Source organism: Channa argus, chromosome 7 (genome assembly GCF_033026475.1).
Source record: "Channa argus isolate prfri chromosome 7, Channa argus male v1.0, whole genome shotgun sequence".
Lineage (NCBI taxonomy): Eukaryota > Metazoa > Chordata > Actinopteri > Anabantiformes > Channidae > Channa > Channa argus.
This window is the reverse complement of record NC_090203.1, coordinates 12861887-13119885: the sequence shown is the minus strand read 5'-3', so window position 1 is coordinate 13119885 and position 257999 is coordinate 12861887. Positions and strand designations below refer to the sequence as shown.

The 257999-nt window shown below is 39.4% G+C and overlaps 11 protein-coding genes, 1 long non-coding RNA gene and 1 pseudogene across 37 annotated transcripts; 3 read left to right on the top strand and 10 right to left on the bottom strand.

The window, feature by feature from the left end:
- Window positions 1-14599: 14599 nt before the first annotated feature.
- LOC137130897 (C-reactive protein-like) lies at window positions 14600-17141 on the bottom strand (annotated as a pseudogene).
- A 142-nt stretch (window positions 17142-17283) lies between these two features.
- Window positions 17284-19399, bottom strand: LOC137130896 (serum amyloid P-component-like). Its single transcript, XM_067511558.1, has 5 exons — window positions 19259-19399; window positions 18987-19041; window positions 18383-18485; window positions 17991-18288; window positions 17284-17836 (listed from the first exon to the last, which is right to left on the bottom strand). Exons 2-5 carry the CDS (start codon window positions 19039-19041, stop codon window positions 17618-17620), a joined length of 675 nt encoding a protein of 224 aa, XP_067367659.1. The 5' UTR covers window positions 19259-19399; the 3' UTR covers window positions 17284-17617.
- Window positions 19400-23468: 4069 nt separating this feature from the next.
- On the bottom strand, window positions 23469-30143 carry steap4 (STEAP family member 4). Of its 2 annotated transcripts, XM_067510913.1 has the most exons (11): window positions 30001-30143; window positions 29521-29754; window positions 28936-29043; window positions 28769-28839; window positions 28585-28672; window positions 27423-27701; window positions 27186-27280; window positions 26968-27078; window positions 26478-26520; window positions 26155-26319; window positions 23469-24629 (listed from the first exon to the last, which is right to left on the bottom strand). In XM_067510913.1, the coding sequence occupies exons 2-11, from the start codon at window positions 29719-29721 to the stop codon at window positions 24372-24374; spliced, it is 1419 nt and encodes a 472-aa protein (XP_067367014.1). In that variant the 5' UTR covers window positions 29722-29754; window positions 30001-30143; the 3' UTR covers window positions 23469-24371. The 2 variants fall into 2 exon arrangements, with proteins under 2 accessions (XP_067367014.1, XP_067367013.1); XM_067510912.1 differs by lacking the exon at window positions 30001-30143 and having other exon boundaries at window positions 29521-29994.
- A 14794-nt stretch (window positions 30144-44937) lies between these two features.
- Window positions 44938-49177, top strand: glipr2l (GLI pathogenesis-related 2, like). Of its 2 annotated transcripts, none has more exons than XM_067509733.1 (5): window positions 44938-45224; window positions 45858-45966; window positions 47433-47536; window positions 47840-47917; window positions 48495-49177. In XM_067509733.1, exons 1-5 carry the CDS (start codon window positions 45212-45214, stop codon window positions 48659-48661), a joined length of 471 nt encoding a protein of 156 aa, XP_067365834.1. In that variant the 5' UTR covers window positions 44938-45211; the 3' UTR covers window positions 48662-49177. The 2 variants fall into 2 exon arrangements, with proteins under 2 accessions (XP_067365834.1, XP_067365835.1); XM_067509734.1 differs by lacking the exon at window positions 44938-45224 and adding an exon at window positions 45518-45754.
- An 817-nt stretch (window positions 49178-49994) lies between these two features.
- On the bottom strand, window positions 49995-62531 carry nacad (NAC alpha domain containing). Of its 2 annotated transcripts, none has more exons than XM_067509727.1 (10): window positions 62492-62531; window positions 58325-58611; window positions 52774-58222; window positions 52433-52681; window positions 51837-51928; window positions 51372-51440; window positions 51086-51232; window positions 50830-50964; window positions 50570-50692; window positions 49995-50140 (listed from the first exon to the last, which is right to left on the bottom strand). In XM_067509727.1, the coding sequence occupies exons 1-10, from the start codon at window positions 62514-62516 to the stop codon at window positions 50126-50128; spliced, it is 6591 nt and encodes a 2196-aa protein (XP_067365828.1). In that variant the 5' UTR covers window positions 62517-62531; the 3' UTR covers window positions 49995-50125. The 2 variants fall into 2 exon arrangements, with proteins under 2 accessions (XP_067365828.1, XP_067365827.1); XM_067509726.1 differs by lacking the exon at window positions 62492-62531 and adding an exon at window positions 61753-62215.
- Window positions 62532-63680: 1149 nt separating this feature from the next.
- On the bottom strand, window positions 63681-68879 carry tbrg4 (transforming growth factor beta regulator 4). Of its 5 annotated transcripts, none has more exons than XM_067509728.1 (11): window positions 68773-68879; window positions 67736-68248; window positions 67306-67626; window positions 66761-66935; window positions 66495-66652; window positions 66270-66380; window positions 66029-66173; window positions 65264-65506; window positions 65034-65145; window positions 64824-64938; window positions 63681-64194 (listed from the first exon to the last, which is right to left on the bottom strand). In XM_067509728.1, the coding sequence occupies exons 2-11, from the start codon at window positions 68153-68155 to the stop codon at window positions 64093-64095; spliced, it is 1902 nt and encodes a 633-aa protein (XP_067365829.1). In that variant the 5' UTR covers window positions 68156-68248; window positions 68773-68879; the 3' UTR covers window positions 63681-64092. The 5 variants fall into 5 exon arrangements, with proteins under 5 accessions (XP_067365829.1, XP_067365830.1, XP_067365833.1 ...); XM_067509729.1 differs by having other exon boundaries at window positions 67736-68269; window positions 68773-68857; XM_067509732.1 differs by having other exon boundaries at window positions 67736-68160; window positions 68773-68852.
- Window positions 68880-72005: 3126 nt separating this feature from the next.
- Window positions 72006-82139, top strand: LOC137130246 (potassium-transporting ATPase alpha chain 1). Its single transcript, XM_067510104.1, has 24 exons — window positions 72006-72076; window positions 73444-73548; window positions 73800-73859; window positions 74092-74295; window positions 74477-74590; window positions 74823-74957; window positions 75824-75941; window positions 76089-76357; window positions 76510-76588; window positions 76937-77056; window positions 77191-77300; window positions 77467-77601; window positions 77723-77915; window positions 78049-78224; window positions 78325-78461; window positions 78638-78788; window positions 79061-79229; window positions 79341-79495; window positions 79677-79800; window positions 80338-80483; window positions 80600-80733; window positions 81152-81253; window positions 81423-81514; window positions 81631-82139. Exons 1-24 carry the CDS (start codon window positions 72065-72067, stop codon window positions 81657-81659), a joined length of 3069 nt encoding a protein of 1022 aa, XP_067366205.1. The 5' UTR covers window positions 72006-72064; the 3' UTR covers window positions 81660-82139.
- LOC137130245 (DENN domain-containing protein 3-like) lies at window positions 82089-97934 on the bottom strand. Of its 10 annotated transcripts, XM_067510094.1 has the most exons (30): window positions 97855-97934; window positions 95020-95080; window positions 94672-94835; window positions 92729-92893; window positions 92232-92421; window positions 91982-92071; window positions 91743-91858; window positions 91362-91486; window positions 91099-91210; window positions 90841-90960; window positions 90648-90746; window positions 90353-90472; window positions 89983-90098; window positions 89624-89779; window positions 89434-89530; window positions 89012-89115; window positions 88266-88480; window positions 87967-88126; window positions 87516-87711; window positions 87196-87364; window positions 86596-86849; window positions 86333-86503; window positions 85923-86052; window positions 85476-85583; window positions 84790-84929; window positions 84227-84387; window positions 83939-84075; window positions 83624-83742; window positions 83125-83262; window positions 82089-82785 (listed from the first exon to the last, which is right to left on the bottom strand). In XM_067510094.1, exons 4-30 carry the CDS (start codon window positions 92822-92824, stop codon window positions 82567-82569), a joined length of 3858 nt encoding a protein of 1285 aa, XP_067366195.1. In that variant the 5' UTR covers window positions 92825-92893; window positions 94672-94835; window positions 95020-95080; window positions 97855-97934; the 3' UTR covers window positions 82089-82566. The 10 variants fall into 10 exon arrangements, with proteins under 10 accessions (XP_067366195.1, XP_067366196.1, XP_067366200.1 ...); XM_067510095.1 differs by lacking the exon at window positions 97855-97934 and adding an exon at window positions 94408-94512 and having other exon boundaries at window positions 94672-95026; XM_067510099.1 differs by lacking the exon at window positions 97855-97934 and having other exon boundaries at window positions 92219-92421; window positions 94672-95026.
- On the bottom strand, window positions 96073-107614 carry slc45a4b (solute carrier family 45 member 4b). 8 transcript variants are annotated; one of them, XM_067510109.1, is made up of 14 exons: window positions 107476-107613; window positions 105826-106005; window positions 103016-103204; window positions 102741-102920; window positions 101932-102581; window positions 101682-101831; window positions 101158-101406; window positions 100893-101012; window positions 100591-100690; window positions 100364-100444; window positions 100106-100236; window positions 99929-99997; window positions 98573-98589; window positions 98307-98447 (listed from the first exon to the last, which is right to left on the bottom strand). In XM_067510109.1, coding segments are annotated over exons 1-14 (2250 nt in total). In that variant the 5' UTR covers window positions 107609-107613; the 3' UTR covers window positions 98307-98446. The 8 variants fall into 8 exon arrangements, 6 of the variants coding, with proteins under 6 accessions (XP_067366206.1, XP_067366209.1, XP_067366207.1 ...); XR_010914822.1 differs by having other exon boundaries at window positions 98316-98447; window positions 98573-98639; XR_010914821.1 differs by having other exon boundaries at window positions 98366-98447; window positions 98573-98800.
- A 544-nt stretch (window positions 107615-108158) lies between these two features.
- Window positions 108159-114380, bottom strand: LOC137131104 (G-protein coupled receptor 20-like). Its single transcript, XM_067511931.1, has 7 exons — window positions 113856-114380; window positions 110822-111072; window positions 110450-110716; window positions 110080-110324; window positions 109806-109890; window positions 109571-109696; window positions 108159-109393 (listed from the first exon to the last, which is right to left on the bottom strand). Exons 2-7 carry the CDS (start codon window positions 111014-111016, stop codon window positions 109223-109225), a joined length of 1089 nt encoding a protein of 362 aa, XP_067368032.1. The 5' UTR covers window positions 111017-111072; window positions 113856-114380; the 3' UTR covers window positions 108159-109222.
- Window positions 114381-118835: 4455 nt separating this feature from the next.
- dgat1b (diacylglycerol O-acyltransferase 1b) lies at window positions 118836-133418 on the bottom strand. 3 transcript variants are annotated; one of them, XM_067511323.1, is made up of 18 exons: window positions 132930-133412; window positions 132330-132417; window positions 130934-130974; window positions 130505-130590; window positions 128259-128311; window positions 127657-127762; window positions 125062-125190; window positions 122834-122899; window positions 122600-122703; window positions 122148-122186; window positions 121946-121987; window positions 121771-121815; window positions 121559-121639; window positions 121018-121130; window positions 120620-120685; window positions 120170-120257; window positions 119981-120043; window positions 118836-119844 (listed from the first exon to the last, which is right to left on the bottom strand). In XM_067511323.1, exons 1-18 carry the CDS (start codon window positions 133175-133177, stop codon window positions 119695-119697), a joined length of 1608 nt encoding a protein of 535 aa, XP_067367424.1. In that variant the 5' UTR covers window positions 133178-133412; the 3' UTR covers window positions 118836-119694. The 3 variants fall into 3 exon arrangements, with proteins under 3 accessions (XP_067367424.1, XP_067367425.1, XP_067367426.1); XM_067511324.1 differs by lacking the exon at window positions 121559-121639 and having other exon boundaries at window positions 132930-133405; XM_067511325.1 differs by lacking the exons at window positions 127657-127762; window positions 128259-128311 and having other exon boundaries at window positions 132930-133418.
- Window positions 133419-134635: 1217 nt separating this feature from the next.
- On the top strand, window positions 134636-136463 carry LOC137130630 (uncharacterized). The gene is made up of 2 exons (XR_010914870.1): window positions 134636-134842; window positions 135588-136463. It is a non-coding gene; the product is annotated as an uncharacterized lncRNA (long non-coding RNA).
- An 89789-nt stretch (window positions 136464-226252) lies between these two features.
- LOC137129949 (transcriptional repressor scratch 1-like) lies at window positions 226253-239851 on the bottom strand. Its single transcript, XM_067509429.1, has 2 exons — window positions 238642-239851; window positions 226253-234857 (listed from the first exon to the last, which is right to left on the bottom strand). Exons 1-2 carry the CDS (start codon window positions 238754-238756, stop codon window positions 234130-234132), a joined length of 843 nt encoding a protein of 280 aa, XP_067365530.1. The 5' UTR covers window positions 238757-239851; the 3' UTR covers window positions 226253-234129.
- Between the last annotated feature and the right edge of the window lie 18148 nt (window positions 239852-257999).

Genomic DNA, 257999 nt, shown 5'->3' with positions numbered 1-257999 from the left:
CTGCATGCTGCCTAGCCCACTCTCTTCTCGCCTCAGCCTACCTGCTATAAAAATAGAGAGCAGGGAAATTGCACCTCTGATGAGTACGAGGTTTTCATCCTTATAGAATTAAACTTCTGTGTCAGCTTTTTCCTACCTTGTCAGCTCTTTCACTCGACTGGAGGTATGGCTGAGGAGATGAGGCGAGAAATTCTTTAGGCCTATTTCAGCCTTTTAATGGGCTGACGATTTCCTTGCAGCCACAAAGGAGGAGCTGCGTGGATGCATGCTATTTGCAGACCACAGCTGTTTGTCAAAGATATGATTATACAGAATGACACAGATACATCAGAGATTTTAATCTCACTCTCACAGCATGGCAACCAAAATGGCTCTGTTCAGTTTCATCTATCTTAGATCATACAAAGAGTGGCATGGGGTGGAAGAGGAAAGGAACAAGACAGTTCAGGCAAAATAGATTATCAAAGTCTGTTTTCCAAGGAGAGGATGAGACAATCCCGTGCTAGCATTGTCTTTGTGGTGATAAGTTCAAAGTGTCACATATCCTTTTGTTGTTGAAAAGGTTGAATTCTGAAATAAGCAAGGCCATATAATTCAGCAGTGATGTGTGTCGGACAAAAGAGTAAAATCTCTAAATCTGCAGTTTCATGCAGCTCCTCCCGGCCTCTGATTTCTGCTGCTTGGCTTACCAGATAAGATTCTGAACTTCAAACATGCAGTCAATGCTCATCCTATTAAAGTGGAGATAGATGATGGGGCTCTGCGAGTTTGAAGATGTTTCTATGTGAATGTAGCCCTGAGGAGATGGTGATAATGTGACACTTCAAACTTTCACACACGTGCACTTTCTTTCACACCAAGCATTAACAGTGACACACGTGGATACTCAAAGATTTTTTGTTTAGATATGCACATGGAATTTTTATTTATCTTATTTCAGGCAGCAAATTCGTCAAAGAAAAACATCTGCAGAAATAGGTTGCACTTTCTTCCAAACTCTTTCTAATTCTCCTTAAAACTATTCTAAGCGTTTCATAATGAACATCCCAAGCATGTGGCTGGTAATGGAATATTTATAGAATATTTTTGGGAATACCTGTGGGAAATTCTGGTTATAACAAGCATCTTTGTTCTACTGAGGCACAGTTTCTGCTTTCCTAAGTTGTATCTCTCCATCCGAGTCTCTCTCCCTCTGTCCTAGTCTCTCTGCTATTCCTTCTCTGTTTCCGCCTTTGTATCTCTTATATACAGTGTCTTTTTCTGTGCCATCCAACCTCTCTCTGTGTGGTTTTCAACCAACATAGCACCAGAGCACAGTCTGAACCTCAATCTGAACCTCATACCTAATGCATTACAGTGAATGGCATCATAGAAATCCATCAGAACTCATCAATCCTGCAGGCCATCCTTTGTCCATTGTAGCAGCATGACGCTACCTACAATATGTAAGGTCTAACTTTCAACTGTCTTTTAATACCAGTATCTCATATGTGCCTGTGTGCCTTCTGACAGCTGGAAACAGCTGGACACTCCCAAATAATTCCCCTCGGGAATTGAGCCTCAGCACTACAGCGCTCTTCATTTATGCTTGTGGTATATGCAGCTCCTTGTTGTCAGTGATATTTGCAAATTAGAATCCTTTCTTTTTGTCTTCGAAGCTCATGAAAGCAAATATGTTTACTATAGAATGCACTGCAAGCTGATAATACAGGACACTGGTTAAATTTGAACTCAATTTCTCACGTGAACTATAAACTGCAACTTCACCCTGACATTTATAAAATGGCCCTTCAGCATGTATTTGATGTAAACATGTCCCAGAGTGCATCACTGTTAAATGTCGCAAGATGTTTTCAGAAAAGCACAAAATACTCACATGGTTTGAAATCCTTTCCGGACTTTCCGGGGAAATTCCGGGATTATTAAGGACCCCTCGTATCCCCCACATAGTTCCTTCACAGTGCTGCCATCAGGAAGGCGTTACAAAGTCCCATTGGCCTGTAAAAACATCTACAATAAATCATTTGTCACCGGTACAATAACTGTTCTAAATAGTAAAAAATAGACATTTGTATTATGCTGCTGCTGTTGTTGTTGTTTTTAACTGTCAATTGTATTGGTTATTGTATGTAGTACATGTGATTTGTGGAGCCTGTCAAAGATCAATTTCTGTCACTGATTGGGAAAACAATACCGTTAATCTTAATCTTAACTTCTGGGACTTAGGACCTCCAGAAACTTTTTAGAAATGTGTTTATTTTTCATGCTACATTGGGAGACAAGTTTTAAACTACACTCTATGAATGTAGCTTCTCAGACAATGTCTCTTCCCATAAAACAGTAAAACAATAAAAGAATATGTATGTACTAGGTTACACAGGGATATAAAAATTAATTTATATTAAAACTAAAAAATAATAACAACTCAGAGTTTTTATTTTTCTGAAACATTACATCTCAATTGAACAACTGCAGAGTTTCCCTCGTGCTATTGAGGATCAGACTCTGGTTTATGGATGTCTACATACTACCGTACATCTCCAGCAGCAACCATTATTTGTGCCATGCTACAGATGCAGCATAAGGGAATTTGCATCATTCATTAATTTGTAAATTTATGCAAGCTTTCAGAAACAGTCTGCTAGTGGACAGAGGAGAATATAGGCCTTTACTAAAGATGGATTTTGAGAAACCTAAACAACATGTGGTAAATAACATGTCACAGATATTCAAATAGAGTAAATAATTATAGAAATTTGATAAAAAGAGCCACAATTAGTCATTTAATAGAACAACTGTTGAAACCTCTCAGCCAAAAGTTTGTTTCCAGTTTTAGCAGATGAACGTGTGGTATTGAAAATAACTTATTGTTAATGTCGATAGCACGGGTGTCTCCAGAAGCCACCAGAATATCCTTAAAGGTGTTCGACCTTTAATATGTGTGCACATGTTCTTCTGTGTTCTGAAAGAGAAGCGAGGCTAATAACCTTGGGAGCAAGGCGCTGTTTGCCTAACTTTCTTTGTTAAACAGACAAACAGAGGACAGGGCCTTTGAATTTACACAGTGAAATCAATTGTTGTTAATTTACAGAAAGATTGGAAAAGAAGGGTGGGGGAGCACTAGAAAAAGATGAAAACAGAGTTACGAGAGGAGAAAAAAAAAGCAGACGGTGGAGGAGAGTAGTGAGTTAAAGGCACAAAGAGCAAACAGAGAGACAAAGTGAGTTTTGGGCACAGAGAGAGAGAAGAGAAGAAAAGAGAAAAGTCCCAGAGGCAGCGCTAGTAAATGAGTCATCGGAGTGAATCTGCTATCTGGTCTATTCTAACAGCGCCACAAGTGAATGGATGCCTTAAAGGTTAGGCATAAAATGATTTCTCATTTTGCTGCGATACCCCCCCAGGTAGACATTAATGCTTTAGTTATGGACTTGACTGTAAAAGCTCCTGAGGTAATGTGCTGCTTTTCCGCTATAAATATTGCCAGCTATGTATATGCACATTCCGATTTCAATGAGACTGCTTTTATGTTGAGGAGCGTATTTTTGTGCAAATGCTTGGTAAAGATGATGTTACGTGTGATTTCTAGTGCCAGGCACTCACCTTATTTGCAGAGGCAATTCCCTCAGTGCTGCGGATCACAGGTGAGACTCTGTTCAGGTCTGATAATCTTGACCCACACACTCAGATGTATGTGGACACAATGATACCGCGGCGAATATTTGCTTGCAATAGTATTATACAAAGTAAAGCAGTCACACATAAAACACTTTCATATGCGCCATGCTTCATTTCCGCTCTGTTGAGTCTGTTCGTGTCACAACGTTGCAGATGTTTCAGCCATGGGGACATGAGCACTAAATTTATACAAATTCTCTTCCTAGTCATTTGGTTGGAACAGTGGGTTTTGAAATGATAATGAATCTGTGGGCTGGGATCTCCCACATGGCACTGTGTCTAGTGTGGTAACAGAAGAAATAGAATAAGGCAGCCCTGGAAAGAAACAGCATAAGATTTTTTTTTCTCTCTGTCTCAAAAGTGTGAAAGTCAAATTCTGGTTGAACTAGATATCGTCTTCAAAGCAGTCTGTGTTTCTAAGAAGAGATAAAATGTTTAAAAATGTGAATCTGAGGTTAACGTTACATCTGTGTAGCACAGATGGTTCTCAATACAAGCAATTAAAAGATTAAATAAATTTACTCTGATAATTATTTGATGGACTGATGACTTAGTGAAAAATCAACAGAAATATGGGATAATACACATGACTTCAGGTGTTTATTACGGGTATAATAAACAAATATTCCCCACCTCCTACATAAAACAGGCTAGAAGGGATCAAATTCAGAGAGAATCAAGCTACATTCCACAGAAATATAGCCACACAGTAGAGAACACTGACTGACCTCAGTGCGTGAACATGACAGGGGCAAATGGCATGCAGAAGAAGATCCAGCCAGAGATTGTGTCTCTGCAGCTGCCCCTGAGCCAGAGTTGCTGTGAATCTTTGGGATTAGGATCTTGGGGACCTGTCTGGGACTAGGTCTGCTCCAGACTGGTTAAAGGGTGGTGTACAGCAGCCGCAGACCTTGCAGCTGTGGCCCCCTGCCTCAGGGAGCTCAGGTACAACACGTTTGTCAAAATGTACAATAAGGTCCTTGCATGCAGCTTAAACATGTTTTTGTGTCTTAAAGTTCCTAAATGTGTTGTGCAGGTGAAAAGACACACAGAAGCCCAGTCAGGTAATCTGAACACTGTTAAATCCTGAAGTCAAGATCACCTCACCTTGAAGGGAATATAACTTTTGATCTCTAACAAGAGAAGTTACACCACACTGAGTATTCAACTAGAAGAGACTTTGCCACAAGATGAACATGATTTAAAGTTCTGGTCCAGACTCAGACAGATAAGGGCACATCCTGAAGCTGATGCAGATCTTAGCAGAACGCTTCCCAGGAAGGCATCTGAGCCTCCTCCAGTTAGGAATCTTGATTCCATTGGTGGTAGGTGGAGTTGGGGAGGGTTTGGATGCCTGCGAGAGAGTGAAAAAAGGACTGTTTATAAATGAAAAGAGATGCAATTAAAGAGTCTGAATGTGTGCAGCGACTGGAAGATTAGAATGAAGTGGGTGTTAGAGGAATAGGAGAGAAGCAGGAAGAGGAAGGCATGAATGAATCTGGCTCATTCTCAGAGCTGAACTACCATAAAAGTCCAGTAAGGCCCAAATCAGGAACTAACAGTTAATTAACAAACACGTAACATTTCCTGACTGGTAAAAGAAATTACTGGCTCTCAATCAGGAACTGTAGATTAAGTTAGTTGAAAGCAGACGTGTGTGTTATATTACATTATGACATAATGTTAAAACAATCCCTGCACATTTGTGGATCTACATATTGACCATATTACAAATCAATATAATTCACATTTAATCACAATACTGGCCCCTTATAAACTCTAGATCCAGTGCTAAATGGGTTGTTAGATATCCAGAAATGTACAGTTCAACTCAGATTGATGCACTGCTTCACTGAAAATAGTAAATAATGTGTAAAGAGTATAACAGAAAGGAACTGAATATATTATATTTATATCATGTTCGAACAAGAAATATTACTGCTGTGTAATACATCGTAAGAAAAATTTGATCAGACTCAGAATCAGAAATAACTGTTATTGTAAGTACTGAGGCTGGAATACAACTCGGTCACATTAAAATTAATGTGACCTTAGTTTGTAAAGTATTGCCTCTGACACTGTGCATAACAAGGATTTTTATTAGTCTTAAATTGATTGTATTCACCTCAGTTATCTGCTCACCTCTCACCTTTTTATAATTTGGGAATTGCTAAACATCTCCTTTAATTGAAATAGAGATAGGAATGTGTTGGAGATAAGATTAAATTTAACTGAATTGAATAACTGCATTATTCTTTTGCTTTATTGTTTCTTTCGATGCTGACAGTTTTATAACAAAGTCCCAGTGAACCTTAAGTACAACCTGAAAAAGGAGAATGTAGCCTTGTGCAGAGGTGACATTCTCCCAGGAAAATATAGAGATATAGTGAAGGGGTTTCAATTATGAATATATAAGTTTAACTAAAATAACACTTTTTGTTTGTGACAGATACCACAAAAGAACCTAACCTTTCTCCCAAAAAATCTTGTGAGTTTATAAAAACTCATTTTGCAAAAGTAGGTGGCACTTTTATTCAAGCACTTGACGTCAAATCTGTCAGAATAAGATATTTCTGGGAAAGTGCACCTAACCCCCATTTAAAGAGTAAAACATCAAAACTCTCTGCCAAATCCAAAAGGCAAAAATTTGCAGGGTTGCATCCCCCTTGGCAGAACGACCTGCTGTGTGTCTATTCGGTTGAAGTGGAAACATTGATTCTCTCCATTTTGAGACCCTTCCCTGTCTGTGTATTTGTTGACAGAAACAATAGCAGCTAAAGTCCTTGCTGTGTGCTCTCTAGACTGGTCCCTGGAGCAGCTGTGGTGAAAGATCCTAACACGCTGTCTGCCTGAGCCCTGCAGAATGGACTTCTGGCAGGAAAACAGGTGAGAGAGGAGTTGAAGTGAGGGATCTATTAAAAGACGTTAGTGGGATCAAGGCAAAACAGAGCCAGGAAGCTCCCAAGCCTTAAGGAAGGCTTTGCTTGACTAGAGATACAAAGACTGAGTAATAACAGCAGGCGAGATTACCAACTTGATCTTTTCACAATGAGACATGTTTGACTTCAAACTAAACAACAATATCAGCTTTCATCATTTACTAAAGTGCATTGAGAAAAAATGTTATTCTCACACTTTATAGCATGAGATAATACCTCACTCTACACCTTGCCAAATTTTGCAAAAAGCGAGTTGATTGTACCCCTGTTGCTGCATACGGTAAGATTGATTTCACCATCTTTCCAAATCAGTGCATGAGAAAATAAGAACAGTGGTTTTATAAAACACACAAACACACTTTATGATACAATAAAGTCAAAAGACCAGTGTTTATTGCAGCTTCCGTTTCACAGACATGAAGAGAAACACAAACATGCTGGAACCTCAGGAGACCAAACCTGAATCTGCCTCGAATCCTCTCCAACACAAACAACCCCCTATACATACACACACAGACACACACACACACGCACACAGACATTCACACGTACATACACATACCACTGCAGTGCTCTATTTTCTTGGAAAACAGGTAGCTTTGAGCGAGTAGGGGTGGTGTGTTTCAATGTTTGGGTCTTTATCAGTGCATCTGTAGGTACAGTATATATCCACACGCACATGCTTGTAAGTGTGCGCTATTCCCCGGCCGGCAATTTGATTAGATCCACAGCGGGGCTGTGGCTCTGTCACATTTACATTCAGATGGAGATTTAGTCTGTCGGCCATCCCCTGCTGTTACAGGTGCAGTAATGTAGGGAGACATGGCTGGCTGCCCAGTCCACTTATACACACACCTGGGGGAAAACTACTCAATCCCACTGACTTCGCTATGTGCCTGTCAAACTGCTCCCTCTCTCTCTAACACCTTTTCCATCTCTATCTCTCCCCCTTTGTAGGATTCTGTTTTTTTTTCCCCTTCACAAACAACTTAATCGTCTTATCGCAGCGTTATGAGTGTGGTAACAAGCTTCAGCATGGTGAGATCTAGAAATGGGATTACATATTGAACAGCACATTTATATAGAGTATGCATGTGTCTTTACAGTACATAGTGATACACTTCCAAGGGCTTCATTTCAAAATGACTGAAACAGCACTGAGGAAATGAACAGACCCTTTAGGTGTACACTGTGCAGTCATAGATATCCAAAGCAGGTTGCTGAATTACTAACTGTGATCTTGGAGCAATTGTTAGCCAGTAAACAATGAGAGCTTCGTAGGATGCTTAAAAAGAAAAATCTAGTATTTTCATTTGAAGTAAGAAGCATTTTTGAAAGAAAGATGGTTTGATATATCTTGAAAAAGAATGTATGAGTGTTCTAAAGTGACTAAAATGGAACCTATCACTTGTTTTTAGGACTTTTATTGCCAATGATATTAAAGATGCATAGGCTTTCTGTTTGTAAACATATCTTGCAATACAATGTCTTTCGGTAGCTTATTTCTCTCAACATGATAAAAAAATAAACCACAGCTTTAAACCTTAATTATTAAAATAGAAAAAATGTAGAGACGCATCACTGGCTCACAGGTTTGTAATAAATAAAACTATATTTGTTGACCCTTTTAAAATGATTTTTAATTTCAGTTGCAACCTACTGGTTTGGGAAAGGTACGTAACTCAGATACTATTGAAAGATGAACTCTGTGGTATTCATTGACAATAATGTAAAAAAGTAATATCCCAGTTTCCTTTAAATAATCAATGACTATACTGCAGTTGATCTTAAAAATAACCTCACACCTCGGTGCTCCAGGTGTATCTGTGTGGGAACAGTACAGAAGCACAGCCGGCGGTAGCAAAGGGAGCCACCTAGCTTGGCCTCACTGTTCAGAATAGAGAGTTTCTGTCTGCAGCAGAGCCCAGGGAGACTTTCCTCTGCAGCTTTTAGTGGACTTTATGCATGACCATCTTCCTTACTGCCTTTGTCTTCAATCACCTAGTAAGATACATCATTGGAGTTTAGGAAAGGTGAATGACACCTCCTTCAGAATTATGGTGGCCTGGCCAACAAGGTAAAGATTCTTCCTCCTATTCTTTTGTGTCCTGTAGACTGCTATTTTACAGTATGTTACCCCACTAAACAAGTGTTTTTATTCATTCCCCATCTTTTAGACATTTGCATTGTTTCTCTGTTGTCTCTGTGTTATCTGCCAAATTGCACAGGTAGTGAACAAAAATGCCCATTACCTGTGGAGTTTGTTGTAAAATGTGTTTCAGTTTTTGAGTGTCTAGCTCGGTTTTCTATTCGCTTCAGAGATTGGCTGGACTGCTGGATGCTGTGCAGGAAGCAGATGGGTCTGGCTGCACTGGGCTTTGCTTCCATGCCATCTACACATTCATCATTCCTATTCACTAAGCTGTCAGACACAAGCTCATCTGGTGGATGAGGTACAGCAGATTGGTTCAAACCTTGTGCTTACAAAATTTTGTCCAGAGGAAGAAAATTAGAAAAGAAAAAAACAAACAATTAAGTAGAAAACTTACCATAGTTACAGTCTATTTCTCTCTCTCTCTCTCTCTTAAATGACAAATAAACAACCTCCCCATAATATTACAGAGGCATGGGGCACAAACCTGGTGTTCGGGGAATCCTGTGTTTCTGTTATTATGTCCTGCAGGATTAACATCTCTGCCCTCTGTAGGAAATTCACTGAGTTTCAGCTTCATTCTTGTCAGAGTGCAGTTGGAAGTGTACTATGTTTTACGTGCCTGTGTTAGTGTGGGTGTGCTTGAGGATATTTTTAGGTTTACAATTGTATGCTTACTGCTACAGCACATTTAGCTAATTGTCTGTAGTAACCTACAGTTTAGACTTTGCAAGTTTTCATTAGAGTTATTAAACTATTGTGGACACAGTATGTCAATGGCAGTCATCTCCCATGAGCCTAGTTAACTAACTGCCCAACAAAGTCACACAGAGTGAAAGCCAACTTGACATTAGGCATGGATTTTAAATGTTAAGTTATTCATTAAATAGAATTATGATACCTGGTATAATCCCCAGCCAGAACATTGTTAATACAGGTCACAGGTCCATTCGTGTAAAGGTCAGGTCCATAGGTAGACCTCAGATAGGGAATTAGATTCTGAGATAGAGGTCTAGGTAAGGATAATACTTATGATCTGATGAGAAGAGTTGTAAAAAACCTAAAATAATAGATTTCAATTTACAGAAACACTTTCTTTTCATTGTTGCAGCTGCGATCAGGGTTGTGCACAGAGGCATGGGATTTTTTTTTTTAATATCCAAAGTAATGCTTACAACAGACGGATTTATTGTTCTAAGGTGTTTTAATAAGAGCCCTGATTACTTTTATAGGGACCTAGTTCTTTAAGGTGTCACATTAATAGGAATGCTTCTTTTCTGTGCGGTTTTGACTTATTGTGAGTCACTGTGGATAACAACATCCGAAGCCACACGCTAAAAATGTAAATGAAAGCACATTATCCTAGTAATTAACAATAACTGAGCCTCAAAGGCCACTGTTGCTACAAAAGCAATTATGCCAGTACGGCTGTGAAACAATTTGTATTTTTAGCTCATTGCAACACTTGAGGATCCAACAAGCAGAGAAAATATTTAGACCTTCATCTTTAAGTCTATCCGAAAAATGCCACAGAAGTCTTACTGTATGTTTTGTTTTTCATTGTAGAGCATTTTTTATTTTTGCATTGAAAACAATTGCTTACATTCACTAGAACACAGCATGTCATCTGCATGGCTTCAGTTCTGCATCATGGAAAGGTAGTTTAAATCACCTGTTTTTATATGTGTGTCCATTAATGGGAGAAGAATTAGTATTTTACATTTCTCGGTTTTCATGCTACATGTATGCAGCTGGCTCCTGCAACATATTTTTTCATATTTCAGATCTTCTCATTTAACACAAGCAAATAAGCACTTGTCCTTATGCATGACACATTAACAGCTTAAACAAATTAATTTGTAACTCTGTCTACAAACACTTCCAGGCTACCTGCTGTGACTAAGCCATCTGTGGCTTTTGTGCTCAAGGTGCTGCCCCTCTTTACCTACAGGGGCCGCCTCTTCACCTACATTTGACTGGGCAGGGAGATAATACAGCTAAGGAACGAGATGATACAGTATATATTTTAAATATACACATGATCCTAAGGTAGATAATGTTCATAATTTGTAAATAGTCAACAAGTAGGCAAATTGATATACAGTTTTAATTTAACACACAAAAAAAAAAAAAAAAAAACATCTGACAAGTACAGATGCCCAAAGATAATTTGGATAAAATGGTCAGCTTGTGTGTGATTGAGCCATTTGATTGGTCAGCACTACCTACTCTCAACTGTGAAATAGCCGAAAAAAAAAAAGAATTGTTTATTGCAGCCAAATGGATAGGTCTCTATGGATATAAATGTTTTAACCGCTATTTCCTTTGAGCTTTGTAAAGGGGAAAATAGCAGATTTCATGCTTGTGCATCTTTTTCACAGAATGCGGTGAAAAAATAGATTGATATCCCCTGCTGAAATCCATTGTTTTGAAAAACGTAGGCAATTGTTTCTTTTTCCCTCTCTCCTCTCCCTTCAAGTGGTACAATTGTATCCCAGAAGGTTGCTCTCTTTTCAGGATGCCATTGATTGGCCTGTTTTCTAACACAAGTACCTCACTTACCAATCCTGCCTTCTTCCCAAGGGCATGGAAATGTGTGGACTGTATGCACATACATAATTGTAAAGGGTGGTAACGTTAAACAAATTATTATTATTACCATATGCAGAGTTAACACACATGTTGGCATCTACAGTAAGAGCCAACGCTACGGTATAGCAGTGCATGACACATTTGGTAGCCAAAGACACGTGCGAAACAGAACATCTTAAAAAAGCATTCTACTAGATTAGGGTTACAGTCAGCAACTAATTAGGGGTTACAGCAAGTAGATAATGGTCATTAGAGCATGTACAAGGAGACTGTATAACAGAGGAAACAGACACAGTTTGTCTGGCTAAGAGATATAAGAGAATATACACTGATATCATCCGGGTAGGCCAGTGACTTGATCAAGTAGGAAACTCAATACTGACTACTGGTGAAGAGGAGCAGAAGGGTAGATGTGGAACACCATGGGAAGTTGGTATAGTTTGTACAGCACTAATGATGAGATGATACAAAAGCAGAAGTAGAGGAAGGTGGAGCAGATGTCGCTATGACAGAGTCGGGTGCTACAAGAAAAATACGCGGCTCCTTTTTTGTGCCCAGAGCAGAACATTTAGTCAGAAACATCCTGTTATCTAGCATCTAACAGCATTATCTGCACACAAAATCTGCAATCCCTTACACCCTCTCACATTGTATTATTCTCCCATTAGGAAAAAACTGCTGTTGATTTTACCCATTTCCTGCTGTTGGGGTGTGTTGCATCGTCTATGTGTGTATGTGTGTTTATGCAGGCTGATGTATAAATGAGATAGAGCATTTCATTATTGCCCTGGGTAAGAATTAAGATATAGCAGTGTACAAAAAAGCTGTGAAACAAGCTATAGTGCACTCATCGTTTGCAGTCATGTTTAATTTCTCGTAACCCTGAAACCCATAATAAGATTATATGTGTCCAGCTTGACTTTATATGAGGATAAGCAGCTGAAATTATGCGTAAAGACTGAAGAAGAGTTTACCCAATTTATATACAGTAATAACACTGATAGTTGTTAAAGGGTTATTCTGAACATGCTGTGCTGCTGTATGCCAAAGTTTCCACATAGGTTAAGGTTTTTGCAAAACTGTAGCACTAATTTACTCAGTGGGGCTGTTTGTTTGACAGTGAATTGTAAAATCTAAATACACTGTTTTGAATAGAAGGCTTTTTTTTGGCTTTTAAATTAAAAGGGGCTTTAAAACCTTTCACAAATCAATTTAATCTATCGTTAAAACCATTTCTAAATTTACATTTTTAACTTCTGTGAACTCAGGTCAGATTCAGGGGAAATATGACAAATATTAAAATGCTGTTTCTTCAGCCCAAGGCTCAGGTTTGCATTTTGGACTGATTAACTCAGCACAGCAGGGGATATATGCGCCATGTCCCAAGACATCAAGAGGAAAAAGGGATCCTCAGTGACAGTGTTCATCATTGTCTGGTGGATTACACCTTTACATTATGCCTAAACTCTCAGGCTTCAAGTGTGTAAGTTGCCCTCCATTACATCAGGAAGCTGCTAGCTTACCACAGGGTTTTATTCTGAGTTCCCACACAGCACATAAATCTTAATTGATTCAGCAGGAATGTCAAAATAGAAATGTTGGAGTCACTGCAGTTCCTATCATGCAGTGTAATTTATTGTGGAAGTCCCTGAAGGTTTGTCAGTAGCCAAATCAGAGAACATGTCCACCACACATGGTAATGGCTTGCAGACTAGCAAATATAATGGCTGGCCATCCCCTGCATAAACATACTTTTTGACTAAAAGATTTGATTCAGATTACTATGGACTTTTGCAGCATTGACCCACAAATTGTTTTCTATGAAAACATAACACTAAAAGAAATCAGACGATTTGTTCAAGATTTAAGTTGAAATAACATCCATTAAAGACTGGGGAGTCCCTTATAAGAAGAGAAAGAGGAAATCAGGAAGAAGGTGTTTTATTATGAATGAACTGCCCAACCTACCACACACTTTGATGACTGAACTCTCCAGTTTTTTTTCACAGACGTATACTTACATGGTATGGATAACATGTAACCATCTGTTCTGTGCTTTCTATGAGATCAAATTTTAAAAAAGTCATTAAAACCAAACAACCATGTAGCCTGTTTGTCTCTATCCTATAACTTATGTGGCCCAAAAGACCATCTTCTGAAAAAGAGTGTGAAGTGTGAAGCTGATGTCATGCTGTCTGAACTGTTGAGAGATGTGGTTGCCATCTTCAGGATTCCTCTGAGTGTCTGTTGGTCAGTTGGAGGCAGGTTTTTGACTTTCTGTCAAGTTTCTAAAAAAAAAAACTTTGCCACAGTAGATCATTGCTGATGCTGATGATCGATCAGTAGAAATCAAATCAGTAGATTTTCCGGCTCGTTATTTAACAGATCATGCACTGAGCCACTGGGAAACTGTTTATGCACTGTATCTCGAGTGATTCAAAGCACTTTAAACCCTAACAAAAGATATGTAGACCACACATTTTAGCAAGAATGGGAAAACAGGCTGCATAACTCAGAATGCGACCTGCTTCTCCATCAGTTAACACAATCTTATGTAACATGACTTTATATTCTCTAAAGTGACCCTGTTGTGGCAGCTATGCCACATCATGATTGTCATGGTTACAGAAATAAATGTGCTGTTAACACTGTTAAGGACTTTGGTAAGGATTAGACACAAATGTTTTGTATGGTTACAACTGTATACATGCAGTTAAAAAAATGTTTCAAATAGGTAATAAACACTAAAGTCTCATGTTAAACTCTTGTGTTTTGTTGCCAAAAAGATCAACCCTGAACCACTAAAGTAATTTTGTACTGGCTGAATTCTAGATTTCTAAAAAAAAAAAAAATCGATTGTGGAGTTCAGAATCTTTAGGCATGTCCTTTTTTCTGTTTATCAAAGACTCATAGTTTTATTGCAGGTTGTCAGGTACAGACATCCTCTGTGTCTGGTGAAGAACCAGTGGAGACTCAAAGTTTTAAACTGGTTTTAAAGTAAATAAAACAAAATAAATAAAAAAAAATTTAATTATTTTGGCAGTCAAAATAATTCACTGAAGAACCAAACAATAGAAACACTTCAGTTGCTTCACCGATCATAACTAGTATCACATTTACAACACTAAGTGAAAACTGCTACAGTAAATGTATTATTTGACGGAAAGGAAAATAACTTGAAGAATTTAACCAATATCAACTTTAATAATCAAACTTTAATTGTTACAAAATTGTTGGGAAGAAAACAGTTCTAAGTAGAGACCTGATTAATTTACACTCACTAATGAATGTTTTACAACATTAATACAAATTCATTGTTCTGCAGTACATAGCTAAATTTTTAAGTTTTCAAGACGTTGATTACTTTTTCAAATGTTTATTCACAAGTCTTTTGTTTCTGTTCTGTCAGCACTCTGTCTATAATCTGAAAGTCCAGTGCCTTCCAGTTCAGCACATTCCCGGGATCGTAGTTTAGATCATGCACAAAGAGCCCGATCTCACAGGGGGAAAGGGTGTGGTCCCACATGTGGACATCAGACAGCATGCCAACAAAAGGACTGGTTAATGTCAAAGCTTCCACCATGGGCATCCTGCTCCTGTGAATTTAGCATAAATGTGAGATTACAGCTTTATAAGGATCATTTCTCCAACATTATTAAAATAATTTGATTTACTTTAGAGTGACTATGTAAGAAGCAGTTGAACATTTTTGGAAATACAATGTCCTGACAGCTAAATTAGTGAACACAGCCGACATATCAAACAGAAATAGGACTTGATCTAATCTAAAACTCTCAAAAAAATAAATCAGCATTCTTCCCTTAATGTCAAGCTATTCATTTTGTTTAAAAACTTTACCTGTCCTAAAACAATGATAATGGGTCCATTGATGTTCGATCCAGAGCTGAGGAATTTCCTAGTTGAAGGGTTTCCATCTAACCACATCTGCCCCAGTCCAGATGAGGAGTTACATGTAGAACAAATAGAGTGCCACACATTCAACTTTAACTGTTGCCCAACAAATAATACATATCTGTTCCTGACAGAAAGACTAATCATATAACTTTCAACTTCCTTGAAAATCACGAAATCATTGAATTCAGAAGGTGTGGCCAAAGAGAAAAGGGATAATTAATGCACATGAACAATAATGTCTTTGTTATTAAGTTTCGTCTTGTTACCTGAAGTAAAAAAAAAGTTTTTACCTTGAGGAATGGCAGCACATGCTGTCAGCATCACCAGCAGAAGCAACAACGTCATCTCATACAAAGACAATAAACACAATGCAATAAATACTCTGGGGTTGGTAATATCATTGTGTACTAAATTTCTAAATAATTTGATGTAACTTCAGTTGGCCTGCTTCTTTAAACAATAAAGTTAGAATTGCTTTTAAACATTTTTATATAATGCATTAATGTCAAATTATGCAATGTGTATCATGCCTTGATCTTACCTTATGTCCTGTTGTGCACAAGATTTATATGATAGTACTTCGGCCCCTTGGTTGTTTTTTGGTTTGATAGGTATTTTTCTATATGCAAATCTGTGCCGTACAAGCACACAATAATACTGGGTGGATCACGCCAACTCCTGACCCCAGCCAATCAGCAGGTGCTCCGGTCAGTTCCCTGCCTCTGACTTTCTATTGGTCCGTTATCCACCTTGCTCAGTAAATCATGTTCTAAGATTAATCACAGCACTTGTGTAAAAGCCCTGGCTATACTTCACCCTGTGTGGCCGTACTGAAGAGAGCAAAAATAATGCTGTGTTGGTTTTGGTCTGTATTTTGTTTGCTCAGATTTATTTGTTAGAATTATGTTTTTTGTTTAACAAAGTTTTGTGTTGTTCCAAGGAGGCTGGACTAGCATCCATACCCCCCCTTTGCTTATTCCATAGACATACTCTAATGCATTGAGACTGAGGCCAAGTATTTTGTGTAGAACTCATTAGGTTTAAGGGAAGCTTTTTTTTGTAAATAGAGTAGTTAGTTAGGCCAGGTTTTATTTGGTTTGTTTTCTTTTTAACCTGGTTCACTCATTTAGACAGTTAGACAATCCTTTTTTTTAACAGAAACTTGTTTTGTTTTATTTATTTTTTGTTGTATATAGCATCCTCTACCTCAGTTCCTCTTCGTTTACTGCTGTTTGGCTTATGTATGTTGTATACTTACACCCCTATTTTTTTTTTAAATAAACACCTTAACAATAATACAAACCTTTAGGATCTTGTTTCTCGTTTTAATGTTACACCTTTAGGGAGACAAGGTCGTAACTGGCTGCTTCCTTATTGCAGTCATTAGCTTTGTGTGTACTTACTTATGATTTCCGTTTCCACTGTAGAAAGTGCAGAGGTAACTGAAACTTCTAAAATCATGTTCTGCATTGTTTAACACTTGGAGCTTTTTAGCCAGTAGTCCTACTGTGAAAGTCTTTTTTTTTTTAAGCGGCAAAGATAGCTGTAACTTAGCTAAAATAAATCCACTTTACTGTCCCCCCCCCCTCTGTAAAACTGAATATTCCAAAAATGTCAGTGCAGAGTATACATTTTTAATGGGAACAAGCCACTCCTTTTAATATAACACATTTGATTTAGCATTGTATTTGTCTCTGAATTATTTTTTAAGTTTGAAAAAACAGAAAATGAAAACAGCACAGGAATTACTGTCAGAGACCATATTTCATTGCAAACAGACTTTTAATGAAGATATATGTAACATGCAAAATGCTGTTAGTGATTTGGTAAGAAGTAGTAAGTTCTATGATACTTTATATATTTTTATTATTTATTTATTTATTTATTTCCAATAGTCTTCTTTTACTATTGGAATATTGCCAACACCTACAATACAACCTCAATGTACATTGAGCATCATCTTCTCTCTGTGTTGGCTGTGAAGTGATACCTTCCTGGAGTCACTTTATAAAAAAAAAGTGTCAAATCTACCTTTACTTTGGAAACTGAAAAATAAGTATTTTCTTCAACAAAGACAGTCATGACTCTGGAGCTTCATTTTTGCATCCCCATTTTTACAACAGAGTCATGTTTGTAATTAATTTCTTCAAAAAAATGTAAAAATAATCAGAGCTCACTATCATGTAATTATTATTTGGCTTAAACAAATCAACACCCATCCTTTAATAAACAATCATTGGACATAAAATGTGAACATTATACAACTATACTAATTTTTGAAAATGAAAGCACAAAAAATATGTTATTTGATTTTTTTTGAGACATTAATAAATGTTTCAAAATGTCAGTGACAAGTGTATTGTTTGTCTTCTATCAGCACTCTGCCTACTATTTGGAAGTTCAGCGCCTTCCAATTCAGCACATTTCCTGGAGTGAAGTTTAGTTCATCAGTGTAGTTCTGGATCTCACAGGAAGAAAGGATGTAGTCCCACATGTGGACATCAGACATCATCCCAATGAAACACTGGTTAACGTCAAACCCTCCACCATAGGTATCCTGCTCCTGTAGAAAGAGCAGTGGTTGGAAATACAGTGAATGATTTGTATAGTAATTGTTCTGATATCTGCTCTTTAGAAATACAAAATAGATTGAATATTAGCGTAAAATGCTTTTGTTGAAATTGCATTGATTAAAGGGATCATTAATCCAACTGTACCTGTCCTAAAATAATTATGGGATTCCCTCTGATGTTTGATCCAGAGGTAATATATTTCCTAGTTGAAGGTTGTCCATTAAACCAAATCTGCACTAGCCCTGAGGTAGAGTCCCATGTGGTACAAATAGAATGCCACATGTTGGGCTTGTAGTCTGGCTTTCCATATTCAACCTTTTGATCTCTGATATGGGGCTCGATCTCCTTATTTACCTCGTCCCAGAAGACCAGGAGGTCGTTGGCATTATTGGGTGTGGCCAGAGAGAAAAGGATGTGGTTTCTTTTCAGGTCTGTAAATGACCTGTAGGCATTACAAACACATTTCCGTGCATGATACTTTTCAGATTTGGGCATAAATTGGGGTTCCATTACTTATTTGAAATGTTTAGTGATACCTGTGACACACTGTGAAGGCACTGAAATCCTGACCTGATGCATTCAGTCTTACATTAGCTGTGTTGGTTTTTTGTGGGAAAGTAAACATTTTACCAGAAAGATCTGAAAATACAGGAGGAGAAAATGTTTTTTTAAGCATAGATTAACATTATTATTATAAAGACAATTAAAAAATACACTGTACTATACAGGCCCTACTGGGTCATGTGTAAGCATTACTCGACATGTGACCACATGTTTATCAAAGATTCACTTTGAGGAAGGAAACACTTCTGTGAGATGTCAAGTACAAATTTAAAAAAGAGAAAGAAAGAAAATAACCAAATAAAACAAAGCTTTCCTTTTTTGGTTTTAATTCCCACATCTCAATAAGCCAGTTACCAATCTGTGTCCTAATAATACCTTTATTTTCCAAATCAAAGTGACCAATATTTTCAGATGTTACTCAACAGACATAAGTAAATAAAAAAATTCACACAATTGTGAAAAGTGGTAAATTGGTAAATTACATACGTAATGAAGATTTTTGCTGTTAGTTTTTTGTTTGTTTCTTTGTTTTGTTTTTTTGCTATTTAACCTGTTAAATTAAGAATATTTTTTTACCTTGAGGACCTGCAGCACATGCAGTCAGCATCCCCAGCACAAGTAAAAGCTTCATCTAAAGTAAAGAGGAGACAAATGAGACCATGAAAAAGATTTAGATTTGAAGTGAAGTAAATGGAGTAGTAGGAGTTGGTCTCAAAGACAAAGAATACAAATCACTTTACTGTTATTAGCTATGAACGACAACATAGTTGGCAATAAATAGATAAATAATAACACAGCAATATAATAAAATATACTATATTTAGTAGTTCTGCATGTATTGACCTTACCTTTATATCTGTGTCAGGATTCTGTGCATGGCAATGAACAGGACTAAGTTCTAAACAGTCAGTTCTTCCTTATTTATGTTTCCTTCCCTTTATTCTTAGTTTTACTTCACATTCCCCTTATGTAAAAGGGCATTATATCAAACACTGTGCTTTCTGTTGAGTCAACAGAATTTAAAGTATAGCCACAGCCCTATGTTGACATAGTTTTTGTTTTGCAATGCAGATGTGGAGTCAACTGTCGGCTTTTGACACACTTATCGTTCCCAATGTAAGTGGGCTGCATGCTAACTGATCGGTGCTGTTTCGCATATGGCCACATCATTTATTCTGCACACGAATGAGGCCACTCATCACTAGCACTCGTTATTAGACATTCCTTAGTCATTCACTGCTAAATGAGCTAAAATGACTTTACTGGAGAGTGTACAGCTGGAAGTACAGATGAAAAAAGATTTCTTTTCACTCATTAGGTGTTTCCATGAAAAACCTGATGATTGGACTTAGGTTGTGGTCACTCATATCTTGTGTAAATTTTTTTTTTTAATTGGTCAATATTATGGTGTGCCGACAGTGATCTCAGAGTGTACGTATTAATAAACAAGACATAAAACTTTATTGCACCAAAGTGAGAAGGCACAAACCACTAATGTCCTTTACCTTCATGACATAAATGAACAGAAAATGCGATTTTTGATCTTGAAAGATGTTGATAGTTTTGTTAGTGACAGGGTTTATGTTTGTCCACTATCAGCACTCTGCCTATAAACTGGAAGTCCAGCACATCTCCTGTAGTGCAGTTTAGTTGATCAACTAATAGTTCTTGATCTCACAGAGTTGACAGTAGGTAGGTAACAGTCTTACCTAACCTGCAGACATCAAACATCATGCCAACAAAAGACTGCTTAATGTCTAACTATACTGCTACTGTACTCTACTGCTATTTGTTTTGAATTATATGCTTCCATCTAGTTTATACTGTAGAGGTGTACAATGCATTACGAAATAGCTCTTCACATTAAAATTATAACTGTCCCAAGCCCATTATGGTGGGTTAATGCATGTTTGATACAGAACTGACAAATTTCCTAATAGTAAATTATCAGTCATGCATTAGTCCAGAGGAAAAGGCCTATGTGGAGCAAATAGAGTGCCACCTGTTCAACTCATAGTCCTGCTCAAATGTAAACGTTGCCTCAAGCTAAAGAGCTCAATTTAATCATCTGCAGCATCCATGAAGATCAGGATGTCATTGTCTTAAGACAGTATGGCCAACTACTCTACCTGAGACAGACAATGAGAGTAGGGCAATTCTGTCCTAATCAGTTTCACATGAGCTGTGGTAGTTTGTTGTGGGAATATAAACATTTTACCTGAGCACTTATAAAAAAGGCAAAGCGGAATTTGAAAATCTCCAAATTGCAGTCAACTCATATTCTATTCACAATAGAACAGAAACAATTTTGAATTTGATTTCAGAAAAATGTTCTTCAACACAAAATTGCAAAGATCCCATCATCTACAGTATAAGATATCATCCAAATATTCAGAGATTTAGGAAGAATCTCTGCATGAGGCTGAAGTCAAAACTGGATGCTTTTGATCTTTGGGCCCTCAGGCGGCACTGAATTTAAAACAGAAATGATTCTCTACTGGACATCACTGCATGGGCTCAGGAAAACTTCCAGAAATCACTGTAATGTAAGTTAAAGCTGTTTCATGCAAAGAAAAAGCCATATGTAAGGACGATACAGAAACACCGCTATGTTCTCTGGGCCAAACTCATTTAAAATGGTCTGAGGCAAAATGGAAAACTGTTTTGTGGTCAGATGAATAAAAATTTGAAATTGTTATTGGAAACCATGGATGCTTTGTCTTGTGAACTAAAAAGAAGAGACGGGAGAAGAGTCCAAATGTTGAACTGGCCTGCCTATACTCCAGATCTTTCACCAATAGAAAACATTTTGCGCATCACAAAACAAGAAAATAAAACTCCAGCAACTGGTCTCCTTATTTCCCGGACATGTATAGACAGTTGTTAAAAGAAGAGAGGATGCTACACAATGGTAAACATTGCCTGTTCCAACGTTTTTTAGATGTGTTGCTGCCATTAAATTTAAAATGAGCTAATATTTTCCATGAAATGGTAAAATGTCTCAGTTTCAACATCTGATGTGTTGCTTTTGTTCTATTGTGAATAAGCACTGCTCCTATTCTTGCCAACCCATCACTCATGATTTCTGATTAAACTCTTTAAAACGTACTGCCCAATTATTAAATGTCAGTCAATTACAAGTCTCACATAAACAGACAGAATACTGTTAAAAAAGCCATTTTGATATCCTGCTTAGATTTTTCCTTTTTTCCACTGCCACAAGTTTATAAGTGTATAATTTTCTTCTGCAACTAATTCCTGTTGGTAAAAGAACTGAGCACCACGTTTGGCCGTGTCAAGTATCCGAAACCAAAATAATTTAACTTTTTATTAGGGTAAAAGCATAACGGAGGACTGCAAATCTAACATAAAGGTGAACCTCAGAATAAAACTTTTATTGACTAGATTTGTGGAAGTATATTGCCTAATTTACATATCAAAGGGCAGTATCCATGTCCGGCATGGCATTATGCAAAAAAAATGTGTTCTACTTGCAGTAACTGATTTTTCTGTTTACATTTTTAGTCATGTCAGCATGGCACAACTCAGTAAGTCAGTGGCTACACTCCTGGTGTCTTCCAGTGTTGTCTTATCAGTGCATTGTAGCAAGTGAAATCTCTCCTCCCCATGTCTCAATACACACATCCTAGCAAACCAAATTAAAAGACCTGTTCACTGTTGTTTGTGGATTTACAAGTCTTTCCATATTCAGATTTCACACTAGCACTTGTTTCTCAGTTATGCATTTTTACATGGAGGAAACATGTTAAATACGATTAATCATATGTAACATAATAATTCTTGAAATGAATATTTCAGTTACCTGTAAAAGGTAGTTTCTACTTAGTATAGAACATGTGCAATTACAGTTGACTGTATTTACTTTAATTGATGTAATTATGATTTAATTGTTAAAACGATGTAGACAAATTGCCTTAAAGGACCAAGTGATGTTACTAGTGTGGCTTTAGTATGTCAAAAACCTGTTATACATGACTTTCTGTTTTGTTCCCATTGTTCTCAGTCATGGTTTATTATCCGTGCTAACCATGGTAACATTACTACTGTCTACTATACCACAATACTGTAATATTATATACACTACTTTTATAGTAAGCTTTTTAAATCAGTTGACCCCCCACCCCTCCCATCACTCTGTCTTTTTCCTTGTTTTGTGAGAGCGCTCCTTGTGTTGACTTGCTATATTCATTTGGAGCTCAGATCAGCCCCAAAATGTTAAAATGTACTTCACAGTATATTGCATTAATGTGAAATGTATTTTCAAATGCAGAGTTGCACTTTCAAAAAAAATACAAGGCTGCCTCCATGCTTGGCAAATGCAGCAGAGGGTTCTCAAAGGCCTTTTAATACTTTCTGACAAGCACCTTATTTTGAATTGATTCCTTCCACTTGTGTGGTTGTGCCATCATTTGCTGCTACTGTACTTGATTGTTTTGAGTTATGTAACTTTGCTTAAAAACAATAAGTAAATGAGTTTATTCACCCTGCAATTACCTCTAGCTTGATGAAAACTAGTAAGGAGGGCATATTGTTGGTAACTAAGTACCTGTGAGCCTGGAGAAATTACATTATTGTATATGTGTGCATATTGTGGAATGACAATAAAGCGTTTCATATTTTGAATCTTGATCATGTTTGACTAACAGATAGCAGTCATCTGGGTTCCATGCTTTTTCACACCCTTTACGCTCAGCAAAAGTGACTTGCTGCAGCATAACATCAAGCGTGTTTCTGTACTGTCACAACCGAATATTACATCCTTTCTGCTGAGGACTTCTGTGATGGAGGAGTCTACACTATCCTTTCTCTGCTGATGTGATGAGATCCAGTAGTGACTGGGGAGAAGCCTGCAGCTTTGAGCGAATGTTTCCTGGAGAACAGCATCAGATCAGCCAGAGGGATGAACCCTGGAGACAGATCAGACCGAGACAACTAGACAGAGCACACAGAACTCAGCAGGGAAAAACTCCCATAGTTTGACTGAGCTACCAGACAAGATGGGATACTGTATACTGTACATGAAAGAAGAAAGAGAGATGCTTTTCAGTCATACTGAAGTTTATTTTCACAGAGGTTACACTTGTGTGTAGAAAAAATACACTTACTGGCCACTTTATTAGGTACATATGTACAATCTAATGCCATCCAATACAGTGACTCTGCAATGAATTCTATATTTACAATGTTATAATTTCTCAGTTCCTAAATTAAAACTATCAGCATGGTGATAAGTCTACTCTCTGTTTATTACTGAGGTCAAACTGGGTAGTGGAGTCATACTGGAGTGCATTATAAGAGGCACTAATGTTTTAGCCACCCTATTTAAAATGAAAGAGGTGGCCAAATGATTAGAACCACCTCTTAAAATCAAATGCACTCAACTCAACCACCCACTATAATCTCAATAATAAACAGGAAGTAGAATTATCACCCTCCTACCTGATAAAGCGGATAATGAGTGCAAAAAGAGGTACTAAACAAATTCAATGAGAACAAACTCCAAAATTTTAATTTACAGAATGATATTGGAAGTAACTTAATTAAACATATGCTGGCATATATTAAAGTTTAAGGTTGGTGAACATGCTTTAAGTAGTTAAACTGGTACCGTTATATTTTAGAAGATTTAACAATACTGGAAGTACATGTATAATTATTGAACTCTACTGGAAAAATGGCTGCTGTTTGAAATGTAGTAAACCTGGTTTAGTGTTACTATATCACTATACCAGACCAACACAATTACATCATGAAAGACAGTTTTTTCTGTTGACTTACTTAGCGAAAGAGAGAAGAACAAGATTTAATTGGTAGTTGTATACGTCTACGACATCTAAAACACTGATGGACCCATGTGACGATACATAGAACTCTTGGAAGGTGATTCATAATGGGATCTTTGTCATGCTGTTGTCTGTGCATATTGTCATTGTGATAAACCTATGTTAGCAGTGATCTCTTGACGTCATCCCCTGGATCAGTCTTCTCCCAGCCCTGTCTTATACGGGTGAGACTGCGGTCCACGCAGGGCAGGAGGAGCAGCATCTTAAGCACTAACACCACAGAAGGCAACACTAGACAGAGCATGTAACCAGGCGGGGTGTACCATTTGTAGCTGGAGACACGTAGGAACTTGTCCCAGCCATACAGGTAAGTGTGAAAGGTACAGATGAACAATGTCAAGTAGCCCAGCTTGGACTGGAAGAGAACAGAATGAGTAAAGCCACATAACTTTATATGAACATGGGTATATGTCCACACTCACAAACACAGCTATAATTAACACACACAAAAAAAACACTGCAAGTTGAAATGCAATAGAATTACTTTTACCTGATCAAGCATTTCTACAGGAACAGCAAGAGTGTGCACACACACATGCACAGTTGCACATTTACAGGCAAATATTTCGTAAACACACAAAAAACTGGAAGACTGTGGTCAGGAATAATGTATGCCAACCAAATTACAGTTGATGAATAACTTAACATTTAAAACCCTGCTCTAATTTAGGCTGGAGTAAAGGGTAGAGGTGTGGAATGAGAAAATGAGGTTGTTATGACCTAGTTACATTTCTGAAAGAAGTTATGCCCTGCAATGAGTCAGATTTTATTTTTGAACGGTCAAAGTAGAAAACAAGGAAAACATTTGTGTCCATGTAAAGACACACACAGTGGATGATTTAGCAAAGGAAGGATAGAAAGATCCCAAACCTTTTCAACAGATTGCTTTCAATGAAAAACTGGAACATGCTATCTGGCCCACACAAGTATTTTCAATCTAGGCTGAAGCACAGAATCGCCCTCATCAGTCATTCCTTGAATCTTGGCTGGTGATCATGATGTGAAGATCGTAGCAAATAGTTGGTTCTGCCAGTATCCACATATTCTTAAAGGTCCAGCAGTGTTTCTGTAATTTTCCATATTAACTGAACCTCAGCAGCCTGGAGCATAAACGGGTGCAACAGTGGAGCTACACAGAAAATATTATGACGTACTTTCCAGTGGGCATATTGTAAGTGGATGCTAACTGAGCCTATTTAATATGATGAGCATGTATTTCCCTGTTAACTGAATCAATCTAGTTGTCATTTGCAGCTTTTCAAGGCCATGTTGAAGAGGTGAGATAATCAGTTGTCCCAAATTAAATTTCCCAGTGAGCTTGTTTGTAATCATTTTATCTAAAGTTGGCTCATGTAATGTAAAAGAAATTGCTTTAAAACGATCGACAATGTGCTTGTCTGCCATTAAGTCTCCTTTTTGTCAGCAGAGAGTGCCAATTGGCTGCAAAAGCTGTGATGCCTTTGCTGTTTTCCATTTTGTTAAGTGAGTGTAACATTCAAGCGCAATTTTAAGTGGAAAGAATGCACACATGCTGTTCAAATGTTGTTCAAAGTCTTTCTGAAAAAAGCCACTGAAGGGCAATAAATACACAATGTGTCAGTTTCCATAAATAAATCCACAGACATTAATACGTGTAAGGAAACATTTGCTGGACAGATTGTTTGGTAGACCGTTGTCCCGGCACCACTGCTAAAGTCATGGTTTGCTTTTAGCCGCCATTGTTTCACCATGTAAACAGGATTCAGTCAAATGTTTATGAGCTGCATGACATGCTACATTCTGTGTCCATTATATGTCACTTTGAATGTGCAGAGACAATAAAGCTCACGCATCCAGATACCCACATATCATATGACTCACACAAACATGCTGATACCCACCTGTATGAAGCTGAACTCTCTCCAGCTGAGAGCATTGCTGACAGAGGGGAGAGAGGTTATTCCCAACAGGAGATACAGGCCAAAACCCAGAACCCCCACAGAGTAGTACGAGTCAGTACGCCAGGCCATGGTGGTGTCAAATTTTGACGTTCGGTTCTCCCTGATCTTAATGGAAGATCAAACAAAGCAGAGAGAGGTTTATTAACACTTTGTGTACTGATGGAAACAGATGTGTTAGTTTTTGATTACATGTGTTTTTTATGCTAACACAGAGATTTGAATGTATCACACACACATTTTTTGTCTATTTAGCTGTCTTTTACCTCTGAGATGGTAGCTGCAGAAAGTCTAAATCTCACATAATATCTGGGAAAGAAAATGACATATATTTAGAGAAAACGTATCAAAAATTCATATATGCCCACCTCATTTACATATGCAATGTAGTGATTATGAAAACAAAAATACTGACTTTGCACTTTGGGGTAGCTGTACTTCTTTAAGGCATCTTATTTCAAAAATTACTCTTAGCACTGTTTATACTAACTTGCTGGTTTGAGTACTTCAGCTTTATTAGTATTAAAACTAGCTCAGATTCTTCTATGACTACCACTGCTGACACGGCTGCAGCCGACACTACTTCTACCACTAATATTAATACCTTTGTGACAGCCTCAGACACATATTACAACCCAACCACAAGCTTGGTCTTTCTAGCAATTTGGCTCTAACTTTCAAGTATTTTTCCTTTACTAGCAGCAGTGTTGAATGTACAGCATTGAAATCAAATGTGTTAGTGTGTATGTTACGGACCTTATGGGGATGATGAGAGTGTAGAGCACATGCAGTGAGGCAAAGCCAAGGGCTAGCAGTCCCAGCTGTTTTCTGCACAGCATCCAGCGATCCAACCAGTCTGGAAAACGCCTGTAGGAAAAATACTTTGTAAGACACATTATTTAAAATATATCTAATTGTAGAGTACATCTCATTGGAGCGATAAAATGTAAGTCCATCTTGTTTTAACATCTGACTTGTATTTTGTTCCTCTGTAAAGCTGAATGAAGGCAGCCATGACACCAGGCAGATAACACAGGGTCAACATGATAAGCGACACAATTGGAAACACCTGACAGATGGAAAAGAAACACAGTGAGACACAATGAGATTACTGTGAGGATAACACATATCATAATGAAGTTAAATGATTTTCAGGGAAAACACCTGGAGACAAACAGATGCACATCTACGAGCAACCTAACAGTCTTTACCTTGTTGGCCAGGGACACCATGATTCTGAAGGATATGTCTTTCCCCTCTTCAACATATGCAGAGATGATGTCTCTAATGAGCAAATAGAAGAAGAAGAAGGCAGTGAGGCCGACTGCCAGGCGTAGTGGCAGTCTCCACTCTGGGAACAGCTGCAAGGGGAAGTCCTCCAGTTGTCTGGCTGCAGACAAAGACCCCCTGTCCAGAACACTGAAGCTCAGTTTGCTGGCTATTTCTGACACTGCCTGTTTTGCTTCAGCATTGTTTCCGCACAGGTAAACCTGGAGCATGAAAAAAGCCATAGTTAAAGAACTCAAATTGGCCCCCTGCAAGTAACACAAATTTTCGTTACACCAAACCATGAATTTACAGTAGGTTTATGCATTTGTGCACACAATGATGAAAGGATGGTTTTGTCTCAAGAGGATCCAGCATGAAAGTGGCAGGAGATCCTTGGGTTTCCTGTGTAAAACACTAAAATTTAGTTGAAAAAAGCATATACAAACTAACAATAAAGCTCAGTCAACACCTATGTGATGTTGGTGTTGATGCTCCAAATACACCATCATGCTGCAATACATAAACATACACCCCTCACTGCCACACTCATTCTCCTGTGTGGTTTTACTGTCCTATGGGGCAACACGGAAACATCAAAACAGAAAAACCCACATATGCTGCAGCTTTGCAGTGCAGAGTGGAAAGCAAAGCACAGGATAGAGAAGCATTGGCTCAAAGAGAGGCTGTAGTGTCAACTGATTTGGGTATGCATCAATGATGGTATTCAGAACTTGATGGTTTTCAAAGATGGTATTCAGAATTTGGCTTGTTTTATACGAAATGCTCTTCTCAAAATTTCTAAATTAGTTAATAATATAAATTGGTCTGGAATAATCCCTGCATGAAAAGACACTATTGATTTTAACTTGTTTGTCAACTCTGTGTGAACGCATCTGAGAATTGTCAGATACTTGAAGTACTGCAGTGGATGAAGAATCTGACAAGCAACAGTGAACATCATTCCAACAATAGATTTTTCAGCATTAGAAATAAAAGATGCATCCCTAAATAGCTAAAGGATAAAACCCCACGTGCCACTTTTTGGCAGTTCTCCATAAACTCAATGGTTGGACATAGGAGACTACGTACAAACATGTTTAGTACCTGTCTATTGGCATCTGAAGGTCCATTCTGAAGGGCCCAGGCAGACAAAGTGTTAAAAGCTTTCACCACGTGAGCTCCGGGAATTAGACTAAACAACAAACAGCAAAAAAATTTTTTCCTTTAGTTGTTAAAGCTTCAAACCACATGGAGTGTTTCATTACTGTCTACTTCTCTCTTACAGTACCTCTGCAGATACTCAGCATTGGCCTCTGGGTAGAGATCCTTCCTGAGGTTGTTGCTGACATCCACCAGCACCTTCCAATCAATACAATTAGTGAAGTGTATGAAAAGTTAGAAATTAAGCAACTGCTACACTTTGGTACACAAAGGCATCTGACTGCGACATTGTACCTTTCCCTTGAGTCCAGGTGCAAGTGTTTCCAGAAAGCCATAGTTGTGTCTGTGAATACAAACAAAGACCAGACTGGCTGACTGGGCTGCTGCCTCATGGCTCATCACCTGTACAACCCACACAATCACAGAACTATCGTTATGCATGCCCATTACATGTGACAACACACGCAATAATAACTGGTTCCGCATGTTCCAAGACAATAGTTAGGCACATATTGCATGAAAACTAAATGCTGCAGAGTGGAGCACCACACAAAACATCTGCAGGGATATATTCACACATGCGCGCGCACACACAAACACACACACACACACACACACACACACATGCATACACACACATGCACATGCACACACACACATTATCAGTAACCTTGTTTAGTTCAGTCAACTTTCAAAGTCAGATAAGAACTGGTCCAGTCTGACTGTGAGTTTTATCAACAAAGTTTTTGCGTTTGCTCAGGAAGATCATGCAACATGCACTCTGAGGTGTCAGCTGTGCATTACAACGATAACAATCTTTTTAAAACGCCATGCAAAAAAATCCTTCTCTCTCAGAAAATGTCATGCAATGTGTTTTACCTGAGCTCCCTGAGGCAAGGGGCCACAGCTGTGAGGTCTGCGGCTGCCGTATACCACCCTGTAGCCAGTCTGCAGCAGACACTGGCCCAGAGTGCGTCCTAAGTCCCCTGTCCCAAAGATACACAGCAGCTCCTGCTTAGGGGCAGCTGCCATGCCCAGAGGACACAGCGACACGCTTTCTGGCTTCACCTCCTTTGACATGCTGCTCTGTCTCTCAGCTGACGTAGCCACAGTCTGAAACAAACAGTGAGGATATCTCCTGTTGTTGTAAAAGAACAAGACACTCCACCAGGTCTTCTGTCAATGCCAGACAGCTGTAATAAAATATAATTGAGTAACATGTGCAGATTCCAAGCAGATGTAGCAAAATAATAGTCTATCAATGTAAGAATCTCTTCTAGGTGCCTGTAGGAAAGGTTTCAGCAAATCAACAGTTCATCTCTTAAATCCATGTGTCTGTTCTTTTAACTCCTTACTCACCAGACTGACAGGTTTTTCAGTCTTGATTCGGTTTTATAATGGCCCGTGCCCTCCCATTTTAGGCTGGACTCAGGGTGAAGCCTCTAAACTGCAAAACCGTGGTAAAAGGTGGAGGCATGTGGGTTGTCAGTGAACGGTAATGTTTTCTTTGTGCAAACTCTTTGGCTTGCTATGCCTGTGTGTATTTGTTTGGCTGGGAAATACCATGGCAATGTTTCAAATATGGCTTCTTCTGGGAAACCAGATGATCATCTGTGACAGATTATGCAACACTGGAAAACAACACTCTTTTCAGTACAGGATGCCAAAATACCATGGTTTTTCTGGTTTTACTAAATCACTACTATGAATACACACATTGAGAAACACACATTGAGTAAGTAAAAGCGAATTTGAAGATAGAAAAAGGAAATACACAAAAAAAAAACCCTAATGTGCTTTCTTTGATTGGCACAGTGTGAGGCAGACTGTGTAATTGTAGCTTGTCTAATGACAGCAGATCATTATAGCAGGTTTGGGCACCTACACAGAATCAAAGCAATGATAGGGGAAAACATTTAAACCTCATTCTTCTTGTGTTAAGAGCATAATGCAACTTTGACAGTTCAGACAAGAAGTGGATTGGCCAACAGCTTACTTATCACAAACATGGATCACTAACACAAAGCTCATGTTATCTGGACCAAATGCAGGTCATGGTCAGCAAACACAATGCGTTAGCATGCTCCTAACTTTTTTCTTTTCTTTCCCCTGACCTTAAAATTTACATTTTCATTAGCAGCTAGTTAGTTGCTGTGCGTTAGTTGTGTCCAGAATGAAAAGGACCCATGTTTCTGTGATGATTCACAGATATGGTGGTCAGCCAAGGCACTCAGCGACTCATGTGAGTTTGCAGGCAAACCCTCCAATTACAGTCTAATCTGCACAATTGTGTGCCCCTATGAGTAATTAATTTTCTTGGCCTTGTGTCTGAAATTGGCCTCTGACTGCAGCCCCTCTTATTTTTCCACATGTCCAGAATAGCTCCAGTGCTCACGGTTGAGGTGAACCACAGACCCGGTGACCTGTCCCAATCTGTAATTACTCACTCTGTTGCTTAACTAAGTGGCCCGTGTGTGTCTACGTGAATGTGCGTATGTGCATGTAACACAGCTATACTGGTATTTTACTAATACGCATTCACGCACACACACACACACACACACACACACACACACACTGAAAAGAACAGAGTGACTGATCAGATCTTACTCTTCTAACCACAAGATGCCAAAGACGATAGGGGAATAGGGTTCATGAGGTTCGGGCTTGACAAACAATAAGAATCTTTCACATTAGTACAATATAGCAACACAAACAAAAGATATCCTGTAAAAGTGGCAAGGCTTATTGTAAATCTAGCAGGTCAGGGTTGTTTAGGTACAACATGGGTCAATAATAACTTACTCAAAGTTCCTTGTCTTCTGACACCAAGCTCAAGATCAACCTCTAACTGCCCAGGCACTGAGAACAGAGATCGAGCTCAGTTAGGAGAATAGCTGCAGTCAAGTACTCAGAAGCTACACACCAAACAATCCTTGAAAAGCGTGGGTGATTTTTTGATGCTCAAAACAAAACTGAATGGAAGCAGCAATCACATATCAAATGTCAAATCTAGAAAAAGGCACTCTCAGCCAAGGGTGGTGATTAGATCGTCCAGTATTCCCACGCTACAGCCATTACCATGATTGGCTTTACACTGCAGAATATCTGATTGTCTAAGCAAAATGCAGGGTGCATTAGAGACACAAGTCTATGCTAATTATTTCTGGCGCATGAAACAAGGCACACTGATATAGTAACATCCTGCCTTCTAGATAACTGCTACATAATCAAGGTGTTTGATTTTAAGGTGCAGTTCTCGGGGTCTGAATGCAGTGTGCACTGTTTGTTCTGTGCTCCTTTTAAAGCAGCTGTTAAATGTGTAATTGTGACCATGGTGAAACTGAGACCCCAGAGATCTGAGGAGCAGGAAAGAACAAAGATTTTCTACAATGATCAGAGCAGATGCTCTCTAGGTAATGGATTATCAGACACATGAATAACTGTAGTAATTATTCAGTGGAAGACAAGGTCAATTATTAATAATCTACAGTGGTAAGATTTGCAGCAGAGTGATTTGATGTCAAAAAGAAAGGGGGAGATGGTGTTGTGAGTTTGTGGGAGTGTTAGAAGTCCTGTAAGAAAACTGTTGTACAGTACTGCAGGGTCTCGGTGCTGTGCCGCAGGGCAAGAAATGAATAGCAAGGCTGTTCTGAGGCTGATGTTTGGTACAGTGACTTTTCCCTCTTCTCGCTTCAGCTCCTCTACACGACACATCTGCTGTTTATGTTTTCCTTAAGGCACAGCGTGTCCTCTTATGAGCCCCCTTAGCTATCTTTTCGAGGACATGTTTTGGGAGGCAGGCCGTGACCTGACACCACCAGAAAGGCCGCAGCTAAAATACAGATTTTATAAGGCAGAAATATGAGAAGGGCAGGCTGAAAAGCAGTCCACCTATTCTCATTATTTGCTTAGAAATGGCTTAGCTGTCAAAGCCTCTTTTTGTAAATCACTTAAATGAATGGATGAAAATAAAGTCCAGCTGGTTGGTTGGCAGCAGATAACATCCTAGTGAAACTTATCTTGGCTTCAGAGAGACTCAGGAACAGTGTTACAAGCTGTGCTTTTCCCTCTGTCTCTCTCTCTCTCTCTCTCTCTCTCTCTCTCTCTCTCTCTCTCTCTCTCTCTCTCTCTCTCTCTCTCTCTCTCTCCCTCTCTCTCTCTCTCCCTCTCTCTCTCCACTCTCTCACTCTCTCTCGCTCTCTGGTTTAACACTCTGATCTTCGTAGAGATTTACAGCGAAATCTCCCTACTGACCCCTACTGCACTAGTGCTCAATGAGTGGCCTGTAAAGTTAATGGGTCAGATCCAATCTTTCCTTGTAACACACCAGTCCACACACACTCATACACACATCCTCACTGTATTTCTTGCTCTCTCACACACATGCATCTTCTCTTCCTTTCTCTTATACAGCAGAAAAGCGTGAGGATGTGATCTCAGCTTTATTTGGCTCCTAGTCACATGGTTATAAACTTGACTGAACAAGTGAATTGTCAGGTTACACAGGGTTTTAGCCTGTTTTGTCCCTGAAAACTAAAACAAAAATCACAGGCATGTGCTAAAACTTCGAACCTTAAACTTCTATAGACCCACACAGGGGATTTATGTTGATTGGACCTTTTCACCAGCTGTGTGGGTGTGTGCAGATCATGACCTTCATTTGTGTTGCAACATTTTGGGCTTTTATTTTCCACTAGAGCACGATAGTTTGGTAATATTGTACTTGGTTCATCCCTAGCTCCTGACAAAAAAATCCCATTGTTTGGTCCCAGAATGAATGTTCTTCTTCTTCCTTCCCTTTCAGCTGTTCCCTTTCAGGGGTCACCACAGCAAATCATGTGCCTTCATCTAACCTTTTCTCCACCCATCCCAACCTGCTTGCACACGCCTCTTTACCTCTTTTCCACATTATACGTTGCTCTGGACCTCCAAAAATTAATGTTACTAATAATATATAGTGACAAACAGCTGGGGCTGGAAACTCTCTGCATACAGAGAGTTTATTTATTTATTTATTTATTACGCATAATAAAATCAAAAGACAAACAACTGCATTAGAAAATATCTGGTTGTTGCTGTATATACAAAAACAAAGAGAAACACACAGTAACACACGGGAAAAGAGGCACAGTTGGATGTCTTTGACTGGGCAAACGCATCCAGTGCTCATAGGAAATATTTAGACCAACATGCCAAAAAGGATGAACATAACATGACTTTTCCGTAACCAAAGCTAAAATAATTAAATAAAATATACATATTTGATTGGTAGAGTCCTTTATAAGTAACATTTTTTAAACAGGTACTGTATACATGTGACCCATCCAGAGTAATAACGTCTTTATAAATAATAACTAACTATATTATTTCATATTTATTTAGCTCATATGATAAAATATTTTATTTTTAGCCACATTTCTAGGGATTTTAAAATATAAAAGTTCCTCTAAATACTAAACTGTACGTAGGATCTTCTATGTGTCCTTTGTGACACACAGAGCAGAATAACTATCTTGTGAAACCTCTTGTGTGAGTCAGGCTCCTGCCGTTGATGAAATATAGGAGTGCAACAGTAGCTGTGGCAAAGCTAATGCAAACTGAGCCATAAAGCAGCTGCACTGACACAACAAGAGTCTAACTGCGGCTTTTGACAACTTAAATACACCATCTAATTGCAAAGATACTGCTGAATATTCCAGCAACTAGAGTGTGTTACATGCACGTGAGTGTGGCAACACAACCTGAATTGTTTGGCCAAATTAGCTTTGATCCAAATATTCCTTTTATAAGACACTTGTTGTGTTACGCAATACCTGTTGCAACTATCTAAGAAAGATGTATTTGGAAATTCTATAAGCATTACACAAGAAGATTTTCACTTACTGAACAAGAACTGAAACTAAATAAAAAGGGAGGTACTGTTGTGGGCAGCACCTTTGCTGTGTGAAAGTTTCAGTGAATAATCAGTACCATCTGTCTGTAATCTCTAAATGACCGGAAAGAAAATATTAATCACATAGTAAAAACCAAAATTTAAAACATGTGAATAAAACCTATGTAATTAAAAAGCCCTATTGCCTGGCTATGAGTCAACGGTGCCCAGCAAATATCTCCTTTGCAACGGGGGACAGACATCAGTGAGCTTCTGAGGAAAACACTTTCTCTATCTCCTATCTAATCTGGCCTCCCTTCTCATTTTGAATCACTCCACTCACTCCCTTTTCTGTGTTTTCACTCCATTTCACGACTAATCCCACTCCCTCTCAGCCCCTGCAACATCAAATCTCCTCCTGAAACAGAAGTCCTGACAATAGTGAATATATAATTCATCCCCATGACCACGCATTGCTGAATATTTCACTCTGACAGTCATGTATAATTATAGTTGACTCCGTGTCAAGCTGTCACTCTAGTGCCCCCTCTCTGGTAGTTTTTCCACACAGCCCTTCAGGCCTCAAAAAAAGCGGTTTCCTCTGCAGTGTGGGCTGCCTTTTCGTCTTTTTTTCGAAGGCACGGATTGCTCAATTACTGTCAATCGCTAGGTGGCAAACCACCATTCACACCTGGTCCCGCCTCCGATGAAACTCATAACCACTCGCAATTACCGACAAAAGCTGTGTTTTACTGACCAGACATTCACAAAATCCACACGGTGTTTAGGAAATACAATAAAGTAAGCAGCAACAATCCTCACGAGGTTGGTAATGAGACTTAATGGGAGTTAATGGGGTTATGCTGATCAGGCGAGCAGAGAGACCCCAGGTTAATACAGCTACTAACAGGACAGAGACTGAGCGAGGGGGTATATGCACACACATGCACACACCTCCACGTAGTCAGCATAAAGGCCTATCTCACACCCTAGACTGAAATCATTAGATTCTTATTCTCAGTTTAGGAAATATACATGACCCTTCTGGATCATTCCTCTCTTTATGTCTCTTGTCCAGTGCTGCTGTTATACAAGCTGTGTGTGTGTATACAGTATATGTTTGTGTTTGAGACAGTGTGTACTTTCAAGTCTTCTCTGCTTAGCAGCAGTTAATGAGATCAGGGTGACTGTTACCTGTGAAGAGGCTTTTGATAGAATATGTTCAGAAAGAGAGGGGGGGTCGAATTAAACAGAAGAGAGTCGGGGGGAGTGAGGAGGAAAGAAAGACTGAGGGTATGTGGGAAACTGTTTGTGTGTGTGTGTGTGTGTGTGTGTGTGTGTGTGTGTGTGTGTGTGTGTGTGTGTGTGTGTGTGTGTAGGGGGGAGGGTTGGTGCTTATATAGAGATGGCCTGAAGAAATTACACAGGATAAGGAGGATAAAACAGAGAAGTAGCAGGAAAAAGAGCAGAAGTGGAAACATGGAAAAGTGACAGAGAGCAGAAGGGCGAGCATTCATTTTTATTCGCGAGGAGAAGTCAGCTTCATCACCGGAAGAAAGGCTGATAGATGAGGTCCATTCACTCACCTCCACCCACTCCTGTGAATGTCATACATGTTGACATACATCTAATATAAGCATGCACACACACATCCATAGCTTCAAACAGTAATTTCTTTTATTTGGAGGGGTGGGGGGGGGGCTGTTTAGCTTTGTGTGTGAAAGACTGGATTGCACTGAAATTTTAGGAAACCCACAAGGGAGTATTTGGATTATAGTTTCCCTTCATCATAATCAGACTCAAATCCTCCTTTTTAACTCTAATACTTTAATTCTAATTACTCCACACAGGCTTCAGTGAGCTGAAGACCGGGAGGGTCTTTATCCCTTGGGAGTGAAAGAGGAAGAGTCTTTAGGAGACACAGACAGACAGACAGGCAGAGCCAGAAAGACTGAGAAAGAAAGTAATAAACAGAGAGCTGAAACTGAACGCATAAGGTAGGACTAAACAAGTAAGGCTACCCAGACTGCTCTGTTCATAGTAAATTCTCTGATAGTTAGTCTTAAAACACTTCATTTTCTAAATGACAGAGGGAGACAAGTAGAGAGCTCCACCAACAGAGTTAAATACACATTTTATGTCATGAGCTTTGTGGCAGTAAAATTACATTGTACTTAAAAACCATTTGGGATGAGGTCACTCATTGTATAGAGCCACAGCTGCATACCACCACATAATGTTTACTTCTAGTATCAGTGTTTGCATTCAGTTTTCTGTTTCCTGTCTGTTTTTTCAATTTTAACATTTGTTCTGTCTAATTATGCCATTTTACTTTTTTGTTGAAGCATAAAACTGAGCATAATTAGAGCAGAATAAATATACATTCTATAGCCACTGATAAACAAATGGCAAAAAGTAGATTTGTATTTATATGCTGTGCTCACCGTAACAACAGATTTCTCCTACACCCAAGCAATGTTTTGATATTACTTTTTCTTTCTTTTCTTCACAAAGATGCCATTTGAATGACCCGGAGCAGCCCCACTGGCACCAGAAATGAGAAAACCTAGCTAGATCCCGAACAAATTCACAGCTCTGCCTTCTGTACCTTTAGCAGCAACAACATTTAAATGATTACCCCCAGACAGATCCTCTGCGGGATCTAATAACACTCTACTGACCACTGGCCCAATGGGATTCCAGTTCAAACAAACCTGAACATAAAAATGAAACAGGAAGGATTTTTCATTCTCCCCAGAGGGCTCGCTCACTCTTTCACTCATTCCCTACTGCTATCTCTATCTCTCTCCACACTGGCTGCTTTCATCCCACTCCCAGAGCTGAGGAGATACACAACACACAGAAGGAGAAACACACATAGACACACAGGAGCCAAAAACACACAGAGAGAAACGGAGGAAGCAAATACAAAAGAGAAATGTGCTTTCTCTCTCACACACACACGCACACACACATGCACACATATAGTATAGGTATATATACAGACACAGTGGGCCCTATTTCAGGATGCTGTCAGCAGAGGGACAGAGTCTAGAGGAAACACAGGATGAATTCTCCTCTGCCTCATTCCATCACACTGCCATGACACTCCTATTTACCTCCCCCATCTATCTCCACACTGACTGTCTGCCACCTTGTCTTGCCTGTGTGTGTGCGTATGTGTCTGTGTGTGTGTGTGTGTGTTTGTGTGTGCGAGCGCACATGCACACGTGCTAAGCCTAAGAGTCCAAGTGTATGAGCACATTCAGAGTGATGGAGTGAGGTGAGGTGGACACTGTATATTGTGCTTCACAGTGTTAGAACTTGCTGTGAAACCCATCAGCATTTGACAGAATTACTGTGTTTTTGTTTGGGTGCTGCCACTCAGGAAGTTTCTTCATTTAAGTTTCCAATAATGTCAGTCCCAAGTTTTCCCAAGTAATCTCTCCAAGTGATTCCCCCTTAACTTTGTTTCAGATTTGTTTTTCCTTGTCATCACTTCGGCCTTGTGAGCATTCCTCTCCCCCTGTCGTCATCTAATGGCTTTGCTTCATACCCCATATGTCCTCCTGCAAATGTGAGAGAGCTGCTTTCATTGGGGGGAACGAAAGTGTTCAATCCAATTCCCCAACCTCATTTTGGCTCTGAGAGAAATGGTCCTTTTCTTTATGTCTTTCACACATGCGCACACACACATGCCCCCCCCCCCCCACACACACACACACACACAACGTTTCCTATCCTCCTGTCCTTCTACTCCCCAAGGCTATGGTCATGCATTTTCACTTCATATGAAATTTTTTTGTTTGTTCTCCCTGGCCTTCTGTGATCCATGACCACAAAAAGAGAGAGAACACACAGTGAGAGCAAATAAAATGGATATTACCAGTACAGACGTGCAGTATTGAGCTGTGCACTGGCTTTATCCCTCACTGGAAATACTAGCTAGCACTTCTTAAGGCAAACAAAATTGCTTAATTTCCTTCTCTTCGGTGCATTATCGGTGTCCTTGAAGACACACACTTTTGTATTATACCGTTAATGTACACTAAATTACATATTGAGAGCCAAAAGCATTTCCTGTGAAATGTGTACATTTTCAATAAAATCGTACTTATGCTTTGATTTTAGACAGTAAAACATTATCATTAACAGCAATTGGCCTTATGTCTCTGTATTCATAAGTACAGAACCCTAAGGTTCCATCAATCTGGCATCAATGCTGCCAATTTATGACTTTATTAGTCATATATACATGTTTAAATTGGCCTTAAGAAAAAAATTAAACAGGTTGCAATAACCAGATGCCTTTGACAGTAATATTTTATTAGAATCTTCTTCAATATGACAACATCTCTTTAACAGTTAAGCTGTTAATGCAAAAACGTTATTCACTCCCTCGCATAATTATTGTCAGTGCCATGTGGAGGCCGTTGTTTTACAGTGCTCAGCTCACGAATAGCATTTATTCACTTTCACATACAATATATAGAATTATGATCATAATCATTTTCTACTTATTGACATACTGAGACATTTCTTTAAATGTGCAACAATGCATGTTCTACAATGAATTCTGCTCAAGAGGTTTCTATTTCATCACTAAATAGTCATCATTAACATGACATAATCAAATGTCTCAAGGACACACTGTATCTACAATATCAGTCTCAATAAAGGCTTACATGATGTTTTTTAATATGATGATTAAATTTAGTTCCCAGCACTACAGTTTATATAATAATATTGATATATAGTCTCTTTAAAATGACAGATGTGCCTTGTGTCAGACAAAGCGCTAATAGGGGTTCATGTAATTACATATGTGCATTCTTGTTTATGCACGCACTGTATACTGGTGGATACAATAGACTGTTGGAGACCATAGTCTTCTCTAGTCAGTAGTTGATGGCTGTGTTTTATTCTATTCGTGTGTGTGTGTGTGTGTGGCTGAGAGTCTGCTGATGGGCTAACACCGTTTTTCAAGACAGCCCATCCTGCTGAATTGTCTCGCCAGAGCAATGGAGTCCTCCTCAGCATGGTAAACAACGCACACCTAGACAAAGGCAGTCACACACACACACGCACACACACACACACACACACACACACACACACACATTCCCGCAGCCTCTCATTCCCACAGGAAGGTCAGAAGCCATTAGGCTACTTGCAGTACTTAACACAAAAATAAGACAGAGGCACCACCCAGAAATACCAAATTTCTCCAACCGCAAAAGCTGTCCCAGATGCTGAGAAAAGCTCCATTGGGGGCCCATTCATAGTGCTTAAGGGTGGTTTGTTATTTTCGGAAGCAATAATTAGCATGCCTTGTGTCAAGATATTTCTCTCGCTCAGCAAATAACATTTTGTTTGACAACTATTAGACAACACGAAATCTCCTTGTAGAGCTTATTTTTTTGTACTACTTGCACATTTCTACAATATTTAAATCAATAATGCAGAATGAGGAAAGTGAGCAGAAGAAACAGGCAGTGGATCCAAATGTCAACCAAGGTTACAGCGGCTGCTACACAGACAAAGAAGAAGAAATGAAAAAATGGAAATTATGTACAAATAATGAAAAGCTTAAGTTGGAAGTTTCTTGGAAAAGAGGTAAGTGATTTACTGTAGACAAAATTACAAAATTAATCATTTCTTAATAGTGGTTAATTTTTCCTGCTGGAAGTAGCCATCAAAAGAGTGGTGCACTGTGGTCACAAAGGGATGGACATTGCAACAGCAACAGAATTCAGGTAGGCTGTGGCATTTAAACAAACTGGAAACGGGTTCCTAGTGTTCCAATAGCTTTACACCACTTGCAGCAGCCTGAGCCACTGATACAACGCAGGACGAGCTGAATGTTGCAGCAGAAATCAAGACTCATCAGACCACGCAACGTTTCTCCAATCTTCTATTGTCCAGTTTAGGTGAGTCCTTTTGAATTGTAGCCTCAGTTTCCCGTTCTCAGCTGACAGGAGTAGCCCCAGTGTAGTATTCTGCTGCTGCAGCCAATCTGCTTCAAGATTTAGGGTGTTGTGTCATCAGCCTGAACCAATTTGGCTATTCTCCTCTGACCTCTGGCAGCGGCAAGGCATTTTCACCCAGAGAACTCCTGCTCACTGGATATTTTCTCTTTTTCAGACCTTCGTTGTACGTGAAAATCCTAGCAGATCAGCAGCTTCTGAAATACTCAGACCATTTGGTGCCAAGAATAATGTCATGTTAAAAGAATAGATCATGTCATGTTAAAAACAAATTGATGAAATTACTGAAAAAACTGATAATGTTTTTCTACAGTAGGCAATGGTTAGTTTGGGGAGGATCTTTACTGATATACTGTACATTTATGTTTAACTGGTTTATTGATTTGATTGTCCATGATTTTGTACTACATTGTTGGAAATTATAGGAACCATAAAATAAACAGTTGTAGAAAAATCTTATAGAGAGGCGACATTATTGGCACTGTCACAGATTTGTCATTTGTCTTCAAGCAGATGCTTCAAAACCTGCAGTAGAGACTTTCTTGCTATAACAGCTATAAAAACATGTTACGTCAATCAGTGTCAAGGTCAAGCAATACTTTAGACACATCATCATTAATCTTTTATTTTTATTCATGTTTTACAGTTCAAAACACACTTCCTGCAGACATGCAGAAATGCATGTGTGCATAAGTGTGTGTGTGTGTATAGATGTATGCATGTGTGTCTGTATGAGAATGGGGATGTGAGGATAATTTAATTATAGACAAGAGAGAGCAGGTTACAGAGGTTAATATCCAGCATGCACTCTGCTCCTCTCCGGACACAATAATTGCTTTAAGCACATTAGGAACTTTATTGACTGCGATGGCCTTTTAAGACATTACATTTCTGCTGCTTAGTGTCAGACAGGAGTCGTCCAGCTCCGCATACTGTCTCTGTCTCCTTCTATCTCTTCCCCTGTCTTTCTTCCTTTCCTTCTTTCTCAGCTTGCCCTCTGCTCATCCTGTCACTCTCTCCTCCCTGCATGTGTCTCCCTGCCTGTATCTGCTTAATTGAAGGCTCTATAAATATGATGAGATTTGTATCCGTAGAGGCGGCTTGATGAGGTTTGATTGGCAGGTGATTAACTCCTCTTAACCCACAGAATCATTTGTCCTCGGTGGAACAGTTGCACTAATGACACCATAAAAGGCTTCTTGATGTGTCAAATTCTGAAACGGAGCTCTGGAGAAAGAACTTCCAACAACTCCTTCGAAAACGTGCAGCCCCCTCACTTCTCTTTTTCTCAGCCGAGATCAATCCTCTCAACACCCCCTCAGTAGATCTCTCCATTTTCACTCAACTAGACCTCTTAATGAGGATGGAGGTGAATGGAAGGAGTTATTAAAAAGTCCTCACCTTCCTCCTGGGACCGCTAAAGAGGAATTATATGCAACTAAGTGCACTTACAGCCCCAATTATAGTTATTTCACATTTATGTTACCATAAATCCACATCTACTGCAGTCATGACAAAGATGGAAAATTATTTCTGGCCCTGAAAGAATTTGGTGTTCCTTCCTTTATATAAGGGATCTGCTGGTAGATTTTCATTAGGGACTTCAGGTGAAGAAAAAAATGAAAATTACGGACTCAAGGAATGGAGGGGAGAAAGAGGGAAAGTGATGGGGAGGAGAAGAGAAGCATGGGAATGATGTAGCAGCTGACAGGGAGGGGAGCCAAGCAATAAGTACAGCAGATATAGCCAATGTGGAGAAATAAATGATGTAATATCTGCATGGATCAATGTCTGCACTGTCCCTCTAAAAGGGGCTATCACTATAAATCACATCACCACACCTTCTTCCTACTACATCTGGACGTGTGTGCATGCAAATACACACATTTCCACGACATTTACACACAGATCTTCACACTTCACAGCTATCTCAATTAGTGTGAATTAAGATGTATGGCTGTAAAGTCTTGGTGTCCCGAGACCACTATGTAAATGTCTTCTTCAAGCTGTCCAGTTCCATCACTCTGCAGATGGTGGGAGGACGCAAGAAGGAAATCAATTTGTTAAAATAGCACTATCCAGCTAATGAGAAATCAAGTGGCTTGACATCTCACATGAATCCCATCATGTCCACTCATATTATGAAACAAAGATGTCATTAGTTGCACTTAGTGTGACTAATAGTACAACTGTGTCCATGTTGTAGCTTTGCTAATAGTCCCACCTTGTGGCAAATTCGATAATTACACTTAAAGGGATCTCAAAGTGGGGCAGGGAAAAGTCACTGACACACACGCACACACACATGCACACTCTAGCTAGTTTTGAATTAAAACCTAATTTGTAAACTCATTTACAGCTCCAGTGTTTCCCGGAGATGAATAATCATCATGTGTACTTCAAGTTCTACACACAATGCTGGATTTAACAGAAGGCACATATGTTGATGTAACTGGATGTCTTTCATTATTATTCTTTGAAATTCTGGTTTGTGAATTTGATTTATACTGTACATTACAAAAAAACTTTTAGGAAGAGATATTTTTTGAATTATTGATTGCTACAGTAATGTCAAAGTATCTGGTTTGGAAAGAGAATATGTGTCAATAATTTAAAATGAGGAAATGTTGACTGTATAAAGATGGGCTGGTAAATAACATGATGTCATTCAATCTTAGCGTACAGTTGGTTACCATCAAAAGATGACAAATAAATCCCAACACTCAATCACATACACCCTACAGTGATCTAGGTCTACAATGGTGAATATTTACTTATGACCACACCATCCACATGACATCATGTGTGTCATGTGTGCTTATTGTTGTGTGTATTTTTAAACACTTACTTTTGTAACATTGGTGTTTTCAGCAATGCAATGGCAATGAATGCATTAGTGCATTAAGATTAAGGCACTGATTATTGGTGTCAAGACTTAAAAAGAACGGTGACTGTTAGGCTTCTTGTATGGCTGATGCACTCTATGCTGCACTGGGATTTCGTTTAATATGACTCATTTAGGAAGTTGTCCTTGAAAGTTTAGAATTTTAAAGAGTTGCATGCTGCACAAGTAGACTGGACAGCAAAATTGCAACATGTGGTCACAGAAAAAGAGTCTAGTGCCATGCTAGGTTCATAAAGCTCTAGCTGTCTCTGCCACAATGGTAGTTTGAATTAAATGCTTATGGTGGGAGGTCATCATGCTCATGATGATACCGTGCATTTGCCAATTAGCACCAGCTACAAAGTACAACTTTGAACTATATTACATTGGCAGTGATATTGTTAGAGATCATAATATTAAACAGACAGTTATTATAATGAAGTGCATCAAGCTTCATGACAGGGGATCACTAAAACCAGGATGATTCACACTCTGGAAACCATGAATGTTAACAAAAAACGTTCATGACAAGTAATTCAAAAGAAAAATATATAAATACTAATATATTTTAATCTCTACCAAACATTTAATGCTGCTAGTATAGCTAAGAATTATGACTTACTACACAAGTAGCCTCACATTATGCAGGACATGATTAAACCTGTAACAGCACTGTGTGTATTTGCTTGCCTTGATTCTAACAAATTGTGGATAAATTCTTATTTACAGCTGGGAGGTTGTGAACAGTAAATTCTCAGTATTTTACTGATATACATTTAGCAGTTTCACCGCAGCACTTTGGTGCTGACACAGTGAAGTCCTATTGATTTAGAGAGTGTAAGAAAGGGCATTTTTTTCTAAAGCATCAGTCTTTATCCAAGCTGTAGCCTATAGAACAAGTGCAGAACATTTCACAAGCTGAGTTATGAGATCTACAGTAAATTATGAGGTAATGCGTGCTGTTCTGCTGCACTTCACTCCTGGCTTTGTTAAATCAGGTATTTATTTATTTGAAATGATAAATGTCTCGGTTCAGGAAATACCATTAAAGCACACGAGGTAACATACCTCATCCAGATAAAACAAATTGCCGGACCTTATTCTGCAGCATGAAAAATGGTGATTCTTTCTCTCACTGTGTGTCAACTGCAGTAAGCAAATAGTTCAATCATGGCTTTTACATCCTGGATGAAGGTTAAGGAATCACTGGGTGTGTTGGGGATAATTTATCAATACTGGAGTTACTGTGGAAAAGTCCCCTATATTTTTTATGACTGAAGCACTTTGGAAATATGTTCATTAGTGAAAGAGAAAGGATGTTTTATCAGTGATTGTGATGCACAGTGTGCACTCTCTCTTTCTGTTACTGGAACAGCACTTCACTGCATTATGACATTGCAGATTGTGAGAAAGCCACTGTCCCAGATACGGTTGCCAAGAGTATCATTCCCCCTGACCACACCTTACAGAAAGGAGAAGAAATTGAGAGCCATATATGGGCATGTGTCTCACAGAGATGATGTCACCAACAAGTGCTCCCCTTTTTCATTTGTATGACTGCAAAGACCCAGAGTGTGCGTGTGTTGTTCTGTGCCTTAAAGATAGATCATGGGGAACTTTGCACAACTGCTGAACTGTACATTTGCGTTGGGATCGAAAGTTAAGGACTGAAATAAAAGCATTAGCAGCTGTTCCATAGCATCAGCCTTACAGAGACAGCAAAAGAGGGAGGGAGGGAGAGAGAGAGAGAGAGAGAGCAGACGAAGGGTTGCTTTTGTTTTAGCTTGTTACTGATCATACTGAAAGATTTCCCCTGTCAGCACCATGGGAAAGTCAGGTAAGTGGAAACTGCAACCTGAAGATTTCAACTTTGACTATGTCAATTTGGTCTGAGTTAGAACTTTGCCACCAGTAAAACCGTGTGTAAAATATCTGCACTTGTGTTTGTGAACTTCTGTTTGTGAACAGAAAGTATACACTACTCTGAAATCTTATGACTTTATTTTTTCATTTAACAATGTTTTTCTTTATTAATGATGTTTCCACTGGCATTTAGCAGATGCTTTCTTTTATTATTAGTTAAGATTCATCTATCAGCCTGTTGTGTGGAGGCTGGAGGCATTCGTATTTGTATTGTGTCTGTGCTACTGTGTCAAAGTGACTATTGTCTGTGAGCACTCGAGAGATTGAGGGACTTATGAAAAGGCCAGTGAGTGATAGGCACCAGGCAGAAGGGGATGATGTGGATGACGTTTTCTACCCTCTATCTATTATCTGTCATCGAGTTAGTACTCACTGACTGTGGTCAGTCAGTCTGCAGGTGGTGCTACTAAAACTCCGATGTTAGCTTGAGCTCCCTGCAGTCATGTATGAGTCTTCAAGTTGCATCATCACGTCTTCTTTGTCAGAGTTCTCTCTGTGTGTCTCTGCATGTTTAATCCTAAATGCCTGTGTCCTCTCTGTCTCTCAGCATCAAAGCAGTTTGCAAAGGAGATGCTGCAGTGCCACAATGAGTACAGGAAAAAGCACCAGGCTCCTCCGCTGAAGCTAGACCGCAATTTGAGCAAAGAGGCTACAAGGTGGGTTAATGCACACACAGATCAAATCAGGAAGCTAATTAGCAGGAAGTACTGCTCTGGGTAACCGTAGCAGCTCCAGCTTTGCCTGTCAAATGAAATAGCTACAAAATACAACATGATATTAGGGGTCTTGGTCTGTTTTCGCAGGTTGTGCTTACAATTTGTTGCCACTAATTTCATTGAATGAAATATCATCACGACCATGTTTCACTAAATAAGTGAAATAATAATAATGTTCTGTTGATTAAAGTCAAACTTGTTTAGTGCTGGGGTCACTGTCTAGTATTGGTAACTTTAATTCTATTAAACTGAGCATTTTTAATGATGCAATAACAACAGCAACACTGAAATACTACACAACCAATAATCTGACATTAGATTGTGTAGACTCGCTAATAAGATTCCTGAGCACTGTGTATTCACCTGTATGTATGTTCTATAAGGTGTGTCATTCCTTTGTCCTTTTGTGTGAATTCAGCTGCTGAGCCAAGTGGTTAAAAGGAAATTATAACCTGTAAAACCTGGCCAATCTGATTTGGCCCACGCTTGTGTGTAGCTCAGTTCTGCTGTGTGAGTGTTTCCCTCTCGTGCTGATTAAACTCACCATAACCAAGACTGTGAGCTGCCTTTTGCATCTAAACTTGCCTTACAGTTTTTTTTTTTTTTGCCCTAAAGTTTTTTTGTTGGTTGATTTAGACAAGTACTTTAAAAGATAAAACAGACCTTAACCTACACTGTATAAATACTGTATACACATCTAAGAAATACATACTGTACATATACTGTACAGTATGTGTTGCTTGTACTGTAAGTGCAGCATGATAAATATTTGAGTTTAGACATAATCCACTCTTTAAAGTTAACTAAAGCCTAATTTATGATGCTTTTACCTTTACCTCCGTGTCGACTGATGTTTGTAAAGGCATCAGACATGCACAATCATAACCGTTTCGTCCCTGCAAAGGATAAAGTTTAAGGCATCACTCACTCATTCACATCTGCATGGCTTGGTCCTAATTTGCATATTTAGAATAGAAATACAGTTTACATTTTGAAAATAGTTCAACTAAAAAAAGTGTCAAAGCTCACTGGATTTGTGGTTGAAAGGTAAACTGTGACATACACTTTTTTTCAAACTGAACTTTGCAACATTTAATTAGTCTGTGTAAATGTTTTACCAATCCAATTTTAACTTAGAAATCAATATGGCGTTTTAGAGGATCTGGTTTCTCTGTCTACATTCCAGTTGTCCACTAGACTAAACCTGAGAGGCAGATGTTTTACACTGTTTATCTTGGAGATTGAGGACACTGCAGCCAGCGCTTTTTAAAAAGGGACTTGTGGAAATGCCATGTCTGAAGTGATGAGCTGTAAAGTATACACCACTTTGGCGTCTGAAGCCAGATCTTAGTTAAAATTTCAAAAACACAGTTAAAGGCACGCGCTATTTCTTTGTCTATCCACAGTTATGCTAAAAGTCTGGCCAGCACACGGATCCTGAAACATAGTGAACCGTCCAGTAGGGGTTCCTGTGGAGAGAACCTTGCCTGGGCCTCCTATGACCAATCAGGTAGATACTGTACAAACAGTAAACGCAACAGGAATTATTGCATGTATGTGGATCAGTATATGATCAGGCCTTTTTGCACACACTCATCCTGCATTTGCATGTAATGTAGGACATACAAGTAGCCACAGTAAGCATGTAAGACTCAATCCTTAATAGATACAATAGTGTGATTTAAAAGATGTCTTACAGTACAACGCTGGATGAAAAAACAGATTTGTAGCATCAGGGTGCAGTCGTCCTATGTTTCTGTTTGATTTTATTGTCCTATAAATTGAGATTACACCTTGTCCAATGCTTATGCAGGGAAAGATGTGGCAGACCGCTGGTATGATGAAGTGAAACAGTACAACTTCAACCATCCTGGATTTTCCTCTGGCACTGGTGAGTGTCTGTCCTTCTGTCTCCCCTACTTTTGAATTTCAGTATGAGGCATACCTCCTCTGACACACAGTATGGTCACTGTAAACTGGATGAAATGGCTAAAACTAAAACAAGGGAAAATAAGAAATCCATAGTATTGTTCCTACGATGTATTCACAAAGTATTTATCAATATTTTATCCGAAACTATTGAACTAATGAAGTAAATTGTGTGACTGACTGACTCTGTGACCAGCCGTGAGGGAACTGCTGTGAATTAACAGTCCTCTGTATCACTTCTAAGCCCACGTGTCATTCTGAGTCTGGCCTAATTCCTCCAGATGGGCTCAGACTCCAGTGTGCATGACTCTGTTTGACTTATTCACACATGGAGCAGATCACTTCTAGCCGCTCATCACAGTGATTCATACAGAGCTGTCTAATAGACAAAGTGTAGAGAAAGAGGAATTAAAATTCCATAGTCTGTAAATATTTAGAGGAACTTCTGTCTGTGTTCAGTTCCTTTCTAACTCTTACACCATCTTTCTACTGCCTTTAATTTCCCTCTTTCACCATTGCTCTTTTCATTCATCACCTAGGCCATTTCACAGCAATGGTGTGGAAGAGCAGTAAAAAGCTGGGAGTCGGTAAGGCCACTGCATCAGACGGTTCTTCCTTTGTGGTGGCCAGATATTCCCCAGCTGGGAATATCACTAACCAGGGACACTTTGAGAACAATGTCCTCCCAGCTAAAACCACCTCGTGAACATGTCCAGATCTGTGAGACTTAACTCAAGTTCAGAGGCATTTACTATCTGCCTCCACTGCAATGGAGAATACTCAGGAAGACACATACTACGATCTTGTATGGTTTTTAATAGATGAAAGGTAATTGAAGGTTGAGGTCATATGTTTGTCATTTGGAAAGTGATCTGTTTATGATGATATAGTGTTTATAATATAAGAAGCACTGTTGTATGACTTTTGCTAACAAAACATTTCCAGTGACCATATCAACTCTTTAAGTCTACTTTGATAGTCACTTACATTGCCTATGACAGTATTTTTTTTTCATTAATGGCAGTATGTTTATTTGTTCATATTTTGTTTATAACTACTTAATTTCAAGGGAAGGTCATTACACACACTGCAATCTGAAGCTGGTGAGTCAACATGCTAGGAATGAGTGTTTGCTATTCTCAGAACATGTCAAAGTCGCCCTCTGTGTGTTTTGTACTCTAATCTTTTTTTTTAATATAATAAAGTTTGATTGTCAAAAATGCCTTTGGCATCTATCCATGCATAGCAGTGCCATCAGTTTTGTGTGACAGTATTATTAGAGACAGAAGAAAATTAGCTTAGTTTTATAATAATTTTTATAATAAAAACTACTTTTTTGAAAAATGTAACATCTAAGTCTGGCACAGTGAGTATAACTCTCCCAAGGAATGACATTCAAACAAACATTTTAGACAATGTAAGCACTGAGTCTATAATATCTCCCAACTGCCTTTACTGAACATTAAAACAATTATAGATAATGATACTCTTACAATGAAGCCAAAAATCCCATTATCAGAAAATATGTTTCTATGCCTTGCCTGTATTTCACCCAGCCTAGCATGTCACGATTAGCTTTACACAATAGAGCTGCAATGTGTTACCATTAAATTACAGTTGTTATCTATATGTACGTGCTTGTTAAGCAAAAGAGTTTGAGCTATGAGTGACAAGAAGCATGTGTGTGTTTCTAATGTAGGCCTATCAATAATAGAGTTAGAGTTTTGTTTGTCTGGTTTTGTTTGAGTTTGATTTCAGCTTTAAGGTAACAACATTTTAACTGCTTCACAGCTTAAGGTAACAACATTTTACTACAAAAGAAATCTGGTTTTGTTGGTAAAGAGATAAATGTCTACATAAGTTGCAACTTTATTAGTCAGTATTACAGCGTTTGTAAATCCACATTTAAACCCTCAGGGGAATAGAAGAAAAAAAAGGTTTCAATTTAGATCTTGTGAAATGCCAGGAAATAATGAAATGTGCTCCTCACTATGTGAACATACCAAACTATCTGCAAATTAAACATGGTGCAGCCTCAGTCCACGCTGGAACAGACTTTATTTAGCAGATACTGGGGATGCAACATACAGTAGCAGCGATACAGAAGAGTCAGTGGCGTTTAGGCTTTATAGGCTGGAGGAAGGGATTCAAGATTCAAACTGTCCTCCGCTCACATGGTCAGTTCCTATAAGGTAGTGTGAAACAAAGAGACATTTTTTTTTTTGAGTGTGAAAAGTATTTTTTTTTAAATCAGCTTTTTATCATTGTTACTACTACTGAATAAATACCTGAATCATAAAATATATGACACTACTTCAGTGAACAAAAACTGCATTTATATCTTAATTTTCTTCACCCGTGGCACTGAACAACTTCTGCAGTTTTCTCACTGTAAGTTGTTGCTGACACCTATTGGCCATGAGACTACACTGATGACCTACGCAACCGTAGAGGTTGCTAAGTTACTGGGGAGAAATTTCACTTGTCATCTGTCCTCTGCTCTTTCTCCTATACTCAACCCCCCATCATGCACTCCCCCCTCACTGGCTATGACTCATAATTTTGTTCACCATCTGCCCTTCCCCTACCCCCCCTCTCCCCCCATCCTCCTTACCATGATAGCATTCACAATGTCATTCTTGTTGTGTTTCAGTGCACGGACAGCCTTGGCTCGTGACACATTGGCCTGAGCCATCACCAACTCAATGTCTCTCTGCTCAAGACCTCCCTCATCAACCTGATGTTTACAAAGGAAGAAAAGGAGAGAGACAGAGTAAAATATAATTATAAAGTTTAAAAAAAAGACTGTTTTGGGGAACACTACAGCATGGTGTACTGACAATGGTGTGATACATAAGTGTTCAGATACAATACCTCCTCTTCCTCCTCTTCACTCTGCTCCTTGATGGTAAGACTGGGTGGGACAGGTGGGGCTAAGGGAGAAGAGGTCACAGGGACCTTGAATTTCTCTGCAGCTGCTTTGTGAGCCTGCTGAGATAGGTCTTCAATCTGAGAGGAGGGGGGGGGAGCGGAAAGGAAAAGAAACCAAAGGAGAGGAGATGAGATGAGACGAGAGCTTTAGAACCAATACAATTAATGTGTAGAAAATAATCAATGCAGAAAGAGATACCTTTGCTTCTCCAAATACAATATAAATGTCTGATGCAGGGCTTTTGAATACATCTGGTCTGCTGATGACAAACAAGATACTTTTGGACTTCCTAATAGTGATTCTGGTCACACCGTGAACTGGCTTCAGACCCAGTTTAGACATGGCCTACATACACATACAGCAGCAGAGAGGAAAAGAGACGAAATAATAGGTTAGTATAACAGCCTATGTTGATCACTGGTGTTACACAGTATATTGCATTTACACAGCTCATTGATGTGTTTTATACAACCGATCGTCTGACCTTGCGGGCCTTCTTCTCACTGCGACTCTGTTTCGGTCTGTTTAGCCCTTCATCTGCCGAGGAGATAGACTGAAGAAAAAGACAAATAGCTGTGACTTTACTGTAATATTCTATCATATTTCACATGTCAGTACTAATTTGCCACTTTGCTAATGTCTCTATTTTGCCAGCATCCCCAAAACTAGTCCATCTTACACCCAAACTGCTTTTTTTTTTACAAAGCAAGCTTTAATAATCGTGTTATACATATATAATTATGTTATACATATATGATTATCCTGGTATTGACAGAAACCTTCCTCTAGCACACACGAAAGCTCTAGCTCTAGTCACGCTTATTAAGGGATCCGTACCTGAAACTCTATATACCTCAATGACTATATTCTTAAAATACTCTCAATGGAATGCTAATATGCTGTGCTTTAAAGAGTTTTTTGTTTAAAAATTCACCGTGTACAGACTGACCTGGGGCTCTGAAGGTCTCAGTGGCTCTGCCTCCTCCAGCTCAGGTACTGACCCCTCACTCTCAGACTCATTACAGGAAGCCAATATGGAGCCTACACAAACAACACACATACAAGTACAAGTACATGTAAATGAAGTGTACCATATCTTTTTATTGCTATGTACACTCATCACAATAGTGGAAGTAATGAGGGCATTAGTGAATCTCATTAGTGCTACGCTGATGAAGAGCGTTCATTATAGAATACAAAAGCTGGTCTCATCAACAGCAGAGAATTCAATTAGCCCCAGGAAAATTAGTCTCTATACTGTGAGATTTATATGTTATGCAATAGTCACTGTGATGAAAGGAAATGTTTTATCCAGTGAACTATATAATGCAGAGAAATAATACACCTTGTGATGCCATCTGTCAGAAAAACACGGCCATATTAAGATATATAAATGAACATATAAATGAAACACATAATAACACAGTTGTGGTTTGTACAGAGAAAGAGATTGAAACAATCAGAAGGAGAGAAGGGTGGAGTGTCGATAGAGGGAAGGAAAATTAGGGGATTTCTAAGTCCCAAAGAACATCACAAACAACTCACAATTGTTTTTGAAAGATAGGTCAATCTCTTCAGAAATGTTGTGGCTGTGGTTAATGGGACAGCCTGACTGTCTGTCTGCTATTTGGTGGGCAGAGAAAGGGTGTATTTCCCGTTGACTTGATGGGCCAAAATCTTTCTGACTGGATCCTTTTCTGTTTCCTGTGACTCCTCTGGACTGGGATTTGTGACCACGTCGAGGCAATCCACGTTCATCCTCACTGTCTGTCTCCTCCGTAGCCAAACTGGGACCTTACAGAGCACACATTCATTGGTCATATATATATTAGAAAGCTGCATTGCACTGTGATATAAATTTCAAAAGGCATAATCACCATACTCACCTCTGCATCTGTCTTGTGAGCTCCATGCAGGACCTTGCCTGATTTGTTTGAAAGGCTGGATGTTGAGATTAGGCTGAGACTGTGAACAGGACTGAGATTGGGGATGGGAAAAAGAGTCTGGAACAATTGTTGAATCTAGAGTCCCCAACCCAGGTGTGAATGATTCCTGGGTAGTCTGAGACAGGCTTAATGGCATGGCAGTAGACAATGCAGGTAGAGAGACACTTGTAGTAGGTGTGGTTGATGTAGAAAATGGGACAGTGACCTCTTGGAGGTTGTTGTTAGAAAGAAATCGGGAATCTGGGGCTTGTTGTGTCGTTGTGGACACAGAACAAAGGGTAGGGGTGGTGTGGCATAGGGATGGTGAAGATTGTTGCTGGGCTGAGAAGACGGGTTGGGATTCCTGCACTGGTGTGGAAAGATCATCTTCTGGCTCTACTGAGGCACAAGGTAGAGGGGAGGAGGAAGAAACAGGAGATGTTGAGCAGGACAGTGGAGTCAGATTGCAGGTAGGTGGGCTACCAAAATCTATGTTGTTGTCGTTAACATCCACTGTGATTCCACTCTGACTAACAGGTAGTGGTCTGTTATCAAGCTTTTCTTGCTTCTGATTTAATTCCTGGTTTACTGCCATCAAAACATTTAGGTTGTCAGGGTTATTTGTTGTTGAATTGCAGTAGTCATGGCTAGGACTTTTAACAACAGGACTGGGTCTGTTCCCCCCCTCCATCTGTAGACAAGATTCAGCTTTATCTGCCACATATGTCATCTGTTGGCAGTCAGATGATGGAGTCGTGCTGCCTACCTCTTGGCCTTTGGAAGTGTCCCCATTCCCCCTTGACCGTGCATCTGCTGTGGTATTTACTGGCACAGAACGTTTCTTTGGATCATCAACAGATTCAGGACTAGAGTCAGCATGACTACCTGCCTGGGATGTCCTGTTTTTGTTTTGTCTCCCTCTCCTCCCTTTCTTAGCAGCAACTGGTTTATCTGTGCAAAGCTCCCCCTTAGGGCTGTGACACACAAAGTGCTCTGGGCTATTCTCTGTTGAATAGGTTTTTCTTTCCTTTTTGTTCTTCTTGTCCTTCTCTTCCCCTCTCTTAGGACCCTTCTTTTGCACGTTTTCTCCCTCATCTTCTTCCCCTGAGTTACAAACAAGAGACTGCTGTCCTCTAAAGGCATCATTAGTCTTTGGTTCATCAACAAGTCTGTCAGTAACTGGACTCACATCACCTATTTTTTGGCCTTCAGTCTGAGGCTTAACTATCTCTGGTTCTGATGGAGAACCTGTCTCTACCTGATGGGTTTTATTTAGTCTGGATTCCTTAGATTTACATTTAGGGGTAAATGAACCAAATGAACCTTGTAGCAAGGAAAATGCTTTACTATTTGTTGTAGTGATTGTCTGACTCTCTGGACTGGTATGACATATTGACTCAGCTTTATCTGGTGAACTGAAAGATTCATTTGTTGCAGCTGTGTGAGTTCCAAGGAATGGCATCAGGGTGCTGCAGATACCTTCCTTTGAAGCCTGTTTTGAGTCTGGTTTCTGGTTTGTGGAGCTATCTGTTGGTTCTCGCTCTTCATCAGAATTTTTGTCAGAAATCTGAGCTGGAGTCTCTTCAAGTGGAATATTAGACATAGACTCTCTAACACTAATACTCACACTCTGCACCCTGACTTCCTCTGATAGAGCATTCAGGTTTCCAAACATGGATACATCCAAGGGCTCAAAGGCAGAGTCATCACTATTGTTAGATCTCTTCCAAGTGCCTTGTATTAGAATGGCTGTGTTATCTCTATCATTGTCTGGGTTTATATTACTGACATCATCCTCTGGGAATCTGGAGCTTCCATCTTCCCCTCCCCCTGCTTCTGAGATCTCCTCAATGGACTTCCAACTGGCCAAGTTGGATTCAGAAGCTCTCTCCTCTATCAGTTCTTCATCTGCCATCTGGTCCCTCGTTCCACACAGACTGTTATCTTCCTCGTCCAAAACAGAACCCAGAACATTGTCATAATTTTTGTACACTTCACTGGTCAAGTTGGGAACCACTGCAGTCTGAGTGCTTTGGCCCTCTGTGTCACACATGAGCAGACTCTCTGCCTCTAACTCATACCTCTTCCCCAGAGACAGGGAAAGAGACTCTTCTCCTCCCCAGACAGCAAACTCAGCCCCTGATCCTATTACTAGATCTAGACCCATCCTGTCATCACACCATGCCCCAGCTCCAGAAGCCATTTCCCTGCTTGTGTCTGTTTCTGAGTTTTCACGTTTGGGTGAGATGGCAAAAGGGGACTGTGGAGACCCAACAGCTCCCAGCACCCCTTCATCTGTACTTAGGGTATTTTCCCTCAGGTTCTCCTGGGCAGAGTCACCAGTGGAGTGTTCAGGGATCATGGCCAGATTGTCAGAAATTTCTGAGATTACCTCTGAAGAGACAGAAACGGGGATATTGCTGGGGTTGGGAGTGGGATCTTTAGGGCAAGACAGAAACAAAACACCTTTATTCAAATCATTGGTAGCAGTGGACACATTTAGAGAGGGACCGGAGGAATCAGTGCTTCTACACTCGGAATTTATGGATTCAGGTAAGGCATTCCAATTTTTCTCATCAAGCTCTTTGTCAGACTCCCCGTGTGTACTGGACCTACACATGGCCTCTGCCCCTACAGGCATATCAGCCTCATTAGAGAATGCCTTTTTAAATACAAGTCTTGTTGCTCCATCAGTCCTGTGGCTTTCTGGCTGATAATGGCGAGGCTTGATGAGCAATTTAAAAGAGTCTCTCTGTGGTTCTTGTTCCCCCAAATAATCACTGCTCTGTTTCAAATCAACACCTTTTATCTGGGGACTTTGCTCTGCGGATTCTTGAAGAAAAACAGAGCTGTTAAGGTTTGTTGTCTCCTGTGTGGAAGTGGTAGGAGGAGAAGTGTGGAACTCAGTAGCAGTGTCCGGAGGAGGATCAGTCACAACAGGAGATGTGGAAGGGTGGTAATGAGCAACCTCTTGAGGCTGCTCAAAAGGGTTTAAACAGCCAGAGATATCCACCATGTCACTCACAGTATCGCTATCTTTCAGGTTGTTGGAGGAGTCTGGCTTGCAAGAATTTGCTTCTGAAATACATGGTGATTTCTGGTGATCCACTGGTTTGTCTGTGACTACTTGCATGTGTAAAGGTTTAATTTCATCCATTTCAATAGCTGATTCCACTTTGGGTGCTGATTTGGGTTCTGCAGTTTCAGTTACATCCAGAGGTTTGGTTTCTGTGTGGTTGTCTGTGGGGTGGGCAGCAATGGCTTCAGAAAGATAGCTGGTGCTGGGGGGTTCTGATATTTTATCTGTGTTAAGTTGTGAGTGAAGTGGTTGACTTTGAATTGTTCCAATGCTAGAACCCTGTTGAGGTTCTGAATGGATTTCAGTCAGATCAAGTGTATCTACTGGTGTGGGTTCTGTTGACTGTGCATGCCTCTCTGTGCTGTAAAGACGTTCATCTTCTTCCCCATTATAGGAGGCAGAATCTATTGAGTCATCTGTATCGTCTTGGAAACAGAAGGACTCGTCCAACCCCTCATTGATAGATGTCTCTGAAAGAGAATGGAGGAATGATGCTGAGCTGTCCTCATCTGTGGGATCCTCCACTGCTTTGCTATCACACTCCTCAACATCCTCTTCCTGCTCATCTTTTTCCTCCTCTTCTACGACTTTCACCTCTACCTTAGCTTCTTCACCAGCCTCATCATGGTCATCAATGTCATCATGATTTTCATCATTACCATCTGGAGCACCATTAGTATTGCCATCACAATCATCATCATAATCATAGTCATCATCCTCTTCATCATCATCTTCGTCATCATCTTCAACATCTGCCTCCTCCTCTCCTGCTGCATATGCATCAACGTCCCTTCCTTCATTTCTGTCATTTACTTCCCCTATTTCATTATCATCTTCTGTGGGGAAGAGAGTGATTTCCATTGAATCTGCTTTAAAGATTAGGCTAGTGTGGAGAGGAAAAGAGATCAGGGAGGCAGGGATCATTCTTTCTTCCTCTGGTAAATCGTCAGCACATGCTGCCTGGGAGAACATAAAAGAACTGAGGCCAAGTCTATCAAAGGCTCCAGGACAGAAGACATCCAAGGGGGTGAGAGGGGAGTCAGGGCTAAGGCTACATGATGCCATGGTCATGTTTTCTGAGTCAGGTGTCAAGGCAGTGGAGGGGTCTGGGGGGTCATCCATCCGTCCATAATGTTCATCTGATACACATGCTTCCAGTTGCAGTTTTAGGCCCGTCTGCATGGATCTAGCGTACTCTGCTCTCCTTGCATCAGACTCTTCCAGTGGGCAGAGAGAGCTTTCAGACTCTCCCCCATCCTCCTGGGAGTCACTGCTGTGGCTACTACTGCTCCTTAGAAGAGATGTATCCTGAGTCACCCAGCATGGACGACAACTTTCTCTGGAAATCTTGATTTCTTCCCCTTTTAGAGACTCTTCCTCTTCCAAAATCATTGTCCCTGTTACACCATCTATCCGTGAATTCATGACAAAATCCTCAGTTTGGTATATGCAAAAATCTCCTGCCCTTTCTTCCTCTCTTTCTGGGCCTACTCGTCCTTTTTCCTCCCCAACTTCATCTCCTATTTCTGATAAGGATCCTACAAAGCAAGCTGGGGCCTCTTGTGGTTCTTCTGTGAGGAGAAGATTAGGAGAAGTGGAGGGGGAGGTGGAAGATGTATAAGAGGAGGCCCAGCTGCCTCCTTCTGCTGTTATGTAAGAGCCAGATGGAGAGGTGAGAGGGGAACACAGATCCTCACTGTCCGAAGGAGAACTGGGGGAGAGTTGACAGACTGGTGAGCCAGGATATGAATGATGTTTAAGGTGTGAAGAACGGCAAGCCATCTTGATTGGAGTGGAAGGTGCAGTATAGTACAGGTCAGGGTCAAGAGATGAGGGCACACCCACTCTTAGTGGGTCAACAGCATAGGCCGGCTCAGAGAAGGACAAAGCCACTGGACAGGCCAGCTCAGAAAAAGGAATGGAAGGCACTTCATCTTGGGAAAGGGTTTGATTCTTTTCTTGGTTGTCTATCAAATTTTCTTCAGTTTTGATTGGCTTGGAGTAGGAGGATGGAATAAATAGGGAGTTGTGAAAGGAGGAGATGGGTGTAGTTGGGGGCTGCACAAGTTCTTTTTCATGGTCCTGCTTTTCAGTGCTTTGGGTTTGGCTTTCCTCTTTGCTGGTTTCAACTTGGGTTTCTTTTGCTTGAGTTTGATGATCTGAAAGGCTTGAGAAAGCTGTCAAAGGGCTAGATTGACAATTTGGCTCAACCAGTAGTTTCCCTGTCTTGATCTCTGATGTTTTGAGCAGAGTTTCTTGACCCATCACCACCCTTGTGTCGGTGGTCTGTGGCTCCTGATAGTCACTCTCCACTTCAGAACCAGTCAGCACCTGGGAAAAACACATTATATATACAAACATAATTTTCATATGAAAATACAATTGACATGGATTAGCTCATAAACATAAGTAGCTCATAAACATGCGACACACCTTGATTCTTTCCATCTTTACAGGGACATAGCGGCCACATGGTCCATGACCACCTAACTTTCCAGACAATCTGGGTGTTTTGTTGTTACGATGGTCAGAGCCTTCAGGTTGAGGTCTTGGAGTACCAGAGGAACTGGAAGTTGCATGAAAGAGTCTGGGTCCAAATGGAGAAGTGCATGCTGGTAGTAGCTTCTGAGGAGTACTGGGAGATGGGCTAGAACCACTGTCACTAGGAGAGGAACCACTGTCACTAGGGGTAGAGTCAGTTGACGGATGTCTTGTCATGTCTGAAAAACAGGAAAGCAGTGCACAGCAACAGTTAAAGAGAGGGGAAAGAGCAGATACATTTTAGCTGTAATAAAGATTTGCAAAAGCAAATCAATAAAGCTGACTGAACTATCTCAGTATTGTGGCCTGATGTTGAAGCCGGCAGCTCCATTAGTGTGCAATAATAGACTTTTTAATAATTTTGGTTGAACTTTACTGTTCTTCTCCCACACACTAACCCTGAGAGTGATTCAAAAATGTCACCAAAATGTCAGTCAGTAGATTAAACAAACATCTCTTAGCTCTCTATAGTTCTCTGACACACTTCAAATCCTTTTGGAAAGCAAAACAATCCCTGAGGACTGAAAAAAATAGTATTCCCAGGAGGTTTTAGTGGTTTTGTTAAGGTGGTTGAAACTGAATAAGTCTGTTTGCCAGTATGACTGAACTCAAAACATGGCAGCAGAAAACTATGCTTCTCTACGTACATTACTTTACCTCTCAAGGTTTCTCTGTCTCTCTTTCCCTTTCACTTTTACACAATTGCACAACTAGCCAGAGGCCAAAGGAAGTATAATTGAATTACAGTGCTCTATGTCCTCTTGTCCCTCTTGTGTATGCTATCATCTTCATAACTGTCATCAGGAGTGGGAAAATCACTGAGATGAAATGACAGGATGATTCAAAGAAATTAGGTCGGGGGTGAGTCGAGGGAATCGTGTGTATGAGTGAGAAAGACAAAGAAAATGTATGGAGAAGATGGAGTTATGGACAGTATTCTTAGTGATGTGAGACTCTTTCTCTTTTCTTTAACAACCAGAGGGAGGGAACAGAATACCTTCATTTGCTTCTCTGCTGGCCCATTGCCATGATGAGCTCAATCCACATGCTGATTGGCCATTATAACACACAAGTGGCTCAGCTTGGTGCCAGCCACAAACACACACCCTCACACATACACGCACTTGCTCTGCCAGGAAGCCAGATATCACTTACTAATTCATTCTGTGTTTGTAAATGCTCATTTGTCTCCTTAACCTTTTCCTATCTAATCCCCTCTTCACTCTTGCTTTTGTACATGAACATGCACAGCTGCAACTCAGTGATTCACATTTAGTTGAGATTCTCTAAGTCCTCCTTTCACCGTTATGCTCTCTTTTTTCTCTCTCTGCAAATACTACATCCCCTTTGCTTCTTCTCTCTCGCTGTTCTCTTGCACTGCCTAAGGTGGTGGGGAATGCAAGCATCAGCACATATAGCTCTGCCTGATAACTGCCCCAATAACAGGCTCTAGGCCTGTTATTGTGTGCTGAGTCATGCCTCTGAGAGTAAAACCTGCCACTAACCAGAGAGGTGTACAATTAAGTATGCATCAAAAATAAACAAAAAATAAGCTTATGTACGTATAATTTAATTCGGGTACATTAGGATAAAATTCTTGTAATTGTTTCCTTCAGGCACTTACAGTATAGCACTTAGCTTCCATGACCATGTGCACAAACAAAAACATACTAATTTACCACATGTCTAACTTACAGAAAATCAAGCAATTATATAATTCAATTATACATAAAACACATTCAGAAATTCTCAATTTTTCACTCTTATTTGCTAGAGAATGAACACCCTTGGAAAAGCAGCATATATTTGACACTATGTGCTGCTTCAATAGGCTGCTAAATAAGCCTGTGACATGTATTATATCTGCAAGAATCTGTCCATCTCTGTGTCTTTGCTGCAAAATCAGTACCGCAAAAAGGATGGACATCTGTGAACATCTGCCTTTCTTCCCCTCCCTGTCCCAGCTTCGAAGTCTCCTCTGGACTAATGCAGTGTTAATTGAGGAACAGGCCACAGCAAGCTGAGTATACTAGTGCTGCGTCACAGAGGCTGCAGCGTTGTACTGTTAGCCCCCAGGGGAGCCTCTATTTGAGCTACTGTTCAGATTGAGCTATAACAGCACAAAACACTACAACGCCCTCAATTGCGGCTCTATATTTCTACATCTGCCCCACTCTTTTTAGTCACAATCACTCTTCTTCTAAAATCTCCTGTTTCATGAGCTTGGTGCTCGAATTCAAGCTGTAACCAGAACATCTGATAATTCTCTCTCCTCCCTCCTCTACCAAGATTTAGGCCAAGAGACCGTGAAATTATTTCAAGTCTAAGAAAAGAACAAGAAAATAAGATTTAAGCCGAAACATATTTAAAGAGGAAACAACTGAAACCCAAGAATTTACAGCTAGGAGACACAGAGTTTTCTTAATAGCCAATTAGCCATTATAACTGCAAAGTGTTTACATTAGTATCCACTCTACTTATGAAAACAGAGACACAGTAGTCAGAAGACTTTTCACCAGTGAGGATGTTCACACATTACATACATTAATAAAACCATTACCCTCCTAATCTCTCATACTGCTTTCTCCTTTTGTTAGTTTTTAAAATGCTACTCGTTTTAAAAATTTCATGAGCAGCACGAGCAATAATTTTATTTAATTTTAGATTTAAAAACAGTTTGCAGCAACAACAAAACCTCAGTTGTGGTCCTACAGAGTGCTCTGCTGTGCTGCTGTGTCATGTTCCTGCTGACGCTGGGGGAAGGGAGGAGCCTCTCCATGCTGCCTTTACAGCTCGCAAAACTGATGGAGAGACATGGATGCGGATGGGGCTGCATTAGGTTAAAGATGGGAAGCAAAAGGAGGGTTAAGAGTAAGGAGGGTGGAGAAAGACAGGGCAGGGTTCTTGATGAGATTCTCTTAAGTCAGGTGGTGCATTGAAACTGGAGATTGTTATTTGGAATTAGGGAGTGCATAGAGGTAGACTGGGAGTTGACAGCTTTGGGGTGGAGGCTTCTGAAAGCTGGTATCATGCAGCTTAGAGAGGAGGCAAACATGCAGCTGAATTTCACGTCAACAGGCAAATCAAAACGACCAAGCTGTAAGCCGAATGTTCTCCACATGGCTGATTAAAGCAGATAGAGAGTCTTTTATCCCAGAGCCGTTTACATTTGAACTAGCACTCAAAATTCTCAGTTTCAAAATTTCTGCCATGTTTTTCATCCTGTTAACACTCTTCATTCTCTCCTCTTGCTTTCTTGCCTCTTATTTTACACTACCGTCTCATTACTCCTTCTCCATCCCTAACCCCAGAGGTCCTACCTGGTCCAGGGAGCCCTGCTTCCTCAGCTCCCTGCTCTGGATGCTTGTCAGCGGGGACAGATCTGTGAGTGCTCTCCCCCGGCATGCTTCTCGCTGGCTCTCCTTAGCTCTGACGCAACAATAAACCAGCCGGAACAGACAAGGTGAACAGGGAGAGGGAGTGAAAGAGCGAGGGGGGAAAAAGCAGAAGGGGAGGGGTGGGAGGATCTTAATGCTCAGCGACCCAACACTCAGATCTTCCCTGCAGCACGTGTCTGACTGTGTGTGTGTTAGTGTATGAGGCAGGATGAGATAGACAGAGAGAGATAGTGAGAGATGGTCTCTCTCTGTGGTGCAGTACAGTGATGCTGCTGTTGTGGGCGTGTGTTTTAGAGCCTCATGATCCAGTTCATCTGAATAAATGCATGTGTGCAGATCCTTAGAGGGAGCTGCAGTGTTCTTTCTTGATGACCAACTCCAGCTCCACTCCCTCCTTTTCCCTACCCTCTTTCCTTACTGTTACACTCGCCCCCTTCTTTTCCAGCCAATCAATGACTGGTTTTTAGGGGGATGATGTCAGAAGATTTCCACTGTTTTCTCAGTGCTGCCATTGGCCTTGAAGGAAAGTACCGGTACTGCAAAAACAAGAGGAAGATGCAAGATTCTAGGAAATCAAAACCAATAGCACGAAGGAAAAAGAAATTGAAAACACAGAGCCGATAAACATAAGTGAAACATAAAGAAATTCTGCTAATTATACCCTCTGCCTTCTGCTCTGACTCCATCCCTGAGGAATCAGCATCTGTTTCTGCTCTATGCCACTCTAGCACTCCTGCTTGTTCTCCTCTGCATTTTTATGGATAACGAGGAAGGGAAAAATAGATCGCAATATGAAGATACAGAGGCAGAGGCAGCACTGAGCAATGGTAGTTTCCAAGGCAACCTGAAACTTCCAGTGTGCCAGCTCAGCAGAAGTGCTGGTTGTTTTACTAGATAGACCTCCATGCTATCAGTTGACCTTAAAAAATGTAGCAGCTGATAGGATCACAGCTTATAAAGACATAAATACAAATTGTGTTCGGGAGACAGTTAAACTGTAATTGTAATGTTCTTTTAGTCTTTTGAGGAGTTGGAAATATTTATTCTTCCCTTATTAAGATGGAAGATGTGTTCACTTTTACCTCATCAAAATGTCACTAAGAGTTAAATACTAAAAGTCAAAAGTCTATCAATCAATCAATCAATTGGGAAGAATCAGGGAGGGACCATGCCTCTGAATTGTGTAATGGTTCATCAGAGTATCAAGTAATTGTCACATCCGTTGTTTCACGAACCCCCATTAGCCATCCTGCCTTTGTAACATGCTTTGGTTCTTGCTAAATTTAACTTATTTATAGCCCTCTGCCCTGGCTCGCCCTCTTTTTTCTGACATTTAACAGCCTCTGATGTTAGAGCACCGCTGTTGCACATGAAGTGTCTGTAGTTTCAGGTCAGCAAATTATTTATGTCGGACTCTTAACCTGTCTGTTTTTTTATAATGCTATTGGCTTTTTAACATTTAGCATATATTGAGTATGCAATTATAATATCCCATCACATTCGAAATAAAAACTTAAACTTTATCCTGCATCTAAACTTGTTCTATTTAGTGAATTTAATTATTTTAAAATGGAGGGCATATAGATTTATGACTTATTTATTACTCTCTGCAAATAATACTAATGCACTCATTCTCACACACACCGGTTTGCAAAAGGGGTGTCTGAACTAGTTGTTAGATGAGAAATAAAGCATCCTCAGTCTGAATACCACACTAAATATATATTTAATGCACACTGTACACTTCTGGTAAAATGTGCCAACATATCACACACATACCATCACATCATGAATCTGATTCCTATGGGAAATGCAGTAAATCCTGAGAATGTATAAAAAGGCAAAAAATACCAATAAAACAATTTATTCCATCACAAGATAACTCCACATACATTTACAGAAATAATTAAGTTATTCTGATGGATGTGTTCACTCAATGATATTAGGCATGTGTGACACAAATCAGACATGCAAAGACTTAGTTCTTACTTAAATTTCTACTGAACTGGTTGTTTATTTCTGTCTCTCTTCGGCTCTAATATTCAGGCTCATCATCACCATGGAAACAGGGAAAACCCCACACGTTGCCAAGGGGACCAGAGTGAATTTTTTTTTTCTGACAAAGTATGAGAGAGCTTTTCTGCAGTGCTGTTCTGAGTGTTAACGTGGGTTTGTGTGTGTGTGTTTTCCCAGTGGTCCCATTTGATTGGGAAAGCTCTGATTTAGCTGAGCCTGCAATATCTGTTCAAGTCTTTGCCTTGTTCACTTGGCCATTTCTTCCGCTACAGCCTTCCCCATTTTATCCTTCAGGTATGCCGATTTCTGCCAGTCTGTCTTCAGCTCCAGCCACTCGTAATATGGCACCTCAAAGAGGACAAAAGAAAAGTATTTGAAAAAATTCATTTAAAGTGCTAATGAGCAAATGACTCTTTAGTACCGGTGCTCTGTTTGCTTGTGTGCTTTGTTGTAAAACTCACTTTATGGTAAGATATTTGTGAGATATCACAAAATAATGCCGGATTTCAATCTCATTTAGATATTGTTTCCCTGTTAACATAGTCAGATACACTGCAAACCTGAGAGGCAAGTGATGCAACTATTGGCTAAGGAGGTTGTCCTAGATGAGCGTGAGAGCTTGGATTGGCCTAGATGAGGTAGAGCTGCGGCTGGAACTCTATTTATACCACAGACTGCAGCAGGACCCACCTGACTCGCAGCTCTACCATGTGTTTGGTCTATTTGTTTGCAGAACCATAGCTTTTCAGATACAGTACCACTGCTTCCCTGCCTCTATCCAATTAGTATCAAAGCAATCATGACAAACCAGCAAACATATTGCTTTTGGTTTAAGTGTAATGGGTGCACTAAAATCCAGTTAGTTTACTCTTTACAAAGAAAATTAATTCAGCACTGTCAAAATAAGTATATTAACTAGAACATCTTCACAAATACTGCTACAAAGATGGGCTATCCCTTCTCCTACCGCTCCCTACCTCCACTGTGATGAAGCCAGCCAGTTGGAGATGTCGCCTCATCATAGTAAATCGTCCCAGAAGGTCTTTACTCTTTGAGCCAAAGTTTGGAAATTCCCAAGCCAGGAAAGCAAGTCTAAAACAATGGAGGGGAGATGTAACATTTAAAGGGAGAAAACTCAACTTAAATCTAAAATAAACTACTCAAGCCCAAGCGATTACATGACTCACCGTTGTGCCCCTGTAGGTAAAGCCTGGTCACCGCCTCCACTAGGTAGATGAGGGGCTTTCAACATTGACATGTCAACTGGTTTGTTGTCACAATCCACTACCAGCTCACCATCTGATTATAAAAAAGCAGATGAGCCGTTAAAAACTGTGTTAAATATTAATTCAGAGCCAACATCCAAAAGGAACTTGTACTTAAGTGTGTGAGTCCATTTACTATATAGGCAACTAACCAATAGTCCATCCATATACAGTGTCAACGCCAGTGCGGAGGACCTCGGTCCTCTCACCAAACAAACTCTGTAACGCTTTTCTTAGACTGCTCTTCAGCGGGGAGAGGGGGGAGGTGCTGACTGGGACTGACATAAGAGTCAGGGAGAATGGAGGATCTGTGGAACCTGGATGCTCCAAGTGAAGAGTAGCAGCAATGTGCAGGAACTTTAGCTGATAGTTTTCCATTTTACCTGGACTGATCTCTGAAGATGCAAAAAAGACAACAGACAGAGATAATAAGTGCAGTCAACCTCTTAAAACCGCTTAAAAATGTTTTATAATAAATGGCATGCTTCATATTTGGGAAAAATAGGATTAATATTGAGGCAGAAGTCTATTAGCACTACACTGCCATCTACTGAGGCATAATAGTATTTTGGCAGTCGATACTGAGAGATAAGGATGCTTAAAACCTTTCATAAACAAGTCATACTGTAGGTTCCAAGCAAATGTACTCTTTGACACAACACGGAGATTTAAATCCAAAACTAAATTATTGATAGACGAAACAAAGCTGATATTAACTTTAATATCATTCTGGGTCTTAAAATTAAACTAAGACTAACTAAAACTGAGAGATATGTTTCTGAATTGCAAATATATAGTTGCACAGGAAAATGGGTGTAGGGTTGGGAGGGTTGGTATACGACTGCATATTTACTGCATATTTGTCGTAAACAGAAAGTAGCATAATTAGGACAAACGGCCACAGCAACCTGTCTTACCTGACAGTTTGGTAATATGATTTGGTTGTGTTAGAGGGATGAGGTAGTTAGGCTTGGCCTGCTGTAGCACGCAAAGAGCCCAAACCACATCTGTCTTTAGGATGGGATCCAGGCCTGAGAGTGAGTCCTCCAGCACAGTGTGAACCTTAAAATAAATTGAAACACACAGAGAATCTACTAAAGGGTAGCAAGTAAAAATAACCATGTAAACCCAAAACAATGCATTTAATTACATTAGTACCTTACTAAAGAACTCTTCTCCATTACTAGGTAGAAAGCCCAGTCTGGCAAAAGTCATGAGCAGATTACAGACCTGAAGAATACTGTACTTCTGACTGTTTGCTGTGTAGTGCTGGTATAAAATGTACAAAGACACAGTTAAACAGTCAGTCAAAACATTATTACTAATTCATTTAAGATTAAAGATCATGCAGTTTGAACATATAGTTTTAAGCGTTTAACTGACCTCAGCAAAGGCCTCAAAGAGGCGAATGTGGAGCCATTTGAGGAACCCCAGGGATTTGGCACAACGTATGATGTCAACAGAGTTGAGCTCAGGGACTCTGGGTAACAACTCTGATGCCATTCGCTGAAAAACTTGAGAATGATGGAAACTCAATTTCCCTATGGACAAAGATGACAGTTAAGAGTGCAACATTTAGAATTGTTGCTGAGCAGAAAGCTTTAACAAAATGTTAAAGCCGGGATGATAGATAATTTAAGGGTTCTTACCATAAGCAAAAGCCATGTCGAGTATCAGTGAAGTAGTAAACTCTGACGACGGTTTTTGGAAAAGGTGGTAGGAGAGAGCTCTAAGCAGTGGGACACATCTGCGGCTCTGAGCAGCCAAAGATACACAGACTTTCCGGATCTCTTCTGTTGTAAACCCCTCTGCAAGCTCTAAAGCCTGCAACACACACAGCGGTTAGTATTATGGTATCTAATACAGTTCTCATAGGTTTAACGTAGATCTATGCTCCAGAGCAACCTCTTCATAGGTAGTTTTTTATTTATTTACAATTCAACCTTCTCCTATGTTGCAGCAGTCTGCCTGCAAACATAATGATTTAGATTTATACTACACATGCAGTCAGTAATATTATATTTTCTCCTGTCACCGGTCCAATGGCATTGCATTAAAATAACTTCTGTAGAGAAACAGTCTCAAGCCTGTGAGGAATCAATTCACCACGTTCTAATGGAAACAGTAACTCTGAGATTAATATGCTCAGCTAGAACATTAACTGTGTTAAATGGTCACGTGTTTACAAAGATACCTTGTCCTCTAATCTGTCCATCAAGGTAGGTGGCATGTGATGTCCTTTGGATATCAGTGCACTGACAGTTTTAGTATCAGTAATTTCGGTCCAGCGCAGTGCCAGTTGTTTTAATGCAGCGTTTACTATTGCTGCATCCTGTGGTCCTTTCCTGCCTGCTCCCCAGTCTACCAAGTAGCCCAGTTGCTTGTAGGTTAGCCTGCGAATTCTCCACAAGACCTCTGTCTGGACAGACCCCAGTACTGGGTCAGTTGAGAGCACACCCATAATCCAGAGAGCTCGCAGGACCGACACTAGATTGCTGTTCCACACAGAAGACACCTGAAAGGAAAAAATACATTAGTGAGTCATTAATCCTAAGAAGCAAACATGAGGACTTGAATGTCGGTCAACATACTGTATATTATCATAGTGCATCTGGGTTCTTAACCTGCTGAGATACGGTGTCCATCATATCCTGTAGCCTTGAATCCATTAGTAGTTCTGTTGGTTGCTCTTTAAATCTGCCCTTTGTCTTCAGCACCAAGAGAGTCCACTTCATTAGTGCATTTGCAGCTTGATTAGCATTTCCTTCATGCTCTACCCAGGCTAGCAGGATGTCCTCTGGTGCTTCTGCCTTTTCCACCAACTCGTCCAGCTGGGTGAGTGTAGGAATGAACGTATAGTTGTCTTCCTTAGCCACTGTACTTCCTTCGCACATTAACCTGTCTGTCACCCATGGCCATCCCTGAGCCCTCTGCACCTCTGCATGCACAGCCACGGATGGAGACGGGCGAGCAGCAGCAGTTGAAGCCTGAAAGGAGGCCCTGCAGAGAGTGCGGGCATATCTTTGCAAGAACCGGCTGGCCATTCGGTCTGAGAAACAAGATAGGGGCCGGAAGAGGTAGAGGAGAGAAAAAGTTTCTCACAACGTAGCAGCCACTGTCACCATCTCTTATCAGACCTAAGGGGACAGTGGACAGTTCTGCAATGGTTAAAAAGAAAGGTTGACTGGTCACAGAAATGTGAGCTGAACCTTTTTTTTCCTCAAAACAAATATACAATATCAAATATTAATCTTTGTGGCCATCATGTTAGTTTTTTAACTATATTTCATTAGCACTTTTAAAGGATGTAAGTTAACATTGGAGCTCCTGTGTAATTTTACCTATGCGGGCATAGTAAAACATAATGTAGATTCTAATATAGATACACAATAGCAACAACAATCATAATTGAGATATATATCTGATGTCCTAACTTTGAACCGACACTTTTCTGAAGGTACTGTAAAGGTAATGCTGCCGAAACAGCCACGGAGGGTTTCTTCTGTCATGTAATGTTACATTCTGACCTTGTCGCGAAAAGGAAATTTCACAATGAAAAGCTCCCAATTATTGTTGTTGATGAGACAGAACCTTATTTGCAATATGAGATACAAACAAGACTCACAGCATCACCGACCGTCATTTTTACAAATAAACGTACCAATAGCTAACGATAAGTTTGTTGAAAGTTGCTCGCACGTAACGCTGGGAATCAGTGGTAGTCGCAGGAAGATGACGTGACGGCACCGCAGTACGTCATCCGTGGACGCAGTTGTCATTCGATAAACCTTCCACTCTTTCAAAAATACAGTTATAATGAATAGCTAATATAAATAAATAATATATAAAAAATATATAATGATTTATACTTTCTATAATATATATTCTATATTATATTATATTAGTTAGATAACTGCTGGATATTATGTACTCATTGTATGAGGTTGTTTATTATTACAACCTACCTTACAGATGTTGTTTAAATGTTTTAATAGTTATCAGCAGTGACTCAGTTGCAAAGTTTGGGGACAAATTTGCAACATTTTTTGCAAACTTAATCCATGTCCACCCTATTAAATGTTGAAATTTTTAAACAGCAGCACCACAAATAAAAAAAAATAACACTAATGTTTAGTGTTTATGTATGTTTAGATATGTCAATCTCTCAATTTGTGATTCTGTCTCATACTCTTTTCTTTGATCATCAACCCTTCTATTCTCACCTTCCTCACTTCCCTCCACAGTAATGTGTTATAACAGCTGATAAAATCAGGCTGATAACATTACTTTGATTACACAGCCACTGTCACTCCACATTGAATAGTACATTATAATATTGACTCTTTTATACACAACTTATCTTACCTGGCTGCTATTTGTGTAGTATGCAACATGTTCGGGGCAGGAACGGTTAAGAGACAGGGTGACCTTAGCTCCATTTTACTCATTACTATTCTACATACAAACTAGGTTCAAGATTTGTCCCAATGTTGTATGCTTTGCATTAAATTTTGCTATTTAATTTTTAAGTTCCACATGTGTAATTGAGTGAGAATATTTATTTATGGGTAATATTGTCACTAACATGGGTTATTTGAGTAATCGGTAGCCCTTTTTTTGACATCTACTATAGCGTAATGATCGTTTGTCAGAGGTATCATATGGAAAGTCTGCAGACGCATGTCTGAATGCTCAGTAGTGTACCTTAGCACAAACAACTGCTGAGACTGAATGCTACTGAATCACCGTAACAAAATGAATTAATTCATTCATTATCTTCCTCATATCCCGAGTAAGGTCGCAGTGGCATCAGGTTTACCAGGACATCCTTGTCCTTGGGAACAATTTCCAAGTCTTCTGGCGGGATTCTGAGGTGTTCCCAGGCCAGGTGGGATATATAATTCTTCCAATCTGTTCTGGGCCTGCAACGGGGTCTCCTACCAGTTGGGCAGTTTTAATAAGAATTCGGTACAATGTTTGCATTACTGCTGAAGCTGCACCAATCTGCCTGTCTATCTCACAATCCATTTTACCCTCACTCATGAACAAGACCCCAAGAAACTCCTCCACTTGGTGTAGTGACTAATTGTACAAGAACCAGATGGCTTGTAACCATGACCCCAGCTCCCATTACTCCCTCAAAACCACCTACAAAATGCCCAAAGGAACACACTCATAAGCCTTCTCCAAGTCCACAAAACACATGTAGCCTGGGCATACTCCCATGACCCCTCCAGTAGTCTTGGAAGGGTATAGATTTCCACCAGTGGATGGGTTCAGGTCAGGAGCCAATCCAATGGTTTTCCAGAACTACCCTGAGGCCAACCGTAATTCCCCCTCCATAGCTTCTCCGAACCGTTTTTGCGTTTGCAATTATCCAAGCCGCAGCATCATGCTTCACATAATATTATGCTCAAAAGTCCTCTTTCTTCAGCCTGACGGCCTCCTCTACCGCTGGTGTACACCAGCAAGTCCTAGGGGTGCCGCCATGACAGGCATCAACTACCTTCTGGCCACAACTCAGAGTGGCCGCTTACACAATGAAGGCTTTAAACATGGTCCATTCCGTTTCCATGTACCCAGTCTCCCCTGAAGGCAGGAGAAATTCTTCCAGAGACGGGAGTTAAAGATTCAATGGATAAGGGCATCCAATAGGCATTCCCAGCACATCCTCACTACAAGTTAGGGTTTACCAGGTTCATCCGGCATCCTCCTCCGCCACCGTATTTAACTCACCACCAGGTGGGGATCAGTTGATAACTCTGCTCCTCTCTTCACTAGAATGTCCAAGACATACGGCCACAAATTTGATAATATGACCACAACGCATCTGCCAAATGACTAGACACATGTACACAAACTAACAAAGTTTGTTGTGTTAAACTTAAAGGTTCTCAGGGATGTTTGCAAATGAAAAGTTATTCAGTAGAAGAATCAGACGATTGTGAAAACAGTTAAATAAATTCTTATTTAGCCATTAAGGGTTTATAAATATTTAAATTGGAGGTTGTAACCATAAGATCAAAATCATACTGTATCCTCTTTGCTTTAAAATATTTCTAGACTGCCTTTTTGTACTTACACTAAATCATTCACATTTGTTTTTGTCTACACAACCATTCTCAGCCATTTGCACATTATCAAGACTTTCCAAAATCATAAAAAAAACATTGAGCTGTGTTGTGGAAACACAATCTGGGTATCACAGCTAGACTACGTGACATGAGGTGAACATAAATCAGAGGAGCAGCTGTGTGGTGTAGATGGTGCAGTCAGAGGAGGGGTATAGGCTCGAACTGAAAAAGCATGCTGTTGTAAGGGTAAACTTCACAGGACATATTGACACTTTTTACATACTCCTGTGGTTGTACTGTTGTAGCATTGCTGATGGGCTGGATTGGCAGCTGATGTGGCAAGTGATTAAATGCAGTTGCAGGCAGCATTTTTGGTGAAAATTAAAAGCAGTGCAATGTCAGGCAGAATGACATTGGTCTGTTTTAACCTTCACTGCCCCTTACTCCAATCACTTTATCAGGAAAAGAAACTTGCTGAGCTGAGATAAGAGATACCAGAGAAACACTAACCTACGCACATATTATCATAGGAATGTATTTCTATGTGTGTGACCTGGTTGACATTGTTGCTACTTGAAGTACCATTTTACGCAGGCTGTTGTATAAAAGTGCACGTTTAAGATTTGTGTGTTTATGTCCAAACGTATTTTTGCGCATGTGCAAATGAAAAGGGGAGGTAAAGGTATAAAAGTCTTTTCCTAAAAAATTGTCCTGTTTCTGACCATTGTGTGAGTGGGTGTGTGTGTGTGGAAAAGCGAGAGAGGGTGTATGCCTGGGATTGCATCATAAATCACAGTCAAAATTTCGGCAGCAAAGAGGGACCGAGTGGTCTGGACCTCCATCGATTTAGGAGAGCAGTCCCCTATCACACCAGCAACCATGAGTAAAACGGTAAGAGATCCAGCAGAAATGCTGATGTTTATCATTGTTTGTGGGAGAAAGTAGATTTTTATTAATGTAAAATCAGATAAAGAGCACTGACTGAATGTAAGTATACAAATATTAAAATATTAGATAATAAAATAAATAAAATAATAATTATAATAAGTGTTAAGATAAGTTTATGATAAACCAAATGTTTGTTTTTTTTAAGAAAATGTAATGAAGTGTCTAAATGGTGACATATTCATGTGTAATAAACTAAGTGAACAGCACTGTAAAAAATGTCACCTTAAAACAAGGGTAAAACATTGGCAGCAGACATGCCAGTATTTTCGATTTATTTTAACAGTATATTATTATATGTTGAATTACAGTAAATAACTGTAGGTTAACCATTATTTCACAGTATATACCATTATGTTACTGTTTGGTTATGATAATGCAATACAACAAGAGAAAACACTTACTGTGAAATACTGCTGTAGTTTATTACAAATCCTCAATCCTTTGTACAGCTGACTTTGTGTTACAAAACTAATTGGCCCTGCATTACCATACATAGAAGAATCTGTCTCCAATAAAATCTTCAATCTAATGTTAGGCTTTACTAAACTCATAAGCTTAACCAGAGAAGCAGAAATAAAAGAACAACAGTGTGACAGAACAGCTTCAGCCTGGGAACAAACTTTTTGCACATGTTCAGTAAATGCAAACTCTTAAGTCCAAGGAAGAAATAGAGTTCAGTAACAAAGGACTGGCTGGTATCCTCAGTCACTCAGCAGGACTGCTTCTAAGATAAAACAAACAACAACAAAAAAAAAAACAGTCACATCTTGTCCCTCACAAAATAAGTATCATGAGCAGTTGATAAATAATATGTTGCCATCAAAATTGGAAACATTAGTTCACAGTTATCACAATTAGATGTTGATGGATAGTAAGCTGGCTTGTAAAGGGATAATGGCCTGAGTTTTACAGCTTGACAGAAAGTACAGTTTTATTATGTCTAATTACAGTGGTTTGCTGCTGTTGCAATTAAATAACTAACAGCAGCACTTTAATTAAACATCATAAAACAGTTTTAATTATAATAACAATAATAATAAGAAAAGAGTCAAAATAAGTTTATTACAAACCAAATGTTTTTTTTTTATAAAAATGTAATGAACTGTTGAAATGGTGACATGCATTTTTTTCATATCTTAGGGATGAATATTTGACAGTATTTTAAACTTATTTTTAAAAGCATATCGCAAATATTGAAAAACATACATTTCATTTTCAACATCAGCAATATCAAGCATTCTGGAAAGATGGACAGATTTTCTGCATGAAGATATGCATGAATTGTTTCTCTTATTTTCCCCTGTGTTTAGGATGCTTATGACATGTTTGAAATGGATGGAGACATGGACAAGAAGAAGAAGAAAAAGATGAAGAAGAAGGAAAAACTGGAAGGCATGAAGAAAGAAATGGATATAGTGAGTAATAATAGCTACCTGAAAAATGTAGAATATGAAAACAGTGAGCAGTGTTACATACTCTGCTACATAAGATACATAATATCTTAATATGTGTCAGGGCTGGTCTTGGTCCAAACTAATGAACTTGGACTTTTATTGCAGAGCTGTTCAGTTATAATGTCTAAGTTACAATGGCCAGCTCTCAAAAAACACCTTTTTCACTCTGATCTGTTCTCTGAATCAATGATGTCCTCTGTCTCCCCCTGCAGGATGACCATGAGATTACAATTGAAGAGCTGGAAATGAGATATAACACCAGTGTTACCAAAGTAAGACATGTCTCCTCCAATGACTCCTTTGTAACGTTTGTTGCTTGTTTTAGGTCATTACTTAAAGGTTTATTTATATTCAGTTTCCTTCGTTTTTCCATTTTCTCTTCATCCATATCCAATACCTAGTTTTTCCTCTCTATGTGGGTACTTAAGGTTCCAAGACAATAATGTTTTCCACCAATTTTTGTTTCCAAACCATTCTCACTTATTTTCTGTTCTCTGTCCACAGGGCTTGACGACCACCTTTGCCCAGCAGATTTTGGAGCGAGATGGCCCAAATGAATTGAAGCCTCCTAAAGGAACCCCAGAGTATGTAAAGTTTGCCAGGCAGCTGGCTGGAGGGCTGCAGTGTCTAATGTGGGTTGCAGCTGTCATCTGCTTCATTGCTTTTGGAATTGAACTTGGGAGAGGAAACCTCACCAGTTTTGATGATGTGAGTTATACTGTTTTTTCCATTTATGTTTTTTCCCTTGAGTTCATAGGATGAAAAAAGTGACTTATATGAAATGCTTTGAGTTGGTGGGTTAAGAGAGAAGAGTAAAACAAATAAGGAGAGGGAGGATGAGGATTGCTAGTTACTATTTTTTGTGGTGAAATGTTCTTTGTCACTCCAGCTATACTTGGCCATCACCCTAATTGCTGTCGTGGTGGTAACTGGTTGCTTTGGTTATTACCAAGAATTCAAGAGTACCAACATCATTGCTAGCTTCAAGAATCTGGTTCCACAGGTAAGTTGAGAAATCAAAACAAAAATGTTTGTTAACTTCCCACAATATGAGGAAATGCAGTTTGTGAAGGGCAAACTATATGTCCTCATATTGTGGGAATGTAATCAACATTTTTGTTTTCATTTTATTTACATTTTTCTCTTCTGCTATTTTTTAATGTCTGTCACTTCTGTCTCTTTGTGTCTTTCTTGCATCAACCTTTGTTAATCTTACTCTTAATACACAAAAATAGCAAGCCATGGTGATCCGTGATGGCCAGAAAAACCAGATCAATGCCTACCAATTGGTGGTGGGGGATCTGGTAGAGATCAAAGGAGGAGACAGAGTCCCTGCTGATATTCGCATCATCACTTCTCAGGGATGCAAGGTAGTTCACATAGATACACTGCATTCTGTATTAATCCATACATATGATCAGTTAGATAACAATGTCCTGAGCCTACATCTGACTGAAGTCCAAGCAAGAGAGGACAAGGCTGGTGCTAAGATTGAAGTCCAGGGATCATCTTTTACAAGATACTGGGATTCAAACCTCTAGCATGCCATTTCCAGATTATAACATCAAAAGATGGTAGACTTCTATGGAGGAGCAAGGCTTGGATGGGGAGAGAAAGGCAAGGTGTGGTTGGCAGGAAAAAGAAGATTGGCCACAGAGACTTTTATTTGCTTCGTGACTCACTTGTAAGCCGCTTTGGATAAAAGTGTCTGCCAAAGGACTAAATGGAATAAGGCTGCAATACGTTTAGAAGCGACAGTTCATCTAGGTTGTACTATCAGGTGGACCTGGCTTTAGGCAGTGTGGCAGACAAAGGTAGACTTACCCCAGCTGAAGATTGTCTGTCACTCTACAAGATGGTTACTCAGAGAAATAGGAATGCAAGGAGCCAATGTAAAGTCAAGCACGCATTGACCTGTCAGAGGAGGCTAAATAAAGGAGCTTCTGGCTCTGGTTGAGAAGCAATGACAAGCACTGTGAGTTGTGTGAACTATGGCGGCCCCTGGCTTTTGACTCTGCAGGTGGCCAGTTGGCAGTGGTGGATGTGACTTAATGGAAGCAGGAATCAATATTCTATATTTGTATTTAGAAAATGTAGTGTTTGATTAAAAAAATTAAATATGTCATCATAAATAACGTTGACATTTAAAATGCTCAATCCGCTACACGCGCTCTCCCCTCTTACCATATTTTATCATGTGAATAACAAACCATTCATGTGGATTTTTTTATTCCAGGTTGACAACTCATCCTTGACAGGGGAGTCTGAACCGCAAACCAGAAGTCCTGAATGTACTCATGAGAATCCACTGGAGACTAGAAACATTGCTTTTTTCTCTACCACCTGTCTGGAAGGTACATTACTGTACACACCAGATAGAATGCATTCATGTACACAGGCAGACCCAGTGTAAATTACTCTCTTTTGTCACTGGTGAGCATACATACACAAGATGGCTGAACATAACAATAAACTCTCCCCTCCCCTCCTCTTCTCCCCAGGTGTAGCCACTGGTGTCATCATTAACACAGGTGATAGTACCATCATTGGTCGGATTGCCAGTTTGGCAAGTGGCGTAGGCAACGAGAAGACACCTATTGCCATAGAAATTGAGCATTTTGTGGACATCATTGCTGGTCTGGCAATCTTTTTTGGCTTTACCTTCTTTGTGGTTGCTATGTTTATTGGCTACGCCTTTCTGGAAGCCATGATCTTTTTCATGGCTATCGTGGTGGCTTATGTGCCAGAGGGACTCCTTGCCACAGTTACTGTAAGTAATTGGAGCAAATGTAAATCTATAATAATGTGTGTAGACTGTTGTTTCTTGGTGTCTTAGCAGGTTTTCCCACTCTGTAACTATCTTCTCCATAAAACATAATAAAATGTGACATTAAATGTACATGTTGCATGCATCTTTGTTAGGTATGCTTATCTCTGACTGCTAAACGACTTGCCAGGAAGAACTGTGTTGTGAAGAACCTGGAGGCAGTGGAGACATTGGGTGAGTGCCTAAATACCAGACACATGTGGTCCAGTGAAACAGTTTTGTTGCATTCAGGCAGTGTGTCTGTTGAAACTGAAAGGGATCATTCTGATCAGGCCAATTAAAGTTGCAATGTGGACAAATATTTGGGGATTTTAGATTAAAATTTAACCCATTTATCGGCTTTGCCATGCAAACAAGCACTTGGATCACATCTTCCCACATCACATGCAGCAGAATGGCAAAGTTTTACAGATTATAAAAATAGATCATTTAAAGATTCAAGATGTTTCTGTCTCTGTTAAGCTAATTCACTTAACATGTATGTATCGTCTATTTATTTAACTTTTTAAACCATGTGTTTAGGTTCCACTTCAGTGATTTGTTCTGATAAGACTGGCACATTGACACAGAACAGGATGACTGTAGCTCATCTGTGGTTTGACAACCAAATCCACGCTGCTGACACCACTGAAGATCAGTCAGGTAAACACATAGAAAGAAGCATTTAAAAAAATATGAATAACTTATAATAAAATAACTTGTAGGCTTCCACTACAGTAAATAAACAAAGTGGATTTGTGTTCATTTGAGCTATCTTTTTTGGGGGGGGGTTTCAGGCCAGAGTTTTGACCAGTCATCAGAGACATGGCGTTCACTGGGGAGAGTGGCTACACTGTGTAACAGAGCTTGTTTCAGACCTGATCAAGAAGGAGTTCCTATTCCTAAGGTAAGTTCAGTGCTTAGGACATATGTAGTAAACATACATGTGCCGTTATGCTGAACTGACTTAATGTTAGATCATTATTAAGTGTATTTTGTAATGTGTGCCTTTCACTCCTAAAGGATCATAAGTGTTTCTTTCATTGTGTCTCACTTTTAACCATTTCACACAGAGGCTTGTAGTTGGAGACGCCTCAGAGACAGCTCTGCTGAAGTTCACTGAGCTAACCATAGGAAACATTATGGATTATCGTAATCGCTTCAAGAAAGTGGTGGAAGTTCCTTTCAACTCCACCAACAAGTTCCAGGTAGTTCCAAGTTCCAGGTTGTTGTGGGCTTTGTATTAAATGTCAGCAATTGCTAAATAGTGAACTAGACAAAGTAGATCTAATTTTATTGAGCTTGTATCACCCACCCCTCTCCTCTTAGCTGTCAATCCATGAACTGGAAGATCCACTGGACCTGCGCTACCTGTTGGTGATGAAGGGAGCACCAGAGCGTATATTAGAACGCTGCTCCACCATTTTGATAAAAGGCCAGGAGCTGCCTCTGGATGAACAGTGGAAAGAAGCTTTCCAGACAGCCTACATGGACCTGGGAGGACTGGGGGAGAGAGTCCTAGGTTAGACAGTTCTTCTTATCACATTCATTTGACATTGATGTGTACACTAAGAGAAAGGTGGACCTGAAAGTTTTAGTAAACATTTTTTTCATTGGTGTTCTTTTTTTTTAACAGTTCTGTTCTACTCTTTCAGGCTTTTGTCATCTCTATCTGAATGAGAAAGAGTTCCCACGTGGTTTTAGATTTGACACTGATGAGATGAATTTCAACACATCAGGACTCTGCTTTGCTGGTCTCATCTCCATGATTGATCCGCCGAGAGCCACTGTGCCTGATGCAGTAATGAAATGTCGGACTGCTGGCATTAGAGTGTGTTCACATTGCCCCCAAAACGCACATTTAACATTTAATTAGTCTGTGTTGATTTCCTCATCATATAGCTTTCTTTATATTGTATCCTAAACCTTAGGTTGTCATGGTGACTGGAGACCATCCAATTACTGCAAGGGCAATAGCAGCTAATGTTGGTATCATCTCAGAAGGCAGTGAAACAGTAGAAGACATTGCCCAGAGGAAGCGCATACCTGTTGAACAAGTCAACAAGAGGTACTGGCCTCACTGTGATGTCTGCGCACTGAACATCACCCATCTCCATTGTTATATTTACTTTGCATTGCCATCAAGACTCACAAGAGATTCACCGGACTGTTGTATCTAGATGAATGCATGCATCTCTATTTATTGCATGTAACCATGTCTATCACTGTATTGTCTGTGTGCAGGGATGCCCGTGCTTGTGTGATCAGTGGTGGTCAGCTGAAGGACATGAGCAGTGATGAGTTAGATGAGGCACTAAGGAGTCATCCTGAGATGGTGTTTGCAAGAACATCCCCCCAGCAGAAACTGATTATTGTGGAGAGTTGCCAACGTCTGGTAAATCGACACAGTCCTTTTATTTTACCCCCCGTGTTTTCTAAACTTCTGGTTAACGAATTAAATCTATTTGACAACTTATCAGCAAAAAAGAAAAAAAGAAAACTTGAGTAGATACTATAAAGCTTATATCTCATTTTAATGTGATCCCCTGGGAAGAATATGGATAAAGAAGCACCATGGGAAGAGATGGGTGCACATATTCTGTATCCAGTGTGAATGATGGCATTTTCAAGCTTGTGAGAGCAATTTGTCATCTTTCTACTCTCTAGGGCTCTATTGTCGCTGTAACAGGTGATGGTGTGAATGACTCTCCAGCTCTAAAAAAGGCTGATATTGGCATCGCCATGGGGATCGCTGGTTCAGATGCAGCAAAAAATGCTGCTGACATGATCCTATTGGATGACAACTTTGCTTCTATTGTCACTGGAGTGGAGCAGGGTGAGGCTTAATAATTATCTTTTAAATAAATGCAGATATTTTAATCTAGTTGGAAATGGATCATTTGTTCACTGACCCCTCTTTAAATGTGTGTTTTTTTTTTTTCTGCAGGTCGTCTTATTTTTGACAACCTGAAGAAGTCTATTGCCTACACACTAACTAAAAACATTCCAGAGCTGACTCCATATCTGATCTACATCACTGTTAGTGTGCCTCTTCCTCTGGGCTGTATCACCATTCTCTTCATCGAACTTGCCACTGACATTGTGAGTAAATATTTTTGAGCAGAGAAGAAAAAATGTATTTATGGTGATTACAGTTTGCAATTTCTTACTATTAGTAGGGAATGATTGTGTATATGATTGCATTTCATCAGGATTTTCCAGTTATCTTGTTCACGTCCATTCTCATGTATAATAGATATGATTTTTTCTGTTTCTCTTCAAGTTCCCCTCTGTGTCACTGGCATATGAGAAAGCAGAGAGTGACATTATGCACCTGAAGCCCAGGAACCCTCGACGTGATCGTCTAGTAAACGAAGCCCTGGCTGTATACTCTTACTTCCAGATAGGTGACTCTGTGTGTGTGTGTGTGTGTGTGTGTGTGTGTCTGTGTGTGTTAAGAAGAAATGAAAAAGGGATCAGTACTGCTGGCTTAAAGTGTGGCACCATCCAGATATCACAGGAGGCAATGGCTCAAATAAAGTGTTGGCTTATGTGTTTATTTTACAAGGCAGGAGACATGTCTAGTAAAGTTTGTTAGTATATGCATATGCAGTATTCATAGAACTGGAGAAACTTTGGGAATGTTTCAAGTACAACCTAATAAAAAAATAAAAATAAAAAAACCTACACAACCTTGGTTGTACTTAGGTTAGGTTTTATTTTTTTATTAGGTTGTACTTGAAACATTCCCAAAGTTTCTCCAGTTCTATGAATACTGCATATGCATATACTAACAAACTTTACTAGACATGTCTCCTGCCTTGTATAATAAACAGATAAGCCAACACTTTATTTGAGCCATTGCCTCCTGTGATATCTGGATGGTGCCACACTTTAAGCCAGCAGTACTGATCCCTTTTTCATTTCTTCTTTCTTTGTATTAGGAGCCATCCAGTCTTTTGCAGGTTTTACAGATTACTTCACAGCCATGGCCCAGGAGGGCTGGTTTCCGCTCTTGTGTGTTGGGCTGCGTTCCCAGTGGGAAGATGTTCATCTTCAAGACTTACAGGACAGCTATGGGCAAGAATGGGTTAGTACATGTTTAAGACCCTGCCACTGGTCCTAATTTTATCTTTGTCTCCTGTGGGTCAATGCAACAATTGAAGGCTAATAGTTTCTCCTTTGTGTCCTCTGCTGTGCTTACAGACCTTTAGTCAGAGGCTGTACCAGGAGTACACATGCTACACTGTCTTTTTTGTCAGTATAGAGATCTGTCAGATTTCAGATGTACTGATCAGGAAAACTCGACGTCTCTCTGTGTTTCAACAAGGTTTCTTCAGGTCAGTAAAGACCCATCGCTAATGTGATTTACTCAATGTGGTGTATTTTAGTAGATAAAGTTGTAACATTGACTTCCTTTGTCCTTTTAATGATTACTTCACCACCCCTAATGCTTATGCTGCATATATGCATTTATCAGCAAAATGAAAAGAACAGAAAAGCTCAGTATTACAATTGTTCATAAAGAAACTTTTTAAAAGGCAGGAGTCAAACAAATTAATCTTCGATGAAGTTACAATTTGAGGTCTCTGTGAGAAATGGTGATTCTTTTATAGTTAAAACTAAAAAAATGAATAAAATGCATTTACTTGGATGCACAGGCATCAGGATTCCACAGTATATAACCTCGACTAATCTCCTTCTGATGGTAACAGGATTTGTGTGCTTGTTTCTTTGTTTATGTTTATTTGCATACAGGAACCGTGTCCTGGTTACAGCCATAGTCTTCCAGCTCTGTCTGGGTAATCTACTTTGTTACTGCCCTGGAATGCCTAATATCTTCAATTTCATGCCCATCAGGTAAAATCACACAGAACCTCAATCACATGGTAGCTCACACCAGATTAAAAGGAAAAAGGTGGTCTGTATGTTGTAAATCTAAGCATTTGTTGTTGTTTTTTTAACGACATTTGAAACAAAAACCAAAAAAGCTTGTAGTCTAATGTTATTTTGTTGTGTTTTGCTCTAGGGTCCAGTGGTGGTTTGTTCCTGTTCCATATGGCATTTTAATCTTTGTCTATGATGAGATCAGGAAATTAGGTGTCAGAAGATATCCAGGAAGTAAGCTAAGATTTTTATCCTTCTAACCATTTCATATTCAATTTTAAAATTCATAATTAAAATCTAAATTGTACATTAATTCAGTATTTATTAGTGTATGATCTCTCATGTCTTAGGTTGGTGGGATCAGGAATTATACTACTAACACCAAAGATCCCTTTTCATCCCTCCATCCATGCATGAAAGCATCACTCAAACCCAATACTGCAGAGCCAGAGGCCTTTACCTGATTCACCAGCATTCATTTATATTATTTTGTCATCCATGTATTTATAGCTAATCCTGTCTTTTAATGTTAACATTATATTAATGCTTAAATGTCTAAATCCTTGAACTGAGTAAAAGAAAGTATAATTTCTTAAAGCCCTCACCTAATTATTCTAACATTTTTGTATTTTCATCTGTCTTTAGCTGAAAGTTGTATCTTTAATCATTTAAGTAAGACAAAGTGATTGATGTAAAACGGGAGGCTGCATCAGTCTGGAGGTGACATAAAGTAAGCAACCTACAGCAGAACTGCACATACTGTAGGCTCATAAACAAAAACAGTACAAGATAATACATAAAAATGGAATTCATGTAAACATGTAATTTATTGATCAACAATAAAACATTAATAAAAATTACAGAAAACTGGATTCTAACATTTGGATTAAACTACACTAAAAACTAGTTTTTTTCAAATAGAACACCCAGAACAGCATTGTGACACAGTGGTTACATTGTTGCCTTAGAGCAAGAAACTCTTGTGTGCCTGTGCAGGTTTCCTCCAGATGCTTCATATTAAAAAAATCTCAAATATCTTTAAGGGCTGCTTTACCATATTGTGTATTACCATATTTCATTTGAGACTGTGGAGGAAAAAAACACAGTTACAATAAAATGGGAAAGAGAAGTAATTTCCTTGTGCCTCTCAATTTTTCATTTTGGCATTTTGTTGGCACAGTCAAATACCCAACTGCCAAATGTTTCTAATCTTCTGTATATATATGGACAAGTCCTTTTGTTTCTCTTTTCTACCCTTTTATCCAAGCAATTTTTCTCTCTGTTCTCTACTCTACTTTCCATATGGCGATCTTGCCATCACGGTATGCAGAGCCACTCAGCACGTAGCGATCTTCAGCAGAGCACAGAGCCTGAATGGTGTCTGAATGAGCCTGCAACTCCTTTGTCACTGTGTGAGCCTCTGAGTCAACCACCAGCACATGACTTCTCAATTGACTGTTGCACTGACCTCCGACATCACTCTGTCTGTGACAGCCTACCCAGATCTGAAGAGAGGTCATCAAGGAAAAGTAGCAGTGGATAAGTGACCATAGTGGAAATAAGAAGATCAGATAAGACTCAGGAACAACAAAAACAGAAAAACAGCACTGGGATCCAGTCTACATAGTTTGACATTCACAGCCTTTTATTATGAATGACAAAGAGCAGCATCACATTCTCAGCTGATGGATTAACTAATACCTGCAGCTCTACAGCATATAATAACTGTGTCTTTAAACACTTTTGTGCCACAAGATGTGCCACTCAGTACAGAAGTACAGAATTTTGCATAAGAACAGACAAGTGTAAACTTATGTCGGGACCCGACATGTACCGTAGCTCACCTGTTTCTTGACTCGAATCATACAGGTGACTCCTGAACTGCCTGGCAGAGAGACTATCTTGGATAGACACCTTTGGTTATTAGTGTCCCAGAGACACAGCTCCCCTGAGTTTGCACAGCCCGTCCACAACTGACCTTGCTAAAAAAAAAGAAAATACACACAAAACACACAAAAAACAACACATAATAAAATTTTACAAAACACAAAAAGTTTTAAAACACAAATCATTTTATATGCATATAACAAATTGTTACAAATGTCAAAACTTATGTCTGTAAATACTTTGCAGTAACTTCTGGTTCCCGCTATGTAATAATGTCTCTATGGCAAATTGATGAGATAATTTTGATTAAAATGTTTAATGTGGGCTAGCATAAGTATTTTATTCACTAAATGACAGACAGACTCAGCTTGCTGACTGAACAGTAGACTGAGTTAAACAATTAAATGGCTGCTTAATAGAACAGAATAGATGGAAGATTGGATGAGGATAAGTCACCTCTGGAATGATAATGAAGCTGCTGAAGCCACAGGGCATGCTCTGTGGGTCGTCAGGAAGTGACAGCTTTCGTTGGGAGGAGCCATCCTTTTTCAGTTCCACAATGCTCTCACCACAACCTGTCCAGACACTTCGGTTTAGCAAATTAATGTTAAACTCTTTTTTGTTTGCCCTTTTCAAGGCATTGTTCACAAAGGGACAAAGGTCTAGTTGTCATGTCCTTTACACAACACCGTGATGACAACTGCAATTGTAAAGCAGAAATAAAGAGCAATAAAATAAGATTACAATACAAATAGAACAGCGTGTACTTACAGCACCACATTGTGCCATCATGGATCTGTATAGATGAGAGACGGTCACACTGGAGGTGGAACTGTCGCTTTACTTTGAGGCTGGCTGCATCCCACTGCAGGATCGTCCCATCACAGCTGCAGGAAAATCCCTGCAGGCTGGGAAAGAGCGAAAGTCTAAACTGTGACTAAAACACACCTACATATCTGCAACATGTCCACTAATACATTTAGAGTCATTTAGAGTGTCTTTTCTGATTAATGTTTTATGTGTAATAACCGCTAACTGAGATAGTCATGTGTCTACCACCTGTTGTGAATATCTCTGGTGTCCACTGCAAGTCCAGTCACTTCATGTCTGTGTTCAGTCAGCTGTTTGTTGCAGGACATGCTGCGACTGTCTATGATGTAGATAACAGAGTCCTGAGAGCCGACCCACACCTGCTCCTGGACCACTCCCAGCATGCAGTTCTACATGGAAGATTGACATGGACCTCAAGTTTCACCTTCTTTTGAAAATCTAGACTAGCAACTCATAAAGAGTATTAATAATATCATTATGTTTGTACTATGCATTTGTAAATACACAATTGCTTAAATTATCTGCAATCCACTGACAGTTCTCTCAGATATTTGTGTGTGTGTTACGCTAGTAGTGACTGCTCCACAGTTTTTCCACATTTTCAAATACACAGTCTCCAGCATTAACTAAATTAATAAAAATCCATGCAGCTCATTTTGAAGCAAAAACAAAAAAACTTGATATAATCTTGTTCACACTTGCAGTAATACTTTTGTTTCCTGTAACTATAAAGACATTCACAATTAGCATTAAATGTTACTCCTGGTAATAGAGTACATGTTTGTTCTCACCACTTGTGACCTGCCAATCTGGAGGCTTCCCTGCATCATGCACCAGCTAGCTGCATCAAATACAACCACTTTGCCACCACTAAGAGCCACCCACAGCTTTGGGCTCATCCCACCCTCTGAATCACTGCAATTCAACTGACCTGGAGAAAGAAAAAAAGAGTTGAAAACCTGTGGATAGCTGAATGGTGGTAAAACATCCTCCCCAGCAGGGTGGAGATGAGCACTATAAAGCTACACCTGCAACCCTCCTTTCTGTTCTTCACAGACAGAGCTACAAGTGTTCATAAATGTCTTAATAGCTAAAATGAAAGCGTGGAATGCGGATGAGGGGTGTGGTCTTCATGGACAGACATCAAAAACTGGGCAGGCTCCTAGAGACCTGTGGAAATATGTCATACTAGTCTTCTTAGGATCCCCGGGAATGGATTTTACATGCTGAAAAAAATATGGGACCCTTCAGTAAATGAGATGACAACAATGTGAATGTACTGTGTGAAACTACTGGGTACAAAATGAAGAGTTTTGCTAGTTTCCCATGTATAAGATATAATACAAACTTTATGTATATTAAGCCATTTTCAGGCAAAAAGCTTAATATCCATTATAGAATGGTGTCAAGTTAAATACATGATTGTAGTTAAACACAAGTAATGACTGCACACACAGCTTATTTCTCCAAAAAATACCTGGTGTGTAAAGCAGCACGTGTACAGTCTGGGGTTCAGCCAGATCCAGTGATGGGTTAATCTTGTGTTTCAGAGTGTCTGAGGTAGTTTCATGCACAATCATGGACACTGGTCACAAGCAAACACAATAAATAATAGTAAATGAAAAGGGTATAAAAAGTGACTGTGAGAGAAAAAAGAAGAAACAATGATTTTGATGACGTATCAATTAGTAGCAACATCCATGTTTCTGTTCTTTATATTTGTTGAATAGTCAGCTAAAAATAATTTGAAACTATTGTTTGGACATCAACCACCTCAGAATTTTTTTACTACTTTCTGTAATTGTATAACTCAAATTACTTTGAATCGAATTATTATCTATAAGCAAAATTAAGTATTTTTGTTAAATTAAACATCTGTGTAAAAAGAAGAATTAAAGCAGGCAGCACTCCAGTGAGGCCAGACCTTCATGTCTGATCTTGTCAAAGTAGGCCAGCTTTGAGGCGTTAATGATGGACCTCTGAGTCTGCAGGCAGCGCATGACAGCATCCATTAGCAAGACATTTGTCAGAGCCTGGGTCATGTACTGAGGATCCTGCAGAGCCATAAAATAAAGCATACAGTATGTTAAAGAAAAGAGGAAAGCATGTGAAAAAACACTAATACTGACTTAAAAAGTCAGAACAGTAACTACATCAGGAGAGATTCAAGTTCTGGGTCATTAACCTGTAATGTGCATTACAGTACATTACTATACTACAAACTGTAGCAACACTGGACTGTATGCAGATGATGACGTTAAGTCTTTTCTGTGACGGCAAATGTGGCCACAGCAGCCAGACTACTTCAAAGCCTCTTTGCAGACTTTGTTGTACCTTGTGTTGGTCAGCCATCTTGCGTCCAGCCCACATCTCTTTGATCACAAGGTTCCAGAGTTCTGTCTCTGTCTTTAGGTTGGCCTCAAAGGCCTTAAGCCTGCCGGAGGTCTGAATACGAAGGGATGGAATACGAACCAGCAGAAAGGGAGCCAAGGCGATTTTCACTTCCTACAAAGAGATCCAGGAGTGGATTATGCAACACGATTTAGATTACAAATTTTAGATTTAATGAGATTAAATAGTTAGAGATAACACTTGACCTGTATGTCTCTAAAATTTGTGATTTCCAAGTAGCCCGGTTGTCCCTCAATAAGCAAGAACAGACGTCTCTGGGTCATGACAATTTTACCAACACCATGGGAAGTCTTAACACGGGATGACAGCTTGCAGACATACTCGCTATTCTCAAGGTGGTCTATAACCTCAGAGGGGAGGTGGACATCTTGGGCTTCAGCCGCCATCTCCTTCCAGACATTGTAGAAGTCTGCAAAAAGTTTAGGGTCGATTTTCTGGCCTAAGAGCAAAGCACGCAATCAAGTGGGGGTAAAAAAAAAAAAAGGACATACTGAGGGGTCAAATACTAGTTGGCAATAATCCCCCTCATTCTAACAGATCAAGTTCAATCTCAGATATCTTAAGATAGTGCATATTGGTCTTCACATGTTGCTAAATAACCACCACAATTTTCAAGGATCCACAGATCATGTCGCATGTCAGCTCAGACCTCATCTAATCAGAGAACTATAAAAAAATGCCTAAAGAAACTAAATGTCTAAAATATTTAGTTTGTATTGGATTTGGATGCAACATCACCTCATTTTTAGCACACTGCTTTCATCATTCTTCATCTCCTCACTTACCATCGGCAAGGGCATCAAATAAACGATGTATAGTTGCCACATCCTTAACAATCCCACACTCCAGGACACAACGCACAAACTCATCCTGAGGCATTTGCTGTGTGGGAAGCACAAACTTTTTGACACGGTCATCATGATGCACCAGTGGCTGCTCGCTCTCTGTCTTTACCTAACACGGTAGATAACAGGAGAAAATAACATCACACCCACAGCCAACACCTAAATACCAACAGATGCAGAGTAACAATGCAGACAAAGCAGCAATATACCTTTCAACTGCTACTTTGCAAAATTAAAATGAGGAATGCGAGCTGACAGACCTTGAGGATCAGTCTCTGGAGCTCAGGTCGTTTCTCAACTTGTTGTCTCTCGTCTTGGTGCAGCGAGTCCACAAGACACGTGACCAGCTGAGTGGGGAAGATGTCAGCATCAGTTTTGTAGAGCTTCTGGAAATCACTCAGAGCATCCAGCCGCCGTGAACACAAAGTATTGATGAAACCACGCAAGTAGTAAAATCTGCAAAGGAAATATCTTATTCAAGTCTCAAGTCTTTGGAGTCTGCGCCGGCACTAGCAAAACTTTTTAGTTGAATAAAGCTCGACATCAAGAGGAATGGAGAATGAGTGAACTTCGAAAGAATAAATCAGAAATGACCACTTTTTAAAGAGTGAAATGGTAAAACATTTAATCGTACAAAGTCAAAAGAAAGATACAGGAATCTTTGTTTCAGAGAGAATGAAGGAGAGAGAATAGAAAACTTTGAAAGAGTACCTGGCTAACAGCGCCGAGTTCTGATTTTGGACAGAGAAGATAGCTTTGCCAAGCTGCTGGACAAGTTCATTGTAATAACTTTGGACACAATGGAAGGACAGAGATGCTGGGAAGTCTGGGAGCCTCAACATCTTTACAGGCGTAGAAGGAATTTTCAATGCTAGAGGAAAAGGGAGAGAAAGAGAGGATGAGAAAATGCATTTTAAATCGTTATCTGCTATCGTTATCTTTCATCTTAATGATTTGTGTCTCTATCTACAAATAGTTTAATATAATCTGGATATAATTTGCACTCTCACCAAATTCAGACATGATGATCCTGGTCAGCGGTGTGTTTCTGTGGAAGTTGACAGTTTGGTCGTCTCTCAAGTTAGGAAGGCTTTTATTCAGCCTGCTCTCTGAGACAGAGCTCCTTCCGTGGGCTTGAATCTCCTGCGAGATGGGTCTGTGTGATACTTCGATCTTAGCCTTCATCCTAGAGAGTGCACAATAGAAATTGCACTTTTCTGTAGTGCTTTAACAGCACAAATAGAAATAAGTTAAATATATATATATATACACACACACACACACATATATATATATACACACACACACACATATACATATATATATATATATATATATATATACACACACACACACACACACACATATATATATATATATATATATATACACACACACACACACACACACACATATATATACATATATACATATATATGTATATATGTGTGTGTGTGTGTGTGTGTATGTCTGGCTGATGTGTTTTTATTAGTTTTTTCGTTTTATGTCACAGACTAACAAACTAATCCAGGACGCAGGCTGACAAGTGATCAGAGGTGAATACAGTATGTAACTGTAATTTAATTTAATAAAGTAATTTAATGTTGGCTTCACTGGTATTTTTTTAAATCTAAGCAAATGGTGGGGTTAATTGTTCAGTTTTAATTCATTGCTGACCTAAGGGCACTGATTAAATGTTGAACTTTATAAATATGATCAGCTTTTCTGGGTTTATTAAATTGGTTAAATATCTTACTTCTGCATCTCAGAACGAGTGCTGAGTTCCATTCGAGCATAATTGTCCATTTTCCTGTTTAGACGATCTTTGAGGAAGGAATGGAAGATGTGTGTCTCCAACACCTACAGCAACAGTCATAATTAAATGTGAATACGTCTGTATTTAACATCTGCCAACCCATCTAAACACAATTTAACATAAACTTCAGCAATGGAACTTTTATGAAGTCAACATGTTACTCCAACCCAATGCCTTTTACATTCAAAAATATATTCGAACAAGTAGAATACATGAGATTGCTTGTGTGCACTGGGGCCATTTTGAGTAGGAATGTGTTCAAAACATGATATGTTTTAAAGGGGACTTAGTGGAATCTCTTAACAAATGATTAATCAAACTTAGGTGAGCAAAACCATCACAAAATACAAGTTAGTGTTTACCTTCTTGTAAAAAAGTTGTTCATCTGGCTGTCGGGTTTTTAAGAACTCTTCACTGTTAAACACTCTGTGTTCATAGTTCAGATGACTGCTAACATCCCTGTTAAATACATACACACAGCACATGAGTATAAGAAAATCCATCTACTATCTAACTTCTGAATACAACGTATGCCACTGACACACACTGAACCTGAATACGTTGACAATTAGTTCCAGGGTAATCCTTTGGATTTCATGGTTGAGGTTCCGTTGCCACACTCTCCTCTGTGTCCTCTGCTCATTGATGTCACTGCAGCTTGCATGGCAGCACTGATCCAGGTCAAAATGCATCTGCACAGACTGACACCTGCGAAGCAGACTCACTTTGTACAAACTAACAGATGCTATATCTATATATCTGTTGCCTAGTTTGAGAGAAGCTTAGCATCAATAGAGATATTTATTGCATCTATACTTCATGCCTCCAGGATACTGTGTTCCTGCTACTTGTATCTTTGTGTAACGCTATGAATTATTCAGGTTAATACTAAACTGCAGTACATAAAGTACCTCTGAGTGAAGCAGTCTGCTGCAGCTCCAGGAATGTCTGGTACATCAAGAGTGTCGGAATTAGAAGTGGAGACACTTCCTTTATCGATGTTGATTAGGATCAGATCATCTGTTTCCTGGATAAAATAGAAAACTAAATGGTTGTCAAATTTGTCTCTTTGTATAATTCTCTGCTCTCTAAAAAATGTAATTTCTTATTTGCATAAAAATACTAAAAAATGATAGAACAAATTACCTTAAAATCAAGTTGTAATTAACAACAATGATAACCTGACTGCAGAGGAACAGCAACTTCAGCCTCTGTGTATGTAATTCCTTTTTTTTTTGTATATAATAGCCATTTATTTAGAAGATTACTTTGTGTACTCACAGAAGCAACCTCTTCAAAATGGCTGAGATGGCAACCCATAAGAAATGCAGTCGGAGCCATAAGAAAGTCCAGCATGCCTCTGGACAGAACAGGAACATAAGGATGCTGCCATGAAAGAGGCTGGAATACAGATCAGTGAGGTAATATAGTATTAAATTATTATTAGAATATTTACTGTGCTGTAAGTTTATTTTACACTTTGCCTTTAGTTTCAAGATCCAAAGATAAGTATAGAAATCAAGATAAAACTTAAAGCTTCTGTTCCCTTTACAGCAGTTATGAAGGTTGAACAAACCATTAGAAAAAGCAAAAGACTTTCTGCCACAAGTGTGAGTCTGGCCCAGTTTGCAGAAAATAACACCACCCGCTGCTCCTGCAGGAGACAAGACATCACCTGCAGAAAGACACAAAGATGGACAAACAAAGACATGGGGACAATGTGAGCTTCCTTCTGCTTTACTAATAAAAGCAATAGCTGTGTGGTCTACCTGCAGTAGCTGATGTGGCCTGAAGCAGAGAAAAGGGAGATGGAGGTCTAAATCTATAGCTGGATGGTCTTTGTCTTCTTGAGGTGGTAATATAATGGTCAAGGGATGTAATGTAAACATCTGGAAGACACAGATTTAGTGTACTGCTAGTGATAGGAATTCCAGTCAAAATAAAAGCACTGCACTGTACTACACTCTGCAACATTATCAAATTGATATAATTGCAACAAAAGGCCTCAATACACACTGCACACATACCAAATGCAGTTGTCCAGGAGGTGGGATGGGCACAAGTGTCAGTTTGGCTGCGAACTCCTTCACTCTGTCCTCCATGTCTGATAAACGACAAGTTCTCAGCTGGATTAACAGACTCACAAACAAACAGAAAGACAGGCTGTTAGATTGTGTCAGCTTTGGCTAAATTAATCATGAACAAACAGTCCCACTTCGAATTGTTTTGTTTGGTAAAGCAAAAAATGATTCAATTGAACCTTTTTGGTTTGGCTTTTACTGTCTCTCACCATGACAGACAATCTTTGAGTGCAGTGAAGTATGGATATTGGGATATGACACAGAAACTGTAGGCACAGAAAAGATTAGAAAACTTTGAGGATCCGGCTCCATTCTGGTATAAAGATGCCCCTTCCTGTGAAAACACAGAGAAGTCCTGGTTGGATTCATGTAACATTAAAGTACAGTGTGGATATTTGCTATTTGTTGACACCTATTTCCTGGTGAAATAATGATTACAACGTGCAAGACCTGCAGTACACAGATATGTTTTTATCTGGCCTGCCAGGAGCACACTGCAGGTTAGGAATTGGGCTGTAGTAGCAAAATACTACTTATGTATACTGTAGGTTAACTGTTCTGTGAAAAGTATTAAATGTAGTATTGTGTACCAGTATTGGTCGGTAACACTGCATTACTACTCCATGGGTCTTGTTGCCAAAGACATCAGTAAAAACCAGAAAATGGAATTCTTCATCTCTCTGCTCACTGGTTACCTGAAGTCCACCTGGTAGAAAGAGAAATATTAGAAATACATAAAAATGCTAAAAACATAAATAAATACATTATCAAATACAACAAGAGATAACAGCAAGCAGAAAATTTTATGACACAAATTCAAACTAAATACCGGGGAAGCAAAGCTGAGGTAAAGCCATGAGGTCGATGTCTTTAGGAACACTAACATCTTCACTTCCTTCATATTCTTTTGCTTCTCCACCTGCAAATATAAAAGGGGCTAAAAACAACATGACACAAAACACTGGGTATGGGTAAACCAGAAAACAGCATGTTTGTTCATCTACAGATGTTTATTATTTGAAAACAACCGTTTAATAACCATTATGTACCATGTACAGATACTAACAGGTGTAGCAGACCTTGGCAAGAGGATGCAGTGGCTGAAGGAGGTTGTTCCCTCTTCCTCCTGAGAATGGAGCGCCGTCGTTTCCAAAGTGACCTCACTGCTTCACTCTCAGTTTGTGGTCTGTTAACAAAGGGGGGTGACAAGACATACAGTACCTCTGGCTCCAACAGGAGGTGCTCTGCAGCAAGATTATTATTTTTGGCCTGAGAGGGAAAGATTAAGAGGAAACTGTGTTTTTATTCCAATCAGTTTTAATAGATGTTGCCTCAATCAAAATTATCATATTCTACATATTATACGCTGTTCCCTATTCATTAAAAAAATAAAAACACATTTGATTTATGCTTTTAATTTAAGAGCTACCTCTCATTGCACATTTGCAAAATGGAAAAGAGGGACTTTTATGGAATTTCTAAAATACTACATTAAATAAGTCAACAAAATGTAATGGGGATTCAAAGTCATTCTTTTATTTGTAGTAACATTATAACATTGTTCCGAGGCAAATACCTGGTAGACCTCCTGTAGTTTGTCAGCAGATGCCCCTATAACTACACAAGCCTCCAGGAGAGCAGGTGCCAGATGGTCCATCATCACTACAACCATGCAGTTCAGGTCCTATTTATCTAGCAGAATTCGATCTTGGGCCAACTCAGATCTCCTGGTTCACAACCACTGACATCAAATAAGTAGAAACAGACACATCGATCAGGGAGAGAAGAGCAAAATGTTTAGTGGATAATTACAAATATTTTACTTTTTCATTGATATGCGGTTGTTTATTCAGACAGTTTCTCTTTTTAGCGTTTTTCATGGGAAAAAAAAACATCAATCAGATAAATGACGTTAAAGCATATTACAGAGATTTTGTTCCATCTTCTTTTCATTAACTACAAATTTCAGAGACCCAGTCAGCTAGTTTTTTTCACCACGTGATTTCTCCAAGGTGGTGTAGAAATAGCTTCACAGCATCTATTGCAGCTACCCCAAAATGTGAGCTGTAGTATATCAGCGATTAAACTGCTTTATATTTTCCGCATTGCTTCTTGCAGCAGTTCCCCACTCAATATAATTCTGCAGTGCCCTAGCTCTCCCAATAGCTAAAGTGTACAGTATCCAGAAGAAAGTTATGCCACTGTACATTACGAGAATACCATAATGCAAAAGGAAAGGCAGTCAAGTATTTCGACACAAGATCTTTAACTGCTACAGCAGGTGCCAAATGAAGGCACCTACTGAAAAGTCATTAATCAACAATTCCTTATATAAGTTTTATGTGGACAACATCATTAAATCATTACATCATTAAATAGTCTATAAAATCTACTAAAAGAGAATTTGCTGTCTCCACATCCATCTCTGACATTACTATCTATCCACATCTACTATAACACACTGTTGTATTGATTGATGCGGTGTGCATTGAATGTTGCCAGCATATTATCACTTTATTAGTTTGTAGCAGCACTACTGGCACCTGTGTGAAACCACACTGACTTTTATGCATCATATCATTTGTTGTCTTCTCCCCTGTAATAACCTCCATTAGGCACATCACAAGAAACACTGTAATACTGTAATCACTTCAAATGCTCACCCTGGGAAATTTGGTCATTATTGATTGTTTTCAAATAATAATCGTGGCAGTGGAGCACTGCTCGCTTTTTAAAATGAAATAAATACTACTTATAAACCTGCACCACTGATAATGTTCAGTATAACTATAATGATGTTGTACTAAAATATTATTTTACTAACTTGCTGCTTTAAAATATATAATCAAAGTTATAGAATATGTATAAAATCCTTATAAAACTGTTCAAACATCTCATGAAGATACCACAACCCTATCCCATTTGATGCAACATGTGAGTCTGACATTTCTACACAAGCATTTAGAGGATTCTAAGAAAATGAGCGGAGTGCCCATCTGTCATTTTTCGGCAAGCTGTAAAAGAAAACATGAAGTGAAACGTGAGCTTGAATAGATGGATATAAAACTCGTACCATAATCGCTGCCAAAGTGAAGCTGTCAAGCCTGCTCCATGTAAATAACAGGAACTTTTATCAAATGTGATACATTTTCAGTTTCCATAGATGATGGCACATTTTGTGCTAAACATTAAACCAGGAACAAACCCAAATTCGTTTTCTATTGTTATGCATAGCTCAAAACATCTGAATCTCACCTGACTGACTCTTCCAGTTGCTGTAGAAAATGAGTCACTGACTCGTGGTTTTAGCAAATAATTGTTACTTTATGAAACTTTTACAAGTTTAAGTTTGTCATTGGGCTGAAAAAAAAAAGTTTTATTGACATGTGATGCAGCGTCAAGGCTGGACAGGTGAGAAGACACGTCTCGTAACTTTGCGTCACGACAGACAAAATTAGGCCAAGACCTTTAGAAGTCAGTGAGTCATTTAATGCTGAGCTCCCGTTTGGGGCCACTGACCTTACGGACTTCAGGCTGGCTCTTCATTCATACCCCCTTCACAGTCATGACTGCAGTCCCGAGCTAAACCCACCGCCGGTGCGCGACGAACTTCTGAATTCACTGCTGCAAGACCGGAGGCGGTCCCAGGTTTAGCGTCTGTTGTTGCTCCGCTTCCCGTTTCTCTTCGTAGAGCAACAAACATGCGCAAAGACGGTGTGAGGAGGCGCTATGTAAATGTACAGAGTGAAAGAGCCTTGGCACATTCTGCAGATTTGGCTTTAAGGTGTTTGCTGTAGAATTTTTCCTTAAGTTACAAATTTTGTCTGTAAATGGACTGAGTATAGTGTCTATAATGAGCCACCTTACCTTTAATTGAGAGCCTTGCACCTAAACTTACCAGCCACCAACCATCTTTACAGAGAATGGTCTGAAAATGAGAGAATATTCAGTGAGTGGCAGTTCTCCGGGCGAAAATGCCTTGCTGAAGCCAGATGTCAGAGCAGAACGGCCAGACTAGTTCAGGCTGACAGAAAGACAACAGAAAATCAAATAACAACTCAGTGCAAATGCTGAGGTATGGAGAAGAGCAGGTCTGAACACAGAACATCAAACCTTGAAACAGATCACAGCGGAATAAGACCACAGCATTGAACAGAAAATTGAGGCTACAATTTGCAAGGGTTCAATAAAAATTGGGCAATAGCAAAATGTTGCCTGGCCTAATGAGTTTCAGTTTCTGCTGCAACATTTGGATGGTTGGAGCAGATTTATTACTGTATCTATTATTTATTAGTGTATCTATGTTGTCATGGCTACTTCCAGCAAGAAAAAGTAGGCATATCAAAAGCTAAACTGTTTTTTTGCACATGGTCTTAACATTTACCAGATCTCAAACGAACTTTGGGATGGTGTGGAAAATTTACATTATTAATGTGCAGCCAACAAATCTGTAGCAACTTCATGATGCGATCATGCCAATATGAAGCAAAATCTCTGATGAATGTCTAAAAAGGTGTACATAAAAAAGTGACTGGTGGCTGTGTCAGCTGTGTGATAGATACTAGCTGAATTTTCAAAGTGAGTGTAATTTTAACAACACTTTATAGAAAATGTTTCAGTAAACATAAGTCTTTCTTTGTTTAAAGGGGTGTCAACATTTGCAAGAAACAGGAAGTGTAAACTTGCCATGTTCAGTCTGCTCACGCTGTGGTCTACAAGTTCCCAGTTTCTGTCCCAAAAGCCTGGTATCTTATAACTATGCTATGTTTTCTGGTAATAACTAAGATTTGGGAATGGTAATTTGGGGAATAAGCAGCAATGTTTGATATTGTGAGAAGGAATAAAATACATCAAGAATGAAATTTGCATGTTTAGAAACGTTTAAGGGCTTATAGGAAAACCACAGAAACAACTAAAAGGCTCATTTGTTGTTGTTTTTATCAGTAAAAAATTTAAAATGTTTACAACACAAAAGAAATTGACTTTTAAAATGACAAAGTTGGTTAAATAACTGAAGATTTGCATCAAAACCCAGTTTCTTTACTGATTAAAAAACGGGGGAAAACAACATTATGTCTATTTCCTTCCTATTTTGATTTACAAGTAGTATTCTGTATTAGTATCAGCCGAAAATCATAATGGTCACACACAACTTTTTAGGTGAATCCCTAACAGTATAAAAGTTATGTGCACTTATGTCTTAAAAGGTGCTTTTTACAAACTAAGCAGAGTGAACAGTTCTCTAAGAACACAACGGCGTACATACACCCAACATCTCACACCAGCAGAGTCTCTGCATTATTTACCAAAAATAAAAAATAAAATAAAAAGTTCTAAATTATATAATTCTTTAACATATAATGGAAAAATCCACAAAATAAGCATGTTCCCTCTGTAGTGCTCATAAACCAGGTAGTGTACATTTAGAGCACTTGAAAGGCAAAGCATTGGCACTCAAGGCAAAGCTAGCAGGATACAAGCACCGAACAAGCACTGTTGGCTCAAATACCCATAAATTAAGAGGTTTCAAAATAAACATAATACAAATTTTGCTCTCAGTCAAGTAAGAAATGCAAGAATCGCAAGCGTTTTCACTTATGGCATAGTTACTTCTGAGTCAAACAATTATTTAGGGAGGAAATTGGACAGAGAAGGTCCTGTGCATCTTTCCAAGGTTCATTTGGTCACAACACCCCAGCCAAGGGAATTTCAGATTTGCATAGATGCCTTGCATAGAAGTGGTCCTTTCAATATTAAGGTCTCTGGAACAGTTTCAGGCCATCTAAAATTGAGTTTCAAACAAACAAGCAAAATAAAAAAAAGAAAAAAGGTTCTGGTTCTGATGTTAATGCAGCTCTGGGCATTTACAGCAATTCCTATTATACAATTCTGCTGAAAATTGACTTTTAGAATGGCAAGAATAAGCCATTCATAGAGGATTATAGACAAGGCTGTAACTTATTACACTGTGTACACTGCCAGTATGTCAATGTGGGAAAGACTATGCTAGACATTTCCTTGAATGCAGCATATTGCTCCAAAGACCTGCTTACATTTTGCATTTGTTATTCAGAGTCAAACTGAAACCAGGAAGCACAGAATGTGTCCAATTTCTCCATTTTGATGGCTGTCAAATGTTCTTAATGGGACACTCTACTAATGTGTACAACAGGGCTTTTAAACACTGTATAATATATTCATTTCAACTGAAGTGGGAATTTATATTTTAAAATACTTTACTAGTAAGTGACACAAATGCCACCTACATTTAGTGTGTTTCTGTACAGGCTACAAAAATGAAATCATAAAAGAGCAGCACACTAGCTTTTTGTGTCACAGTTTTGGGATTTCACATTGTGTATGAAATTATACTATTTGGTATGTCTACAATATATAGAAGGCTTTACATGTAGTGTCGACACTTTGCTGGCATATATAAAATTAATGCACACATAATCCACATAGATCACATCATCTTTGTTCATGAAGCAGCAGAGAGGTGTAAGTTAAAGTATCACACGTTACTTCATTCTGCAGTTGTAGCATGACAGTATGTTCAGAAGTGAGACAGAAAGTGCTGTGTGTGCTTCTCATTTATGTTTGGCCAATAGAGCTTCGTTTTAGTTTCAGTAGTTTGAGCTAAGTTACTTCCAATACTGAATAAAACACTATCATGTAGTTCTTTGTGCTTAAATTACTTACTTCCTCGCATCTAACCATCCTCTTTTACACTGTAGGCCATTTCCTTCTGTTACAGTTGAGGTATAGGACTAGGACAGCAGCCCCAAAATTGACTGTTCTTGTTAGTCTTGTAAAAAAAAAAAATCTGTTCACATTCATCCCACAAGTTTCTGTAGAGGAGATATAAACATTTCCCTTTTTCATTGTCTTTCTTCCTTTAGAAAGACACAGCTGGTCAGATATATAAATTGGGTGCATCCCATCCTCATATGCTGTTGACTTGTGCTTGATGAGGGTAAGCCTAAACCATATTTCTGTGTTCACATTCAGGCAACAGAGTGATTATCTGTCTTCTTAAAAATATCTTTGCCTGTGAGGTTAAGAATATCCAGTCTCTGGTCACTGGTCCTTTCTCCATTCTGGTCTGAATCTACCAAGCCCTGGTCCTGCTCAGAGCTGCTGGACTCCAAATCAGGGTAAATGACGAGGAAACAGGCAGTAAGGAAGCCAAGGAAGGAGCCCCCAGAGGCCAGTACAGGAATGACACGCACGCTGCCAACTGCATCCACCACTGCTCCCAGAGCTGACGCAACCAAAATCTGGCTGATGTAGACCTGAAGTAGAGCAAAATACTGTGACGCACCACACCACTATAAAATGTAATGACAGGTTCCACTTCTCATCACACTATCAAGAGTATCTGAAATCACAAATACATGTGTCACAATAATAAACTTACTATACAGACACGTCCTCCTGGACCGATGGTAATCATCAAGTTAATAAAACCGTTAATTTCTCTGCACCTTAAACTCAAGATGTTAGTTGGACATTTTATCCCTTTTTGTAACTGGATCATTTCTGTTTTTTTCATTGATTTTTATAATGAATTGACATCATGTGGCCTCTGCATCTGTCAAAAGTTGCAGGTCTGCTGCATTTTGCAAACAATGGCCGTGCCAACAAACTGTTGGAGAATTAAGGCAATTTAAGGACAGTACAGAGTATAAATCATCAAACAAAAGTAGATACCCTGATACCCTAAGATACCTAAATATATCTTTGGAAAAACACATCACATTGTTTACAAGCTAAACTATACTGTCTGTAGATACAGTCCTGCTAAAGTTAGTACCCTATCTTTAGTTTTTTTCTAAAAACCTCAAACATCAAAAATCTTCTGCTCGTTGTGGTTCTTAGTATTAGAAAAAAAATACAAAGATGAACATCATAACTTTTTTCACCATGCCATTATTTATTTATTAACAAATAAGTCCAAAACTAACAACGAATTAATTTCGTGCTGTATGACTTTTAGTGTTTCACATCATTGTGGAGGAATTTTGGCCCATTTTTCTTTACAACATTGCTTCAGTTCACTGAGGTTTTTGGTTATTTGCTTATGCACATGTCTCTTAGGGTGCCAGCACAGCATTTCAATTGGGCTGAAGGCTGGGCCAAATATGGGACCTGGCTTTACGGCCAAACACCTCTATTTTGGCATTATTGCAGAGGTCTTGAGGTTTGTTTAAATGAAGTTCCACAAACCACACACATGCTTCTATGTTCTTTTTAGACAAAAGAGGCTTTCTCCTAGCAAACCTTAGTCTTCTTCTAATTTTGCAATCGTAGACTTTTAACATTTAACATTTAACATGCTTTTCATTGTGTTAACAAGCACACCTGACTTTTCCAGACAGGCAAAGCTACCAAAACATCTGCTTTTATAGAGCTCTGCAGACCAGCTGATGATCCTATGAAAGCAGTAAGGGGGGAATTTAGTGTTGCTCACACGTTTATTTTTTAGGCTTAATTTTTGTTAAATAAATAATGAAAAGTGAAAAAAATGTTTTATTTTGTTGTTCATTTTAGATTCAATTTGTCTACTACTAACACCTGCTACAATTAGATGATTTTTTTTTTTTACACTACAAAAATCACAGATTAAAAGTACAGCAGGAATCAGTTTTTCCCGTTTGGGTGTTTTGTCCTTTCATTTGCTAAATGTTACTTAGAAAGAGGCTGTAGGGTCAGTCTGAGTGTAAACAGTTATGACATTACTTTGAGTTTGAGTCTAAAAATCACGAGTGCTCACCTGGCAGGTTAAGATAGCACAGTCAATACCAAAACCTCTTCGAGTACTTGCTGGACTGTGGTGAATGTACTGAAAAACAAGAGAGGAATGATTGTAATTGCAAATGCAAATAAAAGTTTTTAAGTGCTTTCATCTCACGTTTTGTTATCATGTTGTAATGCTGATGTCTGTACGTACCTCTTTAATTTCATGGTACTGCCCAAGTAATGCATAAGGACAGTAGGAGATACTCATGGAAATGATGCCCATACTACTGATCATCACCATGGCAACATAAACATTAGGGATGATTGCCATGACAGCAGTTCCTAAAATAAGGGACATATATAGATGTGATTTTTAATAACTTTAGGTTATTGTCATCTACTATTTACTGCAGACTAACTGTAGAGCCCTCTACTGCTGTCAGTCATTATTTCATATGTATAAACCTACCTATAGAAAATCCCAGAGTCCCCACAATGTAGATGACCTTAATGCTCAGATCAAAGTTATCCAGGTACTTCTGAAGGATGGCTGAGTGGAAGAAAAAATATTTGAGAGACACATTTGAGAAGAGGACCAGACAAGCAAAAGCATGTTTAATAGTATCACCCACACTTGTTTTGTGTGGTAAAACCGTAGTTCCATTCACCCTAATCTAAAAACTGTGTGTGTTTTACCAGAGCAGACCGCAGCAGTAGCAGCGTAGACGACCAGCCCCCAGCAGCCCATCTGTACTCCTTTGTGATAATTTTGCAGCTCGGTAGAATTGGCTGGTGCCTGTAAAAAGCAAAATAATTGCAGCACTTAAACGGATAACTATAACAGACTGGAAAACCAATATAGTAGTTCTTATATTTGGCATAGATTATGGTGTGTCCTGGTTTCCTTATTCCTCTAGATTTTGTGTCATCACTGTATGAAGAAATTACCTATAGGACACAATGTGCATTTCTGTGTGTGAAGGTGTATCAGTGTGTACCGTGGGGTCTCCTTGGAAAATAACTTGCCCCATGAAATCTGTATAAAACACAGCTTCAGCTATAATTGAGAACCATGTGAGGAGGTGACACACACAGAGTCTCCACAACTGACTTGGCATCTATTAAGAAGAAAAAAAAAAGAAGAAAAAAAAAGAAGGAATGAGAAGTAGCAGATAAAAAAATACAGAATGAGACAAAACCAAAAGTCACCCCACATAAAATGTTTCCAATGCATTTTAACGTAATGGTAAAACAATACTCTACCTTCAACATCGACAACCAGAGCAGTCGAACAGTTGTTCCCCTGTCTGGTCCTCCCTCACTGCTGGAACCATCGGATGACAGACTGCTAGTTGAAAGCTGCAACTCCCCCCTGAATGCATGTTGCTTGAGGTCACTCAGATCATTCAAACTACGCGAGGTGATAAATGGCCGAGGGCTCAAAGTTGTTGTCCGCCGCAGTCTATAACGCTGTGACCCCACTCGTCCGTAGTATGAAAATGTAAAAGAAGGCTGGAAAGTAAAAAAGACCAATGGTCGTCTTTTACACATTTAAAATAAACTATGTTGTAAAGGAAATATGTATGTACAAATGATCATCTTAAAGCAGATGGTAAATGGTCTGCTTATACAGAGCTTTTACCCAAAGGCTTTACATTCTTCTCTTACAACAAGCTTCTCATTCACCCATACACACGCGCACACACACACACCAACCCACACCCACATCATGATGGCTGCAATGACTACCATAAGAAGTAATGAAAAAAGAAAAAATGCAATTATACTTGTCTGTAAAAGGTGTGGGGGTGTGGTCGTGCAAAAACTGAGGTGTTGGTAGAGCAGTTCCCAAGCTTAGTAGAAGTGTGGCCTTTCACTGCATTACACTTATCAGAAGAGGGCAAGCCAGCATTAACTCCATTAGCAGTCTTGACCTGCTGGGAAAGGAAAGAGGTAAAAAGAGGTTTAAAGAGGCACAATGAAAAAAAAAAAGTGCTTAACATATTACAACTATATGACTGTAGCAGCAGATTTCACCTGTTTTGCCCATGAGCCAGAACTCATATGTAGGAAGAATCGTGGAGCATTTGTTGAGTGCTTAAACTCTGGCAAAAATGTTATAGCACGAGTAAGGGAGGGTGGTCCACCAGGTGGAGACAAGCACCGAAAACTGCGGTTTGATGGAATTAACTCATTTTGTAGTTCTCCTGGTGTCTCTGGTAAAAAGTGATGCACCTCTGGAAGGAACAGCTGTGTGTTAGGGTCAAGGTCTGGATCCAACTTGATTGTGGCGTCTGGCATCGCTAAGGCTGAATCACTTTTACTCCGCACTCGCTCCACAGCAAGGAAGTCCATTTCCTCTTTCTCAGTATCTGATTCGGTTGTTTCTTGTAATTGGGTTTGAGCTGAAGCATCCTCCTCTGCAATCATATCAAGTAAAGGTGGTGTATTACCCGCAGGCCAAGAAGACAACTGGGCAGTAGACTCCCCACTTCCTGTAACTTTAGGGTGGGTGGATGGTGTGAAAGGTTGCTCAGGGATACTGAGCATGTGCAGAGTGACAGAGATGATCAAGATGATTCCTGCAAACAGGAAGAGAACCTGTTCTTGTGACTTAAATGCTCGTCCCAGAGCTGTGCCAGTCCAGTCTAAACCACCCAACATGTATCCCACTGCACCTCCGAGCCCTGGAATGCGAGGGGTAAACACAGAAACACAAGTCAAGAAACCATGAGAGATACAATAACAAACCTCTGTTGACTGTACAATCCACATGTTTACAGGTTTCCACCTTACAGTCTTAGAACAGTGTTCAAAATAATTGATAGGTTTTGATAATGTCTTACCAGCAGCAAAGGCATGGATATTCAAGGCAATGTCTTGCTCCTCAGTGTCAGCAACATCAAGAAGGTAAGCTCTGATTGGTCCCTCAGAGGCATCCGCACAGAAGTCTAGCACCACTACTCCAACTACAGTAAGGACAATGCCAATTGGCTGACTGCTGGGGCTATCGCTGATGGACAGGCCTTAAAAACACCACAAGATTTACACAGGTAATAGTAATAACAGTAACAACAGTATCATATTTTCTAAGAGTGGAACACGGATATCTTATACTCACCTATTAATGATCCATTTAAAAACAGTGCCACCCCCAGCAGCATGCCCACACACAGGACCAGAATGAAAGGTTTTCTCCGGCCCCAACGCAAAGTGCAACGGTCACTGGCTGAGCCAATCACAGGCGTTAAGAGGAGACCAAGGATAGGACTGAGGAACCAGGTTAAACTGTAATATTGCTCAGGAAGACCTAAGAACAAGCAGGTGGTGGGCAGAGAATTGGACCAAGTGCACTGCAGAACCCCCCCAATCAAACTGTTACCACATATCTGTTACTATTTCACGTTTTATCTTTGACCACATTGTTAATAGGTTACTATGCCAAGTTACTTCATTGCACCATTATAGCAACTACTGCTATTATTGTCTCTTCTTTCACAACATTATAACCTTACGTATTACCAGTACCAGCATTTCAAATGTTAAAGTTCAACAAAATAAAAGACATACTTGAATATAGATGTGATGAAGCAATGGTTCTCAGGTGCACATGGAAAACTTGAAGTAATTATGTTTCATGCAGTAAACATTAGTTATTAATCAGTTAGCACAGTACATAAACCAAACTCCATCTAATACACATTTGAGTATTTTGCAAACCCATAATTTGTAGCATTATAGGTTTTTTCCCATAATGCTACAGTCTTCTCACCAATCTTTGTCCATGTGCTAGAAAATGTGATGCGGACACCTGTCAAAAGTTGTTCTCTGAACAAGTTTAATTTGTTTTTGACTGCTTAAATACTGATTACATCATGATCATGATGTGATTGTCATGCAGGAATGTGCTAGGACTGAAAGGATGGGAGTCTGGGCAGTGAAAGAACAGACAACACTCATCCTTTGCCATTTAAATCCCAATGTAGTTTAGCCCACATATATCTAAATTCTTGTGAAGAAATATCTGCATAATTGATGACATTATGCTTTCAATCCCAATAAAAAGGAGGATTTGCTTTAGATTTAGTGTCTAAATCTGATAGATTTGGCTCCAGTCAGCAGGCTTGGTGAGCAGGCTGGTTCTCACTGGAACAACATGTTACCCATTCTGCTCCTGCCTTCCCTTGTCCTTAAGTCAACAAAACAGAACATGACCATATCACAGCAGGAGATCTTTTTTTTTTTAACTGCATTTGATTGCCGAAAACTGCCCAATTAAACACGTCATGAGAAACGAAAGGTATTCGATGCGTTTAAAAGATGAATATGATGGATGACACTGAAGAAAAACAGGGAACCTTTGAACAAAAGAATGACACACTAATTAAAGTTGTGTTGCAAGAAGCTAAACATACATACAGCTTGAGTTCAGACTGTGTCATAAAGCTGGAATAGTTTGCAGGACCTGACTGAATCACACCTCAACTCCCTCTTCTGTTATTTCAGAGCAAAATTCCTATTACATAAGACTAAACTGTCAAGTAGCCCCCACAATATACAGCCTTTTTCCCCCTTGGACTCTGGACTTACCTAAAGAACGGAACAGCCCACTTAGCATGCAGTCACACAGTCAACCTTAATTTATACTGATTTTGTAACTCACAGTTCCATAGAGAATACTAGTACATTAATAAAACTGGATGGCAAAACTTAACCAATAGGGTTTGGTTGAAAGGTTTTTAAGAAATTTTATTTCTTACAATATTGTGAACAATGAGGAAAACTGAAACTCAAACATGCTGTGTTAGACATTCTTGTCATACCTAGCTAGGAAAATGCCTTTGTTCCATTTCTGCTATGGTGGCAAACCCGACATCTCACTACATAGCTCCTATTTAAACAGGTTATATGACAATCAGGGAAATCAATAGATCAAGTATGACCAATGCATTGAAACTCCACAAAGTTGCCGGTGTTACCCAACTATTACTGCACCTGGAATTAAGAATGTTGTGCAGCCATTGTATTTTGGGATAGGTTCGGTGGGCTTCTTCAAAAATCCAACTACTCCTATATAATGTATTGCTATGAAACAAGATTCTCAAAACTGAATATAAACAATCTTTCAGTGTAGATCTTTCATTTCTGTAATCAATATCAGAAAACTGTTCATTGTCAGGTACAGTTAAGAAAACATAACAGTACTAGGAATCTCAGTGACAGATGCCAAACAGAGTATAAAATATAAAGTTAAAATACAAAGGTGTGACACACAACAAATATGAAATCTGTAAACAACAGAAAAGATAGAATAGAATTACATTAAAAATGAAAAAAGCTATACACAGAAGAAGTAAGTGTGCAGTGGGATGTGGTGCAACTTAAAAAGTGAGAGTGATTGACCATAGCTTGGGGGGGCTATCTGGGGGGGGAATTCAAGCACTGTTCAGCAGCCTGACTGCAGTGCACAGAAACCTGTTCTTGTCTTCAATAGGAAGAGGCTGAAAAAGTTCATAACATAACTAAGATACATTAAAGGGTAAACAGACTGAAGTACACTCACTTTGAATCATCATACTGCTATACTGATAAATCATACTTTTGTGTACTTTAGGTGACAGAGGTCTAATAAAGCCCCTACCTCTGTAGTTAACATTTACAAGCCATGCATGCTTGTCAGTGGCATTTGTTACGTACAAGCTGCTATTAAAAAAAAATCATTGTCCCATCCCTCACACGGCTAAAAAGTATTTTGTCACAAATTCACATTATGTAACAGTAATGGTTACAAAGTGGAAAATTCAGTGCTGCCAATATAGCTAAATAAAGCTTAATCTTTGGATATGTATGAGACATTACTAGATCAAGTGTTTGAGTAAGAGAAGAACAACAGTATGTCTTTGTCTATATGACTATATTGCATCTCCTTACCTATCTGCAGCAACACTGGTGTGACCAGGGCAGTTTCCATGGCATAGCAGAACTCACGTCCAAACATCACTGCCCCGTGCATTATCCAACGATGCAGAGGGATCTGTATCACTCTAACCTCCTCTTCCACCTCCTTCTCACACTCACTCTCTTTTTCTTCGTCCATGGTTTTTTCCTTCTCTGGAAGGCAGAAAGCCTTATTCTTCTCTGTTTCACACCCCATTACAGTCTGGTCGGACTTCAGAGGATTTGCCTATCACTTATTGCTACTATTCACTAATATATGTAAGTTTAACTACACAATATTATAACATAATACCAGAACGTGTGATGTTATTGGTTTTCATCTCGATGAATCAGTGTATTAGAGAAGCTCTGTTTCTTGCTGTGGCTTGCAAAAATTCAAAATTCAGGAACAGCATGGAAGTGCAGACAAATGCAGAAGAGGTGGTAAGGAGGAAGCCAATAGGCGTGTTTTGGGTTTCACCAGCTCTGCTTGTGCTAAGTCTGCAAATGTGTTTGCTGTGGGTAGCCAGCATGCATGGAAGGTTATATACATGCCGTTTTGTAAGGTTGGAGGATTGCTCAGCAGAAATCTGTGCATGCGGATTTAAGTGCACCTCAGGATAAATCAGGGTCAAAGTCTGTGCAAACCGACTCAGTCAAATAGCAACCTGCAGTAAAATACAACAGTAAAGCAGTAAGTTACAGCTAGAAAATAGTACAACAGGTGCCTGTGCCTTGGTTTTAAACTAGATACAGTATTTTACGAATTATTGGTCATACTCTATAGATACTGATACATGTCAAAGATTCAAAGTTTAATATGTAAATATTTCCAATGCAGTTGTGTCCCCCAAGAGGATGCAAAGATTTCCTGACTATATCAAAATGCCTAACCTTACCCTTTGGAATAAATAAAGTACATTAGAAAGCTCAACATAAAACCTGTTTATACATGTGATATAATTAAAGAAGGACCATAACTAAAGCCAAGTTGCCACACCTGAACTAGCCTTTGCTGTAAGGTTTTGTATTTTCTTCAGTCTACCAACGTCACTGAAATCACAGTAACCTCTGAACCACTAAACTGGCATGAACAAAGGTATTGAGAAACACCCCAATTGTTGTCATTTAAACGCGTCGATCCTATCTGCTTAGCTAGTTAAATAAACGACCATTAACTTTCCTCTATAACATATGACAACAATGTGATTTGATTTTTCTCTCACCCACAACATAAGGCAGACCACTGATTTAAAGAAAGAAAATGGGGCTTTTAAAAAAACCTTTCCGCGGATGTGACAGTCCCATTCAACTTTGTGACGGGGCGACAACTTTTACCTTTCCCTCCGTAGACTTGGGAATGTTTTTTTTCACAGAAATATTTGTTAAACCACCGACCTGTTCTAGGTGACGAGGCATTATCAGCAATTTTTGCCATGTGGGGATGGTGCACATGGCAAAAAACGCTTGGATGCAAACACCTGACTCTGAACACATCCGCTTTCCACTTACAGTTGGAAGCAGTTGGACTAAAGGGCTAACATTACCTTAGCGAGCTAGGTTGGCTAATGAATTAGACAGCTAATATTACCAAGTTCCAACAGAGAGACGCACTCAAAATCAAGACTGTAATATTTAACATACCTGAGATTTTAGTCGTTTTAAGATGAAGAAGAACCAGTATGTTTTCGAATACGTGACAGAGAAACTTGCTTTGCCTTAGCAATCTCGCTAACCTTTGCCAGCTAACTGTGACCATCTGGTTCCCTACACTCATCGATCTCATTGGTTTCCACAGTAACAAAGCGGGGCGTGGTCAGAGGACCTCTCTTCAGCCTGCCACTCACCTATGGAGGGCGGAGAAAACACAATGATGACCCATTAATAACAAAAAAATAAATATTTGAAAATTGTCAGCATATATCAAATGGCCTTAATGTTTTGTTCTATGCCTAATTTCAAAAATTTGAAATGTAAAGACTCATGAGACTGATAACGCGCTTAGGAACCAGACAGATGGCCTCTAACTACGAGTGTGAAAAGACGTTTTCTCAATTCTCGTATATGGTCTGCACTTATATAGCGCTTTTCTATCTATGGGTACCCAAAGGGCTCTACACTGCTTCTCATTCACCCATTCTGACTCACACACACCGATGGCGGAGCTGCTATGCAGCTGGCCTACACTAAGCAGGAGCAACTCAGTTGGGGTTCAGTGCCTTGGTCAATGACATGTGACGGGTTCGAACCAACAACTCTGGGATTGGTGGACGACCACACCACAGTAGCTCTAAGCAGGCAGATCATTGCATGGCCTCGCGAAGTGTTTGGGTCAGCGGAGTACCAGTATCTCATGACACCATAGTAAATTCATCCAACACTATATATATATTCCCTAGGTGTCCTCCTGTAATGGCCATCAAAATGAGTGTAATGTTGCCCTCTGCTGCACAGAAATGTTGTAGTCAGAAAATATGTATGTGCAGTTGGTCCTCTGGTCAACATTTAATCCAGGCAAATAAATACATAAATAAAATAAAACAATAATAATATTAAAATAATAATTAATATAGGAAACAAGTAAAACTTTAGTCTTATTTAGATTATGTTGCAAGCATATTATTGGATTTTTCCCTGTACTCCTGTTACTGCAAAAGCAAATATATTGGTGTGGCCATCACTATCTTCAATTATTATTATTATTACCCATTCTATCCAGGCCAATTTCTACTATTTGCTATCTGCATAATAAAGGTCAAAACAATGTTTTGATGGTGCTGCAGCTTTTTAGATAATTTGTCATTTACCAAAAAGAAACCTTTAGTGCAGATAACTGTTCAAATACACTTTATTGATCAAAGTTTAAGATGGCTTATGGATGATGTATAAAGTGTGACATGAAATTTTAATGTTTGTTTATTGACAGGCTTTTTGAAAACAGGACTTTTGTCACTTGTTATTGTTACTCTGTTGTATGTAGCATCAAACCAGTTTACTGGTAATGCAGAATGTCTTACAGTTGAAAGTCACAAGTTCAAAGTAATAGGAAGGGTTTTCGACATGATAGAAATGTTAAGGTACAGACTAAATTTGTGTGTTGCGATTTTGCAATGTTTTTCAAGTAACAAATAAAAGTTTTTAAGGTGCTGAACCAGCCGCGTTGCAATATCTTACTCTTTTTAAACTGGTTGGTGCTCATTATTAAACTTTAAATCACAGCTTTGGCTGTCAATCCTGAGTTCACTGTGGCATTATAAAAACACACTGTTATCACCGGTCAGCATGTTGCAAAGTCCAGGAACATCAGCCCCACTTCCCCAGGCAACTGCGACATTGCTGTAACTATCAGTTCTCCTCACCCCATGTGAAAGGGGATTTACACTGTATGGTTCTACCCCAGATTGTTTCTCTGCAATGAAGTAGGAATCTTGGTCATCATGATCACATTATTAGTGATGGCATTGGCTGTTGCGCCTGGGGCCTTGGAGCTGTGCTGCATGCTGATGATGTCACCACTGGTCTGTTCGGGCTCTGCACGACGGAAGAGATGTCTCATAGTAGCCTGGGGTAGAAAAATGTAGTAAATTATTCATGAATCAGTGAGTAAATATGGGGAAAATTGAGTGATGGCTGGACAAATTATGGTCAGGGGGAAAGATGGATGGATAGGTGGACAGGAGTGAGTTAGGGTAGATGGGTGGATGAAGGAGGGTGAAGGAAGAGAGAAACAAAGTCTTACTTGGAAATTATTTGTAACAAAGCAGTAGACGACAGGATCCATACAGCTATTCAAACTGCTGAGAGTGACAGTCAAGTGGTAGACAATCACATGATGAGGCATATCAGGGTAGAAGTACACCACCACCTACAACACAAAAAGACAACACAATCATTATAGTTAGCAAAAAAAATTTTTTGAGAAACCTCCAGCAGATCACCTGATGATGATTTGATATGATGCACTTGTCATTCACCTGTCTGATGTGGAAGGGTGTAAAGCACACAGTGAAGATGACCAACACTGTGGTCAGCAGCTGGACAGCCCTTCTTCTCCTCTCCCTGAGAAAATTACAGTTACACAGTTACCAAGCTTTCATAGCCGTCAGTGCTAGTACTTTTCCCAATCCTGTTTCATGACATGTATGTACAATCCTGCCATTTGTAATTCCTGAAAATTGTTCAGAAGCCAAAGCAAGCACACAGTTGTCAAAATACTGAAATGCCATGACAGTCCATCAGCCTCAATACCTGCTCTGCTGCATCAGACGGCGGTCAGCAAGGGCCCACATGATCCTCAAAGTGAAGACCACTATAATGATGAGTGGCAGGAAGAACTCAGTCATGGTAAGAAAGAGGAGCTTTGAAAGGCAGCAGCCTGTATGCTGGAAAGCAGTGGAAAGAAAGGAGTAGGTGACCACAATGGCAAACAGCCAGACAGAGACACACACACATTTGGCCACATTGGAGTTCCTCCATCGCCGGGATGCTTCAACCTGCAATGAATCAAAAATTAAGTTTTATTAGTTTTCCTTAGTTTCTGAAGTAAGGGCAAGTAGGTGTCCAATAGGGGTGAAAGCTTCACAAAATGTTACTTTGATGATTTCTGTTACTAACTCACCTGGACAATAGCAAGGTATCGATCAACACAGATACACGTGAGAAATAAGATGCTGCAGTACATGTTGACAAAGTAGCTGAAGATGTGCACGTAGGAACAGGTGAGACAAGCTCCTCCACTGTAGTAGAGCAGGATGCGAGTTGGCAGAGAAAGGTTCACCAAGAGGTCTGTCACTGCCAGGTTGATGGTGTAGATCACTGAGGTGGTCTTCTGCTTTGTGCGGAAACAGAAAACATAAAGTGCAACTATGTTGAGCACCATGCCCACCTGGAAAAGAGAGGGTGATACGCAGAGCAAAATAAGAGTTTTGAGACACCAGAGTATTCAAGATGGTAAGGGCAGAAGTATCTAAACTGTGTAAAAATTGCCTACCAGGAATATGAGAGAGTTTATGACCATCAGTGCAATCCAAAGGCCGTAGAAATCATTATAGAGGCCCTCATCTAAGTGAGCCAGTCTGTGTAGATAAGCCTCCATGCCACTCCTGTTAGCAGGGCTGGATATCACAGGCAGGAGTGGAAATGAAGTGTTGATAAAAACCCAGGACTCAGTACTGTTGAAATTCATGGTGATGACACTCTCATGTATAGATGTGGAGAATGATGATTGAGTTGGCACAAACACTGTCAGACAAAACAAGACATACAATAATAAGGATTCATGTAAACACAACCAATTCAGTGTGAACTGGTTTTTCCTCCTACTGGTAATGAATCTGTTGTTGCTGACATGGCCACATCGACAGAGCCATAAACCTTAGCCTATTTATTTTAATGTTCTGTATTTATTTATGTATACAGCAATAGGCTCTGAGGGGCTAAAGGTGTAGTTATTTCCAGTGTCTATACAAAAAAAATGTTGATGTTAACTCTTACTGGCACAAATTTTCTCATCCCATGTTTACTGTCTTATAGGAAAACAACACATCTCCCTTTTTCTGGCCAAGATCCCACCTTTTCATGCCTATTACAACAGGGGAAAAATATTCTGAGTGGGGTTTTAGACCTTTAAGATAGAAACTATCTGTACTACATAGAGTAATTGTATGTATTTGTGAATCAGTCCAGATCTCAGAGATGTGTTTTATCTATTTCCTTATTTTCCATTTTCTCATAATAGTGATAAAGACAGAGGGACTTTGTTAACTGAATGGACTCCATGAGACTGCATGACAACGTTGTTTACAATTTCATGTCTGGTATAATTTATTGAGATAAATTAGCATTAAACTTGCTTCATGTTTTTGTCTTCATAAACATTTATATTTACATTTACATTTAGTCATTTAGCATATCCTTTTATCCAAAGTGACTTACAAGTGAGGTACAAGGCAAGCATAAACATTTGTTTTTAGGAATAAAAAATACCACAGACGTGAGTGATGTTATTGTGGGTGCATCCATGGCTCTCTGCAAGTTTTTCTTAATATTTGACAAAACCAGACAAAAGGCAACAAATGTCACTGTGGCTGTATAGCCCATTTTATGCAGTATCAAGGGTATGTATGATTAGATAGATTATAGGATATATATATACAGTAGACACGTCCAGCATATTGTGTTGTGTATGCTCACAGCTAATGTTTCACTGCAAACTAATCATCCAGCTTATGAAAAATTGTAGTATATTTAGTCTAATGAGAACAACTGCAATAAGCATATGCCCAGCTGAGGGTGAGGCATGAATAATGTGATTCATCTGCATTAACAAGACCAGTCCAGCGATAGAACATTAAGGCCAGTGAAGGAAACAAATGGCTGTTTTCACAGTATCATCCCCTGATATTATTCAGGTTACTGGAGCAAGTTTATCATTATTAACAGCACTAACAATTGTTATGAGTATTCCTTTGAGGAAATTGTGTGTTAAACCACTTACTTACATGACAAGTAATGCAATGCAATGGTGCATTGTCAAAGCTGGTGTTTGGAAGAATGTTGAGCTGCAACATATTGTGACCTAAGTATTCAAAGATAGACATTTGTGCATACTGCATCCCTGTGCTTGTGTGGGTTCCTCCCACAGTCCAACTACATGCATGTTAGGGTTAATAGCTGAATCTAAACTGCTGGAAGTTGTGAATGTCAGTGGGAATGGTTGTCTGTCTGTTCAGGTTTCTCTTGGTTGGCCCTGACAAAGACTAGTGACCAGTTGAGCGTGTACTCTGCCTCTCACCCAATGATAGCTGGGATAGGCTCCATCCCCCTACAACTCACAACAGGATGATAAGCTGTTAAAAATTGGATGGGTGGACAGATGGATTCCCATCCCTCACTCTAGTACTGTCATATGTTCTAAATACTTTTGTTTATACTATGATTTAGCAGCAAATAGGCTCAAACTAAAGAACATTCAGTGGGTCACCATTTCCTTCACCACTAGCAAGGTTTGTTCTATAAATTGATAAAATCAGTTTGTGTTGCAAGATAAACATACATACAGTGTTTAGGTCTTCAATTATCTGCAAATCATCAAATTTATGAAATAACATGATAATTCAAGTTTTCAAAAGTAACAGAATACCAAAATTATTGGATTTCTTCAAAATAAAGTGGAAATTATTTATGTCAGCGCTAAGAAAAAAAAACATTTGCAAATTGTACAAACTTTGTATATATTGTATTTTGAGTCAGTTGAGTTTATTAAATATGTGTTTGATGCAAGAATTTGGTTTCTCTCCATTATTTTAACATCAAAGACAGTGATGTAATGACTGCGGCGATGCAGTGAGAAGAGCAGCGGGCTTAGAGGCAGATCACAAATAACACTGTTCAGATAAATTCCAAATAAATTCCAGTAGCGTGGGAGTCTGGCTTGTGTGTGTGTTTGTGTGTGTGTGTGTGTGTGTGTGTGTGTGTGTGTGTGTGTGTGTATGTGTGTTTGTGTGTGTGTCTGTGTGTGTGGGTGTGCCTTTACAACTGTGTAAAGGACAAAAATGTATCGAAAAGGAGAGAGATTGGATGGGACACTCATGCTGTCCTGTGTTAAATTATTGCTTCACAACGATCCCCTCAGGGCAAATGAAACATTTTGTTGATTTTGTAAATCTAAATTTAGTGACAGTTGTACATGTACTTGCGATTAAAGTTCACAAGGGCCTTCCTTGTAAAATGAATGTTTAATATATTACAAACATGCTTTAGAGTTTCAGAACTTCTTTTGAACTTCTTTAGATTTGAAGATAACTGTGTCAAATGAAGGAAAAACGCATTACTAGATAATGTTGCTTGTGTATTCTGCCTATGTAATGGAAAAAACATGAACGTAATGTCTTGCATGCTTAATACAGTAGACATTACATTTGCATTTTCTATATATTCTGGTTTTGAGGATAAAATGTACTTTAACTATGGAACTCAATATACTGTACATAGCAGACATTTATCCATTGGTGATTAAAACTTACCTCTAAGAGCAAAAGGAGACTAGTTAAACCAGAAGATAAAACAAACTCAGATCTGTGTTGGATGAAGCTGGAGGGTCCTTAGTTTTATCCTAATCTGAAGATTGGGGTCAGTTGTACAGGTGAGGCAGTAAGGATACTTCAGCTTTCAGTGAACAGAGGGCTCACTCTTGTTATTTCTGCACATCCACGCACTGAACGTCAGTCGCTTGCCTGTCTGGAGTGGCTCAGGACCTTTCTTTCCATGTGTCAGTTTGTCAGTCGTATCTTTCCTTTGTCTTTTAAAGTTCTGCCAGGTTACAGTAATCCAATATAATCAGATCTGGGTACCAAGAGTTATCCTTGTCATTTCTGTCATTTGATACTTGGTATGTTGGTTTCCCTGTAGAGTTCTCAAACATTCTCAGATCATTCTGCTGCTTTCTACTTTTAAATAGTTCCCTCTGTTCACTTTCCTCTTCTCTCCATCTCATTCTGCCCCTTTTAGCATCATTTTTTGTTTCTCTCAGTCTGTGTGCCTTCAGTGAATCTTCCCTCCCTCTCTCTAAATCTTCCCTCAGTTCGAGCTTTAGACAGGAAGTCTTAGCGTGTGTTTACATTCTGCTCCAACACACACATGCATGACCACATACAGCATACACACATCAGTGTAGGAACACGTTCACACAAATGTGTAGACATCTATATATTAAATATTTAACATAGGTTTATATAGCAATGTTTAATCTAACCATAATTTGTAATATTTAATAAAAAGGACATGACCTCTTTAGAGGGTAGCTACCTTGCTAATATTTCTTAAACAAAATTTCTCTCAGTAGTGTTTGAACTTGTTTGTGTTTTCACGATACTTTATTCATGTAGCTCAAACAGCAGAAGAGCACTGTAGTCAAACAAATACCCTTCTACAGTGTAAAACGCACAAACCTAATAGTGTTCTTAAAAGATAAGTAGTATGTAACCACACAGTAAAACACTACTGAATGTGCTGTACAAGAACAGGTACAAGCAACAATCAGTAAAAACGATTTCAGACAATGGTTGAACCGTGTGTCTGAAGCTTATTGGTGGTAAGAAAGATGCTACATATAATAATAAATAAGAAATATTGTATCCTTTACTGTGCTAGATGTATTTGACAGTTGTAGTCAATATTGACTTTGCAGTTCCAAGTAAAAATAATCAACCCAACACACGATATATTATTATCAGCATCATTACTGTAGTGTTGGGGTAACACCTCCCAGCATCCAGTTTGAACCCAGTATCCATTTGTGCATTTTCTGTGTGGAGTCTAAACGTTCTCCCCATGTTTGTGTGGGTTATCTCCAGTTACTCTTTTTGTCCACCCACAGTCCAAAAACATGCATGTAGTTTTAATTTGCTTTGGAGTGAATGTGACCGTAGATGGTTGTCGGTCTCTGACCTGTAATAGGCTGGTGACCTGTCCAGGATGTTCACTGTCTTTTACCCAACTACAGCTAGGATTGTCTTCAACCCACTCCAACCTAAGTAGCTTTAGAAGTTTTACAAAAGAGTCATAAATAATAATACTTTATATAAAGTTCTTAAATTGATCACTGATAGATATATGACAAAAAAAAAAAACGTTAGTCTTGGGTCTTCTGTATAGTGATTTCGTCACAGTAGATAGGACTGAAGAGGAAGACAGAAATCCACTTGATTTATTTCTAGAGATATTGTTCACAAAATGATGTGTACACTCAAAACACAATCATAAACTAGTAATAAAAAAAGTGTTTCAAGGAGCTTTGTGATCAAACATGATGGTAAAGTAATATCAGTGCCCCTTTATGATTACTTTGTCAACGACGTATTAAAAATAAACCCAAATCATGAACCTGAACAGTCCCTTTTATCTCATTCTGCTGAGCTCTAATGAAAAAACACACCAAGCTTAACAAGAGATTTGATGTTCATTTTATCCTGACACTTGTTTTTCCTAAAGTGGAAAAAGGCAACATTATCTTAATGGTGGTAATCACTTCTCTCAGGATGATTAAACTTGTTTCAGCCAACTGCATTAAAATTCCACTGACAGGACAGTAGACTGGTGTGCTATATGTGGGAAAATTACTTTTTAATATTTAGAAGGAAGAAGAAGAGGAGGAGGAGGAAAAGAACAAGAAGAAGGAGAAGAAGAAGAAGAAGCCACAGCAATGGGTAAGAACATCAGACTGCCATACAGAAGTCTTTCAGCTCAAATCCAGGCCCAATGCATTGTAACATGTAATTGTATGTATACTCAATGATGACCAATAATAAGTTTTAGCTTCTAAAATAAGAATAAACATAAGAAGCTCCAGAGTTTTGCATAAAAAACATAAAACAAAGTGAGACCCCATTTGTTTCTTGCTGCCACACAGAATGAGACATGTAAAACATGTTTCCTTGTCAGATATGAGGAATAGATAACTACAGAAAATACAATAATGTACAAACATCCAGGCATAGATCTCTTTTCTGCTGCTAATTAGGACATTGTTTTCTGTGTGAAAATATGCCTTACTGAAAGTTATTTAAATGCAAGGATTGGTTTATCTCTTGATAACGTGTCCCTGGAACTACGCTCCATCCATCCTGCAGAATGAGACAGGTTTTTCTCTCCTGGTTTCCTGTCTAGAGGATCATCATCACTCACAGTTTGTCAAGGTTCCTTAAAAATATCCGGAATAACGGATGTCAGGAGAAGAGCCATGGATCAACCAGCTGCTATGGACAAATACAAAAAGAAAGGTGCAGGACGAGGACAGATCCCAAAGATGAGAAATATAGCGGGAGAGGTGTGAAATTAAAATTTAGAAAAAGCTAAGCTTATAAGAAATGACTGACAGATCCTATAAAATGTGTTGTTTTGTGGTTGTGCATGCAAAAACAGGGAATCAGTGTTTGATTCTGTTTAACCAGGAGAACTGGAAAGTTTAGCTTGTATCAGGAACAGTCTGAACATTGATGATATATGAGAGATGACTGGGTTTCTGCTCTTTTTTTATACTCCACTCCCTCTCTCCTCTCATAGTTTATTTGTCAGGAATGAGACAGAGGATTACAGCTGTCCAAAAGCAGAAGCTCACTTGTTGGCACTGGTGGCCATTTTCTTCAGCCTAACGGGATCGAAGATGTGAGGATTCACTTGCTTGTACAAATAACTACATGTATCCCTCTTATTAAGATGTAAGTGGAAAATGTGAAAGGAAACATAGCTTCCCCGCAATATCTTTTGTAAAACATTATGCAGCACTTTAGAGTATTTATGTTCAACAAAGTTAGACTTTAACTGTGAACCTGTCAGTTATATGACCCCGAAGAACATTACTTAGTATGGTTATTACAGTGTGGTGCTCAGAGTCCTGTGTCTAAGGTTTGGACAACTTATAAATTCCCTCTGAGTCCACTGGAATTATCACACAGTATAGTAAGTTAGCATTTTAAAAGCAGTAAAGTATTTGTTCTCAGTGGAAATTTGAAGAAATAAAATTGATGGACAAAATAATGTGTTTTTTTACTCTGAGCTGACTTTGTCTTGTCTCCATCTACACTCTAATCCCCACTGCCGACTGTTTAACAAAATGTCACACTCACAGAGCACGTACATACCCGCCTGCAAAAACTTCATGATTTGCCTCAGACTTTGTTTAATTCACTGTCAACGTGACAAAATACAGGTTCACGGTCCTGTCCTCACATCTGTGGATGACAAATCTGCAAGCACACACATATACAGCACATTTTGTGCCCCTGGATGAGTTGCCCAGTAGCACAGTGCTAAAATGATGTTTGTCACTGTCTTCATTTATATATTAAGCCTGGTAGGTAGCCTAAACATGATAAATATTGCTGACTAATGGTGGCATTAAGTGATTTAACATGCGATGCAGTAAACATCTAAAACTGAATGTTGGAGCTTATGAGAATTTGTGTTGAATGTAATGTATATGCAAAGACCACATTAATATATTGTTTATATTGTTTTACAGTGTTGTTTTTTTTATATTCATTTAATCCAATTGAATATATATGTGGAAAATTTGATTTTTATGGTGACATTTTTGGGTCATTCGTGTAATTTAACATAGGGGATATAAGTCATGATTTTAGTGAGGTGAGATCCTTTGTGAAAACATGTTTTGTTTTTAGAAATTCACAACAAAAAATAACACAATAGAGAACATAACAGGTCGTATGAGGTAAGACCAAAAAACAAGACATACATGACGTATGTACAGTGGGTTTGCTTGTGAAAGTGCATCGGGGTTGGAGGATTGAGGAGGGGCAGTGAGGAGACACAGAAAAGGTCTAGTCATAAGAAAAATGACACTTGGGTAGATAGAGAAGTAAGGTACAGCACAGGAATAATACATTGTATGTATTATAAATACCCGGAGGGAGGGGTAGGAGCACATACATGTCCATATATACACTGGCATTCATACATGAGAACAACTTAATGTGACAAGATGGGGGGACCCTAGCGTTTTACTGGAGCAAAGCAGTTTTTCCAAAATTATAAGATAGAAAAATTGGAGAATCTAGGGGCAAAGGAGTGTCCACCACCTCTCACATATTTTGCACAGATTGTAACTTCCTTTTATATGTGTGTGTGTTCATGTGGGAGCAGATTAGCAGTGTAGGGCAGGGGGAAATGGGAAAAAAAGGGAAGAAACATGTGGCTTAGCCACAACAGGAACTGTTTGAATTTAAAAAAAAAATCTGATAGAAAAAGCGACTAAAAAATGCGATTTGTGGGTTAAATTTTACATGACACTTAAGAAATCACTGTAAACTGGTTACATATAAATGCATCCACTGTGAAGTTTGCAAATATCCTGAGTGTTTCAGGCTGGGGGGGAGGTCTTATACTTTCATTCTTGATTTACCTTTCTAATTAGCATTGTCATCTGAACAAACATGAAACAAATCTAATAAATACCACACATAAAAACAACACAATTACACAATTAATTCTAACTCAGAGTGTTTATTATATATCACACACAAGGTTTATAGATGCATCATTATTTGTTCCTTTGATGAAATTGTAAACTGACCAAAAAACAAAACAAAAACACTAATTCAGTGATTTTTGGAACCCTTTTCCAAATCTAATAAAATCAGTATACAAAAAAAAAAAAAAAAGGAAAATGGAAAAAAAAAATTGTTGTAAATGGCACAAGTACAAAAAAGCCCATAGACATACATGGCCTTCATGGCCTTTTCATAAGTGAGAAAGTTTAATAATCATAAAAAATAAAAATCTACCTTAATAAAATCCAGCCACCATACATTCATTTTGTCTATATATTTTATCTTGCAGTAAAACAAATATGAGGAAGGAAGAAACTGGATCATAAAGCTCTGGCATAAGCCTCCAACAAGGCACTTGAATCATGCTGTCAACTTAAAATTCCATAAAATTCAACAATACTCACTATATTGCCCACAGCTGAAAGTAATCCAGTATGTCTGTTTTCATCAGCACCTAATACATTAAGTTATCAACTGCTATTTTAGCTCTGACAGATGGACGTAAAGTAAAATCACCTGAGTAACATTCAGTACTGCAAAATTATATCAACATAAAATACCACACAGTAGTGCTACACCACCTACATTGAAACCACTCCTATCTTCCCTAGCAGGAGACACAAAGCCCAATGTGTCTAATGTAAACGTTCTATGCAGAAGATGTGCTACCTGTGCTGCAGCCAAGTCAAACGTATGTGTTGACACATGTTGGACAGATGAAATGTGACCAAGAAGTATGTAAATTCTTTAAGTTCTATGTTGACGAGAGAACTGTATTTGTACGTTTGTTTGCACCTCAGTCAGCCTCATGTCTGTAGTGCAGGACGTAGTAGTCATGAACATACATCAGGACAGCAAATGGCTGACCAATAATGATGGATATCCACACTGCCGCATTGCCATAGTTACCATGCAGGAAGCGACCAACAACCCAGGCTAATGGAAGCTGACAAAAGGGGAGGAGAGAATGTATTAGAAATATTTATGTTTTATATTTATTCCTTCAAAAATTACTACAGTGCAAGAAGAAGTGTACCAACTATAGCTGTATTTTTACTCTCATCAAATATGCTGGGTCTTACCTGTGCCATCATGCCCAAGAAAGCCCAAAGCCTGAACATCCTGAGAGGAACGCTCACCAGATACTGACACAGAAATAAAGATAAAAATGAAATATAAATTAGACCATAAACACAAGAATGTTTACCTCAAACAACATTTCTGTTAGCACTGAAGAGAGGGTCAGTGGAGAAAGTATTCTCTGCTCTTACCTCATGGAAGAAAGCTGACAAGAAGAAGACAGCTGACTGGCTGACTATTTTACTGAATCCTCTTCTCAGCAGTGGCTTGTAAAAGTGGCTACAAGGCAGAGAGACACACTGTAATAGGCTAAACGGTCGTACAAAGTAATACAAGTCAAATAAACCTATAAAGAGTTTTATGATGAGGCTTCCACTTATGTTAAGTCCTTTAAATAGCATTTTCATTTACTCTGTTTAGTTTAATATAACGGGTCTGTATTTGCTTCTGATGCTATGTTTGTGTGGAGCACAAATAACACACTGCATTTATTAATGCTGTGCCACTCACTCTTCTACAGTCAGATGAATCGTTTGCCTTGCTCAGTTTTTCTCTCTGCATTAAACCAGCTGTTATCCCTTGTGTTCAGTTCTATAAATTTCTTTGCTCACTCTTATTGCGTTATTGTGAAAGTATCTCACCGTAAACACCACTTGTGTACAGGAATGTTCCAGTTCTGCCAGAAATATGTCACTGTCTCAGAGTTCCTGAAAGAAGCGTCAGCAATAAGAGTATTGAAGCATCAAAACACTGAATAATAGATCTAAATCCATTTGATCAATATAGATGAACATGAGGAAGATGTATTATCAGGCAGGAAAAGAGGAAAGAAGTCATTTTCATAGTAGAACTGAAATTATACCCCATACATGCTGTGGAGGATCCAGCAGTTTTAATTCAATTATGAGCATGTATACAAATCTTTTCTCATGCACATATACATGCAAAAAACTGCATGCAGCAACTCTGAGCTGTACAGACTCAGCATAGTCCACAACATCTCATAAAATTCATAAATACCCCTGAAACAACCACTCACCACCAGTCATTGTAAAACTGTCTGTCTCCAAAGCGTAAAAGCTCAGCGGTGAAGTTCATAGACGAGTGGAAGAACCAGTAGAAAAACATAAGCCACAGCAAATGATTAGGTACCTAGAGACCAAACAAACGTTAAGGCAAAAACCTGTTAAAAAGCAGTGTCTTTTTCCCTCATATTCTCAGAATGAAATACACCTGATGTTTTAGTATTGTGGTTTACAGGCATCAGCATGAGCACTTTGACCAATCTTCGGTTACACAGCCCAACAAGCTGTGATTACACTGTGTGCATCACGTGTCAATCATGGTCCGCATTACATTTTCACATGCTGACTCCAGTCCAACTATTATTATGATTTAGTCTATGTACATGGCAATATATCAAGTTATATTTTAGAATCTTATATCCTAAAAGTTCAGTGCATGATCAATCCTTAGTTTGCATATCTTTTTGGAAGGACAGCAATCATGATTTAGCCATACAATATATGCATACAATATGAAAACAAACAAATTAACCAATAAAAGGTGACTACTAATACCTTCTTTTGATGTGACTGTGAATTGTGAAGACGTTTAAACCCTTTTAACATGACCTCTTTATGTGAAGTGTAGGAGCTATCCTGCAAAACCAAACAAACTAAAATGGCTTTTGCTTTGTTGTGTCAGGTAAGTCTTTTATGATATGCAGCTTTGTGCCATAGTCAATCATCCATTCCCAGAAAGGTGCTTTTGTTGTTGTGCTTTTACTCACAGCTAATCGCAGGAGTCTCTCGGTCATTCTGGACAGGTCCATGTCCTACAGACGAGGAGAACAAGAGGAGAAGAGAGACCCATAGTTTAAGAAATGATGCACAGCAGCATTCATAACACTACGATACCATGTTGCTCTGTGCAGTATCTATCCATGGTTGTTCAGTTTTTCTCACCTCTAGTGGTTTCATGGAGCTTTGAATTATGGGAATTATCCACTAAAAAGTGAGAATGAAGAAAGTCATCAGTCATCGAGAAATCAAATCATCATGAAAAAGTTAAAATTTTAATCCAACCAATTTTAATATTGGTGCAAATGGTTAAATTAATATAGAAAATAACTCCATACACTGGTTTAGGTTCACATCATGACTGTACCTGTTGAATTAGACAGACAAACAGCTGGGTGAAGAACAGCTAGAGAGAAGGACAGACAGATGAAGTGAATGACATTATTTCACACTAATAAATTGTAGTTACTACTGAAATAGTTCTAACAATGTGTAGAGTGCATCTGATAACAGCTACATAGAAGCACCACAAACTTTTAAAATAACATTTTAGTAATATACTATCTCACTCCTCGAGATATAAATAACTCTGTTTTACCGTTTAGAACAGATAAGGAAAAATGGTGGACAAAAATGTAAAAATAAGACCCAAAACTTTCCCTTAAAGAAGCAAAATGATAATCGAATAAATCACCACCAAATCCAGTAATGCAGATTGCTCCTAAGTGCTTTAAGAAAATCATTTATAAATTGATTATTATCAGTCAAACTGCTCCTTTTTAGACAGTTTCTTTTTCTGGCTAATGGTGATTTCTTTACCATCTCAAACAGCCTCCTCAACAGGAAACTCATGCGTATATTTGGAGAGCGAGGAAAGTTCAGCTCATAGCACAGTGTCGGAGCAAAGACAAAGTAGTACATGTCTACAGAGACAAAGAAGACAACGTGATAGTTAATTAAAATGTGACAAAAAATCTGATACAAAGGCAGTGGTATGTGATAAAAACATTCTCAATTAAGATTCAGATAAACATTAGAAAGACTCATGTGTACCTCTGATGGTGAGATTGCCAGGATAACACACCTTTCGATCACCCCTGTAAACCTGTGGTGAGGGACCTGTAGGCAGGATTAACACATCGCCAAGTCAAAAAAAGTTGCACGATGTGTAAAACTTAAATAAAAACAGTCTGCAATGATTTACAAATCTCACCAACCCATATTTTATTCACAATAGCACATAAACAACATGTCAGATATTGGAATTTCCGTTTATTCCATTTCATGCAAAATATTAGCTCATTTTTAATTTGATGGCAGCAACACACACTCAAAAAAGGGGCAACAAAAGGCTGGAAAAGTACTTGCTGCAAATAAAAAAACAAATGGAGGAGCATTTGACAACTAATCTGGTTAACTGGTCAGTATTATGAGTGATTATAAAAAAGTCTTTCTGAGAGGCAGAGCCTCTCAAATGTAAAGCTGGGCAAAAGTTCAACAAACTGTGAGAAACTGCATCTAAAAATTGTGGAAAAATTTTACAAATGTTCATCAACGTAAAATTGACAAAAGACTTTGAAGATCCCACCATCTAAAGTACATAACATCATCAGGGGGAACAGGGGATGCTTACACATCTGGAAAGGCACCATCAACGCTGAAAAGTACATAGAGGATTTAGAGCCACATGTGCTTCTATTCAAACAATGGGAAGGCCTTGCATATCTCAACAAGACAATGCTAAACCACATACTGCATCCATCACAACAGCATGTCTATACAGGTGAACAGTCCAGGTGCCGAACTGGGCTGCCTGCAGTCCAGACCTTTAACCAATAGGAAACATTTGGCACATCATACTGTGAGGTTGCACTTGGAAGGTAGTAATGTTAACCTAAAATGGTATAAATAAAACACAAAATTACAAGAAAAAGGGGGAAATATATTATTAACAATAATTGAGCAAATGAGGAGTGGATGCTAAGCAACGTTAATAGGAAGAAGAATTGACTACTTAAGCACACTTTCCGGGGAGACGGAAAACAAACATTTGGGCAGTATAGGTGATCCGGCGGCAGCGCATTACAGATGCACATTATGAGAAAAGAGTTTTAGGTTGAATTTAATCAAAAAGTGTTGAAAAGTCTCTGTTTTACTCTTTTAATTCAACCGGAATAAGAAGGGGATGCTTCATCAGTGTGATTAACTCCGTACAAATCACTCCACATGCACATAACGCTGTATTTCTTTTAAGCTTATGTCAAACCTGTAACATTAGTGTGGGAATAAAGGGGCCATAATGTCGGTGCCTATGATATAATGTTACATTGTATTTTTCTTTTCACATTCACTTTGTAAGGTTATCAACCGGTTTCGACTGTTTTGAGCCTGTTTCTATCATGCTTTGATACTGTTCTGAGCCCATTTTGTTACTGAAGAAAGCTTCAATAAACAAGGCAAAAGCAGAAGGAACTGAGTTGTTCCTGCATCTCCTGTGGTTGGCTTATTCCTATTTCAGTTGTTGAAGCAGAGACTCCAGACAAGTTGACACATACAATGGAAAATCCAGCAACAAAGGCCCAGAACTGTTGAGCAGCTAGAATCCTGCATCAGACAAAAATGGGACAACAGTCCTCTCCTAAAACTCCAGCAACTGGTCTCCTCGCTTCCCAGATGTTTACAGACAGTTGTTAAAAGAACAGGGGATGCTACACAATGGTAAACATCACCCTGTTCCAACTTTTTTGAGATGTCTTGCTGCCATCAAATTCAAAATGAGGTATAACTGTCATAAAATGGTAAAATGTCTCAGCTTCAACATCTGATATGTTGTTTGTGTTCCACTGTGAATAAAATATGGGTTCATGAGATTTGCAAACCATTGCATTCTGATTTTATTTACGTTTTACACATCGTCCCAACTTTTTTGAATTGGGGTTGTACATACATTTTTAAAAAATTTGAAAATATTCTATTTTATGGCATGGTCATGACATTCAAAGTGGGAGAAAATTATTAATTATGAATATGTTTTAATAAGATACCAAACAAAACAATGAGTTCCAAACAGATTTGTAGAGGTTATATTTTTTTTGATGCAATATGAAGAGTTTGCCATTAGATGTCACTGTAACAGTAAAGAACTTGTAGCTCTTGACTGGGGAAATTCAAAATTTAAAGAAACTAAAATTAAAATTGGCAATTACTGTGCTGTGGTTCTATTACAGTTGTATCTTCTGTTAGCTATGCTGGTTATATAAAGCAGGTAGTTTGTGACTTACAAGACAGTGAGCGGGCCAGCTTCTTGGCCTTCATGATACTCTGCTCTCTGCACCACAGGTTGACGTCCTTATAGGAGTACAGCTTTAGGAAGAGAATGGTGTAAGTACCGAGTACGAAAGCACCCCCAACTGAAAGAGAGATAGAGGGAGAGGATAACAGTTAACATGGTGATTAAACTCTAATGTGAGACCATGCAACAACCTAATCCACTGTGTAGAAGAATGAAGCAGAGGTGGGAAACATGTGCTCCTTGAGGGTTGCAATAACAACTAAACAAGTGCATTTAAACTTTCATGCAGCCAACGTGTTCTTTACCTGTGTGACTGTGTGTCCATAGCACAATAAGACCTTGTTGTTTAATGCTCAAGGTATTATATGGTAAAAGTGAATGAAGTAAGATTAATAATCATATTTTGAAAATCCTGTACATGATCTCACTCCCATCTTGCCAACTTAGCCGTTTGCTTTATCAGTAGTCACCATATGCTTGGTAGAAAGGGATCATGCTGAAAAGAGAGGAAGAGGCACACCCCCTCACATACAAACCTACACAGACAAACACACACACACAAATAATAACTGCCTGTTGTGCCAACACGGTGAGGTGGAGGTCAGCACATCTGGCACCAAACCCCAACAGATCTTATCCATTAACCATCTGTCTCTATGTAGCTCCCAGACATTTACTGATCACACACAAACACACACACACGCACACACACACACACACACACACACACACACAGTCGAAAAAAAGAGGTTAAAGCAGCCAATCATTACCCAGTCTGTGAGATCACAAGGATTCACTTTAAATTTCCAAAGATTCTCAGTTAGTTTAACAAAACTTTTTTCATCTGTCAGTAGACTGGGATTTTGAAGATTCACTAATTAAAATCAACATGCATCATTTTCATAGTAAGCTGTGTCTTTCCTCTTTGGAGTGTGCTTTGATCACAGTAAAAACTTGAAACTCATTCCACTGTCAAAAATACCAGGCTCAGATGCCACTTTGACAAATCTCACTTTCAAGCCTGTGGAGTACGAATAAGGATCTAAATATGAGATGCAAACTTAGAAATCTAAAAGGACACAATTTGACCAGTAGCACCTGACTAAATTACTCTGCTGTTCAGAGGTTATTAGAGTATCTGTAAAGGCTGAAAAAAAGTGTTCGCTTTTTATATGTTTTTGGCCCAGAATTATTTTCCATATATTTTACTTGATTCTCTCTGTCAACTGTTTCATAAGAAAACTTTCTATTTTATGATAAAGACAAGAAACTACAATGAATAAAGTTCAATGAAACCATTCAACAGTTTAATACCCCTCGCTGTGGCTGAATACTGCTGCATAAGCAGCAGAGTGTTACAGCCTGTTTTATGAATACTTGTAAAACACTCCTTGTAGCAGACATATTCACAACGAAAGACATCAAAAGCAGTAGTATTAATGACAACATACAAATATTACTGTCACAGTATTCCTCAAAAGAAATTCAATAATAACAGGAATTAGGCGTCTCTGTGTTCAATGAGTTACATAAGGAGTGTTTAGTAAATGCAAAAACTCCCTTTAGACACACACAGACGCACACACACACACACACACGTGCCCTCTGTCAATGCCCTTCCTGTGTGAACAGCAGCTCAGAAAGGAGAACAGACAGACAGATGGACTGACACCTTTACTCTTTCACCTCCTAGTGAGAGAACAGATGAGAGTAGAGGAGAGTATACCAAACAGCAGAAAGGGGAACATGATCAATAGTGATTTTCTTGGACTGAATTAAAATATGGGTAAAATCATGTTAAAAACTCACTGTCTGTCTCAGTATAAAAGGTAAAAGTTATCTGAGCTAAATATAACATGTAAATGGTGCAACACATGTCAGCTGTGAAATGTTTGTATGAATGTTTGTGAGAATATTGTGTTTTTTAACTTTTTCAAGTTTTGTTAAGCACATTTGTTAAGAGTTAGATAAAAAAAAAAACAGGAAGTGGAGAAATAATTTTTTACGTTGTCTGTTGCAATGCAACTGAGGGTTACCGGCTTTCTTGAGTCATTTATTTACCAAACTTATGTGTATTTTTTAATATAAAGTGTGACGACATGAGCATTGCGTGCATCATGTAGTGCAAACCGTATGGTTTGTGGATGGAAGCCATGGTTTCTGTCATGTAGGGTGATGAAGACAGAACAAGGTGACCCCTGGAAGACCCTGTACTGGAAACTGCTACCTACTTTGGCATCTCTCTCCCTCTGCTATCATGGCCTCTCTTCTCCTCAGAGCCAGCTGGAAATAATCCAGTCATGACCAACTGGTCCATTACCACTAACCGACTCCAATTATTACTCTGTATAAGAGATGCCTTTTACTGCACTATCAAACTGCTCGGCTGTTTCTCACAAGGGCAAGGAGATGATTTTCCTAATCTTCATTACAGTTAGATTATTTTCAGTTTTATGCACATACTTTACTACAATGTAAACTACCAGTGAACAGATAATGGCTAGGCTACATAAGAGACGCGGCTACTGCACTTCATAATTACTGTATTTGTCAACGTATTGTAGTTAGCCGCACTGCATTTTACCTGGGGTCACGGATGGGACAAATAGAACCACAGCAGCAGGGAATGTTAGCATGACTGCCAGGCTGATACAATGGACCAGAAATCCCAAACGTTCACTGAATGAACCCTGTTAGATAGAGAATGAGACAAATGTAAACAGCAAGAGTTTTGTCTCACAAACAGACACCATCATTACCTGATTAACCATCTTTACTTTGGTTTTGAACTTTATTTATTTGTTGAAAAAAAAAGAAGAAGCAGAATACAGCAACTAAATCATGGAAATTTTAGATATTTGTTTAAAGTGCTTTTGCAAAGATCACTGGAGTAAAACACACAAAGAACATTCTGAGTTATGTTGTCCAAGTAAAGTTTAAAAAGGCTCTTAATGTTCCATATTCATGCCAAACAGACAGAGCATAACTGAATATGCCCTAAATGCAGATGGTGAAACTAATTTTCCCATTTAACATTTGCAGATGCAGTTGGGGAGGGTCAACTAGTCAGCCAGTTTTAGAAAAATAATCCCTCCTGGGAGTTTTGAAAGTGCACTGAATTCAACAGTTCTGTAAAAATCCACATAGCGCTGATGTTTAAAGTGCAAGCTGGTTTTCTCCACTCACCTTCGACAGATGTCTCTCTGTGTAGAGGGCCACCAGAACGAACACATTGGACACTGTCAAAACACAGCGAGGTATTCATGTCAGCTGATCTAAAACAGCCCACGTTATAAATATATTTCTTTCTTTCTTACAGACCCATTTTTAATGGGTCCCAGCAGGATGATCTTGTGACACTGAGTCTTCTAATAATGTTTAAACATTAGAGGGAAAATGTCTCTGTCATAAGGATGAAATAAAAGTGAAAACACCAATAGATACATCACTGGTAGGGATTGAGTCAGTCTAGACAGCAGATCTATTGTAAGAAGCAAATATCGATATGACTACCAGCTTGATACCTAATGACAATAAACGTTGATATTCAATGAAAGCTGCTGGTTGTCACAAAAGTAATGGGTCAACTTTATTCGAAATCTTGGTTTTCTTAATACTGAGAGGAAGATCATGTCAAATTTGAAGTGGCCAGCAGCCTCATAATAAAATAGATGTTTAATTGATTTTTTTTTAGGAAAAGTCATAAAAGAAGGTGTAAGCTATGACATCCCCAATTTTAAACAGCCAGCTCTATTTTTGGAACATAATTGAGCCAAAAAAGTCAGTTTCTTGTGTCTAGTTTTGTTGTTAAAGCTTAATTCTTTGAGGTGCAAATTAGGCAAAATCAAATGCACATTTTTCCTTTTTATCTTGTAGCAGTGTAAGTTTCAGGTGCCACTGTACATCCTTACAGTCAGTGACCTTAAGGAACCCCATGCATGTAGATTGTCTGTAACTGTGACGAGTCTTGGCTTAACCCCACTGTTGGCATAGAGTTGCAGCAAATGTTCAATTTTAGGACCCCATTCAGTGCATTCACGTCAGTCCATCAAAAATAAAGTGAACAGATTGTAAACTGCCAGACATTTTGGTTAATGGGTCTTGTCATTGATATAGTCGTACAACTCTCCCTCAGCATTGCCATTCCAAATCAATTTGTTTAAAAGTCTGGTCACATGCTTGCTTTTAAGTTTAACGCTTTCCTTAGTGCTATGGAGAGACAAGTGGACTTTCAGAAGGAGCAAATACCTCACAGGCACAATTTTTAATCACGTGGTGATGATCAAATCTGTCCACTAAATTAGCTGATCATGCACAAGTAAAAAATATCTTAATTTGCAGTTAGCTGGATTAAGCAGGCACTTCACCAAGTTTCTGTAAACATTTTCATCCAACAAGAATCAACTATCTAAAGTTCAGAGATTACAAGAAATACATAGCATGCTATACTGTACCATTTTTTTCTCTATTGAAAAAAGGCCTGTTCAGCTTATTTGACAAACAGCAACTACTGAGCTCCCTTGTGCATCAGAGTGAGCAAACATAACCATTGAGCATCTGTTAAACAAAAGCAAACCTGTCCTCAGGTATCTACAGAGCAGATTTTGGGAGGAAACTGGAAGCAGAAAACATATAATGTAGTAAAATACCTCACATTAGTTTAAAATCCATTTCTTTCCAGTCATTCACATGCCAGTTGCCATAAAACCTTCCAAAATTCATCACTTTGCTGGTAGGCTATCAAAACCATCCACAACCTCATTTACTCGGTGTTAGGGTTTTTGTGTGTGGGAGTGTTTGTGTGTGTTGTTGCAGTAACCCAACAAGTACTAAATGCACTCTGCCAAAGAGCTTCTTTACTGTGCATACTGCTGTGACCACACTCCCATTCTCACCTGTGTCTAGCTCATCATTACCACAGTCCTTTAACTTAACTCCATTCGTCCATCTTACATCACGTCTCTTTACCTTCCAGTCTTTTATTCTCATCCTCTCATTCCTACCTTTTTACCCTCTCCTCTATGCTCTCTATACGCATTAATCCACTTTATTATCTCTTCTATTTAATGCATCTTCCATTGCACATACTTCCTCTCCTTTTCACCCTACCCCTCTCTCTTGTTTCTTCTCTCTGCAGCAGAGTACAAGTGTTCTGTATATAGGGCAGGTGATTGTCCCTCTAGGGACACTGTGAGCTGCACCACTGCAGACGTTTACTGCAATATACCATAAAAATACATGTGTGTGTGTTTGTGAGTGTGTAGGTTACACCATTGCTTTAACAATACCAGCACAACAACTTCTACCCGAAGACCAATATTAAATAATAATTAGTATTAATACATAACATAAGTTGACAGTCATCATTTTCAACTAATATTTAGGACAGGTGACTTTGGCCCTAGTGAAATTTTGCACATGAAGTTACCTACCAATCACTAGGCATGCTGCTGGCCAGCTGTAGGGATCCTTCAGAAACAAAGAAATCACCTGAATAGGGTCTACCAACACACCGTACCTGACAGTTAACAAAAAAGAAAGGAAATTTAAACATTTAAAATTAATAGTAAAAATATAGATATAGATCTTTAATATACACTATGGAGACAAACATGTATTCACAGACTATGCATATTCACTGTACAATGGAAGTGTATGGTTTTAATTTGGCTTTATACATTTTTACAAGATACATTTTGATTTGTCATAGCAGGAGAAGCCGTGTGACTAATAGCCAAAAGTTTGTAAAATATTAAAAAACCCGTTTTTTCTTCTGTTTGTTATATTTCAGATGTCATAATCTTTGTTAAGACAACAATAAAATAATAACATGCTTCTGAAAAGACTCCAAACTTACTCACTTTAACAGATTTTCTAAGAAGAGTCGAGCGTTACTCAGCACCTGTAACGAAAAGCACTGGTTAGAAGATGCAGCTGTCTAACAAACGTAGTGTTTGTTTGTTGCACAGCAGTACTGCCTCTTCCTTTCTCCCTACGGATTTCTTTAGTCTTCCCAGTTGTTTCTTTGCTGTTAATTGAATAAACTAGTCTGTCACCCTCTCCTCCTCTATGCTTTCTCTCTAATTCTTTGCTCCCTTTTTCTTTACCTCTGCTCACCCCATTTCTACTCAGCTTACCTCCCATCATTCACTCCATGTTTCCTGGCTGCTCTCTTGTTTCTAAATGGTGTGTTATATCTCATTACCCCGCACAAAGGCTCTATTCCTGCGTATGGGACAGAGGTTCAGTGGAAATGACACAAAGCCTCCTGCGATAAACCCAAAATTCAGTATTTAAAGCCAAACAAAATGACTCAGTAACTTCATCATCTTGCCTATTCTCTTGTATTCTGTCACTTCTCTCAGGCACATCTGAATGTAGCGCCTGACATAAACCTGTTACTTACATTAAATTATGTTACTGTACTTAATGTAAATAATTTTGATAAAATCCAACAATAAAAGGACTGATGTGATTTTTAAAAGTCTCAACATTGTGTGTTCTCTCAGCGTTGGAAAATGCATTTTTTCCTAACCTGCAAAGATGCTGCATGCAGTGTAACTTTCTTATTACCATGTATTAAGAATTTATTTCTAATTTATTTTTTATTAAATTAATATGTTCTGTTGTAAAGCATAAACCCAAAATTGACAAAGAATTAAACACAGCCAGTCATTTTAAAAACAAGTGTGTATTTGTAATTTTTAATATATCTATACAATACATCTTGTAAAACAACCATAGACACATGTAGAAAGAACTCTTGTGGGCAGTGTTTGGAAGAAATTTCAGATTATCATCTCAGTTCCGATAATGTTACAGAATAAATGGTTGGACTTCTTGATTTAACTGGGATGCATCACTGTTCTCTCTCTGTGCATCCAATAACGTAATTTACTGTGATTAAATTATTGATTGATCAACCCACTAACTGTAGTGTAATGGCAAATCTTCTGCATGTACAGACAATACATATACTACACCTTTCCAGTCCACACACAGATTTTACACACGCAGATTTACAGAACTTAAGTAAAAATGTTAATTTCTCAAGGATGGAGGACCTAAACAAAAGTTTTAGATGTTTTTTTCTTTTTACAGGAGTCCATTTGCATACAATGCGGGTTTTGTGTGTTTGTGTGTGTGTTAATTATTATGCATTATTACTATTATTAATTATTAACATAATTATTATGTACATATGTACGTGTTGATGCTTTCTCTTGTGTTATGTGTATGCACATGCTTATATCTTACCAGCATTACTACACACCAGTTGAGGATTCCTCTGTAGTTACTGAAACCACTGGCTGAACTCAGTAGGGACTCCTGACTCTTGTGACAACTACAGAAATGCATCGATATGTGAATATTCTTATGCAGGTTTCTCTATTTGGCACACAGATGATATTGACTGTACATCAAGCAATACATATTAATTCAAAATACCTGAAGTGGAAAAGAAGAGGATTTTATTTTTATAGTCCTACATGATCTGTGCATTACGACAAAATGACTATCTACACCTCAGTAAAGCATTAAACAAACATAGGGCCTATAAATCAGAAATGACCACAACTAGCTTCATAATTAAAAGTTTATTTTCAGAAAAAAACAAAATAATAAAAAAAGGTGTCTTCCAGCCTCTCTTCGTTTATCGTATTAAACTTGGCATTTGAGTGTTTGGGGACTTTTGGCTTATGATCATGAATTCATCGAAACAAAACAAAGAACATGTTGACTATGGTAAATACACAGTAAATATACAGTAACACCCGTCGGCTGTGGATATTTGATAAAGTAACACCACCAAAGTTTTCTTCCAAACAAATAAGTTTGCAAAGTTTTGTAGCTCACCTCAATGCGTCACTTGTGTCATCCTTGCGCTTCTTTTTCTGACTTTTTGAATTTGGCTGCAGGGTCTCCAGCAAAGGGGCCCGTTTGTTCTCCGGGCTACGGTCGGCGCTGAAGCCACCGATCCCTGGGATCTGACGCTCCGCCACAGACCTCCCGTTCATCGGCTGCAAACTCGCATTTAATCCCGCGGCGAAAGTCGCCCTTCTCTTGCGAGTTAACAAGGGCCTGTCCGCGTCCGAGTCTCCCATGCTGACGGAGGAAAAGCGACTAAACTCCTTAACACTTGACTTTGGAAAGTCGCATGCCTGTTGCTACACTGACACAAAGCGGAAAACAGTCCGCCCAAAGCTCCGTTTCCGTCCCCTGGACGTGGAGGTAGGAGTGTGTTCGTGACGCCCCACGAGGTGGAAGCTGCTGTTACAGTCATTTGTCTGATTGTTGTTCACTGTAACCGACTGTGTCTCACCCTGAGGTTGAGGAACCATTAGATTTCCGTCTGTTTGCACAACTAGGCTCCTCCTACAACAGACTACAACAGAATGCAGCCCCATGCAGTATTTCTGTAATGCCAGCCTGCATTTTGCAGTAAAATAAAACTATCCATGGCTATTAGGAAACATGGAGGCATGTTATATATGCTGAGGGCCAGCAGAAAAGAGAAGCTGATTAAAAAATCTCACCCCGTGGTCCATTAATCATATAGTGTATTCTCTACGTACAAATTAGGGACTTTTCCTTCAGAATTAAAAAACCCAGCATGCTTGTAATGGTAATCCAACTCCATAACAGGTCAAAGTTAGCCAGCACATTACAACAGGTGTAGGGCGGCAAGGTGGTGTAATGTTTATAGCAATCCAAGTGTGCAAAGGTTGCTGAGGCTTACCCAACTGCTGCCAACAGGGCTTCTACAAACTACTGAATCAAACGGTCTGAGTACTTTTGTAAATGAGAAATTAATTTTTTCATTTTCTTCACAAGACGAGACAAAAACACGCAGGGTACATTAGTGACTGGTTTGACCACAGGTGTCAGTGGTTGTCTCAACATTCTATGAGAACTTGACACTTGTCCAAGACATGGCTTTTCTCTTGCTTCTAACCTAACTGAACTTGCCCAACTACATACCCAGACAGGCACAAGGACATAAGAAAGGATATTATAAGCAGCCGCTTGTGACTCATGTAAATGACCGGTCAATCCTGTTAAAGATGCAGATCAGATTTAATGTACCTAGTACATAATTTATTTTAGGAACTATTTATTTGATGAAATGGATTAGGTGTCTGATAGTTAACATCAGAGCCTTGCTGTTTACTGTAAAAGTTGAAGTCTGTTTGAAAGCTTTTATTGCGATGGGAGCGGCCTTCCTGTCTCTTCTATGTCGGTGTGGTTATCCGTGCTAAGGTGAGGACTGATCAGTGGCATTGATCCAGTTTTATCAGTCCTTACTGCCTATAAGGTTGTCTTTGAGAGTAATGAGCCTGTCTGCAGCTCTTTGGATAAGAGACTTTGGGGATCAATAGGAAACTTATAACAAATTGTTTTAACTCTTAATCACCTTGATGAACTACATTTTCTTATATTTTCCTCAAACCCATAATTATATAAATCATAAATGAGTAACACCTTTGGCTGTCATTTTGGTTTATTCCTGTTATCTTTGTTTTTCTGTCTTTCTGATTTAAAAAGTAACACAATCTGGCGATTTAAATCTCATAAAGCAAAGAGTTATGTTGCGCCTTCAGATTCAGAGTTTGTGGCTGTGTAACAACTTATAATCTTCTTCAGCTAGGCTGAGCAGCGCAGCTCCACTGAAGAGATCTCACGTCAAGAATACCCACAAGCTTTTCAATCAGCCTGCCATACGGACCAGCAGAGGGAGTCCAAGGCTCGAGACCTGCTTGCACCTCTTGGTGAGTAAGGCAGATATTTTATCTCCTATTGAGGGTCCTAGTCTGCGAAGACTTCAATGTTCAACTGATAACTACGTAACAATATCTGTTTCATACTGTGGTGAGGAGTGAAAACATGTAAAGTTTTATTATTCTTGTTAAAATCATTTACCTCAGATATAAACCTGCACCAATAACATCTCGGACATGTTGCTTACTTATACATAATTAGTGATGAGGGGGATTTTGTATATAAGAACGTTGGTATTGTGAATCCAAATTGAGTTTTGGCCCAGTGCCTTCTCCTCCCTTGTAAAAGTCACTCTGTTGCGTGCAAGCCTCCTAATGCTCCACAGATCAAGTTATTTTTGATAACAGCTATCCATTTAAAATTTAGAGAATAAGAGGTTTTAGTCATGCATTATTCATGTTTTCTGTGAGGCCTCCAAAAACTAAAGCTTTCTACAAGCCTTCTTTGTGAGCAATTCGAAGCAGGTAGAAACACACATATATTTATTTTCACATTCATTCTTCTGTGTCTCATTGTTAGAAATGTACCTCTGATTAACCCTTTCTCTATTTCATAACCTTGCGCTGGTACAAAAGTATACGCACACCTGAACATTAGATCCACATGTGGCATTTTAAGTGCCCGCAAACACAGGCAATAAAATGGACTATAACAGCCTCTACTATCCTGGAAGCTTTGTCAGTTCTCTTGGCAGAAACCTATTTCTTTAAGCTGTTTGCATACTTTTGGTCCTAGCTCGTAAAAACTGGAGGGATGGAAAAGAAAATAGGCGAGCGAGAGTGAGAAAATTCAAGCCGCATCACCCATCTCTGATTATGGGCAACGTGATGTCTCTGGAGAACAAGGTGGATGAGTTGATTGCACTGGTGAGGAAGGAAAATAGAGGAAAGCGCAAAAAGGAAAGTAGGGGGCCCTGGTCATGTACATCAACAACAGGTGGTGTAATACTGGTCATGTTACTGCGAAAGAAAGAGTCTGTTGCCCAGACATCGAACTGTTGGCCGTGAGCCTCCCTCCTTACTATATGCCCGTAGAGTTCTCACACGCCATATTGATCGGTGTCTATATTCCTCCCTCATACGGCGCATGTGACGTCATACACTCGGTCGCAGCCAGACTCCAGACCCGACATCCTGACGCCCTCTTTATGATCTCAGGTGACTTTAATCACGTAACCCTGTCCAAGACCCTGCCCACCATCCCACGGTATGTGGATTGTCATACCAGTGGGGAGAAGACACTGGACCTGATATACTCAAATGTTAAAGAGGCCTAAGGCTCTTCTGTGTCCATTTTCTGTGTCAGCCAGAGACCAGTCACAGCAAAGTGCTCCACAAAATGCCACAGGACATCCTTTCTCCCAGTGGCCATTCAACTGTTCAACTTATCCCCAAATGGACAATTAGTATTGTTTTTATGTCATTTATTATTTTTATTTCATTTATTTTTACTCCTGGGTCTTTTTCTTACTTGTTGATCAGTAGTTTGTATTTGTTTATTGTCTTGGTTTGGTGGAAGTTCTTTTCCTGTCTTTCTACTTTCATGCCGAGAGCAGCTGTAACAAGGCAATACAATTTCCCTATGGGATCAATAAAGTTGTTGAATCTTGAATCTCTATCTGACTGTGTATTTATCTACTCTGTTGTATTTTAGCTGTTGCATCTTTCAGTGGGTTAAAATGTTTACATCAAGTTAGGCCATTTTCAGTCTAGCACTGGCTCAAGGCATTGTGGGAGAGAGAAACATAGATATAAGCCAATGGATATAGAGACAGAAGATAAATATAGAGACGTGGGAACAAGAGAGAGAGAGTGAGATTGGGGGGGGGGGGCACAAAGGGAGAGAAGGATTTCACTTTTCATCTGCTGTATATCTCTATCTCTCTCTTCCTCCATCTGGAGAGGTAGAGGGAATGAGAGATAGTGTTTGTCCTTGCAGGTTGTAATGAAGCTTTGGAAGGATAGATGATTCATTTTAACACAGGCAGAAGAGAAATACACACTCTAACGTCATGTTTGTGAGTGCCTGTGTGGTGAGACCTGCCTGGTGGTGAGACTGGCTGGAATGTTAAACTGGTTACTACATGGACAGACAGTGATAGAGAGGACATGTGTGTTACTGTTTACACGTGTACCCTTGTGTTTTTGTACATGCACTATGCCCGTTCTTGAGCATTAGCTTTTTTGAGCACATCAATCTGTGCTTAGATGTAATACATGCAAGTGTGAACTGTCCTCACATTATTATGTGAAGGTGCGTGTTTTTGTGCATGTACTTATCTGTACACGCACCTGTAAATGTGCAATGTACTGTATATCTTTTTGAGAGAGTGAGTGCATCATGGAGAGACAGATAGAGGGGTCATCATGCTGTTCGAGGGCTTGGCACCACGTCAGCACTTCTGCAGTTCAGCCAAGGACTCCTGCACACGCTTTCCATCCATCTCCCCATGTCTGAGGGAGAGGAAAGGGTGAGAGGGAGAGAAAAAGAAAATGATAGAAGAATGAACTGCCTGCTAGATGACTGGACTCAGGAAAAGGTTGGGAAACGGGTGGATGGAGGAATGACTGATACCAAACTGCTTCATATCAAGGTCTCTGGGATAGATCTGCTGCATGTGGCCGCTTGCTACAAACTAAAAACACAATCAACCCATGGTCCATCATTGTGATCTGACTCAAGCAGCAGGCTGTAATACTAAGCTTTTAGCTCAAATTTCCCCATGGAAAAATGAGCTCCACTTATCCACAGGGCTTTTGCCGCTCTTGGCTTTCTAATAGTGGAATAACCTTCAGCTCTCCTGGCACAATCTGGAAATCTGACCTTTTCTGCTTAGCTTATATTTCTGTGCCTGTCTTTTTTCTTACTTGATAATTATTGTAGGGACATACAGTGAGATGCCATGTGGCTCTGAATCTTGGGAATGTTACTGGATTGTTATTAATTTCAAGTATATTAAAGTGTTGAAGTGTAGTAGTCATCTTTTTTGCTATTGAAAGTGGCATAGAACAGAATATCATAATCAAATAACAGTTTTTTTTTATCAGTTTATAAATGATTAAAAGTTCTTTATTGGCTTAGTCTTGAGAGTTATATCATATTATACATGTATTTCTTTGTGCCTGATGACAGTATTTGTGTTTTGTCCAATCAGATTATTCCAAGCAATTCCCTTATTTACATCAGAGCTTCACAGCCAGTCAATAACTGCTTCTGCTCTTTTGTAAGATTCAGCAATTTTGTGTTTTTATCGGTATTTGTACAAACATATGGCAGCCTTAAAAGCACTGTCAAAGTAAAAACATATCCTTGTCAAACACAATACTTCCATCACCTTCTAAATTTGTTTAGATAAAAGATATAAAAATATATAGATATAAAAAGATTGGAGTGGCAAGGCTATTTCATATGTTTTTGCTGTACACTGTAGACATTTGGGTTGAAGATGAAAGCTCAGAAAGTTTATAATTTTACATTCCTTTGCATGCGGTAAACGATGAATATATGTAGCACATTTTGTACTCCATGAGATTCTCCTATATGCTGCCCTGTCAGAGATTAAGTTCAATTCAAACCCCTCATTCTCTTCCCCTCGTTGTTTGGTCTGGAATTAATAGAAAAAATGCCAAAATGTTTAACTTAAACTCAGAGATAATCATATCATGTAGAAGGTTGCAATCAGAGCAGTTAACCACTGTCGTGACATGCATCGGAAACATGCAGGCAGAGTTTAATGCCACCTAAAATAGTTTGACTTGCTTCAGAATATTAAAGGGCACTAGTGGGAGTTGGAGAGAGGAAAAGAACGCAAAGGGACAGGACAGTTTGTTTTCATATGCATGCATTTTTATCTGTGCGTGTGTGTCTGTGAAGCAGACCATGTTTAACAGCTGGCCCGGGGAAATGTCATTCATCACTCGCTATGTGAGTGTGATGTAGAAGGGAAATGATTTTGTATGGCCCTGAATGCAAAAGCATTTTATCTGTTTCATTGGTAGACTCAGTGTTTCCTGTACCGTGAAATAGGTGACTTTGGTCTCCTCACCTAAAAGAATTCCATTAGATCCGCATGCTGTGTGAACTCCGTACCATGCAGAAAGAAGTGTACATTTAGTGTAAAATTGTCACAAATGAGGAAAGCTCCATGAATGTTTCATGAACATTAACCTAAAGATTGCAAGTAAAAGAAGCCAAAAGACTCAATTAGCCAAAGACTGAAAAGCTCTACACTTATCTGGACTTTACCAATATGCGAGGCAGCTCTGTCTGTGCGGCAGCATTAGTCATTTTACTGTTGTGAATGACTGAGTAATATTTCTCTCACACCGGAAAAAAAACACAACAAATATGTCGGTTTGCTGATCCGTTGGAGGTGACACTTTTTGCACTTGTTATTTCAAATTCATGAATTTTCATATTGTGAGGGTGTCATGTTGTGATGTGTGTTCAAAAATGATAAAAAAGTAACTATTATTTTCTTAACGTTTACATTGTTTTTCTATCATTTTTGACACTTTAAACAACATCTGTGTCACCACAGAAGACGAGTTTATAATCTATTCTTCCATATCTGTAATTTACTCCCGTTCAGTTTTATGAAACAAAAGTCCATATCATGATGGAAAAATGTCTTGGGAATACATGATGGTAAGACAAATGTTTGAGGTTTCAGAATGTTACAGGAAAGTTGTGTAAGTCAGTATCAAGCATACACTTATACATACACAATTTTCTTTATTGTAGTTTTTTACAATATCTAACTCATCCAATGAATTTAGCATTGCATAAATATGCTGAGTAACATTAACAGTTGCACTCAAAATTATTCAACCTCCATTGAAAAGTTAACAAACTTTAAGCTGTTTGTTATGAACAAAACAAATAGCCTTTGGACCAGCAGTTTGTTGTGAGGAAGAAGAATGAAGCATACGCTGTAAAGACCCCCTGCCTACAGTGAAGCATGGTGGTGGCTGTGTGATGCTCGAGTGCTGCTTTGCCTCAAGTGGCATTGGAAACCTGCAGCGTGTGGAAGGCTAGATGGATTCATTCAAGTATCAGGACATCCGATGAGAAAATACCCAGCTAAAGTTTGGGTGTCGATGGATCTTTCAACAGGACAATGATCCCAATTAGACCTCAAAGTCCACCAAGGCTTGGTTACAGAAGAGGTCCTGGAAGTTTCAAGAGTGGCCGTCAGTCACCAGACTTGAACCTGATGGAAAATCTCTGTTGGGATTTCAAGAAGGTAGTTGCAGCACGCAACCCCAAGAATATATAGGCCATTGCCCACGAGGAATAGGCCAAGATTCCTCAGGAACGCTGCCAGACGCTGGTGTTTGGCTATGCATCATGTTTGCAGCACGTCTTGACTGAAAAAGGGTGCTCTACTACTCTAAGTACTTAAGATGCTTGTCCTGAAGGGGTTGAATAATTTTGAGACTGCAGTAGTCATCAAAAGGTGCAGATTGAGTTGAGGAACCACTTGTAAAATTAGTTGTGTTAACCATCTCAAGTTGTTTTTGTTTGTTTTTTCATTGCAAACAGCTGTAAGTTTGTATGTTTTGCCAAAACGGCTCATTTTAAAGAGGGCTTGAACAATTTGACTACGACTGTCAATAACCAACAGTCTGAATTTAAGCCTCACTGTACATTAATGTACAATTTAGAGTTCATTTAGGACTTTCATATTGTTTCAAACCATTGCCCTAGAAATACAAATTAATTCTGTGAGGGAACAAACACTCCAATCAACTTGTCAGCTCCGTTTAATTGTCACTGAAAAATCAGCACTCATTAACGCTGCAAAATCCTACCCAAGATGATAATTTGTTAGTTTGTGACAAGACTATTAAAACTCAAGACTGTCTGAAGCCTCTAATTTCCTGAAATCTTGCAGTTTGAAACTATGTTCTGAAAAGGTGAAGCTGTGATACCCATGTTAACTTCAACCTTTGTGCAAGTACAGATAATGCCTTCCCCCTTTATCTCCAATACACTCCAGTCGTCTATGACTTCAAAATAGCATAGCGCAGTAACGTAACGTTTTCTTACCTTAAAGAGTGCTCAAGGGTAAATGTTTAGAAAATGGAAAAGGTTTGGAAAGATGGAGATTTGAAGGGTTACAAGAAGAGAAGCGAGATGTCCTTTAGTTACAGGGTTATGAAGCATTTTATCACAGCTTTGCTCTGACTCTGCAGCTTCTCTGACATTATCAACCTCACTCTGTGAAAGCAAAACTCTGCGAGAAAACTGCAACACTGCAATCCTCAAACTAATGTGCACATTTCCAAGCATTTGTAGCCAAATGTCTTTGTATGCAAATGTGGGATCAATTCTTTTTTGATGAAAGAAAATGTACAAGTTCACTCTGGAGGTCTGCTGTTGTTTACATTGTGTTCTAGTTTTTAACAGCTTCTTAATCAAAGGCTTTTCTCTCTGTGTGCTGTGTTGAACTCTGAGCTGTAATGGAGGAATAAATTGAAGTGCTGAGATTTCAGCATACAATTATGTTTTATCTCCTACTCATTATTTCACACACATACAAACACAGTGATGTGCAGGCATAGACTATAAATGTAGAAGGACATGTACAGTATGTGTATGCATGTAGCCAGGCACTCACTCGTTAAAGAATTATTGGCATTGAAGCATTTTGCTCACAACCATTCTGATGTAATTCACCCTATTTCAATCATGTCTCCACACTCAGACCTTTTGTAATTACACACTTAACTGCAGATTCAATTTAATTAAACTACAGCAGTGCTCGAAAGTTTGTGAAGCCAAGAGAAATTGCTCTGTTTCTGTATAAACTTAACCTAAAACGTAGTACAATTATTTATTGTGAAAAAGATAAATACTTTTGCACAGTCAGATTCGGAAAATACAATCCCATTGTATGCCCTATTTATGTAGAAATGGAGAACATTTTAAGGGCTTCACAAAGTTTCAAGCACCATTGTACATTTTAAGTTGTGTTCTGTCCTCGTCGTGGATGGGGATCTGCCAGGAGTTAGTGGCCATGACGGTAATAACTGGTTTTAGGACAGCATTATCCTACTGGAGGTTCCAGTGTGATGAAACCTGGATAGGGCTGCAACTAACTGTCTAATTGTGGGTTCATCTGTACAGTAAGTTATTCTGTTAATTTGTTATTTTGTTTAATTATCATAAAATGATGAAAAATACTTATTACAGTTTCACAAAGCCATTTGATGGATAGCCATAAAATTTTATAAAAAGTATCCATGGTTTCTAGTGGATAAATGGTAAATAGACTTAATGGCTGTAGTTTTATTCCAACATGTGATTTTGTATGATGTTTGCCAAAACCTAAAATATAGCTGCCAGATATCAGTTATGGATTTACCAAGTACAGCCTCACAGAGCCACTTACATGGCAAGTCTTGTTGTCAGTATCATAATTGATGTACTCTATGAGGAAATAAATCATATAGTATTATACTTTTTCCCATTAACAGTATATAATGTATTTTCATACTTCTTAGTATGTGTCAGTATCAAAAATACATCCAGTTTAAGCTTGTGATGATGATGATGCTGTGTTTGTGTTAATGAAGGCAGAAGATGCTGTTTATTTGGAGCTGCTTAATTAGCAGCAGCAGTAATGACGCCACATGGGACAATGTGTTGGTATCTGGACGGCCAGGATATGATGATTATTTAGCCTGGATTTGTCCAAGAAGCTGTTCTTTTTACTTGCTACACAAGCTTGCGCACACAAACACACACACACACACACACACACACACACACACACACACACACACACACACACACACACAGACGCAACCACACACATCTTCTCTTTATCTAATGCCAGAGGAGGTGTGTGCATTTGTTTGACTTTTGTTTTTTTGAGCCCTTTGTATTCAAATGTGTATGTGTTATTACATATGTATGAGAGAGAGAGAGAGAGAGAGAGAGAGTGTGTGTGTGTGTGTGTGTGTGTGTGTGTGTGTGTGTGTGTGCGTGTACAAGCTATTTGGAGTAGCAATACTAGAGAATAGCAATTATTTGTAGTTTCTTTATGAAGTGTTGATTGTAGCAGGTTTATTGCTAACTGCTTCAAATCTGTAGCAATTTCATGTCTTGATAAATTTCCTTTATTGTCCTATTAAACACAGACCAACTGGGGTTTATGTAACTCATATTACAGTAAAATGTAAATTGTAATGACTCAAAGAAAATTAACAAGCTCAATGTTGTCACTCTGTATGTTGGTCCTGAGAGATGCGGGAAGTCAATTAAAAAAACAGCAGCATCTGATTCCCTGTCTATGTGGGTGTTCATATAAAGATGGCTGTTACATTTAAACAGGTTCACTTAGTATATGCAGAAACAGAGGACCTTTACCCCCAAACTGTCGTGACCAGTATGAAAGAGTATCTGAAAATCCTTTTAATCCAAAGGGGAATATAGACAAATGTTGATCTTCTGTAATTTTTTTAAAATATTTAGCAGTTAAATGAACAGCATTTTGTTTATTGTGTTAAAGGGGGATTTTTCAGTTGACCCTCTGATTATGGCAGAGGGTCAACTGATCTTATGGCAGTAACTTATGATGGTAAGATGATAGGACACAGGAGTATGGACATAGGACATAGGATGATAGGACACTGGAGTATGTAAACTGAGGTGTGGGTCTCTATTCAGTACTGGTTGCAACATAAACACTGACCAGGTTAGAATTACCGGTCATTAAATATATATTATTCTATGCGAGTATCTCTCTTCAGTGCAGTGTTATCTGGCTTCCACATGCACTTCTGGTATAGACCTTCTGTTTACTTTTTGCGTCTACTGAGAGAAACCTACTGGGATGAGTTGTCATTATACATGCAACTACTTATGTGTTTGTTTGTGTGTATGGAAGCGCAGATGTTTGTTTTTGTGTGTGCGTGTTTTCCAGGAAAAATGCCAATTTCAGCATTTTAACTGACAGAGGCTGACAGTGAAGGAGCAGAATCTGCACTGAAAGTGACAACACACACTTGTCCTTCCTTCTCTTCTCTTCACTTCTCTTTTACTCTATTGTCTTCTTGTCTCCTCTTCATCCTCCCCCTGTCCCTTCCCATTATTGCCTTTTATTTCTCCCTTCTCTGACCTCTCTTTTCTTTGACTCTCGTCTCTTTTTCCTTCTGCTCCCCCTTGTCAGCCATAGCCATGTTGTCACCTTATTCTCCTTCTAAGCGTTGATGGAGGCAACAAACCAGCCAACATTAACACTAGCTAACTCTGATAGGACTTTGCTTTGATGTTTTCTCCTTGACTTAGATTTTTGCTTGCCTTGTACCTCACTTGTAAGTCGCTTTGGATAAAAGCGTCTGCTAAATGACTAAATGTAAAAAAATGTAAATGTAAATGTAACTGTAGAATTAATATAGGTTCACTGAAAATGACCCATGGAAAGAATACTGTTAGATCAACAACTGCATCAGATCCCCTTTTGACTAATAATGTGTTTATACTTATTTGAATACATCCAAGGTCCCATGCCATTAATCAGACCAAGCAGAGCTGAACATCTTAGCTGCACTGTAGTTGTGTATCACTTTTCCTTGTTTTGCTTTTGTTTTACGCATGGGGTGTTTGTTGTTGTGGTGTTTTGTCTCGGTGTAATTACGTTCATTAATATTATGCTTGCACATGTGGAGAATCACAGATAATTTATTGTCTAAACAGCAAGAAACTCTATAGAGAAATGGCTAATTTAAAAAGTGGTGTTTTTCTAGTCCCTGTAAGCTCTTTGCATAACATCTATCAGTCTATCTATAACAAACAGAAATCTGGCATTAAGCACTGCATTTCAGCTGCATATTCAAAATAAGAGTTTGAATAAAAATAATTTTCCCAAAACATCTTCAGGTGAACAGAGATTTGTTTGTCTACATTGGAATGATCACTCTATGATCATATTCCGACGACAATATCTTAAAACAATTTTATACAGTACTTCTACAGTAAGGCTGTAAAACAACAGGAATCATCAATGTTTAATTGTATCACAGTAAAGCTGCAGGACAAAAGTTCATTTCATCACCTGAGGGTGGAGGTATTGAGCTCTACATTCTGCGTCTCAGTCTCTCCAACCTGAGGAAACTGCGCTACAAGGTTAACATCTGTAGGAGTCAAAAAATGAGGGATGCAGGCAGGGGAACAAAGAGGAGAGGAGAGGAGAGGAAATGCTAGAAGGTGGGATACATTGAGAAAATGAGAGAGGGACAAAGAGAGATAAAAACGATAGTAAAGCAAAGCAGTTAAAAGCATAATCATTTGTTATAGAAATTGTATACTCTAAGTAAAAAAACAGGATAAATAGAGAATGAAATCTAAGGAAGTGGTTCAAAAGAGAAATAAGATGAAGAGAAGGATAAAAGGAACAGAGAGTGATGAGAGAGAGAAAGCAAAAGCGAGACCTGCTGAAGCTACAGATCAATACCTTACTGCTGGGTGCTGAAATGGTGGTGGCAACTGTCTCCCTGAGTTTCCTCTTTAGCTACACACTCACACACACACACACACACACACAAATCAGATAGAGGCTTAGGCTGGACGCACATACATGCTTAGAACCCATAGATGTTGATTAATTAACATGAGCTAATTAAAAGGAGACCTGCTAAATTGTAAGGAATACATCCGGTTCTATCTTTAATCACTCAGAGTTAAACATTTTTCAACCAAGCTTAATATGGTTGTATGGGAAATATGGGGGAATATGGGAAGCAAAACCAAAGTGTATGAAAGTAATTAAAAAAAAACCACCCTGTCACAGTATGTTGGAGAAAATAAAGGTCAGAAGCTGACCATCCTGACTGGGCAATGTGTCACAAAAATGCCCACCTGTGGAGCGAGCAGTGTTGGAAAAAGTGTAAGAGATCTTTTTATTTCATAATGCTGTAGTCTGACACAGAGTCTACACTTGTTCTTCTAAGGTAGCTGTGACCTGATGACAGGAAAAACCCCTGTAAGACATGTGAAAAGCCCCATATAAGGATAAAAATGTATATCATGCACTTTAAATATGAGATCCTAGATATGAAGAGACAGTTTTATTTATCTATTGGCTGCATTGTCTGAATGAATTCTCGTATTTACACATTTCCTTTGAAATCTGCAAGTTATGTTCAGTATCTTTTGAAAATCTGTTCTAAACACATTTTGATATTTCATATTTATTGTAGACATATTCATGCCTTTGGATTCATGTACTACAGTCTTCTTGACAAAGTTTTCAGAAATATTCACAGAGACGAACCTGCTGATGATAACAGACCTGCAGAGAAAATCACCTCATCCACATCTGCTGTCAGTGTGAAGACAGTCTAACCCCATTAGTCAGTCCTGCCAGTTCACTGCTGCACTGTACTGTAGCGTTGCATGCATTACTGGTCTCACTCACTGCAGCTTCTTAGTCCTTATAGTGTTTACAGCATTTTTTTTTCTCATTTCTGCTACGAAAAGAACTTGAAAGAGAAACACCAATCCATTCTGTCACAGTTCATGAGCCGATAAGATGAAAGTTAAAAACACACACTGCCCTCGCTGGGCTGCTGTGTGAAAAAATGCCCACCTGTGGAGAAAGCACTTTGGCAACAGTGTTACAGACAATTTATTTCATATTGCTGTGGTCTGACACAAAGTCTACACTTGTTCCTTTAAGTTGGGGATGTGCAAGGTCATTGTGCCCTGTACTTTGCAAGAAAATTGTTGTACAACTGCTTCACAGTGTTTCCAGCTACCAAAAATGAAATGATAGCAAAATGGCTCCAGAATTATCATGTCTTATGTTATTATATTTAAATCCAGACTTTAGCACAGGTAGAATTGAGTGTGCATTTTGTGACAGATACAAACTGTGCAGAAGTGTACATCATCATGAAAATCCTGTTGCTTTTCAGCTCTCATCGTAGTAAACTTGAGAGATGCTGCACACCCACACAGGTGTGTTTTTGGTTATTATGGCTGGTCAGACCTCTGCACAGGTTGAGGGTGGGGAAACCCATGCTGGGAATAGCACAAAGTCACAGCACTCCGAGTTCCATAAATATATCAAAAGTTGATTTGTCCTACTAAAAAAAGTTAAAAAGAAAAGTGTGGGGAGGTGTCACTTAAGTACAGCTCAGAATGTTTATGTCATCACAGTCCTAATCTAATAGCTTCACAGACCAACAACAGCAACCCATTTTGTGGCATCCACTATTGTGGCGAAAATGCATATAGTGACTGAAGCTAAATGAACTCCTATTGTACAGTATGTGCTGTGATATTAGCATTTGATAAGAGAAAACAGGAAAACACCAGATTGCAAGAAGGCAATAATGATTTCTAGTGCTTAATTATAGGCAACTAAAAGCACATACTGTACAGTCTATAAAAGGTTGTGGCAAATGAGCCAAAAGAACACAGGGAGGACCTGATCTGCAACATCTTTGAAACCTTTGCATTTTACCATTTTTGTGTCACACTGTGTGACTTTCTTGGAATACAATAAGGAAGTTTCCTATCATGCTGGAGTTAAGCAGTGCATTATTGTTATCTTTAAGCTCGTGTTGTCAGTGTAGCATGTTCCAGCAGAACAGTTTGAACCAGGCTCAATTTAATCTACAGTGTAATGCAACATCATCTTGCAAGGCGCTGCCATAGTACCGGCTGGTTCGCCAGGGTCAAATCTGTCATTGCTATACCTTTTATGTGACTTTTCTTACTGAAAAACATTTTAAATCATACTGTAGGAGGAGAAGCACAGTTAAGAATAAGGCTGACAATGGCTCTGTTTTCTTCACATGTCCCGATGAGTCATGACAATGTAACAGTGAGTCAGCATGACCAATGGCAATAGCCTGAAAATGAAGCCACTACATGAATTTCAGTCATCACTAACTTTATTACTTACACGTCTGGATGCTCTGATGTGTTAAAACCTTCTCTGTGAAAAGAACCTTTGTGAACTGAATATAAAGTGTTTGTAAAGTGTCTGTGAAACCCGTTACCTTGGTGCTGTAGAAAATCATTGATGTTTCTTACAGTAACCAGCTGATCCAATTCACAGCTAAAATGCAACATTAAAGTTGGAAGGTTTTATGTAATATTGAGACCCTCAGAGATAACTAATGTATTGCCCTGTTATGCTGTCAGATTTAGTGTGTCTTGCAAACTTTGAATGATTTTGCCTCAGAAGATCTCGAAACAGTCAATGTGAAAGGTGAAGAAACTCCAAGAGGAAACATAACACAAGTCTGTGACGTTGGGTGTTTTTTTTTTAGAAAATCTTTCTGGAGATACTTCATATTAAAGAATCTGATAAATGGAGGCGGAATCAAAATTTATAATTTATAGTGGTTCTTCAGAACAAAACCAGTCTATATTATGTCATGAACTTGTATTACACCTATAAAATTGACCCCCAGAGCTCAATAATATTGACTGGCAAAGTGATTACAGCTTCACTTTTTCTGTGCTTAAGCAATAATCCTGTAATTAATATAATTTAAAATTTATGTATCAGTCACTATAATTTTACAAAGAAATGAGAAGGCAAAGCTACCTGTATCTTGTCTCATGTCAAATCTGCATAATTGGTATGATCAACTTCTTTATAGTCATCTTTCTGTCTTGAAAAAGCATTGACAGAACAAAAAAGTTAATTTTAGAAATGTAATACATACACCTCACTTACAGACTCACAGTTAATGTTTTGATGAGGAAATGTTTAGACATTACTCTTCCTGTCCTCTCTGTATGTGTGTGTGTGTGTGTGTACTGTATGTGTTCTGATCTGTCTCTTGACAGCAAGTTGTCAGTCCCCGCTGTGCCTTCTGGCTCGATGAGAGCATCAAGAGGCCTTTCTGACTCATGGCTGAGTGTGAGTTTATGTGCGTGTGTGTGTTTTGGTTTCTTTCTCAGTACCTGTCAGGCTCTTCTCAGTGGATGATCATTCATACAAATTCCAGATGTTTTCCTATAAATTAATCCTACTTGCTGTTTAGGAAGAGTCTCTTTGTAAGCAATAATACAGCTGTTAGTAATTTTCATCAGTATCCTTTACTCTGGTAGTATGTTTTTACAAGCGCAGAGTTATTTTCCTTTTCTGGTCTATAATGCTGTATTAATTATGCTGACTGACAGTGGCCTCCCACTGTACTGTTTATTTGAGTGTTGGTATAGAGTATTGATCCGAATAGTTTAAGCAGTAACTCAGGCTGCTTTCCTTATATGGAATAAGTATTATGGTAGTTTCAAAGCAGCAAGGAGGCAGCAGAGAGGCTCAAAACAACCTGACAATACTGAGTCATTGGATACATTTATAAATCTTTTGTAAACATTGTAAAAAGAGCAACATAGGCTTTTCATTAGAGCCCTTTTTTGTGACCAGCTGTTGAATGTTCAGTTAACCCTCAAACCTCTAGTCTATGTGCTTGGGGTGGGTGATATTTCAAATTGTTTTTATGCCTCCACATCATTGACGGCCGAGGCATTATGTTCTTTTAATTTTCTGTCCGTCTGTGCCATTCTTATGAACGCAATATCTCAAGAAGCGCTACAAACTAGCTGCAAACATGCAATTTGGCTTAAAGATAAATGGATAAAACATTTTTGGTCAGCGGTCTAAGGTAAAAGGTCACTGTGGCCACGTGTCCTTTTCACTTTGGGGTAATTTCTTCAAATTTGAAAGAAACCTCCAGTTTGACTCAAGGATAAACTCTTTCAGATCTAAGGTCAAGATCAATCTTTTTAGTGCCTACTTTTCCTTTAATATATTACATATTGCAAAAATGGGTAGAGGATTTTCTTCGAATTGAACAAAGACTTTGACTTGGACAGAACGGTCATAGTTACTGAGACTTCACATTTGTCTCTTCTGTTAATCCCATTTGTGTGAACACACACAGTATTGCCTTGACAGAATTCCTTGAAATATGGTGCAAATGTCCAGCAAGATGCAAAGATGACCTGATTAAATTTTAGTGGTCAAAATGCCATCCAGCCACCTCATTCATTTTAAATTGAGTGGCCAAAACATTAGAACCATCTGCACCATATTAGAAAAAATTACTAGATTACATGGACTGTAGGATAAAAAAAATACTAAAACCCGTCAATACTGTTTAAAGGCTTTAAGGATTTGTAAGGATCTAAGAAGTCATTTACAAATTACCAACAGTTTCTCTGTCTACTGAACCCTTCCCCCTATTAATCTGCCCCTGGACAAAATTGACTTCTTGTGCAACATTCATGAGATGCTGAAGCGAAAAACTAGATGGACTAACAGAAACAAATGTTATAATTAAAAATAGTGGGTGAGCCATAACACCAATGCTCTGTGTACAGCTCATTTGTGAGTTAGGGTCTGTGTGTGTGTGTGTGTGTGTGTGTGTGTGTGTGTGTGTGTGTGTGTGTGTGTGTGTGGTAGTAGAAGGACTGTATTACACGTAAATATGGACGTAAATAATGGAATAATTTGCACTTTCGCCACCAAGGCCGGTTGCAATTGTCATTTAAAAGAGCGAAGCACAAAATAGTACTTGTGTTTTGACATTACACAACAGCACAATACATGTGTATGTGTAACCTACCACAGTTAATTTGAATTTATGTCTGGCTTGTGACTAATTTGTGTACATTTGACCATCTGTATAGTCTTCAGACTTTGTATCTTTGGTTTTGCCTAAAGTTAACCTTTATTCATCAGTCACTTCTTCCCTGGTGGGGTAAGAGCTGGGCTTGACTTTTTATGATAATTTTCATAATATATATCGTGTTTGCCCAGGAGAATGAGCTGAAAGCTTCTGTGTTACACACTGGACTTTTTATTTTTGAGCCATCTGATTCAGTGTTGATGTAAAAAATATGCCTTAATGCAGCTTTAATGATGTTGCCTGCCACAATAAGAGACTCCATTTTTCACTGAGCAGAACAAGCCACCGAGCCACTGCATTTAGTTTTGAGTATCGCCCCACCCCCATGGTATTTCTATTCCCTTCTTTTTTCTTTAAACATAACAGCCCTTGAGAAAAGCTTGCTACTCAACCTAAGACACTAAATTCTCCTCTGCATTCTTATCAATTAAAAAAAGGGGAAAATAAGGTACACCATCTGCAGTTATTTGCTGTTCTGTAATTCTACGCCATTTATCAATACAAGCCTCTTGGAGAGTGAATTTACATAAACCTGTAACAGCACTGCTTTATCATTTAATTGGTCCCCAGTGAGACAGACAACTTAACATGCAAATATTACAAAAACTCTGAATTAAAAGCAGAATGCACAGCTAGAAAAACTATTGCATTCACAAGTGGTTGTCTGACAACTGTGGTGCTTTTGAGTTATTCGTTCTTCATGTTTACAGAAAGCCATATCTAGTACTGTTTGAGATGTGTGAGTCTTTGCTTGCAGCAGGCTAAAGCCAGTTGCACAATTTTTCTTTGCTAAAACACATGGCATTTCTGATTATTAAATGTGCAGTATTTACTTGGGAGGATGAGTCCATAATAAAGATCAACATCAGGGCTAATCTGGTCATATTTTGGAGGATTTGTTTAAAAAAAAACACTTTGTTATTTGTACTCTACTGTACTGTCATGGGCCTTAAGCTGATGGTCTCTACTTCTTTTTCTCCTCTGAAATGGGGGCTCTGACTCAATATATACATACACTCAGACTTAATACAATGTACTAAAAATAACATTATAAATCTACACTTCCACATTGTGCTAAAGAGCATCACAGTAGTCTTAAAACGATGATAGAACATTTTATTTGCTATGAAAATGATGGTCCCAGTTCATCCTCACCTTCTGGTATGACACTGTTGCAGTTTGTCTTTTCAATGTGTCTAAATTTTTAATAACTGTATTTCTCTTACTTGTAACTTGTGAATCTATCCCTGAAAGTGACAGTGAGTGGTAGAGTTGAGGTTTGATGACTTTGTTGTTTGTTCTCCAGGGAGAACTCCATCTATCATAGTGAGAGGAGGAGGTATGAGTGGGAGTAGTTTGATGACATGGGCTGCTTCTCCAGAGAGAACTGCTGTATGTGTATATACTTTACATCTTAAAGGATTTGCTGAAGTTATGTTACTAAGTATTTTTTTTTTATAATGTTTATTATGAGGCTAATAATGTTACAAAAGGCTGCCTAACAGGTGGGTTAAGAGAAAAGGAAATCGAATTCCATGCAGTCATGCTTGGACTGGATTACATGGAATAAGCATAGAATTTTCTTAAGCTAAGTTGCCACACCTGAAGTAGCCTTTGCTTTAAGGTTTACGTGTATTTTTTGGAGTGTACTAACTATCAATGAAATCACAGTAGCCTCTGAACCACTAAACTGGCATGAACAAAGGTATTGAGAAATCAACCTTTGTTACAACACCCCACTTATTAACACCTATCTGCCTAGCTCGTTAAATAAACTAACATTATCTTTCCTATATTACATATGTCAATGATGTGATTTGATGTTTCTCATTTTGAAACACATCTAAAAAAAGGTTGGAAAAGAGGCAGTTCTAAAGCCTGCATCTCTGATGGTATGGAGGTGCATTAGTGCCTATGGCATGTGCAGCTTACACATCTGGAAAGGCACCATCAATGCTCAAAAGTACATGAGGTTTTAGAGCAACATATTCTCCCATCCAGACAACGTCTCTTAGAGGGAAGACTTTGCATATTTCAGCAAGACAATGCTAAACCACACACTGCATCCATCACAACAGCATGTCTTCACAGGAGAAGAGTCCAGACCTGAACTGGCCTGCCTGCAGTCCAGACCTTTCACCAATAGAAATTTGGCACCGTCAAATGAATCCAGCAAAAAAATGCCCAGGACTGTAGAATCCTGCATCAGACAAGAATGGGGAAACATTCCTCTTCTATAACTCTAGAAACTGGTTTCCTCACATCCCAGATGTTTACAGACAATTGTTAAAAGAAGCGGGGATGCTACACAATGGTAAACATTTTCCATGAAATGGTAAACTGTCTCAGTTTCAACCCCCGAATAAAATATGGGTTGATGAGATTTGCAAATCAATGCTTTCTGTTTTTATTTACATTTTACACATCTTCCCAACCTTTTTGGAAGTGGGGCTGTACCTTAAAGCAACATCTACTGTGTGGGGGTTATGCTGGGTTAAGAGCAAGTGAAAAGCGGTTCAGAGTTTAGCAGTGTCTTTGATTATCTGTGTGGACTGGGACATGCTGAGTTAGTTCTTCTCTGCTCTAACTGATTGGCCCCCATAGACAGATGGACACACTGATTGGCCCTGGGCATGCAGAAGGCAGCAAGCAGGAAGTCCTCATAAAGAGAGAGGGATGTTCAATCTCCCAGCTCCCCAGACAACCACAAGCTAACTTCTGCTGAGCCTTATCTATTTCTGTGGGTGTTTCTCTTTTTGCTCATGTTTGTCTCGCCATTTAAGCTCACCCTTCTCTCTTTCCACCTCCCATCTCAATACTCAATACATTTCCAGTTGTATTTTTATCTCTCTCTCTTTCTGTCATTCCTTCCACCCTCCTCTTTTTAACGCCATCTCACACTCCCTCATACCTTTCTTTCTCCTCACTTTCTGTCAGCAATACTCTCCTTTTCTCGTCATTTCTCCTCTTTCCTTTTTTCCACACAGCAGCTTTCAGAAAATTGTCTTCGGTGTGAAATGAGACAGAGGAGATTGGCTAGCAGTCTAGCAGGAGGAGAGAGAGATGCTGTAAGGAGGTTGTAAAAATGACTCCTCCATGGGGAAATACCCACAGCTGTATTAAGATTTCCTCGTCTACTTGTCTTTTAAATGGCTCCCATTCTCCAGCTAATTGTTTTGAAGCCAGGCTGTTAAATCCCCAGCGAAATCTGACACTACTCATTGAATTAGCCTGCAGTTACAGAAATATCTCTTTTATCAATCTTTGAGAGAGAAATATGTCTTTCCACTCCCACTCCACCACCCTGAACAACCACCTTTCTCCTTCAATCTGTTAGTCTGTTCTTTATATCTCTGTATCCATTTTATGCCACATAAAAGCATTTCTGCTTAATTCATTTCAGCAAGCAACAAGAAAAATGACAATGTGACAAAGATTGGGAGGATTCACATCATGTCACAAGGCCTAATCCACTGAGCTATAGGGATTCCTTTTAATACTGCGGTATCAAAATATGCTTACTCAGAATTTATTATTTCTAGAGGTGAAGACCCCAAATGGCAGTTTCTTTCCGACAGTTTGTCATTTCCACCTAAGAATTTATGAAACCAGGCTATAGCTTAACATCAAGGCCAGGGTTTGTGGGAGACTTTGATTGAAGGTAAAACCCAAACACACTGGAAGCAATTTACTGAACTGCGTCATTTGTTGCTGCTAATCTGAGGCTTTTATGGCACACTGCAGATGGCAGATTTGAAGTGTCAGCAGCTGCTTCATACCATCACAATAACAGGTACCATTACTGAACACTTTCTGCAGTCAAACTTTTGTAACCTGTTTCACAGTCTGTTGTTCAACTGTGTGCCATCTTCATAAACATTCAAAATGATGCTGCTCTTTTGCTGCATCCCAAATTAAAATTGTGCGTAGCCATCAGCGTTGTTTTCTTTTTTTTTACTTTTAAGATAAAATGCAACGTGCTTGTTGGAATAGTTTGCAGCCTCACCTGTGCCCCATTGTGAAAAAAAAAAATGCTCAGTCAAGACTGGGGTCAGGGTGCCTTATCTATCACTTATCTATCAGATTTTTCCAAGAGATGGCAAAGAACAAAAAACATCCAAGTTTTGTTTCCTGCACTGCGTTGCCCTCAAGAAAAGTCCATAAACTAGTGTAGTGCACCTTATAATTTGCTTTGGTAAGTTTTATGCTATAGGTCCCTTTCACCATGTTTCCACCATCTAGACCTAATCAACATTTACTCTGATGTTACACTGACTTCTGCCGTCTTGCCCTGAGTAAATCAAGGTTTTATAGGTGTGATTATAAGTTTGTTCATCCAGACATTTAGTTCAGCAACACTTGAATAAATGTTTTGGGTTTGACACTAAATTACAGAATATATCCTTCCAAAAAAGAAGTAATCAATAGGGTTAAAGAACAGGCTGGAATAGTTTTGACTATTCCATTTTTGGCCTGTGCACAAAAATGGGGTGATTTCTAATAAGTTGCTCATATAGCCTAATGTTTCATAAAAATATCCCTTTTTACAAATAATACTTGCTAATTGTAATTTGATATCAATTATTCACCTTTTAACTCAGAGATTTCTATCACATGGTAATAAGCAGATTGGACTGAATTTCAAATTTGGGTTTCACAATAATTCTGTGAAACTTTGGATGCAAAACCCAAACCTTCTGATATCAGGTCCCAAATGAGTGGATGATAAAAAAAAACCTGAGCCCAAGGACAAGAGACAAATTTAGTTCAAATTTACTGTTAAACTAAAGTTGGAGACCTTGCCAAAGAAACTTCTTCCAGCCTCACTACACTTTGTCAACAACCTTGAGTTGTGTACGGAGGAGTCAAACCAAGGTGAAGAGACTTTACACAAGGAGGTGGAGATGGTGCCAAGAAAAAAACAAAAATGAGGACTATTGTTGCTTTCTGTACACGAGTCAATTACAGCACTGTTCCAACAACCTTGACAAGTTGGTATATTTATACTCATAAGACAAAGTCAGTTTTTACAATATGACTTTAAGCCAAGGGGACTTTGGAGTAAAGCGTTGCCATCCGTTTGTATGTATGTCAAATTAAGCCAAGTTAGTTTGACTGATATGGATATTACTGGGCTGGATATTACCATAGAAGCAGTTTTTTTCCATATTCATGCTGATTATTTTAGTCTCTTCACACAAAGCAGGATAAAATACTGCCTGCTGAACAGTTAGAAACCAATCATCGGCTTTGATGTGAAGCCTTGGCAGACAGCAAGGGTGAGAGAAGTGAGAGGGGAGGGAAGGGAACGAGTGTTTGTGGGAAAAGGAGAGCCAACAGATGAAGGGAATGAGAGAGAAAGCCGGAGAGCATTCTCTGTGTTTTTGTGTGTGTGCGTGCGTGTGTGTGAGTAACTGAGTGAATGAATGTAACCAGTCACCAATGTAAATGTAAGGACCCAGTCACCAAGTTATATGAAGAGTTAAAAGAGCATCTTTTCTGGTCAAGATGAGATGGTTGATTGCATGTGGATGACATCCAGGAACTATCTGGAGTGAATTGGGAGAGCTTCCCGTCCTTTGAGAGCATCTCTTTTAATCATGGCTGTTGGGGCTGTGGGAACCAGCCTCACCACCGAGAGGACACTGTTAATTAGACGGCATGTTACTGCACATCCCTGTAGAGTCAACACCCTGCATGGCAGTGATTACGCCCTGTTTTTGTCCTAACACACAAACACACACAAACCTTACAGTCACGGGTGCTCTAACTGTGCATATATATCTATTTGCACACTATACCACACTATATGTGATGTTTATATATATATATATATATATACACACACACACACACACACACACACACACATACATATGTATATAAATATGTGTATATATAGGTTTTTCTTTCTCTCATTTTAATGCATCACACTTGTCCCTCTGTTTTCACTTCACTTGTAACATTTTCAACACAAGCTTGGAATTTGTCAGTGTCATTCCTTGGGCATTTCCTCTTGCTACATTACACAATTATACGATGTTTGTGACTGATGCACCAGTGTATTCAGACAGCAACTTAGAAATTTGTTTTTAATTTCTCTCTAACCTCAAACACACTGTTAATTGCTATTCTAACAGTCTTACAATATTGCTGCCCATGTTGTAGGCACATCAAAAAATATGTGTTTGAGATTCGAAAGGGATATAAACAAAAACAAGAAGACTTGTAGAAGAAGGATGGGGTCTCAAATAAAATATATACATAATACACTATGTGGCCAGAAGTATGTGGACATTTGAATGTAACATCTGTGTCTCATCCTCTTTGAGACCATGGTTCCAAATGCTCCAAATCCAGTGCACTATGAAGGAGACTTTGAATCCTGCTAGAAAGGATGTGCATCATTAAGGGGAACCCCCGATGATGGGTCTTCTACTTTATCCAGAAAATTAAGTTGAAAACTTTATATTTATTTATTTATTTATTTTGGAAACTCTCATCGTGTAAAGGGTCATTGGCGTGTTGAAAACAGAATGGGTCCTCCCTAAACTAATGCTGCAAAGCTGAAAATAATTAACTGTCTACAATATCTCTGTGCTGAAGCACTAAGATTTGTTTGACTGGAAGTAATGCAGTGTTCACATACTGACTCAGTAGCAGTAACTCCCGCTCTCTTGATGAAGGAAGACATGTTTACAGTTGGACATTATTTTCTGCAGTAGTTCATTTTCCGAACAGTGTGTTTTGACCCATACTTATTCAGCCCCCAGCTACAAGTTATAGCATGTTGAATGCAGTAGTGTGCAAACACAAGTTTTTCTTTCTTGTTTAAAGCAGTGGAAATCCATTAATTACTGAGAGTGGGCGGTTTGACCCCTGGCTCCTCCTTTTCATATGGTGAAGGCAACATATCGAACCCCAAACAGTAAACACCATTCATGGTGCCTGTTTGCCATCAGTGTGTGACAGTAAATTGGTGAATGGAGTACAGTCCAAAAGCGAATCAGTGCCATCCATTTGCTATTTAGTTTTGTGCTCCGCGGATTTGGTGATTCAGTTCACAATGACTGACAGCACTTTGTATTGCTAGTGATCGAGTCATGTATAGTAACATCACCATAAAAAACAAGCAGGGGTGTGCTTTTTACTAGATAACGAATATAAAGGGAAAATTTATATTAAGGAATAATACCAAAAATTACAGGTTTCCCATATGCAACATTACAAACCACAAACATTTTTGTTGCTTTTTTACCTGCTCATTTTACATCTTCTCTTTTCCTGCAATTTGGTATTTTCCTTACTCTGCATCAGTTTTTCCCTGTCACCTCCATCTCCTTGTGAGGTACACACACACATCCTCTTTCTCTCATGCATACACTCTCCTCCTCTAAGCTGCTCTGATGAAGCCATCACTGTCTGTCTGCAGTTGTCTGAACGTTGCTCAGGCAAGACTTAGAGAATTACATTCATCTACAGTGGTAATTGTCTGTCTTCTCTGTCTGTCTTTCTATCTCCACATCTCATCATGTCTGAAGGTGTCTCTCTGTATGTGTTTGCTACCATTCCTCTCCCTACAAATGACTTTTGCAGCAGAACAGTTTATTTATAGGGCCAATTAAATCTGGAGGAGATTCTGTGGGCTTTGGTGGAAAATATGTCTTAAAAGTTTAGAAGTTTTTCTAAAAATTTTTTTTAAATCTTAAAGGCTTGCAAGAGCTGTATCTGCTTGTCATGTTGGCTAGATAGATCGTATTTGATCTCAGAGGAACAGGAGGACAAGAACGGGAAAAGGAAAAATGGGAAGATCAGGAGTTGGAGTTATAAGGAAGTGATAAAAGAGAAGATGAGATGGGAGTAAATCTTTTTTAATTTTGTAAGTCACCTTTGGAGTTCTGGAGAAAAGACAGCAGGTAGATGACATCTGCTACAAGAAAGAGGAGGAGTGAAAGGATGAAATTAACCAGAGCAACGGAAAAAAAAGGAATTAAAAACTGACACAGTCCAAATCTAATTTTATCTTTATAAGACTTAGATCTTTGCAGTGAAGAACTTCATGTTAGTTTAGGCACATAGCTTATCATTGTGCTTAAAAGTTGAAGAGGCAGCTTTTTTTTCTTTTCTGGCACTGAATCAGAAGGGTTTGACAGCTGTTTGCCAAGCACACAGTATTAATAGTCAGATCCAGACAATGTACTCGTGTGACTCAACATAGTGTTCGAAGACCCCTTATTTCTTAAGATAACATAAAGAATGAGTCAGACACAGACTTTTCAGTGAGATATCACTATCTGTTCCTTTATGAACCTGAAACAGCTGTTCCTGCTGCGCATTACCATACTGGCCGCATCAGCAAAAAAGGAGGTTTTCTACAGCGAGGAAGCTTAACCAATCACTCGTGTAACAAAGTGCTAAAATGGAGTACTGCATAAAGAAAAGTATTATGGTTATTGGGACATTTCTAGAATTATATTTGTCTTTAGCACTGTGGGAAAAATAGGACAAAAGCAAAGATGCAAAACAATTTAATTCCCTACTTACATCTAGGCTGAAAGGTTTTGTGGCACCTTCTCTTTAGAGTTAGAATTGTTCTTTTTAACACCTGCGACCACACCCACACTGATTTAAGGATGTACTGACACACCCAGTAGTACACGTCTGCATTACTACAGAAAGGTAGGGGTCAGCAAAGACACAATTTTCAGCTTATAGCATCTGCTGCTGGATAAATTAAGTACCACAATTCTAATAACTTTCTTTACTGTATAACCCTCTGATTCTTAATGAATAAGTACACATATTAACTTAATAAAGCATGTAAATGCAGCTTTAAACCTCTTTTTTTTTAGGCATGTCTAACTTTATGCCACAGTGTGCCACATGTTTAATATACTACAATAGTATCATAATTCCCAAGACTACACTGGCAATTTAACCATGGAATGAGTTAAAGTTGTGGTGCATTGAGTTTAAGCAGCATCCTTGCTAGCTGTGTGCTTAGTCTAAACAAAATTAAAAACACAATATTGCCCTTACCAACCCAGACAGTAAAATGTGAATTTTTAATTTATTTTAAAGATAAAGATCTTATGCTAACATATCAAAGCACTATTATAACATTTTGCCTTCAAACGTCTTACCTTCATAATACAATGGGTCCAGTAATAAAAGTCTTAAGACAATCAATAAACATGAAAAACAACATTCTTAAACTACAGTAGATCATACTAAAGGTAATTTACACAGCGGCTTTTTCGTTGCAATTTAACAACTGTCAGATTATTAAAATGGCAAAAGATCTGTATGAAGATTTGGTTTATATTTACTTGTATCTACCAATACTAAAGTTTTTTTGTTTTGTTTAGGTTTTAAGATGTTTAAATTTTTGAATGCAGTGCTTAGAGTTTTTAAAATACACATTTCACTGGAACTACTTTTTTAATAATTGTATTGTAGTAGTCCTAAAGCACTGCCTCAAATTCTACTCTACAACTGTGTGACACTGCTAAATGCTGTCAGCGCATCAAGGCTGTTTAGTGACGGACTTGAAGAGAAACTCATGGCAGAACTTGCCCTCACAGCCAACAGCAGCCTCTGAGCCAGACCCTGACAAGATGACTGATGCTACCTGGCAGCTGACTACACACTCCTACTGTTAGAGGGGCATTAAGATAGAGAGAGACAGCGGGAAGAGATGAATATTCGGGTCAGTGTCAGAGCAGGATTGATTTGGATCAGAACCAAAACTACTGATGGCTTATTGAGACAGAGAGATGGATGGAGCGACAGAGAATGAATGACTAATAGATTTTAGATACAGGATGTCAAGCTGCCAGTTGACTTCTGCTGGACGAAGGAGGTCATTGTAGGGAGAGGGCGAATGCGTAGTATGGCTAAATGGCTTAATAGTCTTTGCACGCACATAGACAGACATCTTACAGCGGTAGCTGGCAGTCAGTCTTGAACCTGATGCTTTTTAAGCACTGCACAGTAATATATTGCATAATGTATTAGGTATTATTACATGCCATGATTAGATTAGATCTTGTACACAATAGAGAGGGGCAGAGAGGTTTGAAGTGATGGTATGGGAGAACAGATTGTGATGTGCACTCAAACTCCTGATGCTGTAAGTACATGTAGGTGCCTCATCCCCCTGCTCCACAGAGAATCCCATCTATTGTCTGACTATTGTCTGTTCTGCATTGTCCTATGTAGCAGCCAAAAGCCCAGAGTCACTGAACACAACACTGGACACAATGGACGGACACAGAGAGGAGCTGCGTCTTGGCAGAAAGGAGCTGCACAGACAGTCACACATTTAACACATGCACACATACCATATCCAAACACAACGATGGTAGGCATGCTCATACACACTTGGAAATGCACGTATTGTTTGTACACATACACACATTCATGGGCATAAACACACACTCACAGCTGCTCAAAGGCACAATGCTGGCATAACAATGCCAGACAGAAAGAGCCAGACTTGCATACAAACCCCTATGGGGTTGAGTGGGATCCACACACACGGCATATACATGTACACACGCATTTCACACAAAGACACAGAAAAAAGGCCCTACATCCTGAAGGCAGAGAGTAGAGAGACAGAGAGGGACAGTCTCCAGTCTGAGGATCACAATATAAATGACAGACACAAGAGAGGAATGACAAAAATGATATCAGCTCCGTAGAGAGACAGCAGTGATGCCTGATGGGAAAGTGTTCTTCCTGTATGTTGACTAATGTAGCTCAGACAGTGCCACAAAAAAGTACTGGTGTCAAGTGAATTATATCATGAAACGTACAGAAAGTTGTACTCTCATGGGATATGTCTGGGCATCCTGTCTGATAAAAAGTTTAGAAAAAGGCAAGTTGAGCAAAGTCCTTTCTTGGACCCACCAGTTTCTGATGTTTGGAGCAGTGACAGAAAAGCTGCCACTGTGTTGTAGCAAAATCTTCAACAGTGGCAGTTATGAAGCACTATGGTTGTGCCCATTTAGCTGCAGTCAGATAGTTCAGTCTCCAAATTCTAAACACATTTTAAATAAGAAAAACTGCATGGACTTTTGACTGACATTGAAAAATGTGAATGTGTAAAACTGCCCCAAAAAGCACAGTAATCTCACTATGTAGACTCACTTTTATGTACAAACATGTCACACTGGTCAGTGTGACAATTTGGCATCATTCAATGCTTTTCAAAATGATTATCAGGGAGAGGTTGTGCAGGCATTTGTAATTCTGTGAACAACGTTTAGGTCCTGTTTGTCCTGTAATGCTTAGAAATGTGCTGATAATTCCATGCACAGAGCTGTAATGTGAAATTTAAGTGTTTCAACACAATCTTGACAAGTGAGAATACAGGAAAATCTCTTATTAAGCTTGTCTTTCCTCCAGTGCTTTAAGAATACCATCGGTGTCAATACACATGAACATCCAGCATTTTATTTAGCTGTGGCTGTATGTTTTCATACAACTGAGGAGCTAATAAAAGGTTCTGAAAGATGCCCACATCCAAACTCTCGAAAGAAACACTTCCTGCAGCTACATTGAGCACTAGAGCAAGCTTAATTGTAATATATCTTGAGGAAGTTTCAAATATGATTTATGTTTATTGTATGTGATATAAATTACAGGTCTGAAAATATCACTGAAACATCAAAATGTGTCTATTTCAGTTTCACCTGCATGAACTCATTGACAGGTCAGTAAAATGTCAGCACAGCTTGACTGAGGACATGGACCTTAAGACCATGATATGAGTCAGTGAGGTTTACAGCAAAACACAAAGAAGCTATGATTAGAAGTTAAATTTGTTGGTAATGAAACTCACCTTGTGACGTTACAGTTTGATTGTGAACAGGTCATGCTTCCAGTTCTCTAATACTGGAATTGGAGAGTGTAGTTTAGGTGTGTGTGTGTGTGTGTGTGTGTGTGTGTGTGTGTGTGTGTGTGTGTGTGTGTTTCAGCCAACACAGGCAAAGGGAGACAGACCTAGTCTCTCCATCACTTACAGGAAGCATTGCCCATCTTACTGTTATTGTAGCCATGGTAATATCCAGTAAATACTGTAAGTGTGTGTGTTTTCATGTGCATGTTTCCAGGCCTTATGTGACCCTCTAACGATCAATACATGCATTTAGCTTTGTGGGTTATCATTGGTGACCCTGCCACCAATGTAATATGCTGTTTTAGTTTGTTTTATGTGTGTTTAATCGTTGCTTTCTACCTGACAGACAGTCTGTGTTTTTGGTACATGAACAAAACACCAATGTGACACATTTTAACAGAGGAGTCAGAGTGCAGGTCATCCTCAGTCTTCCTCTTTTTCTGCCTGTCTGCATCTGCTTACCAGTCTTTCTCCCTCTTCATCTGCCCTTCTGTCTCTCTCCTCTTCTCTCACTGCCTGTCTGCCTGTTAGTGACAACAGCTGTGCAGGGATACATCTAGCTGGAAATTCTCTGTCTTGACTAGCTGTCTTCTTGCCTGACGGCAGAGAAGCTGAAAGCTGAAGAATCAGGAAACAGCTTTTATCTTGTCTGTCTCCTGCCTTTTGCTCCCGACTCCCAACTCTGCTTCTGAGAAGAGATGCATAGACAGAGAGAGAAAGGAAGGGGGGCAGCGATAAAAAGCAGGACAGTGTGTGAAAATGATATTACACAGACAGACATGAAAGAAAAAGAGAGTGAGACAGAAAGCCAGAGTCTCTCTAAGAAAATGCTCTTTCTCCCTCTCTCTTTCTCTCCCTCTGTTTTTCTGGCTGTTTTGATGTATTCAGACAAACCCACAGCGCTCCAATAGTGAAGCAGGCGTGCAGACAGAACACAACAGATGAAGAGTGTCAGCTGGTGGTTAGAGGCTCACACATGCTGCCTCTCTCTCTTTCTCTTCTCCAACTGCATTTTCACTCTCTCTTTCCACACAATCCTTTGTCTTGCACTCTTTCCTCCTTTCTCTCCCTCCCGGCTTAGCTGTTGGACCGAACTTGAGATCAATCATTTCCCAAACATTCGATCGCCTGCAGGAAACCACCGGGTGGGATGTATAGACTGTGCATCTACACCATTAGAACTGAGCCACTCCTATCTTCTTTCAGGCTGTAAGGAATCCCCATCTCGAGTGGTTTTGTAACACTTGAGCTATTATTTAATCACACTGTGTGCATGGCAGAAGCACATTAAATTGAGCTTCTGCTGTGTTGCAAATCATTGCATGAGTGTATTAATCATATGTAGTCACAGTTCATAGCAGGATATTACATATTTAACATACTTTTAGTGCGAGGGATGCTTGGAAGGCCACATAAGTTGTTTTTCAAAACAGGATGTTTGTCATTTTGCCATAATAATATTTGTATTTTTCAAATTACGTAAAACACCTACCATAAGAGTCGAAATTATTTATTATGGATTATTGTAAAGATCTTGTAGCCTAGTTATATGATTTTATAAAAAATATAGCTTAGCTAAAACAAAATAATCCAAGTCACAAACTTGTCAATAATAAAAAATTATTAAAAGGCAACATAGGCTTAAAGGGATGGTGAAGGATGAAGTCAGGAGGCTGCAGATGTCAGCAACAGTCAGACAAACACCAGCCAAAGATGGAAAGGGGAGAAGGCAAAAGGCAGACTTCAAAAATGGGCAGGAGGTCAGAACAGTCAGCGAGGAAAAACAAACAGGCTTAAAAAACGGGAACATACGTTGGAAAACTACAAGTGGTAAAGCACAACAGACAATGTGGCACAGTACAAACGGGAATACACCAATACAGTAGGTTTAGTAAGATGAGAGAATGTCAGGCCCTCCAGAATGTTTGGACCTTTTTGTGATGGCTGTGGCCTAAAATGCTTTATTTCTTGAAAGCTTTTCTAAATAAAATAATTGTGCTGCATTTTACACAGAATTCACAAGTGAACAAGTGGTTGTGTGGAATTAAGTCACTGCTAAGACAAGAGACTGAGGTAAATGCAGGGCAGGTGGATGCTGCCGGATCGAGAATGACCGGACATGTAGAGGGGAGGGTAATGGTGAACGAAGAATTATAAATTGCATAAATAATCAATGAACTGTGACAGAATTTCAGTTAAAAAGATGGCTAGGCTTATGTTTTGGCATTCAAAAAGCGTGAATGCAAACAATAGCCATGTAAGGCCATATATTGTACAGTTGAAGTCACACCACCACCGTCTCTGGCACCATGTAAACACAAATTATTTTCATTAAACTGCTCCCAGGTTTAAAATAATATGCGATTGTCAGTTTTTAAAAAAATATTGTGTGCATTATGTTTTGTTTTATATAATTGGGCTCTAAGATATCAGTTTCTTCTTCCCTTTTAGTGTGTCACATGCAAACTGGACTGTACTGAAAGATCATCTCAGAGTAAGTGGTGGCATACATCATTATTACTTACAAATACCTACAAGAAGTAGCTTGTTGCAGGTATATATTACTGCACTCTGGTCTGCTGAAAATGACATGGACTTTTCTGGGGGACAATGGCAGTCTCAGATTTAGAGCCACTATAATCTATAGTCAGCACTTCTGTCAGACACTTAATGGTTTTACTGCACTCTGGTATATCTGAAAATGCCTGCATTATTGTAGGTGCTAGACAGACCCACACACACAGATACGTATATGCACATATGCAGGGTGACACACAGGCACAGACTCATTACAATAATAATCTTGACTAAGTAGCTCTCTAAATTCTAAGTGACTTTTAGAGCACTCTACATTCCCTGCATTTGCTTCTGCCACATTCTCTGCACACTACAGTGCCTTTCACAGTGTGCGTCTTTTTGTAAGACCCTTCATTGTTTTATCAGAACACACATTTTATTCAAGCTGGACAAAACAAAAAACATGTGGGATCTCATTTTGGTTACGACTACTACTACTACTACTACTACTACTACTACTTCTACTACTAATAATGATAATAGGGAGACAGGGTTCTGCTGAAATCGCTTCCCTCTTGGTGCCAGGCATCAAAATCAGCAAAAAAAATAGTGTGAAACCCTAAATTAGGGTTAGGTACTAAATATATATGGTAAGGTGTTTGGTAATATATATGGTAAAATGGTAAAATGTGATTTCTCACATTATGTGACAATTGTTGCTTCAAACTCTGGTGTCCTGTGGGGATCAGTCACACTTTATGACTGATCCAACAAACCCAAACCCCCTGCTGGATGTAAATTCTAGGTTGACTGTTTTGTCTATCTGGGTACAGTACTGGATTAGTTTAAAGTACACAGATCCATTAAACAGAATGTAACAACATAAAATTATTTTACCCATTGATTATTTATCTATTTATAGACTATTGGCTTCTTTTTGGCTTTATAACACACAATCCATAGTTACATAGGTTTGCTGAATCACAATCATGTAATTTGTACCTCACATCTGTCTTTTTTTTCATGTCAGTTGTCCTCATGTAGGAACATGTGTTTAGCTTGCTCTAGCTGTATAATGAATAATTGTCTCTAGATACATGTAGTGTGATAACAGCTCTTTTACTAATTTGATTGGATTGAAAAATGTCTTTGGCACAAGGCCCAATTTTAAGGGCAGTTTGTTAATACTAAGGAAAGATGGGACCTCACTGCATACTTAGTAAGGACATGAAAGCAGAGTTTATTGTTGTCAGGTAGGGCCACATGTGTTTGTCTGTGTGTCCATCTGTGCAAGCACATGTGTGTGTCAGCATGTGCTCTTTGTACATCTGTTCATTTACTGTAACTCTCTCTGTTAGTGTGCGGGTGTGTGATTGTGCTCTTGTCTTTGTATTGTGTGTGTGTGTGTGTGTGTGTGTGTGTGTGTGTGTGTGTGTGTGTGTGTGTGTCCGTGTGTGTGTGCGTGCATGCTCGCACTGAGGTCACCGGTAATTTGAAGTGTGAACGCTTGGTTTCTCCCCAGCATGATGATTTCCTCTGTCAGCAAACTGTGCGCTGGAAAATAGACCCATATTATGATGAGATTAACTTTAACGGTCAAGGATTCCAGATCTTTCCAACAAAGTCAGTAAAGAACAGGACGTTCAATGACGCTTCGCTTTGCTCTGCTCTGCACTTCTGCTGGGTTGTGTTTCGTTCAGTTGTTGCTCAGTTGCTTTGCATTCTCCTGTCCTGGTAAGTGGAAGACAGTGATTTAGAAAAATAAAAAGAAACTTTGTATGTTTATTACTTGATTTTTTTGTAGAAGGATGTATTCCCCTATGGCTTAGGGCAGGAATGCATCCTTCTATGATTATACAGTATGGCCTTAAAAGTGCTCATTAAACAGTTTTTACTGTTACATTTTAGTGACACTTGAAAAGTCTAACATAAAATATAAGTTTTACAGTTTACAGGAGAATACGTTATTCAGCTTAATGTGGAACATGTTCATTTATGACAAAGTTCTCTATGAGAGAATAAGACATTTGCCGAATGATGTGAAGACACAATTTAAATAATTGAATCTGGTCCTCCACATACCTCTGGTCTGCTCACACAATTAAGATCTGAAATGTCAGTTTTTTTAACATCTGCTCTAACAACTACAGTATCAAAGTAAGCCTCAACTTATTGGAATATGGACACAGCTAGTGGGTTTCATCTCATTATAGGTGAGGGGGAAAAAAGGAAAAGGAGCTGTATTTGTCTTTTCTTTGCAGATATAGTGGATGGGGAAGATTAAAGACGTCTTGTCCTGACAAGTCAGAAAAAAGAGAAGGAACAATCTGACAAGATTTAACAAACCTATTGCAAAAAAAGAGAACTTCAAACAGAATCAAAACCTGCAGACGACGAAGGAGAGAGGCAAACACATCACCTTAGGCTCTGTCTGTCTCTCTGCCTCTCTGTCTTCATACAGTACTTGACTGTCTGTCAATCTGTCTGCCTGTTTTACAAAATGGCCTCTATCCTGCATCACCACTGCTGCAGCAACTGCAGCCAAATTCTTACTCCCATGTTGCAAATCAGGGATCAGCTGTCAAGTTGTCATTAAAAACCTGTTTTCCATTCAGCTGCTCTATATTACCAAACAAACAGCACAATTCCCATATCTACACTGTCTACTGCACAATAAAGTAAAAATATCTTTAAATAGTACTTTGACATTGGATGTTACAACTGCAAGGTTTGATTAACATCGGTGTGTGTGTGTTTGTCTGTGTGCATAGGTGTGTTTGTGTTTTTGTTTGTGTAACTGACAGCTGGCGGACAAGCTGTCACAGCTCTCTGCTCTGTCGATCCCTATGGACTGACTATTATAGAGCTGTTATCTCTCCCTCTGTCTCTATCTCTCTGTCTCTCTCTCACACACACACAAAGTGACGGTGATACTGTGTAATACTGTACATCACACACAGAGTTCTGTCATCACAACCACTTTAATTAGAACTTGCAGAAGTGTGTGTGTGTGTTTGTGTGTGCGTGCATGCATCTGTGTGTGTGCTGTGATTTTCCATCCAGTCTAATCAAACTTGCAGTAATCAAGTCTGTTGCTGACAGAAAAGATGAAACTTTACTTTTATATGAGCGTCTGATAGACAAATCCCATCAGAATAGACACATCTTGTTTTTAATGTTTAATTTAAAGCCCACCTCTTGTTTTTTATAGCACATCACAAGCAGATTTTGTTTTCATTTAGGCCATATAGTAATGTTTGAAAGCCAACTGTAAAGACACATTGGTTTACATTCTGTATGTACAGAAAATAGTTTTTATTGCACCTTGCTTTCTTAAGGGATTCTTCCCAATGTTCACGGATAGATTAATGAACAGGTCATTTTTATAAGGCAAGTGTTAATATTTCTTGTTTGAAAGCTCAGTTAAGAGACACAAAATGACAGCAAGCCATCAAAATGACCCGACAGAGATATGTTAGGACCATAAATAGACGCAAAATGAGCACAGTTTTTTGAAAAATGACAGGAAGACAAAATGACAACAAAGGATTGGCAAATGTCTAAACCACCACACAAAATGACCACAATCCTTTAATAAATCATCAGAAAAATCCTGAAGAAACCAAAACAGAGGTAGATTCCTCCTGGAGAGTGATGATTTTCTGCTGTGTGAATGCGTATATAGTAAGTATATGTTACTATAAGTCAGTATACACAGATGTCCAGGTTACTTGTTCCATATTTAACCGAGAAACCTGGTTTCACATTAGACTTTTCCACTAATCCTGCGACAGATGAGAACAACATTGGTAACCATGGTATCCGTATAGTCTACAACGAAGCTGGTGACTGCTGTTGCTTAACTTGCCTTGTTATTATTAGTATTATATTACTTTTGATATTTTTCAGTACAAGACAATAATTGAGTAAGTACATTACTGATTAAAACGACAAAATTAGACTATTGTCTTGATTTTGTTCAAAGACTTTGTAGCTTTCAACATTTAGCCCACTTTATAGTAAATCCCAGTAGCTAGGTATATAAATTGTATATTAGCATTTAGCCTTAAAATTGAGAGGGGGGGGGAATTAATTAGCCATTTCAAAGAATATAACAGAGATTTTTGTTAATGAAGGTCTATGAAGGTAACATGTATTAATACCACAGCCAAGTACTAAGATTTTTTTTGACAGCTAACTTGTATCAGCATAAGCCGACATAGACAGCCCACTGCACCTCCCAGAGATCACTTCAGTGAAGCAGATGCTCCACAAAATGTAGTTTGACTACAACAGTAACAGCAGGAAGTTATGTTTACTGAGGACTGTCAAAAACAACAAGCAACAATTGTTGTAATTAGCCATATTTTGGTAAAAGTGTCTCTAATTGGAACATAATGAGCATACGCATGGATAGTAGAGAATCTAATTATGCAAAGTTTCTATGGATGTTTTATGGAAGTTTTTCATTTAGGTTTTATCATTTACTCACTTGAATTCTTTACATTTACATTTACATTTTGTGCGCAATGTTAATCTTTCACAATACTATTTGCAAGACATTTTTGTCTGAAATGTAGTGTGTCAGATTTCAGTTCTTGCCCTTTTATCTTTTCCTGCCTTGTTCTGTCTCCAACATCAGAAGCCACAGCACAGCCTTGTGTGTTATGCTATGTGTGTGTAATTGCCATTGACAACTGTGTTAATGGATGACAATAGCAGAAAGGAGAGTGCCATATGTCTGAGCCTGGGGGCAGCAAGGAGAATGGCAGGGCAGACAAAGATGAACAGAGAGATGGAGGAACCAGTGAAGATGGGTTGAGATTGAAGAAATGGAAAGAATGAAAACCAGGAAGGGTAAGAGGAGGACTAAGGAGTCTACTGAAATATCAAGGAAAAGAATGAGGAAAGAAGGCAGGAGATGGGAATATGAGGTTGGAGAGAAGTAAGGGGGCAAGAAATATGGAGAACAGAGGAGAGACTGCTGGAGTAAAACATAAAAGCTGAGGACAGAGGAAAAGAAACTTGAGGAGGAGAAAAGAGAGGAAAGGGGTAAAGAAAGGGACAGAAGAGATTTGGAATAAGGAGGCAGGAAAGGGTTTGCCTCCATTCTCCCCTTTTCTCTTTCTAATCTGTTTTTACTTTTCACCCATAATTCTCCCTCCTTCCTCTTCATCTGCATTTAAATATCTCTGATCAAACTGGAATCATTTCAGTTTTGGCCAGAGGTTTTTAAGTAGCTGATTGTTGAAGCAAATGTGCTTCCTGCCTTGACTGAATTCAGAGTTCTGTTTGTAATGCAGCCACGATAGGACAGCAGCATATAATGACTTGTCATGACGATTTACAATTTGCATCTGTTATTTCTCATTTTATGCCACGCGTTTAATTCAAACAGTGTATTACTTACTATTTATATTTTCATAATTTTTTTATCTTTTGTTTATATGTCATTTCTGTGGTTCTACATACAATACTGTGGTGGTTCTTGCTATGTGGTAAATGTATGCATAATAGTGTATTTATTATTTAAAACTAAACTTTAATATGACATTGTCAAATGTATTATGTATTTATTGAGGTTATCTGGAAGGACTAGCACTGCCCACAATATGTGACTCTTTTATATTGTAATATTTTAGGAATAATTAAGAATATTTCAGCACATATTTTGTTGAAGTTTAAGAATATCTGCATGTGAATATCTTTGTGTTTTATCCACACTGTGTGTTAGTTAGACCATAGCATCACAAAATATAGTATCATGTTGGTCAAAACAGATTTAAGTTTAAGCAGGGTTTTAAAATTCACACAATTCAAAACTGTCTTGATATTTGAATTCAAATGATGACTAGATGGCCCTATTCTGAATAACTTTGGATTACAGTTTTGGTGGTTTCAGTCTCAAATGGCTTCTGATCAGAAGCACATCTCATCTCAGTTGCCAGAGACTTGCAGTGTTCACGGAATCTCAACTTTTCTCTCTTCGTCCCATCTCCTTTCATGTCTCTCTTTTCATCTTCACATCTCCTCCTCTTTTAAACTTCCTGTGTTAGTCTTGTCCTGCTGCATCCAATTGCACACAAACTCTCACATTCACATACACTCGTCTTTATCTCCTCACATACAGCTCCAAATTATGGAGTTAACCGATCCATTAACAGGAAGCAGAAAGAGAGCCAGCACGTCAAATATCAGATAGGACAGCTTGCAAGAAGTGGAGGGGACAAAGGAGGAGAGGAGAGGAGAATGAGAGAGGAGGGGACATCTTATTGAAATGGAAATAGAACAGGCCAATTAAAACATTTCACTGGGAGCTTGTTTGCATCTCCAGCTCAGCTCTTACAGATTATATATACAGCACATTATGGAGTAATGAACATGAATAAATTGAACTCCTCAATTACCGTTCCACCACTGAGTCTCAATTAATATAGTGCATTTCTCAATCGTAACCTAAATAAATATAATTCTTAGTCATAATCTTCTAGCATTCGCATCTAAATCCTGTCAAAGTGAGATGGAAAACTGATCCCAAACACTCCTCATTTTTTCTTTAGTGATTTTTGTCCTCATTTATCCATTTAAAATAATATAAGTGCTTATTATGTACTGTGGATAATAATCTAAACAGCCAAGATGTATTATTTTAAAAACACAGGTGTATATGAGGCAAAAGTGCAATTGTAGCAGTAAAAATTATCAAACATACACTCACCAGCTACTTTAATAGGTACACCTTGCTCACTGGATTTATTTATTTATTTTTTTGTCCTTTCGGCTCATTCTGTTAGTTCAGGGTCGCCACAGCAGATCATTGTCCGCATGTTGATTTGGCACAGTTTTTTTTTTTTACCCTTCCTGACGCAACCCTCCCCAATTTCTACCGGGCTTGGACGGGCATTGCACAGCTGGGGAGGGGTATGGGCTGTTGGGGTTTCAGTGTCTTGCACAGACACACTTTGACACATAGGCAGGACCGGGAATCGAACCACTGACCCTGTGGTCCGTGGACGACTGCCTTTACCACCTGAGCTGAGTATTTTCTCTTTTTCAGACCTACTTCTTCTTCTTCTTCTCATCCTCCTCCTCATCCTCATCCTCCTCCTCCTCCTCATCCTCCCCCTCCTTCTTTCGGCTGTTCCCTTTTAGGGGTCTGCACAGTGAATCATCTGCATCCTTCTAACCTCATCCTCTGCATCCTCTTCTCTCACACCAACTAACTTCATGTCTTTTCTCGCTACATCCATAAATCTCCTCTTTGGTCTTCCTCTAGACCTCCTGCCTGGCACATTTCATTCTCCCTGATACTCTTTTATCACACAACACACCTGACACTTTTCTCCACCCGTTCCAACCTGCTTACACTCACCTCTTCACCTCTTTTCCACACTCTCCATTGCTCTGAACCGTTGACCCTAAGTACTTAAAGTACTGCACCTTCTTCACTCTGCTCCCTGTAACCTCACCGTTCCACTTGGGTCCCTCTTGTTCACACACATGTATTCTGTCCTTATTCTTCTGTTTTCTAGAGCAGACCTCCACCTCTCTAGATTTTCCTCCACCTGCTCCCTGCTTACAGATCACAATGTCATCTGCAAACATCATAGTCCACGGAGAGTCCAACTTCATTGTATGGCTCATTAGGTTCATTCCTCTGTAGTTGCCACAGCTCTTCAACACATCATTTCCATTCCTTGAGCATCCTCTCACTCTCCAAGATTAAACAAACTAGTCAGAAACTCTACTGCCACCTCTCCTAGACACTTCCATACCTCCACAGGTATGTCATCAGTACCAACTGCCTTTCCACTCTTCAACTTTCTCCTTGCTTTACTCTTACTAATCTTTGCTTCTTCCTGCTCCACACCAGTCACACCAGTTCAATTTCCAACCTCTTTGCAAAGTCCACCACCATCTGTCCTTCTGGGTTCCTGTCCTGAAGACCAAACCTGCCCATCACATTCTTCTCTGTAACCTTCACCAACATGTCCTCTAAAGTCTTCACCAATCACCACTCTCTCACCTATGGGGATGCTCTGCATCACTTCATCTAACTCACTCCAGGATTTCCCCTTCTCTTCTAACTCACATCCTACCTGTGGGGCATAACTACTAGCAACATTGAAAATCACGCCTTCAATATCCAGCTTCAGACGCATCACCCTGTCTGATATTTTTTTCACCTCTAGATTATTCCTCACAAACTCCTTTTTCAGGATAAATCCTACTAAATTTTTCTCCCCATCTCCCCAAGCTTCGAGCCTTGCTACCACGCCTTCCTCCTCTCCTTCTTCGACCAATGGTAGCCCAATTTCCCCTGCACCCAGCACCGGTGGACGTCATTTTTAACGTGGGCCCCGATCAAGCCGGTCATGAATCGGTGGGGAACTTATGATTTACATGTTTAATTTGGCATGTTTTTTACGTCGGATGCCCTTCCTGGCACAACCCTCTGAATATATCCAGACTTGGGACTGGCAAGTGCCCCCTTGTGGTTGTTATTTTCTGTAAAAACTAAAGATGGGTGTGCTTGAAAGTCGCAGTAGATCCACAGTTTCTGAAATACTCAGGAAATACAGGCCTTCTGGTGCCAACAACTATGGCAAGTCTCTGCATCACTGTGCAAGAACTAGATTAGTTGGAGCACAGAGAGGCTGAGACAGTGTACAGTAAATTATGTTTTATATTTGTGCTAACTTATGTTCTGCTAGCCTTCGTTCCAATGAGAATAGAGGATGATTTGAGTCATTCTCAAAAGCTTCACATTACTTCATTTTTTCCCTATACACTATCCTTTATGATTCACCCTGTGAGTTATAGGCTTGTTAAAGATAATTTCCAACTGATTTGGATGTACAGGGACCTTGGCTCAGCCCTTTAATTCACTGCAGCTTTCCTCCACTAGTGTTGGCCACCTCACCTCAGCCTTCAGGTTCGGGAACGGAGGGCAACAAACCTCTGAGGACTTAATTTGCAGTCAGAAAAAGGCTTTTTGTTACAAAACTGGCACTTGGAGAATTTTAAGCGCATACCATAGTACTAACCAAACACAACTCTACTATGTATTGTCTGTGTATGCATTCACCAATGCCCACTTTCCCTCCTGTGTGACTCAGGACATGAGCCTGAAGCTTTATGCTAGGCTGGAATATGCTCAGAATCAACTAGAAACACTTATGAACTCCTCTCCCTCAAAAGACACTGCCATTAGTTCAGCCTGTGAATTAGATGCAGGGCCAGGCTTTCTGGGGGCTTAGGCAAGTTTTTTGGGGGGTGACCCCCCATTCAAACTAAATATTGTTAATAAATATTGTTTCTCATTTATTGAGGGTGGGGATTGTTTATGGGTGAGGTGTTTTGTCAATATTTCTGTGCATAGTTTAGAAGAAAGTACATACAGTACATTCAAAACAGTGTAATTATGACTGTTAACATGGACATACTGTTAATAGTGTACAAGCACTATTCTATTCTCTATGTATTGTGACTACAGGGAATATATACAGATATCTCAACCTGAATTTATCTAAATGGCCTCATAAGAAAAAGGGAGAAACATAAACATTTTTAATTCTTTTTTTAAAAATTGGTAATTAGTTTGAAGCCACCCTTTAATGGGAGGGTACCCTTACCTTCATGGAGCATAATACAACGTCGAAAATACACGGGCCCAAAGCCCAATAAACTGCTTGTAGCAGACTTTTTTGTTGTTGTTTTAAATTAATTAAAATTCCCCTTTCTCTACATACACTTAACCTTGGAATGGGGCAACTTAAATAAGTATCGTATAGACCAAATGAATCAAAATATTGTTTTTTTTTATTATTAGACCTGTTATCTGCTGCCTTATGTTTTATTTACTTCAGGGATTTGATGAGTTTCTTGCCTGCAGTTTTTCCCTCAACACAAATATTGTTGCGAGCTAGAGGAGGAGCTAGAGGAGGAGCTAGAATCTGAGCTTAGCATGATTGTATGGATTTCCTAATTTATAATCTGTGTTCAACAGCTGTCTGTTTGCTGTGCAGAAAAGCATTTAGGTCAGTTACACCATGTATTGTATATATTATATAGCATGTACAGAATTGTGGAGCTCCTTAAAACCCTGGGCTTTACAGCACTCACTTTGTAGGCAACAGACCCCAGTTTAAAACTAAATAATTAGACTCTTTAATTGAAACCAGTGCTTAGCAGTCATTATGACATAGTTTGTATTTTGGGCCTGTGAAGAAAAAGCTTACAATTGCTCAAATAACCACATAATGAAAGTATGTAATAACATCTAAACTGACTCAGTCGTAGAGGAAAGAGTGCAGCTATGAGTTTCTGGTAGTGCTGAGGCCTCTGCTCTCTGTCTCACACTCTGACAGTCTCTTAGATGAATGCTCTCTGCTTTCTGGAGCTGACTTTGTTGTTTTCCCAGGCAGCCATGTGCAACTAGGCTAATGAGTACATTTAGCTGCAAAATGCTGAGGTAACACTTTCATCACATTGTGTGTGTGCAGCCATGGATTTGTGTGCGTGTGTGTGTGTGCGTGAGTGTGAGTGAGCACACGTGCGTGAGTCATCTGTTTATTAAGGTCACAGTGAGAGATTGAAGTTTGAGCTGAAAAAAACTAATTAGAGACCTATTGTGCTCCTTGCATCATACTTTTCTGCTCATAACCATCTCTTCCTCAGTACATTCCTCTGTCTCTAACTCATCCCAGTGTTATCTCATTCTAACCTTCATCTATCATTTTCTGGCTACCTCCCACATTCTTTCCCTTTCTAACTCTATTCCTCTCCTCCATCCTTCCTTTACTCTTAAAATGTCTCATTTGATTTTACTTTTATTTCACTGTATTTATCACTTACCTTTGGCAAATGAGTCTGTTTTAAAAGAAGTTTTCAAATACTGTACAGCAACAGTCATATTTTTGTGTACATTGCTAATTGGACAACTGGACACAGAATCAATCTGGATCTATTGTTGTGCAGTAAAATGTCAAAACATAGTATTTACAGTATTTACAGCAGTGTTGAGTAGTTTGAACTAGAAGATTTATTTTCCTTAATGTATGATGTATCACTATTATTGTAGATAAATGATATATTTGGAGCATGTGTGCAGTGGCTTGAGGGATGTGAGCAGCAGTTTTGTTTCCCATTTTAAAGAAAACTGCGTATGTCAAAAAGAAACTGACTTTGGCCTCCTGAGCTTTTCTTTGTTCTTCCAAGTGACTCATCCACAAGTGTATGAGGTAATCAGCAAAGTGCAAGATATTCTCCCAATTGTCAAATCCAATTCAACTTTTAAATGTGTAACATATTCCGTAAGCTTTAATGAAGAAGCTTCTTTTTGAGAGGTGTGTGTGTGTGTGTGTGTGGGTGGGGGGTAAGTGAACTCAGAGGACAAAGGCTAAGAGTTTGTTACTCAGTCTATTGCTGCAGTAATACAGAGAAAGAAAAAGTTGCTTGACTGTGCACTTTGTGTTGTTAGTCTAATTAATTTGATTTCTAATCTAGCATTAGTAAGGCCAGTTCTTCACTTTTTCTTGTCCTGGTGGGTCTGCTTCTCTGCTCTGCTGATGCCTGTCCTCTTAGCATCTGTTCAGTACTGCAGGATTATCGTTTTTCCCATTGTTGTGCATTCAAAAATGGGACTTTAACACCGGCACTGTAGGCAAAACTAAAAGCTGTACTTCCAAGAACAGCTTTTGATATCTCATTATTTCAAATTACACATTAAATCAACATTGTAGCACAAAAGGGAAAAACCATAACCAGTGTTAAACAAGAAGTTGTGTAAAAATTTTAATTTGTGATCATATGAATGTTTTACCAGTGGTGTTCACTCAGCTGCAAAGTTCATAGTAAAACAAATTTTAGGATATATTGAACTATTTAGTACAGTATTTTGTGGTTGTTAACTAAGACAAACCATGGTCCAAATTAATTTAATACAGTTCATAGTTATGGTATTATGAAGCCTTATCCACTGCAATTGCATTTACTGATACAACTGTTTTGCAAATATTATGCGTTTCTCTCCACAGATTTATTTGTAGGCAATCACCAACAACAGGGGTCATTGCATTTGCTAGGAGGAAAGCAAACCAATTACAACGAAGTTTGTGCTCAGCAAACCATGAAAATGCCATATCACATCATGCAAACAGAAGGAACAGATGTTATTTTACCCTAAGTGAACCACTTCTTTTAGTAACACGAATAAGTGTAACTTTACTGTGTTGGTCTTCATGACACAATGCAGTCTGTAGGGGTCAGATCTGTGTTATTACATTTAGGAGTGTTAAACTCTTCTCTGCAGAACCTTATTGGCATTTCAGCTACATGTCAAGTTAAGATATCTATAGATACTTTTGAACATGCACAAACAGTTGCACCCACAAGCAATCATACACGCACATTTGTGCACCTATGCCAACATAAATACACAAAAACCAACTAAAATTGGTCTGGGATGCTGTTTCACACTTAAAAGTGTAGTGTGTACAGTAGATCATCTAAATGCCAGACTTTTCTTGGAGTACGTGTTTGTCGTTTGCTTATTTTTATTTTGTTGTCTTTTATTTTGCTGAGTTATTCACCTCCATTTGCCAAAAGGAAGGTGTGGGAACAAAAGCAGCTACGTTTGCAATAATATACATTATGTAGATTTGTGCTTTTTTTTTTCAAACCCTTGACACACATCCATTTTCATAATGCCTTCAACAGGCTTTTTTTATTATATTGTTTCAGTTTGAGGGGTATTTGGGGTGAAAAGCTTGTTTCTCATTTATTGGGCATAAAAAGACCCCAGAAGTGTTTTAGGATGGCTAGAAAAGACATCAATCACTATAATAACTATGCAAGAGTTCCCAGATTCACTGTAAGATTGTTTTTTTGTTTTTTTTTTGTCAAGCAGTCCTCGTCTCTCTTTCTGTTTTTCTGTCTTCTGTCTCCCTCTATTTTCTGCACTGCTCATCTCTCCTCTCATTTCCACCCCTCTAATCATTTACTTGTATCTCTTGTGTGTCTGAGGACGAGGGAGGGGCAGCTGTAGTAACAAGACCATTAATCATTGAGAATATTTCTGAGAAAAATCAGCCAACCTTGTTGAATTTGACAACCACCATATTGGATCTTTATGCTGGAATGTAATATGTGGTCAGATAAGAAGCTTTGAGTGTGGCCCATGTGATTTTCTATGGTATTCTGCATATATGAGAGTAGTTGTTCAAATTTGCATGAATTTTCATGCGAACCTGGATTAGCTGGTCCTATTTAATTTCCCCATATTGTTTTACTGTCATCATATTTCCCTGTTCAGATCTCGTACATGTTGATTACAAATTTGCTCTCCTAATTCGCATCATGGGTGCCAACGCCTCTCTTATAAAACACAGCATATGGCTCCAATAGGGCTGATGCAGCAATTTCAAGGGCATTTTATAAAATCAAATCTGTTAAAGTTAAGTTTAATCAACCTTATAGTCTGTAATTGTTGGCCTTCGCTGGGTCTTTCACCCAAATGGGAGCATCTTGTGTGTTATATAGAACATAAAAGCAGCCCAAGAGGTGAAAAATCATACTTCAATACTCAATTTGTTTTACGATTTTCTTACATTTGATTTGTGTGCCTTCCATTTATGCGTATTATGAAAGCTCATTGTTCATGCATATCCCTGCTTATGCCACTGGATTTTCTGAATTTTAGCCTTTCAGTCTAACAAAGTGAGGTTGCATTTCTTTAGACTCACAGGTGGTGGTTCAATATAAACTGTATAGCAATATAACAAGTAAAATCATTAAGGTCATCATTAAGGCTATTACTTCCAGCCTGATTTATGGCTGAGTGGAACCTCCTGGCTAAGGGTCTGTTGTATTGGCAACTTTGCTATAGATTTGCAATGGATTTACTGTACATACTGTAATTATACCAGAGCCCGCCCACTGCTGCCCTCAAAGGCAGTCGAGCAGATGCTCCTCATCCACAACAAATGTGTTTAACTCCAGCAAATTTTTATTTAAACATTTAAACCATGGTAGAGATTTAAATCTCATTTGTGATACTATATGCGATGAAAAATAAATGTTTCATATAAACTTTTTTGTTTCTTTAAACTAAGCATCAAGTCACAGATTGTTTTAGAGGGCTTTTATCTGGCCGGTAACCACATGAGTGCTGTTTTAATGAGCTTGGTTCCCAGATGGAATGCTTCCAAAAAAACCCAATGTAGGGGATTAATAACTTTAGAGAAGAGAGCTGTAATAATAATGAGAAAGCAATAATTCTGGAAAGTGTGTGCCTGTTGCCTGGTGCCTGGTGTACGTTGCACCAATGTTGCCGCTACTGTCTGTCCGCTGCAGTTTCTGTCTGTCTATGTATGCATGTCCTGATGTGTGTGTGAGTTTGTGTCTTTCTGTTATACACCTCCAGTACTATTGTTGTTACAATAGAAAGTTCAATGTCACGCATGTATACGGGGGTACACACAGACACACACAGAGCAGTAATGTTACACATGAAGGGTGTCAGTAATGGGATTCTGGTCAGGCCAGTGTGACCATGCTGTATTGAGCTAAGGTCATTGATACCATATCAGGAGCTGAGGGGGAGATAATTTAGGAGGAGGAGGAGGCTCAAATTTATGGGCAGGAGAGGGAAACAAAGGAAGCTGGCGGGAAAATGGTGGGAAGGAGAAAAAAATGTGGGGAGCAAAAGAAAAAAGAAAGAATAGCTATATTGGAAAATGCAGTACATTTCATACTTAAAGTGCCACACCACCATCCATTACACATATTTTCTTTTTTCTTTTGTCCTCTAATTCATCCTCTACGTTTTCCCAACTTTTCTTCTTCCCTCACTTCCTTTTTCTTAGACACTTTTCTTCCCATATCCCTCTCCTCTTCTCTCCTCTCCTCTCCTCTCCTCTCCTGTTGCATGCTGGGAGTTTCGTGTGACTGTGGGTAGAGTGTGTGTGAGAAGCGCGTGTGAGAAGCGCGTGTGAGAACCGCGAGTTCTTGAACTTTTCTTTTAGTTTTCTTTTTTTTTTTTTTTTTGGTTGTTTGGTCTTTTCTCTATTTTTCTTTTTATCGTTTTTCTCTTGCATGATTAGGTAAGTTTTGCTGCTAGTTTTTTTTTTGTTAGTTTTGGGGCGGGATGGCGTCCTCTGAGGCACCAGTCCCAACCCTTCGGCAGGGAATTAGGATTGCCCCGCCGGACGGTAGTATTACAGTGGAAGAGCTGCTGCTAGCTATCGGTAACCAGGTAGGACATGAAAATTTACTTGTTGCATCAAGAATGAACAAAGCGGTGGTCGTGTTCCTGAAAGCGGAGCGTATTGTTAATGACCTTGTTGAAAGTGGCGTGGTTATCCGGGACTTGTTTGTACAGGTGTCCCCCCTGTCAGCCCCTTCTACGCGGGTGATTGTATCAGGTGTACCGCCGATCATCCCTAATGCACTGCTGGAGAACGAACTCCGTAAATTTGGCAAATTTGCAAGTGGTTTTAAAACGGTCAACTTGGGTTGTAAAGATCCCAAGCTGAAGCATGTACAATCTCTGAGGCGACAGGTGTTTATGTTCCTTGACTCGTCTACACAGACGCTAGATGTTTCTTTTAGAGTCAAGCATGGCGATGGGTCTTACATGTTGTATGCTAGCTCGGGACACATGAAATGTTTTGAATGTGGTGATGTTGGACACAAACGTCTCGCGTGTCCACATAAACAGCAGGCGGTTAACGCTGCGGGGCCGCAGTCGGCCACTGCGGTTGTGGGCATCGCCGGGGACAATGCCAGTGGCGATGCTACCGCGGAGGCTCTAGTCGGCTCCGCGGTCGACGCGGCGGTGGAAGTGGCGGTTGGTCCAGTAGCTTGTCCCTTAGATGAGTCCGGGAACACAGCGGCAATGCAGAGTGTACTTAATCGTTATGGTGATAACGGTGATGTAGAAAGGGATGTACAGAGTGTGTCTGTGGTACAACAGGAAACACCTGTGATAACAGATGCTCAGGACTGCAGCCAGCCTGGAGTAACTGACGAGGCTCTACAGCTGCTTACTACAAGTGTTGCTGTAGCCGCTAGTACCAATAGTCAATTGACTGGTGAAGAAGACATTGATTATGACACCGATTCAGACACAATGTCTCTCGGTGAATGTTCTACCAAAAATGTAGACCTCTACTCCCTGGACGAGATTAGTGGTTTTCTTGATAAAACTTATAAAAAGTCGGTCAAAGTGACAGACTATTTCAGTGATACGGACAAGTTCATTAGGTCTGCAAGAGTACTCCTGAAACTGGCTGGGTTTGACCTTCTGGATGAGAGAAAGCGTTTTCGACTTAGGAAACATATAACAGCTTTGAATAAAACACCTAAAGAAAAAATGATTAAAAAGATGAGGTTTTCCAGATAGCATGATCATGCATCACGTGGTGTTTTACCCTCCTCTACTGTTTAATGTATGCTTTGACTTGTCTGTCTCTTCTTTCCCATCTTTGCGATGCAGGACCTAAAAATAGGCACTTTAAACATTAATGGTGGGAGGGATAGATGTAAAAGAGCTTTAATTGCGGAGGTTTTTTCACAGAAGAGACTAGATGTTCTATTTTTGCAAGAGACGCACACTGTTCCAGCGGACGAGCCAGAATGGGGTTTATGGTGGGAGGGTCTATGTTTTTTTAGTCATGGTACCAATTTAAGTTCAGGGGTAGTTGTCTTATTTAAGAAAGGTGTAAATGTAGCTGTACTATCCACCACAGAGGTGGTGAAAGGCCGCCTTATTATTATTAGAGTTGAAATAGAAAACTTTGTGCTGTGTCTTGTCAATTTATATGCCCCGAATCAAGGCACAGAGCGAGAAGGTTTTTTTTCTTTATTAAAAGCTGAACTGAGCAATTACCAGCATGATGCTCTTATCATTGGTGGGGATTTCAACTGTACCATAGACTTTACTATGGACAGGATGTGTGAGGAACCTCACCCTCAATCATCCCAGAGTCTCCTCTGCACCATTAACCACCTAGATCTGTTAGATGCATGGAGGGTCAAACATCCAAAAACTAGGCAATATACATGGGTGAGAGGCAATAGCAACAGGGTGGGTGCAGCTAGGCTTGACAGGATCTACATCTCCCAAAGCCTTAGCTCTAGACTATCTAGCAGCACTATAAGCCCGGTGGGTTTCACTGATCACCACCTCGTTAGCACAACTTTGGTAACTTCCCCAGGTGAAAAGGCTAAATCATACTGGCACTTTAATAATAAGCTGCTACAGGACAACACTTTCTGCCAAGACTTCAGGAGATTCTGGGAACACTGGAGGCTTCAGAAATTAAACTTTAGCTCTCTGAGGCAGTGGTGGGAGGTTGGTAAGGCTCAAACACGTGTGTATTGCCAACAGTACACGTCTTACTCCACCGCTAGGATTAAGACAGCAGTCAGGGAGCTTGAGGCAGACATAACACACCTTGAGAAAGAGCTACATGGAGGCTCAGATCCTGACACACGTCGGGTGTTGCAGGAAAAGAGGCTGGAGCTCAGCTCCTTTCTGCATGAGAGAATAAAGGGGGCCCTTGTGAGGTCTCGCCTCCTTCAACTGGAACATATGGATGCCCCAAGCTCCTTTTTCTTCAACCTGGAGAAATCGGTGGCTCGAAGGAAGCAAATGACCTGTCTTAAACTTCCAGGAGGCAGGTTGACTTCCAATCCAAGTGAAATGCGACGTCATGCAGTGGATTTTTATTCTGACCTCTTTTCCGCTGAGGATTGCAATATGGAGCATCGTGAGAAGCTTCTGGATGGGCTTCCTCAGCTTGCGCAAGAAGAGCGCGCTGCTCTAGACAGCCCATTGACTCTTGAAGAGTTAACAGATGTTGTTAACCAAATGGCAACAGGACGGGCACCTGGGATTGATGGTCTCTCCAGTGACTTTTTTAAGCGGTTTTGGAATGTAATTGGTCCAGACTTGCATGCAGTTTATATGGAGTGTCTAGATAGGGGTTCTCTTCCTGTTTCTTGTCAGCGGGCAGTACTCTCCCTCCTGCCAAAGAAGGGAGACCTGGCCCTGCTTAAGAACTGGAGACCAGTAGCCCTACTTTGCACGGACTATAAGGTGCTCTCCAGAGCCTTGTCTAATAGACTGAAGGACTATCTAGGAATTCTTGTTAATCCGGACCAAACATATTGTGTACCGGACAGGACCATTATGGACAATGTTTTCCTTATGCGTGATCTGATTGATTTATGTAGCATTTCGAATGTCAATGTGGGAATTATTTCTTTAGATCAGGAGAAAGCTTTCGACAGGGTTGACCACTCCTTTTTGTTTTCTGTGCTTAAGGCTTTTGGCATTGGTGATGGGTTCCTAGGATGGTTACATTTGTTGTATAACGGTGCTGAATGCATGGTTAAGATGGGGGCAGGACTGAGTCGACCAATCCCTGTACGGCGAGGAATCAGACAAGGCTGCCCTATTTCCGGGCAGTTGTATAGGCTTGTCATTGAGCCTTTGCTGTGCAGGCTGAGAATTCGGCTGGGTGGTGTCTCTTTGCCGGGCTTTTCCGGAATGTCCCTCCCTCTCACTGTTTCCGCTTATGCAGATGACTTAAATGTCTTTGTGACCAATCAATGGGATGCTTGGTGCTTGGAGGAGACTTTGTCTCTCTATGAGGAAGCCACATGGCACAAACTTACGGCCATGACACCATCAAGTGGCCTGATAGAGGACATCCAGAAAATCATTGTGGACTTTTTCTGGTCTGGCAGGCACTGGGTCCGGGCAGCAGTTCTCTACCTGCCTGTGGCTGAAGGGGGTCAAGGCCTGATTGACATTCACTCTAAGATTGCCTCTTTCAGACTCTATACTGCGCAGAAACTGCTTTACGGCTGTGGATCACGCTGGCTCGATACCTCTCGCTTACTGCTGAGGAGAATGGGGCGCTTTGGGTACGATAAAAACCTCTTCTTCTTGCGGGCTGAGGAAGTGGATTGTGCGGGCTTGACATCCTTCTACTACTCTGTGTTGCAGGCGTGGCAGGTTTTTAAAATCGAACGTGTCAGCAATGACACGCCAGGTATGTGGGTGTTTGAGGAACCCTTATTTTTTAACAACTTCATTCGAACTCAGACACTGCAGTCCACTAGCCTTCGAACTAGTTTCCGGGAGGCCGGCTGTACTAAGGTGGGACACCTTATGAAGATGTCAAGACCCTCTTTGACTACTCTTAGAGAGGCGACCGGGATCCGGTCAATCAGGTTACTAGGGCAAGTCATGGAAGAAGTTTTGGCAGCTCTGCCAAAGTCCTTGAGGTTGTTTGTGGAACAAAGTGCTTTGCCTGACCAGTGGAATGATGACTGCGAATACAGTTTTCCTTCTCTGCTGATTCTTCCAGCTGCGGGGGAGTGGCAGGAAGGAGAAGGCCAGATTCTCTCACTTAAGATCCCTCAACTGAGTACTTTTCAGGGCGCAGGAAAGAAGGTGATCTATCAGATCTGTGTAAAGGTTTTAAACTTGCGCTCTTTGACGGGAGTGAAAGAGTCGAGGTGGACTGGGTTTTTGGGCCAAGATGATTCCCCGAAAGGCAGCTGGCGGTGCCTGTACAAGCTGCCTATTGAAAAGCGGACAGCAGACCTCCAATGGAGGGTTGTACATGGGGCAATAGCCACAAACAGATACAGAGCACGGCTAGACCCTAGCTTAGGGGATCAGTGCGTCTTCTGTTCCCAGACAGAGACACTAGAACACTTATTTATCGAGTGCCCCAGACTCTCAGCAATGTTTGACCTTCTAAGGATGTGGTTTCAGGGTTTCGGGGAGGTCTTCTCTTTTAGCTTGTTTATATTTGGGCCAAAATATTGTGTTAAGAAAAGGGCTGTACACATCCTTATGAACTGGTTGTCTGGTTCTGCTAAACTGGCCATTTGGCTGACGCGCAGAAACCAGACTCAGGATACTGGTAGTGTGCAGTTAGTGCCAGTTCTAAAAGGGCTGCTCAAGGCCAGACTTAGGGTGGAATTTGTTTACCACCGTATGATAGATGATATGTTGACTTTTGGCCATAGATGGGCAGTTTGGAATGTCCTTTGTACTGTAGTGGAGGAAACTGGTGAATTGATAGTAAACTTCTGATAGTGGACTTTGTTTGTGTTTGACTATGTTGGTGTTGTTTTGTAATGTCTAATAAAGGGGTTTTTTAAAATCAAAAATCTCCTCTCCTCTCCTCTCCTCTCCTCTCACACCTCCGTAGACAGGGCTATTTTCTGCCTGTCAGGCACTTTGCAGACAAGCACTGTTTTCCACCCTGGTGAGACTCTTTTCATTGTGTGTGTGTGTGTGTGTGTGTGTGTGTGTGTGTATGCCCACACATATTGTACAAGTGGTCATTTGACGCATGTTTACATTTGTGTCTGTGACCGTGCATGTACAGTATGGATGTGTGGCCCATTTGCTTCCTGTGCTTGTACACCTGCGCATGTGTGTATGTGTGTGCTTGTGTATGTATGTGTGTCTTTCCCTGTTGTGACAGTGTTGAAATCCAAGCTGACATCCCCTTCTCCCTGCAACAGCATATGCCCCTCAGCAAGACCACTGGGAGCGTACAGAGAGAGAGAGAGAGAGAGAAAGAAGAGGAGGGAGGACGGCAAAAATAGAGAGAACAGAGGGAGACAATGGGTAATGGCAAAAGGGAGAAGAGAATGGAAAGAGAGATGTGGTAGAAGAAAAAAGAGAAGAGAGACACAGTCAGAGAGGAAAGGGAAGAGAGGCACAGACTGAGACTAAGACAGAGAAAAGAGAAAGCCCCCCACTGTGCTCCTTTTCAGTCCTGCTAGCGTTGGCATGTGTTAAATGTAAAGCTGCTGGCTGACTCACCATGCTACCAGCTCATATTCAGCACTCTCTACTGCTCTTGTCTGACAGAGAGAGAGAGAAAAGCTACCAGCTTAGATTCAACACTGTCCAGTTTAACGATGGACGGAGAGAAAACAGAGGGTGACTCCACCAGTGAATCACCAAAAACTGTTCAGTATCCGGCTTCACAAACACTTGTTAAAGCACATTATCACTGGTACATGAAGATATTAAAAAAACAGAATTTATGATGGTGCATTGTCATTTGCCAGTGCCTTTTAGAACTGTTAGAACTGGCAGTTACAACATTTCTACATGAACTCTTTTCTTGGTATATCGCTGCTAGAATCAGGGTTTGGTTAGGCTTAGACTTAATCTGTTAAAGTTAAAGGCTCCTCTTGTTCATGTTTAAAATTTACCTGTGTGGCTGTTCATTTCATGTGTAGGGCTCCTCTCAGTGGTGAAGGCATCATTGTGATAGTGGAGAATAATTAAGTACATTTTAAGAAGTACTTTATTTGAGTACATTTTTGTGAGTATTAAGTTTGATTTTATGACACTTTTTACTTTGGCTCTATTGCTTTTCAGAGGCAAATACTAAATGTTTTACTTCATGTGTAATGGAACAGTGGTGCACATGCATAAACCCACAATCATTTGTTGAGATCCACTCTGTCCATTCTGCTTTTGACATTCAGCATATTTCTGTACAGGCTCAGGTGACTTACTTTGAATTTTAAAACTCAGATAAGTATTTTTATGGCTGTGCCCTATCACAGCCGAATATTCAGATGGAATTATTAACTTAGAGTAACAAGTTTCTCACAGTGACTGACATTTCTCTCCTGCATGTTAGGAAGATCATAATAAAGGTCTCTGTAAAAGGAAGGAAATAAAAGGTAGATGTGGGGGTTAGGTTGTTAGTTGCTCTGCGTGAATCTTGTTTTGCCAAAAAAACATGTTTTACATCTTTGGTTTAACTCCCACTGGGCACATCCACACATACAGTACGCCTTCCTTGTATTCTAAGGCACTTCTGATGAAAGCCGTACAGTGAGGCATGAGGAGAATTTGTGATTGCTCAGAAGTTTCTGCATCACCTTTTTTTTCTAACAGGAATTGTAACAGTGGTCTTTCTTTGTCTTTGTCTTAAAATGTGCCTGCACTTTTTAGCACACAGGAGCACAATTAGCTTCCTCATAAAACTCTATGTCTCCTGGAGAGAAAAATGCATTAATAAAGGGCACCTGAAGGTACCTCAACAAAGAATTTATTTATTCATTTATTTTTTTGCTAAGGACGTTTCAAAATGGGTATATTCAATAATCAGATAATTTATTTAGAATAACATTTTACTGCAGCCAAGTGCAGTATTTCTATATCAACACAAACAGGGAAAAAAAACAGTACGGCGTGATTGTTAGTAATTTTTTTATTTTTTTAATAAACAGCAGTTCAACACCACAATGAAATGTCTTTGGTGGAGGTGAAGAAATGGGGCTGGTTTACTGTGTACATAATAGTGTGTATATGTGCATGAAGGTTATCTAGTCATGATGTGAAGTATGCTGAGGCCTTGGACAGGATACATACAGTTTATTTACATTTACATGACATATATACATGTATAAATTTTTTTTATTTTTTTTCATTGGAATAGAATTTAAAGAAATAGAATTTATGTAGAGATGACAATACATTTTATACTATAATTAACTTATACTGAAAACCACACATATTAAAGTGTATTGTAAAATGTCAAAAATAATATCAAAATCAAACATGTGTACAGTAGGCTGCTGCTTGGGCAGCTGTTTTCTGCTCCCACCTCCACCTCTCCTCCACCTGTCTCCTTTCAGTTGTTTCAGCACGTTCAAACACTTTTCACTACACTACCTGCTGATCAGGAGCCTTGATGACCGTACTGGATGTAAAATGATTTCCTTTGCAATTTTTTTTTTCTGACATCAGTAAAATGCCATGAAGGTGGTGTAGGCTGTTTTCTGAGGCTGATTGCTTAGGCAAGGTAAAGGAATTCCCCATACTGTGCATAAAGCATGACTGATGATGAAACTGTCTCCTGAAAACCATGGTAGTGTGCCACTCACCTCATACTCACATAATTAAAAAAATCCTGTGACTGGATTTCAATAGGACAAGGAAAGCTTTGTTAGAAACTGGTTTGTATTATAATTTTAAACAGGTCTAAAATATCCACTCAGGGTCACCATAATCTTCCAGGAAAAATGGAAACATATATACACCTATGTATGTATACATGTATATGCACATATTTGCATACATTTTGCAAGTAAATGGGTGCAATTGTCACACCACCCAATGAGACATTATCAGTTCTTATCAGCCAATGAATAGAGCCTAGTAGGTAACCTTCTAACTTCTGGTGCTGTAGGAACAGTGACTGTTGGGAACAAGGGCAGACAAAGTCAGCTTAGGGAGATGGACTTTGTGGAGGGAATTTTAAGGTGTGAGACAGCAGTTAGTTTCCCACTTCAAACAGAAAGTGTTTGCACATAAGCACTGAAATCTTTCTCAACATCTGTCGCTGATGTGTTTATGTCTGAAGCTAATAATGTAGATTTTAGAGTAAGAAGCTTTTAGGTCTGTGTTGGTTAATAAGAACTGATAACCGCTTAGTTGTGTGATTGCTTCCTGACTGGATGACATGGGAGGTTTATTATAAAGCAGTAGATGACATGTTTCTTTGCTGTTTGGCTGACAGAAGTAAATATCACAGTTAATGGTTAGAGTGTGTTTGTGTGTGTGTGTGTGTGTGTGTGTGTGCGTGAGACCGCAGTAAACAGTTTTTGGACATAACACTTGTCCTTTCCTTCTCACTTAGTTTGACAAAGCGGCTCGTGATCTTCAAACCCCCTTCAATAAAGCTCCCTTCTCGTGAGGCCTGATCCCTTCTAACCCTTTGTCTCATAACCCTCTCCTGCCTTTCTCTCTCTTTTCCAGCCTTGAGCTATCTGTCTCTCTCACTCATCTCTATCTCTTTCTCCCTCTCTGGCTCTCACTCTCTTGCTGTCTCTCTCTTCTGTTCTCTCCTTTGCCCTCCCCTATGTCTTTGTTCCAGGGATCAAACGAGTATCTCGCTCGTCCATGCTCTGTCACCTGGGAGAACACACACACACACACTTACACACACATTCACATTCATCCTGGCCTCTCTTTAGTTTGTAGCATGTTTCTGTTCAAGATTTTACAGAAGTCATGGTCAAAGAATGAGCTAATGTTTCAGTTCACCTATTGCTTCGGATCAAAGAAGACAGAGAACGAGGAAAAAGCCAGAACCTCTTTGACTAAAGCAGAACAATGTCAGACAAGACAGATTAAAACAGAAAAGTGTTTCTTTCAATTGAACTGAAATGACCATGAAAAATCAGAGCCAACTTAGACTGAAAAAAAAAAATCAAACCATGGGTGAATGTTAAAGCTGCCTTAAGATGCTTTGTTTCATAATATTTAATCGGATTTTCAAAGAAATAGAAAACTCACAACATCTCTCAAAAGTCAATAGGATACCCTTTTCCCTCAGTACTTTTAGGTGTTAATAGCAAAACTTAATTAAATGAAATGGCAGTCGAAGTGGCTTTAGCTTCTGCATCCTTGCATATTTCCAGCTGATGGCTTGGCAGATAAATTAAATTGAAACCACAGTCTCAGACAATCTTTTGACAAAGATTTTACTAATTTCTGACCCACATCTGACCCAATATATTTACGTTTCCGCTGGCAACTAAACAGTAGCTACAAGAGTTCAGAAGTAGTTGAATATGAAGCAAAATGTGAGTGGTTACAAACATGTTGTTACCAAACGTACTAGTGATGTTCACAGACAACAGAGACATTTGCGTTTACTAAAGTAATCAGTCACATCGGCCTTTGATACTATAGTTTCCAACCATAAAAATCTGTTTAAACAGAAGTTTATGCCACTCTGCTATGAATGTAGTCTACGTTATCACTACTTAGTGATAATGCTTTAATGCACGTTAAACAACCTTACTTGGTTAAGTTGTTTTTATTAAAATGAACATTTTATTTATCTTAACTTGATCTTTTTTCAGGGCAGCTGTGTGGTTAGCCTGGCTGCGGCCATGTTGCCTCCCTGAACAGGATAAGCTCTTACATATAATAGGTGGATGGAAGGAACGTTTTTCATTTACAGTATGTTGAAAACAAGCTGAGTCATCAAAGTTGATGCTAACTTTATCCAAATGTGTACCATGACAGATTTCATTCCCTTACAATCATTCAGCCTGATCCACTTCAGTCCAGTCCCATCAAGGTTAGTGTACTTTAGTTAAATCCGGTCCTGTCCGGCTGAGAACTGAACAGGTGGTATGTGACAGCAGGTATGAGCAAACATCAAAGGATCAAGATTGGAGAAGTGTGTGTGAGAGACAGGTACAATAAGAGAGACAGAAGGGGGTGGTGACAGATCTCTTAAAAGGTAGGAAGGGTGGGAAAAATGGAAATATGGGAGCACCAAACGCTGACATTTGAATAATAATAGAAAAAAAAACTTGGGTCTAGAAATGGAGGAGGAACCCGAGAGCTGTGTGAGGTGGTTGGGGAGGTTGGGAGTATTGGGGTGGGTGTGACAGAGGGGTGGGTGCTTGTCTCCAGATCAACAGCTTGCATGCTTAACTCTGTTGAATACCAATTGTTGTGCAGTGATAAAACTCTCTCAAAACTCTTCTAACAAAATGTGCCTCTTATCACTCCCTCTCACTTCCTGTTTAGTTTTACTTCGAATCAGTACTATCATTCTGTGTGTGTGTGCGTTAGTGTGTGCGTTTGCGTGACTGTTTTTTGAAACTGCGATTTCTTGGACCTTTGCATATACTCGCTCTTTTAGAGCCCCTTATTATTTCCTCTTCAAAGCAATAAATGAACACTTGCAGTGTTTTAATTTAGACCATATGCATACTGTACTGTATACAGTACATACTTCCTCTTTCACACTCACATACACACACTGCCACCACTATAGGCGGATCTCTGCAGATGATGTCAGGTGAATGTGGACATTGTTTAATGAGTCCTGGGACCAGGAAAGAGAGGGGAGGCGGAGTGAGGGGACAATGAGAGAGAGGAACAGTAGAGGTAGAGGACAGTAGCAGCAGGGATGGGAGGAGGAAGAAGAGAGGGATGTTGAGGATGTGGTGAGTATAGGAGTGGAGGAGGGGTAAGCTGGAAAAGCAGAAGAGGAAAGAAGGTGGGAAAAAGAGGTCGGATGAGGAGAAAGGGAAGTGATGCAGGATGGAAATCTGTCCCAAGGGAGACAAAGCAGGAGGAGGATGAAAACAAAACAGAAAGCAGAGAGGACAAGAGCGAGGACAGGAGGGAGATGGAAGAGTGAGAGAAAGTCATGAGGGAAGGAATGGGAGAGTGTAGAGGAGAAACATAGGGGCAATGTACAGTATGTGATTTGTAGCCTGGGGACAGGAGAGAAAGGGATGAATTAGAGAGGAGAGGAGTGGAAGAAGGAGACAAAGAGGAGAAAGGAAGCAGTTTGGACAAAATAGAGCATCAGTGACATGTAGCTTATAAAAACCTTCAAACAATGTGAGAATGAGATAGGCAGGAGGACGACCCTCCTCCCTCTAACCTCTCTTCCTCTCTCTCCCCTCTGCTCTTCTTTCTCACAGCCTCTCTCTCCTCCTCTCTTGCCATGTAATGTTAGACTACTGGAAGGGAAAATCTCCAAAGTCAGCTCTTCCCCTGGCTTTCGATACGCTCTCTCTCTCTTCGCATTATGTCATGTTATTCTTGCTTATAAAATGGGATGTGTTGCAGACCTTTTTCGTACTAATTAAACACACATGTCTCGGTAGTCAGTGATTCTATTCAAGCTCCTTTAAAACTAGAACCTTGATCAAAGTCATTAAGTTTTGCAGTGCTGTAGGTTCATGCTGAGTAGAGATTTGTCAAACATGTTTTTTTCTTTTTTCCATTTTGATCCAGGAAAGGTCTGATGTCCAATTGTGTAGCAGCAAAGAATTTTTTCTTTCACAGTAGATCCAATTATGTACCATACTGCAACACTATTACAGTGTTGCTTCAATCTTCTGCAAAAGCAATGTCAGTTGCTGCAGGACGAACTGCATCTACGCATGTATCTTTGTTCTGTTGCTTTGTGCAGCGCTCTCAGAAACCTGTCTGTAATGGCCACTGAATCCAACCTGGACAGACAGTTGCATGGCAGCAACAAAAGCCAAAGTGTGCATGTAGTTTGTTGTTGAATCTGTCCACCCTCAAGCAGTGAGTGCAGCTCATATTCTCTAGCTCACTCTGCTTTCCTTTGCCTCAGAGCATCAAGTTTATCCCTGTGTTCATTTAAGTCTCCTGAATATAAACTGTCACCCAGTCCATCAGCCATCAGTGCGTGTGTGTGTGTGTGTGTGTGTGTATGAAGCTGTCAATTTGTCTTGCCCAGCTCCATTCAAAAAGACAGACAGCCCATTGAGGCGTTTGCTGCAGAGAAAAGTAACAACTCCAACTGACAAACACACTTTAGTCAGCGTGCAAACACACACCCTGAGACAGAGGGATCAGGTTTTGCATTTAAATTGAAAATATAGCTTACTTTTTATAGTTAGTTTACTTTTTCCTGTGTGAAATTGTCACTTCAGTTTGTTTCATAGTTGTTAATTCATAGTATTGATTAATGCTGCATTGAATAGGAGACAGTCTCTCCCAGAGGGGGAGACTGTGGTGCTTGCTTGAATAAATCCGGACCATGTTTAGATGCAGAAGGCAGCATTTAGTGCCTATAAATACTGTCCTTCTGTCCGTTTCTCATTTTGCTCGGAGGGGGTCAAGTGGTGCATTTAAGGTCTTGTGAAGCCATGTATTGTGACTGTGCTGTCTTACTCTAAACACTGTGTGTGTGTGTGTGTGTGTGTGTGTGTTGGTTAGATACATTTATTTGGCTATAGGATGTTGAATCATATGAACTTCCTAAATTATACAGCACTCACAGCCTTTATAGGTAGTTTAATATAGTGTATGAGCAAAGCATCAATATAATAGCTTAATCATTTTCTCCACATGCCATGAGCCTCATTCATTCATGCAGTGATACCAGATGAGCTTTTGTTGATGTGTTTATTTGTAGCATACGTATGTCTAGTTATCTTTTTCTTTTTATCAGGTATAGTAACAACTAATAATTTTTAGATAATTTTTCCCCTTATGAGTGGGAAAAGGAAAAGTTGGGGATGCTGGAAAAAATATAACTTATTTGTATTTAAATAGCTAATAACTACATTTGAAGAGAGGTTCAATTATTAAATTACCTAAAACAAATGTAGCAGTTAGATTTGTGAGCATACAATCAATGCAGTGTTAAAGTGATACAGATATTTTATATTAGAAGCATTTTATTTCTAACTTTAGATCAGTGATAAGCGTTTACATTACAATAGAAACATACAGTGCAAAACCAGCTCGATGGATGTGTAGACCGAAGTTTATTTGATTGTATTACATCCAAAATATCAAAGATGATGTAACCAATAGCGGCAAGGTTTACTCCGCAGTAGCAGTGTGGGAAAATTTAAAGAGCAACATGATAGTACACGAAGGCAAAGTCCTACTGCGCAATTCATTATGCCTGTGAAGCTGCATGCTGCATTTGCAATAGCTATGGTGACAAGAGGCTGATAGAGGTTTTGTGCTTACATGCTAAAATATTTGGTTATACATTTCTCACTCAACACAAGACCTGGTTGGTACATTCTATGTAAAGGTCAGGTAAATCCAATTAGTTCAATAGAATAAGTTTTATTCTTATATTTTCAATATAAAAAAATAACAAAATAAAAATATGCAAAGTAAATGATACAAACATATAAAACATCAAACTCTCAGTTTTGTAGAAATTGCAATTTGCATCACTGTATCCAAATTCACCCATTTTTAGTCAAGTGCTCTCCTTGCATCATGTTCCCATGGTCTGTTTACCTGTACCCAACAAGAAGTTTTTGGTTTTTAAACTTTGTTTCAAATCTTTGTTTTCAAGTCGCCAAATAGAAATTATATTTGGGGTTTTCCAACTGCTCTGCACATGCTGAAACCGGAGCTCCCCCCTCCCCCCTCCCCCCTCTCATGATTTATCTCTATTTGACTGGTTACCAATGTTGCTCCTACATGTCTGTAACTTCTCTCTCAGTCTCTTTCTCTCCACAATGTCAGAGAAAACATGTGAACATGAAATAAATTATGAATTATTTCTATAGGCAGCTACTGTACACCTGTAGTCAACTACAGTTGCTGAGAATGATGAAAACAAAAGCAATAAATCAAAGCAAATCCACAAGTCAGGAGCAATAGTCCTGCAGAAATATTCCATAGTCATTCCTCTAGAGAGCTGTGCCACTGAGATAACCCTAATTCCTCATGTCTTCTGATAATATAAAGACTCCAGCTGCACTGAAATTCAATGATTACTTTAAAAAACATAAATTACTCTAGTTGCAACACTGCCACATTTTTAATAATTTATGCAATGCTTTGTTAAATGTTTTACTAAATATTTGAGGTTTGGGACTGTGAAAAGTCAAATATCCATATATCAACAGTATGATGATAACTTTGATAACATCGTACACTCTTCGATAGCTGACACTGACTAATTACACTTTAGGGTGTCCAAACGATTTTGGACCCGATGCCTTAAAATGCAAATTTTAGCCCAGTACTCAGTTGTTCTCTTAAGTGTTAAATACATTTAGCCTATATTAAGTATTCAAAATGCATTCCACTCCTGTATTACTGAGGTTTTCAGGAGAGGCCAGGTATGAATATTAAAATCATCAGAGGCTGGCAGTGTTTGTGGATTGTAAACACATCTGTCACAACTGTTTAATTGGTAAACAAGTCTGACCGCTTTCTGTTTGTTTGTAAACAACCATGTCCCGGCATGATATGAAAGGTCATTAAAATACCCTGCCTCCTGCACTCCCCACTCAATCTGAGTTGTCTGCACACACACACACATTTACATTTAAATTACAGGTCCATTGGTCGCGGTGTTATTTCCTTTAATTTTCAAAGAAGTAAACTAAGTCATCACTATTGCAAGTACAAAACAAATTAATTTGAGTAATTAGAGACATATATTTGTGAAAAAGGAACAGAAAGAGGTACTTTTTTACAGGAGGATGATGGCATCTTATGGGAGCATCAGATTGGGCAGAAAGACAGGGATGTGAGTTTTGTCAAGATGTTATTCTATAGTTTGAATTAAATGAGTTCAATAGAGAAGGAGCAGCTCTGCACAGCAGAGGGTAGAGAGTGATATTCAACAAGTTGAACATGTATAAATATTTGCTCTACAGTTTGTGATTGTTTTATTTATAATAAAAATAAAAATCACAGAATTAACCTACCGTTATTTTATCTGGTGCTGTGGGGGGCGGCTGTAGCTCAGTTGGTAAGGCAGTTGTCCACGGACCACAGGGTGGTTCGATCCCCGGCCCTGGCTATATGTTGCAGTGTCTCTGGGCAAGATACTGAACCCCTAACAGCCCATTCCCCTCCACAGTGCTGGTCCAAGCCCGGTAGAAATTGGGGAGGGTTGGGTCAGGAAGGGCATCTGGTGTAAAACTGTGCCAAATCAACATGCGGACAATGATCCGCTGTGGCGACCCTGAACTACCGGGATAAGCCGAAAGGACAAAAAAATCAAAAAACAGAAAAAAAACTTTATCTGGTGCTCTAAATGAAATGTATTTTGCAATGAATTTCTCTTGGTATGACGATCTTGGATTGATGATTGTAAATGATTTTAGATTCGAAGGTTTAGCTCCTCTTTGTACTTGTGTTCTCACAGACTGGAGAAATGTCATCCATCTATGCCTAAGTACTGCTCCAATTCAAAGTTTAAATGTAACTAAGAACAGATTAGATAAGCAGAAATGTTCCGCTTTGGGAGCAGACTTGTGTGGACTTACGGTAGCCAGGTATCCAGAATACCTTAAGCACCAACTAATGGTGTCAGAGCTAATAGAAATCCATGTTAGCACTGCTATTATGCCACTTTATTAAGTTTTGCTATGGTTTCTTAAGAGAAAGTACCTCTTTAGATTTATAATATGTGGTTTGATTATCCAAATTAAGTCTGTAAATTTGATCGAATATTTTCGGCACCATGAGAACCGTTCTGCCAGATGAGACCGCGGTCATGTCAGCTTCTTGCAGCCCAGCTACTGAGAGAATCTAACTGAGTAATGTCCACTGTCATCACAGGAGACAACAGATTTTTCTCAGTACGCTGTATGGTAGTTTTACCGCCACACAGCTCTGTTGTCTGTAGCATTTCTATATATGTTATTTAGGCATCTTGGAGTTGAGATATGTTGCTGCTAGTTTGAAAACTTATTGATAAGATACGTAGATGACAGGGTCAGTGTTTCCGACCTTAGAATTCCTATATCCTGATTTAAGTTTTGGAAAGACCGAACTCTGTACATGTTACTGTACAATTTTTCCAACAAATACAGTAAGTATCACAACCAACAAATACTGAAACTGTTCACTGCTCACGTCTGATGAAATAAGACTGTGGTCCAGGTCCATTATAATATAATAAGTCTTACTGTCACACAGGAAAACTAACAGAGGGAATGTAGTTTCTTACCCAAGGGCTCAGGCCAATTTAAAACATATTAGTGTTGTTGTTGTGTGGGGAAATGTAGTTGCTCAGCCTGAGACACAGGACAGATAAAGTATCTTGAAACAAACAGGATTAGGAAACATCCACCAACCTGCAGAACTCAGTACCAAGCCGTATGGTACAGATAATACTCTTTGTATCCTACATATCCTCAGCCTTGAACTACTGTTATTTAAATACAGTGTCATTTCTAATCAAATTCATTGGATGCAGAGAAAGAACTTGCAATGTTTTTGTATTTGTGTGTGCAAGTTAATCCCCTGGGAAGAATCCATTATGAACGACAGGACAGAAGCAGTACAACAGCCTGTCAACACTGAACTGTTTGCCTGTTTGAGACATTAACTGTGTGTGCACAGGCAAAATAGCAGCATAATTTAGAAGCTGATGTATTGTCTCATGTTGCATGCAGGTGTGTGTTTATCAGACTGGCAGGGATCCATTGACCTGACAGCTCTTCCAGAGGGAGTGCACACACCCCTGTCATTATTGTACTACCCACTGCTGATTGACTGCTTTCAGCGCTGTTCAGGAGATGTCAGTCCGTCACACTGCTGATTTTAAGCCAAAGTCCACACACTTAAGTGGTGCTGACTGGACAGATCGGCCACTGATGAGTTATGAAGTCAGTTTGATTAACATTGTTTCACACTACCAAGTCTTTGACCAGACTTTCTATCAATGGCATCGTGGCATGGTTGGGTGTTTCTAAAGGTGGAATGAATTACAAAATTATCACTTTGTTTCATATTGTATTGAAGGCTTTCAGTTCGGTGGGTTTTTTGGTAAAGCAGGGGGAGGGCATTGCCAATTTCATTGTGCTTTTCATGTATTTGGTAAAAAAAGTGAACAAAGTTATCTTTAGAAGTCAGGATAGGAACCCAAACACTTCTTAGGTAAAAGCATCACTTTTCAGTTGGTGAAAACACAACAAATTTTGTTACTGTCCGCATCTGCATGAAGAGACTGTTCTTGTAAATACTGCAGGCAAAAGGGTTTACATTAAAGTAACTAGTGCCACCATCAAAACTCTTTTAAAACACAAGTACTATAATACAACTACATAGAGTAAATGCTAAAAAGCCCAAAATGTTGCAGCGGTAAAACTGGCGGAGGAAGTAATGGGAGGGAAACAGCTGTGTCCTATGTTCTTGTCCTACAGGGGAGGATCCCTGGATCCACTTCTACAACCAGCCCTTCTGAGGCCATGTCAGAACAGACATTGTCTCTGTCTCTTTCTGCTTCCCAGTCCCACCTTCTTCAGCCTGTAGGCTCGCCTTTCATATCATAGGTTGAAGCTCAGTCTCTAACTAGTCACAAGTGTGAGCAGTTATGTCATCATTAGGAACGAAAGTAAAGATTAATTTCTTTGCAGGTTAGAGGCAAACAAGTTGAAAATAAACCAAAATGCAATAAGCTGCAAAAAAAAAAAAAAACCCACACAGTAAATAATAACAATTATGCAAATATTCAAACCATTCAAAAATTGAAGTCATAGCGATATCAAAACTTTCAAACAACTAAAAATGTCCCATGACAGTTACATGTACATGGCCATAATAAACATTTCTTAGTGTTTTATTTTACACATATTCAGTCCATATTTTAAAATTACACACCTACTGAATAGAAGCATGTGGTCAAAAGCATGCAGCTGTTTTAGCTTTTTTTTTTCTTTCAAATGTTCTGATCCACAGCTTATTATACAGGTTATTAAGCAGAGAAACTCCAATATCACACACACACACAAACAGTGTTTTTGAACTCCAGTCTTGTAAAAGATTGTTCTGCTCAGCACCTTCACATCTGATTAATTGACTTGTCAGCACAGTATTTTTATCCTACTCCCCTGTGTGTGTGGAGATAGACTGTATGTGTGTGTTTGTGTGTGTGGGGGGGGGGGGTGGGGGTGAGGGGGGGGACATGTATGTCCGCAGTCCTTCCCAGTGTCCTCTCTATACTGGTGTTACTCCCTAGGCACTATGGCAATCCAACATATAGGGGAGTGTGTGTATAGGTGTGTGTTCTTAGGTGTGTCTGTGTGTGTGTGTGTCTGTGTGTGTGTTTCTGACAGAATAAACCTGACTGAAATGATTTGTGTATGACTCATGTAAAACTACGTTAAATTGGTAAATCCAGTACATTTCTCGTTGTATGTTTAGAGCTTATTAAGAACAAAAATCTGAACAGACAGACTGACACAAAAATTCACAGAAAGAAAAGAAGCAGAAGGAAAGATGCTGAGACTGGAAGGAGAGAATGTGAGGGTGAAAATGAGGTGGATACTGTAGACACGTTTAAAGTACTTTCACCTTCACAAAATGCAGTTATTTTAATTCATCCATAGCTATAATTACATTACATCTGCTAACACTTTAAGGATTGCAAGCATTGAACTGCCTTTAATTAGTAGAATTTCACAGTACTAGTTACCAGTTTGTTTTTGAAGAATCAGTTTTACTAGTAAAGCCATATAAAAATAGCCAAAGAAAGTACTACAGTAGGTCTGCTGAGCCTGTGAAAACAATTGTAGAGTTTCTTCTTTGGTTATGATTATGAGCACTGATTATGATCATTCAGTTTGTTGGGAGCGCATGTTTGTGCTAGAATATGAATGGCACATGTTGATACTATAGTAAGTTAATATGTACGTGCCGTTGTCACTGTTTGTAGCGTTTAGTTTATATGTCATTTTGCTTCTTACTTAACCTTACCCTGAAGTTACCCTGACATAGACTGGTGACTTGTCCAGGGTGTACTCTGCCTCTTGCATGATGACAGCTGGGATAGGCTCCAATCTCCATAAGCCTGAACTAAATAAATGGTTACAGATAATGGATGGATAAAAAATAAAAAACTGACCAAGTTGATCAAACTGTTCCAAAGTTTCAAACCCAGAGCTTTTAAAGCTGGACCCTTGGATAAGATTCACATTACGATTTATTTGCCTTTGCAGCGCTGATTATAAATATTATTATTTTTTTGCTCAATACTAAAATGTTGAATATATATATATATATATATATATATATATATATATATATATATATATATATATATATATATATATATATATATATATATATATATATATATTAAAGCTTACAGATATCTGTCATACAAATATGTCCATAAATCAGCTTTCTGCAGACCTACTTCTGTCTCTCCTTTCATTCAGTCTGTACTGGATGCTACTCAGTTGCAGTGACAGGCTTCTCTATGTTATCATGCTGACGCTGGTAAACAAAATCCCTGGCACAATTAAAAGTTGAATTGTGTCATTGTTCACTGACATCAATCTGTGGAAGGCAAAAAGTTGGTATTAAACAATTCCTTTCTCTAGCTCCAACTGCGGACACAGTAGGCAGCATTTTCAGCATGCAGCCCTCATTAAACTATCAAAAACACTAAACATCTGGTTTTCTGACTACCACATATTGCCACAATGTGTTGCATTAGCCAATTAAAAAACGTATCTATACAAACACTCTTGATTACACTCTCTCACTCACAGTAGACTAAGTACACACTTCGAGGACCTAGCATGCACACATTAAATATAGACAAACATTAAAGAGTTTGACGAAATTAAGAGAAACACATAAGAACTTCAAAACTCCAATTCCCAACCTCCCACTGGGGCAATCCCAGCTCTTTTCTTGCCTTCAGAACCAATCAGGAAAGAGCTAAATGAGCCTCAGTCATCAGAGGAATGACTGATTGGTTTGGGGCTTTGAGGGTGAGATAGGCACTCTCAGAGACACACATTCAACCCAAAGGAAGACTTCTCAGTTTGGCTCCACATGTTGAAAAAGAGGTTGTTTACACAGGCTGATATTCAAACCAAACTGGCTGCATCTCAGCTGAGTCACATGAGTATATTTCACAGACACAGCAGGATCTGAAAGACAGCTATATAAACTCAGCGCAGGCACTGACTGTAACTGCTAATTTGTCTGTACTCACAACGCTGAAAGTAGCTCTTTGCAGTTTGTGCCCCTGGGGATCTTCATCACATTTTCACTGTGTCACATGCATCCACCAAAAACAAATTAGGATCATTTGCCAGCAAGAATCATGTTTTGCAAATAATATGACACAAGTAAAGTTGAAATCCAGTGAAACCCTACAAGCAGTTCTGATTCTACAAGTCCTACTTATATACATCACTCAGCACGACCAGGCATAAATAAAAGTGAGGCATCAAGTTTAAATTGCAGATCAATGAAATGTAGTATATCAGCAACTGAAAAATAGCCACTGTGTTTTCCAGCCCACAGACTTGTCCCTTTCAAAGATTAATGTCAAGCTTAATTCTTTTTCTGCCATAAATTATAGCAAGAGTCACAGAAGAATGAATAGTCAAATTAGAGGCTACTAGTGTTGCCATGAATAGAATAAATAAACTCATATACAGTATTAGGTCAACAATAGGCTAAAACATGCTCGAACAGTTGCTATTGTACAATAGCTACAATGTGACTTTTTGAGGACCTGGTTTCAGGGTTAAGGTTAGAATTAGGTTTAAGTTAGGGTACGGGGAAAGGGTTGGGGTTAGACACTGGTTGAGGTTAAGATAAGGGGCTTAGGAATTCATTATACTGTACATGTTGCTCTTCATAGACATGCACTGAAACCTGAAACTTGTGTAGATATTATACAGACGAGTTATATGTGGAAACACAAATGACTGAAGCAGTTACACTGGCCATTAAGCAGACTTTACCTTGCGTGCTCACTTTCTAGTGCACAGTTGTTTAGTGACTGAGCTCAGAGAGCAGGTCATCCACAGAAAGTGAGTGGGTGTAAACCACACAGTACGATTTCTGCATTCCACAGTGTGCCTCCTGCATGGTTTATCCAGGCTCCAGCTCTCACATAAATTCAAAAACTTCCAGTAGGTGAGAAGATGTCTGACATGGACAATCTACTGTTGTGTGGTACATGTGTAAAAAGGCAACTCCAGACAGTGTTCAGAGTTTATATGAGAAAACAGCTTCAGTCAATGTCTGTGTGTGTGTGTGTGTGTGTGTTAGAGAGAGAGAGAGAGAGAGAGAGAGAGAATAAGGGATAGATAGACAGAGACACCTGCCCCTTTACTGCATAGATGAAGGTGAAATATTCTGTAGAAATATTCAGGGTTGACATTAATTAGCCAGAGACTCACTGAAAAAGTTAAAAATGACCCCCCTCCCCCCTCTTTCTTCGCTTGTGTGTGTATGTGTGTGTGTGTGTGTGTGTGTGTGTGTGTGTGTGTGTGTGTGTGTGTGTGTGTGTGTTTGTGTATCTGATGTCTTTATGTGTCAGATTCCGGGCATGTCTTTTAACCAGTAGTGCTTCACAGATGTTTGTGAAAAGTGCTGGATGTTACTTAGTACTAATAAAAATCTTTTTGCAGAAAGAATAAAAAATCTTGCTAAAATCTGAAATATCCAACCCTGCAGCATGTTCTGATTTCACTGCTGTGTGGAAGATGCAAAGCACTTTAACATTAGACATAATAAATACAAATTAAACTTTGCACAGAGGTGAGACTTTACAGATGAAAAAAAGAGACGTTGAGATAATTGCAGAGACACACAAGGCAACAGTTTGCTATGAGTGAATTATAGATGACCTGTGTTGTCTGCCTGATCTTATCTACTGTGTGTGTGAACAGTATATGAGCCGTGTCAAGGCTCAGCGTTCAACCAGCAAACATTTGCCGTGTTGAGCAAGGTACTGAGTCGCTACCAGATCCAGTTGTGCTTTCGTACAACTGACCTGCACACAGCATAGCCTCCAGACAGTGACTACAGATGCGAATCCTCCCTGCAGAGATCAATAAAGTACTCATTACTTCATATTTACCTCATATGCTGCCAAATCTTTGACATTTTGCTGTCTGAGACATTTTTTGTAAAATAGTTTGTTGACATGTGTTAGAAAGACAAGTAGAAGAAACATGAAATTGTTTAGATACAGTGTAACCACTGCTAAATATGATTTTGGTCCTAAAAGCTTTACTTTGGATACATTTGTTGGTTAAATTACTAAATGCAAATTTAGATTTAAAGTCAACATTTAACATTTTTTATTTATTTATTAATTTTTATTTTTTCTTATTGCTGGTTCGTTTACTAGTAATAGGTAATATAATTGGTAATAAAAATAGTAACAGGTTTACTTTCAGCTGAAATGGCAAATATCATTTATATCATGTTGGTTATTAACGTTAACTCTACAAATAACTTAATTGCAAACTTTTTGCTCTAAGCAATACATTACTCACAACTTTCTTCAACATTTTGAAAGGTAAAACTAAATATTCTTCAGTGCATATTGAAATGTGATGATGCACTAAATGCACAGAAAATGAACTATAGATTTTACACTTTTTGTTATACCACTGCACCAAAATTACAGTATAAATGGATCACTGATGCCTGCCTAAGTTATATAAATTTGATTAAACATTGAACTTCTTTCCTGCTGAAGCCTCAATTCTCTCAGATTGATGCTAAAGTGTAAAGTTGATTGTGGCAGGGTGTTCTGTATGAACACAAATGGGGGCAAAGTACAAGCAATGTAAATGTCACTTTCGGCTCTAGGAAATAGTTCCTCTTGGATTTTGTTTTTCTGAAAAATAATATATTGGTGTAAAATTATCCAAAAATTAGGTTACAAAAAAAAGGTTGAAAAAATTGGCAACTTTATGTGAAAGTGCTGCAAGATTGACTTTCAACAACCGTCAGCATTTGGGTTGTTTCTGTGTTTTGTAGTTGTTAAATGTGTTAATTATACATGTTAGTTACTGAGTGTGGCTGCAGATTGTGGGCTCCACATGAATTAGGCTTGTGTTTATTCTGTGTGTGTTGAGCAGACTTTAGTGGTGGTTATTTCTTTGAGGTGTTAGCTAACAGAATCAGTATGTGGACTCCTGTCATATTAACACGGATGAGGCATTAGCTGGCAAAGTTAGAATGGATGTTTTCCCTCCCTGGGTGCTCCTGGGAGGATAAACAGGCCATCCATAATTAACAGCCACTCCGCCTGCATTCTGATCCACTCGGCTTTAAAAAGAACAACTGTCATCATCAGTTATGGGGCGGTGGCGGTCGGATAGAAGAAGTGTGGGAGAAACAGAGACACTGAGATGAGGAGATCATGCTCAGGCTCAAGATTCCTTTATAATATGACATACACCTACACACACTCTCACACACACACACACATATGTATATATCTATATCTATATCTATATCTATATCTATATAGATATAGATATAGATATATACATATATATACATATATACTGTACAAAACACACACACATGAGGCCCACATTCACCCACAGCTAGAACAACACACATTTTGCCTCTGGCTTTGGAATGAGCAGTGAATGGTTTTATAATGTATTTAGTGAGAAAACATTCACCAGTGAAAAGAGGAAGTTTCCACCTTATGCTTCACCTGATACAAGAAAACATTTATCTCAAGCTTATATCCACCTGCTGCACTGTAACTACTATAAACCCAATTACAACAGTGGTCTGTAAGTCTAAGTGGAGTTAGTGTCATGTACTCTAAAGTCTTCGAAGCAGTTTTTTATAATCACCATTAACACTGGATATAAAAACTATTACAGAAATTTGAAACCAATACTTTGGTTCAACATCTTTTTATCCATACTAATAACTCCCTCTGTTGACATCAGTCTTTCGTGCTATATTAAACTAGCTGGTTGGTATGATAGGATGATTGACATGTCACTGGCTGGTGAATGTGCTTTTATTGATGATAATCTGCATTGACACATGTGATCAACAAAGCTAACAAAGCAGGCAGCAAAGTGAATTTTCTCAGTAAAGGTTATGGGACCATTCTCATCAAAATTTTAGCCCGATGCAATCTGTATACCGATTGCATTAAACCATGTGTGTTTAAAAGTGTTTGAACATGCGGCAGTTGACTAATTAGCTATGGGATACTTCCTTTGTTTTCTTCTTTCAGCATCAGTGCTGTTGTGTATGTGTGTGTGTCCAAAAGGTCAGAGCTGTATTTACAGAGGTGAGTGGAGAAATAGATTTAAATCACCATAGAATTGTTAGAAGGTTTTTCGTGTTTATCTTGTCTGTGTGGTGATTTTCCATGAGCCATTGGCACATGAAGGGCTTTGGAAGTACAGATGTAGTAATACATTTCTGACCTACAACTGCCCCCCCTTTTCTCTCTCTCTCTTGCTCTCTCAAGACAAATGTACTGAAAAGCCTATTAGTAAAGAAGTTTACATTTATTTGTCCAGACAAAAAGAAACTTGTGCTTGTTTCATTTTTAAGAAATGAAACATGAGCCTCCACTCCATTAACAATCAATTGACTTCAAACTGATGTCAGAAAAGCTCCTTCCAAAGCCCCCCGTCCCCCCACACATAATTTAAAAGAGATTTCTGTATAGTTGGTTGGTAAAACACTGAAAGTGGCCTGATAAGTGTAGGGAATCCACGCTGTGTGGCCCATAAATTAGATGTGATCTAGTAATATATAGCATGTGTGACACTTCAAAGTACATGGGCAAAGTTTTAGGCAGTATTACATGCAGCATCTTTTTTCCGGCCTATCTTAATAGATGTGTGTTATTTTATGAGTTGCTGAGCTGATCCGAACCTGGGACGATCATGAGGACCTGACTGATGATGAAACAACAACAACAGTTGATTGCGCTGAATGTAAGGAAAATCAGTTCTTCCCTTTGTGTGTTCTCTCTTCCCTCATCCTTCCTTCCTTACTCTCTCTGCTCCTGTTTGTTTTCGCTCCTGTCCCACCTCTCCCTCTTTCACTCCCCTTCTGTGCTCACCACTGCTCTGCAGATCTATATGCAATTGTCCTACCGCAGCAGTCTAATTTGAATGTGGAACAAATGTTGTCACAGACTAAAGCTGGATAGAAGTCCTTATCCGCTGAGTGAGAACTGAATTATCCTGCATGAGTGAGCTGCTGACACACACACATTGAGAGCAAGAGAAAGGGAAAAAGAGACAGAATAGAGGGGGCACAAGTCTCATCTGAATTAAACCAACCTTTCTGTCTGTCTATTAGTCACCCTGGAAGCTGGTAATTCCTTAATTCCACTATGGAGAGACATTCACACACACTTTGACTTAAATTTATCTGTCTAGGTTTCTTCTTTCCTCTGAGATTCCCCTGATCCACTAGGACACCTGTGGAAGTGCAGGGTGTATTCCTGTGATTTAGTAATGGTGAGGAGACCTGTGAGAAACTGAACAAAGCTCTGGTGAATTCACATTATTTTCTCTTGGTATAATTACTTTAGGTTGGAGGCAACTGTTTGTCAGATTAAAACCCTTCACTATCTGTTTTACGTCTCACACCCCTCATTAAGATACATTGCTTGTCACATGTACAAAGAGCAACACTGTAAAGAAACTGTCTCAAATCCATTTCCCCATTTGAGTTGTTGTCACAGGTATCATGTTTTGAGTGTGCCCATTCAGAACAGCTTTAATTCACTCCTACAATCAACATGCTGTCACAATGTATTAATGAAACTAACAAATCCTGACCTTCGGTGTAATATAATGTTACTGTTAAAGCAGGACAACAAAGGATCAGTGTTTAAGGACAAAACATTTTGTAAAAATGTAACTTTTTAATTACTGTACACCCACTAGTGCAACATTTTTATTTTTTTGTCCTTTTGGCTTATCCCGTGAGTTCAGGGTCGCCACAGCGGATCATTGTCCGCATGTTGATTTGGCACAGTTTTTATGCCGGATGCCCTTCCTGACACAAACCTCCCCAATTTCTACCGGCTTGGACCGTCACTGCACAGTTGTGGAGGGGAATGGGCTGTTAGGGGTTCAGTGTCTTGCCCAGGGACACATGTTATCACTAAAATCGTGCTGTTTTCCAAGAGAGATCAAGATCTTATTTAAGAGGATGTTTGTATGTAAAGGTTATATGTTTAGCTTTAGTCTCACACTGAGAGAGAACAATATATAATTGTGTTCATAGTGGAATTAGTACAGCTCCTATCTCTATATCTCTTTTCTATGGAGGTGTATTGCTGCCACACCAAGAGAAACATATTTGCTCACTTTCTTGTAATTACTGTAGAAGCTTTTCTCCTTATTACAAGATTTTCTTGTTCTTTTACAAGATACTTTAACATTATACTGAGTTTTTTTATTCTTATATACAACGATTTTCATTAGTATTCGATTTATTCTGTTGTAATCATCATAACACCATGTCGCCCGGCCGATCACAATCAAACTACACCACATGGATTCCCACAGATTGAATAGAGTTCCTTTACAGTAGGTCAACAATTGATTTTTATATGCAATAATGGAGCTTTCTTGTCCACATACCACTGTTGAGGGTTGCAGGGGGTCCGAAGCTAATACCAGCTGCACTGTGCGAGCTGCAGAGTGAACCCTGGACTCATTGTCAGAGTCTAAATGTGGTGTATTTTGGCTGTGATTTGCTGTTATTTGTGTTAACATTGGTGTGTTGTGTCGATTTTAATGTTTTCAGTGATTAGCATTGGCTGGGGTCTGGCTTGGTTCTGCTAAGTGCAGTGCTGGTACAAGACCACAAATATTAGCTTGACACACCTTCACTCTGGCACCTCATGTGTGTGCGTTATTATGATAAAGTATCTTCTAACAGTTGGTCACTGGCTGATGGTCAAACTGTGATGCAGGAAATAAAAGGTATAATTTTCCAATCAATCAACCGCAATTCAGGTGCACTGAGAGAACTTATTTCCGAATTTTACAAGTAGTAGTGCAACTGGAAAGCAGTTTCCAGAAAGGTTCTAAAAAACAGCAACGTCCCCAAAAAAAAAGATTATCTCTCACCAAAATGGGTCCCAACAGCAAAGCTTTTTCTAATTGTTCACTGCAGACAAAACAGTTGTTTATCAGAGAATTTGTGTTGTTGCAAGCCAAAGTGTTTTTATTTTGGGTCATTCAGCCTGGATGATCCAGATTGCTGCTGTTACAATAACAACACATCAATGTTTAATAGTCTGCAATGCAGAGATAACACTTCTGATAGTCACACTGAAATCTGTGTTTCTCAGTGTGTGTGTGACACAAATAGAGACAGAGAAAGTAGGATAAGGAATGAGAAGACAACCATTGGGGTGTTTGTCTTAAATAGATTAAAATATACCCATATAATTCAGCCCCCATTAATACTGTGTTACTTCTGCAACCATCCTCAAAGTCAGACTGATATTTCTGGTCATCCCTGAGCTGTGTGCCAATCCTGTTTCATAACAATTTGATTTATTCTGCCAACAGGGACAATGATAAGAAACCTGATAGTGCTGCCAAGTCCTCAAAGAGCAGACTACAGAGGACACGACATGAAACATTCAGCAGAAATTGGCAACTGCCTTTTTAGTGTAAATAAATCAATTAGATGTACAGTGCCTGAAATAAAACACATTTTCCAAGGCTATGGGCCCATTATCTGGTTCAGAGCTGCTGGTTCTCTTATAAAATGGAGCTCATTTGGGTGGAAAAAAACAAACAAGGACTTTACATTTCCATACAATCTGAAAACAAAACACAGGAAGTAGTAATTATCAACAGTGTTTTGGAAGGACATCAAAATCAGTGGTACTTTGCATAACAAGCCCTTTGACACAGCTGCAGTTCTATGTTATGTTTTGTATGACTCCAGTGCACATATGTTGAAATAGGTGGATCGTGTCCCTACATTTCAGAAAACAATGAATTAGTAGATTACAGTGATGCTCATCTCTGTGTGTTCCTGTCTACATGATGACTGTACATCTGATATTCAGACAGTTCTTTTAGCTCTGTATTACAGCTGATCTGTTCCCTGTAGAAATATTGTTCAGTAGCGGTGTGTTTGTTTAAAAGGTCTACAGCTGCTGCTGTGTGTTTGTGTGTATGTGTGTGTGTGTGTGTGTGTGTGTGTGTGAGTGAGTGAGTGAGTGTGTCAGATGCAGGTATGCCACTTTGAGATCTGAGTTCTGTTTGTAAAATTATTCCAAACTGTGGCTGATTTTGTTACTGTGCTTTGTATGCCCTAAGGCTCATACACACAAACACAGGTGACTGTTGCTTTATGCCATGTATTTCTCCCCAGGGCAACCATAGTGCAGTAACACACACACACACACACACACACACACAATGAGATACAGAACATCAATCTCTGCTTTGCACATTTCTCTCTGTGTCTTTTCAGCTTTTTACAGACTGACAGGTTTTCACACTGACAGTCCATTATCTCCCTGTCCATGTATCATCTGTGTACCCCAGTGGTGTTCAGAGTTTTGGTGGCACATTTAAGAAAAACAACAAGATGCTCAGGCAAACTGAATTGACCCAAATTGGTTTAGCTTGAAGGGGGGAAAAGATAAGCTCATTAAATTTAATTTTAGTCATTTGCTAGTGATGTGGACTAGATTTCAAGGAAAGCTCTAAACTATTCCCTTCATATATGTCGCTTTATTTGTTGTCGTTCTTTGAGAAAGATGTTAGAGATTTAAAGAGGTTAAGATGCTACCCTTTCAAATAGGCTCATAATTGGCCACACCGAATCAAAGCCTGACACTTTTTTGCTCCTTTTCCTTTCATATTCCATCTCTTTGTCCATCTTTTATATCTTTGCCATCTCTGTTTTGCCACCACTACATTTTTATTTTGTTTTCTCTTCCTTTTTTGTGCGTTTGTGTGTGTGACCATGACTAACAGGTCACTGCTGTTCAGCTCTGCAGCCAATCCCTTTAGGTCCTCATCTCTGCGGCTTGTTTAGCGACCTTGACAGCCTTTCTCTTTCCCTGTGAGTGGAACAATTCCCCCTCTCTGTTCCTCTCATCCACCTCTTTTCTGTTCCCTTTTTCTCTTTTCCTCTGATCTCCTCTCCTCTGTCTTCTTGCTGTTGTCTGGGTCTTTCCTCTTTGCTCCATGTTTAGCAACCTTGACAGCCTTTTTTCATCCCTCGAGGTCAAATCATCCCTACTCACTCTCTGTCCTCTTGCCTCTCTCTCTCCTCTCTCTCATCTCGTCTCCTGATACTTTTCCTGTCTCTTCATCTTTTTTTCCTCTACTGCCCTCCTCCATTTATTTCTATTCACAGCTAGTGATTTATTTTGAATCTGAATCTGACTGTTACAAAGTTAAATAGGAACTTGATAAAATGTTCATTGAATTATGCAATGAAAAAACAAACGTGATGTGCTGTACGTAAACTTTCATGCAGTTCTCACAAGAACTCCAAAGTAACTTGTAGCACTAACGGAAGAAGCAGACCCCACGGTAGTGACGGATGCGGTTAGTTACTGTATTTTAATGTAAAATTTATTTTAACGTAAAATGTTACAAATTTGTGGTTTTAAATCTTGAGTTTTCAACTGCGAAAGGTTAAGCATGAGTGTTATATGAGTATAAATACATGTGCACAGGTGGAATTATTCCCCCAGGAGCATGGAGAAAACAAAATGATCAATGTTGTTTTCTTGTTCAATAAGGTGACCATAAGGGAGCATACATTGTGTAATGTTTTTGATTGTGGCAGATCAATCATTAGGAGAAATGACAGTATTAAAGTGGCTGTGACTGAGTTTTGCTCCTAGCGAGTGTTGTGACTCCCACACCGAAATAAACTCTGAAATCACTTCAAACATCGCCTGGTGTAAGATCAGCTTGAGCTGATTTGACTCACCTCCTCCCATTTGTCTCTCTCCTCCCCCATGCCTCATCAATCCCTCCTCTCTCCCCTCACCAACTTCTCCACATCCCTTTTCTCTCATCTAAAACTCTTTTTGTATTGGCACCTCTTTTCTTCATACTCTCCCGCCTTCTCTCCATCGTCCTTTCTTCTCACTTACCCACTCTGCCTCTCCCCTCCTCTGTCTCTCTCACGTCTCCTAATCCCTCCTCTCCACCCTAATTTAAAGTCTTTGAAGCCTTCAATAAGGCTCCATAATAAGCTTCTCCCTCTCTAGGCAAGGCAAGGGAGCAGCTTCCCAGTTGAATTCTGCCGCTGTGTGAGTGCTGGCATGCTTGTGTGTGTGTCCTCTGTTTATTAGCGTCTCTGCTTGTGAGCTGTCGTTGTCTGTGTTTGTGCATGTATCACATACAAGTATGTGTTTGTGCATGTACATGTTGCTATGTGAGTGAAGTGTGTGCGTGTGTGTGTGTGTGTGTGTGCGTGTGTGTGTGTAAGTACTAAGAACATAAATGCTCCAGATAGCCGTGAGGGAAACAGAGGGCCACACTGTGGAACATATCAGAGTACGTCTCCAGCACAGATTAAACTGTATAAGTAGGTTATTGCTGCAAACCCTTCTGCAACAGTTAGAATTAAGTTACATTAATTCAATTCAATTCAATTCAAGTCAATCTATTTTGTTTCTGAGAAACCAAGAGGGCTGTAGGGTGACAATGTAAATATACTCTGGTTGAGTAGCTGTACATGCAAAATCATTGACTTTTACACCGGAACTTAAGCAATGGTCTTCAGTCGAACTTGAACCCAGGACTCAGGTATGTAGCTATAACTGTTCAACCACTGAGAGACTCTAACACTGGTCTTTTTCTAGGTTTTGTATTTAAACCTAACCTGTATGCACTGACAAACAGTGTGGTCCTGTTGCTGTTTACTAGATTAAAGAAATGCTTTCGTGTGGCTCTGGGAGGCAAGAGCACACACATAATGAAACAGCCCATGTTGTGCATAGTGTATTATACCTCTGATTACATTTAAACAAAATATGGGGACATTATCATCACCCTTCTGTGTTATGGCATTTTTGGGTCCAGAGGGAGTCTGTGTTTTTGGTGATTGTCAACATGTTTACTGTCACTATTTGTTTCATTATAGGCACCAGTGGTGGGAAATTGGCAGGTTATCTTTGCATACTTTTAATCACAGTAGATTAGAGAGTGATTTTAGTGCATGCACTCACACACACAAGTGCGCGCACACACGCACACATAATGTGAACAGATATAAAACCTTTAGTACTGGTCCAGTTAACATGGAGACACACAAGCAGACACACAGTACTCACACACATTCACACTCCTATTCAAACAGTGCTCAAACACACATTGCCTAATGGCTTATTCTGTACACACACACACAAACACACACACACACGCTTGCATACACACACTTTGTGTGCCATGGGTTTATCTTCATGATGATAGTAATCAGGTTGAAGCCCACTGGCTACAGCAGCAGACTGCTTGGTAGTCATTACCATTGGCTTAACTGTTTACACCCGTTAATCAAATTAGCAAATCACACACACAAATGCTTACTGACACATACTGTAGGAGATGCACACAAACACACACAAGAGATGTAAACATGGAAAAGGGCTCAGAGTTCCATCTGAGATTAATTATCTCTGTCCTGAAGCGGAGACACGGGCAGAGACAGAAAGGTAGAGAGAAAGAGGAAGAGAGATCTCCAAACTTCTGTATAGGTAGAGAGATGTATATAAGATAATCACAGAAGGATGGTGGGGAAGAAGAGGAAGAGACAAGGGGAGCCAGTGGGTGGCAAAGACTGACAGGAACAAAGATACATACAAGAGCTGAACTTACACTTCTTGTCTTAAAACTAAAATCTCAGAGTTTTCCAAGTACACAAACAAAGAGTGACAACCTGAGCAGGGAGCCTTGAGGCTATATGAGAGCTTTTAGCATCTAGTTGTGTCTACATGTACTGGCTCGAGGCCAACTTTTTGAGGCATTGGTAATGGGAAGTTTTGTTTCCAGTAAGGATGAGGAGTGGCAATAAATCAATAGGTACAATAACCGTTGGCTCTGGGAATCGATATCTAATGAAACTATGGCTGGTTGAGTAGCCCACATACATACTTTAAAACTGACCATGTAAAAGCAGCCACCAGGCATTATCCCTTACAGTAAGTTAGAGTACCTACTGTAGACACAACTGACCCCAAAGAACTGGCTTTGTAACAGAATAAACACCAGACTCGATAGTAGTTTGATTGTTTTCTATTTTTTAAATGACTGAAACTAGAATTTAATCTCGTGTTGGTGCCAGTTTATCACTCAAGATGAGTGACACAAACTGTGGCAGGAATTTAACTGTTATACTTCCTGGCTTAAGGCCAAAAGGTGAATGTTTCAGTTTTCAGGGATTCACCTACACAGCATTCAGCTGCATAGTGGGCTATCTTCTAATTTGACATACACTTGTTTGATTTGTACCCAGTCCATCCCAAAGGGAAGAAGTTTAAACATCTCAGAGTCTTGTTCCCAAGTGAGGATAAAATAGAGCTAGGGATTGACAGGTGGACTGGTGTGAAATTAGCATTAAATTAGCAGTGTGGTGAGCAGGAAGCTGATCTGGAGGGGAAAGCATTGGAATTTACCAGTCAGTCTACATTCCAACCCTTATCTACGGTACAGTCATAAGCTTTAATTTATGTCAGAGAATAAGAACACAAATACAAAACAAGATATCTCCACAGCGTGGCCACACAGGGTTAGTCCTGCTTCTTCACACCCAAACAAATCAGTTTAGACCATCTTATTGGGATGCCACCCCAGGGGTGTTCCTGGCATATCTTACTTCTGGAGGTCAAGGTGTAGACCAGTCGTAGTCAACCCTGGTCCTAAAGAACCCATGTCCTTCTTGTTTCCCAATTCTCCCTCTCTACTACTGCTTCCGGCTTCAGATTTATTAAACATATGTACCTGATCCAGGTAATTGGGTGGGCAGCTATAGTTTGACAACAAGCATGGCAGGAGCTTTTGAGCACCAGGGTTGGCTTTCCCCAGTGTAGACGTAGAAAATGCTGTCCTGAAAACTAGCCTAGACTAACCTGCTGCCAAATGGTGGGGGGGAATTATTGGATTTAAAAAAGATCAGTAGCTTTCTTAAATTTGGTCAACTATCTAATGCTCAGTAATTCAAATATTATATCTTCGTGGTTCAATGGATACAAAAGCAAAATATGAACAATTTGTGGTTGAGTTATGTGATAAGATATTTCTGAGATGGCTGCAGTGGCTTCCTGGAATCATAATATTTTTATATTGTATTTTTTGGCAGCCAGTGTATAGCTGTTTTATCCTGCTTCCAGTCTGTTTTTTAAGATTAGGCAAGAAAGCTGATACACTGTAAGTGTATGGGCTTAACAAACAGCAGCACATATAACAATTCTCACCTTAAGGTCCACTTTGAGCTCAAGATTTGGATCATACCAAATGGTTTTCATCAGCATGTAGTGACAGCTGGGATCTTGAGTCTAAAGTGATACCAATAATGAAAATTTGAACATGTGCATTTGCATTAAACTCCGACTGATAAAGATCATGTGATAGATATTTGAGTGAAAGAAACCTCCAGAATAGCTACTAAACTGACCTCAAGTTGACCTAAATTCTAAACAGAACATGAAAGATTTATGATATAAACATCTTGAAGAAAAGAATGACAAGAAAACAGTCGTTTACTGTTGTTTGTTTCTTTCATAGGATGCACTTATCTTCAAAGGATAGTGGAGACAAAGGGTGTGCAGTGTCTATGGGTTAATTGAATCAGTAGAGAAGAGGTTACAGCTCAGTGGGAGAAACAGGTATGATGGACTTCAAAAGCACAATTTTCATGGTGGTGGAGAAGCAAAACTAATCACTTGCAGAGTAGAGTGTTTTTGCTACACACCTGTATATTAACATGGTCTGTCATAACCAATAGATGCACAATACTGTATATTATAAATAAATGTAAGCATCAGCATAACATGAAGCAATTGACAACATTTGTCAAAGCTCATCAGCATTTAATCAGGAGCTTTTTACCACACACTCGCTGGAAAATAATAATAGTTTGGCAAGTGACTCAATCCAATAACAAATACAGAATTTATGCTTTCTGTTTTTTCTTCAGCTTTCCATAAGCAAGGAAATGAGAATTTTTTTCTTTTATTGTTTTATGATTAGCACAAAAAGGGACAAAAAGAAAACAATTAGGCACATTTCCAGTGATGTCACTGTCTCTAAGACGGTGATGCATCAGTTTACAGTGAATATTGGAAGTTATTCAACAGAGGAACTCAGGCTGATTGTTACACTTCTTCCCTCTGCAGTCTAAATGCTTTGCAGAGATTATTGGAGAATAGGAGGCTACAGTGTGTATGTGCAGGTGTGTGTGTGTGTGTGTGTGTGTGTGTGTGTGTGTGTGTGTGCGTGTGTGTGTGTGTGTGTGTGTGTGTGTGTGTGTGTGTGTGTGTGTGTGCGTACTTGTTTATAGAGGCTGCGCATTCATGTTGCAATGCCAGTGTGTTTTCATTTTAGCCTGCACAAGATGGTTACCCTGCATGTAATTTCCTTGTATGGAGAGAGTGAGGGGATGAGGATAACTAAAGCAGCTAAAGCTCAGATTAGCAGGCAGCCATCTACAGTGTGATCCCATCTTACAACAGATACTGTATACACCATGAATACACACCCGACCATTTATACACACTCTCAGAGACAGATTAGTGGACAGCCATTCATTTGCGATCCGGTTTTTGAATTCTTGACTTGCTGCAGTGATTTTCCTAATCCTACTCTACTGACTGCAAAATTTATTCCCAAACAGCACTTCATTATGTGCATGGACTATGCTTGTAATATTGAGAACAACTCTTGAAGAATTTGAAGCTTGGTTCATCCAAAGCCTGCTACAGTAAAATATTCTTGTATGCAAGTAGGTAATAAAACTTGATTTTTGAATACTTAGATTTAAAATGCCTATGTCCTTTAGCTATTGTCTAAATTTCTGTTGTACAGTAGTTATAAGATCAAAATGCTTACAGACAGTGCCTCACTCACACATTCTGTGCGTGATCCACAGGCAACAGGTCATAGTTATAAAAGGAGGGAATGAGCCGGAGTGCAGTCAGACAGACAATCCAGTAACAGTTGGTCAAACAATCCAGCAAATGTCCAACTCAGTAGGCAAAGCTTGTAACACGGGCGGCAACAGCACAAGCAACACTAGACAGATATTACGTCTTAAAAGCTATGGTATTGAAATAGATAAATATATGCACAAAAGCAGAATAGAATAAATACACAGGTGAGTCATTAGCTGATGCTTCAGGTGAGTAGGAGGGAGGGGCAGGTCAGGTGGCTGGTCTGGTGGGAGGCAGGGATACAGAGCAGATTCTGGGTGACAGAGAGAATTAGTGGATGAGACAGAGATAAACAAAGCTATAACAAACATTTGTGACAATTCTATACCATGTTAATACATGTATATCACTATGTAGAACAATGCACAACACCATATTATATTTGTACATTGTGTTTTTAAATGTGTGGAAAATGCTTTAACATGTGATTAATATCTTAAAGACAGTATTTAACAGTGATCACAAAATGTTGCATACAATAAATACTTATAATTTCAGGGTGGTTATAAAAAATACTGGATGGTGGCTCATTTCTCGTTTAACCACAACTTTCATACACTCATACAGTATATTCATGAATGCGCAAAAACATAAGCTGCAGTTGAGAGATGGTAAACACACAGTCACAGTCTTGCAGCAAAGACAGAACTCCTGCCAAACGTTAAGAAAACAGGCATAGAGAGAGGGGAAGAATGGAGTGGAAAAAGACAAAAAAGCTGAATAAAACACAAGAGGGATAAAAACAGACAACACAGAGAGGTAAATCTAGGGGAACAGTATAAAGAGGTAGCAATGGTGTGAGGAATAGAGGGAAAAATACAAGTTACACTGAGACAATATACAAGTAGGATTAGAAACTAAAAGCCCTATAAGAAAGAGAGACAAAAAGAAAAAGTGATAGAGTCAAAATAACAGTGATGAGAAGCTTTCTAGGATTCTTAAAATAATTCATTTGTATTTTTTATTTTAAAGCATGGAGATGATAATTCTAGAAACAGAAATTATATCACTAGGCCCCACTAGAATGAAAAACAACTTTTGTACAGTAAAATAATTACTCATGCAGGCTACAATTATCCTCTAAATCTTTCCTCCGAACCAAACAAATCCGTGTTGTCAGAGACAGTGTTAGACAATGACATGTACTGTAATACATTTTACCAATGTGTTTACTTCACATGCAAATCAAAAGATTATATTGGAGTAACGTCATTAGGCGATCCCACTTTAACATCAAACTGAAACTTGTTTCAGGGAAGAAAAAACTTTAATTTCTTCATGTCTTTCCACATAGAGTGACTGTGAACGGTCATTGTGAGAAAGGTAGAACAGTGTCCGTAGGAGGCAGTCAGAAAGACAGAGATGTTGTACTAATTGTGGTCTACCCCTGGTGCGAGTGGAAATGAGGTCCTGAAATAACTACTTCCTGGTTCTATTTTCAGCTGAGGTCAGCAGTGGAGGAGTACACCATGCTGAGATGTGTGATGTGACTCTGTTGGTTTGACCCACACCTGCTGCGTATCCTTCACTCGAACACCTGAGGGTGAGTGTGTCAATGTATGTGTTTGTGCGTGTGTGTGTGTGTGTGTGTGTGTGTGTGTGTGTGTGTGTGTGTGTGTGTTTATATAAGCACACATCTATATATTCAACACGTGTCCAATCACAAACAGGTGACTTTGTGTCTGTTTGTTTGTGTTGGTGACCTTGACAGGAAGTACTGACACACACAGTCCTGCCTCACTGAAAACACACATCTGTTTGTGTTTTGTTTTCTGTCCACACCACAAAAACACAAATACTGTAGTTGCAACTGTTTGGGGCACATATTGTTTGGTAAATTGACCACACACACACACACCTTACCTGTTAACACATGCAAATAACTGTACACATGCTTCCATGCCTCATTGAAAATATGAAAATGCAAAGATAATTTAACATTGGAAATTGACACAAATTGACATAATCTCTTATTGTCTCTTTCTTCGTGACACACACACTGCACACACACAGTAGAGTCTTTAGTGTAGCATTATGTCATCAGCCTGCTTGTGCATAACTCCTCTCCTCATCTGCTGAGTCTATACAACAGTACCTGAAGGTCACACACTCATACATGAACACATGCATTCTCTTTACATATATGCCAACTGTATCAACTACAAATTCACAGTATATTTTTGGCAAAAATATATTTTGTTATTGTTTTTTAGATGTGAGTGCACACTTCTCTTTCAATGTGTGCCTCTAGTATGTAACCGTATAAGTGTTAGAAGTGTGTGTGTGTGTGTGTGTGTGTGTGTGTGTGTGTGTGTGAGTGTTTGTGGCTGTAAGGGGCCTGGTTTTCCCCTCCAGGCTGGTTTGAATCGATAGTGCTGGAAAGTGCTGAAATAGCAGCCTGACACACACACACACACACACACACACACACGCACACAGATACAGAAGGGTGACTCACTGGAGCTGAAAACATGAACAAGAATGCTGACTTCTGAAACAAGGCAAAGAGAGAGGAGGGAGAGAGAAACTGGGTGAAATAGAAAGAAAGGAAGAGAAAAGGCGACAGTATGGCTTTAACTTCAGACTCATTTCTGTGTAGTTTGTAATGGTGAGATTGCTGCATTCAGAATGCAGTGTAGTGCATGCATGTATGTATTTGTGAGAGCATTTGTGTGTATATCAAACAGGGGAAGGTGGGAGGTGTGTGTTTTGAGGGAGTAGCTACAGTACATACTATCCTCTGCTACTGTTTTTTTGTATTATTTATGCTGCACTGTTGCGCTCACCTCTCTTTCACTTACCATGCCTCAACAGATAGAAATATTTTCAATCCTTCTAATTCAATTTAAATGTTTTTTTGTTTTGTTTTAGTAAAATGGTTAATAGGGAAAATAAGTTTTTTAAAAGTTTGGTTTTCTGCCAAACTCATAAAGACAACATATTTTTTGTCCGTGACGCAGTGAAAAGATAAATCAATCCACCACAACTGTGTTGATGCAAATCAAAGTGACATGATGTGTACTATAGTACAGTACATGTAAAGTAACAGGATGGACCTTATTTAAAATGAATGAGGTGACCAAAACATTAGAACCACCTCTTGCACTCCAGTACGATTTACTACCAACTATGAGCTCAATAATAAACAGAGAGTAGAATTATCACCTTTCTGATCCTTTTAAATTTAATAATTGAGAAATTATATCATTGTAGAAGTAGAATTCATGGCAGAGCTGCTGTATTGGATTGCAATAGATTGGATAAGTGCACCTAATAAAGTGGCCAGTGAGTGTATACTTTATGGAAAATTAGACTTTATAGGATGATTTTGTCAGCAGAAAACCTGTGATAAAGCATAAGTACATATAAATAGTAATTAAATCTATGGTGCTTCACTGTAACTTTGTTCTAGACACTTTTATATGAAATTGTGTAAACATGTTTCAGTTGTGACTGCGTTCACTAACAGAGGGCCAACAGTTTGGCAATGATATAAAGCACAGTCTACAGTTATATGTATACAGGGGAAAATGTAATATAAACTACACTGCATTACTGCAAATGGTGGATGGAGGAATTCCACATTTGCCTTTCTTTTAGTGCTGTGGTCTTGCTCAGTGTACAGATGTAAAGTGCAACATTGGAGTTCTTTATGTAGATTGATATGTTGGTAGGTATTTAGATTGGATTAGATTAGATTAGATGTTATTATCCCCAAGGGGCAAATCATTGTACAGCTAGCAAAGGCACTCAAGCATCACCACATTTATGATAATAAACACAAAACATTAAACTAATATAAAATGACATTTAACAATTTAATTAATAAGACTAAAGGCAGCAGCGACGAGCAAGTTTTAAGTCTTATTTTTCCTACATGTTGGGAGATTGTATCTGCAGCCAGATGGAAGGAACCTAAATTTCTTAAAGAAGGGCTGGATAGAATCAGCCAAACGGAGAAATATAACTAAAATTAATAATTATTTCTTTAGTTTACGGCACAAGTCCGCCACTACTGGGCCAGAGTCATCACTGCTCAATAGAGACACAATGATGGAATTATCTCCAAAGTGTATGATATGATACCTTCCAAATTTGGCTTTGGCACATTTTAATTTACAAGACAAAGAGGGGAGAGGCAAAAGCATCAACCGTGTGGTGATCCAGTAGCAGACAAAACATCGTAAGATACAGTCAAACGTGATTAACTTAAAACATTGTAATGATTCTTTAACTGTACATCTTCCGGGTTAAAGAATCTATAAACCAACAGATCAGACTAGTGGGTGTGTTAAAATTAAGTTCAGCGGTGTGCTAGTGGCTTCACTGCCACCTCATCCTGATCAATAGACGAACTGAATGGGTCCAATTTTACCTGCATATTATTCAGAAGTGTATCTTTAACAACCTTTTCAAATGATTTCATATTAAGAGAAGTAAGGGCAACGGGTTTGACATTATTTAATGAACTTGGTGTCTTGTTTTTTGATGATATAATGATAGAGGCCTTCCAAAGACCAGGAACCCTCTAAAGTTTATCACACAATGTAATAAAAAAATATATAATCTATCAGCCGATTCTTAAGCAGGTGACCACAAATGTTATCAGGGCATGGACTTTTCCTCTGTTTTGCACCTCAAGAAAGTTACAAGACCATGATCCTGTCAACTTGCACATTGGTCTGCTGATCTTGAGCAACATCTTAAAAAGCCAATACCTCTTCACTCAGATCATAAAGCCTAAACATTTACATTTAGTCATTTGGCAGAAGTTTTTTTATTTATAGATCAAGTGGGATTAGAACAGAAGAAAGAGCCACAGCTGTTGCAGTCCACATAGCCAACAGGTTTTCCTTTTTTGGGTTTGACTGCTTTTGCAGCCAGACAAGTTGACATCAAGGAGGTAGTTTTGAGAAAAGAAATGTGAGAGTTGATCGAAGACCGCCTGTTTATTAAAACAGTTATTAAAAGTTCTCAGGTCGTCAGAAAACCAAGATCTGACACTCTATTAAAAGAAATTGAACACTTCTTAGACCGCTTCACCATCATTGATTTCATGCTCTCTCATGCAGGGCATGACTTACCAGTAATGAAGATCTTTTCTACTTTTTTGTGTAATTTTCTACAGTAAATCATATTTTTGACAGATTGAAAAGCCCTAGTTACTGCTGTTATTTGGCTGGATCAAAATTCATTTCTGGGGAATATCCAGCTCATCCAGGTCAGTACAAACATCAATTAAGGACACAGCATTGTCATAGACAACCTGAGTGGTGCTGTACTAAGGTACCTATAGCCTCCTTAAATAGATCCATAACAAAAATCTAAACATTTCGTGAACTGTGTTAGACAAGTCACATGCTGGTAAAAGGCACCCAAAAACCTCTACCACTGTGACGAACTACTGGGGGAACCCCTGCGTAAATAGTAGGGTCATAGGGATACAGTCAAAAGTTAAGTGTCAGGAGTACACCCTCCCTAACGAGACACACTGTGTGTGTGTGTGTGTGTGTGTGTGTGTGTGTGCTTGTGTGCGCGTGTGCTTGAAGTGTCAGCATGCAAGTGGTTGGCAATATTAAACATTCACCTCACTCAGCTGCTGTTGCTGCTGTTAGACTCCCAATCTGGGTCAAGTCTCCCTCCCATGCTCCCTTAGCTACCTCTATCCCTCCATCCCCTCCCATCCTCCTCACTCTTTCTCTCTTGCCCACTCATTCACTCTTTTTACTTCTTCTTCTTCTTTTCCTTTCGGCTGCTCCCTTTCAGGGGTCGTCACAGCGAATCATGTGCCTCCATCTAACTCTATCCTCTGCATCCTCTTCACTCACACCAACTAACTTCATGTCCTCCCTCACTACATCCATAAATCTCCTCTTTGGTCTTCCTCTAGACCTCCTGCCTGGCAGCTCCAACCTCAGCATCCTTCTACCGATATATTCACAGTTTCTCCTCTGAACATGTCCAAACCACCTCAATCTGGCCTCTCTGACTTTATCTCCAAAACATCTAACATGAGCTGTCCCTCTGATGTACTCATTCCTGATCCTGTCCATCCTCGTCACTCCCAAAGAGAACCTCAACATCTTAAGCTCTGCTACCTCCAGCTCTGCCTCCTGTCTTTTCTTCAGTGCCACTGTCTCTAAGCCGAACAACATTGCTGGTCTCACCACCGTCTTGAACACCTTTCCTTTCATTCTCGCTGATACTCTTTTATCACACAACACACCTGACACTTTTCTCCACCCGTTCCAACCTGCCTGCACTCGCCTCTTCACCTCTTTTCCACACTCACCGTTGCTCTGAACCGTTGACCCTAAGTACTTAAAGTCCTGCACCTTCTTCACCTCTGCTCCCTGTAACCTCACCATTCCACCTGGGTCCCTCTCATTGACACACATGTATTCGGTTTTGCTGCGGCTAAGCTTCATTCCTCTGTTTTCCAGAGCAGACCTCCACCTCTCTAGATTTTCCTCCACCTGCTCCCTGCTCTCACTACAAATAACAATGTCATCTGCAAACATCATAGTCCAGGGAGATTCTTGTCTAACCTCATCTGTCAGTCTGTCCATCACCAGAGCAAACAAGAAGGGGCTCAAAGCCGATCCTTGATGCAGACCCACCTCCACCTTGAACTCCTCTGTCACACCTACAGCACACCTCACCACTGTCTTACAGCTCTCATACATGTCCTGCACCACTCTAACATACTTCTCTGCCACTCCAGACGTCCTCATACAATACCACAGCTCCTCTCTCGGCACCCTGTCATAGACACAATGCAACTCCCTATGACCTTCTCTGTACTTCTCCATCAGCGTCCTCAAAGCAAATACTGCATCTGTTGTACTCTTTCTAGGCATGAAACCATATTGCTGCTCCCAAATACTCACCTCTGCCCTTAGCCGAGCTTCCACTACTCTTTCCCACAACTTCATTGTGTGACTCATCAGCTTTATTCCTCTGTAGTTGCCACAGCTCTGCACATCTCCCTTGTTCTTAAAAATTGGTACCAGTACACTTTTCCTCCAGTCCTCTGGCATCCTCTCACTCTCCAAGATCTTGTTAAACAAACTAGTCAAAAACTCTATTGCCATCTCTCCTAGACACTTCCATACCTCCACAGGTATGTCATCAGGACCAACTGCCTTTCCGCTCTTCATCCTCTTCAATGTCCTCCTCACTTCACTCTTACTAATCTTTGCTACTTCCTGCTCCACACCAGTCACCTCTTCTACTCTTCGTTCCCTTTCATTTTCCTCGTTCATCAACTCTTCAAAGTACTCCTTCCATCTTCCCATCACACTCCTGGCACCTGTCAATACATTTCCATCCTTATCTTTAATCACCCTAACCTGCTGCACATACTTTCCATCTCTATCTCTTTGTCTGGCCAACCTGTACAAATCCACCTCTCCCTCTTTAGTGTCCAACCTAGCATACAAGTCCTCATATGCTCTTTGTTTGGCCTTTGCCACCTCTATCTTCACCTTACGCTGTATCTCCCTGTACTCCTGTCTACTCTCTTCAGTCCTCTCAGTGTCCCACTTCTTCTTAGCTAACCTCTTTCTCTGTATACACTCCTGAACTTCCTCGTTCCACCACCAAGTCTCCTTGTCCGCTTTCCTCTTTCCAGATGACACACCGAGTACCCTCCTACCTGTCTCCCTGATCAAATTAGCTGTAGTAGTCCAGTCATCTGGAAGCACCTCCAAACCACCCAGAGTCTGTCTCAGCTCCTCCCTGAAAACTACACAACATTCTTCCTTTTTCAACTTCCACCACTTCGTCCTCTGCTCTGCCTTAGTCCTCCTTATCTTCCTCACCACCAGCCTCATTTTACACACCACCATCCTGTGTTGTCTGGCTACACTCTCCCCTACCAATGCTTTACAGTCACTGATCTCTTTCAGATTACAACGTCTACACAAGATGGAGTCTACCTGAGTGCTTCTCCCTCCGCTCTTGTACGTCACCCTATGTTCCAGCCTCTTCTGAAAGAAAGTGTTTACTACAGCCATTTCCATCCTCTTTGCAAAGTCAACCACCATCTGACCTTCTGCGTTCCTGTCCTGAACACCAAACCTGCCCATAACAGTCTCATCACCTCTGTTCCCTTCACCTACATGCCAATTGAAATCTGCACCAATGACAACTCTCTCACCTCTGGGGATGCTCTGCATCACTTCATCTAACTCACTCCAGAATTTCTCCTTCTCTTCTAACTCACATCCTACCTGTGGGGCATAACCACTCACAACATTGAACATCACCCCTTCAACTTCCAGCTTCAGACTCATCAACCTGTCTGATACTCTTTTCACCTCTAGAACATTCCTCACAAAATCCTCTTTCAATATAACTGCTACTCCATTTCTCTTCCTATCTGACCCATGGTAAAACAACTTGAACCATGCTCCTAAGCTTCTAGCCTTGCTACCTTTCCACCTGGTCTCCTGGACACACAGTATGTCCACCTTCCTTCTCTGCATCATGTCGATCAACTCCCTAGCCTTCCCTGTCATAGTACCAACATTCAAAGTCCCTACTGTCAGTCCTACATTCTTAGCTTTCCTCTTCTCTCTCTGCCTACGAACACACCTTCCTCCTCTTCTTCTTCGTCTTCGACTAACAGTAGTCCAATTTCCACTGGTACCCTGTAGGTCAACAGCACCGGTGGCGGTCGTTGTTAACCCGGGCCCCGATCGATCCGGTATGGAAGTCTTTGTCATGATTCGCATGTTTGATTTGGCATGTGTTTTACGTCGGATGCCCTTCCTGCCACAACCCTCTGCATTTATCCAGACTTGGGACTGGCACAAGAAGACACTGGCTTGTGCCCCCTTGCGGTTGCATTACTCATTCACTCTTTCTACTCAACTCCCTAAATGCTCTCTCTTTGTCTCATTCTTCCTCTTCCCCCTACCGCCTTCTTTCTTTTTTCCCAGTTTCTCACTCTCTCTGTCCTTTTTTTTTCTACCTCTCTCTTTCTGTCTTTATGTCTGAAGGAGTATTTACTTAGCTGCAGAGCTCAGAGGCTGGCCCATGCTATCACCCGGTGTCAAATAATGTTGCCTTTAAATGTTTGAGACATGATGAATCATTTAATCATTTGTGTGTGTATGTGTGTGTCCACGTGTGTGTGCGCATGTGTTTTGAAGCAAGGCACTATACTTTATGTAGTTATAACTTTGTGTTGTCATTTTTACTTCTTCACTCATGGGAGCATTGTGTTAATTCAGGTAATTTGCATCACCTGCTTGATTAATGCTTCAAAGCTATTGGATCATCCATTAGCTGCCAGGCAACCAGCTGATTAGTAACAACCAATCATGTTCATTCAAGCACACAGCTTCACAGTCAATTTTCTGTTCATGTATGTGTTTTTTAGGGGTGTGTAGCCTACCTAATAGACATCAACATTGCTGTAGTATGTTTGTACTGGAGATTTTTAATAGGAAAAATGGAGAAATATATTTTCTTCTGAAAAGCAATAATTAACAATATATTACTGAAAATACTATATTAGCATCATTATTTTGATAAAACAGAAGCAGTCTGTGAATGAGGGGGCCAAAACATAAGAACCACCTTTTTTTATAATGCACTCCAGTACAACTCTAGTATCCACACTGACCTTAATTATAAACACATAGTAGAATGATCACCTTTGTGAGGGTTTCAAAGGAAAAACTGAGAAATGATACCGTTGTTAAAGTAGAATATATGACCGAGCCACTGGATTGGATTGCATTACAGGTGGTCATAATGTTATGCCTGATCGGTGCATGTTCACTTAAAATTCACTTTGGGGAAGCCTAGTGACTAAATGGAAATGTAAAATGAATCTGCTCCACACTTAAGCACAGGTAGCACAGGTAGTGCTGTTGCTGACACTTCAAATCCACTGCCTGAAGTGCACCACAGAAGCATCAAATTAGGAGCTACAAATAACTCAAGTTGTGATTGTGTGTCTGTGTGTGTTTAAATCTTTAGTCTAATGTGTTTTGTTTTTGTTTTGTTTTTTCTTGCTGCTTTCTAAATAATGAAATAATTTGATTGACACTCTGAGATAAATACTATGGTTTTGCTTTATGGCAAGTCTATTTTCTAGACCTTAACATCTTACTGCCAAATCAAAGAATCATTAGCTGTTGGTGAGAAACGGTATACCAACTTTAGCCAAACAAAGATTCAGACATGCATTTGAACACATGCAAATGCAGTTTGAGTATATTTTACTGGTGCATATACACACATTTGTGCATCCTTTCACCATCATAGCTAACGCTGCTCAGCTATGCTTTTTATCCTATGCTATACCGCATTCTTCTGTAAATGTTTAAATTCTTTTATTAATTCTGTTGTTTTCTGGTTACAGTATGTTAACTGTTTAAAAAGTTACAATTAGAAAGAAAAAGCTTGAAAGAACAAGACAGATAAGCAAAGGAATTAATAAATTGTTTTTCACTTGTCATGTTGTCATTGTACAGCTCAATATCATCTAAGGACATGCATATTTGCACACTGCGTACTGAATAAGCTGTACCATACAACAACACTTAGACAATTTACATTTATTTCTTCACAGAAGAATAAATTGTATAAAAAGGAGAAATCTACAAGCTCAACATCTCCCCTCTTCATTCCACACCTCCACCTACCAGAGTTGTGAAACAGCACTTGTCTCCAGCCTGTTGATATTTCTGATGACAGCAGCCATCTCTACAAATAGCCTGGGATGTGGCGAGAACATTCACAGCCCTGTCGTACACTGCTTTACTCTCAACATCTACAATGTCTGGTGTCAGAAAGAAACTGAAATGTTACTTTTTGTCATTTGAATACAGATAAAGAAAGATACATTTCAAATATGTGAAGTAGGTGCACATGCAGTTCATCTTAGCAGCATAGTCCAACCAAAAGGAGGGGGAGTAGTGGTTGGGCGTTGGTGGGCATCAGCATGGATATTGCTTTCCATGGTGCTGATAAGCACAGCAACACCACAGACACGTTTCTTTATTAATTAAACCATTTTCACATTTTGTTTCCCACTCAGCTTAAACCAACAGCAGAACCACTTTTCTTTCTGTAACACAGCCCTGGTTTGAGGATTTGTGACAGGTAACAAGCTGCAACAGAGTCTGTACTTTTGTGGAATACAACCAGTAGGTCTTGTGTACGGGCTTCCAAAATGGCCAAAAGGTACAGGCTAGCATTTGACATGATATGTAGTGTATGGATGACCGTTACGCGTTAGACTTACTAATAAGACTCTCCAATGTTTGTCAGGGGGCAGGTTGTGGTGGTGGATTGGCCCTGCATTGACCCTGCATTGACCTCTGTGCTCAATAACTGTTGACCACTCCTCAAACAAATTATTCCACTTGTACCTTTGAATTTTCTAAACTACAATGACAAATAGCCCAAATATTAGGACCTGACAAAAACAGAAAAACATTTTCTAATCTCTGCACTGTAGTTAATGTGGCACCATTTAGTACAGCAATCCCAGGACTTTCCCAGGGTTAAATGTTGGGTCCATTTAGAACTTTACACAAAAAATAGAAATAAATTTTGTTAGTTTCGAACGTTGCCAATTTTCACTATTAAATGTCTGACCATCTTTCAGACCCTAACCCTTTGAAAAAGGAAGTCAAATCAAAGGCTTTTTGCTTGTCCCTTCAACGGTCGCGAGAGTGAAACATGTTCCGGACGTTAATTTGGCATGTGCTTTTATGCCGGAAGCCCTGCCCGCCGCAACCCTCCAATTTTTATCCAGGTTCAGGACCGACACCAGAATTTGATCCTACAGGATCCTTTCTGTATCCCAACCCGATGCTTTACCCATTGATCCACCAGGCCCCCATTAATGACAGAGGAATAGATACATTATTAATATTATTTTTTAATTTTTTATATAATGAACTCGACACTTTCAGAATGTTTACTGGCAATGTATCACATTCAGCTAGTGCATGTTAGTTAGAAGCTTCAGCTAACACTGATGATTTGTAGGGAGAAGTGTAGAATAATAGTACAGTGCATAAAAATATTATAGACAAATGTTTTGCTTTAATATAGATCAAATTCAAATATGGTCATTATTTAAAGCACTGTCAAAATTGATATGTGCTACCCCGGCACAGCATGGCACGATTTAGTTCATAAAGCACATAATGATGCCTGCTTTAACAGATGACATCACAGAACCCAGAGGAAGCTGGACTTATTACTGCTTTGCCTAATATCACAGAGGTGGGTGGAGGGGGAGTGACATGAATGAAAGGAGACACAACGAGAGAAGAGCAAAGGAGAGGGTAGAGAGAGAGGATGACTGATGTGCTCATTAAATTTCTGCTTTCTCAACTTGCAAAACATTTCCCACAGCTGATTACAGGCAAATCTGAGGTCATCATTATTACCATGACTTCACCAGCTCTCATATTAAACACCGTTGCCCTCTGACACCTTTCTGCAGGGGACAACCGGCTTAAATAAAAAGAACAACTTTAGCTTCAAGAGGTTTTACAAGTTGGATTATTTTAGTCAGACAAAATAATCCAGACATTCATAGAAGTGCGAGTCTCAAATACATGTGTTGCTGCTACCTACAGCATGCTGCTGATCGTCTAGATCATCATGAGCTACCCTGCATTTAAGTCCATCATTTGGATCTTTTCTGGTCAGTTTGCAGACCAGTCTCAAAAATGAAGGCTATCCAAGCTTTAAAATGACTCCACAGTTGCCTTCATCTTCTTTTTAAAATCTCATTGTTACACTCGCTGTTACTTATTATTCATCCATACATAGATGTATGGACGTGGTGCATAGATAGATAATAGAAGAGTGGAGGTGAAAGTAGATCGAGAAAGGAAAGTCGACAGGTTAGGAGACAGATTTCAGTGGGACTATCAAAACTGATAAAAATGAAAGTCAGCATGAGGTTAAGTAAAAATATTATTAGGTTAATGTCACATTTGTGGGCAGTTAAACCTTAACTGTTGTACTATTTTCAACAATCACACATGGTCAGTATTGGATAGTAATCTTTTTCTGTTTTGATTTTGTTTTGTACCCTCAGCACTCGCTGATTGCCTCTTATGAGTAGTGGTTGATCCACAGCCACACACACTGTGTTAATTTGACTTGCCAGGAAGGAAATAGTGTGATTCGCTTGAGTAGGTCCCTGGACATGAATCTAAAGACAGTGGGGAGCATGCAGAGCAATCAAGTGATAAAGCTTATTATCTGAGGGGAGCTATATTCTAAGACTTATTATCTACCAGGAGTTAAATGACTTTCAGGTCCTCAAAGGCCTGATGGCCTGGTTTGACTTGGCAGGAGAGAGAAAGAAGAGGTGGTTGGTGGAAGAGGGGTGGAGGGAGAGTCATTGCAGAAAGATGGGAGGAAGAATCATGCAGGTGATGGAGATAGGAGGAAGAAGAGAAAAGAGAGGTGTGAAAAGCGGATGTAAAGAAAGGGTTAAAGATGAGAGAGAACAAAAAAATGAGGAGACAAGACGTCTGATGACAGGAGGGGAGGAGAAGGTGATTCGTGGGTGAGGGCAGTCACTTTTCTGTCTTTTTGCAACTGCTGTGAAACCAATTTTCTGTTTAGGTTTGGGAGATATACTGTACTTCATAAAGCTGAAGACTGCTGCATTGTGTCTTTGTTGAGGCAGTTCAGATTGTTTACTACTATAGATACTGTAGATAGTTTATTGCTTGGATACCACAAGTGTTGGCATAGCAACGATAGATTTGGACTGTGCGCTTACTGGGAGTTAACAACAAGGTTGGACTACAACAGCAATAGACTGCAGATTGCATTGCATCATGTAACAGGTGATTAAATTGTTCTATTATATTTCATGTGTTACAGTAAGGACGAACGACTTCACTAAATGTTTGGAAATGCTCACAAATAAATAAAAGGAAAGAGAAAGGCATATTAATTAACATTGGGTTATGGTTCCATACTTTAACAGTAAATGTATCAGACTGTCTTCACTCCAATACGAAGCAGCACAGCTTCTGCAGTGAAGCTCATCAAATTGTCATTCACGTGAGCAATTGGTACTTGCTCAGCCAAAATGATGCGTACAGAGGGCACCTTTAATTCAAAGGCACTGCAAAAGAAAGGTTTGTTGGTCCATTTCATATTCTGTCCAAAAGATCTGCAATGAATGTCACAGGAAGCCCATGTGACTGGAGCACCATGGAGCACCTGTAGCACATCAATGTGACCCTCTGGCAGGGCGAGGAAACATTGTGTTTTCATTTCTCAATTGCTGAGAGGCAATTGCATAAAAAATAAGGATTGACTTTAAGTCCAACAAGTGTATTGTTTTAGCTGTCATTCAGTGCCTTTCAGTTCCAGTCTTTCTGTAGGAGCAGTATTGAATTGTGTTTCTGAAGTATTTAATACTGCGAGAGAGAAAACCTTTAAAAGTCTCTCTAGTGAACAAGTAGGGTTTGTGCTTTACTTTAAAGGCCACGTATGTTTCTGTTTTTTTTAGCACATTTAAATCCAAATGTGATGCAGTTGGTGACTTTCTTAGTGGCAGAGTTTCAGTTAAATCTGATCAGCATCATAAAAATTACTTAAAGATACATCATTTTTAAAACTTTGATTGTTTCATAATTGTGGCTCTAGAGAAATATTTGAAAGTTTCTTGGGGGTTTAAGCTAATCACTGCAAAACGTCCAAATATGGGATTAAGTAACTGCTGTTTTTAGCCCTTCAAGTTGCCCATTACTGAGAGATAGCTTCCAGCCTGAAGAGTGCTAATGAGCACACTGTGCACCAGTGTTAACCCAGTGCCTCTTTAAACATACAGTATTGACAAAGCTAATACAAAGTATGGGCCGTTGAGTCCAAAGTGAGTGTTATACTATGTAAATGAACCCTTTTAACTTAAATAGAAAATTACTTTATTAGCATGAATTGTGTGAAAGGCCACTTAAACAGACGAAACACTATGAGGACTAAAGGCTTTAAAAGGAGTCAAATGCATTATTCACCAGTCCAGCACTGCTTAACAGCCCCAATAGTTTTTTTTGTGTGTTTATCATGATAGGAAACAAGACAGAAAACTACAACAGATTGCTTTGCTTGATTAAGATTATTCTTTATTATTAAGTGCCACAAAATGCTTTGTGTTCATTGTGCTTACATTGTCTGAATACTGGCTCAAAAAAACCCAGGAGATCGTCTCTCTGCAACAGAGATCCAAACCTCCTGAGATAAGGTGTGTCAGATATACAGCAGTAAAAATGTTTCGATCCAAAGGATTCTTTACAAACCCTCTTGCAATAAATGATTATTTAGGTTATCGTCATTCTTTAACTTGTAAATACAAAAAAAGAAGAGAGGTCAAGCTAGTACAAGGTTTTTTAATTCTTCTCTACCTGAATTCTAGTTAGTTTCATTGTGCTACTTTCTGTAAGGTGGAGATGACTAAAATGGAAGTGCTTAGAGAGAACAGACCAACTGGAGCTCACCCGCAGACAGACGCAAAGACAAACAGAAGAACACATTTTATGACTTAAAGGCAGAAAATGGCCACAAAACAAAAAACTTTTGCCAAATACTTTTTAAGATGTTTAAACCTCTGTGCAAAATTTGCCAGATGTTTTAATGCACAGCGACATAAATTTTGATGCCAGAGACACCACGGCAAGAGCTACTCACAGTGGTTTGTTACAGTGGTTTTATGTGAATCTATGCAGAAGTAACAAGTACAATTGTAGTGAGTTGGTGGTTAAAATAATGGCATATAGTAATTTATATCTCACCAGATAAATGTCTCCATGATTTATTGATAAACAGGAAGGCAATGTTTTACTTTTCTTTGCATATATGGTCTCAGAGTCATAGTTGTGCTTTTAATACTCTGTCATATATGAGTAGTTTCTGCATGTAGTTTTTGACTTGTTGTATACAGTAGTTGTTGGGATTATTATTAATTATTTACAAAGCTAGAAATGACGAATAAAATGGTAAAAACCAAAATGCCTTAACTGGTTGAAGGGAATTGTATGATATTAATTAAATAATTGCAACTCGAATCTAGTTCACACATCCCAGTGAAAGATAAGACCTGCAATTTGTTGACTCACTGCTCATTTTTACAGTCACAACAAGATGTGCGTCACTGCTATTGACATGGGGGCTACATTGCTCAAAAACATAAGCTTCTTCTGCTCATTAAAAGTCATAGACTATTTTATTATGCAACAAAATGTAGCCCTTTTGACCTCAGAAAATTGTCACATCTGATCGTCTTTCCTTTTATGCGTAGGCCTGTAACTTATCTCTGAGATGTAAATTGCATTAGGAAATGGGTCAGTGTGACAGAGCACACTATCCTTTTGTATTCGTAACCCTTGATGATATTAAATATCGGGCAACCATATTTCAAACTGAGTTTTATCATGTCTGAGGAATTACTGCAATTATTTCTTGTCAAAGATTTACACCTAAATACTGTTCATTTGTTGAAAGCTTTGCTAGAGACGCAGATTATATCATAAGAAACTCATCCGCAGACACTGTGTTCCAACATGTTCGGGCATGCAACCATGCACTTGTGCACATTTACAAATGGACGTATCAAAGTGAAGGTTCAATGTGGATATACAGTATTGCAAATGAACATAAACAAGCACTTTTTGTGCTGAACTGTTTGTCCGCAGTCTGTCTCCTGGGAAGCTCTATGAATCTGTAGAAAAGGTTTTTGAGCTGCAGAGAACTGGGTTCAGCAACACTGGTATTGGCCAGGTAGACCAAAGGTTAAAAAATCTGCAGGGTCTGGGTTGATTCAATTAAAGTTAGCCTGTCTGTGGGTATATCACTCATAGAGTTAGCTAGTCGGCCCAGCAGGGATGAATGCAATGTACTGCATGTATTCAGGACTCAGACTTATATCTACAGCATGGGACTGTAAGGGTTAAGCTGAAATCAGACCATCTAGCTAAAGTGCATGCTTTTTCTCTGGTTTAAGAATGCACACTTCATGGTTGGGAAGTGCAGTAGAAGGGTGGTTGAATAATGCATTGCATTTAAAGTTGACCTCAGCCCAACTTCAACAATGCACCAAACTTTGACTGATTTAGCAAGAGCATTGCGAATATCATGTATGCTACTTATCATTTAGGGTTAGTGCACATCTCATTGCACAGTTCTAAAATCTGATGGCTTTATTAACCTCATCTTAGAGAAAAAAGATGTCTTTTGCCATTTTCAAAAGGTTGTTAAATACCTTTTGTTTTGTTTTTTTGGCTGAAAGACACAAAAAAGATGTTTAACATGTTTAAATGCCATTTTAACATCCCGGTACTTACAAAAAAAACCAAAAAAAAACCCCCAAAAAAACGGAACTCTCATGAATGGTCAATGATCCAATCTGAGTGAAATTTTGAGAGGCCTAATTAGGCCTCTCCTGGTTATTCTTAGCAGGCTAATTTCATGCTAGAGTTAGCCTTGTGCAGGTCTGTTAGGGTTATAGTTATCCTACAATAGGCCTCACACCCAGCAGGAAGCTGATCCCAGCCTCTCTAGCCTACATCCTACTTTTGTTCTACTCACTAAGAGGCAGGCAGTGCATAACAAGAGAGGAAAGACAGGACTTTTCTTTTTGTTATTCTAACACTACATTGGCATGTTCCCTGATGTCTGTAATATTAGTATTTTTCTGTTTATGACTATAGGTGAAGTAAAACATACCTGATTTTAAACTGCTATACAGTAGTAGGTAATACTTCATAACTTCATCATAAAATACCATGCATTAGGTGATTATTGCTTTTTAAAGAGTCCTACAGAGGCTCCAAGAGAAAAATATTGCCCTCAGGTTCTATCTATAGGATTTTGGCAAAAATCATAAGCTTTTTATGATGTTGGCATAGATTCTTTTTTTTCTTTTTGCATGCAATAATGTAATAAAAAAAAGATAAACAACATAATAGGAAAAAATAGTACTCAAAAAGTGGCATATGCTTTGGCCTGTAGTGATAAAAAAAGATTGGCAAATATTCTACATACATATACAGATAAGTGCAGCAAATAAATAATGGTAACACTTTGTTCTTATCAAATAAGTATGAACTTACAACAAATAAAAAAAAAGGTCAAATAAATAAATAAATAAATAAATAATATTTTACCTCAGTAGTGGAGAGAATATGGTCACTTGGTGCAGCAGAACATTATTATCATTATTATTACTATCATTATTACTATTATTTCCCCAAAAAAAACAAGCTCAGAAGGAAAAACTCTTTCACTGCATTTCAGTGCAGGGAGGAACCCAGTAGCTATAGGCTACTTATCTGTGTCGTCCTCATCATCAGTGTCTTAAAATATATGGTGTCATACTGTATTTAGATGCCAGAAGGAAGCCAAGTTAGGATTATTGTCTCTATCCATAACAGACAGAGGGAAAGGAGGTGAAGAGTTTTTGAGGAAGTGCATGCGTCAATCAGTTAAATCCTTAAGTGGGCAAATCTCAAGGAGAAAAATTGTGCTATCTTCATCATCTTCATCATCATGAATAGGCTCCAAGAAAAGTAAGGTGTGGGGTGAGAGAGGGAAAGGAGAGAAAGCAAGGTCATATTCTGACCAAAAATAGATTAGTTTGTGTCTGCAGTTCAGTCTGTAAGGGTAATAAGTTATGCCTGCGGTTTTGTCTGTTGTTTTATCTTAGCAGGGGGTCATGCATCTAGGGGGCCAAGAGGAGAGAAGGGGCCTTTGAAGCAGGCAGACTCATAGTGCTTGTTCAGGTAACTCTTGAGCGCGAAGGTCTTGTTGCAACGTTTACACTTGAAGTGCTTGAAGGCCGAGTGGGTCTGCATGTGAGCGCGTAGGTTCGAGCGGTCTGCAAAGGCCTTCCCACAGTGGGCGCACCCGAACGGCTTCTCACCTGTGTGAGAGCGCATGTGGCCCTGTAAAAGCCAAGGTCGACTGAACGCTTTCCCACACACATCACACTTGTGCTTGAGGTCATGTGTGAGTAGGTGCATGGCCATGGCGGGCATGGACACATATACCTTCCCACAGGTTGGACATTTCTTTGCCAGCTTGCTGTCCAGCGAGCGGTGTGTCTGTTTGTGCCGACTCAGGTTGGAAGACGTGGCGTAGGTTTTGCCGCACTCGTTGCAGGTGTGCCTCTGAATGCTCCGTGGACCCCCAAGAGCTTTTCTCCTTGAGCGACCATCAGTAATGAAGAAGGCATCAACTGTGTAACCCTCGCTCACTGCCGCATCTCCGTTGATGTAACCATCAGTGATTTCTGAGCTGGGACTGTCAGGAGACTCAGAGTCAGGGGCCCCATAGTCACTGTTGATACCATCATAGAGGGGGTCAGGGGAGGGCACCTTGATCCCACTGTCACTCTCACCATCATACACGACAGGGCTGATGTAGTCGCTGATGTAACCAGCTAATATGGAAAAAAAGAAAGCCATATTAAGTTATGAAAATGTTCCCAATTTCAGTCCAGAGTTTGAAGTTATACTGAAAATGGGTCTGCAGTGTAGCATGGAAGTCAGAAAAACAGTACACCAAACCAGACTATATTTGTCTGATGCAGTCACAGCATTACCTGATAGGTAGTAAAGAATGCAATTTTGCTATATCATTACTTTTACTAAGGCTCTTGGCTCATACACTAATGCAATTAACATGTAGAATATGCACATACAAAGCTCTATAGTGACTGTTACACAGTTAGTGATATACAGCTGGAATAACATGAGTTTACAGAGTTTTTGGATTTTGATCCCACTTTAGTATTAAAATACGGGTTGACACAAAGATCAAAGACATCATCAAAGATGTCTAAATTTAGATTACAGTGGGTGAAACAAAAGGTTCAGGTAGGATCTGATCTTGAGTTAGCAATTTATCATGTAGCTCCAGAAATGTGAAACCATAAATTAAAAGCATCTCGTTGCTTTTACTCTGAATGGACTGATACAAACATAAACAGATTGCCACCTGACAGATGAAGGGTACTCAGCATACGGTAATAGTTGCAGTCCTTTATTTTGCATCTGCCCTGCAGTAATACTGCAGCAACTATGGCCCAGGCCAAATCACATTCCCTTTACTCTGCATACATGGTAAAAGATGACTCTCGATTCACCATCACTCCTGCAGCGACAACTGCAACTATTATTAATATACATTTTAAAATACATGAAGGACTGCCATATTGTTCAACAGAAAATCTGTCTATCCCCCACACACCTGTAGCCCATAGTGGTGTGTAGAGAAAACACCTGCAGTATCCAACGATAATTCAGCAATATAATTCCACTCAGCCCTCAAAGGTTGCAGTTAAAACACTTCCCCAGTGAAAGATAAATGTGCACGGGCTGACCCTGAACTCGAGAAAGCTGATTTAGCGTGTGAAAATGAGCATCAGCACCATGGACAGATCCAGTGCAGTGCAGGTCGATGGCACAGTGACAGCGAGAGCTGCTGTACAGCCTCAGTCAGTTCAGCCAACAGTTGTGGGTTTTCTTTTCAAAGGGGTTGGAGGCATGCACGACAGGCCCTGTGGGCAAAATGCAGTAACTGGAATTTATTCTACTTGTAAAACAGTATAGAAACACATCAGCAGGTTAGATTATGCTGCTATTGCCAACATCCATATCAGAAAATATGCTAATTATTTCCATTTCTGGGTGTATTGATTTGAAATAATGAAAATGATATATAAATACATACTTTATTGTAAGTAGGTTGCTTACTGGTGTACACACCGTTTTGGGAGCTTGCTGCCCTCCAGTCGTTTCACAGTGGGATAGAATGTTTTTGTTTAGGTGCATGATGAAGTGGTTAACAGCGAAACTACAAACTTAACCTTTCTGAACACTGGCATCAATAAATCCAACTTAGTACTGTATGCTGTACAAACATCTAGAAACACTGGCTGTTTCCTTTTCTCTTTATTGAACATGTGGCTGATAAACACCTTAAACCCACCCATCATGTAACTTGTTGAGGAGATACTGCACATCTATGAGCCAACCAAACAGCAGCCAACAGCAGCCTGACCACAAAGGAAGGTAACTGCAATGTCTTAAGGATCAACAGATTCAGATCAATCTGGCTATTTGTGTTGTTTTTTATTCTAAACATGAACATGTATTTTTAATGTGTCTGGCGTTTTCTATGGGGTCAGACGTCATTCATTATAGACAGCATCGATAAAAACGTGAATTTCGACTCCTACAACAATGTGGTGTTAAAGTTTAAATGTTCGCTATTCTTATACATCCAGTCTCCCTGAAGACTTTTGATTGAGATGCAGGAGCAACAAGCTCGATGTGACGCCATAAATCTGTCTACATACGATAACAGCTACTTCATCATCTGCTCCAGCGTCCCGAGTGAATGCACAGTCCCATCACACGCAGCATGCGAAGCTCGGCTGGAACATGAATTATTCCAAAAGCCGGTTCGTTCAGGCAGAAAGTTGTTCCCAACGGGCTGCGGTTATGGAGGGAGCAGCCGCATTAAACTGTTCCCATGTTGGGGATGGAGGCAAAAGGTGGCCAGGACGATGCTGCGGTGGAAGCAGATCGCGTGTCAAGGCGAGCGAGACTTGTTATAAACACTGACAGCTTTTTGCTTTGAGCAGAAAAACACAAGGAAGACCGGGCAGCGAATACACATGTGTCAGTGGCGTTAAGATGGAAGCAGCGCAGTGGCTGAATTCACATGGCAATGGTATTTTTTGGCTTGTTTGTTTTGTGACGCACACAGTTACAGGGGAAGTTCGAAGCTTCACAAAACAATCAATCACACTGATGATAATTGCAAGGCCATGCCGTAAAACACCTAAAGTGCGTCTTAAAATAAACACGCTCCACATGCAATACATTCAAAGACAATGAAAAAAGAATGAATGAGATTCAGAATCCGTTAACTGACTATTCCACAGTTTAACTATGACTGCAGAGTGAGGTAATGTCACTTAAGATCCTCTTTGACTTGATGTGATAATGTGACATGCGAAGAGCTGAGGTGAAAAATCTGAGGTGAGGGGATCTACCAACACTCCAAATACGGGACACATATCAGCCTGTTTAGTGGTGATTTCATATACAATCGGGGAAAACAAACTGAGGCAACACCTGTTCACTGATTATGTGTTGGCCTCATTAGCGCTACATAAAAGTTAACTAAACCGCTGCGCATTCGTGCTTCACTTGGTGCTTGGTGCACAAATCTGTCAGTTGAATACTGCACCACTAAAATCTGACTTTCGAGTTTCACACTGTAGCAGTTTTCATTCAACATGTTAAATTCAAAAACCACACCGAGCCTGCAGAAGCATGTCGAGACTAATCAACATCTAGTCATCTAAGCTTTGTCTTCTGTGATCCACACAAAAATCAAGTGGAAGTGGGCCAGGTCTTAATAACCAGTCTAGTCCTTATCTCATTTAACCTTACTTGTGTATGTGTGTATGTGTGTGTGTGTGGGGGGGGGGGGGGGGGGGCAAAATCAATGAAACACATGGCAAATCAACTCCTACGAGGCGACAGAAGGTTTAAAGCGCAGCCTGAGGTGGTTTAAACAAAGCCTTAGACCCTGTGGTGTGGTAACACTGGTTGATCCTGGCAGATCTTCCCTCTCTGCTCATGCAGTCCTCTGAACTTCCTACGGCTCAATTATTCTTTCAATTCTTGTAGAAATGCAGGTTCTGCAGAGCACTGCGGCGCTTTGAAGCTTTTATTGCCCATGAGAAAGGCAACAACTGCGTGATAACTCTGTGCAGTCTGCCGTCGTTCTGTAATCAATGATTACAGCCTTAACACCCACATCGCCCTACAGGTTGACAGCAGCTCGGGTCCGGGCGACTGCGTTCTAGATATATTACTACATTTTATGAAGTGGCGGTATGATGGCTGATAACATACTACATGATACAACAAAACAGGCGAAGACTGTTCTAAATATTGTGCGCCATTTCCTCACCACGAGTGCCCGCGTTAATCTTATAGTTCTGTTTGGTTAAGAGTTGCAGGTCTCTGTTAACCCGGTGGCTGGTCTTCAAGAAAACCACGAATCCCTAAAAGACAGAGCAGCTACATCTACCGTAGTCGTGCACATAGAGTAGAGGCTTATTTTAGCCTGCCCTCCTCCTCCTCTTTGACTTGGATTTGAGACACCTGTTAGTGCTCGGTGTGTAGGCAGCCCGCCTGACCTACCTTTGTCATGGAGCCGCAGGCTGAGGTCTGTCCTGTGCCGGTAGGCGTTCTCCAAATCCGCCCCGGTGGAGAAATCATCCAGTTTCACCTTTTTCACCAGGAAAGACCTTGGCATGGTGGTGCGGCACCGACACACACTCTCACAAACACAGCGGCACACACTCACAAACACAGCCTATCGCCGACGGCCTGGCCAGCGTGGTGATTGGCCCGGTACCCACCAACACGACGGGGGATCCGGAGGATGATTGTCTTGGATTTTGGAGGAAGCGCGAGCTGTAAGTTGATCCGTGAAATGTACAGTGTCTACGTATTGTTTCAGTCTCTCGGACTGTCCTCTGTCTCCCCGCTTTAGTCCCCGCTCTGAGGAGAGAAATGCAACTTCAGCACCGGACAGCTCCCTCCGGGGGGTGCCTCGCGCTCTCTGTGCTCGCGGGCAGGCGGCAGACCGGGATACAGGGGCTCGCGAGCAGCCAGAAAACAAAATAAATAAATAATTAAAACACCCGGCAGTGGAAGGCACCCTGCTGCGCGCGTGGCGACTGTTGGGCCTCTTTCAAGAAAATGAAGAAGAGGTGGAGGAGGAAGAGGAGGAGGAGGAGGAGGAGAAGGAGGAGGAGGAGGAGGGGGAGATGTGAAGAAAATTAAAGGACGAAAAAAAATGAAAGGACGAATTTGGAAGCTTTTCAAAAGAAAATGTCGGACACCTTGTCCTTCCCTTTTTGCCTCAGAAATAGTCCTTAATCCCCGTTAACAGCGGCTACTCAGCTCGGCACGCACACACACACAAAAAAGCCACATCGAGACTCGCCGCTGGCCGACAGGATCAACAGCATCCCCTCTTTTTCTCTCTGGATCCCTCTCTCTTCCCCTCGGTCTCTCTCTTTCTGCAGCGAGGTGTTCCCGCGAGTGTGCCGTCTCCAGATCAGCTGTTGGCATTTATACTGCGCAGAGAGAGAGGAGGAGAGAGAGAGGATGGAGGGATGGATGGATAGACACACGGGCAGAGGGAGTGCTTAATTTAATCCATCCCACATCCCCGGAGAGCGACGACTGGTCCGGATGATTTATTGAAGCTGTTATCACCCCCTCTTTCTCTTTCTTTCTCTGTCTTTCGTTCACCTACCTCCCTTTCTCTTCAATTTCCGAGCGGGTGTGTGTGCGACTGTGTGTGTGTGCGTGCGTGTGTGTGTGAGGCGAGGCGCCATGTTTCGGGGAGATAAGAATGGGAATTATTGTTATGTTTTTTTTAAGCACTCATCGATTTGATTCAGCTATCGCAGCGTGTAACATGAATTTTAAATATTGTCCCATTGTGCTTGATATTTGAGTGTCTACACACTTTTTTTTGGTGTTTCCTCTTCTTCCAGGGTATCACCTGCTAAGCATATTCTATCTTTACTTTTTTCGCGATGAAATGGGTTTTATGGGGGAATATTAAACAGCGTGCTGAGAGCCTCCTAATTATCATTAATGTGGCCCCGAAGGCAAATGGGTGTAGACCAAATGGAGTGTTTTACAGTGACTGCCGGATTAATATGGGAGTAGAGTAATATCTGCTCCAGGGTCACACTGGGTTCACTGACAAGTTTTAATGCAAGATGGAGGATCGTCTCTGTTCTGTGTCTATATTATGTAATAGCAAAGATAATTTGAGAGATTAATGAATTATCTGCAGTGTTGACCCCGTATTCGTTTCTCTATCCCCAAGTGTACATTTAATAGTATTTCATTTTAGAAAGAAAAGACAAAGACGTGTGTTTGTAGGTGTAGTCCAATCCAGCTTGATTAAAGTTTCTTAAAGGTTTAATTTGTCTTGGACTAGAACCTGAAATTAAAATTGGCAAGTTTTAAGTGGATCCCAGTCTAAGGGGCCACACTTTACAAATTTAAAACCAAGACTGACAGTGTATAAATATGTTCTAATTAGTCCCAGGGTGTAAAAGTACACATTACTGTCCTTGTGCTCTTACAAGTTTAAAAATGCATGACTGTTTAAATGAGGCAGGTGCAGTGTAAGACACACTGAGTCAGGTTGTGGGCTGTTGGAAAGTTGCTGAACATCTGTTAAAGGTTAGAGGGAGCTCTGCATGGCTCAGACCTATAAAGAAACCACTTAAAGATCAAGCACTCAAAGTAGTAGTAGAGTTTGGAGATTACTGAAGCGAATATGGTCTCTGGAGAAAGTCGGTCTCTCTGAATAGAGAACTTAACTTGAGGAGTGACTCACAATTGGTAGGAAATTAGACTAAATGGAGAAGGTGTCACGGATAAAACAAAACACATAACTTATTAATTCAAATACCATACTCAGACTTTTAATTCAAAACCTACTGTATGCATTTATGAATGTTCAAAACTTACTGTATGCATTTATGAATCCATACAGTAGGTTTTGAACTGAAGAAGTCCTTGTACTGTATTTGTTCATGGCAGGTGGTAAGGAAAACTGTTGCCAAATGAAATATTAAGTAACATTAAGTGTTTTGAATATTTATAAACTTACCGTAGTTGTAAAATATGACTCACTTTGCAAAAGGAAGGACAATTTCTGTGCTAGTCACATTGTAGTATTCAGTATTCATAGTATTCAGTCACACCTTTTTCGACTGAGACTTTTTATTTTTAATTTTTAGCCTTAATGACAAAATAAACAAACTCACAATCTCTGAGAAGGACAGATGGAGAAGGACAGTGTAGAAGTTAAACAGGCAGCATGAAGATGATTTGTGGAAGGATGAGGGCGATGCAGGCTTTTCCTACATAGCTGATGCTGATGATGAGAAAAGTCAACATGATGAAGACTGAACTAACTGAGGAATATGGGTTATTTGAGCTGATGCATGAATTTATACAGTAAAGGCCAGAAGAGTCAGATGTACAGTAATAGGTGTGTTCAAGTTCAAGGTTCTACTCTGTGTGTATTTAGTATTGATTACAGACCACATTACTCATACAGTATGTGTGTCAATGTGTTAGATGATGTGTAAGCATTGTGTGTGTGTGCGTGTGTGTGTGTGTGTGTGTGTGTGTGCGCGCGCATGCGAGCATGTTGTGGTACCAGTCCATCTGTTGTCCTTAATCAGGGAAAGAGCAGATGAGTTCCGTCACCTGGAGACTGGCTCAGGGAGGTCCAATTAAACACACACACACATGCTCTCACACACAACTACCTTAACACACACACTCACACACATAAACAGGCAACACATGCTCATCTCTCGCTCAACTAAAATAACCTACCACTTCAACAGCATCTTTCATCATTATTAGATGATGCATGTTTATCCACAAATACACACACACACACAGTTGGACAAAGACAAAAATATGCACACATTTACAGTTCTCAAACACACACAGATCACACATGTTCACCACTGCACTATTCACTCACAATATTTAACAAAGCGCATACTTATTTTAGATGTGCAACAGCATTAAAATGTTTGCTTGTCACTGACATCTGGCATTTTCGAAATTAGACCTTCTGTATATTCTACCAGTAAACACAGTGCCAAACAACACCAAGTCACTCATTGTGTCAGTGTCAGTTCAGGGATGTGAGAGTATTTTCTAAAGATGGGGCAGTATTTCAGTGCACTGCACATAAGTGTGAACTGCAGCCAAAAGTGGAAAGCTCTGGGTGTTCTCTCGCTGGCGTAATCCTCACGCTTCACTCACAGCACCACACTTTATTTCTGTGACAGAAAAGAGATTTTTATTTTGTTAGCAAAACAAAAAGAATGGTCACACTAATACAGATTTGCCACTGCTACTGACAGCAATGTTTAAACAATACCTACTGAAATAACAATATTATTTTTATTATTTTGTGGCCTTGTATAATTTATATTAAGGCTGGGAATTGAAATAAAATCCAAGCAAAATCAAACAGACCTTATAAAACGGCACTGTATTACAGTGTATAGTATAGTATATTTTTAGGTTTCAATGTACAAAAAACCCTTTTGCGTGTGTGTGTGTCAGACACTGCTCTGAGGTTAGCTGTGATAGATGTCCTGTTTGGCTTAATTGATGCAGTGCCACGTTGCAGGCCGACACCAAACACAGAGAGACGCTGCCCAGCTGCTCCATGCATATGTGTGTGTGTGTGTGTGTGTGTGCATAGGTGGATGTGGGTCTGTATATGGTGCATGGTGCATGTGACAGGCAGGCAGCTGCTGCAGGCCCTTGCATCTTACACCCCAACTTGTGTACATGCACACGTGTAAATTTCAAATGGTCCACTGGAATAACACTCAGTGTGACTCTTTGTCACACATCATCCCCTAATCGACACACACACAAAGCCTGGTAGGGTCATATTCAATCATCACATTGACTGACATAAGGGATTCATTAAGTGATGTCTGCAGTATTAGAAGATGTTCAGCATCACATAGTGGAAAATAGCCACGGCGCAGACAATGAGGTCCCCACTTATTCAATTACTGCAGGTTTTAATATTTGCTAATACATTTGCTAAATTAAGGTTTATTTATTTTTCACTGGAAATGCACATGGTTTTAGAATTTAGCATTGACATTTTTACTTCAAGCACAATGTTTTATCACAGAGCATCAAATGTTGAAATATATTTCTGTCTCTTTCCCTCTGTCTTTTTCTCTCATTTCGTCTTTTCTGAAGGTGAGCCTTGGTCTGTCCTAAAGCTGTTCTGTCGCAGTAACGCTAAATATTGCTGAGCAGCTCTTCTCATCAGGCACATACACACACTTACAGTACACTCACACACACACATGCACACTTGCAGACACGCAGAACTGCTGGGCTAGGGGAGAAATGTGGCCTGTTTCTTTGCAGTTTTTGATGACTCCCGCTGTACTGGTGAAACAGAATGCAGCGTACATTAGTCCAGGATAAAGTGTCCCAAAACAGAGGAGAGGAGAAAGTACAAACTGCAACTGCATTTACATTAGTAAAATCTCTTTTTAATATTTGCCAAAATAGTTGACATTGTTGACAAAACAATCTCCACTCAAAATCTACTTATACCTGCAGTGGGACAGTATCTCTTTGTCTCTTTGACTTTATCAGATCATATCCATTAGAGATGAAAACAAGTGAAGTTGCCTTTCAAGGGAGGGAAGGGATTTTTATTTTTACAGCTGCCAATATTGACACTGTAATATAGATCAAATAGCAATTAGAAGTGTGTTGCGGGTTCAAATCCCACCCAACTGGGTGTTGCCCAACCCAGCCACCAAGGGCTACCTTGGTGCCAGTCCCGAGCCCGGGTGACATGGGAGGGTTGTGGCAGGAAGGGCATCTGGCATAAAAACTCATGCCAAATCAATGTGGGGAACACGTTCCGCTGTGGGGACCCCTGAAGGGAGAAGCCGAAAGCCTTTGAGCAATTAGGAACAAGCCCAGGAAAAAAAGTAAGAGCCCATTCGCAATATGTGAACATTGTAAATTTATTTAAGGCACAAGGAGCAAATTAACATTTTTCACATTAAAAATTGAAATTGCTGGCACTTGCTGACCCAGCAGACACGCTGTATTACACAGTGGGAAATCCAACATTCAGCCTTAACAGGCCAAAGTGGGAAAGTAACATATTTCTTTATTAGTTAAATGGCCAATACACTATTACTGAGCTCTTTAGGAACACATGAGCTCCTTTTAAAAATGTGTAATGCCAATTGTTTAATGTTCGTAATGAACCCATAACAGTAGATTTTACAGTCGGCAAAGCAGAGTGGAGATTAATGCCTTTGACATTTATTTCTGTAGATATTCACACTTTGGAAACAAACAATCCTATTGCACAGAGAACTGCATGTCTCGTCAGAAAAGAACCAATGTCGCTTTTCTTTTTTTCTCTGTGTATTTCCCTAAACTCTTCCTGACCCACAATGCTATTGCAAGAGATATTTCTCTTCCTCTCTCTATCTTGGGGTAATTGTGTGAATCAGGAGAGATTGCATTTACCCAGACAGCTGAGTGGCGAGCTGGCAGGGTAATAAATGGCCTGATAACCAGCACTACTCTGATCCATCTCAACACAGAAATAAGAACAAAAAAATCATTACCTGCCTCAGACAGGGCTATCCTGCGATGTCACATGCGATAAAGAGAGACATATTTCGGAAGAACGGAGAGGAGAAGAGGTGGGGAGAAAGGAAAAAAATGAAAGAAGGGATGTGAGACAGAGGGATGAGTTAAGACAAAGAGTTATAAAAATGTTCTGTGTAACATTTTATTTGTTTCACAGATTGACCCATTTATTCTGTAATTTTGCAGAATATACCTGAGCAAAAAAAACATAAATTGAAATACTCTCAGGGAGGTAGGGAGGTGTTATGTCTTTATCCTTAAACCTTCGACCTTGATTTGGTGGGACAAAAGGTTGAGAAGTGGTGAAAACAATGGATTTTACTAGAGAGTTTTAACATGTCATCAAAGAATGTGAAACCCAATTTATATTCTTTTTGTTTTCTGTCCATTCTCACTGTGTAAACCTCTTAAATGGTGAGATCAAGCATATCAAGCAAATAATGAAATATTTTGAAGCAAATTATAGCAGTAGACACAGTAGTAGTAGTCTCAGCAGTGTTATGCACATGCAAGCTTTGGCACTGAAGCTAACATTACTTATTTAGCTCGCATTCATGTGCGGTACAAAGGCAGTCACTGCATCATCAGGTTGAGGTTTTTAGGTTTTGTTTGTTCCAGGATTGGATCACAAGAGTACAAAGCATGAGTGAGTTGCTGCAGCCAAAAATTCATGTTGATTGTCAGATCTGTCAGTAGCTCCAGACTCATCAGGAATAGAAATAGGCTTAAAGTGAAATGCATTCAGAGCTTAAAGCTGCTACAATCAATATTTTCATATTAACAATAGATCACTTTACTTACTACTAGTGTGTAAAGGCCACTTGTAGTGACAAACCCCCAGAGGACTTTCACTTGACTGCAGTTTTCCTGCAAATAGTTTTAGTGTGTTTACTGTTCTGTCAATTTTATTTTCACAGCTGATTTCTAATTCCTCCTAAATGTCCGTCACTGCAGGTTACCTCAAAGCGCTTATGAAAAACTAATGAAACTAATGAACACTAATGAAAAGCATGATGCTACAGAAAAAGTTAACTTTTCTCAATGCTCTCAATGTACCTGAATCTTATTCTCTATTGATAAAATAGAGAAGAAGAGAACTCTTTAGTGGACATGGACTCTTCTTCATCTCATTTCTCCTCCTCCTTCATCTCTGAGTGTTTCCATTTTCATTTTACCCGGTCCGAACCTATATTGCTTTCTTCTTTTAGCTCACACACACACACACACACACACACACACACACACACACAGCCATGTCCATGTTCCCATGATTACATATACACGTAACCACCCTGCAGGATACTCACACACAAACACACACACACAGACTGTATGTATATATCCATCCCTGAGGCTGTGCTGTACCATTAGAAGACGCATAGTGGTCCATCAGCAGGACGACACATTACTATTCCAACACACTACTGTTCAAATGTTGTAATGTCTTGTCGATACAGCTAAATCAACTTTATTTGCCCCCAGAGGCCAAACAGTTTACAAACACACTTCTCTTATAAGGAAATAAAATGAACTTTGAGTGAACCCATTACATGATCATATTTTTTATTCTCATATAATGTGTTTTTTAAGACCTTTGTCCATTTTCTGATATTATTTTTATGTTTGCTTTATGAAACAGTACCACAGACAATAGCTTGTCTATGAGCTCTATAAGATGCTACAGTGCTCTCTGTTTGATGCAGATTTCACAACTCAAACACAAAATGTAGAGATGTATAAACTTTTGCATGGTTCGGGGGTTACATAAAAAGATTCGACATGGTGGAACTATAAAAGGATAAAATCCATCTACATGAATGAGGTGGGAAAGCTTTAGCAGTAAAGGTGAGTCGAGTGAGGACTTGGCTTTTTCTAATTCTGGGACACAGGCAGTGAAGTTTATCTCCAGGGTTTCCTTCCAGCGTTTGGAGAGTGTCGTGTGAAAATGTCGCTGCTGTAGTGCATTTTGTGTGGCAGTGACCTTTATGGATCACAAGGATGTAGGAGCTCCACTGTACAAAATGAAAAAAAGCTGTTGGAAGCAAATTATGTTTAGGTGTATGCAGTGAAAAATTACAAACTGTCCTGTATTATTTCTTTGAGATGGAGTATAAATGCTTTGTTTCCTCTCGGGATCATGTGCTATTTAGGTTACCAACCAAAAGGACTTTAAAAGGTGGGGATTTACCCGCCTTTGGCTTCGTGGCTAAAATAAAAGACTCGTATTTCTTTGAAGGGTAGCCCATACAGTACATATTTTAAGCATTGTTCAAATGGTTATAGTTTTACCATATTAAAATGTAATTTCTATAGTAATTTCTATGCTTTGTTAGTGTCAACAAATCCCACGAAAAGACCAACAGGGACAGAAGAACACACTAAACCAGGTTGTATGATTGTTACTTATTTCTCATTTAGGAAACACTTGTTCACACTGACAAATGTTTGTTCACAAGATGACTGGAATGATATTAAAAAAAAAAACATGGAAGGATAAACTATATTATAACAGTGGGGATCATAATTTGATCATATTGCAAATTCTGCAACTAATAATATAAAATGTGTTAATTACAATTTATTGCTGCCTACACACAAAAAAACCTCTCAGTCTCAGTGGTGTCTAGATTAGTTTTTTAGTTTAAACATTAACTCAACAGTAGTCGGTAATAGCATATGTACAATGAATTTGCAATATGGGCAAGAAAATGTTTGTATAATAAAGAAATTAAATCTTAATAGACTCAAGAGATAAAACAGTGCCTAATGTTGGAGGTCAAACCCAAAATAAGGCAAAGCATTTAATGGTGGGTTGGACGACTCATAATTTGAGAAATAAAACAATTTTAAAAAAATTAAAATTCTGATTGTAAGTTAGTGATTTCAGGACCAGGCCATGGACACAAAGAAGGTCTCCACCATAATAACATTTCTGAATTGCTTGCTAATTGAATCAAATCTCTCTTTAAAAAGTTATTTGTGAATCAACTACCCCTTTCTCTTCTTTAGTTTTATTCAAGTCTGTGTTCTATTTTAAAATAGTGCTAATTATAAAATGACCATATGATCATCCATATGGCTCATTCTAATTGCAACTCCTCTCATCTGTCATTACACAGTGATAATAAGCCACAGCTCTCTCTGTGTTTATACCTGTTCTCTTCCAGTCCACTGTCTCTATTTAAACCTCTCAGTAAATGGAAGAACCTGAGAAACAAATAAAAATATTACCTGGACTTGTTCCATTTTCCTCTCCCCATCTCAGTCTGTATCATCTATGTGCCAACTTCTCATTTATTACCTGTCTTTTCATAGTTGTTTGTTTGTTTACTTCCTCCTTTCTGATCCTTTTCTCTGAAGATACTGAATAGATCGGTTGCCAGCACATCAGTGTCCTTCATAACATTGTCTTGAATGCCAAAATTCTGCAGAGATAAAGTGTATTATTTGCTTGTTACAATGGGTGTGAGCCCTAATACTGCACTGCAAAGTGGTTGAAGGATAACCGGTCATTTTCTAAATTATTCAGAATTTCAATAATCCCTATACAGACACTAAAACCAACAGTCAGTCAGTCTGCAACTTGGATTATCTGATTTGTCTGTATTTGTGTTGTAGACCTTTATTGTTAACCTTTGATAAATCACAAGACAGCCTGGCGGCTCAGTGGTAAAGCATTTTGTTGGGATGCAGAAAGCCACATGTTTGAATCCCACCATGCCAGGCGTAACCCCGACCAGCCACCAAGGGCAACCTTGTTGCCGGTCCCAAGCCTGAATAAAATGGGAGGGTTGCGGCAGGAAGGCATAAAACTCATGCCAAATCAACACGTTCCGCTGTGGCGACCCCTGAAAGGACACGCCGAAAGCCGTTGATTTTGACCATTTAATAATTGACAAATATTTATTAGGGGTGTCCCCATTCTGATGCCAGTATCAGGCATTAGGTCAAAGCCTGCCCTCGTGTACTTGTAGTTGTAAAACTTTGATACTGCACTCAGCCTGTTAACCTCCACAGTTAGGCTGAGCTGAAAAATGTTTTAAGATAACTGACGACAAAAATAAAGACTGCAAGCTCTGCCCTGTTAAAGGGCACATTCATGTCACATTCATGTTTCTCAAGATTATTTTAAATGTTTAATATTTGCGACTGATATCAGTGACAACCGAGAGGGATATTCAGCTTTACCTGAAGTTCGCTTTGTTATACAAAGTTATTTGACCTCCATATTTTTTCTGTAGACTCCACAGTCCATGTTGATCGCATCTCTCTATCCAGTAAATTTTTCTTTTCTTTTTTGTTCATTTCAGTGAAGTTTGCTACATTTATAAAACACAGTCCACTGCCATATTTGTTTTGACAGAAGAACGCGTGAGAATTTCTGCTCCCACAGGATTCGCTTATCTGCAGGGGATTATTGAGGATTTTACAGTCCAGCAACTCACTCTAGAAGCATAACAGTTTAGTACTCAAATGTAAGTACTTATACTTGTACTCATTCTAGGAAAAATTGCCATCAGTAGATTCCTATTATTCACTTTCTCTACAGCAGTTAAAGGATCTAACTTGGTGCCTGAAGATGATGAGTTTAGCTTAGTATAAATACTGGAATATATCCGTCCTCTAAATCTCACTTACTAACACGTTGCGTCTTGTTTGTTTAATCCACAACAAGAAAACACAAAATGTGCTGTACAAACAACATGTTGTAACTACTGGCAAACAAAAACTGGGTGCAGCGGCATCCTGGACTATTGTTTGCACCTCAAGGTCACCAGGCAACCAGTGGAGAGGTTACACAACAGTGCTGGACAAAATGTTAAATGCTCTAAATGGTGTTGATTCACAAAAAAACAATTGCACCACATGACCTCCTCATTTGCTACAAATTTTGTGCAAAGCTGTTTACAAAATCAACAAATGAAAAGCTGATAAATATTTTCAAAAAATTTTGAACTTTTCCTTTAAGATAACAGGTGCTGGTGATAAAATAATTGTAATTTTTTTAGGTTTGTGTGAATACTTATATTGCCATTTGTTTTTACTCTGGACTAATTATTTAACTAAAAAATCATTAAAAAGCCCTATAATACACTACACGAAGATGCAGTATGTCCACCTACTACACAATATATTCTGTCTGCCCACGTGTTGTGCTGCTGTCACTATCTACAGGACATTGTTTTCCCTACTATGCCAGAATAAATGTGTCCTACTCTAGGATCCATTTCTGCAATTTGTGGGTCCATTGAAATCACGCATCGTCATGCAAACAGGCAGAACTGCCCCATAAAGCATACACCTTAAATACACTTGGATTATTCTGTAATATTAATTATGATTTTCCATAATGCTTTATGAGCACCACTTCAAAAACAGACGTTGCAGTTATGGAAAACAGCAGGAATCGATTCTAGACAGAGGCTGGGTGGCCAGTTGGTTTACACTAAAATATTAGTATTAGCACTAAAATAGCAGTCTGGCCATAAAACTACTCTATCTACCTATTTATTTATTTAGCTGTAGCCTCAGGCAACAGCAAACTGGTTCACTGTCAGCTACTGTACATCAGCCAGTGGAAAAGCCCCTCTGTGTGTGTGTCTACCAGGTATTGCTCACTTGTGGAGACATTCCTCATGGGGACAAGATGCTGGTCCCCGTGTGCGTGCATACAGTCTATATGATTGTTAACAAACAGAAAAGACAGAAGCACAGCTAATGCATAGCAGAGCAATAATTATTCATGCACGGCTGTCCATTTTTGCTGCTCTCACAGACACAAACTTTGTCCCCTTCTCTTTGTTGTCCTTCCCCTCTCACTCTCCCTGTACCTCTCTCACTCTCCATCTGTCGCTCCCTCTCTTTTCCCTCCTCTCTCGCTGCTTGGTGGGTGAAGATGGATCACTCTGTGTCTGTCAGCTGTAGTATCACAGAATGAGAATGTATTGTCTGCTGTCTCAGATAATAAATGCTGCTATCCACGCTACTGTTCCTGGTCATAATAGATGGCCCATATCTACACAGCTTCCGTTTATAAGATTATCACAGTCCTCTGCCGTCCCCCAAACCCCCCGACAGGAGAGATGGAGAAATTACTTTATCGCTGGGGAGCCCAAAGTTATCATTTGCGAGGAATTCGTCGAGTGGGAGCTTTGTGAATTGGCAGTTACTGCCACTTCTACTGTGGCGTCACACACGCTCAGAGAGTGAGCAGAGAAGTACGAGAGGTTAAATTGTTCTGTGATTGCTCTTTTATGCTGCTTGAATCTGTGCTGTGTTATTGGGAGAAGCAACCTGAAAGGAGGGAGAAAAAGATTATCATCAAACCAAACTCTCTCCTCTTTTCCTTATGTACATCACCATTCATCATTTGTTATCTTGTTTTGATTTCTGTGAGCATGTACTGTATTTATTTCAGGTAATTACATATATATCTGACATTGTGGGGTTCAGACACTTACAAACCCTGTTGGTGACCACTTTATTAAGCTGTTAGGAGCAGTGTCCAAGTTTTGTAGCTGCTCATTCAAATAAGTGCAGCTCATATGATAAATGAAGGTCTGGGCAGCAGAGAGAATAAGCCACTGTTGGACAGGGATGCCAGTCATTAGCTGTGTGTGCGTCAAGCGTGCGTGTGTGCGGGCATGTGTGTGTGACATTTATTACTGCTGGTCACTGAGGGAGTCTGTGGACATTTGACCCCAGCAGTCTTGACCACCTGACCCCAGCCTGACCTCTCTGTCTGGCTTCAACTGCAGAGCAGAGGGTCTCCTTGGCTTAAGCTGCTGACTGATGGCTCTCTCTTTTCTTGGCTAAAAGCCTCGACCTAAGACTCTCAACAACAAGACCAGACAGGAAGAGCAAACAGGGGCAGCTCAACATGATCATCATATAAAGATTCTAAACATTTGGAGCATTTAAAGGGGACTAAAAGACACAACTAATTTCCAATCAGTTTTCCTTTCTATGAATATTAGTGATAAAATTTCATGTTAACATTAAGTTATCGTTTTGTAAAATTTCCTAGTGTGTGATTATCACCTCACCTGACATTAATAATAAGCAGACCAGCTATACTAAGTCTTGAATGCAATGGTGAAGTTATGGCTAAAAACCTAGACCGATACTTTATTCTTTTCCAGTGTCTTGACCAGTGACTCTAATTGGCCCAAGACCTGAACAAGGGCTTTAATTGGCTGTTGGCCTTGTCCATATGAGCAGAAGGGACAGCTGGCTTTAAGCCGTGCCGCCTGCTCTACTGCACATGGCTAATAGTCTGAGCTGCTTTTAAATTTCAGATTCACACCAAGGACATGTCAAATTAAAAATAGAAGAATTTGCACATATTACTTCCATAATCTTGGTGCAGTACGTATCTGATAACAAGACTAATTCCTGCAAAGCCAAAAGACAGAGTAGCCAAGACCTTTACTGAGGACTACTTCAGTTCTTTCGCATGTGTCAATAACTTCTGTGATAGCTTTACATATTAGAGAGATGTGCATAATGACTTTGTACATAACAATGCGACCATATTGTAGACTTCCTATATACTAAAAGTCTGTGCAAAGGCTTAAAATTGTATTAAAGCTTAATTTATGAAGGTCATCTGGGCCAAATCTGGACTCCTGGCATGTGACTATAGGAAGAACTAGTGCTTATCAACAGTAGAAACCACAGCCAGAGAAGTGAAATTTAAAAAAAAGTAACAATTAAAGTGCTATGTTTCAATGTTTTCCCATTTATGGTTATCATAGCCATATAAATATATATCTAATCAATTAAAAGACAAAACTGACAAGCCTGCCTCTTGATTGAGACCAAAATGAGTGTTCTTCTTAGTAAAATAAAAGGAAGAACCCCTTGAGTGAAGAAATATCTTTTACATGACAAATGAGAATATGAGGGATGTTACCACATAGAATATAAGCTACGATTTCACACATTGTGAAACTGTGTGACTGTACTGACATGGACTAGTGTAGACAAAGATGCACATGCATTGAAATGCTCTGCATGATTTAAAAGAAAAGAAAATCCTGCCATATAAGCCTTGTCAAGTTGCAGATACAGTTAGCAACCATAGAATGATTTTGGAGAGCTTCATAACTAGCTGTCTCCTGTATCACAGTCTCCAGATGGAGACACCATATGCAGAGGAAGAAATCCTTCTTGGTGTGGAGAAGCTCTGTTGATCATTTCAATTTGTTGTCCAGTCAAACCATCCAGTATAATTACTGTAGTTGCAAGGGACAGTTCAACATGTACTCTGTTACATGTGTGTTCTCTTTAAAAAGGGAATATCGGCTTTAGACAAAGACTTCGCTTTCACTTACACTTTAAGTTATAGATACAGCTAATTGGCCAACTGCTCACATCAATCAGAGGACAGATTGAAAATCCCAAATAACTTCAAGAAGTCCAAAACTTTAAGTTAAGTAATACTGAAGTCTTTCCCTCAATTTGTGTTTCATTTCACCCTGTAATTATTCTGTAGGCAGTGACTTGTGTGTACAGTATGTTGCTGATTTGTTGTGTTTTGAATTAACATTTACATACTAAAGATCATATTTTATGTGTGTGTTTCTCCTTTTTGCCTTAAAAAAAAACACCTTTTCTCTTAAGCTGATTTTTTACTTTTTATTGCCCAGTCCAGAAAGGTCAAAGTCTTCAGTTATGAGGTTGAGCCAGGATTTCCAGAAGCTTTTAAGCTTGTGGTTTGGAGAAGGGAACAGTGTGCTGATATGGTCCCTAAAAAAAAAGATTGTTCCCCAGTTGTCTCCAACTTTCTAAATGTCCCTGTTCTCTAGGTCTTAGTGATTTGTAGACCTTGACAAATGTCACAGTAGGCCAGGTTCAAACAAGACTGTGAACACTGCAACAATGAATCTGCACCACATTTTGACACATGGTCATTTAGCTCTGCTCTGTTGTTGCTCTGTTGTCGTATGTTTTGACTGCACATGTAGTGATCAGCTGGTGTTGGAGGGGAACATCCATCCAACTGTCACACTAAAGTCCACTGGGAGAGACAAGCTAATACTGCATCACACACACACACTCACACACACACTCCTTATCTCTGTCTGGCAGACCATTGGTTACTCATTAGATTCAGAGGGTAAAGAGAGACTGGAGACAAAGAGTAGCAATGCTAATGCTCTTTGATTTTTGTCTCTCCTTTCTCAGCAGTTGTAAAATCTAGTCTTCTCCTTTTTCTGTATCACTTTCATTGTCACACTCCTGCAGACTCTCTCACTGAGTTTCAGTATTTATTAATTAAATGGCAATTATTTGCCATTTGTAGATCACACCCTGAGTGCCTTTATGTTACTATTTATTTCATTGAGTTTGTTCATGCAAGTTGTAAAGTAGAGAACATGGGCAAAGAACAGAGGATTGAAGTAAAGAAATGTTTCTGACTATATTCTTCTAAATAGACTGTCTTAATCACTCTAATAAGGCAATTGTAGCAGACAACATTGTGCATATTTGTCTAATGATGCTAGTCCTGACTAATATATAATAATTAGATGACTTTTCCAGCTCTAGTGTCTCTATTAAATGACTAATTAAGAGTCCAATTAGGATGAAAGTGCTTACAATTATTAGCTTTATGAAATGAAAAGATTTATGTTTTAGCATTTGTTACTCTGAGCTACTCAGTCATTATGAGAGTCAATTGTCAGATCACAGCAGAGTCAGGTTGACCACTATTTGTCTTACAGTAAATCAGTGATTAGCTCACAGTGATATTACTTCTACTGTTGATGCATCTGTAAGCACTTTACACTAAATGCACCTAAAATCAATGACATTTATTTTGTCTGCGTTATCTGCACATGCAAGTTGTATTTTTAAGTTTAGAAAGACATTGCGGGCAGATGTAAAATTGTGAAATACAAAATTGTCCATGTCATCTAATCACATTTAGTAATGTGACAAATAAATGCTTGTCTCAACATCAAGTTCAAAGAAAAACAGTTTGGCCCTGATGTCTCCTCCTTTTCACTTGCTGCAGTGTTCCCATCTGCCTGCCTCATAAATCCTACAGCATGTCACCACTTTCTGTCTCCAGTTTACAGTGTTAGCTGGCCTCAGGTCAGACGTAGTAGACTGTGGGTATGTCCTATTTAGTGTTTTTTTTTTTAACACCACAATTTCTAATCAAATGAAAAACAAGCACATCATTCATCATTTGCTGCATTGTTGGAAAATCTATTTTGTGTCCTTTTGTCTTTTCCCGTGAGTTCAGGGTCGCCACAGCGGATCTAGGTGGAAACAACGGAAATTTTAGAAAGTTTAAACAATACTTATATTTAAATTGCAATTCAAATAGCATGTAATGTTTTGTGAAAAAAAAAAACATTTTGGTTGAAGTAGTCAAAATGCTGTTGGAGAGCCTACAGAGAAAGTTTACTGTAAGGGCTGTGCACAACACTAACACTGACTACAATGATAATCACAATGTTATTGCATGGTATTTTCTTAAAAAAATGAATTTAAGGTTTGGGATGAAATATTACCTTTGTTACATAATTGCTTGTGTAAGAATAAACAGAATGACTGGATTATTTCTTTAATCGCAGTTTCATTGTGTTTAAATGAATCATTTGGCTTCAGCAGGGTTATTGATGTAATTGACTACAGAGGGTCAAGCACAATGGCAGGATTTACACAGATCGTCTGCTCTGAATAACACACACAAACACACACACACACACACACACACACACACGCGCAAACACATACACTTCCATATGGAACGATAAGGAGGTTTAGTGAATGGCATCGATGGTATTAACATTTTAACAATAGCACATTTACATACAAGCATATATACACACAAAAACACTTCCTGGCAGACACAAACCTGTGTGTGTGTGTTGCTCTTCTCATTTTCATGTAGATAATGTCACGCCACCCCCCACCCCCACCCCACCCAACATTTGCAGTACATTAATGCACAGTAAAGATAGTTATGTGACACTGTGTGACAAAGGTTAAATTCAGCATGTACAATACAAAAAGAAATTAATAATGTTTATTGTTCATTTTAAACTTGACGTTTATAAATTGTTATAACACTGTCAAGCATCCTTCATTTCGTTGTCTTAATAATCAGTCCCCCAAGGAAGTCGCAATGTTGCGATCACAACAATTAATTCAACCAAACCCCCACGAATTCTGCGTGACCTTGCAATTTAAAACATCACAAAGGCATCACAAAATGCATCTTGACTTTTTAGAAAAGCTGTTACGAAATCAGGCATGTCAGGACACAACAATCACATAAATGTCTGCAAAAACCTGGAGGGTTTGATTAACGGACATGTTTTATTTCTATGCTGTCTGTAGCCTCCTGCATGTGTCAGGCTGTCATCACGTCTCTTTAGTCATCATTTTGAAGCATCATAACACTTTACAACATTTGCAGTAGAGGCATCCACTTCTCCTTCCAGTTTAACTCAGCTCTGGTCTTGTGAGGTTATTTTCTGTGCTGCATTGATTTTAAAAGGAAACATCACAGCTGTGGCTCTTTCATTTAAAACTGCTCCTAAACAAGTCTCTGGATTATAGTAATGACATTACTGAGTGTATTTGATGAGAAAAGTGCACAAGGGGAACCCCTGCCTCCAGGCTGTGACGGGTGCATCCTCCTTTGCTTCTTTCTGCGTCCTCAAAGATGTTCTTTCAAACATAAATCGCACTTTCAACCAGTGATGAATTCTGAAGAGTGCCTGTGATCAAGGTTATTGTCCTCGAGTGTGGATGCTGCCTCCGACTGCATCTCCCTATAAGCTGAGCCCTCTCTTGCCTTGGGACCTTACTAAATTAAAGGCATGCTGGCATCTGTTTTAACATTTCAGATCTCTGTGAGCACTGCTGAGCAAACTTTCAGTGTCTGTATGAATTTAAAACATTTTGTGCGCCTGTACACTTGGCCAGACATCCTCTAACCTTTTGTTTGTCATTGACGATACTGTTGTCAGGAGGCTTTTAAATGCCAAACAAACAGAACAATAAAGTGTCTGTTTTGATAGATCTGACCAAGGGTCCAAGGACATTGTGGGCTGCACATTGAACAGAATTTCAATCTCTTTGAAAAGAAATTGGCTCAAGCTGCCTCCATTTTACTGATGCTGAAGTTCAGAGCACATCTCCTTCTATCAGTGGACTCTTTCATATAGTCATATATCTGGTCGTTGCTTCACCCTAATCATAGTCTCTCTGAACTTATTGAAATGTTTACAACAGAAGTGACAGAATTGACTTATACTGCCCTGCCAAGGATATGAGCAGAGGAACTCGTTTGACCTCCTTTGGACTTGTTGCACTAACAATTCAAAACAGCATTAGAATACTGGATCTCCTGTATAAAGTAGGAGGTTAACAGGCAGTATAACAATCTTCTTTGTGACTCATCATGTTAGAGTAAAAATGTTTCTGGTTCTGCATAGTGGTGTTCCTTTCTGAGCTTCTCTCCTCAAATCTGAACACACAAACAGATACATGGACACACAGCTCTAAGCATGAAACAGAGCCGGGAAGACAGGTGTGAGACGTAGATTGTGATCATGGTTAGTAATGAACACATAGATCTGTGTGCGTTTCTCTGTGTGTGATATGCGATGCAGCTTGAATGAGTCTGTGTGTTTTCAGAGGACCCCCCCTCGGTGCTGCAACATGCTTGTGCACACGCTCCTATACTCCAGGTGGTGTAGATGACTCACACTCAGACGATTACACACGCACACACACATTCAAACTGCCAGACTGACATATAGTGAGCAGCAGACATGTAAATGATTACAGATTGGTGACAGGATTTGATTAATTACTTCTAATAGAGGCTGTGCATCCGTTGATGTTCAGCAAAATGCATAATGATCCACATTAGAGGCAAAGTCACACATACTTCTGCTGGTATGCTAATATTAAGCACATAAACCTAAAGTCTGAGAGTCACAGTGAGGATTTACTTATTAAACAAGTGTTCCCGCTTTATGAAACTGATACTTGATACTTAATGATTATATCTTGAAAGCAAAGAGTAAAAAGAAAAAAAAAACAGGAAAGAATAATAAAATGCAAAAGACTGATACTGGAAGAAGATGAGAAATAATAATGAGAAAAAAAAGAAAATAGAGAACATATAATCTGTGTTACTGAACAGACTGAGAACATAACAATTTTAGAAAGTACTTTTGAACAAATAAACATTTTAGGAAATACACTTAGTTGCTTCCTTTAAAAGCCTAAGATGAGACGATTGA

What these genes read in the sequence shown, in the direction of transcription:
- LOC137129949 (XM_067509429.1), bottom strand. Translation starts at nt 238,756, where the DNA reads ATGCCAAGGTCTTTCCTGGTGAAAAAGGTGAAACTGGATGATTTCTCC. An exon ending in CCTGCGGCTCCATGACAAAG is followed by an intron (nt 234,858 to 238,641) that starts GTAGGTCAGGCG and finishes TTTCCATATTAG; the next exon opens with CTGGTTACATCAGCGACTAC.
- slc45a4b (XM_067510105.1), bottom strand. Translation starts at nt 107,608, where the DNA reads ATGAGTGTAGGGAACCAGATGGTCACAGTTAGCTGGCAAAGGTTAGCG. An exon ending in TAAAACGACTAAAATCTCAG is followed by an intron (nt 106,006 to 107,475) that starts GTATGTTAAATA and finishes TCTGCCTTCCAG; the next exon opens with AGAAGGAAAAAACCATGGAC. An exon ending in ACCAGTGTTGCTGCAGATAG is followed by an intron (nt 103,205 to 105,825) that starts GTAAGGAGATGC and finishes GCTTGTTCTTAG; the next exon opens with GTCTTCCTGAGCAATATTAC.
- LOC137130896 (XM_067511558.1), bottom strand. Translation starts at nt 19,041, where the DNA reads ATGAAGCTTTTACTTGTGCTGGGGATGCTGACTGCATGTGCTGCAGGT. An exon ending in GCCTTCACAGTGTGTCACAG is followed by an intron (nt 18,289 to 18,382) that starts GTATCACTAAAC and finishes TAATGCCTACAG; the next exon opens with GTCATTTACAGACCTGAAAA. An exon ending in CCATAATTATTTTAGGACAG is followed by an intron (nt 17,837 to 17,990) that starts GTACAGTTGGAT and finishes CTCTTTCTACAG; the next exon opens with GAGCAGGATACCTATGGTGG.
- tbrg4 (XM_067509728.1), bottom strand. Translation starts at nt 68,155, where the DNA reads ATGGCCAGCCGGTTCTTGCAAAGATATGCCCGCACTCTCTGCAGGGCC. An exon ending in TCTTTGAGGCCTTTGCTGAG is followed by an intron (nt 66,381 to 66,494) that starts GTCAGTTAAACG and finishes ATTTTATACCAG; the next exon opens with CACTACACAGCAAACAGTCA. An exon ending in TTACCTACAGGGGCACAACG is followed by an intron (nt 64,939 to 65,033) that starts GTGAGTCATGTA and finishes CCATTGTTTTAG; the next exon opens with ACTTGCTTTCCTGGCTTGGG.
- steap4 (XM_067510913.1), bottom strand. Translation starts at nt 29,721, where the DNA reads ATGTCAAAGGAGGTGAAGCCAGAAAGCGTGTCGCTGTGTCCTCTGGGC. An exon ending in TGGTGTCCCTGGCCAACAAG is followed by an intron (nt 27,281 to 27,422) that starts GTAAAGACTGTT and finishes TCCATCTGTCAG; the next exon opens with GTGTTTCCAATTGTGTCGCT. An exon ending in CTGCAGCTACCATCTCAGAG is followed by an intron (nt 26,320 to 26,477) that starts GTAAAAGACAGC and finishes TCTTCCATTAAG; the next exon opens with ATCAGGGAGAACCGAACGTC.
- glipr2l (XM_067509733.1), top strand. An exon ending in TTGAGCAAAGAGGCTACAAG is followed by an intron (nt 45,967 to 47,432) that starts GTGGGTTAATGC and finishes GTCTATCCACAG; the next exon opens with TTATGCTAAAAGTCTGGCCA. An exon ending in TGGATTTTCCTCTGGCACTG is followed by an intron (nt 47,918 to 48,494) that starts GTGAGTGTCTGT and finishes TTCATCACCTAG; the next exon opens with GCCATTTCACAGCAATGGTG.
- LOC137131104 (XM_067511931.1), bottom strand. Translation starts at nt 111,016, where the DNA reads ATGAATTTCAACAGTACTGAGTCCTGGGTTTTTATCAACACTTCATTT. An exon ending in TAAACTCTCTCATATTCCTG is followed by an intron (nt 110,717 to 110,821) that starts GTAGGCAATTTT and finishes TCTCTTTTCCAG; the next exon opens with GTGGGCATGGTGCTCAACAT. An exon ending in CGTCTGATGCAGCAGAGCAG is followed by an intron (nt 109,891 to 110,079) that starts GTATTGAGGCTG and finishes TAATTTTCTCAG; the next exon opens with GGAGAGGAGAAGAAGGGCTG.
- LOC137130246 (XM_067510104.1), top strand. An exon ending in GTCGGACTGCTGGCATTAGA is followed by an intron (nt 78,225 to 78,324) that starts GTGTGTTCACAT and finishes CCTAAACCTTAG; the next exon opens with GTTGTCATGGTGACTGGAGA. An exon ending in TGTCAGAAGATATCCAGGAA is followed by an intron (nt 81,515 to 81,630) that starts GTAAGCTAAGAT and finishes CTCATGTCTTAG; the next exon opens with GTTGGTGGGATCAGGAATTA.
- nacad (XM_067509726.1), bottom strand. Translation starts at nt 61,837, where the DNA reads ATGCCGGGGGAGAGCACTCACAGATCTGTCCCCGCTGACAAGCATCCA. An exon ending in CCTATCTTTCAAAAACAATT is followed by an intron (nt 51,929 to 52,432) that starts GTGAGTTGTTTG and finishes TTGTTTGTGTAG; the next exon opens with GCTCCATATTGGCTTCCTGT. An exon ending in GTGAAGAGGAGGAAGAGGAG is followed by an intron (nt 50,693 to 50,829) that starts GTATTGTATCTG and finishes TGTAAACATCAG; the next exon opens with GTTGATGAGGGAGGTCTTGA.
- LOC137130245 (XM_067510094.1), bottom strand. Translation starts at nt 92,824, where the DNA reads ATGGTTGTAGTGATGATGGACCATCTGGCACCTGCTCTCCTGGAGGCT. An exon ending in AACTCGGCGCTGTTAGCCAG is followed by an intron (nt 87,712 to 87,966) that starts GTACTCTTTCAA and finishes TTTCCTTTGCAG; the next exon opens with ATTTTACTACTTGCGTGGTT. An exon ending in CAAATTTTAGAGACATACAG is followed by an intron (nt 86,504 to 86,595) that starts GTCAAGTGTTAT and finishes ATCTCTTTGTAG; the next exon opens with GAAGTGAAAATCGCCTTGGC.
- dgat1b (XM_067511323.1), bottom strand. Translation starts at nt 133,177, where the DNA reads ATGGGAGACTCGGACGCGGACAGGCCCTTGTTAACTCGCAAGAGAAGG. An exon ending in ACTGGTGTGTAGTAATGCTG is followed by an intron (nt 130,975 to 132,329) that starts GTAAGATATAAG and finishes TTTTCGTTACAG; the next exon opens with GTGCTGAGTAACGCTCGACT. An exon ending in GCTCCATGAAACCACTAGAG is followed by an intron (nt 121,816 to 121,945) that starts GTGAGAAAAACT and finishes CCTCGTCTGTAG; the next exon opens with GACATGGACCTGTCCAGAAT.